General features: G+C 33.3%; 2 protein-coding genes across 14 annotated transcripts; one reads left to right on the plus strand and one right to left on the minus strand.

The window, feature by feature from the left end:
* The first annotated feature begins 2,214 nt into the window (after positions 1–2,214).
* LOC143246287 (uncharacterized) lies at positions 2,215–108,227 on the plus strand. 13 transcript variants are annotated; one of them, XM_076492754.1, is made up of 17 exons: positions 2,303–2,441; positions 56,378–56,501; positions 59,867–61,671; positions 63,966–64,032; positions 71,512–71,565; positions 73,916–75,461; positions 79,019–79,212; positions 80,352–80,410; positions 81,088–81,221; positions 83,006–83,099; positions 84,199–84,280; positions 89,839–89,909; positions 94,105–94,262; positions 94,882–95,026; positions 97,524–97,667; positions 98,780–100,547; positions 106,800–108,227. In XM_076492754.1, the coding sequence occupies exons 6-16, from the start codon at positions 73,966–73,968 to the stop codon at positions 99,023–99,025; spliced, it is 2,823 nt and encodes a 940-aa protein (XP_076348869.1). In that variant the 5' UTR covers positions 2,303–2,441; positions 56,378–56,501; positions 59,867–61,671; positions 63,966–64,032; positions 71,512–71,565; positions 73,916–73,965; the 3' UTR covers positions 99,026–100,547; positions 106,800–108,227. The 13 variants fall into 13 exon arrangements, with proteins under 13 accessions (XP_076348872.1, XP_076348861.1, XP_076348860.1 ...); XM_076492747.1 differs by having other exon boundaries at positions 59,867–60,282; XM_076492748.1 differs by lacking the exon at positions 2,303–2,441 and adding an exon at positions 30,096–30,785 and having other exon boundaries at positions 59,867–60,282.
* Positions 108,228–112,658: 4,431 nt separating this feature from the next.
* LOC143246289 (putative G-protein coupled receptor CG31760) lies at positions 112,659–234,344 on the minus strand. Its single transcript, XM_076492758.1, has 15 exons — positions 234,133–234,344; positions 188,348–188,428; positions 146,934–147,133; positions 143,652–143,862; positions 133,808–134,198; positions 130,019–130,169; positions 125,295–125,437; positions 124,123–124,221; positions 120,778–120,934; positions 118,744–118,853; positions 118,389–118,603; positions 118,063–118,201; positions 117,063–117,168; positions 116,375–116,518; positions 112,659–115,574 (listed from the first exon to the last, which is right to left on the minus strand). The coding sequence occupies exons 3-15, from the start codon at positions 147,081–147,083 to the stop codon at positions 115,356–115,358; spliced, it is 2,235 nt and encodes a 744-aa protein (XP_076348873.1). The 5' UTR covers positions 147,084–147,133; positions 188,348–188,428; positions 234,133–234,344; the 3' UTR covers positions 112,659–115,355.
* Between the last annotated feature and the right edge of the window lie 54,014 nt (positions 234,345–288,358).

The raw sequence follows: 288,358 nt of genomic DNA on the forward strand, positions 1-288,358 counted from the left end.
ACATGCCAATTATCCCTGTTAGGGATTTACTATTTCAGTCATTTAATACAATATCTATACTACATTTGATGCTTTCATGATGGCTTGTTCAATGTTGACTAAATGGCTACAGTCAGTACGATGTCAAGAATGTTCTGACTTTTAATATTTATTACTTAAATGACAGACTGAGGCTGGTTCAACGTTAGCACACGTAAGCGTAAATTTTTCAACAACATTTTAAAAATGTTCTGTGTATTTATGCAAATATTGACAGCAGCAAAGTCGCTGGAACATTTTTGGTTCGAAAAAACGACGTTATTCAGTGAAGTACTGTGGAAAATACCTTATTTCTCCCGTTTACCAACAAAATGGTAACCTTTCTATTTCTTTCAAAAATAATAATTTCCATTTCTGTACAGGGTATTTAGTATTAAAAGAAAAAGTTTATTCATTTTAGAGTAAAATCATGTTGAGCTACTTGCTTTATTCACAACGGGAAATGAAAAATCGACTTTTTGCATTGTAACTCTGTATTTTTCAGACCACCATCCAATTGTTAGTTCTACTACGTATCTATCTTACTGTGTGTGCGATGTTTGTTTTATAACAAATTATTCTACACATGTAATTCATTAATAACGACACATAAATTACCGCTGTTCCACCCTAAACCATTATATTTGGAACAATAGAATATATATATATTATTATGACATCTCATTGTCTATCTGTATTTTATCAAAATGAATTACAGATCAGCTGATAAAATAAAACTTATACGGAGTATACGGTTAATAGCATATGCAATAATTTAAGTGTGATTATTGATTAATTATATTTTTGATTAGCTATTAATGCATTTGCTCTACATTGTAACTGTTAATCTGCTGTGGATTAAGAGAGATCAACAGAAAGATTATTTTTGTGGTTGTAAAGGCTGAGATTCGAATCAGTCTTTTAACAGAAAGTTTATTACAGATGTTAGTCTACAAACAAACCTGAGACTAGTTTCCGGAAATAAACTTAACAAAATTAAATAATAAATAAATTCATCACAGACAAAAATAAGTTACCAGCTAAACAATGACTAGACTACCTACCTCTTAACTTTAAGACAAGTAAATTTTCATCTGTAATGATAACATCAAAGTTTCAAAACGTAAGATTTATATTTCTTTATGTCTCAAGACAAACGGAACGATTTTTTGAAGAATGCAGAAATGTCAGTTTTTAGTTCCAAGTGTGAAAATCCGTATAATTCAAACTTTAATGGTCAACTTGTTAATTTCTACAGGGCGAATTAACGTCTACTACTATTAATAGTTAACTAACAGATAGCTGTGGTCAGTTGAAGAGCTTGAAGTCAAAAACAAAACAATAAGAACTAGCTTATTAGTTGGACAGTTTGTATTAACAATCAGTAAAATGTTAATTCAAATACAAAATAATATTAATAATAAACAATATGATGTTTAAATTATATAATTAGTTTGATATCAGTAAATATTCTAACCCTAATTCCATTATGCAGTTGTTTAAATCATTTGAAGACAACTAAAATTTACTAACATAATCTTGTTTACTCTGAAGCACGTTGTACACGCAGCTGATGATGTAAATGGTATCTCGACCAATACTATCTGTCGTACTCCAACTGCCCTGATGAGTTTTGCTAACTAATAAATATTCTCATCTGTATTTAATACATTACAACACTCTTTTCTTACTTTTGTACACAAGTAAAATCAGTACTTCAAGTTCAAGACAAGACAGAAAATATCTGTTTTATAATCAATGATGTCGAGAAAACCCACTTGTAGAGAAAAATATATATCTAAAAACGGCTCGTTTGGGTTGATAAAATATTTTACGTAGAGAAGCGAACAATGTTTCGACCTTCTTCGATGATCTGATGATGACCGAAGAAGGTCGAAACGTTGTTCGCTCCTCTACTTTAAATATTTTCTCATTCCAAACGAGCCGTTTTTACATATATATTTTTCTGTTTTATAATGTTTATCCAGAAAAAAATACAGTGAGTTAATTTAAATCACCGATAATACCTTTAAACAATTAAGCTAATATGAAGTTAGAAATAATATACAGTTAATCCAATAATAATTCATGGAATAAAATGCGTTATGGCTTAATAGCGTATTATATTTGAATTATCAGGGTTAATAAAATACCAAATACAATAGTAAATCCATTACATCCAGTTTATGAATGTATGTTTTAAATTTTTATAGTTTATACAACGTAACTGAAAAACAATAGAGGGCAGTAAGAAGCAACGCCTCTCAATCATGGAGGGTGAGGGGATAGATGTGAAAGATGTCCAACTACGAAGAAGTGAGTTACATGGATATGGATTTTCTGTGCTTGGAGGATCAGGTCTGGGATTACCCCCCGTAATATATGAAGTTGTTGAAGACTCGCCAGCAGCTCTATGTGGGGTGGTAAGTTAGTTATAAAACTTTAGAAAGTGTCTCAATCGTAAATTGCTTATCGTACTTCCAACTGAATGTTTGTGAAGTTAAGTCTGAAGTGAACCGATCCGAACAATGTGTGAAACTAAAGAGTATAAAACTACGTAGTATACGAAACATAACTTACTAAAAGTGCTTCTAAGCGCAATATTTTGTGTTATGGAACCTCAAAGAGTTTGATCAATTGCGATCTTTAAAAGCGGACTGAAATTAAAATATGACCTTATGTTTTTTCTTATTGGTAACTTAGAACGTGAATAAATAGTAACTTGTATGCAAATAAAAATGTAAACAGTTTGAAACTTGAAGTTTTATGTATCTCCTAACGCATCTACATCCAAACGCCGTATTTTTCAGTTGGACTTTTTATCAGATTACGTTCAAACTGTGCCATAATTGATATTGGACTTCTACTGTCTGGAAAGGATTCGAATTAAACTTACCAAACATCTAATGTTTAATGTTATTTGTAATTGAATAACCGAAGAAATTAATTAATGTACAGTTATCCTTTAATGAATAGTATAGGCTATAGTAAAAGGTATTTTTATTAAGAATACCTTCTTGTGCTTTAATAATTGTAGGTATTGTCTGCACTTAGAACTAGTATTAGTGGTAATTAGTTTATGCACTTTTCAGTTACTTGTGTTAGGATAATATATGTACTTGATGCTGGTTGTGAGTGTTGAAAGCTGTTGAAATGTACTAGGAAATTTTCTGCTGGATATTAAACAGAGCAATTAAATACATTTAAAAGAGAGTATTTTGTAACAAGTGAAAAACAAAATGAAACTGTAAATATGTGATGTGTAAGTGAAAAATGTGTATTATAATTTTACTAATGAAGTGTATTTGGGAATGCTTTAAAAGATAAACCATTGATTATTGTAAGCAGTACAGCTAATATATTTTGTTTTCTTGCCTTTTTGTAATAATTTTACATGTAATAAAACTATTTATGTACCAGAGGAGTTTTGGAATACCTGTAATTTGGGACTTCAAAATTTGTTATTATTCATCTGCTTTCCAGACAGTGTAAAAATAAATGTAATGTATTAAACCCAGATTGAAATGTAAAAGTCAGAATTTTTTTTCTGTAACCATGCCTTTGTACTAGATGTTCTGTGATATGTATTTTACTCGTGTATGTGATGATAATGAAGAAAAATGCATAATGCGTATCTGTAATAATCAAGAGCCACAGCCTTAACTTACCATTCGTGAATTATAGTCTATGTTATTACCAAAAATAAAACTAAATAAGATTACAAAAGTGCTCAGAATTGTTGTAGAAAATAAGAATGACTTGTGGGAAAATATTAAGCACAAATAGTTAAATCATTATTTGAAACAATAGCTTTTAACCAAGAGTTACGTTATATTATATTTGCTATTTTTCATTATATTCTACTATCTCTGTTTCATGTATATCAGGATGGAATAATCTTACAAAGAAATGTATGGGATCATTTGTTGTTCTGATTAACTCAATGTTATGTAAAGGAAAACAAAAATTTGTATAATTTTAAATTATTATCTAATCCATTAAACATGTAGCATGGAAATATATAATTTTATATTCATCTTTGTAAAATATTGCTTATTTTGAAGGATTGTGTTGTATCATTATAATATGTAATAAAAATTTATAAGGTTTCCATAAGTAATATTGAATTATTTAAATGTAAACAACAGTTTGCTTATAATAACATAGACAAGACATGGAGACAGAAGATCATTTGGTCTTCTAAGGTTACCTTTCATACAAAAATAATTAAATAAAGTAATAGGATAAATTATTTTGATTTTGTTTAATTTTTTCCAGCTAAGTTAACCATGCCCATTCTTATTGATTCAAGTTCGTAGTATAAATAACATCATAAAGTAAACCATCTCCTATGTCTGTAATATGAGTAATGTATCAACCATTGCTGTATCTATCATATCTCAGCAACCTGAAGAGTACTGGTATTAAGCAAAAGTTTTCTTAAAACTGGATATAGTTGATACATGTGTAATGTAATTGGGATACTATTATGCATTCAAAACGTAAATCTGTTACACCCTTATATTCGAGTTTGTGATTCCAACTTTTTTGTTCCACATCTTGAAAAGACTCATGGGAAGACTGTTTAATATATTAGAAAGTGTAATATCGGAATCAAGCACTCCTTAATTTTCTTTGCTGCAGAGGAAACAAGACCATAATCCATGTATACTAATATGTTGACAGGATAAACTGCTCAAATAGTTTCTTTAGGAGCTATTTTCCTAACGTGCTATAAGCACATACACAGTTTGGGCATTTAATCGTATCTGTGTAGATTGTATTAGTGATGATGGTACACATTAATTATGTACCAAATAATGAACGACAGAACTCTGTGCAATTTCTTTTATGTATGTGTGAACTTGTCATCCCTTATAAATATAATTTCTTATAGTATGTAAGTTATGTTACTTAGTTGATTGGTTTGGTGTTTTATGATACAAAGTGACTAGGCTATCAGTGTTGTTATGTAACTTACTATAGGATATTAAGTTTTGAATCTGTCATACATACCGTTTCAGCTGTGCTTTAGTTTTGGTAGACTCAATGACATGACAAAGGAAGTTAAGATAGGTTTGAAAAAGGAAATAATAAAGTATAGACAAACACAATACTTTAAGCACAAATGCTTTAAGTATTTATCTGAATTAGTAGATATATTACTTACAGCTGCAAATAAACTGTTAAAAAAAATTATAAAAAGATGCAACTAGCCCATTCACATATCTAGAGCTAAGTTTAACTGTGGTTTCCTAATAGAGTGTAAGTACATATTGAGAAACAGTTGAACTGATATCTAAATTGTATGTGGAACATGGTACAACAGAATCTGACGTCAAACGTTATCAGAGTTAATTGTTTCTTTTTATATGTGACTGAGAAGATGTTTGAAAAAATGTTTCATAGTTTATCATAAGTGCTGCCCAAATTGTTATCAATGTATACATGAAGTATGTTGATATAATGTATATGTTTAATTGATCAACAGTAATAATTTATATGAAAGTATTACAAAATTTGTGTTAAGCAATTTTAATGTTCAATGTATTACCTGTATTGAAAGGGATGGGTAGAGAAAGACTGAAAAAGTAATTCTCATTTAGGGTATCAAAAACATTTTGAGATGCCGTTACATATGCCAGTTTTAAGTGTTATAGAATGGGGGCCATCAAATTAGTTTTAACTTGATTCAATAATTTCAGTATGTTTGCACCTATGGCTTTAAGATAGCTAGCCTATAATTTAGAAGTTAGACACTATGTAAATTGAAGTAATTTTAAGCTTGGTAATAAATATTTTTTGTTTTTAATATTATTTTACTTAATAAATATATTTATATATAGTAATAAACTTTTTAAAATGGACTATGGATTTCCTTGAAGAATATTTTAAGGTTTTCATAACCTCATCAGAAATCATCATAGTGGTTAAGGTTTAATTTTGTATTTAATTGGTTTAATTTGGATAATGTGTTAGATAAATTATTTTTGTGGAGAAAATCCTCTTTTATTTGTAGTTCATCAAATCAGTATGTGTGTTAGACTTAAACAAGATATTATTGTTTTTTACCATGGGTTTAATTGCTACAAATCTGACAGTCAGGTTTTATAAAAGAAAGGAACCTTTTTTTTTCTTCAAAAATTGCTGCATTAATTTCTAAGTGTAAAAATTGATGTGGAATGAGCCTTCTTTTATTATAGAAATAATAGGTAAGAGGTGTAAATTGTATTTGTTTCATTACTATGTTTACTGCCTTTGAATATTTGTATCATTTGATTTTGAATATCAAATTATAGATAACAGAAATATCTGGATTTATGCAAATATACAAAGTTAAAAATTAAGCAAAAGTGAATAATTTATTGAAAAAAGATCTAGAAATAAGAAATACAGATTTATTGTGAATTTGTGCAATGTAACATTTTAAGTATAATTGATGTGAAAATTTCTAAAGCATGGTAATGTATTTTTTATGGTAATTTTGTTTATTGAAATTTGATGAAGTTTGTCTTCTTGACCAATATAATAAGTGGAACAAATTTAAATTCATGGTTTAAGTTAGTCAGGTACCTTTCTAAAATTGTAGGTACATATACCATCATAACTAATAAGTGGAATGTGTAAATATTTAATTGTCTTTTTTAAACAAGTAATTCTGAACCTCGTATTCTTTTATTGTAAATGTTTAGTAGCTTTAAGTTATGGATAGGAATGTAATTTTTAGCTTAAATTTATTTTGTTTTAATTAATTAATCAGTATTGTGATCAGTCTTTTATAAGTGTGTGAAATGAATACAGGTGTTATTTTCTTGAAATTAAATTTCATAACCTGTTACTGAAGTGAATATTCTTGGCTGGGAAGTTTAATATACTTTAACTTTGAAGATCTAAGTATTTTTTTAGATGTTAATTGTCTATTAATTTGAAAATGTGTGAAATTACTTCCATTAATCTGCTGAAAATGAATAGCAAACATTTTCTAAAATGAAGTGTTACAAACAGTTTTTCCTCCGAATCTTTGGTATATCTTTCCATCTTTGGAATGACAGTTTTCTTATTTGTCAAGAATAAGAATTGGATACATACACGTATGTAATATCATCATATAGGAAACCAAATGTTCCAAGCTTTTATGATGTGAAATGGCATACCAGGCACAGTCAGCCAAGCAATGAAATCTTTTCAAAGTTAAGATTTATTGAATTGCAATAGATATTTTATAAAATTGAGGGTGGTTTAAATGTAGTTGTATTTTCCCATCATCTGTCTCAAAAAGATTTCTTGTTCATTTTATGGAATTTTCCAATGGAATTACTTGATAAGTTTGACAGAATGTTCATAACAAGAACAGACTGTTTTACAATTATTTTGTCTATATCAAAAATTATACTTCTTTGGAATTGAACTTGTGTAGGGATAATAACATTTTAGATTTTGACATTCGGATCTGTATAAACATATTTGACCCACGTCCGTAAATGTTCCATTATATCTAGATTCAGTATGGAGTGACAGTTCTTTTATTTATTTTTTTCTGTCATGACCATTAAAAGTCAATATTTTGTGTGACCTATTGACAGTCATATGGCTTAAAATTCTTGGCATCACCTAATATCCATGTGTATTGTTTAAGCAAATTGCTTAATACTTTGTAACAGTGTACTATATGGGTTTGAGGGTATGTAAAATACAGAGGGCACTTACAATTTGATGAGATCTGTAATTTTATACTTTATAATCTTATATAGTTTGTTCTTGTATTCATAATGTTTTTTACTACTAATTTTTACACATTTTGAAAGGACAGTCCTAAAAGCTTGTTTGTCTGGTCTATCAGAATTTGTCAGTAAGAGATTTTAGATGTAGTATTATGGTGCATAACATCTAAACTGATAAAACAAGGTTCATTAATGAGTTATAAATATACTTTACCATAGTAAGACTGACACTCATTTTAATAACACCATTCTTTACTGGCTTAAAAAAATAAGTGTAGAAAGGAAATAGATATGTTGGTATTTCATTAACATTTACTAGTTGAATGCTACTGACCAGGAGGCATTTTTAATCAAGAACAAAATTATTAATGCCACAAGTGTCTTCAGCCATTCCTCTGTTAATTGAAATAAGAACAGTTGCTAATCACTGCTATATTTTTACGACAAACAGGTTTACAGAATGATCAGGACAAGCATATGAACTTGTTGCATATTCTATACCAGTTCTGTTTTTTTTCTTGATCTAGATCGGTACTTTTGTATGAGGTTTGGACTATGTACATTTAAATTGAAAAATAAACCCCTGCATTGTGTATCTCAGGACAGCTGTTGCGGGTATTAACACTTTTACTAATAAAGCAGAGAACAACGTCCTCACGAAATACCCATGCATTCTTGTGACTTGCCCAATAATCTACGCTTATCTGTTTGTTGAATAAATTTACTATTTACCCATTGGCATGTAATAAAATTGTTTTCGTTCATATTATTTGAACCTTCCCTACTTTTAAATACAGTATATATGTGTACATAGGGTTATTGTAGTGACCTGATTTGCATATGAAATATCATGGAAGCAAGTAGTAAAACATGTTTATGACATAGTAGTGGTTGATGACTTTTGAAACATTTTTTTTAAATATTGCGTTATGTAGTATTTTGTCGATACACACGTTCTAGCTGTAATAAGACAGATTTGAAGTGATACTTTTCGTGCACAAGTTAAATACCACAAAATACGCGCAATTTTAAAACGCTTTCGTCTCATTGATTTTGATTAATTTTCATTTTTATTGTTAAAGGCATTCCTGTAATGTAACTATATATATTATGCATCTCTTGTTTGTTTATATCAAAACGTATAGACATTATCTAACTGGAAAGTCCAGTTCTTTCAGCCAAGATGTATGTTTATTCAGATTACATAAACCTATTTAAATTTATAATACATGTTATCTGGTTATTATTGTAATTATGGGAAAATATTATCCATTCATGAATATGTTCACAAACAATAGCAAGACGATATCCACTGGATCCCTACTTCGAGAATCCGGATAGAAAAATATGCTTTATAAAAATCGCTAAGCTGTATTGTGTTTGCGACTATTCCATAGAATCAGATGCCAGTGAATGAAGACCCTCTAAGTTAAACCAGTAATTTATTTTTTAGCTAGTCTCTTTGTAATAGTGAGGTGTAACTGCCGTGCAACTGAGAGAACGAAAATTATTTTATATATGCGTATGTTTATTTAAAACAATTCTACTTTATCGAGACCTTCGGATCACGTTAGTTGCCTGAGGCTAATGCTTAACCAAATGACCCAGTTTGAATTTCCAGCTAGATAACACCCCAGCCTGACCGACCTATCACCCGCACCAATCATGTCAAAGTTTGTATTCGAGTTTCCCCTTTGATCGAGGATATAATACAAACCAACATCTTTGTGTAACAAACATTAAGCACAAAAACCATCAGGCAATGATATTTCTGAGCACTGATTTATCAACACTTTTTCTAATTACTGATGTGATTTACGGTGGTGGTAGAGATTTGCTTTAAAGTTTAACTTTAATAACTGACTACAGAAGATAAATAACTTTTAAATCTGGTGATTTTGATGGCCAAACTCGTTCTCGTGTTCTTTGGGCCAATCTTGGAACAAGTATTTAGAATTTCAGCAGTAAGAATTGGTGAAATTACTTTCTCAAGCAAACCAGCTTCTTTTGTGGATAGTGTTTACTAAAAGATGAATCTGATTTACGATAAGGTTTATGTAATCATTTGCTGTCATCTTACTTCGCATAAATTATAAACCCTAAACTATTCCAACATAAAGCTGTCCAGAGTCCATCATGGTAAACTAAAGGCATCCATGATTGCAAACTTCTTTCGGTTCTATTATTTTATTGGAAAGTGTAAAAGATATCCATTTGATCAAAACACATTTTTTCACTGATTTTTTAGTCCAAGGTAAGTTTTCAGTAGGTTTTTTTCATATTTTGGTGTTATTAGACTTTTCTAAACGACAGATCTACTGTGGAAACTCATCTTGCGCAGTTATTACGGGATAGTTTGATGAAGATCAGTTGCTGTTTTAAGCTATCTTTTTGCTTTACGTACACTTCTGGCGCTATCGATTTTGTGTTTTTCTCATTTTTAGCGCTTGTCTGTCAGTTTAGTGTTTGACCATTGTTATATTTATTTGATATGCTTTTATTTTGTAATAGCCAAGATGATATTGCTTTTGACACTGTTCTTTTGGTTACACTTATTAATTCAAGTGTTCGTGCCCCTGGGCATGACATGGCCAAGCGTGTTAAGGCGTTCGACTCGCAATCCGAGGGTCGCGGGTTCAGTCTTGGGGGCGTTATAATGTGACGGTCAATCCTACTATTCGTTACTAAAAGAGTAGCCCAAGCATTGGCGGTGGGTGGTGATGACTAGCTGCCTTCCCTCTAGTTTTACACTGCTAAATTAGGGACGGCTATCGCAGATGACCCTCGAGTAACTTTGCGCGAAATTAAAAACAAACAAAAAAACAAAACCCTAGGAAGCTTGCAAGACATTCACCTACAATCATGTAGCTTTGGTAATTTGATGATTTTTTTTAATAGGAAATGTTCAGAAACTTTATCTGAAAAACACACTAATGTATTATTCGCATACGGACAAATTCGCAGTTGGATTACCATATGACCTCATTTTCCTCTCTTAGAGACACCAAAATATAGAATCAGAAAAAGGTGATATGTTTCCTTTATTGTGTTCACTCCTTACACATATCTTATCAGAGGCTATAAAACTGTTGTTTGTTATTTCATTTTCGTTTTTGGGTTTTTAATATACCTTGATAATGACCTGAAGAAAAGCTATGGTCAGATTATTTTCATATTTCGATAGAAAAAACGGGAATTAAATTATAATATAGAATATGGAAACATGAGAACTGGAGTAAAGTTGGACTGATTCTCAATTCAAAGAATGATTACTGTTTGTACTCAGACATAGTAATTAATAATAAATGACTCTGTGTATATTTTCTTTTAATGTGGCAATTGGAAATATGACGATTGTTTTTAAATAGCTATTTGCCATTGCAGGTAGCGTGACATACGAGCTGGATATCTGTGTGATTAGTAGATTTCTTGTGCAATTTAAATATTGCATGTGTAAATATGTAATCGTAAAGTTAATATGTTTATCAATTACTACCAAAATTAAGATTGTTCTAGAGACTTGCAGAACTGAAAGAAACAGCCCAAAGATCGTGTTACGATTATTTTGATTTCAGCAAAGTAGCATGTAACGTATTTTTGTTAATACAGCTATATATATTCGAAATATATTTGATCTTGGATTAAACGAACTAAAACTTGCCAATTTATCAGTGAATTAAATCTTAAATATACACTACTTTACTATACTTTAAACTGTTTGTCGAAACAAGACAGGATTTTAGGCACAAGCAGGTATTCTTGATAGAATAAAAACACATTTGTGGTTTATGTGATGCTATGTATTAAATATGCTAATAAGAAATTAAGTTCCTTTTTTAACTTAATATTTACGTTTGGAAAGGAAAACAAAAATAACAAATGAAGGCTTTGAGCTTGGTGCCTGTTGTACGTAAAATATGTTAGTATGGAGTAAGTCCCCCACACTCCTTTATCGGGGAATAGAGTGCTCGACTCGCAATCTGAGGGTTGCAGTTTAGAGTCCCAGTTACACCAAACATGCCCTTTAAGCCATTGATAAAATAGAAGCCCAAGAGTTTGTGGTGGATGCTGTTGACTAGCTGCCTTCCCTCTAGTCTGTCAGTGCTAAATTAGGGACGACTAGCGCAGATAGCTCTCGTCTCTCGTGTAGTTTTACGCGAAATTCTAAACAAACCAAACCTTTATCGAGATTCAGACATACTCCCATTTAAACTTAAGTGTTGTACAAAGGTTTATATCCAGATAACATACAGGTCGTCTTGTTTGACGTAAGCGTCTGATGAAGTTGCTGACTATGTCTTTTAGTGAAGTCTTGTGCTTACTGAAACACCAGTAGAGGATTTCTTGTTAATAGAGACAGTTGTCCGTCACTTTAGAAGTAGATCATATTTCTTAAGCATGTACGGAACAACCTATTTTTATAGTTGCTGACGTCAGTCGTCAAGTGTATACATGTGAATGTCAACGATATATATATCATCGCAAATTTATGTTTCAGAAATATTGTTAGAAAGTCCAATGGAAGTATCGCTGAGTGTTTGACGAGTAATTTCGTAACAGGACGGTCGATTATTGTGTGATAAATACATTGAATTTATATTTCCTCCGTTGTTATAATCCCTTTGTTTTTATTTAAGAGATGGCCAATTTCGTATTTATTGGGGATGGCCGATTACAGCTTGTTTACGACAGATATATTTTTTTCACGATTTTAATTAAGGTTATTATAAAAAAAAACAGATGCTTTATGTCTGATTGGGCTACAGTGGAAATTCAACCATCATCACCTTCAGAGGTAATAAAAGCTCCCACTTAGCATTAATAATATCAGAACGAATTTGTTCTTTCATTATTCTACTTCGTGGCCATTGAATATTTATAAGCTTACTCAGAGGTAGAGAGTTGAGACCTGAGAAATACGCATCTCATCTCCATAACATCCTAACCCTATCTACTATCTAGTGAATCACAAAACAACGACAACAACAAAATTATATGAAAACATTCCAGTCAAACTTTAGACTCTGTTCAACTACATAATTTGCTAATTCTTTTTTATTATTTCTTTAAATATGACACAATTTGGTAAACATTGTATCGATGGTTAAGATATAATAGTGTTACCTTAACGTGTCCTCACCCCACGATTACTTAATTGCACGTTAAACGTAGACGTTATGAAACTACTCAAAACACATGTTAAATTATTAAACTAGCCTTCTTAGTGATTTATAACGGTGTACTAAGTGATTGGTTTAAAAAAACACAAAGAAACGAGGTAAATATCATTAAGTACGGTTATAAAAAAGTGTCCGTTTAAAACCATCTTTAGAGTACCTCAACACCAACAATGGCTGTTTCACAGTATTAGGCAAAACTGAAGCTCATTTTACTTATAAAGACGCCTAAATATCTGTATACATGTTTACGGAGTGAATGAAAATTTTACTCTTTTTACAAATTTCTGCCCCCCAGTGGCTCAGTGGTATGTCTAAGGACTCACAACGCTGAAAACCGGGTTTCGATACCCCTGGTGGGCAGAACACAGATAGCCCATTGTGTAGCTTTGTGCTTAATTCAAAAACAACAAAAAAACAATAAATTTTTAGTAAGTGACTTTTCCAGACAAATGTTTAGATAAAAATGACAAACCTTATCGCTCTGATTTTTTCACAGAACTCTTCTGTGTCGAGTGCTAATGATCCATTCTATTTTCGTACCGAAAAGGATAATAGTATATATACGTATAAGGCCCGGCATGGCCAGGTCGTTAAGGCGTTCGACTCGTAATCTGAGGGTCGCGGGTTCGAATCTTTTTCGCACCAAACATGCTCGCCCTTTCAGTCGTGGGGGCGTTGTAACGTTACGATCAATCCCACTATTCGTTGGTAAAAGAGTAGCCCAAGAGTTGGCGGTGGGTGATGATGACTAGCCGCCTTCCCTCTAGTCTTACACTGCTAAATTATGGACGGCTACCACAGATAGCTCTCGTGTAGCTGTTCCCCGCTAGTACAGCGGTAAGTCTATGAATTTACAACGCTAAAATCAGGGGTTTGATTCCCCTCGGTGGGCTCAGCAGATAGCCCGATGTGGCTTTGCTATAAGAAAACACACACCCTTGTGTAGCTTTACTCAAAATTCAAAAACAAACAAATGTGCGTATAAAACGAACGATGCACTATTTTGGGCAATTAATTAGATTTTCGGGTAGGTTGATGTAGTTCGTGATGTGTAACAAAATGTAATTGGGTGTACGTGCGCCCTACGCTTGGTATTACTGGCGCACGAAAATATAGCTCATAAAAAGGAAACTAACTGGTATAATAAAAGAATTTAAAATTCATAAAGACAAGTAGGGGTCGATATATACGTAGCCTAGCTAGCTATAATAATATAGGAAGGTTTAATGATACAAAAAAGTATTGAAACAAGAAAGTCAAAACTACAAAAACTGAGTCACTTAAAAAAAGTTGTATCCCTACTTAAGCATAATTACAGTGATTTGCTTTTGTGTTGCATTAAAGCTTTCTATGTTGCTTCACAAAATATAGATTTTTTTATTATATTTGTTACATTAAAGGAATATAGCTGGTGTTATGCCATTTATTATAAAGTTGGAAGGTTTTTTTGTTTGTTTTTTTCTAATGCTTTTAACCGTTCTATACTAATGTAGAGTTTAGTTTTTTTTTGTTACTGTTGATGTGACATCTCGAAGAAACCGTAGTGATGAAGAGGAAGGCGTGGATAAAAGGTAACATGTTTCTCGCCAACTGTGTGTTTTCACACAGTGTGAGCTTAAGGGTACGTTCTGTGAAGGCTGGTGTTGCATTGTTCTGGCGTTTTGCGGATGTTTTAAGCACTAAATGAATAACTGAAAACAATTACAGACATCCTAATATTTTACTTGACTGTTAAATCCAGTTACCGAAAATCATAATTATTCGTATCAGACTATGAATTCGAGGGACAATTATTTGAATCCCGTAGTCACAAAAGTGTGCTTCACGGTTTGAGGTCATGTTGTCATTCGTAGGCTACTTTAATCAAATAGTGGAATCTGTCCGTTCTCGACTCGTAATCCGAGGGTCGCGGGTTCGAATCTTCGTTGCACCAGACATGCTCGCCCTTTCAGCCGTGGGAGCGTTATAATGTGCAGTCAATCCCACTATTCGTTGGTAAAAGAGTAGCTCAAGAATTAACGGTGGGTAGTGATCACTAACTACCTTTCTTCTATTCTTACACTGATAAATTAGAGACGGCTGGCGCAGATAGCTATCGTGTAGCTCTGCTCGAATTTCTAAAACAAACTGTCTATTCTTGATCAGCTGCCTTTCCTCTAATCTGTCATCTAAAAATTAGGGACGACTAGCTTTAAGAAGTTGATATTTTAATTGATATTTCATATTTCAACAATTGTTTAGTAATTATGTACGTGTGACATGTATATACATTGTATGTGTGTATATGCTCCCCGCTAATACAGCGGTATGTCTACGGATTTACAACGCTAAAATCAGGGGTTTGATTCCCCTCTGTGGGCTGAGCAAATAGCCCGATGTGGCTTTGCAATAAGAAAACACATACACACACGTGTGCATATATGTGTGTGTGTGCATATATATACATATATTAAATCAATGAAAAAACAGGCCCCAGTCATAAAAACGAATCTGGAGACGTTGCCTGAGTTGATGTGTTTTTTTGGGGATCGCAAATGATTTGATTTCAAATATGTATAGGTGGATTTTGGTTCTTTTATTTTTCGATGGTTTTTATTTTGTTTTTACTTTGAAATACTTCTCTATATTTTTTAAATTACATCGAAAATCTACGGTTAAAAAAGAACTTTTAAAATTTTACGATTTCTAAAACTATACATTGCATCTTAATATACTATTATTCTGCACCTTAATATATTATTATTTCTTAGAAGATATGATAGTATTATAGTTTGTCCCCTGCTGGTACAGCGGTAAGTCTATGGATTTACAACATTAAAATCAGGTGTCCCGGTGTGGCTTTGTTAATAGAAAACACACAAACATGTACTACAGTTTGTGGCACAGGTTTGAAATTTCTTTCATATTGTTCAGATACAATAAACTATTTTTAGAATATAAACTAAACTTCAGCAAAGACAACGATCAAATTACGAAGTAATGTTTCTTTTTTTTCCTTCTGCTGTATAAATTCGAGCGTAATTTGGTTTTAAATCTTAATATCGGAAAAGAAATTGTAAAAATTCGATTGAAAACTTCTTTAGAATTTTTTCTTCTATTGTAACTGGAATTAGGCTAATTTCTTCTATGCTTTTGTTTGTTACAATCATCTTATTTTTCTGTTTATTTCAAAACAAAATATTTTAAACTTGGCACCCCAATTGTGTATCATGAAAATACAAATCTAAAAATTTTATTAATTTATTTTTTAGACGATAAGTCTGTAGGAAAAAAGCCCTCTAATAGTTATCTAAACGGATAGAAGAGTGGCTAGGTGAAAAAACAACAACAGAGGGTTATTATAAATGAATTTTGATCAAACTGGTTTAATGTCTTCGGACCTTTACTGTTTCTGATTTACATCAGTGACGTCTATTTGATGACACTATGAAGGTCTTTGGTGTTGCTGGCTATGAGGAAGGTGCTGCTGCTGTTATACAAAAGGATTTAGATCATCTAGTAAGTTTGGTGAATAAATGCCAGATGGGTTTTAATTATAATAAATACAAGATAATGCAGGTGAGTTACTGTAGTTTGAATTAAAAGTATATATTGAATCGGGATAACAATTGATTGAACAATGTTATGAAAGAGAGGAATCCATGCAGGTTTTCAGATTGTGTCTACATAAATACTGAATACAAGTCTAAAGATATAATATCATTGTATAGGCCACTGGTTTGGCCACTTTCTCAAGTTAGAGGTCTGTTTGGGGTATTTGAGATTTTTCCCCTTGTTGTCCCTAAACATTGTCATTTCTGGACCCCGTTATGAAACAAAGGTTTTATGAGCCAGGAAGTTTTGTTTGGTGATTGACGTCTTCCAAGATATGAGAGAAGTGTAATTAATTTATGTAACTTAAAGTTTGAATTTGTTAGAATAGTTTTTTACTTTTAAATGTTGAGGAGAACGAATGAGTTGACAACAAATGGATGTATTAAAACTGACAACAAATGGATGTATTAAAACTGACAACAAATGGATGTATTAAGACTGACAGCAAATGGATATATTAAAACTGACAGCAAATTGATATATTAAAACTGACAACAAATGGATGTATTAAAACTGACAACAAATGGATATATTAAAACTGACAACAAATGGATGTATTAAAACTGACAACAAATGGATGTATTAAGACTGACAGCAAATGGATATATTAAAACTGACAGCAACTTGATATATTAAATTTGACAACAAATGGATATATTAAAACATGTTTAGTTGAGTAACTTTTCAAATAGGAATAAGAACTTGAGTTATGTGTTAAGACATGAATAAGAAATTGTTCAGTTTGGTGAGGGGTTGAGTTAGGAATAAGAAGCAGTTCAGTTGAGTGACTGGTTAAAGGAATAAGTGCTCGAAATGGCCAGGTAGGTAAGGCACTTAACTCGAAATCCGAACGAATCCCCGACATACCAAATATGCTTGCCATTTCAGCCGTGGGGACGTTGTAATGTTACGGTCAATCCCACTATTCGTGGTAAGAGAGTAGCCCAAGAGTTGGCAGTGGGTAGTGATGACTAGCTGCCTTCCCACTTGTCTTACATTGCTAAATTAGGGACGGCCATCCCAGATAGTTCTCGTGTAGCTTTGTGCGAAATTCAAATCAAACCAAAGGAATGAGTTTTAACTGAATGACGTGTTTAAGTTAGAATTTACCCATTTGAGTGATTAATTAAAACAGGAGTTATAACTTGTTCAGTTGAATTGTTGGTTTTAATACATTAATATATTTAATAAATAAATTTCTTTTCATAAATCATTTCAACTGTTCTTAGTGATTTATATAAATACACCTGTAGAGAGAAATGAGAAGAAGCATTTCTCACGTGTGAATCATTTGGTTTTATTTGTTGTAAAAACTGAGCATAGGTTAAGGAAATTGGTCGGTTACAACTGCCATCTACACAGTTACCTTCAGTGTAATACTAGGGATTATTTAACCCACCTACGATTGTGCTTAAGGTGCAATATGTTCTCCGTTGAAAATCACAAGTCCTGTAAGTTGCAGAAAAGCAGGATTGGTTCTCACGGCTGTGATGGAAGTGAAGAGTTTGTTCACTGGTATTTGTGGTTTGGACCTTTAGATCTGCAGCCCTTACACATTAACCACTGGAACATGCCTTACACAAATCTGCCTTAAGCGTTATATCATATAGTTCCATAACTCACCGCTAGGTTAGAATAAATCATATTTTTTCATTTTTGTTTAAGAAATCCAGAAAGTTTATCTTTTAGAGAAATGTCACAGAAAATAAACGATTCAAGATAATTTCTAATACAGAATAGTACAAGTGAAAAATAAAGTTTTATGTAAATTAATGTGTACATTTTTTATTGTTGTACTCAGAAATAGTGTGATACTTTGAGGTTTACGTGTGCTGTGTTGTTGCTGCTAACAAACAGAGTGATCAAGACGTGTTTGGAATATTTCTTTTTGGTTTTTGAAACAAATGTTGCATTAATAAAGAGGTACAGCTGAAACATAATTTTTGGAACATCTGTGTCTAAAACTGAGTAGACATTAAAATTAACACACACTGATTGTTTTTAATGTTCCAATCTGTGATGATATTCGATAACCAAATGTGATCAAACAAGATGTACACACATTTTTAATAGCTTCGCCAAACCAAACAATGTTTAACTCTACTTCTTTCTGTACTTAACAACGTATCTATAGTATATTAAAATAGCCCACATAAAAAATATAGTAATTACCAGAGTATGACTTGTTTTCTTTTGTTTATTTGGCTCGCAGTTTGAAGGTCGCAGGTTCGAATCTCCGTCATACCAAATGCTCACCATTTCAGCAGTGGGGGCGTTATACTATTAAGGTCGATTCCACTACTCGTTGGTAAAAGAGTAGCCCAAATGTTGGCGGTGGGTGGTGATGATTAGCTGCCTTCCCTCTAGTCTTACACTGCTAAATTATGGACAGCTAGCGCAGTTAATCCTCGAGTAGCTGTGCGCATAATTCAACATAAACAAGCATCAGCTTACGGTCATAAAAGGGGGAGCAAAAACTCGAACCATTGATTGTTACGTATGCTGTGCTCCTAAAGGTGCTTAAGAAATTCAGTTCCTGCAGTATACGTGTATGCATGTATACATATATACATTTAAAAATATTTGTCCACCCCTCGAATCGTAAGTGAAATGTCCCACTTATCAGTACGTTTTCCAGGAGAACATAGAATGAATCGTCCCAGAAAGGTAGATTAGTGGTTTCGATGTGCGTGTATCCGAATTGCCAAAACATCGCGAATTATTTGAATCTGACACAATAGAAATACTAAGTTCTGGATATTTGGGAAAAATAATATGTAAAAGTAACAGCATTGATTTGTTACACACGATATTTGAAACGTAGTGTATATATACGTATATCTAAAAATATTTAGGTGGGCCGAAATACAGTAAAAACAATAAATTTTTGTTCTGTAGATTGACAAGTTAGCAATGTTCTTAGAGTGACCGTGTATGAACAGGAACCACAGATTCATGTGGGTATTTTGGAATTGATAGGAGAAAGAAACCTCATATCAGTCTTGTTAGTAGGTATTTATATAACATATCAGAAATGTACGACTAGTCGTGCGTTTTGTGCTTGGGTTTCACATTAACTATACATACGTCTTTGAAATGTTATAGAGGTTAATTTTGAAGCCTTGTATTTGTCATCAACTCGATAAGCTTTTAATACAATAGCAGAAAGGACGAGGATACGGAACACCTGCTAGAACGTAATTGTGAGCGTGCCTCACAGAAAAGCGGTAGTTATTCCAGCCATAAGTAGTACAACATTATATTAGGACAGTGGTCATTAGAGTTTCTCTTTATGCGTGTATGTAAGTATACTTTATGCGAGCCATATGGGTACAAAACTAGAACAATATATAATTTATATGTGTGTGTGTATGCGTGATATTTTCAGGAACTTTGGTTTGGCCTAGAGATATAATAATAGTAACTACAGAAACTCATAGAACGGATGAAAATGTGTTTCAGAGACAAACTGTGAAATTTATAACTGATTGAAGTGGTAGAAAAAGTTGGATATGAACTGGGAATAAAAGCAAATAATTCCTTGTTAAACAAAAGAAGAGTGCAAAACAGCTGGACGTGTTCGTAAAGCGAAGGACAGCACATCTCTGATGTTGGAGAGAGAGAGAGTTCTGGATTATATGTGATATCTGGATAAACATTAAATTAGTAAATTATTGGATTAAAAAAGATTATTCTTTCTCATAGCGCAAACAATAATATTTTAGTTCTATATCTAAAATAAGCAAGGAAGAGAAATGCCACGTGTACATACATGTAAGTATCCTCATATTTATACCCTAGTGGCACAGTAATATGCCTGCGGACTCATACCACTAAAACTTGGGTTTTGATATTCATGGTTGGTGGGTGTTTTCTTATAGCAAAGCCACATCGAACTATTTGCTGAGTCCACCGAGAGAAATCGAACCCCTTATCTTTGCGTTGTAAATCCGTAGATTTACCGCTGTACCAACAGTGTTCCCCGTGGTGGGCAGAGCACAGATAGCCCACTGTGTAGCTTTGTGCTTAATTCCAAACAAACAAACAAACCCTCCCTACTTACTACATACTGCGTTTTGTAATGTAATTATATTTTCAATTTTATTTTCCACAGCGTGCGCGATTTTAATTAACTTGCAAAATGGTTGTCATGTTATAAAACGCACATTTTTTATCCTACTGTCTCTACTGTAATCCTCTCTTCTGTATGTCTGTTTGCCTGTTCAACTTGTATGCATGTATTTTAATGTTTGCCTGTTAGGAAGTTTTGCTTTTTGTTGTTTCACTATCCTTTAACATAATTGCAGTTTTTCGCATATTTATCTGTATTCCAGTCATTCTGCTTATAATCCAGTTTGTAATAAGTAATTTTTTTATCCTGTCATTCAACTATTTATTTGCTGTATAAGCCTGAACTATCTGTGTATAATTAATTTTGTTTGCCATCTAAACTTAATCTGTCTGCATATACTTCATTATGTTTGCTATCTAAGCCTAATCTCCCCATAAATTCTTCTTTTGAATAGTTTTAAGCGTAGTCTGTCTGTATATACTTCTTTTCGTTTACTATTTAATCAAGTTATGTACCTACGTATATCAACATTAGTTTAATATGGTCCGTACTGGCGTCGCCTAGTTGTTATTGTGTTAGGAAGTTCTGTGTTCGAGCCGAAATTTACCTTGGACATACTTCAGTCTATAAGCTGTGGGAAGCGTTATAACTCTGACAGTCGATCTCGCAAGGTCTCCCATAACATAGTGGTTAATGTGCTTTACTCGCAATTTGAGATTCACGGTTTCGAACATTTGTCACTAAACATACTTGCTTTTTTTCAGCCTTGACGACGTTATAATGTTACGATCAAGCGCACTGTTTGTTAGTAAAGGAGTAGCCACAGAGCTGGCGGTGGTTGACAGTGTTAATTAGTTGTATTCTATGTAGTATATCACTGCTAAATTAGAAACGGATGGCGCACGAAGCCGTCGTGTAGGTTTGTGCGAAATTCAAAACAAACTAAATCAGTCTCGCAAAACAACAAAGTCACTCCATTGTAGAGCTTTGCATTCACCGGCAATAGGATGAGATTCATGGACATGGGCTTGAATAAGAAACGACAAATAAAATATAAAAAAAGATTACAAGACTAATTTAACACAACAGCCAGGGAAGAGGGAATAGGTCATATATTCATCTGATCATCACAGGTCAGCAAAGGTCTAAAGTCCGATGTCGAATTAGTTTAAGGGTAGCTGTGTGGACGTCGTGTGCTGCTGATAGATTGTCTTCCCCTGACTCTTATTAGCAGCTTCTGATCAAGGATAACAGTGTTTGAACGTTATTTATTTATTCATGTCGTATAAATAGAAAAGCCAATTGATGTCAAGAAAGTTGGAGTAACAACTGTATAATTTCTGCCATGTGTTGTGATAGCTATGTTAATCAGTTAGTGTGACATTATGTATCAGAAATGTAAACCGTTTTTCACACTTGCACTTGCTTTGTACTGGAACAACGCAGGGTTAAGATACGATTGATGTTACAGAAGAAAGTATTTTAATGAAGTTGTGATGTATAAGTTGGAAAATCATCTTCACTTGTAGTAAGAACGATACGTCTTTATTATTAATTATTACCGAAGAGCATGTGACTTGCAATATGAAGACAAAGTTTGGTTGTTTTTTTCTTGCGTAGGTAGACTTTTTTCTGTGACAAACGTTTAGTATCAAACTATATGTGTATGCATTTTGCCTATATACGTACGTGTATATATATATAACCCATACATTTCTATGTGGAGAATTTATTGGTTTTAGTTGGGTGATTTATAAATTAAAAAAAAAAAATTCAGGAAGATCATACTCTCTACCCTAACTTTTCTTGCCATCAATTTCTACAGGTTTTTCTTTTTCATTCTCTCTTTCTCCTTTAATAAGAACATTGAACAAAGTACGATTACGTCAGTTTTTACGTAAATATCTCTGTATATGGATATACTATACCCAGTAAACCTAACGCTATAGAGAGAGTAAATAAAGTGAAATTAGGTAAGCAGATTTTGATATAAGCACAAAATTGCACCATTACTGACTATTATCAGCATGTTAGAACGTATAGCATATTGCATATAGAACTTCCATTTATTGTGTAGAGATATAATCAAGTTAAAAGGGAAGGTAATCTGAATAGACAGCAATTCAAAGCTTCGGCGTATTGGTTTATACGCGCATCACAAAGACAAAGAAGGTTCGAACTAACAGTATAGCTAGTTTTGCAAAGCTCTTTGAGGTAGGAAACGAGGATATATATTGTTGTATTTCTGGAACCTACCGCATCGTGCGTTTTACCCTTATAGTGATGCTGCAAATCTTATATATCTATTTATGAATTCAGTTTCAGAAGGCTTGAGTGTATAGAATAAATAATACTCGAGTAGTTGAATACTTCATTCCTGTTTCTTTGTACGAATCTCTTCATGTGAAGCTGGCGAACCGAGATTAAGGCTGATAGACGACGTATCTCCACCACAATATGTGTTCTACCTCACAGTTACATTCAAAACTCGAGGCATATTTGTATCCAACATGATAACTTGTACCTTGGGGATACTTTTAATTCATGTACCGTCTTTAATTTAATTTTGTGTATGTTTATCGTGTGTATGTGTGTAATTATACCTATATAAACACACAGTTGTGTAAACTATGTAAGATTTTTGTGTGTACCCATTTACATTTTCTGTCTAATGAGATGGGATTAGGGGTAGAATATTTCCTAAGTTTAATCTTATGATGGGGTTATTTCCTGTTGAAGAATTTATCTTGAAAGAATGATCAAACTCTTGTTTTCTTTGAAACAAAAAAAAGAGAGAGCCTAATAAGGCATAAATGTGTGCGATGCTGTATGTATGTGAACAACAAATCTTGGTATTATGTGGGGTATTACTATGTGTATTGATCAGAAAACTAGTTATTATAGAAAATCGTTACTTTGATATGGTAGTTAGAAGGGATGAAATGTGCCGTAACCATGACAATGTTGTAGGTGTTTGTCTCGTGATAGTGTTTCATTATTCCAAAAACTTTCAAACAGATCTGATGTTAAATAGAAGTTGAGAGGTACAACTTTTAGTGGATTATTTATTTTTAATTTTTATTTAACTTTATTACAGCGTTTCGACCACTCGTGTGACCACCATCAGGTAACTCTCGTTTGACGATGGCCAAACTAGTGGTCGAAACGTTGTAATAAAGTTAAATAAAAATAAATAATACATTCTGGACTTTTATTTAAAAGGCACAGCATATTTCCTTTCCTCACAATAAGACATTAACTACCAATGTTTACTTTGTCAATTCTATTGATCACAATGCAAATATATGATATCTGTATTACTACATCGCTGTGATGTGTTAAATTATTTTCTTCAACTGTTAGAAATTAGTAATAATGACAAATACGAAAAACAAGTAGTTTGAAAGAGTTAGGACTTGTCAAGAAAAGTATTTGTTATCGAAACATGTCCTCTGTATATATTTCTAGTTTTAGTACATTTTACTGACGTGTTGCAAATAACCCGAGTTTTTACTGTGCACAGTTCACTATACTTATATAATGTTTAATTCTGATTTTTGTGTTTGTTCTTACATTGACTGAGAAATGCACTCTTCACTTTTATTTACGAAAAAGGAAACCGAACAAAATATTTTGGCTTTTAGTGCTGCTTCTTTTAAAACATTTTTCATACTTCTAAGTGTGAATTAATTTTATGATAGAACTGCGTAACTTTACACGCAATAATACATACTGTTGATATAAGTACAAACATACTTGTAAGATTCATGTTTTTCTGCTAGTTCGTTTCTAATGTTGTATCGGTGCTAATTGCGCCGGACTGTGGATATGAGTGCCCGTGGCTCGCGCCATGTTACCACCAAAGTAACAAAACAAATAATAAAGCTCCGGACGTTGGAGTCGCGTTGTAAGTGTAACAGTCAAATATAATTATTCGGACTAACAAAAGTAGTTTAAGAGTTGGCGGTGTGTGGTGTTGGCTGACTGTTTCCACTCTAGCTTACCACTTCAGAATTAGGGACGGCTTGGTTAACGTAGACACCCTTCGTGTGTGTGGGTTTGGGCGAAATTTAGCAAACAATTTCAAATGTTTGTGCATTTAGTGACTTATCAGTGATTACTGATATTGTACAATAAATCAAAAGGGGACCATTGAAAACGTGCACGGATCTGACTCTTACCCATCTGAAAATATCAGCTTATTTAAACAACTGTTTCTGATAAATATCAGTTATGTTAGCTGGTGAAACGGAAGCAAAAGCTATAATCCTGTACGAAGCAAATATTTCAACTATTAAAATGTTGGTTTATATGTTACAAAAAATGCGTTGGCTTTGGATCTATAGCGAAACTTCGTATTTTAAAAAATTTAAGTAAAAAGAGTAATATACTGCTCTTAGAAATTCACATACACACACCTTTTTTATACGTACAAAATCAAAAAGATTTATTTATTTTTGGCGTATTCCACGTTAGCCTATTTAGTATATAGTTTAAGTGCAATTTAAATACTTAAAGAAGTTGTATCATATTGATTGTATCGCATTTTAAGGGTTTTGATAATTATATCGCATTGTTTAAATCATAATTGCTTTGCTACTTCAAGCAACGTTCACGAAGTTTGTTTGATAGACTCTACCACAAGTAATGCCATTTTTCTGTTTCTCACCATTCAGTTTTGAATACTATCATCTTATATGTATTCTCTCGGTGTGTAGCCATTACACCCATAATTATTAACAGTTAAACATAATCATGCCAGTTTATTCGATAGTTATTTTGTATTTGAACCAAGTTATTGAAATCATATTCAGAGTAATTCTTGTAATGGCGACATCATAAAGAACGTGTAAAATTGGCTCTCACTTCTGATTTGGTTGAGGTTTTTATATTTCAGCCACAATGACAAAGTCAGTGGTTCTCAGAAATTTCGTTCGCAGACCAAACGTACCACCAGTCGGTCCTATCCCACCCGCTTTCGCATTCCACTTAAAAAAAAAAAAAACGCATCGGAATTAGTATAAGAAAGGCGCTGCATTTATAAAAAGTTCAATTTCAGACCAAGCTTACAGATCACGTGGAAGATCCTTTCGAACAACCAGCGATGTCGTGATCACACTGAAAAACCACTGAGTAAGTTCATGATTTATGATAACCCCTACAATATGGAACTGGTTTTATCATCTACCTGCTTTCTTTGAGTCAAAGTCCAGAGGGTGTGTGTGTTTTCTTATAGCAAAGCCATATCGGGCTATCTGCTGAGCCCATCGAGGGGAATCGAACCCCTGATTTTGGCATTGTAAATCCTTAGACTTACCGCTGTAGTAGCGGGGGGCGCAAAGTCCAGAGGAGTAGAATCGAAAATCTATTTATACGTGTAACAATTTGTAATGCATGTTGTTTTTGTTTGTCTACTTCACTGATGCAATCTAAATTAACCTATGCAGCCGCATGTTATTTTTTTGTAGTTTAAGTGGATTTGTTATATATCTTTTCACGTACGAAAACAGTTTATTGTTATATCTTGCAGTGCAAGTTAGTGTCTGAAAAAAAATCACTTATCTGACCGTGACAGCAAAATTACTCAGTGCAGTTTTTTCGTATCTAGCATTTTTCCGTTATTTCGGACTCTGTTAACTTCTGGTGCAATGCGTTGAAAGGGTGGTTTGGACCGTGTTATTTTTGAGATTTCTGTATATAGGTAATCAACCAAATGTCAGATAAATCTGACTTATGACTGTCACAAAACTGACGTTGTAATAATTTTCCTCCTTAAAATATAGATGTTTGATTAAAGCCTGTTGGTCACGACATGCGCTAGAGCTTGATATTGCGAGCGTTTCATTTGATAACAATTTTGAGAGAAAAAAATATATAACGTAGGGTGAACCCATGAGTTTAAGACGCTGGATGTTAGTGTGATTAGTATATTTCTGTGTATTTTTTATATTTAGTCCGTGAAATAAAAGAATGGCTTATTTTGGAATGAAAAAGTAAATTCAAGGTTTGACCAGATGTCATAAATGTAATTCATCACAAGCAAAACTTTGATACAATTATCTAATTGTTTCGAACGATGATTTTATTTAAGGTTAAATACGATATGGTAGGATTGTCCTCGTTTCTAATCACACTGCAGAACATTGTATAACATCATGAAGTTACCATACGTCAAAGTGAAGGATATGAATAATACAACAAATTGGATATTTTAATTGGAGGGAGTTTATTCTTAACATGTTCTGTAGTATACCACTGGTCACACATTTAATGTCTTGACCACTTATAATAATGCGCATTGTGCGTAACCTTTATCGGGCCATGCCTTATCGAGGATATTGGATTAGTCTTTGATAACTGAAAGTGACATCCAACGTTGTGTCGCTATGGTTACATAGTGGTGATGATTAACTCTGCCACTCACTGGCCATTTTCTAAATAAATAATACACAGTACGCGTTACATGTTGATTAGCTCCCATAGCGACAGCGTGACGTGGGTTTCGTAATGAAAACAAATATCAACTTATAACAAGCAGACATACACACACACACACGCATGATTTTACAGATAAAAAAACGTAGACATTACATATAATAGCAACAGAACAACCGGTATGTTTCGCTTAGCAAATACGTGAGACATTTTAAGTGGATTAAAGTCCATCGAACTATTGGGATGTTCATGTACCACAAACATCTGGCAGATAAAACGGGATTAGAACCAGTTAAGACATGCTAGTATTTACATTAACCCAATAAAATTCATGGTTCGCGGCCTGTTGCTTCTCACTCTTGGGGCTTGGATGCATCATAAAAGTAACTATCAAATTCCACTATTCGGTCAGTTCGGACAAAAGTAGTTCAAGAGTCGGCGGTTGGTGATCAGCTCAAAATTATGGACGGCTTCGCGCAGACAGCCCTTTATCGTTGCGAAAATTCTGAAACAGACTTGTGAAACGTGATGACACTAACCTTTCTCAATCATATAAATACGGTGTTTGGCCAGTAATTTAAAATATAAGTAAATTAAGTTGTATTTTCGAATTTTGCCATATTTTGCTTGTAAAACACATAAGTAGGATTTAAGGCTCTAATAATTGTATAGTGGTATTCTATATACGTGCTAAAGCATTTGAAGGACATTAAATCCAGTCTGCTTATGGAGTAAATGTTATTAGTTTTAAAATAGCCCTCGTGATATTATTGTACGTTAATTAAAGGTGTAGAGTCCACTCAATACTCTTATATAAAGTACCTAAAGAGACTGTATTACCTAAATTAGCTTGTGAAGGAAAACGAAATAAGAATATTCCTTAAACTAAAAGTACTACTTAATGAGGTTCAGATGTGATATAACTCTGAGGTATCGTAAATGTTTTTTATTGAATTTAGTTGGTTAATTGTGGTACCAACAGTTTCCACGATGAAATAATTTTAAGCTGCCTTGTTCATTCTCATTAAATTTGTGTTTTATTTCGATAGGCTGCTGTCAGGAAATACATTTATTTTGTACGCGTTCTAGTGTTTGGGAGAGAGTTTGTTTTTGTTTTTAAAATTTCGCACAAAGCTACACGAGAGTTACGTGCACTAGCCGTCCCTAATTTAGCAGTGTAAGATTAGAGGGAAGGCAGCTAGTCTGATATCACCACCCTCCGCCAACTCTTGGGTTACTCTTTTACCAACGAATAGTGGAATTGACCGAAACATTATAACGTCCCCACGGCTGCAAGGGCGAGCATGTTTGATGTGACGGTGATTCGAACCCGTGACCCTCAGGTTACGAGTCGATCGCATTTACCACCAACCAGTCCATGCCGGGCTTGGGAGAGAGACTGCCATCGCAATGGCTCGTGCTGAAATTTATGTTATTTATTGTACACAGTATACTTATAACCTGTTTCATCATTTGTTATTGCGATTGTAAGCTACTGTTTTACTGTTTTCATTAAAATGAATATAGAAAGTAACAATAAGATTTTTTAAAAAAGTTGCTTACGCTGTTTTTCTTTATTTTAATTCCTGTAAAGACTGATATGTAAAGTGAAACAGCGCTCATTCTCAGTAAGTACCAAACCGAACAACCAGTACACGTGAACTCCATGTGGTGCAAGACTCTTTAAAATACTCCTTACGGCATTTAGAATCAATATTGCTGCAAACATAGCAGTCTTATTATTGCGTCTCAGTTTGCATATACATTTTTAAACAAAGAAGCGTGGTGGTTAATCAGCATCTATGTAACATTTTTGAGTGAACATGCTACAACAAGCGGAATTCACGGATTATCCCAGAAGACGAGTTCACTGTTAAGTTATAATTATTTAAATAACTGACATTGTCGTGATTAATTGGCTCAAATGGTAGACTTTGTCGTTGTTACTGTTAAGTCTAGGCTTACCATAACGTAATCCGAGGGTCGCGAGTTCGAATTCCCCTCACACCACGCATGATTGCCCTTTCAGCCGTGGGAGCGTTATAATGTGACGATCAATCCCACTGTTCGTTGGTAAAAGAGTATCTCAAGAGTTGGCGATGGGTGGTGATGACTAGCTGCCTTCCCTCTCGCCTTACACTGCAAAATTAGGGACGAATAGCGCAGACAGCCCTCGTGTAGTTTTGCGGGAAAGTTAAAAAAGAAACAAAAACAAACAATTGAGCCTAAGTATACACATATACTTAATTCTTTATATTTTCGTTTGAACAAAAGTGATTTTTTTTTCAAAATTTTACAAAAATAATGTCCCCAGCCATTGACAGTTTAATAAACTATAACAACGTTCTCTGACAATGTTTAAAGTTAATAATGTGTTTATGTGGTGATGAAAATTGTTGTTTTCGTAAGTTTATCAGGTCTTAAAATGGATTAAGATATTTTTCTTTCTTTCCTTCCACTTTGATCGATTAATATATATCTAAAGGCACGCAAGCCTTGTAGTCATGCATTGAGTTTGGTTAATGATGAAATGTGTATTCACTAGCATCATTTCTGATGATTCGTGATTGAATGCTGTGTGATCCTACGTTTGTTGCAAAATAAAGCTTTGTAGGCACTGTATTTTATGTTTGCGGTTTGATTCAGTTATGAAAACCAAAATGTTTTGTTCAGTAATTAGGTATAATTATTTCTGTTACGGCCAAACCTATGTGTGAATGTGTTTTCTTATTGTAAAGCCACATCGGGCTATCTGCTGAACCCACCGAGGGAAATCGTACCACTGATTTTAGTGTTGTAAGTCCGTAGACTTACCGCTGTACCAGCGAAGGGCGCGGCCAAGCCAGTCATATGCAAATATCTTTAGTAATTATATAACAGAATTGTAATATTTCTCTCAATAAAAGGTTTCTTTGTATGTTTAATCAATAGCAGCTTAAGATTTCTTTTTACTGTATATTTTAGTGCAGAACTCTAAACATAAGTGTTGTATTTGTTACCTGATTGTATATGGATTTGGAATAATTCTATTTTAAATCTGTAGGGCAAATGGTTAAAAACGTTTTATTTTTATGACTGGTGCAAATGGTTAACTGTAGTAATTTTAAGTGTTTGCAAAATCTTAAATAGTGAATTCGTTAGTGCTTTGGAAATTTACGATATAGAAACTTAAACAGAAAACTTCGTCCTCTAGTATGTATTTTCTAGGAACCTTTTTACTCTTTATTATGTTACTTCACTCACGGAAATAATCGAAATTATTTGTATTTGTGTTTAAATTAGTTTGAAAAATGTCGATAATCCGAGAATATAGTTCATATTTTTGCCGAGAGAGGCCCCGCTAATCATTATTAGTTTTGATGCTTAGCTAAAGCTGCACCTGTGCGTCTTTTCGTCATCAACAGTTAGGAAGAACTAGAGAACTCTGCAGTGGCAGGTGATACACAATACCAGCTGTGTTTCTTGTCTCGTGCAAGCTTGTGATTCTTGTAATTTATTTGTTGAACAGTGAGCAACAGCATAATCTGCACCCAAGTTCTCAAAAATAGTCTTTTCTCTATTTATTCGCTGTAAGTGGGAACAATGACTGTAGTGGAGTTTGCGCCGGCTCCGATGTTGTAAGGTTTGTTTCTCTGCAGTGGTCATTGTCATCACGGGTAAACTACATGTGCGAGGGAAGTCTAAGTACAGCAGCGTCCGTCGATATCGTCAAGGAACGAAGTCAGCATATAGAGGAAAACAATTTAAATAAACATTCAGACAAAGGTAAATGATTTCATACCTAGTTCTATTGTGATCATAAATACTGAACAGAAATTCACTGTAACGAGTGATAAGCCGTTTTAACATAGGATTTTGTGGTGTTATTCAGACAAAATAATTTTAAATGAGTCTTCTATGATTAGAGATATTCAAAGCGCGTGTTTTGTGCGAAGTCTTATTAAGGGTTATGAGTAATAAAATAGCGCAATATTTTATTAATATTAATATATATATAGGTTTAAACAATTAACTTGCTGTACGTGTTTGAGTGAATTTAATGTTTTGACATGTAAGACGTGCATTCCAATTGGCAGTTCATTATGTAACAATTTTCTGTTTTACGATTTGTAAAATATTGGTTTATTTTCGTTAAATATTTTATAAGTCTGAAACCAACTATTGTTAAATGGTTAATAGAGAAATATCTATGGTATGCTTATTTCTTATTGTGAATGAAATGTTTGTAAACTGCTATAGTTTCTTAGGAGAGCTCAAAGATTTCGACAAACATAGTATCGCACGTAAGAAAAATTTTCAAGTATATAAAACTGCCTTATTTTTACCAAAAGTTGGTATTTTATTTACAGGAGGATAGTTATTAAACATCTTTTTAATTTTCTGTGTTTATATTGTGAAGAAGAGAGATATGTGTTTATATTATAAAGGAGATATGTGTTTATACAGGGTGTTCGAAAAGTCACTGTGCACTTATATATTTATTAACAGACATGTTTCAATATAGAATACAGGAGGTAAATATGAATGACAATTATAAACAATGTTGAAAGTGACGCCCGTTGGCATCAATACAGACTTGGATCCTTCTTATTTTGTTTCTAAACACCGCTATCAGTTGCTGGCTTGAAATAGACTGAATAAAATATGAAACTGCACAGTGACTTTCCAAACACCCTGTATTATAAACAAGAGAGATATGGATTGAATGAATAACATGAAGAAACAGGCAGGCGACCAAAGTATTTAAGACATATTGTTAAATATAAAACTGATAAACTTACAAAAACGAGAGATGGAGAATAGACTGGAAAATAATAAACAATGCCCAAATATTAAAAACAATGTGAAAGTGTCAGTGCAAAAACAAGAAGAGAAGAAATGCGAAATAGGAGATTGAAAGTGACGCTGTCCAAGTATTAAGTGTATCATAACAAAGTAACAGTTAAAAAATGTTGTTCAGAAATATAATTTAGGGTTTATATTTAAATATATATTATAGTGTTTCTACGTCTCTCTACACATACGGCATGGCCAGGTGGCTAAGGCACTTTGCTCGTAATCGGAGGGTTACGGGTTCGAATCCTCGTCACATCAAACATGCTCGTCCTTTCAGTTGTGGGGGCTTTATAATGTGACGGTCAATCCTACTATTTGTTGGTAAAAGAGTAGCCTAAGAGTTGGTGGTTGGTGGTGATTACTAGCTGCCTTACCTCTAGTCTTACATTGCTAAATTAGGGACGGTTAGCGCAGACAGCCCTCGTGTAGCTTTGCGCGAAATTCAAAACAAACCAAACTACAAACACAGCATGTAAAGTGGGGTCTGATTTCATTAAATGTTGATAAATTGTTTCCTCTGATTATTTGAAGTTTGCTGCTGCTGTTTTGTTTTTTTGTAAAATGAAAACAGATATATAAATATATGTATAAATATATGTATAAATAGCGTTAGGTCAGTAAAACACTATTGACTGAAGTAGTAACAGTTAATTTAAATACTATTATACCACTCTATAATTTTACAGTTAACCCAGTGCTCCCCAATGGCAGAACGGTATGTTTTTGGACTTGCAACGTGGTGGGCAGTGCACAGATGGCCCATTTTTGTAGCTTTGTGTTTAAGTTCAAACAAATAAGCAAATAACCCAAAATACCGTTTGTGATTGTGATATAAATCAAAGTATGAGGTTACTTACGTTATTTACATTAAGCTTTGATTTAATATTGTCAGTTGAAGAATCAAAAATGCATTGTGAAGCTAGTCTGAATTTGAATCTCAAATGCAGTTTTGAAACTAATACTATGCGTGTTCTTTAACTCTAGGGGGCGTACTTTCTATATTTCAAAATAACACAAAAATGTTAACAATTACATTTCTGATATTAACTTCATTTAAGAAATAAGTATTTTCTCTTCTTTAGTTTACATGAACATACCGGATTTTAGAAAATACTGTGTTTCGCTATAATTGCAAAATAATATTTGTTCGTGCTTGCGTCGCCTTACGTGAAGAAACTTTAGTTTTTACAGCATTTGCAGCTTCAGATTACGGAACTGTTCATTTGTAACACGATTTACGAGCGAGAAAAGATAACCTGCATGGTCTGTCTGCACGTGTTAGTTTTTTGTTTTGTTTTTCCTTTTTGGATTTGTCCAACGAATTGAAAATTGTGAACTGTTGCTTTAGGCTTAAGTAAGTGCATAATACATTACATTAGTTTGGTTTGGTTAGGTTAGGTTTTAATCGAGCAGCACAGTTGCATCATTTCATTTATTATTCTTTTTCATAGCCAGGTGGTTTGAGTTTATGAATCACAATGCGAATGTCGCAAGTTCGAATCTCCGCTCAATCAAACATGCTTGCCTTTTCAGCCCTGAAGGCATTATAATGTGATTGTCAATCCACTATTCGTTGGTCAAACAGTATCCCAAGAAGTGGCGGTGGGTGGTGATGTTTAACTGTATTCCGTTTAGTTATTCATTGCTAAATTAGAGATAGCTAGCTCAGATAGCTCTAGTGTAGCTTTGCACGAAATGTAAAATAAACCAAATAAATATTTTTTTTCTTCCTTAGAATTAAAAATATTGCTTGGGTATAAACTATACATCACTGGGTGTTCCATATATATTTGAACACTTCAGTTTATTATAGGAGATGTAAACCGTTATTACGCTGCATCAGTTTATTATGGAAGATGTAAACCGTTATTACGCTGCATCAGTTTATTATGGGAGATGTAAACCGTTATTACGCTGCATCAGTTTATTATGGAAGATGTAAACCGTTATTACGCCACACCAGTTGATTAGAGATGTAAACCATAATTACATCATTCCAGTTATAGCAACGTAAACCATTAATTAAGTCATAGCATGCCAAGACAAATAACTTGCAGTGGCATAAATTATTAAATCCAAAAGTAGTTTTCTATATAATTCACATGTATTAAACAACAGGTGGATTAGAGAAAACGCAATTATCACAGACTATTCAGTGGTTGATTGTAATTCAACCCGATTTCTTAACTTACACGTATACGCGTGTTCAGATATTGGTTAACACGCGCATGACATGAATTCAGCCTTCGTTATTAAAGTTAATGCAGGCTATAAAGTAATCACGAAAAAAATGATCGAGCGTTTTGTACGCTGAATAATCTCGCCGTATGAATTTACACTTGAAATCCCTCAATGAATTATTCTCGAATTTTGTTAATATCGTTCAAAACTGTCTGCGCGGGATAGTTGTGGTGGTACACATGAAGAGATAGAAAAATAATTATACCAGAACCAAATACATGAACTACGAATACTTTCCAAATGTCTGACGATACGCGAACAGAAAAGGCTGTATTTCTAAGAATCAGTTATCCTGGTAAAAAAAAGTAACAACAACAAACAAACTAACTATGAAAATTGTGTACTTTTACTGAATGTGTAGTTTTTAAACTCAGTGCTTGGATATTTCCGTTTATAAGGATGTCTTTGTGCGTGCACATGCTTATTGAACCTTGTTTGACCTCTGTTATTGAACGTTTTTAAACGTTTTAGACGCCCAAATATATTAATGTTTCGTAATATTAACCATACAAGTAAAAGGGGACAGAGGGTAAATACCTAAAGCATTCATTGTTACATACGGAATTTCACGTTTGAGGTGAAATTGTCTCATTCTTATGATTTTATATGTTTTGTACTTGTAGTTTTACTATATCTCTTTTCGTATATGACAGATATATTCCTTTTTAAAACATCTAAGGTTACTCGCTTTCATCAAATAAATTCTCATTCGCTTTAACCTTGTAAGTACTGAGAAAAACATCCAGCCTTTTGTTAACATTCTTCCCCTGTTATTGTATTGGATATATAACACTAGTGATTGTATATTGCCTATTATACCGAAACCACTGACATGTCTATTTATCTATAACTTAACCTTATTTTGTCATACATAAAGTATAATTGTTATCAGTTTATTATGGTGTTTGCATATAGTTCGATTGACGTATTTTATGTATTTATAAATGCATGGTTACATCTTTTAGTTCTACCTGTAAGATCAAACCATTTTTTAAATAATATTGTATTTAAGTAGATGAGTTTGTTCTTAATAAGTTGGGCGACTATTTTCTAGACGTGTGACATACAAACTATACTTGTATTTTTTGAATATCTTGTTTATGTACACATGTCAAGTACAAGTGAAATCTTTTGTGTATTTGCGATGTGCGTATTATCCCGCCTTATTTCAAGTCTTCAGGGTTACATGAAATCATGGCCCGGCATGACCAGGTGAGTTAAGGTTAAGGTGTTCGACTCGTAATCTGAGGGTCGCGGGTTCGAATTCCCGTCGCACCAAACATGCCTGCCCTTTCAGCCATGGGGGCTTTATAATGTTACGGTCAATCCCACTATTCGTTAGTAAAAGAGTAGCCCAAGAGTTGGCTGTGGGTGGTGATGACTAATCGTCTTCCCTCTTGATTTACACTGCTAAACTAGGGACGGCTAGCGCAGATAGCCCTGATGTCGCTTTGCGCGAAGTTCAAACTATATGAAATCATGCTTCACGAATTTTACAAGGTGCCGTAATCACAATGAAATATGACACTCCCTTTTGTTTTTGTATCAAAACCGAGTTTAAACCAAATGACGTTGTTAAACGACTTTGTTTTATTGGTCTACATGCTAATTTCTTTTCGTAACATTATATACAACATTTCTTTGTTGTTATTTCTGTATTGTGCTCTACGTATATATAAATAAGTATTAGTATGCGTACAGTTACGAATTTTTTTACACAAAGGGAGCATTCAGGTGATAAGTCGTTTGTTTTATATCTCGTGCCGAAGGGAAAGAATGGTACAAGACACCTTAAAGAGTTAAGTAATGGTGTATGAACAATAATAAAATGAGCAACAACTAAAGTTGTTTCTTTCAAAAGTGTTACTGTAATAAATAGAAACTACGTTATATGCAAGAGTTAGCGGTTCGTGTGTTCTATGTATAGATGGCACTTTGTTTGGAGTGTGGGTGTTCATTTACACTGAAGAAAGCAACTCAATGATATTATCTATAGATATATATATTATGACGCATGTAAAACAATTAATCACAAAAGTGAGAGCCGCGGGACTTCTCATTTGTTCAGTGTTTAAGGGTATTTAATTATTTTAATATATCACACGAAAAATAAATGTTTGGGGTGATCAAAACTATTTAACCAAAGTTTTTGTAGATGTATTTCACATGTGTAATTTTGTAAATATCATTATTACTTTTCTCCCATGTTAAATTAACACCAGAGTGATAATAGGAATTCAGACAATCCTGTAACAGCGCATGAGGGAAGTGATGTTTGTACAAGTCGTTGAAATTATGGAAAGTTGGGAAAATGAGTTTAAAAGCTTTCAGTTCTGAAAAAACAACAACAAAAAAGAACCGGATGTTTATAAGTCATAAACTGGAGAAGCTCTGAAATTTCAGTTTTCATATTTAAAAAAAAGGCAATGAAATTGGCTTGATTTAAAAAAAGAATACTCCCCCCTCTCTCAGAAATATTGAATATCTGAAGTGGTTTGCTTATGTTTCTTGTTGGCCAGTGTGAATGACATGCCTCGCGAGATCCGAAGCTTGCAATTTCTGTTGGTGGGCACGTTTCACGAACGAAAATATCAGAAAAAATGAAAGTTTAATCGCGAGTGGCAGGATTCAAGAGCCTCGGAGATTTGTGTATGAGTCCCGGAAAGTCTTTGAATTACATTTCGCAAAGATTGTATGAACCGTATAACATAATGTCATTAACAGCAGTTTTTTTTATGTTCACATCTAGTATTTCGAAAGCAATTTATAGAAATTCGATGCCTATAGGTGTAAGGTTATTTGATAACACACCTCATTGGAGGCACATACACACGCGTCTATCCATCTGCGTTATACTAACAACGAACATACTAAAAGTGCGTAGAACTCGGAAATATAGGAAGGTAAACTATTGGGTACAAAGGATTATAATATTCATTCTGTAAATATACAAGTAATGCATGACTGGTACCATTCAGTACGTATTTTTTACATACAAATGCAGGTAGCTATTTAAAACTTTGAAATTCGTGTGGAAAACTAACAACGTGGAATTTGTTTGATGTTCGATTTCTAATGGGAAAGAATTTTCAGTCTGTATAGTAATCAGTAACTTTGTACATAACATTTAAAAGTATGAAGAAAGTTTTCTTACGTATATGTTATAAATGTGATCCTTTTACATTGCACTATTTGAAAGTTACTTAACAATTATAACAGAGCACGAGAAAACTGTGTCTGTGAATGTGATGATTTTGCTACTTTTTTTTTCTGTTTACGGGATAAATGTCGTCATGTAGTTATCCTTTTATTAATGCTTCGTCTCATGAGGCCCGGCATGACCGGGTGGTTAAAGCACTCGGCTCGTAATCCGAGGGTCGCGGGTTCGAATCCCCGTCACACCAAACATGCTCGCCCTTTCAGCCGTGGGGGTGTTATAATGTGACGGTCAATCCAACTATTCGTTTGTGAAAGAGTAGCTCGAGAGTTGGTGGTGGGTGGTGATGACTAGTTGCCTTCCCTCAAGTCTTACACTGCTAAATTAGGGACGGCTAGCGCAGATAGACCTCGTGTAGTTTTGCTCGAAATTCAAAATAAACTAATAATCGTCTCATGATGTAAAATTTATTCAGAGTTTGATGTATTATTGTCTGTTTCAGTTCCGTTTCGTTTAGTAGGTCGATCAATTAGCTGTAGAGAAAGCATATGAAAAGTCTTTTGCACAGTCTAGAAATTTCGAGTAATCTTTTAAATAAACAAATCTGTGAAGTAATTCGTGTTGTACTGTTTTGATATCGCTAAATGTATACCAATTTCTATTTTTGTAGCTGTCATTGCTTTTCAAGTAATATGTTACACTTTACCGACAGTTTATATTGCTAAAAAAAACAATAAAAACGCTTCAGTTTCTCTGTTGTACACTTGTTTTGCAGTATCAGCATGTGGTATGGAGCTGTGACCATCATATTCAACATCTGAAAATTATAAATGACTTGTTGAAAAGGGAATAATAAAATCATTATTTCATTGTCTTCTTCAGAACATGAATTATATTGTTGCAAGTGTATCAGTTCTGTCATTACTACAGTTTTGTTTCCACGAGATATGCAGTCTTAAATCAACTCCTGTAACATTCAACATGAATAGCTTTTAAAGAATTCTAAAATCCCTATTATAAAGTTGAAGGTTAAACCAGATTTTAGGCCCGGCATGGCCAGGAGGCTTAAGTCATTCGACTTGTAATCTGAGGGTTGCGGGTTCGAATCCCCGTCACACCAAACATGCTCGTCCTTTCAGCTGTGACGGCTAATCCCACTATTCGTTGGTAAAAGAGTAACCCAAGAGTTGGCGGTGGGTGGTGATGACTAGCTGCCTTCCCTCCCTATATTGTATTGAGAATAATCTACGAATGCTGATAACATAGGACAAGTTTAAGGACAAGGACGTAATACGGCTTATGCTGCCAAACATGAGTAGGAAGGAGCAGATATGTAGTTTTCTTGTTTTGTGGACTTTCAAGAGATCTCTGCATTAGTCATCTCTAATTTGGAAGTAATAGACTAGAGGGAAAGTAGCTAGTCAACATTACACACCATCAACCTTTGGGGTACATTTTACCAACGAATAATGGGATTGGTTGTCGCATTATGACGCTCTTACTGCCAAAATAACGAGCAGGTTCGGCGAGGGGATTAGAATTCGTGACGAGCAGATTGTGAGTGAAATGGCTTAACCAGCAAGCAGGAGTTGTGTATGAAATAAATTACTTCTTAGCAATGGCTCAGAGCACCAATCTGTTCTATAAGACATATTTTTAACTGAAAAAGTACTCCAAACTGATACTTTGAATGATTGGTGTTAAAATCGTAACCCAACACTTAAATTTTCCTCAATAAAAAGTTTGTGTCTACCCTTTTCAGATAGTTGGTGATATAGTCGAAAAACATTTATTTATAAGTTTAGGTTGCAGATCTTACTAAAGTTTCGTCAGACAGCCTTTTTCTTTTCGCGAATAGTTTCTCTAAAAACACCTAATTGTATCATTTTCAAGTGCTTGTAACGCTAAAACCCGTGTATCGATACCGTGGTAAGAACAGCACAGATGATCCATTGTGTAGCTCAGGTGCTCAACTATAAACAAACATTTAAAAGTAACAGACACTGATGATGATATTAATAAACCTTTTAGACATTATAGGAAAAGATACATTGAATATGTTTCTGAACATATTACGTATAATATAATGTCTAAACCCGGAATATTAGATTTTGTCTTGTTTGTAGAAGCCTATAATGTAAAAAAAATAGCTTAATATTACGCTAACATTATTAGAAATGTAACGCGTGAAAATAGCAGCAAATGCATATTACAGATGTAAATGACACAAATCAAAGCCAGAGCGATTTCATTTATATATATTGATTCTATTTTCATCCCCTTCCATGTATGTTCTTATGGGATATGCGTATGATAACATGAAATAAGAAAGCACTGAAAATGTCTTAACTTTTGCGACGATTTATCATAAAACTGATTTTCGTACTCGACGTTGGCTACGAGTTTACAGTCAGCACCTTCAAGTTTGACTATATAATTTCCATATCTTTTACGAGTACAGTACATGCCCACTCGGTGCGAAGACTTTAACTTGAGAAGGGTTGATAAAAAAGTCATTTAGTTACTTACATATGGCGCGACTCTTTGTTAAACAAGCACGAAGAAAAAGAATGTTTGGCTGGTATATATAGTGCCATTTGTTGAGTTATGGTAATATATGCGCTTTTCAACAAAATTTGGTAAAAACTAGAGACCACAGCGACCCAGTAATTATGGTATTTTCGATAACTACAGTTTTATTACAACACAACGGTCCAGGTGGCGCTTAGAGATAAAAGTTGTAGAAAGCGAATTGTGTTTGCTTTTGCTGACAAGAAATCTTTTTTTTTAATGACGTTAAGAGTTTCCTTTTAAAAGAATGTTACTGACTGCTTTCAGTTCAACAATCGAGAAGCCTTCTGTTATTTTGGTCAAAAATAATAATAATTTTCGAAATGTGTTTTTTTTATAAATAAAAATTTGTTTTTTCTTTGGTGCGCTAAAAGTTAACCCGTTAAGTTAATCATAATAAATTATAGTTCAAGAATATGAAGGGTTATATAATATGGATAAACATATAAAAGCGATTTTAAAGTATGGTTAATTTGTCGTATGATGTATGATTGCTACTGCATTAGTTTTAACAAAATTTAATGCATTGTTTGAATACCCCAAAATATTTCCCGGTGTTTAAGTTGTAGGTGTGTTATAAGAATTATTGTGAATCCATTATCGTGTGATGGTTGGTACGGTAATGTTTACTGGCCATCTTCCCTCTGACTGGTGCTTCAAAATTAGGGACGGTGGTAGATACAGCTTTGCAATAAATAGAAATGTGTTGGTCCATATAACGAAATGTGAATTTTAGTAAAAGAACAAAAAACTTTTCGGTGGTTTTACACCCCCTGTCCCCACAACAATTTATTTTATTTCTTGCATGGCGGCTGTATTTTATATTAAACGTTTCTGTGGTTTCACAGAGATCTGCTACTTTCTTGCGTATAATGTTCTAATTGAATATATTTATATTATATATAGCGTATAATATATTAATGGAAGAATTGTATATTGACATGTTTTACTTTCCCTGGTCAGAAAGTGACAGGCATGTTTCACTCAACTTATGGGATTGAACTTTTGAAGTACTCGTTTCATATAAGACATTTCCGTATGACGAGTCAAAAAAATGGTCTGAATTATTTTAAAACCATATTAGTGGTAAAGAAGTAATGAACAGTATTGATTTTGATGATATTTGTAACATCAAATATGCCCCTCATTGGCACAGCGGAATGTCTGCGGTCTTACAACGCTAGAAATCGGATTTCGATACACGTTATGGGCAGAGCACTGATAGCTCATTATGTTTGTTTTGTTTTTTGAATTTTGCGCAAAGCTACACGAGGGCTGTCTGCGTTAACCGTCCCTAATTTAGTAGTGTAAGACTAGAGGGAAAGCAGCTAGTTATCACCACCCACCGCCAACGCTTGGGCTACTCTTTTACCAACGAAGAATGGGATTGACCGTAACGTTATAACGCCCCCACGACTAAAGGGACAAGCATGTTTGGTGCGACGGGAATTCGAACTTGCGACCCTGAGATTACGAGTCGAACGGCTCATTATGTAACTGAGTGCTTAATTTTAAACAAAAGAAATCAAATATGCTTGAAGATAACAAGGCTTATAATTACATTTTGGTGAAAATCGGACGTATGGAAGTGTGTGTGTGTGAAGTTGCAGAATTAGTTGTTTGACCATGTATGAAAAAAAAACAACCGCACTTGAGTCATGTAAGAGGAATGGATATATTTTTTGAAATGGATGAAAGAAATTACATCAGCCTGTGTACTCTCACTTCTACTGTACCTTTGAATAAGATATCTTTATGAAAAAGGTCTTTAACCTGTACTAAATAAAAAATTAGTTTAGGAAATGTTTATGGCTCTGTTTGTAGTACTGGGATCAAACGGCGTGTTATAGCAGACTCACAGGTCTGTATATAATCCTTCGTTTGCACTGTACTGATTTCAGACCGCTGGGTACTAAGCATAACTGTTCCTATACAGCACCGATTTGAAGTCGCTGTGTGAAAGGATGATTTTTCCGCCAGTTTTCTAGCGCTATAAATACGTGTATATATTTATAACAGAGTCGGTGGACTCTGTATGAAGGGATGCCCAAGTCACTCAATAGACATAATACAGATATGCGCAATACATAATAAGCAATGACAGAGAGTTTTAGGTTAAAAGATGATTACCGCTCACTCCAGAAAGTGGCCAACCACCCAGGTTGTTCATCATTCTTTTTGTTTCAATCGAGATAACTCTATAACTGTTTCATCACTATATGTAGTTCTTGGCACTACACGATGTCATAGCTTAGCCGTAATAACTAGCAGTAATTAAAACAATGTCATAATTCTAGTGTAGACCATATTACCATTACCCTTTAAGTTAGCTTTCATACAGAAACCTGATGTTTCTTTAATTAAAAAGCTGAAGTGTAAAGCGAAACAGGAATTACCAGCCAAAATTAGATAAACGTCAAACGACTCTAACAAGTAGAACGCTCAGTGCTTTGCACACTGTACAATCGGTGTCTTTAGGGAGTTAACCCCTATATTATATGTGAAGTGAAAGAGTAAAGAAAAGAAAAATTAATGCACATTATATTAAATTTCATCACACACGTTTATAGAATACATTAACTCTGTCATTGTCAAAAACGTCACAAAATAAGCAATAAAGACATTTGCTAAATGTAAAATGATGTGAGAATGGCAGTGTCAAAAAGAATGCAAACAAGAATATGTCGATAACACAGCTATATATACATCATACCCTAATTGACTTTCAATATTAAAATTTTAATATTACACTGTAAAATACATATTTAAATTGTATTTTTCTGCAGTTGGAAATTATATATTCCTGGAAGTTGTGATGCATTTTATTAACCATAATATTTTAGCTATTTCAGGGTAGGCATCAGTGTAGTGTAACTAAGAACCTAGGACTTAACGTACAAGGAAAATCAAGTGAGTCAAAACATGTTTTAAATGTCACAGACACTCGCTACGAAGTCGATCTTGTACTCGTGCATTTTACATTGTAGCATTAAAGTTTAATATTGAGAGTTATGTAGGGACTATCTGTGTATAGCTATATCACCACCACTGTCATCCTGACATCTTTTTATATTGACAACATTTGTATTTGTTATCTGTTTAATATGTGCTACAAAGTCAGTTAAATTAACTCAGAAGATAAAACCATAGTCGGTCATTAAGTTGCATACACATAATTTTGTAGAACGTTATTTGAGACACTTTTAGACAGAGTCAAACGAAGCCTTTGCCTAGCCGTTATATTTCATCTATAATATTATTGCTGTATCATCGTTTAGATTATTGTAATGGAAATGTGTTTGCTTGTTTGTAGTTAGGCAATGAACTAACTATGCTTTGTCCATTACGGGTTCCTAAATCCGGTTTCTAGGATTGTAAGACCACAGACATGCCGCTGTGAATTGAAATGTGTCAACACACATGTAACGGTCACCGTGATTCGTATAAATTACACCATGTAATAAAAATTTTACTCTTTCTTGTTCCTGGGCAGAAAGTGTTATTTTATTTCCCAATTGCTTATACCCAAAGTAAATGGAAAAGATCTATTTTTCTCTTCAGACTTTGCTTTTATGACCTGGGAGCGTATAACGAAAACGTGATGGGAGACTATATTTGGGGGCTGATACGTGAAAGTGATTTACATTACAGTCACAAGTCTTGTAAAACTACTCACTTCTAAACATGTTTGTATAACTTTAGCATAAATACATGTAAATCTTGATTCATATGTTGTTTTACTCAGACGTTATGTAAATGAAAATGTACAAATTTGCCCGTGTTTACATATAAAATAGGTTGTCTAATCATTATCCAGGTTAGCAAAGTTTAAAGGGAATAATGGCCATTTTTTGCACTTTTACAACATAAGCAATTAAGAAATAACACATGCTATCCAGGAACAAAATTTGTGTTACATAGTGTTTGTTATACGTGAACGTGTAAATTAAAAGTTAAAATGTTTTAAACCTATTGTACATATATTACTATTATTAAGTAATATAATAAGAACAATTAACGTGGAAAAATTATATGTACATTAAATGCAAAAAATAGGTTATACAGGGTTTATGGGGGCGTAACAGAACATATGTTTGGAAAGTGGGGGAGCCATCAGAAAGCTTGCTCACCATTGCATTAATAGCCTATAAATGCCTATTGATCGAAAAAGGGATGATGTGTCTGCTTTTACACTGAGTTTTCAGTACTGAAGCTGAGATATTGTCCCTCATTATCCCCTCTTCAATCAACAAGCATTTGCACTCTCTATTAAAATTCTCAACCTATTACATGATACAATTATCAGGTGTGCGTTGATATAAAATTACTGTAAACTGAGAGAGAACAACATAAAGTATTGCCACTTCTATGTTTTATATATCGACTATCCATAATATATGCTACATAATAAAAAACACCGATTTTTACTGTATTCTTTCATAATTGAGTGTTGTACTTAAGAGCACAATACACAGGTATTTAATTCCTTTGCTAGTACAGAATTACTGCAAGTTGTATATATTGTATATATTAATGTAATTAATCACGACATGGTTTCAATTAAACTCGCCCTTTAACAGGCTACACTGCACAAACAAGGTTGCAGGTGTTATTTTGTTACAAGTTACAGCTTTTACAGTAAGGAAGATAATTTTCCAGAACAAGTACGACGTTTCTATTGCTGGTAAGATCATTTTCAAGTACTAATGAGTTTTAAGTTTAGGAAGATTGGTGTTAACATTTCTTTTTTACACGTTTTTAGAAGGTGAAGTACAAAAATCACTTTCTTTAATTTCATTTTTCTTTTTTGTAATAAAATTTATTTCTTTTATCCTATCTCTCCATATCATAGGCGGATTTTGTCGGTGAGACTTGTGTTGTTTGATGGTAACATTAGGCTTACGTGGCTTTTGTAGGATTCATGATGCGGAAATTAGACTATAACTTGGATTAATAGAGATTGTATATATACACATTTCTCTGTTCCTTATAGCTGCTTAAAGTTTTGGTGTTTTACCCGAAGTGCTGTTGCTTGGTATTGATTGAAGAAATAGGTTAGGCCTATAAACGTAGTAACCTAAGACTAATAAGAGGAAAGTTGGAAAAAGGACACTTATAAAATTATGTGAACTCAGTTGCTGCTGTAGTTTGGATTAATAGTTTCGTTTTGGGCTTACTGATTATATAACTATGGTTTTATTTGAGGGTTGGTAGGCATTTCTTTCTATTCGTACGTTCCTTTTTTAGTTTCTGTTTTGACAGAAAAATAGAGTATAATTATATTCTGTTTGGATTTTGCTTAAAAAGCTACTTGAGGGCTATTTGCGCTAGCCGTATCTAATTTAGGTTATGGAGAGAAGGCAGCGCCACCCACCATCAGTCTGTTTACTACTCCGTACCACCGAAAAGTTTTTCTGAACATAATGCCCTCTAGCTGAATAGACGAGCATATTCATTGACGAGGTTCGTGCTCGCGACCAACATATTACGAATTGACCGACCACCAGGACATGACAGCACACACACACACACACACACACATATAAACATAAAATACAAAATGAATATCTTCTAAATTAAGCAGACTAGTTTGTTAATTTTACAAGCTCAAAACTATACATTGAACTGTTTACGTTCTGTTTAACGTGGAGAATCTAATCTTAGATTTTAGGTTTGTAGGTCTGTAAACTTATTGATTTTATTCATAAGTTATTCCTTTTTTGTTTTTTCTGACGATTTACGTTTGGGGTAATAAAACAAATGATATTTGTTTGTATGTATATTCATGAACAGTTGATGAAAAAAATATTAAACATTGAATAACAAAAGTTTTACTACACAATTTTCGTTGGAAGGAAGCGCGAGCTAATTTATTTAAAAACTTAAAGAAATTAAATTGGGTTAGAATGAACTTGATTAAAGCTAATATCGGATCTGCTGAAAATCAGAAATATTGTAACAACATTAGAGAATGGCCAATTCCATCAATTATTTTGCTGATTGAAAACTCAGGTTGAATACAGAACTTGAAAATTCTAGAAGTTGTGGTTTTTAAGGGTAATTTCATCAACGAAAATTGAATTACAACAGTTTTTTCATTGCTTTCGAAAATATCAATTAATGTAATTTGTCTAAGATAGTAGATGTTTAACAAGTTAATTATGAGTACTGAATAAGCAATAATTCGTCTAACCAAATTAATTGAAAAAGACTAAGTTTGAAGAAGCGTATGACAAGGTCATTCTCTTTCATAATAAGTTCTATTTGTGTGCGTATATTAATATACGAGGTAGAGAGGAAAAAAACGTTTCGAGTTAACAACTTGTAACATTTGAAAAACAAATTATTAAAATATTTTAGTTCCATTTATTGCAGTACCCGGTTTGTCAGTTAATTTGTCTCAAGAAACAAAGAAGGTAAGAAGTTTGTAAAACACAACAGACATTGTCATGCCGATTTAAGTTTGCTATATCTCAGTCAGGAAGTTCCAAAGTTTTGTTGTTCATTTGCTTAGAATACAGTAATAGAGAAAGCGTCTCATATTGAGCAGGAAATTTATCGTCAAGTAAAAAAACTTTAAAGTGCACGACTGTTTCCCGAGTTGAATTGAATTAGTTTTCTGTGGGAGTGCCATAGAAAAGTACATGTGTGTTTATTATCTGTTAATAAAGTAATTGTTGTGCAACATTATCATCGACAATCAAGCCAGAGCTTTTAAACATTGAAATGATACGAAGAAAGCTTGTTCAACTCAGCACCATTAGTAATTTTTATCCTGTACAACGTCATAGTGTGTGTGTTTTCTTACAGCAAAGCCATACCGGGCTATCTGCTGAGTCCACCGAGGGAAACACACCGCCATTGTGTGTATGTGTTGTATAACGAAGAAATTACATTTAAACTTTTAAGCCATGTTTTTCTGGATCGAGCTAAACAGTGGTCTGTCTGTGCTCTGTATACGGGAATCGAATCCCGGATTCTAGCGTCGTAATTTATCGCTGAACCACAGGATAAATTTTCTTTTTAATGATAATAAAATAATGGATTTATATTTTAGTTAAATAGTAAAATCATAAGGAAAGCGTGCGTTAAAAACAGCAAATCCAAACCTCTGACTAATTATGTTAGTTTGTTATAACTCCAAAATAAGCCGAAACAAAAACATAATTAAACAAAAAGCTGCATGAACTGAAAAGATCCCAGGGTACAAGCTGCTATGTGGGATTATGAAATGTGCCGTAGGTTTAGGAGGTCCGAATTGGACCAACATTGCGGTGGGAATGTATCGTCTATCAATGTATGCTACTTCTCCAGTCACCTCTGAAACCTAGGGTATATTTTATAATCCCACATAGTAACATGTACCCTGGGATGTTTTCAGTTGGTGCAGCGTTTTTTGTTTAATTTATTTTTGTTTCGTCCTGTTTTTTTGAGTTATAACAAATTAATGTAATGGATTTATATGTATTACTTTTACATTTCTCCAGGATAATAAAATTTATAGTATCTTGAACTGCAAATTTACAAGTTAAATATCAGTTTTTTCTCTATATTCTCTGTGTACATACCATTACGTACTGGTATTAGTGAAATATAAAAATTACTGAAATTAAAATGTTGTGGGGTTACCTTACACGTTTATAAACTAGTGTTATTAATGCTATTGCCTTTCCCCAGCCGCAAGTTTGGAGGCTTATAACGCTAAAAACTGGGTTTCGATACACATTGTGTGCGGAGTACAGATAGCTTATGTAGCTTTTGGCTTAAGGACAAACAAGTCGGCCCGGCATGGCCAGGTGGGTTAAGGCGTTCGACTCGTAATCTAAGGGTCGCGGGTTCGATTCTCAGTCACACCAAACATACTCGCCCTTTTAGCCGTTGGGATCGTTATGATGTGACGGTCAGTCCAACTATCCACTGGTCAAAGAGTATCTCAAAAATTGGCGGTGGGTGGTGATGACTAACTGCCTTCCTTGCAGTCTTGCACTGCTAAATTAGGGGCGGCTAGTGCAGATAGCCCTCGTATAGTTTTTCGCGAAATTCAAAAACAAACAAACATTTATCTTCAAAATCTGATATGATTAAGTATTTGCGCATCTGCATTCAGTGTTTGGTTGTTATTGTGTATAAAACATAGAGAACATTTCTGAATGTATAGTTATTTTACGTGGGATAATTTTGAGCAACACCTGAGGAATTGTTGCATTCAGGTGATTTCTTTTGATTGACTTAAACGTATTTAAGATTAATCATAATTATAGAAAGGTACGAGCACGTTACATTAAAATAGGCTTAGTATAGCCTGGTGGTTAGAGAACTTAATTCGCATTCTCAGGGTCGCGGATTCGAATCTTGAACATGCTTGCCCTTTCAGCCGTGGGAAATTTATAATGTGACTGTTAGTCCAACTTACCTCCAGCCATTACTTCAAAATTAGGGATACATTAGTCACAATTATAGAAAGGTTTGAGCATGTTACATTTAAATAATAGGCCTGATACAGACTGGTGGTAGGGCACTGAACTCGAAATCTGAGAGTCGAGGGTTCAAATCTTGAAAATGCTCGCCTTTCAACCGTGAGGACCTTATAATGTGACTGTTAGTCCCATTTTCATCTAGTCATCACTTTAAAATTAGAGACGTTAAGCGCAGATAGCCCTCGACTAACTTTGCGCGAAATTCGAAATAAATATATAAAAATTAAAACGATATTGAATTTGTAAACCAACACCTCACGTAACAACCACAAACAGTATAAATAGTTGCGATGAATTGACGTATATCTAATTTCATTTTGCTATTTGTTTGTCGTTTCGTATGTAGTGCGATAGCACCGAAAATTAACCACTTTTAGGAAGGGTATGAAACAACCATTTCTGACGCAAAAGATGCATACATACAGATGATAAACGATTTAGGAATTCTATAAGGTAGGAATATCCATTGTAGTTAATGGCATCTGAAAGCAATGAAAATCGATCAACTTGTGATATCAGGACAATTTAAAAAGAGGCCTGCAACAAGTCGTACCCTAGCTGTGGTAAGCAAAGTGCGACGTCTTGTAAAATAAACAAATCTACAAAGATCAAAATAAGTGGCAAACTCCGTCCACGTATCCCAGGAAACAGTAGGCATATAATTAAGAATGGTTTCTACCTGGAAAGGTATTCAAGTTATGTATACAAAAATTTCTTCGAGACATATCCGTTCATTTGTTGTATATCTTAAACAGCAGGAAGAAGAGAATGGGGATTTATTCCATTCAATCCGATGACACACTGGTTAAGTCACCGGCAGTCTATGGATTTCTGTACAGTGGCAATGATGAAACGTGCGCTGGAAACCGCCGTTTTTATGTAATAGATGGATTATGGAAAGCCTGCAGTGGGGATTGGTGTTCTTTTATCATATTCAAGTACGCTACGGGGCTGTTATCTAGATGCAGAATCGTTAGTAGAGCGTGAACAGATGTCTGGACATAAATTGTAACGATGTGATGGGACTCTTAAAATTGGTATAACGTACTCAACCACTAGTTATCTTAAGTAGGGATAAGAAATTCCAGATATGCTGTTTTATACTTGAGATTTAGTTTGATTTTATCAGGTCATCCTTTAAGTAATGTCCGATTTTAGGTTCAGAAAATGAGAAAGGATTTCAAATGCTTTTAATGTTATTTAATGAATAATGTATGTACCATTATTATTAATTGCTTCCTGCCAACGATTCATAAGCTTCTGAATGACACTTCTGTAAAATTCTTGGGGTTTGGAGGAAAAAACGTAGAGAGGGTAGGTTTGACATCTTCATGTGTTCTAAGCTCTTTTCCATCAAGATCGCTCTGCACACTTTGGAATATATGACATTCAGATGGGGCAAAGTCTGGAGAATAAGGAGTATGTGGAAGTTGTTCTCAGTCTAGCTCTTCAATCTTTGCAGATGTGATTCTTGCTGTATGGGGCCGTGCATTATCGTGGTGTAACACAACACCTTTACGATTGATCAAAGCAGGCATCTTTTTTTCAATGCAACATTCAAGCACTCTAACTGTTGACAATAGAAGTCTGATGTAATAGTTATCTTGAGTGGCAGCAACTCAAAGTGGATCACACCAACTATATCCCATCAAACGCTTAACAAGACTTTCCTAGGGTGAAGTTCCATTTTGGACTGTTTTTAGCCAGTATACCTGCGGCGCTTAACTAACATGTCCAAAAACTGTAAGTAACGTTCACGAGAGTGCAGAGAACTGCAAATGTCCACTCTTGCTCTAAGGTTGGCTTCTATCAAATCATGGTGATGATGTTGAATGGATTGAATTAAGCTTCTGTGCTCGTCCTTCAACTGTTACAGCGCAATCTTCATCAAGTGCAGCCAGCAGCAAGTCATAATTAAATTAAAACAGGACAACCTGAACGTGGCGTATCACTTTAAGCTCTAGTCACCTGATCTGAACTTCTGAAACCACCTTCGACATTGTCTTTCATTGAGAGACTCCGCACCATAAACACCTTGAAAGTTTCGTGTAGTTTCTGCTTCACTATTACCTTTTTTAAACTCATAAAGTATTATGTACCTAATGTGCTTCTCAGACACATTCATCTTTATAAGGGTTTATTTTATTAATGATCTGAAAAAAAATGGAGTTGTGTTAGTTTCTTTTATTTGTCTGAACATTTTTATACACGTTCAACTACATATTTTAGTCATTAAAGCTTTCTACAAAGAGAGAAATGATGATGCCCTTTCTGTATTAAATCTTTGGACATTACTTATGGGGATGAACTGATACATCACGACAACGATTTACGAGAAGCAGTTTAATTTTCTAAAATAAAATGTTTTTTCTTTAGTTTAAAAATTAATTGTTTATAATTTTGAATCATATTTTATAGGCTTGTAGTAAGTCTTATAATACTTTTGTTATTAAATTTATATTCTAGACTTGCTCGGTTTATAATTAAAAACTGGTATTTACACCTTGTAAGGGCCGAGTGTGAAGTGGTTAGCATGTGCAGATTGTGTGTGCATAATAAAGTGCGTCGGTAAAATTCAACTTTAAGGTCAGGAATTGACAATGGGTGTTGTTAGCTATTAATCTTCCCTCGTATCTTTCAGTTCAAATTTACGAACAGCTTTGTGCAGATTGATCTGTGTAGCTTTGTTCTAAAACTTTAAAACAGACATACATTTTAAATATCTAAATGTAATATTATTCGGGTTTATTATTTTAAAATGTGCAGTGGAATTATACCATGCTTATGTAATGCTACTGGTGATATGATTCGGTTGCGGTCGCGAATTAAAAAAATCTAAACCAAAAAGTAATAGTCTTATCGAGTCTTTGTCTCTTTCTTTTTTACGGAATCCATTCCTAATAATTAATAATATGAAAATTTACAATGGTATTTTTTCCGAATTACAAAATATAAACTTTTGAGTTCATGTACTTATTTAATTTAAGCTTCATTGTCGTAATGTTAGGGTTTAATTTCTGAAGTACACGAACACTGTTAAAAGCAGTTAAGTTTCAAAACAGTAAAGAAATTCAAATAGTCGGTATTGACTTTCAACCATTAAACGGTGACCATCATCAACTAATGCAGCTACCTTCAACATTCTCGCTGGGCTCAGCATGGCCAGGTGGTTAAGGCACCCAACTCGTAATTCGAGGGTCGCGGGTTCGAATCACATCACATATGCTCCCCATTTCAACCGTGGAGACATTATGATGTTACGGTCAATCCCAATATTCTTTGATAAAAGAGTAGCCCAAAAGTTGGCTGTGGGTGGTGATGACTAACTGCCTTCCCTCTAGTCTTACACTGATAAATTAGTGACAGCTAGTGCAGATAGCCCTCGTGTAATTTGCGCGAAATTAAAAACAAATAAACAAAACAAACTAGCGCAGATAGCCTTCGTGTAGTTTTGGGCGAATTTAAAAAAAAAAACATTTCTGTTGTTTAAGGGTTAAGATTAAATCATAAATTTGCAAGAAGTTTAATTTATAAATAAAGTGAAAATACTCTAAAAATTAACACTAAGATAATTTGAAAAAATTGCTTATTTTTGTTTATTAATCACGAAGTTACACAATGAGCTATCTTTTCTTTTCCCATGCCAGGTATAGAAACCCAAATTTTAACATTGTAAGCTATGAGACTTACGTGTGAGTCTCCATGGGAGGATTGCATATATTATGAAAAGTATTAGTTCTCATCTGGAAAATGGAGCATAATAATAATAATATAATATTAATATTTTTCCGTCATTTAAGAAATGGATGGTAATTTGAAAGCTGAAATATTGAATAAATTAAAATAATTTCAGTTTTTAAAAACAAATTACCAATATCAGAATGAGCAATTTTGTTGGATGACACTTCTTAACATGTGATTCCAGAAGTACAAATACGACAGTAATTATTGTGAAATTCACTTATTTTATATTTGAAGGACGTTTCCAATTTTGCTAGTTCCCTGGCGAGTCAGCGAGAAATGTACAGACTTATATTGGTAAAATCCAGGGTTCGATTCTCACAGAAGGAAAGGTTTGTTTTGAATTTCGCACAAAGCTACACGAGGGCTGTTTGCTATAGCCGTCCCTAATTATGCAGTGAAAGCCTAGAGGGAAGGCAGCTAATGATCACCACCCATAGGCTAACTCTTGGGCAACTCTTTACCAACGAATAGTGGGATTGATGGTAAAGTTATAATGCCCCCACGGCTGAAGGGGCGAACATGTTTGGCGGAACGGAGATTCGAACTCACGACCCTCAGATTGGTAGTCAAAAGCCCAACCATCTGGCCATGCCGGAGCCGAGGAGTAAATAGATCAGACAACCTGTTGTGTAGCTCTGCGTTAAAATGGATAAATCAAACCACACGTTCGAATACACCAAGTATTTAGAATGTTTCCGTAACGTGATATAATGCACGACAGCGGGAGGCGTTAGTGATCACTTGACAGTATAACGAGTTCATTGCGTGATGTGATTGTCACCACGAATGTTCATTTGTTTTTATCGATCGAAGCTGTCTCTTTGTATTACGAATGTATGTGGCAGAATGCCCTACCCGGAAGGGGTGGAACTTTCGGAAAATGAATTAAGGAATTAGGATTTTAAAGGATCTATGTAGTGATTTAACCTTGCATAATAGTAGATCGTATTGGACATTACCAGATCACGTGAATAGAACCTGATAAAGCTTTGGCAGTATCCAGAACTTATTATTATTAATTTAAATAACATATTTTATAACAATGTAAGACATGATTTTCAATGCATATATCTGTATTTTGGCATTTGAGCCCCATAGATTCTGTATAAAATAAAGAAGGGGAAAATGAATGAGAAGTTATTTAAATGTCTTTTATTATAAAAACCTATTGGGTGCTATACAGTTACGAGGAGCAAACTGTTGCAAACAGATCGTTAAACTCTCTTTATGTTGTGATTGTAATTTGCAACTCGGTAATATTTAACTGTTCTATATGTTAATTATATAGTACACCTTTTAAATAATAAGTTCCATTTTGATATCTACGGTAATTATTATAATTTACGTCGTTATGGCAACACTACAATTGCAGAAATAAAAGAGGAACAGACTATTTTCCAAAGGACCTGCATGGTCAGAATGTTAGGGCGCTCCATAATCTTAGGGTCACGGGTTCGACTCCCCGTCAAACCAAACATGCTCTTTCAGCCTTGTGAGCGTCACAACGTGACAGTCAATTCCACTATTCTTTGGTAAAAGAGTAGCCCAAGAGTTGGCCTGTGGGTGGTGGTGACTAACTATTTTTCCTGTAGTCTTACAATGCTAAATTTGGGACGGCTAGCGCAGATAGTCTTTGTATAGCTTTGCGCGAAATTCAAAACAAACAATTTTTCAAGTAGTAGACATTAATGTATGCAAAAATAAGGAAAGGGTATTCAACTCAATCTTTCAGTATTTTACTGGAAAAAAACAGTCACAAGAGGTATAATGTTTGGCAGTTTCTAACCAAATGTAAAGCAGTTCATATTTATTGGCCTGCTCACTGAGCAGAGAACTAAAATTGTATAACAATAAGTTCATGTTGGAGCTGGTGGTTCTTCCTGATTTATACTTCGTTAGTGTGGAAAATTTAAGAATAGTGTGTGATCACCGATGTTTTGCTTAGTTTTGTATTGCGGCCTACATGTATTTGTGTTGTAATATAGTGTGCCGGGCAGTTGATTTGAGAGTTTGGGTTCAGTGGGTCCATGTAAGAATGAGGGTCAAATCCTTCTGTTCTATTTGAATTGCCCACGAAGCGATATGGTTAGTATACTGTGTGTATTTTTCATATATCAAAGCCACATCGGGCGATCTGCAGAGTCCACAGAGAGGAATCTAACCCCTGAATTTAATGTTGTAAATCCTTAGACTTACCGCTGTACCAAAGAGGGTACGATTAGTAAACGCTAGCCTTCTTGCTTTTAATGGATATCTGTGTTGTTACGAGAGCTATCTGTGGCCTCACAAAAGAGCTATTATTTTTATTATTTATTATTTTTAAATTATTGCAAACCTCACATTTAATCGATAATTTTCATTGGAATTTTTTGACATAAATATTTCAGTCTTTTAGCAAACGACTTTTATAAAGGTCATGTGTGATATTTCCCGTAAACGGGTAATATTCAACTAATTATGGGTAAAATTGCTATGGAGCAGATATAGCAGTTAAGAAATATAATGACGTTTCTGCTTGAAGGTTTCATCAAAACTTGTATATTGCATGCTTGAGTTGATTGCAGTGCTTTAAATAAAGAACAATCAATAACATAACACGTGTTGCTTCTATGCCATGTTTAAAAGGACTGTTTCGAAAACAATGGGACACTAGCTGTTATACATACATGGTTTTAAAATAAATTCTGAAGCAGTACAATCTCTAGAATAACTGAAAGCTGATCTAGAAACTATTCGAATATTAGTTGTTTCAAGACATGCATAAGGTTTTTACGGTATCAGTACATGAATTATTTATAAAAAAAATGAAATAATGCACGATATTAATAACACTTTTGCTGATTAAAATAGTAAAATGGTTTTACGTTACTAATTTTTTTTATACGTACAGTTCGCTGTAAATTGGACATGTTATTTTCCTTTAATATTACTAAGATTTAAATGAGAACGTCTTTTTTTTTTAAATAGTTTTTGTTAATGTTAAAGATATGCAAGCGTTCTACTAGTCAATTAATAAACCTATTAGGTCCACAAATTATGTGAAATGATGAAATTTCAGTGTTTGAAAATTGTCGTTCAGGTATGTTTCGAACATTTCCATTTTATTAAAGGTGCTTGTGGACAAGACGCAATCGTGCGAAATTAATAATGTGTTCTTTGTAATCTCTTCTTTTTATTAATTAATTTCATAACACGTTTTTTGTTGGTTTTTTTTTTTTTTGTCATGCTCGACTAAACGTTGATTCGCGTGCCTTGTGTGCGTTATAAGCCTTTACTGGAAGATGTTTGGTTGTTTGGCGTTTTTTGGCACAAAGCAACTTGAACTGTCTGAAGCTTACTGCAATTACCATGAAATGAACGCTATATCGTATAATAGCACTACATTTTTATGCGTACCAACACGGGTAAAATTATTACTTGTGCTATAAATCTCCGTACATCCCGTTTATTTTGCGTTAGTTGGCACCAAGCACGGGAAGTGTAAGCATAGGCTTTGTAAATGGAAAATGAAAAATTATATACACTTACCTGTGCTGTGGTATTCAAGTATTTACTGCGATATTAAACGTGTGATAATTTCATTATGTTACGGAAGACAGGTTATGCAAACCAAATATAGTTGTTCTCGGTATCTCCACTTTCCTGTGTTATGTCATGGTTATCATGTACATAACAGTATCAACAGTGTGGCCATGATATTCTGTTACGAAGCCAGGTTATGCAAGTCAAATTTAGTTGATAGATACGCATATGCTCCTGTTCTCAACTGTATCGGATGAATACGCTTTCTGTATAAAGTTTCCTCATATTAACACTGGTGGAGATGTGGTACAAGCCTCAAGACTTGTATCATGTGCTATTTTGTAGACCCAAAAAATACAGAACATTTAATACTTCCAACTACAATAATATAGTTTGTTTACATTTTTAGCTTCTTAGTGTAACAATTCTCTGAGTACAGCACAGCGTAAGACATTTACAGTAGTCTAATTTAACTGTTTTTAGCCTAAGGTCAGCAGACAGTTATTCGTCTGCAGGGTCACAACACATAGTAGTGATGCATTATACTGTTTTTGAGTGGTCAAGGTTATGGACAGTTGATAGAGAAGTAACCTCCCTCTAATGAAGAAACAACGTCCTCGGGTTATCTTGTGTCTCCTGGGTGGCTCAGCATTAAGTATCTCGGTTTATAACATTAAATATCAGATTTTGATATTCGTGGTGAGGAGGGCACAGATAGTTTACTGTGAGGCTTTGTGTTGAACAACAAACCAAGCCAATCATCATATAACCAGATATGTATTTTCTTAAAATTCCTTTTATTTTCACAGATTTTACTGCTTTTCGCATCTTTGTCATTCCTTTTCTGCAAGTTCCTCGTTCATTAATGATTATGCAAGATATAGAAAACAAAGTTCACTTACCGAGCTGATACAGAAAGAAGAAGAAAAAATGGTAAATCTAACCAACTTTTGCTTATGCCACTTTAGAAAGTAAGACACGTAAGATCTGTTCTACAGCACCCTTCGACAGTTCAGACAAATTGGAGAAAAAGAAATAACTTGGATCTATTAAAAAGATATAGTTTTTTTTATGCTGAAAGCTGACAAAGCAATAGAAACTGCTTGGCCTAAAATTTGTGAGAAACATCACGTAATCAGCAGATGTTGTTTTCTTCCACTTTCATCTGATTTTGTCAATTTCAGATTCTAAATCAGAGACGTGTAAGTGAACAGTAAGTACATACTATTTATCAGTTGAAGAGAGATGGAGGTGAGGGAGTTGCCGATGTTAGTTAGTCAGAATCCTTTGGTGTTTAATTTTATTCTTTAATTTCTAGTTAATGTGTCAACTGATTGTAACATACGAGTTTTATTTTTCTCTTGTTACATGGAGGATGTCTGGGCTCGAAGCTGTCATATATTTCAGTAGACCAAAATGTTGTAGGTTAATGGAGATATATAGTATGTAAGGTTAGTATTAAAATTTGACCTGTAAATTATGCTGCATCTTACACATACTATGCCTTTTAGCAGTATCTATACACTGCTGGCCAAAATCTTAAGGCTAATGAACATAAAGAAAAAAGATGCATTTCGCGTTGTTAGACTCAACTACTTATTTGAGTAGAGCTTCGAAAGATGAAAATAAGAAAAGGGAAAATAAAATTACAAAACTTTTATAGAATTTAATAGGGAAAATGTGAACATTATGAAATTGGCCTAAATACTAGCTGGTCAAAAGTTTAAGACCATACCAAAAAAAAGTCCTAAACAGGGTAGGAAATGCCCAACAAGAGGTCTCAGTAGTGAGTTGCGCGGCCGTCATTGCAAATAACTGCAAACATTCGCTTTGGCATGGTCGATGTAAGCGTTTGCAGAAGGTTGGCTGGAATGTCATTCCAAGTGGTGAAGATGGCTTCTTGAAGATCATGCACTCTTTGGAACTGACGTCCACTTCTATAAACGTCCCTTGCCATCCACCCACAAATATTTTCAATGGGGTTCAGTTCCGACGAACACGCTAGATGGTCCAAAAGAATCACGTTATTCGCCATGAAAAAATCCTGCGGGCATTGTGGATTACAGTATTGTCCTGCTGAAAGATCCAGTCATTTCCACACAAACAGGGCTTTCAGCCAATAAGGATGCTCTCTCCAACATGCCAGTGTAGCCAGCTGCTGTTTGACGCCCCTGTATAACATGAAGCTCCATTGTTCCATGGAAGGAGAAAGCACCCCAGATCATGACGGAACCTCCTACACTGTGTCGTGTAGAAAATGTGTCCGGTGGGATGTTCTTATCGTGCCAGTAACATTGGAAGCCATCTGGACCATCCAGGTTAAATTTTTTCTCATCAGAGAACAAAACCTTCTTCCACTTTTATACGTCCTATGTTTAGTGCTTCTCAACAAAGTTTAACCAAGCTGTTTCGTGGTGTGGAAGGAGGCGTTGCCTTTGAAAACGTTTACGGTTTTTAAAGCCTTTCTCCCGTAGATGCCGTCTTATTGTTTTTGAGCTGCGTTCTGAGTCCGTAAGAGCCTTAATCTGGTTCGACGATCGGCTGGTGTCTTGCCGGACAACCCGTCGAATCCTCCTGCTCAACGCCAGCAAAATTTTCTTGGGCCGACCACTTGAAATTCTCGTTACGTATCCCTCAGGGTCTTTTAAGAAATTTGCAATAGCTGTTTTACTACGCCTAATCTCACCAGCGATGGCACGTTGAGAGAGACCTTGCTTTTGCAGCTCTACAATTCTGCCACGTTCAATCTCTGTCAACGTTTTAGCCTTTGCCATGATTTTACCCAATGTAACACTGGAGATGTCATTTGGAGATGTTGACAACGTTAATGCTTGAACACAAATGACTAAATTTCATTACATGTTTACCGATTAACGCTTCGTTTCAGAATTGTCTTAAACTTTTGACCAGCTGGTATTTAGGCTAATTTCATAGTGTTCACATTTTTCCTATTAAATGCTAAAAAAGTTTTTTTATTTTCCCTTTTCTTATTTTCATCTTTCGAAGCTCTACTCAAATAAGTGGTTGAGTCCAACAACGTAAAATACATATTTTTTATGTTTATTGGCTTTAAGATTTTGGTCAGCAGTGTATACACACACACACACACACACACACACACACACATATTCTTATGGTTAATGTGATGTTTGTGCATGGTACTTGCACAAATTTAGTGCAACAATAGTTACAAACGAGTAATTCATGGTTTGCAGAGAATTACCGCGGAAACGCGCTCCGCGCTTTGATGCTTTTGGTACACTAGAAGATTAACTGTAAAATTCTATTTGATCAAACAAGGGTTAGCAATAGGTGAAGTTAAGAGCTACCTTCCCTTTAGTATTTCTATTCAAAATTAAGGTGAACTGTGCGAAGATAGACATTTCGTTATGTAGCTTTGCACAAAAAATTACGAAAAAGAAAAAGCTCTGTCGAAGCTGTCCAGTTTCAAACATCTAAACAACAAAGTCATATAAAAGCAACACAGTTCGTTTGAAAGTTTGAAATCAGTAAGTATCTCATAAAAACAAAACAAAAAAGTCAAAATTTAGGGTTATGAAGCTCAGGTCAGTAGGGTCACCCAGTGTTCGTTTCTGGCCATCTGTTTTTGTTATTTTATAAATATGTGAATGAACATTAAACAAGTGTCTGGTCAACTAAGATATCTTTATACTTATGTCCATTGTAAGACCTTCTTAGAAACTAAATTTGAAGACGTTGGTTTCTAAGTTGAAACTACAGGTGAAGATATAATTTGATGTACTCGAATAGGAACTGAATATAAGGTATCTCACAGGATTACCGTTCTGCTGGAGTTATTTTTATTACTGTTTGAGTGTTTGTTTTCTTAATAAAAATTTTCAATTTTGTAAAAGTACATTTTTGATGTTCGTAAGTGAACATCCAGTTACAGTCCTGTATGAATCAAGAATTATTCGAAAACTTAGTGATTAAGACGAATCACTCGTCATTTAGAATGACTATCTCAGATTTATTATTATTATGTTTTATTAATACCTTGAAGTTGACTAATATTGAACACAGGATCATTGAAAAGGATACACAAAATATCATAGAGACATAGACACCTGACAAATCTATTATAATGTTTGCGTGCATCACCTAAAGTAACCAATAAATGTGTTAGGATTATGTTAGGGTAAAAAACAGTGTCTTCAATTAGTCTAAATTTCCCTATCTCTGTTGACCCTCTAATCACCTACTCCACTTTTTCGATTTTAATTTAATATCGTTGAGATCGTATTAAAAACCGGTTTGAAAATTCTAACTTTTCTCAGTGGTGAAAAAAGTATTAGCACGAGTCATGTGGACCTGCACATCAGACAGAAAGGACGTCTGACGAAACAACTGGTAGAAAGAGTATCACGCGGACTTGCGTATCAGACAAGACGTGACGAAACAACTGTTGGCAAGAGTATCACGTGGACTCGCATATAAGCCAAGATGTTTGACGAAACAACTGTTAGAAAGAGTATCACGTGGACTCGCGTATCAGACAAGATGAACACAGGCACTATCGATTCTAAAGACCAGACATGAAATACTCGTGTATGTGCGTGAAGGCATTTGTGCCCAGTCACTGCAGACTTCATTAAAAAGTTAAGTGCAATGTGCTATCCAAGATAACGACGTTACTAGAATATTGAACAGACAAAAGAGTAAAAAAGAAGAACTCAAAAATAACTGCATGACGGTAATTTTAGTTTGTAAAATTCGTAGAATGGTTAGCTTATTCCAAAGAACAAACGCTTCCATTTATTTTCTTAGAAATCTGAAGTAAAATAGATAACGGTACTTTAAAAACTGTTTATTCTAAATATTATTATGCCAACATTTCATAACATGTTATATAACGGAATATATCATCACGATGCCTTTCGGGAAGGCATTTGTTTTCATCAGGAATTAGATTGTGTTCGACAAACAGTCGGAAGTTTTAATTTTAATTTATCAGTTATCCGAATTTCGATATGTATCAGATATGTGTTATTTACTAACAGCATTGATATACACAACATTCTTTCTCGACACAAATATATTTTAATATACAAATATAAACCAATACATTTTATAATAATGGTTATTTCATATCGTTATTACAAGTAATGATTTATATGTAACAGTTTTACAAACTTGCAGACAATACTGAGTCTTATGTCTGGTACAGAACTGTATGACTGTATGTTTGTATATAGATATATGTATATGCGATAATACTTTGTTCAAATAGTATATGCAAGATCTTAAGGAAATATGGTAGGGTGACGTATTTCTTACGACACACACTGATTTAAAATTTATACACTCAGACCCAACTATGTGTAACCAATCTTAAAGATTAAAAAATAAATTTTATGAGAAATAACTTATCATTTACATTGTTTTTTGTTTTGTTATCATGAGGGAGAAAGTTTAAGTACATTATATTGGTCACTGGAATTTTTACTTTTCAGAAAAATTGATTTTTTTTTAAAAGGAGCACCATTTCAAAAATAAATCAATAAAGAGATCGTGAACCATAGAAGTCAGCCAGCTTATCTGCCTTGTTAAAATCCTCCCTTAATAACTAGTAGTGAAAACTGACATTTGTAGCATTCAAGATTGGCAGCTTAATTGCATAAAGTGTGTTCTCCCCAATCAGTAGAGATGCATGCCTAAATCATGCTTGATCTCAGTCTCAGTTCTTTTGAGATACTTTCCATATCCATTGGATGGTATGGCATCCTTTCGAAATATTTCATGTTTGTCATATTATTGAGTTATTTTTAAATAAATTTATGTACTGAAATGGAACATAATTTAGTAAAGCTTTGAGAATTTTTGGTTTCTTGGGCAACAATTTTAACTGTTATATTGCCAGTGGATGTAAAAACATGGTATTACATGTTTGCTGATATACTTTTCTGCTAATACAACATGCAAAAATAGATGGAGTCAAACAGAAGGTTTATTTAGCTAATTAGTTTTGTGGTAAATGTTTTGTATCATTTTTTTTTGATATTTTGAAGAGTTGTAGTCTGTGTATTGTTTCATTACTTTAGAAACAAGAAAGTAAAGTTTTACAGCTTAATGCATTTTCAGAGTAAGTAAAAACAACTGTTTAAAAATTATAAACATAGTTTTTTTGTCTAATCAAACAATAAAGCATTGTTTTATTATAAATTATTAGTACTTAGTTCAATATATATATTTAAAGTTTAATTGCAAAATAAATAAATGTTTTTCATATAAAAGTGCTTCATATTTTGTTTTTGGAGTGATTCCATGATAGCTTCAGTGGAACTTTTTTCATTTTCATTTCTGTTTTCCTTAAAAATTGTATTATTTAAACATTTGAATATCATTACAACCTGTTGTTAAATTAAGTAGATGTGACATTTGTTCAGAACAAGAAAAATTGTAAATTTACCAAGGTTTGTAATTTTCCTTGAAGGCAATTTTGAATTAAAAATAACAACATGTAGGATACATTAGTATAGATCAGATGATCACACCAACATTGAAAATTCTATTGCAAAATATACATTGTTGTTTTCAAATACTAGAGATAGCTAATTATCTCAGTTTGATTCTTGTAATTTGCTTTTAATGTATCTTACTAAACAAAAGACAGTGGAAAAAAATAAAAAAGGAGTGAAAGTAACTAAAACATTTGGTCTGGATTTTTCTGGAATTTTATTTACTTCATATTCACCATGAACAGTTCTTGTGTTCAGAGCTGCCAACTCATAGTTTTACTGTATATCACAGAGACTTATGGTGCTTCACATGTTCACATTGTGAGGGTATTGATACCATACAACTGAACATATTGAGCTTTTCCGAGTTATTTTTATTTCTCGTTCATCATGTACAACCACCTCAAAACTGGGCAGTAAACAAATTATAACGTCTACAAGTAGGCGGAGAGGTAGTAGTGGATAGTGATTTGCCTAGTGTAACACTCAGTAATAGATTACAGGTAACTATTGAATTGCATTAATTCAAAAGTATTACAGTTTTATATTAAAATGAATCTGATTCAAATTTGTTACATTGTGGTGTGACTAGAATGCTTTGCAGTACCAGTATTAGTGAAATTTTTATACTTTCCAAAATTGTGTCTGAGTATCCTTTGTCATGTGAGACAATTAAAAATTTTTATTGTACTTATACCTCAGTAAAAGAAACTTTAACATATTTCCTGCTTGGGAAAAGGGAGTCATACCCCTTCCACAGAAACACACTTGATGATTTTGCTTCTTTTGTACCTGTGTATCAGCCACAATATTTTCTGTCAAATGTTGACAATCCTAGTGCCTTCCTACCATATGTGATAAGATATAATTAGTCAATTAGATATTGGAACCATCTTTTGAAGTTTTCCATATTTTTTTGTTAATAACCTACAGTGTTTAAAACTGTAAAAAGGTAGGTAGGCATTGACCAAATTAACTAGTAGGTTGTTCTTTACTTTCTTAGCCACTAGGAATCATCATTAAGTAAATGTAGAAATTTCTACACATTAATTTGAGTCAAAGCTTCCTCATTAAATTTTAAACTAATTTTTTGCTGTTTAATGATACTGAACTTAGTTAGTCTAAAATGCAACTGTACTTTGTATGCACATCTCTAAATTTGCTTTTGTAAAACATTATATATATGTGTGTAATTATTCACAAAATAAAATAACTTAAGCTCACCTTTTTATTGTTATTGTGATTCCATTGTTTCAAATAAACCTGTGTAGTTACTTTAAAAAATTCACATTTTAATTTATTTTGTTTTGACAGGTAGCTAAGACATGCATGTATTATATAATAAACTGCTTGCAGTTTTGTCTTTAACAGTTATTCAAGATTATAATATAAAATAAATATTTTACTGTTTCACTTACATAATGATACAAGAAGTAAAATAAAATTTAGCTAGTATAACATACGTAAAAGAACAGTTAATATGAAATATCACTATTTGCATCTCATCAAAGAAGGTTAACCTGAAGATGACCTAAGAATGTCAAAACTTTGTTTCGTACTTTATTGTAATAAAAATTTTAATACCCATACCAGCCATCTTGAGATACATTTTTACTTCAAGTGGGTTTCTTGTCATCATGAATATCACTAGTGTGAAATGTATGTTGAGCTAAGACCACCAGTGTTAAGATATCTGTGTGGAGCCTAAGGAATGTTTTGGCATTAACCAATCTACATTTTAATTTATGTAATATATTATGTGCGTATGCTCCATCACAAATAAGACAAATAACTAACATCCGTTTTTTTCAGTTCTTTGTTGTATAAAAAATGAATCCAGTAATTTCTATCAGTCATTACAGTAACTGGCTTTTGATGTAAACTGGATTATTGCAGCAGATTTTTTAAATGTTTTCAGATAGAGCCAGGTGATGTAATTGAAAGTATCAATGACCAAATTGTATTGTCCCTAACAACGAAAGAAGGTAAGTTAAGATTTTAAACTGAATGATGTATGTGCATGTGCAATGTTTCATAACTTATATTATTGAATATTAACAAGAACTTAATAACCCTTACATTGAGAATGTGGGTGTTTGCATTTTTATTCCAGGATTTATTTTTCTGTATGTATATGGTAGCGTTTACTTTCTTAGTGAGTAACAGAAGTAAGAAAGAAATGCAACATAGAAGAATAGTAACAAAATATACATATATTAGTTATTCTAAGGTTCTAAACAAATAACCCTTGGCTCTACCAGACAAGATAAGAAGATATATGCTAGTTTAGTTCCAAAGCATAAGATAATTATATTTAAAGATCTGTGATTCCTGAAGCATAGTTAATATCTTAGAAATTGACAATAATTAGAGGTGCAGTACAGTAAGCTTATTTAATCCCTACATGTATCTGCTTTAGTTTTAATTACAATTTAGACACTTTTAAGGATTAAATTATTGATTAAATGATGAGGTTGACTGAACTCGTGGGTGATGAAAATTTTGTGTTGGTGATAATGAATGATCTTTAGTTACATTTTCTTTAATACTTATTTTGGTTTGTTCAACAATTTTTGTGATATGTGTAACAAGTCTGATAAAAGAAGAAATACTGTATAAAGTTAAAAATCAGTTTTGTTAAATACATAAAATTCTTTAAGATCATTCAATATAAACATTTAATATTAAAAGAACAGCCTGTATAGTGAGTTCAGAAAATAATGTTTTATTGTGTAATATCTTCTGTTGTTGGTTACTTTTTTTTGTTTTTGCAATCTGCATAGTCATTATCCAAGGCAGATGCTATGCACAGAAACCTTCATTCAAGCAAATGTTTTTTTGTTTGTATACATTTTCTTAATTTTCAGCTATCCTGGTATTCCATCAGTGATGTGATTTATGTCTTTATACTGTAATTACATCTAAATTGACTAAAAATAAGTTACTAGGTTGTCACTTTAAATATTTAAATACTATCATTTTCTCTTTCTTGAACTGTTCGATGTGTAATTCACCTTTGACCATTAATACCTTCTTTTTAAGGAAGAAAAAAAAATCAGTGTTTTTATGTTGTTTCATGTTTTATACATAAGAACATGTGCAAAGTATTCATTATTTTCTTTTCATTTAGATTTAATATTGTGTATAATCTGTAATTAATTTTAGTTCTGAAGATTCTGTTACAAGAATTTTTTTCTTTTTAATTTTTCATACAAATTATCTTGTTTTTTTTCACGTTACATTTCATTCCTCCTTTTTCTCTTCACAGGAAGTTTATGCTACACAATTTATGATACAAATATACATGCATATCATAATGAGGTAGTCAGTCACACAACCATTAATTTCTTTTTGTCAGTCTGAATATGTAATTAATTTTTGTTCTATTTCAGTTTCAGTACTGATGAATAACAGTCAGTAAAATCACTTTTTATTTTGTTGTTTTACTAAAAGTGATGAAGTTTTTTTTACACAAATTCCTTTTTCATACTGCTGTAATGTTCTGGAGGTTTTCTAAATACCTACAAAATGTAGTATCAATGCAGATAGCTTATTCATCTTAGATAAATGAAGCTAACCTGACCTGATAAGAATTATTTGTAATTACAACTAAATACATTATTATCTTGAAAGATACTCAGTTGAAAAAGTACTGGTATAATTGAAATTATCATAAATATAAACAGAATACAAACTAAAATATGAAATAGTTACAAGAAACAATATTCTAGCAATTATATTCAGTGACATTGTTAGCTAAGTATCTTTCGTGATAATAGTGTATTTAGTTGTAATTACAAATAATGATGAACATACCTCAAATTTAATTACCCCTATCAATAAGTATTAACAACATAAAACACTTTACAAATAATCTCAGATCTAAAGTTAGTAAAGATAGTGAATGTAAAAGTATTGAAGATATGTTTATAATTATGCAACTTGCATATGTAATGTATGAATATGTGTATGTATTACTAATAAGTGTACATAAGTCACACTGGACAAAAAAAAACAACAACTTTTCATCAGTTGCTGGAAAGTTGCAAAGAAGTGTCAAATGGAACTACAGAAGATTGCCAACAAGGCATCAGGGATAACCTGTTTCTTCTATTTACTTTTGTATTACTGATGAAATAATGATGTGCAAGCACTAGAGCTTTACTCCTTCCTACCATTTGCTGGATTTTGGTTCTTGGTGGATCAGGTGTTGGTTGGGTTGGAGATATGCACAAGTGGAGACAGGTTTTGGTACAGGATCTTGTTTTCCCTGCTAATTTCTATTTTGAAGTAAAGAAGTAGCTGATCTTCTGCCTACCATGGAAGTATTGTACAATTCCAGGTACCACCAAATGTTGAATGAGGTGAAACTAGCACAATGTGCTGTAGCCTTTCAACATCCAGGGGTCCCATTAACTGGTAATACACATTATGGAATTCCTTCGTGTTTTCCTTCATTTTATGCTCATAACACATTCATAAAAGAGTAAGGAGTATACCTGAATGAAATGTGGTACAGTCTCCTCATGGTTTCTCTTTGAGCACTTCCTAAAAGTAATCAATGTGGTATTCCACCTATTTTCTGAGAAGGTATGATACTGTATTGGAAGTTAACATTTTCTGAACTTTAAAATGTATTTTTAATAGATACTATCCCCATCTCCAGTGATATGTTGTTTAGGTATTCTGATCAATCTGGAAGTGACTAACAAATGCTAGTTGAAGCCTAGAAGTGAGCATTGAACTTATGCACCTATAGAGAATGGTACTAATTGAGAAAAGCAATTTTATAAGACGAGGTGAACATAATTTTAAATACATTTTCAGTCCAAGAAAATTTTAACCTTTCATCTCACAACTTCTTTTGCCTCTAGACATCAATGTCTCCTGCATGTATAACAGCCTTTTTGATTACCTTTAGATACTTGAGACAAAAATTATTTGAGTCCCCAGTGCTCTCCAGTTTCCTTATGTTGTTTTTATTTTTTCTTCCCAAATGACTGTTTTAGTTATCTAACTGGGATAGTAAAGTGGTATTACATGCTCTTTTTCAACATTCATTTGAGTCCTTAGCCTCCTACACCATGTATCACCTTTCCTTTAAGGTTTGTTTTTTGTTGATACTGACTTGTAAACATTGCTGTTCAGAGTTGTTTGTGCTGCATGTGTAAAAGACATGTTATTATTCTACCTATATCCTCCTATACTACCCAGACAAGTTCTTCTTACCTAAGACATTGGCAGTGAGAGAAGAGGATAAATCATTTTCACTGATTTATCTGACTACTATTTCTCTCACCTCCATGTCTGATCAGATCCTAATTGTTTGTTATATTGAGTGTTATATTGCTTGCACTAATGCCTTTAGAGGCATTGGACAATGAATTTTTATTCATTGGGATCCCTCAGCTTCCTGAGTTTTATTCCCAGTTACTTTGTCAATAGTGGGTACAAACATTGATCCATATTGCTTATTATGGGCTCTTGTTGGAGGTAAGAAGACTTCTCCGAGTTATGTCTCATCAGATTTGTCACATTTCTGTTGAATTGTCTGGTGGAAGACAATATGTGGGCCTCCTCCAATACTTTTATTGCACATTATTTGCAGTATCTTCTTCTGAAGGTTTTTGACTACCTCTTTTTAACTATCATAACCATATCTGCTAGATTTTAAGGAACTGTAAGTATCTTCATTATTATTTGCTGTTTACTTTCCAGTGTCACTTACCTCTTTTTCCCAGGATTGCACTCTGTAACATATGTTGCTTGGGCAGATGTGCTTTTATAAAATTAATTCTGTACTAGCAACCATTAACACAATATACTTAATCTAGGTTGCAACAGGCTTTGCAGAAATAGGGTGTTCCATAAGCCTTTCTAAAGGCAGACTTGGTGGTATTACTGTACTTTGAAAGACTGCTACTCATGGACTGTTATGAGTAAAGCATTAGGAGACCCTGCCCATGCTTGCTGATCATTGGATGGAATAAATTGTGGTCAGTTTGATTTTACAAATTTGAGGATCTTGGTTCACCTATTAAACTGTTTCCAGAGCATTGTTTTTCAGTGGTCCTCAATGCACATTTTTCTCCAGATTCTACTTATGGAGCTAGGGGAGTCCTTGGTTTTTAGTCACGGTAGTGGTGAACAGAGGTTATTCATCCAGAGTTTTCAAGTGAATATATTCCATTTTTGAAGAAGAGGGTGAAGTTTGGGCCCTCTTCTTACTTGTGACTCTGGATGTTTTTTCTTTCCAGATGTTGATAAGAGAGACACAAGCCTGTGTAGAAGCCTACTCATAATACTGGTTCAGATTTGACACTCAGCTATCCATTTGGGCTGAGCGTGGGCCTTCTTTCCAATCAAGACTGGTTTAGTATTTTGTTCATGAAAGAGGATACCTTGTCTTTTCATAATTCTAAATGCAGAGGGGTTCCATCCTGGGTCCTTGATTGACCCAGTTTGTTCCAAATCCTCCCCATAATTCTGGAGACAATTGGGTGAAGATTGAGAATGATAATTCATAATCCTGACTAAGATGAATTCTGTTTCTTCAGGTTAGGTATTGCATACAGGATCCTGTCATTCTAAGTTTGGGGTGTTTTCTTTTGGACTTAGGTTTATCCATTCTGGGGTTATTTACCTTCTCACCATGATTCTGGAGGCTTGCAATGCACCACTCTAAAGCTTCAGGTTGGGATCCATTCACAAATATTTATATTATGGTTTAAATGCTTCAACCAACAACATGAGATTTATGGACCATCAGATTGTAATTCCAACCCTGAGCAGTGGAACCTCAGCTGTCTTGTTGAGGCCTGGCCAATAGTATTGGAAGATTGTGTTAAGTTCCATTTATAGCACATGAATTAGGTTTCAGATGAAGAGCATACCTCTTGTGGATGTAGTTTAGTTTCTCCACAAGGGTACTTATCTTCTCTTGGGATGTTCACAGTTTATGCTGATGCATTTTGTAGGAATGATCTCCTCACTAGTTACTCCACCTTAGCAATGTAGGATTCTACCTGTAGTGTGAGTGGTGGTTAATATGTTTTGAAAGTTCACATTTTCTTAAATCAGAAATGTATTTGCCTCCTGTCACACACACTTACCCTTCCACCCCACTAAGAACCAGTGTTAGAGAATGTGGTCAGTTTTGAAAAAGGGATAATATTATCTGAATGAAGTTCTTGTATACAGTACCAGGATGGAGGGTGCAATGATGAAGGTAAAGAGTGTGATAAGAGAGACATTATCAAGGGCAATTAAGTGGGGGTTTAAAAGACTGGAGCAAGTGAGAAAAATCAGATTGCTGTTTAGATGAGCCGAGGAAAGAAACCCTAGCAGTTGAGTAATAGCTGAAGTGTGAGGGACAGTAAGTATAACTGGAAATACATTTTTTATTTAAGAAAATGCTAAGGCTCATCTGCATTTGCTTAGTACCTATTGTTGGGAGTGGTTTTGGTTTTTGAAAGACTGATTTAAGTGTCTGTATTTATCTTCATAGCCAATTTACATGAGAAAAAATTTAAAAGATTACACCACTGTGTATCTGTTCTCATACCTGGCTCACATCTGCTAAATATTAGCTGTGAACCAGTAAACCTTTCCTGAATTGTATGCAGTGTTTATTTTCATGAAAAAAATAAAAAGTGAACCTGTAGGAGGGATTTGAAGTAAACAGATCACATGGTATTTAGTAGGTAAAATAACTGAACAGCTTAAACAGCATATAATTTCAGATTACCATAACATATACATATCACCTTACAATCTATATAACTTTAGTTTTTAAGTGTTTTATCTGCTATAGATTAATAATTTATGAATACTACAGATGAATGTTAATTTTATTATAATCAGATTTCAGAACAGAAAATTGAGACAGTCCAGTCCATGCACCTAATTTCAAAATAGGTATTACAAATTTGAAATAATTAAACTTTTATTTAACTTACACTAAATGTATTAAACTGTTCTACAATATTTCTAAATATATTAACACTGGCATTGTTTATGAAAGCCACAAACCACATGAGGAAAAATAGATAAATTATATTTCCATTAAATCTTTAATTGATTATTTTATCCAGTGATTTTAAAACAACCTACCTAATTCCTGGATTTACTTAAGATCCATAATATTTTCAATCATACTACTTTTAGGTTTTGACATTACTTTGAAACTTTATGAACATGTTTTTGTGAAGAAAGAATGGAACATAGAAGCTGTTTTTTTTGTTTTTTTTTTTCATAAATAGTCAAAAATTTAGTTTATGACTATGCCTATGTAAGGTGTGTTTGATGATGAGCACTGTGCTAACTGTCTCCACATTCAGACCTGTGTAGACCTTGGTTTCCCACTAGACACAGATGGAACTTTCAAGAGATTCTGGTTGCAGGAATATATGTGTTACAATAATGTGCATGCCATGTAGGCCAATTACATTCATGATTCAATGTGACTGACAGTTTGATGTCTCCATAACAAAACTGGGGTATTCTGTGCATTCTGAAGACATCTGGTCACTCTAATAGATATGTTACCAAATGTGAAATACATTAATATCAAAAGTGAAAAAGTAATACATTTAGGACTAATGCATTGAAATTATATGTAATTGAAATCTAAATGTAAGAATTATGCATATCTGTATTAAATTGGTTATATAAATAAATATTAAAATGTGAAGATGAGCCAGTAAAGAAATTAGACCTGATAATGGTAACTGCATTAAAAAAATAAGTTGGTTGTAAAACTAATAAAGACTTTATCTCTCGTTGTGACAAAAAAAACAGTATGTTGTTTCTGTTAGTTTGTGATAGCAAAATGTGCTTGGAAATGATTCAATTAGTCAGTTATTTTCACAAGACTTAAAGAGCTAGAATAAGAAAAAAATAGTAATAATATAAAACACTGCTTTTGATTAGTTGATTATTTTTATGAACATTAAGAGATTTAAATGTATTTTAACTACTCAGATATCTTACATGACACTTATCAATGCACTCAATGCCATAGGTAATTGATTAAACACTCAGCTCTTACATTTATATGATTTTGCTGAACTTTCAGGAAAGTTATGTAAGAGAAGTGAATGGTTCTATTTTTGTTTTGGTTTTTACTAAAAATTTTGTTAAAGAGACAAATTACAAAAAGAAAATGAGTAACTAGGCTTATTGAAGTCATGTATTGATCCTCCAAGCTGGATCCTGAAATAATTTCTAAGTAACTTTGTTTCAGTAGAAATTTTAGTTAAATAGGTTCCCAACATATAACATTAAGAAGGGTCTGTATGTGACTGTGAAATCCAGAGACATTGGCTTTAGCCAGGTTGGCTAAAGGGGTAAAATATTTCAGACTGTGGACATCGTGCTATTAAATTTGTTTTTCTTTTGGTTTTATTTATTTTGTCTGTTTTTATTTATTGTTTTAGTTAACCATTAATATTTTATTTCTGTAGTGTTAAAATGTCTGAGGCTGTCCAATGATGTAGTCGACTTAAAAGTACGAAAAGGTAAGGATTTTAGTCTTGAACTCATGAATATAAACGTACAATTCAGTCAGTGTATCTTACACATTTTAAAGGACCCAAGAGTGTGCTTAAGAATTGAGCAAAATGGATATTTGACATCAGAGGTGGATTGATGTCATAAAGCTAGGCTCTTTATTATCAATTTTTTGTAATCTTCTTTAGTTTTCATTTTTCTCTTTCTGCTTTTTTTCATTTTATTGGATGTGAGTGATTTGTGGTCAAATTTTAGTCAATGCATGTAATTTGACAACCTTAACTTTTGACAGCTTTTTCTTTGATTAAAACATTGTTGGGAGGAATAAAGGTCAAGTTATTGGTGATTGAAATAACTTATTATATTTGAAAGTGTGAAATGTAATTAAAATTCACTGAATAATTGTCAGATAAATTTAGAGCTAATTCCAGTTGTTTAACATATAAAGATTCACATGATCACAGTGAAATAACTGGTAGCAAAATGTCAGTTTTCTAAGATATGTTTCTACCTTGTTTGTTATATTCAGATGTTTGAGAGTAAATTTTACAGGGTAGTTTGGATGGACATTTTATTATGACATTACCTTTGTGAATTATTATATCTTTGTTAATATGTTAAAGTGGTAATAAAACTTTCTTCATTTCCTATGTAAGTTGTCTTCAAACTTATGTGAAATCCTTATAATCAAATTTGATGTTATCAGTTTCAGAAAATCAGTCTTTGAAAATCAAGTTTTCCTGACTTACCCAAAAGTAAAAAGAAACAGATTTATTTCAAGAAATCTTTGAATGTTCTTTAGAAGCATTTTGTGGTTGTTATGAAAATTTAGTATGTTTACTTCTTCTGTAACTAAGTTGATGCTTGTGAAAGTGTATTGTTTATCTTGTTTTCTTTGTACCAGGAGGTTATTTGCTTCAGTTTCCTTACAATAATGAAGTATATGAATAACCTCATTTAAGAGGTTGGGGCTACTTTTAAACTTTGTATAAAAAAAGTATTCTTTAAGTAATACTTTAAATTGTTAATATGAAAATATTCAAAATTGTGGGTAATTATCTTAAGAGTTTTACTCACCTGAATATTGAGTTGGTATCAGGAATCATTATTATAGTTAAAATAAATTTATTTATAATTTCAGTAACAAAAAAAGGTTTACTGGTACTTGTTGAACAAATCAGGTTTTTGTTTGATGTATATATATTTTTTAATCTAAGCATTTTCTTACAATGGATTATTCTGAATTAAAGAAAGCTTGTTAACCATCACAGAAAATGTTGGTTTTAATATGCAAGAGTTGGAAATGACATTTTTCTTGGAACTATAAGCTAGTTTATAGAAATTATTTTTCAATTAGTGGTTGGGTTATTGTTACATTAGCTATAAGTTTTTCATTTATGAAAGTACCCTATTTAATGCATTTTTTGTGGGTACTTATTTAACCTTTCTAAAAGCATCTGTTATATTATATATATATATATATGCATATTTTTATGGCATTCATATTGCAAAACACTAAGGTGTTAAACTAAATGGTCCTCTTTGTGTATTTTAACCACATTTCCACTTAATACCTCTAAGATTTTGTGTCATATATATAAATGCTTGATGTTAAGGTGTTTATATATTCTATTTTCATGAAGAATGGCAGCTTTCTATAGTTCTGTTGCACTTTTCAGTGTGCATTTTTTATCTTAAAAATGTGAGTTTCATTTATAAATAGGAATTTATTAACTGAAAAAAATCAATTATGTATAATAAATTGAAATTTATGTATTTTAAAGGAAATATTTCGTTGGTACAACATGCATTTTAATGGGTTTTTTTCAGTTTAAGTTTTATGAAACCTTTTCCTCTTTCATAGTTATATGTCTCGGTATATTTTCCAGTTCTAAGCATGTGTACAATAGAAATGTTACTAATTAACAGATATTAATTTGAATAGATGAATCATACAGCTGTATTACTCTTACAAGCCATTATTACAAATTATTTACTCTAAGTATTACTAAGGTCTTTCAACCAAGTAAGTTCTACCAGAAAGTAACAGGCTGTTTTGGTTATGTCATACAGCAAATAAGTGTCATATAAATAATGTTTTGATTATTGAAATAAATATTAGGTGTTCATTCTCTGTGGGTAGATAAATGCTAATATTGGATATAAGATTTTGTTCTTATTTTCCTTTTAGATTGATCACTGTTATGAATGTTTTTCTGGTTGTGCTCTATGTAGCTTTCTGTTGTAGTTAGATGTGGTGTAAACCATTAAACTTATCTTAAGTTAGTCAGAGGACGAATGGATAAGATATTTTTTAACAAAATTCTTAATTTGTTTGTATATTTCTTTCTTTATTAGATCCTTTAACAAAGGAAAAGGTCTGGCAGCATATTTCTGCCTCCAATGAAATGGAAGCCTTGCATAAATCATCCCACCATGAAGATCATCATGGCATGGGTGATGGGGTTTCTCCCCCAAAGTCTGACTCTCTTGAAGCTAATGGTGCAAAAGAAAATAATGAAAATGTTCCACCTTCACCAAGGCATGATTCCACATATCAGCAAAGTGATTCTGATACAGAAAGTGTTAAATCCAACAGGTCTCAGACCAAACAACCTAAATTTGAGGCCTTTATGATGACAGGGGATCTCATTATCAATCTTAATGCTAAGACATCTCATTCATGCTCATTAGTACCCCAGAATCGAAGGATAGAACCTTCATCCTACACCCATAATTCAACACCAGCAAGTCCTGAGGATAGTGAGTATCGCTCTCGTTGTAAAGGAACAAAAAGAGAAGCTCCCAAATTTCATAGTCCAGTTTCAGAAAAGAAAGGTAGTTTTAGTTATAATAGCAGCTTTGTTAGAACTTCTAGAAGTGAGGATCATTTACAAAAGGCTTCTGTCACAACTGTAAATATTGACATTGATGATGATATGGCTTCTTCTTTAAACACTCTTCTCGACACTAAACAGGACACTTCAAATGAGAGGATAGTGTGGACTTATAATGCTCCAATAAAACCAGGAGAATTGCCTGTCAGTCCTCTGACATCTCCAAAGAGTTGTTCTTCATCCTCTTCCAGTAAGACAGTTTCCCCTGTGAAATCTGTAAGTCAGAACCATACAACACAACAATATGATACAGATTTGTATGAAGATGGAAAGTTCCCAGACATTGGAAATTCATTTGAATCATCTAAAAATTTTGCACAGAATGGCCAAAGAGATTATCACAGTGAAACAGAAGGTAGCAGTGAAATAATGTCAGCTTTTAGCAGTTCTGAAGACACAGAGCAACTCCCAATAAGCAGCTCTGATCTCAGTTCACCAATAGACAATTTATCACCATCTGAGGACCTGAGGCAGGAGGACTGGGTTGTAGATGTAAATGTTCAGGAATCTGTCAAAAATCATGAACTAGTCAGTGAAACAGTTAATAGACAAGAAATGCCAACTATAGATAATAATTTTAGTGAGAAAGAAATTACAAAATCTGTTATAGGTGAAAATCGACTGTGTTTACATGTGAGCTCTGAATGGCCTCGGTCTCCTGAATCTAAAAGTAGTTCCTCATCAACATCCAAACCTGATATTAAAGAGAAATTTGATAAAAATATTGATCGTTCACCATCGACAACCTCTGAAAGCACTATTGAAGATATGCCATATCAAGAACTTAAAAATAATCAGGATGAAGAACCAACTTCAACAGTTACAGAAGATGACACAAGACAAACTGTTTCCCCACCAACTGATGATGAATCTGACATTGAAAGTCTTCATAGTTTTCATTACAGTCCTAAAGCTATAGACATGCCCTCTGCCTCACGTCTAGCCAAAAGACTGTACAACCTTGAAGGATTTAAAAAAACGGATGTTTCGAGGCATTTGAGTAAAAAGTAAGTTTATCTGATGAAAACTCACTTACTTACTATTTGTAAAAGTAAGCAGTAAGACTAAGCTTCTAAAGTAATTGAAAGTAATAAATCAGTTTTAAGTGAGTTTTAGGATTTAGATTTTTACTGATGACAAAAATAATACTGTCTAAAAACAATAGGAAAAACTTGAAAATTAATGTGTAGCTGTGAAAGTAGTGATGAAAGAATTAACACTGAAGATCACCACAGAGGTCAAGTAGATTTTAAAAGACCCAGAGATTTGATTTGTTTTGAATAGATGACTTTTTCTGTACCTGAAGAATAGTCAGCTATTTAAAAGTGCTCAAGTTTTTAGGTCTTGAAATATGAACGTATGCATGGAAAACAGTGATTTGTAAATGTTCTTATATGAACATTGTCATTTGAAGGACAGCTGATGGCTAGTTCTGTTAATTTTGATCTATACTAAGTCCAGTTAGAATTATGAGCAAATAATACAGAATTTGCTATATTTAATGTAAATTGTAATTAATTTCAATACAAATTATTTTAAAACTATTTTAAAACAGGAGTACTAAAATATAAAATAGGTTTAAAAAGACTTGTATTGAAATTAATCACAACTTACATTAAATTTAGTAAACTGTATATTATAGTAAAGGATTACATTGCACAAGCATATGTGGCAACAATCAATTTATCTGTAGTGTAATTACTTTATAAATCATATGTTTATGAAGAGAATATTAGTGTAAGTGTAAGATGAGAAATGTAGAAATTAAAAATTAAGATGTTTTTAAGCAAAACACCTTGATAAATAAAGCTCTAAGTAATAATTTAGATTTTGTTTTTGTACAGTTTCACAATTAAGGCATTATTTTGTGCTTTGTTTTCATTTTGTAAATGTTACACTATTTATCTTACACAATTTTTGGAATTTTGTTTGTTATGCACCCCATGGCTCAGTAATAAATCAGTAGGCTTACAGTTGTAAAAACCAAGTTTTGATACCCTTCATGGGCACAGCACACCTAATGCAACAAAGAATATTGTCTTACTCACTATTTTATGTGTGGTTTGGTGTCCAGTCACGAGCATTACACTAAGATATTTTGAAAATACAACTGAATCTGGCCTAGTTTTTCAGTGGTATGTGTGGGTGTCACACTTAGGATTTGTTTGGCTGTTACTCCATCTTATTTAGTTATAATGTCTCATTCTCCTTCATACATAAGTATAGAAGCTTTCTATCTCACAGAGCTATTCAGATATTTTTTTTGTTAGAGATGTAGTATTAAAAGTTACTTATAATTAAAGACAATAAAACGTGTTATTTCAGTTTCCAAGGTATTGTATTTTCAGCTAACTTCTGTAGCATGACTTATGGCTATGTTTTAAATTTTTATTTACACAAAATAACTATTCAAAATGAAATTTTTCTATACTCTTGTATACATATTTATGAGAGACATTTATTGAAATGTTCTCTTTCTCTCTCTCTCGTGATTATGAGTGCATCGAAAAAATTATAACAGCAAACTGTTAGTGAGTTAATAATTGTTAATTAGATGATGTTACAGATTGGAATAGAATCATAAATTTCTTTCTTTCTTTTTTTAGTATCTGAACAGTAAATAGTCTTGCCTGTTGTCTGTCCATACTTAGTAAACAAATTACAGTTTTAAAATGAAGGATTAATGGGAAGAGTTTAGTTACCATGTGCCATCACAAATACCACAAGATAATTTGCTGTGTACTGCAGCTGCTAATTAATAACCTGAAAGTTAATAAAGTTAGAAAAAAATTGTTTTTTGACAGTAATATTCACAGAAAATTCATAAAAAATCCATATTTCTTTTTAATAATTTCAAATCAGTTTGCATAGGAAATACTCTTCACATATATTTATTAGGTATGGCAAACACAAAGTTATTTTAAAAGCTTAATTTTGTCCACCAGAGAGTATCACATAAGTTACATATCATTTTATAACCTTCAGTTTTGACAGGGTTTTAATGCATGGGACTTTGTATCTGTATTTAACTGTTAAGAGAAAAATAGTTGCTATTATCACTTCCATTTCCACAGATAGAAAATAAAGAAATTGACAACCTCTGAAGAATATAAGATTGGTTGGACCAAAACAAAAAAACTGTTTTTTTTTTGTTTTATCACAATGAAAACATAAAATGTTAATTTTAAAATGTTTCCCTTCAGTGCCAGTAAGAAATGCTTTAAATTACCCACTTTCCTGTGTATGAATGAAAGTTACAATGTCTGGTTAATATTTTACTGGGCTGTTTTTTTTTTCAGTTTTGTTCTGAGTAGGTAGATTGTTTTGGTAGTAAATTAATATTAAAAAAAGCATAAATAGAATATTCAGCATTTGCTTATTATGTCTTTCTTTTGCTTGGATTATTGGATGATATTTGTAGAACTCTGTAAATGTTGATTGAAAAACTCAGGAAAGTAAAACAGAAAAATTCTAATTTCTTTCATATTTCAACTGGATGTTCATTAGTGTAATGGATTTATTATAACAGAGTTTCTTAAGAAGAATAAAAGGCTTTCCAGCTATAATTATTGTAGTATATGATGAAATCCTAAGGTGGCTTTTTTCTTTGAATTTAGTTTGCATGAGCTAACAGTTTTGCCCATTTGGTGGTAAGTAATACAGAGCTTTTAGTGTCTACTATGGATATGTGGACTTAGTTCTAAATTATTTCAAACTCCTGTTTCTGTTAAAGGTAATTCAAACAATCTTTGAATAAATTTTGTTTATTCTACTTTTTGTTGGTTGGAATATATTACTGTCATATGCAGTTAATCATCTTTTAGCAACATTTAGCCTATTTGTGATGAACTAGGCTGTCTGGGAGAAATGTCTCATCATTCTCATCTACTTGTGCCACTTGAAACTGGAGATTGAAAGCAACTGGCCCTGTGGGCCTTACGATTTACAAATATAACTTTAACACTTAACAAACTAAATTAATTGATTGTTATTTCTTTACTAAAACCATTACATATATACAAGACAACAAGCATAGATTACAGTGTTTGTTTAGCTACCTTCATTGTTTGTAAAAAAGTGTTAAAGGTGATACACTATTTTTTTACAGAGTTTTTAAGATATTAATGAATGAGTAAAAACTGAAAGTATGCATTCTGAAATTGATGTTCTTTCTTGCTTGCTGTGAATATTCCAACCAAATAAATTATCAATCTGAAACATCACAGTTTTCAATTTTCACTTCATCAGTATTAGGATGGAATTATACCATGTTTAACTACATCTGACTTTACCAACTTTATTCAATTTACATGTTTACCACAGTATCTGATAGCATTGTTAACAGTTCATTATAGTGCATAATGAAATTCTTTATATCTTTATTTAAGCACAATATATTGTGTCAATATTAGCTTATTAAAGTTAGAATAGTACATGCTTAATATGCATACTTGTATGCTTATTTAATTGGTTAACTCTAATCTATTTTGATATTTTCATTAATATTATGTATTTGTGTAACCAAATGCTCATTGTCTTTTTATTATTATTATTTTATTTTCAGTAATGACTTCAGTAGAGTAGTGGCAGAGGAGTATCTCAGGTTTTTTGAATTTACCAATGATACTTTGGATGTTGCACTACGAAAATTTCTCAAACAGTTTTGTCTAATTGGAGAAACTCAAGAACGTGAAAGAGTGCTGGTCCACTTTTCTAAGCGTTACCTGGATTGTAATCCTGGCTCCTTTAAGTCACAAGGTTTATATTTTTTAAGTATTTTTATTCTTGTTGGGTGCTTCTTTGAGCATATCTTCCTTTAATTATGGTAGTCTAAGATTACTTTAATATTGTTTGAAGGATTGTAACTCTTCATTTGATGTGGTTTTTAGTCTTTATTTTGATGTAAATGAATTAATTTCAAATATTTTTTTTAAGAATACTTACTGTGAGGGACTATTATAATTTTATATTATTTCTGAAGGTCCTGCAACTGGATTGTCATTGGGAAGGTTTTTCACTATGAATCAGCTTGCCTTGAATTTCATATTACTTGCATATTTGATATCAAGTAGTTAAGATTAAATGAAGTTCATGAGTCTATAGCTTAATCTGAAAATACTGACATATTTGATATTATGTGTATGTAATAGTTATAAAATATAAATTTATAGATTTTACCACATGTTACTTTCCCATTGCTTTTGGTTGTTCATAAGTTTGAGGGAGTTACATTACTCAATACCTGGTATTATTGTTGTTATCACATCTGACTATTTCTATTTCTGTTATTGATCTTTGTTTATGGACCACTTAACTTCAAGTTAAGAATATTTAATAACCAAATGTAAAGGGCTTTGATACAATCATCAATGTGTTCAGACCATAGAGAGGGCTTATTGAAATACAAATAAAGTCTTGTTAGGCTTCTAACTAGATATATGGGCTGTGACAGTGCAAATTTTTGTATCCGTCATTGTATGTTTGTGCGATAATTTAAAAATTATACTCAAGATTTTATATTTATTCATGAATATACTTTCATATTGACATAAAATATTTATCTTGTGTTATTTCAGTTTCTTTTTTTTTTACCTTTTTACTTTAAACTATTTGTATTAGTTTAGCCTTGCATGATAAACAAAGTTAGCTCCAACCATACATAGCCATACATTTGTTGTTTATAATTATTCAGTTAGGTATAGTTTAATGAAAAACCTCTTGACAAATGACAAATGTTTTTCCACATTTTAGAAAGTTCTACACTGAGAATTTTAGTTAGAAACTTTAAGGAATATTTTTAAATCATTTAGATAATTACTATCATAAAATGTACATTATATTTAACTTTGCAGGTTACAATTACTTTTAAAATTATTATGCTAACATTGTTTTTACAGATGCAGTCCATACTTTAACTTGTGCACTTATGTTGTTAAACAGTGATTTACATGGTGAGGTAAGGGGACAAATCAGTTACTAGAGTATAATGCCTAATAGTAAATTAATAATGGCAATTTGCTCTTCAAATTTATGAAGATAGAATATTTAATAAGTTTATATTTTATGATTATTAAAATGTCTGTGGAAAAATTCTTTAGTGATAATTATTTTATCATTATATTCATCAACATCTTGTGTGTAGTGATGGAACATTCAGATAATTCTTACTTATAAAAATATCTTTAGTTATATAGCTGTGAGTGTTGCTGGATCATTTCTCTCAGTTTTCTTGTGATTACTAATTGCTTAACTTTTTTTCTTTTAGTGTTTTCAAGATATAAAAATTTAATTTTGAAATATTTTGTAAACTTCAATTAACCTGATTAAACATATGATTATCTTTGTAATTAAGTATTCATCCAACTGATGTTTAGAAACACGTGATAGAATGTGTCCATAACATCATTGTTGAGGTTGTGAAGGTAAAGACTTTAATGTTTCTCCTGAAATAATGGGAGATACAACTGTAATTTAGATGTGGCATTCAGACATAATATATCTAACTACATTTAAATAACTGTCAAAACTTAAAGGAATAATATTGATGCAGTTGTAAATTTAAACTCATTTCATACTCTGTAAGTTATAAAAATATTTTGTATACATGCTCAAGTACTTTTACATTTTTCTCAGAGTGTTGGGAGGCTGATGACTTGTTTGGAGTTCATAGAAAATCTTTCTGAGCTGAATGATGGTGAAAATTTTCCAAGAGATGTTCTGAAAGCTCTGTATCATTCCATCAAATCATCACCCTTAGAGTGGGCAGTGTAAGTGTGTTTTGTTTGAGCTTCTTCTTGGGTAAATATTGTCTGTAAAGACACTTACTGTAAAGGATATATGAACTATAAAGTTAAATGATAATTTGTACTTCATAAAAGTAACTTTTTATAAAACTATTTATAATGCACAAGGCCATTAGAATCAAACTGTGAATAAAAGCAAAGTGATACAAAGATAAATTATAGTTGCAATGCAAGAAAACTCACTAAGGCACAACTTACAGTGTATTTACATAAATTATATTTTGGTGTGTGTTTTTCAAGTTATATATTATTGAATAGATGTATACTTATGTAATCTATCCAAGTATTAACTATGAAAATGTAACTTTACCAGAAGAAGAAAAAATCAGCTATCAAACAATTACACATGTATTAGACATCTTAAGAGTATAATATTTATGATTGTTTTATTCGTATATATATTAAAACTCAGAACCTTAACTCTTTATGAATTCTTGAACATCTTTTAGGTATCAAGTGTATACCTTCCTATAGAATTTAAGAACTTGAGTAATAATAATAATGTTTTAACAGTATTTATTCAGGTATAGTTTAAGTTGATTTTTAACATTTATTTACACTTATACACTAATCAATATTTGTAGAATTTTCTTGTCCATTTAGAAGCAAAGGTTTTTATATGCCAAGAAACCATCATCCCTTGAAAATTCAAATAGCCAAGTCATGTTTCTCTTGTGTCTTTCTTTTTTGTCACATGGTGTGAGGCCTTAAAAGGATGGGAACAACTATTAATGAAAACAAATCCTTTAAAATAATTACAGCCAAAGCTCAAATGCCAGTTGATAGAGCATATTATAAGCTGTATATGTCAGTGTAAAGTGAATAAATTGGATTAAAAAGTAATTTTTGGTTTTATGAGAAAGTGAAAAGAACAACAAATTTAGTGTGCAGCTTAGAAGACTTGGAAAAAGATACAAACCTGTACTTTTTTATAATGTCTTTAGACTTTCTTTTTGTTCATGAAAATGTTTTGTGCAAATTATATTATTTCAAATTTATGGCAAGATACAAGTCTTATTAGTCTTAGAGAGTATAGTAGTGACAGCAAAATATTATGGTACTAATTTTCTAATTTCTTAAATGCTATTGTTAAATTCATTGTATTCGTATAATACACATACACAAAAGAACTTATAATTTATTGAAAATAAAATATATGTATTAGATATAAATTTGCTTTGACCAAGAATATTGTGAGTAAAAAATATTTTTATTGGCCTGACCTGATACCATTTTTAAAGGTTGGGTTTTTGGTCACCAATAAATAATTGTTAGTTTGTGTAGTGTTTTTTCTAACTTGTATCATGAAATTGTAACATAACTAGAGCAATATGCAAAGTAAAGTTTGAAAATAAATACATTTCTGAAAATGAATCCAGATTAAGTTGATTGGATACACAAAATGGAATTTACTAATCAACAAAAGAACAATTGAAATTCTCAAATGAAAGGAAGTATTTTCAATGTGTTGTTTTTTCTTTGTTCAACCAAAGTGTCTTGCAATAATATTTTGAAAATTTCATAATGTAAATTTTAGAAAACTAAACCCGTGCTAAGTTTCATGCATTTGTTTAAGTCTCATCCTTGTTCAGAAATGATTAAAGGGCTTTATAGATTTATTTTTTGAATTTCACCAAATATTCTATGTTATTCAATGGCTAAACTTAGTATAACATGTAAAAAAATGAAATGGATAATGTCTTCACTATCATAAGAGTCCACACTTACCTGAATTTTATTTTATAAAGGGATGAGGAAGATGACGGAGAGGGAGAGTCTGGAAGTCATCGACCTTCTCAAGATGTACGACAAGGTTATATAGGACAAAATCCATTTTTAGAGGTAGCTTTTGTTTGAAGTCAAATAATGTTATACAAACACAAACACTTCTTGATGATGTTATTCAGTCAACTTGTTTTAATTAATATATAAAAAAATATTTAACTTGGAATAATTTATTTTTTCATGACATCACAGTTTTTCTTTGTATTTGGTTATGGATTCAAGTGTTATTAATAAATTGTGAAAACTGAGATTAAGAGAACATAGTTATTTTGATCTGATATAGTGTAAGTAGTTGTATTCTTCTGGTTATTGTATGTTCCATTTGTTATAGATAGTCTAAATATAGTTTTCAAAATATTCTTTGAATTACTTGTTATTTTAAAATTATGAAAAACATCATATAAATCTCTCACAGATGTTCTTCTTAATTGTTTACATTTTGCAAACTGAGATTCCAGATAAGCAAGTAACTATCTAACAATTAGCAGTTAAAGTACTGTACAAGTTCTTAGACAAGAAAGGGTTGTTTAGTCCTATTTTAGACCTCTCCACTTGGGCTCAACTCAAACTTGTTTCAGTGAGATGTGAATCTGGTAAAATTAATTCTTTATCAGTAACTTGTATGTATCATAAGTATTGTGACACCGAACCCTGTGTTGTAATATTGTGTCCTGTGATGTTGTATCCAAAAAAATTCAAGTACTGTCTAAAAAGAAAAGAACTTATTATTGAGTTCCTGTGTGTTTCGGCACAGTTAACTTCAAATCAATTGTTATGTAGCATGTAGTTGACTGATAAAATTTCTGCATTTTTCTTTGTAAAAGATAATATTTTGCTTTTTACTGTTGAAAGGACTTGTTCTGTAGGATTGAATAAAACTATCAACATTTTGAACCACATTCAGTTGATAATGTTATAGTAAATATAATTTATCTTTACTTTTATCAAACCTTTTAGCTTGTTTGTGTTATCCTTTGTGCAGGCAGTTACTAGTAAATGACATTGAGATAGCTTAGCATGTATGATTGCTGCTATATCTTATGCTTGTTAAGCCAGATTAATTGTGTTAGGTGTACATTAACACATTTATAGATAGCAGATTTGGATTCCTTCAGCTTGTAACCTTTTTTTTTTTAGACAAATAATATTATTTCAGGTGCCTAATCCCAGTTGTGCCACTGAGTACAAGAAGGGGTATGTCATGAGGAAGTGTTGTGTGGACCCTGGTGGAAAGAGAAGTATGGGACTTATCATTAGTTCTTTTGTATATATTTTGAAAAACAAAAGATAAAACTTTCAATTTATGCAGTTAATAATAATTTCTAGGTTATTATTTAACTTTGTAGAGTAACAAAATATCAGAAGTTTCATGCAAGAGATTGTTCCATAAATAGCAAAATTAATAATCTTAAAATCATTTCTTTACTTCACAACAAATTTGCAATTAGACCCTACATTTAGAGTTTATTGTACAATATATTAATTTTCATTTCTAAAATGCTTGTACTATAGTAACACGGTGTGATAAAAACTAAAAGTGGGCAATACTAATATGTCTTGATAATGATTCATACTCATATGTTGCATTCTAAAAACTCTTGTCAGGTGTTTTATTTGATTTGTACATCTACCCTGAAAGTATGCTCAAACTAACCAAGATTTTAACTTATTTTTTATTAGGAAGTCAGAATTTACAATGTATGAACTGTACATTAAGTAATTTAGAATTGAAAATTAAACTATTAGAACTACAGTGTGATAAACTGGATACTAATATAAGCTTCATACCATTTTCTACTCTATATTGAGTTACTTAAACAAATTTGGATACTTTTAGTCTTTCATACACACAGTTGTATCACTAACATTTATATGTTATCACCAGATGAAATGTTTTGAAAGTGCAAGGAGGACAAAGGCTTATATATAAGATGGAGAAGGTGATATCATTTACCTCTGTTTCAGATTTTTAACTACATACTACTGTTATAAAAACTCTAGTTACCAGAATTTGATGCCATTTCTGTGCTATGCTAGTTAATAAAATATAATCAACTGGGTTTGAATCTAACTCTTAATTGAATTTGATTTGCATTATTCAGTTCAAGCTTTTAATATTTACTAGTTTCATCCAACAGTAGTTCATAGCTGTTTGTTTCCTAAAAGTATCACTGACCCTTGAAGAATATCCCCATTATTTCAAATATTACATTTGTCACATTTAGTCTAAATCAAAAGTTTAACCCTCTTCAATATAAATAAGTCAATGTGTCTTAAAGGCTGTTTTCTCAAAACTGAGTTTTATGTTGGGATAACTAATTTATTAGTAAAATAACTGCATCAATGAAGTGAATATCAACATGAAATTTAGCAAATTACTAGTTGTTTTGTTATGAGCTTTATTACCAGCATTAATTATAATCAATTGCCCATAGCTAATTAATGTTGCTGAAAATTTGCTAAATGTTTAATTTAATCTATGAGGATGTTCACAAAGACCCAATGTATCAATTTCCACATTTTTATCACTTCTAAGTTATGGTGGTAAAGCAGTTTATGTTGTGTATTTCTTTACCCCTGCTGCATTAATTATGTGTACCTTCAGGGATTGTGACATCATACTTGTGTTTTGTAGTTATCTTGAAAGTTATGACATATGTTTAATAATGTATTCTCTGTATGTAAATTTGCCCAGTTTTACGGGTCAATGCTACTTTAATCCAGCTAGAGAACTAATGCTATTTAATGAAACAGTTTGCTTATGCTAATACAAGGGTGTATTGCTGCAAATGCAAATGATGATTTCTCAGGTTACATTCTTAATGCTAATAACAAAGAAAAAAATTTGTTCACATTGTAGTATGAAATAAAGGATTTGAGAATGTAACTGGGGTTTAAGATATGCTGTAATGGTTTTGTGTGTGTTTTTAAAAATGAACACATAAACATGGAAATAATAAAAATACAGCTTCACAATAAAGACAACACATAACCCTTCTGTGTATTCAAGACTTGAATGAAATGTTGATCTGAAGACTCAAGTGTGCAGATGTAGGATTCATTTCCATATGTTATAGTACTGTTTTATTGATCTTACTGTTATGAAAAAGATAGAAGGGCTGTTTTAGAACAATACAGAAAAGTGCATCAAACTAGTTATGAAAGTTAATGTCTTTATGGAGATAAGTATTATAAACTGAAGAACGTCAAAGTGAAAGATAGAAAGCCCTGCTGTTGTGAAAAGAGGCAGACCTTTTAGGATTAGGTCAATCTATAATAAATGTAACTCTCTTGAAGCTGAGTTACATTTTAATTGCCTGGCATTGTTCTTTCATTCTGTATATAAACCTTTGTTTTGTATATATTTTTGAACTGTGTCAAGTTGTAGTTATTAATGGAAAAAGTATAACCCACTATTGGGAAGTCCTGGAAATAATGTGTCTGAATTTGTATGACATTCCTTTGTCTAGGATTTTTCTTAAATATTGTACATAACAAAGTGTTTAATAAAAATGTCTGAATAATCAACTGATGTTGTTTAAATGCTGTATAAGATAAAGCTCTTATATCTCCTAAGCTAGTCAAGAACTATTTATTTTTATCTTCCCAAAACTAAGATTGTTTTTACACCATTTAGAAATGATTGTATTTGTAATTGCTGTAATTACAAATTTCCCAACATTAATGTAATCAATATTTTCACTAGTTTATTGTCATATTTTATATAAAGATTTTTGAAGTTTAATCTGAAGTAGTGCTTTTTCTGACATTTATATATAGAATGTCTCCCTTTAAGAAACTAACTAAAGCAAAAATGTCAGAAGCAGTAGTTTAGCAAAGGTATGAAAGGTCCTGGATATCATTTTTCTATGATCTTTTCTCAAGCCACTAATTTATCTTCTATACATTTGTAAATGCATGTTAATTGCCTTTCTTTTATGACCTGGTTCCTTAAAGCAGATGATATTTTACATGAATCCTAAAACAAAATATTCATCATTTTAATTTCAATTTAAAATTCGTATATAGTTTATATTTATTTTTCTAATATTACTTTGCAAAAATTGCTGAATCATCATCTTACTAAAGGTACCTTAATAAAGGTTAATCTAATGATTTAATTGATGTATTTTTATGGCCATGGCATATAGTATTATTCTTGCATTTCACTCTTTTTGTTATTAAAGTTTTTCATGAAAAGTTTTGTAGTTTCTCACACAAACAACCTGTTTTATAAACAATAAGCTGGAGATAAATGTTTTTTACTTTGACAAGGACTGATAGTAGTTATTTTAAATCTTGGTTGCTGAATGTACTTTTTTTTCCTCTCGTGACTAAATGATGTAAAAAAAGAAAATTATAAAAGCATGATTAAACCTTTACAAGAAATCAAATTATAAAAATATTAATGTTGTTCAGTTTGTTTTCTTAAGAATCCTTTTGGATAATTTATGAACAGAAAAGAAATTAACTGCTTACTGAAGAAGTTTGTTTATTTTCTTACCATTTAGTAAGAGTTATTGTATTACAAGTGATCAAATAATTTTTCTTCTCCAATTTGGTAGACTGTGACTTTTTTCTTAAATACAAGAACTGAAAAAAATGTAAATAGCCATGTCACAACGTATAACTGCTAGAATATGAAAATTAATATACAGAACTATCTATAAGTAGATTGTTCAGTACTTGCTTATTTACCCTCATCCCCAGAGGAGGGGGAGGAAAGGATATCACAATTTGGTCCATGTTTATCTATCTGTGTGTTTCTGTGCATGTGTCCCAAAGAATAAATAGACTTGTGTACACAACTTCTTTACACAATATGTGAAGTCAGTATGGGACAGTCTTCCCCAAATTTGATTTGGATCTGGTTTCTGGACAGCTTTGAATCATTTTTTTATAATGGGGAAATAAAGCATTTTCAGTTTGGGTTTAATAACTCTGTAAAGAGATTGAGTTTGTACCAAACTTCATGGGCACATTAAAATTGAGACTTCTCATCACACTACATAAAAAAATGATCTCAATCATTGATCATTTTGGAGCTGAGAAGGATTTTTTTTCAGTTTTTGAAGGTGATATTTGATGTTATCCAATACAAATGCATGTATTCTCAAAAAGGAGTGGCAGGGTGAGGATATGTAATTTCCTGATTAATCTTTTTATGTTTCAGCTTAATAGCAAGGTGAAATTTTTAGTAAATATGTGTGCTGGAAATTTCACAATGCATGTGTTTTTAGAAATATAGTAGAAACCCAATTGTGAGCCTGTACTTCTTCTCATTTAATGACCTAACACCCAAGACATGTTTTTTAAATGGTAGGTTTATAAGAATTTTGAAGTGAATTTTACCTGGTAATGATAAGAGCGATCATCACTTTTCTTCTATTTCTTTTCAAAAACAAAGAACAATGAAAGCTAAATATCCAGGTTAGGATGAGCACTGGATTTCCATTTTTTTAGTTTTTAACTTCATCAGAGTCGTATGTAATTCCTAAAACATTGTAATATCTTCTGTTTCAAATGAAGTCTTAATGTGAATAAGTTGATTATAGAACTTAATAAAAGAAAGTCAGTCTGGAATTTTTTTCATATTTCATAATTTAGCAAGCCAAGCATTTAGACTTGGCCCTGGCAGAATACAAAGTTCTTAAAAAATATTGTTGCAAATGTTTTATTTTTTTTTGTTTCTGCAATTATATATTACATTGTTTCTCACTTTCATTTTAATTATAGATGAGATATTGTTTTTAGACACAAAGATCATGTGTTCATGCAGGTTTTTAAATTGTGTACTTGATATATCAAAGAATAAAAACATATTCATGTACTTATGTATATCTAGGGTTTAAATCAGATTAACTTATTACTTGTACAATAATGAAACTCTTGCTTACATGATGGTACTGGAAAAATCTTTTTTATTAAGTTATGTGCAATCTCCAACTTCACAAAAGTTTTATCCTGTGTGCATGCATATTTGCAATAGGAGGGGGGGTCATGATTTTCCCATTTTGCCTCTGTTTCCCATCATGGAGAACTTTATTTTTCTCCATTTTAATGCACAGAAAAAAATTGGGCAGCTAAATTTGCTGCGCACAGTGGAGAAAAATGAAAGTGAAGAGATCAGACACAGATTCAACGTTTACAGAGTATTTTGGAAAAAAAACCCAACAAAAATCAACAGATTTTACTACATGAAGCTGCAAATTGCTTATAGCCACCATGCACTGTCATCTCTACTAATTGTTGGCACACTAAGTGAACACTGTTATGAGTAGTCAGCTAGTTTTTATAATTGCCCAATCATGTTTTATTGTTGTTTAGTCTTATATAAAACTTGTGTAATTTTAAGGGGTCTTTCAGATCTCCATATTTTACTTACTTTACTTATTTCTGTGTTGACTGTTATTAGACAATTTAAATAACAACTGTTTATACATTTAACGTTTTCCAAATAAGTAGATGCTACAAATATAGTAATATACTACTTCAATTAATACAATGCTTGTACCAAATCAAAGTGGCAGGTTTTGGTATATTCAATTTTTGTTAAATGCCTAATTTTATTATCACATTTTTTATATCTAATAGGTACACACTGTTCTTGCAAAATACAGCTGTGAAAATACTGATCATTATTTAATAAAGGTTTGCAGTTGCATGCCTGTGTGGACAGGGCATGTTTTAATTTGATAGGAATTGCTGTATCAACTATTAACAATAACTTGAAGTTTTAGTTTATGTATAATAATAAGAGTTGAATGCTATTTTTTTATTTCTTTATGTGAAAAAGCTCCACTTGGAAAAAGAGGCTGGAAGATGTTTTATGTTACTTTAAGAGACATGGTGCTCTACTTGCACAAGGTAAGAATGAAGGCTGGAAGATGTTTTATGTTACTCTACGAGACATGGTGCTCTACTTGCACAAGGTAAGAATGAAGGCTGGAAGATGTTTTATGTTACTTTAAGAGACTTGGTGCTCTACTTGCACAAGGTAAGAATGAAGGCTGGAAGATGTTTTATGTTACTTTAAGAGACTTGGTGCTCTACTTGCACAAGGTAAGAATGAAGGCTGGAAGATGTTTTATGTTACTTTAAGAGACATGGTGCTCTACTTGCACAAGGTAAGAATGAAGGCTGGAAGATGTTTTATGTTACTCTAAGAGACATGGTGCTCTACTTGCACAAGGTAAGAATGAAGGCTGGAAGATGTTTTATGTTACTCTACGAGACATGGTGCTCTACTTGCACAAGGTAAGAATGGATTAGAACATCAAAACATAGAAAGCTCATTCTTTAAGCAACTTTAAACTTTGTAGTGCAAACTGGAGAGTTCTGTTCATTGTTAAAAGGAGAAATAAAACAACCTATTACACTAGAAAACACAGTTGGCTTTATTTAAGCCAACATTTTACTATTACGGCTTCACTGGAGCAAACAAGATACTTTGCCAACTGATTTAGGCTTGTGCAAAAGACTTTAAAGACTCAAATTATTTTGAAATCTTTTTATATAAGCCTAAATCAGTAGGCAGTTATCTTGTTCACCTCAATGAAGCCTTACAATGAAATTCTGGCTTAAATAAAACCAATTAAAACTCATTTATGTTTCAGTTAATGACAATGCTTTCTTTTCATATGCATTCACAGAAGTTTGTATAACACTTTTCTCTTAAGTATATAATTACACACAGAATATGTTGCTTATTAAAATAAACTCAAAATATTTTAATACAATTCTAAATTGAGGTGATCAAACTTTCTTTTATTGTAAATACTTGATCTGTTTTCATTGCTACAGAATTTAATTCAAACAAATAATTTAGTAATACTTTAAAGGCTAGGATTAAAATTATAGTATTTTCCATTTTTAAATATTAGGCCCCTTAAAAATTTAAATGTTCAAAAAATTTTTTTTGAAAATTACTTCACCCACAATTTGTGACTTGATCATTGAAAAATTTCTAAACTATTTTATAAGCTTTCATATCATCAGAACAACTAGCATAGGTTTTTCACTTTTGATTGTTGTATTGCTTAGACTGAGGTTAAAAGAGTCCAAAACCAGTACAAAAACTAGAATTAATTTTGATACAACTTCACGAGTGATTGTTAAAGTTGACCCATTTTGGTAAGGATAAATGCTGTCTTAGTGTAAATTTGGCCAGAAACTTAAATGTTTCAGCATAAATAATAACCAGATGTGTATTAGTAAGTGTAGTAAGAGACAAAATAACAAGATAGTCTCTACAACATATGATAAAAGGAGAAGGTAACATCCAAATCACCATTTTTAAGATCATAGGCAATATGATCTTTTCTAATCAAACACAAAAAAAAAACCCACAAAGCTTTCTTATTATCATTGTAATCTTTATGGAAACTTTGTTCTCTCTCTTCCTTTTCACTGTTATGGTCACATCGACATTGGCATAATGTATTGCACTTGAAACACTTGTAAGTACAAGAAGCATGGAAATGCCTTGTGATGTTTAAATAGTGTTCTGCATTTGTTTTTAACACTTTAAAACAGTGAACAGCAAAAAACGTAAGAAAACAAACTATTGACCAGCAAATGGAAAATATTTATCTAAGGAAGGGCACAAAGAATATTGAATATATAAATATATATATATATACCCCCCCTTCCTGAAGAAAGCTACTGACATTTCATTTTCACAGAATTGAAGCCTTTTTCACCAACTACTATTCTACTATATTTTTACCTAAGTTGAAACATTTTCAAATGTTGTATACTAGCTTGGTCCATGGCTAACTAATAAATCTATGATTAAATACAAATGAATGTTACATTCTAGTTTTAATTTACAAAATATTAAATAAAAATACTGGTGGAAAAATATAAATAAAAATTCTTTTATTGATCACTACTGGATAACTTCTCACAGTTTGCTTTAGTTTTAAGATTTTGCTTCACATAGTGATTACAGGATTGTGTTTTGAACCATTTCTTGACATTGAAATAAAATAATAGTGTGTTTTTTAATAATATATAAGAAGTTAAAAACCTTATATGTTTTCACTAAAACAATAATTATATTTCAAGCTGAGCAAGCATCTAATGATTGACTAAAAAGTTCTAAGCTTAGTTAAGGAAATACCCTTCATATAAATATGTAGAATTATCTTTTCATGGTTCAGTAAATTTGAAGCATTTTCTTTCTAACAGTCTGAACTCACTTAATTAAGAGAGGATTTTTTATACACTTTCTTGAGTGTTTTCAAAAAACTGAGAACATTCTAATAGTTGTGTACACATACATGCAGTCATATCTGCTTTCTTAATTCTTCATAAATTAGGATTATTTGCATATATTGGAAGAGTAGAGCCAGCTTTATTTTATTTTTCATTTTTATATTTTTGAACCTGTGTAAATTATTTTAATTTTTTCTCCAAAAAAACTTGGACTTTTTAAGTTTGAATAAGCTTTAATTTTTGTTCTCAGAATAGAAAACAGTTGAACTCACTTAATTAAGAGAGGATTTTTTATACACTTTCTTGAGTGTTTTCAAAAAACTGAGAACATTCTAATAGTTGTGTACACATACATGCAGTCATATCTGCTTTCTTAATTCTTCATAAATTAGGATTATTTGCATATATTGGAAGAGTAGAGCCAGCTTTATTTTATTTTTCATTTTTATATTTTTGAACCTGTGTAAATTATTTTAATTTTTTCTCCAAAAAAACTTGGACTTTTTAAGTTTGAATAAGCTTTAATTTTTGTTCTCAGAATAGAAAACAGTTTAGTTTTAAGACATTTCTTGGTTGCATTTGATACCCATATAGTCTTCGTTGCTTAAAGAAAACAACAGAATTATGTAACTTGTGAGCCGAGAGTATAAAATTCACATCTATATATCATAATAGTTAAAACATGTTTGAGTATGATTAATTTTCATGTTTTTTTCTTTAATTGTGAATTATTTCTCCAGCTCGTATAGAATATCATTTAAAATGCCATTTTAATATCAAGTATTTACAGCTTTTTGAATGATAAAATGGTTTGAAATGAAAAGCTGTGATTGTGATTTCACACATCTTCAGGTAATGTTTTTGTACTAAACACTGCTTTCTGGAGCTTTATTCCACTTCCCATTTATGATTAGAGTGTTTTTGAGATGTTGCACCTTCTTTCAGAATCATTTAGGATAAATAGTTGAGAATAATTCCAGTTGAATGTTTGAACTAAATCATCAGTGCAATATAGTGGTAGGAAACTAGTAATTGTGTCTGATTTTGTTGTTTGATAAAGAATGTAAATATAAACTTATGATTTTATTACATTATATCTGATGTTTTGTTTCATTTTGAGATTTTTTTTTTTTTACAACTTAGATTTTACCACAGAATGAGCAATGATACATTAGTCATCAGTTTTGTTCTCATGCTGCTATTATACTCCTAGTTTCTGAATGTTGGATTAGTTTGGCTGATAAATTTCTAACATTTATATTTTAAAATATATAAGTACTTTCTCAAATTAAAACCATACAGTTTTATTTTTACCCTTAAATCCATTGTTAAAGTTCAATGTAGTTGAGAACAGGAGTAATTATTTTAGGTTCTGAAATTTTCCAGTATTTAGTAATTAAGTCTTAAAGTTTTCATATTCCAAAAACTTTTAAGTGTATGGGATTGTAAGCTTGGGCATTTTCATTATTCATCTCGTCATGTGTTTCAGCTGACTCACATTTTATATGCCAAGTGGATTCATTTGATATATAAAACTCCTCCATTTTTTTTTATAGTGTTCTACAAATAAAACCAGAGTGCCTGTTTTTCATATTTTACTGCATGTCCTAATAAAGAAGTGGAAAACAGTAGTACTTATTGTAATTTATTTCAATGTTAGCACTTTTTTGAAAGGTTACACTTAGAATGAAACTTTGCTATGATTTGTTAACTTTATTGTAGTAAAGAAAATTAAAAAAAAAAAACTGCAACACTCAAATACATTCACGTCATCCAACAGTTTAGAAATTAGTTTTAATGCTATAAAATACAAATTTGACTCATTTACCTTTTACAACGACAGGATGAACATGGATTCAAAAGGAATCAACTGTATGACAGTCTCCATAATGCTATTCGAATGCACCACTGTTTGGCTACAAAAGCCCTAGATTATACAAAGAAACAGCATGTCTTCCGACTTCATACTGCTGACCAAGCTGAATATCTTTTTCAAACAAGGTATGCTAATAAATATGATGTTTAAACCTACAGAAAGACATTTTGAAATTCTGAAGTGTTTTATGAAATGTTTGTGAGTTCATAGATGTTATATATTTAAAGAAATATCAAATTTGTTAATTAGCTAAAGGAATATTCAAGTATTACTGTTACTCTTTTGCCCAAGATTGTTTCAGAATTATGACTTGTGTCTAATACACTGTGCAAAAGAGCAGGATGTCTTAGTGTTAGAGATGTATAATGTCATTATCTTTGTGAATACTTGACTTTCTTAGAATATTAGCTTTCTTTATAGGTTTCTTAAACTTTTTTCTTACCTCAGTTTTGTGTAATTTGTGATCAACATTAAATGTGTTAGCACTGAAGAACAAGATCACAGAATTTTGTCCTGACAACTGAATGTTTCAAGCAGCAAATAATGATGGTGAGTTTTACCAACTGACTCTTAATATGTGGGGATAATATGTATGATATTCACATTTCTAAGCTGATGAGAGCTGTTATTATTTGTTATTACAATCGCTGCCTAATAATCATGGTGTCAAATGTCAGGTAATAGATTTCAAGCAGAAACTTACTGGTACAGTTTAATGATAGTAATATAAATGTTTTGGTATAGTGACTCAAAAGAACTTCAAAGTTGGATTGATACCATCAATTTCGTAGCTGCCAGTCTTTCAGCAGCTCCTCTTCCAATTGCAGTGGGCTCTCAGAACAAATTTCAGCGCCCTCTAATGCCAGTCAGTCATACTAAATCAAATCTGGTAAGTCTTGAAAATGTAGAAATAGTTTTTCGTTGCATTACAATGAAAAAAAATTATTAAAATTGCATTTCTTAAGAATTTCTTGGTCAAATTAAATTAGCCATTCTTGTTATATGCAAATAATGATATGAAGAATATTGTCTTTGTTTTCAATCTTAAGTGTTGGTTTTATGGATGTGTGTCTGCTCTCAATCGGTCAATCACACTGAGTCAAATGTATCTACATAAATCTTGCTTTTTAAAAAATAATTCATTTTCACTTTTACTACTTAAGTCAGACACAGTGCACTTAAATTCTAATTTTCTGATCATTCACATGCTTTTAGTTAGATCTACTGACTGAGAGTTATTACTTGCTAATCTGTGTTTTGTGAACTTAATCTACTTAGTTCTTAATTCTTTAAACATTGATTACCTGTAGTGAGTAAATACAAGTCAAGTACACTGTTCCTGCTCTGTTCCTGTGAAAAACAAATGAGACTTTACATTGAAAGTGTTTACAACCAGACATTTTCAATAAATTAAGCTTATTTCATAATTGTATGCAGATATACAAAACTATCATGTGTAAATCTTTGAAATTCTTGGTTGTGGGGACTTTTGCATGTTTTTCATGAACAATTCTTTAAAATGCTTGTAATGTACAGATCTTGATTCTGTAATAATGTTGTTATTTGCTTTCAGATTTAGTATTTAAAGTATTTTGAACTCGTGTTTGTAATATAATCTCCACGTAGCTTTATGAGACATACTTTATGAGTCAGTCGTAGTAGTATCCTTTATTTTATTGTGGTAATCCATTACCAACTACTTCAGACAAGTTAAACAGTTTTTTGTAGTAATGTTGCTAGTAAAATTTAGTTTTGTGTTGTGTTAGTCTTATGCTAGCAAGTTAAACAACCAAATTTAATAAATATTGTTTTGTAATTTTGTCTTCTGTCATTATTGCAACCAAATTTGAACTTCTAAAGTATATGAGATATAGTGTTTTGTCAGCTAGCTGCAATTTCATTAAAATTATTGAGTTGTGTGATAAAGCCTGTCTAGATGATTGAAAAGCATAAGATTAAATCATTTTTTGTAGCAGGTGAAAGGTGTTATTGTAATACATTGCTTTATGAAACAAATGTGTAAGAAATCAGCTTTAGTATAACACTTTACAAGGTATGAAAAAACGTTTCCTCCAATAGCTATTTTTTTAATCTTTTTATATTTCACAGGTCTAAAATATTACAATTTGCATGTTTCACATGAAAAATGTGGTTTCTGAGATTTGTGAAAACTTTTTTAGAATTTAAGTGTTAGATTCTGATTTGATGCTGGGAAAATTCCCAACAACACTTAGCTGAATATCTGAAATATCATTAAGAACAGATGCTAAGCCTATTTCCATCCTTAAATCTAATCAAATAATAATGAGATTAAAAAAACAAAACTGGCAAAATTACATATGTTTGATAGCTTGTAAAAAGATTTGTGTCATGATGCTATGCAACTCAACTTACACAAATCACCCTGTTACATATGTTTGAGAGCTGGTAACAAGATTTCTGTCGTAATTATATAGGACTGGAGTTACATCTCTCCCTTTGGGCTCACTACTTCCACTATGTACAAGTTACCCAGATTTATTTCTTTTTAATTTCACATTCATGTTGAATATTGTTCATATAATTTTACACCTTTCATTCATGAAGAGTGGCCTTTATTTCTTTTAGCATTGCCATACATGATTAAAACATTTTTATGGTAGTGAAACTAGGTAAAATTTTAAACTGTTGCCAGTGAAGTTTAGCATATTTATGTAACTCGTTAATTAAGTGTTTATTATCAAAGGTTGACAATTCATGTCTCATTCTGTGCAGGTAGCTCTTGAGTAGCTTTATGTAAAATTTGAAACAAAATGTTTCTCATTCTTATTAGTCATTTTGTTTTTCAGTAATGACTCAAGTAGCTGCTAAAGAAAGAAAGAAACAACCAAATGCTGATATAATGAGATCTTGCATATGAAACTAGTATATTTTAATTGTATTAAAATAAGTAAATAATTTTCTTAATCTCTTACATTTTTTGGGCCTTTTTTCCCTGCTAAATTATCTCAAAATATTCCAGAATATTTCAAAATATCCCACTGCCATCCCAAGTTTCATTGCATTTTGAATAATATTGAATTACTGTAGTTGTCCTAAATATTTTAAAATTATAATGATGTCAGTCCTGTTGGCTTTTTCTTGTGTGTAGTAAGAATAAGTATTAATATTAAGTGTGTAGTAATAAGTAAGTAAAGTATTCTTTGAAGAAATGACCATGTCTCTGGTTTACTGTATGACTCTGTCCAAACATCATTTTACAGTTTTTTACATTTCCTTGTTCATTTAAAATATATCTATTCCACTCACATTAGTGACCAGAAATATGATAGTTTTTGTTCAGTCTTGTAACAGTCTGTATTTTAAACTCTAGTTACCTGTAAAACTCATAATTTTATCTTTAACAGAGGGAACAACTCCAAGACCAAGAGAACCACATTGTCTGGTTAGAGAAAGAACTTGAAGAGCACTTGGCTCACACTCCTGAGAAAGGTGCCAAATCTCGCATTATTCATGATTTTGTTGAAAAAGAAGCATACTTACAGACTGAGGTAAGAACTGTAGTCAAAATTGTTCTTAGTGCAGTTTGAAAATCTCATCTCTTTTTCTGGCTGGAATCATAGCTGTATTTTACTAACCCATCTATTCTCTAGCTAGATTAACCTTAATTACCAACTTGTTTTTATATCACGTACAGAGTCAAATTATTAAGTGATATTTTGTTGTTGTTTTGCCTGTAAAAACATCTAATGTGAAGAACTAATTATAATAAAATTTCAGTTAATTTGCATTGCTCATTATCTTTGTAAAATAAATAAAGAACCTCAACAACAGTAGAATTCATTGCAATAATAATGGTAGTTTTGTTTACATGCACACACAATACATTAAGGAACGAGTTTCTGCTGAAAAGTTATTCTATGGTAAGAATAAAAGTTCCATGTATTCTATGACACTGATTTAAGAAGTGTATGATATGTCTTTTCTTTCCAAAATGTATAATTCTGTTAATGAAACAAAAAATTACAGTACTGCATGTATATGTTATACAGGATCAGGTATGGCCTTGGGTGTTTAGGTGCTTGACTTGCAATCTGAGGGTTGTGAGTTTGAATCCCTGTCACCAAACATTCATTCTATGTGGTTGCTGACTGGGCTAGCCACCCAGGTGTAAAACATTTGGCTTACAACAATATTAGCCAACCCAAAACTACTTGTAATGAAGGTTAGAAAATAAAATTATATATGAGAAATTATAAATGTCTTTAACATAAAAGTTTGCTATTCTGCAAAAGCATAATTGGAGGTGATGAAGTATGTTGAAAAGATTTTCAGTAGAAAATTAATGTGGCAAAAGTTTCAGCTGAAACTGAATATATAAGATTAATCAGTTTTATAATCATATATTTTAACATATATTTATTTGTTAAATAACACTTTATTTGTTTCTTATGTAGTAATCAAAAAATAATGTGTGTGTGTGTGTGTGTACAAATAGTTTACTTTTTACATTGTATTTTTGCAAAGAGAAACTGACTCATCTCATTTCATAATTTGGATTATAGCTATTATGCCATATTGACTTATTTCAAGAAAAAATGGAAATTAAAGTTCTTATGTGTAAAACATTTCTACTGAACTATGTTTTAATCATTTCTTACAGCTAAAAAGATACAGGACTTATGCCTTTCTGCTACGATCCAAAATGGCTCAATTTCCAGAACTCGAACCTTCACTTGTAGAGACATCAATTGGTGAAGTCGAGGAACCTCATGAGAGGGTAGATCGTTCTCAGACTCTTCCTTCTACTCCTCCTGGAGGTCGACCTTCAGGAAAACGCTCCTTACCAGATAGATACAGTTATCGTGCTGCTATCTATAGAAACAGCACCAAAGATGATTGTGGCTAATGAAACATAATACCAAGAAATTGAAGAGAACAAAATAGTGTACTTAGGCTTTAAATGATACCCAAATTAACTATATTAAAAAACAGTGTGACATTTATACATGTATATATATATGTATATATATATATATATATATATATTTGAGAATCTGCCTTGATAGAAAAAACAATCCCTAAACTTGGCAATACAAACAAAATAGAGGCCTAAAACTAACAGAAATTTAAAGAGCCTGATATTTTTGTTTAACCAGATATTTAGGAAATAATTTCAAAGGAATAATGTGTAAACATATTAAAACCTACTTGATGAAAAAGGGTATCGTGTAAAAAGAATTCATCTAGTGTACAGATCTGCTCTCCATGAGAAGCATTCACTTCATGGTTTATCTCTGGTATATACAAACTTGAAAATGTCAGTGAAAATAAAACAAACCAAAGCCTTGGAAACAAAGAGAAGTTACTAACAGTGTTGTCCTACATTATAAAACAATTCTAACAACTCATTTGAACCTTTCTGATTAACAGAAAGTGTTTCGACTCCTTGCCTTCTTTATGTGTTTGCAACATAGTTTATATGAACCACAGAAGAAGAAGAGAAAATCCATATAAATTTGTATATCAACAGCATATAAAGTTAATATGAAGAGTCAAAGCAGAGAGTTCCATTTCTCTGAATATTGTTGCAAATATCATCTCCTTTCTAGTGGCAGCTAATTTTGTGTCTGGCCTTGTCCAGTGAAGAGTTTACTGATTTTCCTCTTATACCTGTCTGATGGGGTTATTTACTTGCCTATTGTGGCAGATAAGGGCTAATAATGAAGAATTTTTCCTTCTTAATCCAAAATATTTGAAGGTCCAGGTTTCACCTCAGTCAGAATTTTCTGACTTGCCTTAGTGGAAATTTTTTTTCTTCTCACAGATTAAGATTTAAAATTATCCAAACTGAATTTTTAAGTATCTGTAGCATTAGTATTCATGGTTAGAAATAGCCTGTCCTTAAAGACAAGCAAATATGTAATTTCATTAGGTTACAGTATGTGCAGACAATAGTCTGGAATACATCAGTAGAAAAATATAACCTCAAGTATGTTCTTATTATTGTATTTTTTCTTTCATTATAGTGTAATCTTTCACATTTCTTCATTCTGTATATCTTCTGTTATTACTATTATTTATTTTCATTGATTCTCAACAGCTTATCAATAAGAATATTACTGTTCTGTAATGCTCACTTAAAGATTTGTGCTAATAATTTCAATATTTTTTTTCAACCTACTGTTAAATCTTAAGTGAGGGGAAAACAGTTGTGTATTTTGTTTAAGAAAAGTTTGTTTTTTTGTGTTATGTTACTGAAGTTGAATAGAAGTAGCATGTTCACATGCTGGCAAGTTCATTTCTGATGTCATAGACTGTGGTGTTGAAAGGATTTATTATTTCGTATATTTACACAAGAAGCTGATTTTTTAATATATATTTATCTTTATTACGTAGTGCGTGATTGCAGCAGCTTCATGATGACCATTGTGAGTAACCAAGACACACATTAGTTTTCATTGTTTATGTTGAAACATTTTAATGTTTGTTCCATTTATGTGTGTATAATAAGTAATGTCATTTTATTAGGATACTGATATTCTAATAAACATCTTTACACATACACACTTATATAATTACATTTAATAGTGTTTGTGTAGAAAATACAAGTTTGGTTGTTCTTTTTGGAATAAGGTTATTGTGTTATTACATGTGAAAAAAAAATTATGACTTTAGTAGAGCAGGAAAGTTTCAAAATAAGATTGAATTTCCTAAATCGTGAGTAAAAGTTCACTATCACTACAAAATATTCATTATAATTTAGGTGCCTGAAAATTATGACGTGTGTTGTAAGGCAGTTTCGGAGGAAATCTTTGAGATTTCATATTATCAGTTTCTTTGTAAACGTTATGGCAGGTATTGTTTTTATCTGAAATTTTAGGTTTTGTACAAAGTTACTAGTCGTAATCAATTACTGGATCTATTTTTGTTAGTATTTCTTTGTTCATTGTTTGTGGTTGCTTCTACATAATTCTGCTTTCTATAGAAGTCATTTTGATACATTTTTGGTAACAACTTCAATATTTTCTCTGCTTATTAGTTTTATTCCATTGTGAGTAAATTGGCATATTTTAGAAACTTTTAAGATTTTTTTTAAAGATTGAATAGAAAGAGAGCAGTATTTTTATTTGTTTTTACAAAATATTTACACATATTACATAAATAGGTGGCCAAAACTTATAAAAATGGCTGTATTGACTGAAAAAATGTTTGTTTTTCATTTTTGGTCTTATGTTTGCCTGATGTTATTTTGCTTGTAACAAGATTTGTCTCTGAAGGCTTTCTTAGAAATATTTCCTGAATTTATTATTTTTTGGGAATTATAGACTTAAACTAATATCTATGCTTGAAGTTTTTTATGTGAAAATTATACCATTCCATGTTAGCAAACACAAATGACTCAAGTTTGATTTTATGAGTGTAAGATGTGTTTCTGTTGGGATTTCTTGAGTTATTTATTATTTGGACAAACTAAAAAACCATAAGGTCATTTCCACTGAATGATTATTTTATAAGGTTTCATTATCTTCATAAAAGATTTAACAGCAATTTAAAAAATTATCACAATACACTTATGTTTCTCTGTGGTGTTTTTTTTTAGCAACTTTGACTCTTTTATTACACATGGCTTAAAAACTTGGCTTTTAGGTTTCATTAAAGCTCTTAAGAGTTTGATGTTGGAGTTAATTTTTTTTTCTCATTCAAATAATAACCAAGCTTAACAAACATTCCTAAGGTTTTCAGAACAGGTATATAAAGGGTTCTTTTTTCAAAATAACATGCTGTATTATATAATGCACTGTACATTTCAAATGTCTTTGCTTTTAAAAACCTTGAAAACTTAATGATAATTACTAAATATGTGCTGTTATGTTCTTTAACTCTGAAATGTTTTCATAGCTATTGCATTTTTTTTTTTTTATGAAGATTTTGTAGAGTTATAAGACACTATCTTTAGTCTATACTTTATTGGCAGCTTTGAAGTAACAAATAATCAAAATAAGTGCAGCAAAATATTTTTAATTTAATGATAATTGTGATAATATTTGTATCTATTATTGCAACCACATGTTTGAAATGATTATTTAGAACTTATAATTCACTTGTCAAACTTGCTTTCATTTTCAGTTATGTTGTACGATTTATCAGTTTTGATCTTATGTGATTTCCTAGTATCATGAGTAATTAATATGGTTGTTGGTATCATGAAAACCCAGATGTTTGTGTTCCATAACATATTCAAAATCTACAAACATCTATTTTAGGTGACATATTTTATACGCAAGTTAGCTAAAGTCACTTTTTTATATTTTCTTCACTTCTTTAAAATAAACAATTAGTTCTCATTCTAAAGTCATGATTCATATTGAAATTGTAAGTATAAATTTTTTTCTCTCATTGACTGAAATACAAATATATTTCAGCCTGATAAGCCTAAGTATTATGAATCATTTTGAAATCTAAACATAAATTTATTTGAAAAAATGTAAACCTTGTTTTTGGAATTTCTATCAAAATGACAATAGCAAAACTTCAAAATCAAGGAAAGGCAAACTGTAGAGCAGGAACATTGCAAATAGTGGGAAAGTTTTGTTTTGTCTTCATTGTTCCAAAGGAATTAAGAAGGAAAATGTTAACAAATAGAAAAGGTTAAGAGAGATGGTATTGGCTCTTTTTTATTTTTATTATTATTATAGAAATAAACCATAAAAAGATGGTTTTATTCAAATTCAGAGACTCCTTAAATCTTTGTTGAGTCACTTAGCTGGACTCATTTTGAAGAAAGTGGTTAATTTCCTGTTGTATTTCCCTTGTTTGTTGGTAAGAAAAATGACCATGGCTAATTTCAAAGCATTATCAGATAAGCTTTCTTGTATCAAACTAATCAGTAGAAATGAAACTTAATAACAGTTGTGTTAATGTATCTCAAGACAGCTGGTGTGGGTATTAAAACGTCTGGGTATTGTGGCAATCAGAATTTTTATCTCTGTAACATACCCAAAATACAACCATTATACCATTAATAAAAGTTTTAATATCCATACCAGCTAGCTGTCTTGGGATACATTTTTACTTTAAGTGGGTTTCTTGTCAACACGAAAAGTTGTATTAGTTCTTATGATGGTTGCAATGTGAATTTGCGTAATGAAAGAATTTATCTTCTGCAAGTGTGTCCTGTTTGAAAACCTAATACTCCTACATGTTATTTAATTGCAATGCAGTAATGTACTACATGAGAATATATTACATATTCAGTTGATAAAGATATAAAATATTAATATATGGCTATGCATTTTAGTGTTGTTACCTCTAATACAGGGAGAACCAATGGTAAAATATGGTGAACAAGGAATAAACAGCATATGGAAAAAAAATTGGCAAAATTTTCTTCAATTACTATTTGATAATGTTATGAAGAGGGTTTTAGGTACCTAGTAATTAATAAAAGCTAAATTACTAGAATGAATTTTTGATAATCTATGAGGATAACATCTAATCTCATAGATTATCAAAACTAATTCTAATCTCTATGACATTAGATGTTATCCTGACGCATATTCATATCTGAAATCTTCTCTTATTTCTTGACCAAATCTTCAAAACCCTTTGTATAATGGGGTAACTTCTATGTAGTTTGCATATAAGATGTTTTTTCCAAAATATTTTTTTTGCAGCTTTTGGGTATGTTACAGAGAAAAAAATTCTAGTTGCTACAATACTCAAAACAGCTTGATAAAAACATTTCCAAGTTTAACCTTCAATGACTATGCTTACTGTTTATATGTTACTGGTTTATAGACATTTTGGACTTCATATAATGTATATGGATGTTAGTGGAAGTTTTCATTTGATATTCCAGATGTCAAGTTCTGATTTAAAATTGAGTATAAGTTTAGAAGTGGCAAAAATTATTGATTAATACTTGAAACAAAATATTGTGCAGAAGTCTAGAATATGTATGTGATTGATAATTCAAGTGTTTCATGAAAGTATTCTAATGGGTTAGTATTTGTATAGTATTTTAAGCATTTACAGTAATTTGGTTGCATAAAATATAAGATTTGTTTACTTTTCTTTTGACATGTTTCTGGTGAAAGTATTCTTATTAGTCAGTATATCTTAGGCAGTAAAGACAGGTTAATTTCTTTGTAAGTTTTTTTAATTTAGAGAAAAAGTATTGAAATTTTAGACTTGAAAAAATATTCATTTACTTCCCACATACCTTAATTAAGAACATTTAAAAACGAGATATACTTTATTAGCATATTGAAGAATAATAATAATACTTTATTAGAATCAGTAAAAATATGTGCTTATAGGATAAAACTTTCAAAATAATAGGGAATAGTCGGTGGAGACTTTCATGTTATGTTGCTTTCAGTGATGTAGACAACAGCTTATTAATAACAGCTGAAACTCTTTAGTTTGGCCTTCTGTGGTCTGGCACATTTTGAATCTGCTTCTATTAGTTTGCAAATTGGCCAAGAGAATGGCACTGTTAGCATCTCCAAGGTTCCAGGTTTATTTACATCTGAAGTCAAGTGTTTTGGTTATACATTGCTCTTTTAGCTTATATTTTACCTTTATTTTAAACCTATGTTGTGTCTTCCAAGAAACCAAGAGTTGTGGAAGGTGATGCTAGTGCTCTTTTAAACCTTATTCTACCTTTTATGACAGAGCAATAAGTAAGTAAAGAAATCTGGCAAACTTAGGGATAAGACATATGTTTATGTTAGGGGTTCTTAAGGAACAAATCCTGTGGTCTAGCATTTTCTGTAATCTGGTTCTTGTCAGGTCCCACTGGTATCAGAGTAAAGAGTTTCAACTGTATTAAGGTTTGCACAATTGTCCTAAAAAAGTAAACTCTATAATAAGGAGAGATTTTAATTTTGCTGTTTTTACCTTTATATCTGAAAGTTGTATATAACATGCATTTCTGATGAGAACATTGTTTTCAGTATAATAATGTCCATATAGTTTCAAATTTTCACATTTACATGCTCCATCAGAAAATATTTAAATTAATGAAAACTATTAAGTTTATTATTACATGTTTTATTTTCAGAATTATAGCAGATAACTTTGTAATACAGAGGAAACTTTTCAACATTTTATATATAATGCTTTGGAAAAATGTTTACATTTTCCCTTTAACATGTGTACTGAAATGATTATTCTTTGGAAGGTTGAGCATAGCGTTTTTAGCTACAATTTTCCTTTGTTTTTCCTTCATAATATTTAGTCAGTATTAACTAGAATACTTTTTCTGGTAGTATTAAGGTTAATCTAAGCTCAAATAATACATATCACAGATAGGTTGTCAAACAGCTAATCAGTGCTATAAGTTCCTGCTATCAGATTCTACCAAAATCTATTTGTTTAGGAACTTTCACGTTCACTCTAATCTACGTGTTCATTAGCAATCTAGGTATTGTTAAAGAAGAAATTTATCTCTAAAAATTCTTTTCTTGAAAAACATGTTTATTGGCAAATCAGCCTTTCATTGTCTTCCAAGAAGCCATGAGGTAAAAACGAATCAATTGTGTTTTGATTTTTCATTACATAAAATACAAAATATATTGAAGAAAAAAGCCAATCACAATTCAGTTGTTTCTACAAAACTTTTAAAAAGACTATTTTCATTCTTAGGAAATTAGTTTTCATATTTACAATGAAAGTGTAAAAATAAGGTGTTTAAAAGTAATTGTCCCTTTTCAGAAATATATAAAATTTTTTGAAACCCTTCAGTTTTAAACCATCTCATCATGGCAAGATGTGAGAAATTCACATAAGGATTTTAGGTGAATATAAAATAAACAACTGAACATTAAATAAGTTTGTTTTATAAGTTTCAAGATGTATAGCGTGAAACTGGATATTTTTTCAATACATATAATTTGGTTAATTTTCTAACTTATAATTATTCCTCTTATGTATAAGAAAGGCATGGAATGTGGTGGCAGTACTAGCAGCACGAGTTAAGACATTTACAGAAATAGAAAATACCAATGTTTCCCGTCGATGCTTTTTTACCATATTTTAACGTGTTTATCCAATGCTGAGTAAGTAATTTAATGAATTTTCTAAAGCCAGCCCTTGTTTACAAATAATCAGTCCTAGTGTGAATGAAATGTGTTATCTTTGGTTTAAGATTAATTATATCTCAATACGTTTTAAGTAAACAGTTTATTTGGTTTAAATGTATTTTTACACAATGTCTTGAAGATAAAATGAACTGCATCTCAAACTACTTCCAATGGATACTAAGAATGTTTTAATTAAGTTCGCTAGATTTGGTTTATTGTATCGTATATATTTTTGTTTAAAAAACGAGGAATGTTATGAAAATAGGGCGTAATAGCAGCCCAGTTTTAAAATATTTTAAGGTTTAGATATGCTTGGTTTCAAACAGATAGCCCGATGTGGCTTTGCTATAAGAAAACACACACACACAAACAACCTCATGTTGATGTATATACATATGGTGAAGTGTTCAATGTTTTAGGTTAGTTAGGATTAGCTTATCCCAGAAAACATGGAGTGTAGAAGAGGCGAAAAAAGCCCAATTTGTAAACAAAAAGTTCGTGTTTAGGTTTGTTGTTTTATTACATATTATAAGATTTAAAATATGAATTAAGCAGTATTAAGCATTTGCTCTAGTATCTTTCCTTATTTCTTAGAATTTATCTACTTCATGTATATGACGGATGTGGAAAAGTGCACGCGACTTTATATTATTGGCTGATTTCACTATGACAAGAAACGGAGATGATTATATTCCAAGTAGCTAGCTATCAGCATACACGTTAATTTTTATTGTTTTTTGTTGTTTTGAAATGATTTAACTAATTGTTTATATTAACTGTCATAGATATTTAATATAATTTCTTGAAGAAATAGATTTAAATTAGTATTTCACTGAAATAGTTAAGATAGGAATGGCGAATGTTTGATTTCTCGGTAAAACAAAGAAACGTTTAATTTTAGTTTCTGAAGTAATATAACTAATTACTCGCCAACAATTTTCTATCCAAAGTGTAACCAAACGCTTTAACTTGTGATTTGTGTAATTGTTTGATTTACAACAGTAGACAGCTCACAGCTATAAACGTCCCAAATGTAAAATTAATTTATTGTTAAATACCTTAGATGACACTTGAAGGTTTGAAAACTGTTAAAATTTAAGTTTATAACGCTATTAAACTGTATAAGTTATTAACATTAATTAATCTAAGTGACAAAAATGAACTATGTGCATGTAACGATTGACAAATTATTTTATAGTAGAGTACCATATAATGGTGTTTCAAAAATATTTTGTTTAAAAACTAGGAAACTTCAAATTATAATTTTTAGTTGTATGTGAAGGGAAAGAAAATAAACATGATTTATGATGTTCGAAATCATTAAATGAATGTGCGAAATAAATGTTATATTAAAAATATGTAAAGAACGGCAGTTGTATATTTTCATACTAGATATGCTATGTTTCTGGGTAGCAAACAAAAAAAGTAATCGACACATACACAGTATGTGATGAAATGTTGAATTGTTTACATTTGCCAAATGCAGTTGATTTATGAAAACGGAAACTAGCAGTGGTAGTAAACGGATATAAAGAGTAACTTAGAAATTGCAAGTTTTAGAATTTGTTTTTAGATTAGTATATTCCTATTTCTCGTGCTATTTTGTGCCAAGTTAAAATGCGCAACAAAATTTTGCGAATAGCTTATTTTAGTCGCCATGTTTATCCGTATACTTTGATATACAGCTGTTTATGATTATTTTTAGGCTTATTTTATATTGTGCGCTATTCTCTTTTGAGCGATTTGTCGTTTTTGTACATAACTAGTAACATTGACAATGCCTTGCGCTAGAAAAAAAGTACGTCGCTTATATCATAGGCTCATAGCAGTGTTGTTCAGTAAAGTTTAAACGCTCAGGGTTTTATTCTAAACATTTGATTGGAAATGGTGAGAAAGAGAAGCATTATGGCCACTGGTAGGGCCAAGAGTACCTAATATTAAGTAGTTTTAGAGTGAAATTGTTGATAAAAGTGAAAATTATTGGAATGCTGCCTACATTTTGGTGAAATAAAATAATTGAGAACAGTTCTTTGTCAGTCTCTTTTTATATTTTTGGGGCAAGTCAAATTTTTAATTTATTGTAGTTAACAGTTCAGTGAATAATTGAAGACTGTCAAAGAGTCACATGTATACATACCTATTCCTGTGACGTAAAAGGAGGGCACAGGATAATCTTGGCAGAAATGTACAACCCCCCCCTCCCCATCGTACTGTGAGTACATTATAAGAACGACAGCTAGTTCCTTAGCGTGAGTGGTAGAATGGTCCTGATTGCCTGCCTTTCTTTACGTGTAATTCAAAATTAGAAGCGGCAGGAGATAGGTGTAATAGCTTTGACATAAATACGCGACGTAGAAGCAGCCCAGTAATAATAATAGAAAGTCTTTTGGTGAAATAAACGAAACCGTTATCCTTTAGGAGTAATTTGGGATAACGGGATAAACTATACAAGTTTAAATTATTAACGTTTTGTGAAGAAAAGTAAGTAGAATTTACTCTCAGTGCAGACTGTTTGGAAGCACACAAATATATCGGTCACTTTTATATTTAATAAAAGTCTCACCATGTAAATAGTATCAACGTTAAAAAGAATTCACTTTGAATGAACTTTCATATTAGGACATATCTTTGGATATGTTCAATATCGAAGCCTTAATGTAGGTTATACTAACAAGCGAGCTACGAACATAGTTTATATTTCTGTGACTATACTGCTAGTGTAAAAAGGGCCCGGCATGGCCAGGTGGTTAAGGCGCTCGACTCGTAATCCGAGGGCCGCGAGTTCGAATTTCCGTCACACCAAATATGCTTGTTCTTTTAACCGTGGGGGCATTATAATGTCGCGGTCAATCCCACTATTCGTTGGTAAAAGAGTATCCCAAGAGTTGGTGGGTGGTGATAACTAGCTGCCTTCCTTCTAGTTTTATACTTCAAAATTAGGGACGGCTAACGCAGATAGCCTTCGAGTAGCTTTGCGCAAATTTCAAAACTCACCAAACCCGAATTGTTTTAAATTGTGATAAAAGAAAAGAAAAAGGTTGTTGTGCTTGAGGTAGATTTCAGCTGGTGTGTTCTACCTAAATCCTTAATGGTCATTATGCTTTATGATATCTTTTGTAATCCAACGTGCATCAAATCATTGTCAACCAAACTGAATTCACATACAGCACAATGGGCAAATAAATGTAGCTTTCGAATATCCATTCTCTATTGTAGCTTGCATACCAGTTTCCTTTCATGCAAATGTAGAAAACCGTCATGTCCTTATACCTGTAGTTCTTTTTTTTTAGATTTAAGCCAAATTTAGTACGCTGGTCACTAACTATATTGGCAATGGGGGGTAGCATCCATTTTTAAGTATTTCAAAGCCAAAGAATTCCTCTCTATTAATAATTTCGTTACATCTTGTGCTATCGAAACTTTCACAAGTGGTAGTTGCTTCTTTCATCAGCAATTGTTTAGAATCTTCTTGACAAGTTGGCAAAAGAAACGATATCTTGTTTTACAGGTATGCTTGCTTTCAACTTATCTTGATCAGTTTGTTTATCACACGGATAAATGTATATATTCTGTAGAATTCTATCTCTTGTTGGGCCTGGCATGGCCAAGCGCGTAAGGCGTGTGACTCGTAATCCGAGGGTCGCGGGTTCGCGCCCGCGTCGCGCTAAACATGCTCGCCCTCCCAGCCTTGGGGGCGTATAATGTGACGGTCAATCCCACTATTCGTTGGTAAAAGAGTAGCCCAAGAGTTGGCGGTGGGTGGTGATAACTAGTTGCCTTCCCTCTAGTCTTACACTGCTAAATTAGGGACGGCTAGCACAGATAGCCCTCGAGTAACTTTGTGCGAAATTCTAAAACAAACAAACTATCTCTTGTTTCTGTGGGAAGTTTAAACTAGCTTTTTATATTTCCATTTTGCCGCTTTCCTCATGTGACACATTATATTGTGTGTCATAGAATTAACTTGATGACAATATTGGAAATATTTTTTTTTCTATTTTACTCGATAAGATCCTTCACAGACAACTATCATACCGATAAACAATGCTTACAGACAACTATCATACCGATAAACAATGCTTACAGACAACTATCATACCGATAAACAATGCTCTTTTTCTGGTAATTTTCTATTCTCCCCAAAACGCTATTTTTGTGCCAAGTACAGAAAATGTAATTTCTTGCATTTTCATGAAATATTTTGTACTTGATGAAGGGTGTAGTGATAAAAGTACCTGTGTTCTACGGTGAACAGGCTCTGGAAAAATAGGGCAATAATTAACAAATCTCTCCTTCCAAGTGTATGGAATAACTAAGCCATGGCAAATATTGACTTAATCATAAATGATGGAAACAGCGAGACTCCAGTGCAACAGTCTCGAATTCTTAATTTGCTGGATTTGTATCAAACATCACAAGCAAATTGTGTTTAAGATAATCTGCTACTTTTCTAGGTAAATGAATATATAATCTAATATCATATTTGTTATTGTCAACATCAACACGACTCCGTTGACTAAATTCTGCTGTTGTGTTAAATCTGAACGGGGGGAGCCTGTGGTACAATGTTGCTCGTTATTTATTGTTTCTTTGTATTTTCTTATTTCAGCTGCTGATTTTCTAATTCATCTAATTTTGCACTTTGTTAAAGAAATACCTATTGTCCATTTCCACCAAAATAAGAGGATCGTTTAATTCTAATACAAACACAATAAACAGTTTAATTCGAGCAGTTCATTTAATTACATTTTATATTAAAGAGTGCGAAATGATCTCATGCATAATTAATTTCGTTATATAACAAATGGTAAAAAATTGCAGATTTTTCTGTTTGCTGCATTCCACCATTGATTCAGCGGTATGTCTGCGAACTTACTTAAACAGTACTGTTTACAGTTCCTTTATGCTCTCTATTATACTTGTAAATAACGCAAATGATATTTGTAGAGAAAACAGAGAAACAATAACTTGTTTGTTTTTTTAGTTTCGCGCAAAGCTAAACGAGGGCTATGTGCGCTAGCCATGTCTAATTTACTAGTGTAAGACTAGAGTGAAGACAACTCACCACCAACTCTTGAGCTATTATTTTACCAACGAATAGGGGATTGACCATCAAAGTATAACGCCCTCACGGTTGAAAGGACGAGCATGTTTGGTGTGACGGGAATTCGAACCCGCGACCCTCAGATTATGAGGCCATGGTGGACCTTTTGCATAAGACTACCAATGTTATGTGAAACATACACTCAGTGGTCACTTTATTAGGTACACCTGTTTAACGCAAATAGCCAAACAGCGAATCATGTGTCTGCAACTCGGTATATAAAGCATGCAGACATGGTCAAGAAGTGCAGTCGTTGTTCGACCAAACATCAGAATGGAAAAGATATGTGTGATCTAAGCAACTTTGACTATGGTGCTAGACCTGATGGTTCCAGCATCTCAGAAACTGCTGGGATTTTCACACACTACAATCTCTAGAGTGAATACAGTATGGTGCGAAAACCAAAAACATCCAGTGAGTGGCAGTTCTGTGGGCGAAAACACCTTGTTTATGAGAGAGGTCAGAAGAGAATAACCAGATTCGTTCAAGCTGCCAGGAAGACCACAACTACTCAAATAACCACTCTTTATAACAGTGATGTGTAGAAGAGCATCTCTGAACACACAACGTGTCGAACCTTGAAACAGATGGGCAACAGCAGCAGAAGATCACGCCGGGTTTCACTTCTGTCAGCTAAGAATAGGAAGTTGAGGCTACAGTTGACAAAGAAACACCAGAACTGGACGACTGAATATTGGTAAAACGTCGTGTGGTCTGACCAATCTCGATTTCTACTGCGTCATGTAGATGGTAAGGTTAGAATTTGGTGTAAACAGTATGAATTCATCGATTCATCCTGCCTTGTGTCAACAGTACAGGCTGGTAGTGGTGGTGTAATGGTGTGGGGAATGTATTTTGGCACACATTAGGCCCCTTAATATGAATTAAGCATCATTTGAATGCCACGGAGTACCTTAGCGTTGCTGCTGACCATGTGCATCCATTTACGGCCACAGTCTGTCAGTTTTCCAGCAAGATAATGCACCATGTCACAAGGCATACATCATCTCAGGCTGGTTTTACGAACAAGAAAGCGTCTCTAATGTACTCCAATAGCCTCCACAGTCCCCAGATATTAATCTAATAGAGCACCTTTAGAATGAGGTGGAACGGGAGATTCGCAGCATGAGTGTGTGGACGATAAATCTGCAGGAACTTTGTGATGCTGTCGAGTCATCATGGACCAAAATTCCTAAGGAATGTTTTTCAGAACCTTGTTGAATCCATGCCGTGAAGAATTCCGGCTGTTAGGGAGGCAAAAGGGGTCATACCCGGTATTAGATAGATGTGCTTAATACAGTGGCCACTGAGGGTGATTCTAATACGAAAAAATAGAGTTTTTTGTTTTTTTTATGTTACACTCCAACAGTTCAATAAATATATTAATTCTACAGTAAAATATCAGACTCGTGGTTATTACATAATTTATTCATGTATATTTTGCCATGACAGTACATTGAATAAAATAAATACATAGTAAAGTATTAAAAGGCATGGAAACGGAACTCTGACCTTTGATGACGTCTACTATTCTGATCGGCTTTTATACGATCATAAATGTCATACTGCTAAATTAATTAGCCAAGGGAATAAACCTTGACTAATGTTATACTAAATCATTACGAACTTAACATTAAAGGGTACTATTTATGCGACATTTCATTTGTTTATGCATATCTGAAAATAGTACTAACAGTTAGTGGCGTAATTACAATAAATGTCCCCCACACACAAGCATTTAATCCCCTTGTCAGCAATTCTTAATTTTTATCAGGCTTTTTTGACCTCGTTTTGTCTCGAGTGGCCTTGGGGAAATACTTATGCCACTTGTAACAATTTATCATATGGAAACTAATTTTTAAATTCTGTATTTTTTTTGTATTATATCAAAATATGGAACAAAGCATGCGTGCCCTAGAGCATAGCTTATTATATTATGAATGTTTAAATGTTGTATACTTAGTATAAGTATACACGCGTGAGATGGAAGAAATCTAGAATACCTTTGTTTGTAATTAAGCACAAGACTACATAATGGGTCATCTGTGCTCTGCCTACTACAGATATCGAAACTCGATTTCTAGCGTTGTGAGTCCGAAGACATACCATTGTACCACTGGGGTGGGGGTGTGTGTAGAGTATTAAAATATTTGAAGTGCAAAAGGAACTTATGAACATAACTTTGGGTGTTGGCATATTAAATCATTTTTAGTGTGTTTTTTATGGGGAAAATAATTGTGCGGATAAATGAAAAAATAAACTTAAATTGCGATGAATAATACTCGAAAAACAATATCTTTTTAGCTTATTAGCTTCCAATAAAGATTTTTTCTTCGTTAAACATCCTGTTTCTAGATCTAGGTAAATAATGATTAGTATTTCAAGCACATAATATTTATGTAAAGTGATAAATATATATGACATAAACTGTCATAAAAGCACTATCACACAAATCAGTAAAATCTCATATTCAATTGGATCTTGATTTGGTTGTTTGGGTATTATTATACAACATGTGTGCAATTAGTAATTAATATTTTTCTTTTAAGACAGAAAAGAAATCTAATTTATAACTTTCCATAGGCAGAAATACACAACGACCGTAGAGGAAACATACAATATCATTTTTAATTACCATACTTAAAGACTGATACGTCATCAACACTTCTTTTTTTCTCCAAAAATACGTATATAAAGAACCTAGAAAAATGAGGCATATTATACAAAATCACTTGTGGCTACTGAGCTAACGACAAAATACTGGATTTCACTTCACACGAAGAAATGAATATACATTTCCTTCACTTCTTAGTTGAAAATAGGCCTAAACAACAATTAAGAAATAAATTTGTTCGAGGATTTTAAAACAGGACCAATATTTACATTTGTATAAAGACAGATACAAACACTTGTAGTTCTAAATTCTATTCCAATTTTTTTTTCTTTAAACATATACTATAGTAATATATATCCTAACAGTATGAAACTAAAGGTGACTTTCAAAGGTTTCGGTAACAATATTAGGGAGTAAACACACTAATTGGAACATCATCTAGAAAGACATTAGTAAATACAGTTACAAAAACTTGTCGCTTAATGTTTTAAATGAACACAATTCATGATCCATTTTGACAAAAATGATGACAACCTTGGTCACTAAGATCATTATTTCCAAGTCTAATAATATGTAAACAAGTTAACAAATTCTCTTTTCTGACAATATTCCAAGTCAATGGAACCTCTTCAATGGATGAAGTCGACTGATCCAATTTTACCAGTAACATCACAGGCATTGATAATGTCTTACATACTTTTATTATTAGCTAAAATTATATAATTAGCAAGATGCTTTAAGCATTATCATCAGCTAATAGATCTTTGTTAAAACATAAATAACAGCTTATTAGTTAAAGCGTTTCTAGGCGTCACGCCTGAAACACAATAACGTTATGGTTTTGGGTCACCACTGATTTCTAAACAAATCTACTGAAAGATTTATTTTTCTAAAATTATTTTGTGGACAACAGGTGGTCCCTTAGTTTTTTTAATCATATATATATACAAATACTCAGCATTTTTACACTGATAAAAAGTAATTCAAGCAGCAAAATGTGTAGATATCCATGGTAAAATATTTAACACGGAAGAAAATACCATATCGTTGTCCTGTCTTATTCACACACTATTATATGTACAATACAATGACTTAACTTTTTTTGTCCTCATTGTTTTTACAGTATTGTTTCTAATCCATCATTACGTTAGAATCAAGTTTAAAATATATCGCAAGAAGTATACAACAGGTTGAAGCCATTTCCGGTTACTCTTGATTTTTCAAATTAATAGAGCGACCTAATATTGAAGTTTTACTTTAATTCAACGCCACGCATTTACTCAGTTGAAGAAAACCCTCCACGAACTCATGGCTTATTAAAATTAAACGAGGCAGCTTTTCAGTTGTTTTTGAGAGTTTGGAACTCTTAATGTAGTAGTTTCTTTATATACTGGTTGTTTCGGGCTACTCAAAAATATTAATATCGAATATCTCAAACCCTTTCACTAATGAGCTCTGCAGCTGGACAAATTCGTGATCCAGGGGAGTCGGTGGTGTCAAACTTTGTGTATATTGACCTAACTATAGGGCTCTGTGCCGTATTGGATTGGCTGAAAAAACTTCCATGTTTTGGCTTCAGGTGACGGTTGTTCATTTCCATGTGAACTATCCGCATGAATTCTATCTGCGCTGCCAGTTTTTGAACCTCCTCCTTAAAATCAAAACGTTTAACAATAATTCATTTTGTCCTCAAAAATAACAACAAAGACAATTAAACTTATAAAATACTTTACCTTATTGGTTAATCATATTGAAGCTTTTACTTTAGAGTAAAAAAAATACAACATGGAATCACCTAATTTTGTTATGAATCTTGATCAATGATTTATGTGAGTATTTTTTATCTGAAGAATCCTCGACGCAAAAAGTTTAATGATTTTGATATTTCTTGTTTTCAATTCCGGTATTAAATTCACAACTTCAATAAATATCAGACCCTTAACAATTCGTTTTCTCTTTTACTAATAAGTTTTGTTTTATTTTCATAAATACATTTCTTTATTCCAGTTAAGACCCTTTGCTCATGATTTGGGTTTAAAAGCCACTACGAGGTAAATATTCAATATATGATCTAAGCCTTCAAAAATACTATGTAAACAAGATTATTAAAAAGTACGTTTTCACACTGAGCACAATTAAGATTTTTACATCTACCGCTAAAGTATTAGAAACGGTTCGAAGTAACAAGGATCACTAGATGTCACTACTATGTAAGAAATTGTACAGAACGTTATGTGCAATTTTTTATTTACGTAAATCAACGTGTAATAGCTCTTGTACTACTTGTTTCTAGACTACAAGCGACTAATTAGAATTATCTAAACGTATTTTTTAAAATTCTATATCTAAAGTAGCGCTTGGTGTATGGTAAACATAGTATATATTTAGTACACGACTCGTATGTTTTGTTATACTTATTCCCTGTATTACATTACTGAGTTTCTACCTTACCTTGAGCTCTTCATTTTCTTGATACAAATCTGTAGTTTCTTCGTGCACCAATCCTATACCATTGAGCGAGAAGGATGCCGTCACCCCACGAGCTCGGGCCCGATTGTCCCATGTGTCTCCTTGACCTTTAAGAACTCGGTAGAACTGGATAATTGGAGAAAGTGATACAATTATCATGTCCATTTATGGAATAATTATTATTTTTAGTGCTGGATTTATTAATCAAATATACTGAGACTATTACAATAGTCTGTTTATTAATCAATTTATATTATTACAAGTTAATTTGTTTGTTTGAATTTAAACACAAAGCTACACAGGTATTCATTCTCTCATGAATACATACAGACATAGAGATGTGTATGTAATTGGAAGTTTTATTGCCTTAAACATAAGTTTAACCCTGATAAAATATTGGCTTTGATTATGGATCATCGTTTGCAAAAAAAGCCACTGTGCCACTGGGGAGTCAAAGGGATTTCTATATTGTTTTTTGTTGTTGTTTTATTTTACTGTGCTACAACAAAGACTTCTGATGATCAATATTTTTATATCTCTAAAATGTTTATAAAACAGATATCACATTTTGCATAAAATATAAACAGAAACCTGTAATTATTAGTATTATAAATATGCATAATAAATTATAATATCCAAGTATTCTATATTGATATTATCAGAATGTTACCTTGGGCCCAAAAATAAAAACTATGGTTACTGTTGTGCTTAACTGAGTTCGAATGAACCCGAACAAGTACTTCACGTCCGGATCAGCGCTTGGTAGAATCACTAAACTGGAAGAAAACGGCGCTTTAATCATATAAACTTCTGACTAGTTTCATGAATAAAACGTGCTATTTATTGTCCAAAAACAAACTTGCACAATTATTTATCAAATCTAGCGTTGTCAGTAGGCTTGTGTTTATTTCTTAATACATAGCTTTTTTATTTGCAAATAGATAGTAAATGAATAGCTGAAGTTATATAATACGTTTTATCACTATAATTATTTATCAAAATTAACGTTGCTAATGAGTTTGTACTTATTTTTAATATATAGCTTTTTGTTTGAAAACAAACTGGTTTGTTTTGAATTTCGCGCAAATCTACACTAGGGCTATCTGCGCTAGCCGTCCCTAATTTTGCAGTGTAAGACAAGAGAGAAGGCAGCTAGTAATCACCACCCACCGCCAATTCTTGGGCTACTCTCTTACCAACTAATAGTGGGGTTGACCGTCACATTATAACACCCCCACGGCTGAAAGGGCAAGCATGTTTAGCGTGACGGAGATTCGAACCCGCGACACTCGGATTATAAGTCAAATGTCTTGACCACCTGGCCATGCCGAACCAAAATAGACAGCAAACGAATAATTAAAGGTATATTATATAATGCGAATGTTTTATATCATGGTAAGTATAATACAAAATATCACGTTAGAAGTGGTAGTTCTGCCGTTTTATTCTTTCATATTATTAGTTATGTATATTTAATATTCCACAACAACATTTAGCTAAAGCACCTGAATGTTTTAAAAGCTAAACTTAATTTTTCTCTCAATTCAATGTCTTAAGAATTATAAATATGAATGGATCACAAAGAAAGCGCTGGAGAAAATATAAATGTTCGTCTACAACAGAATTTTTTTTATATACTGTAGCTTACTATACACTAATTAATCACTTACTGTATCATAACCATAATTATATTGACACAAGTAATGTTGTAGATGGCCCAACTGATGTGCTTTGCCTCGTTGAAGAAGGACTCGGCATTTCGAACGTTATAGCATACACGGATCCCCCACAGTAAGAAAAGAAATTCCCCTGGGAGAGAAATTAAGATATTAACATAGATGAGCGAACAAGTTCACATGAAATAAATATGTTCAAGATAAATACATCATTCGTAGAGACTCTAATAAAAGCATTGTACATTCTTAGGTTAAGAAAAACAACTTATTATCGTTTATTCATTCACCTAATATTAACACGATGTATCTACAAAACTAACCTATGGCCAAACTGTGATCCCACCAGTTATAATCACACTGGCGAAATCTTAAGTTGAACCAGTCATGTATATAGATTGCTTCAGGCGGTGAGGAGATTGTCCAAGAGCCCAGGTAGATCCCCATGATGAAAAGAATAGGAAATAACCACTGAAGAAGCTGCCTATCTGTTAGTTTCAACTTGTGGGCGGATTTCACACGATACGTCAAAGATACCCTGCAATAGAATAAGAACTACTTTAAGGAAATGATAAATACAGGGGAAAGATGAAGACGGTCAGAACTAGTGTAAGGTATTTTTATAATCCAGATGGATAAGAATAAAAAGGCTCAAACTTTTAATTTGGAATAACCCACCTCCATGTTTTTAGCAATAGGCCACTGTACGTTAGACAAAAACCCATATGACGAGTCCACTTAGTGGCTACACAGCTATATACGTCAAGGGCAGGAAATATGGCTGCCATCTGAAAAAAAGACATTAAAATTTGAAGGCAGTTGGTAAATAATTCTTGATGACAAGAAATCCACTTGAAATAAAAATGTATCTCGGAACATCTGGTATAGGTATTAAACACCTTTACTGATAAGAAGAAAACAACGTTTCGACCTTCTTAGGTCATCTTCAGGTTAACATTGTGCTCTCCTTATCGATAAGTGTTAATACCCATACCAGCCGTTTCTGAGAAACATGGTAAATAATTCATTTAATATGTAGAGATATGTATACATATTATATTGACTTGTATGAAAAATGTGATTCTAATGAACTTTTACATCAAGTAATTTCTTTTTTTACATGCTAGTTTCTTGCTACTAAATTCTCACACTTTATGGCCAAATTATGAACTATTGCATCTGTTTATATTTATTGAAATAAAACCAACCAAGTGTATACTAACTTTGGTTAGCTCTTAGTGACTATTTTTAGTCAACAATGAGTGCAAAATAACGGAAATAATTATCAGTTCAGCTTTAACTACTAATTTTCAAAGAGTTGTTATAACATGGCTGATCTTATGCCTTTATATACACGAACAGCTAGCTGTCTCTTCGTAGATAAAGTTTGAATATATATTTTAGTGTTTTATTCTAAGCACGCTACAAACCAGAAAACAGTTAGTTTTATAAATATCAAATGGTAGAATATAATCAGTTTAAATTTTATTATCTTTTGAAACGATAAATCTTGACATTTCTTGTTCGATCTACTGATATAAGTACCTTAGTGTCCCGCCATTTACAGTATTGTTAAAGTTGTATTTTGGTAACATCGCCTGTTGGCTGAACAAAAAATCATTTTAATAGAGTGTAGTGTTTTCACAGGCCCTGAAGCAAGATATATCATTTGGGAGCAAATTTGGAAACATTTGTTTGCTTTCTTCCCAAATTAGCACAAATCCAAATCTGTGTTATCCACCCCTAATATAAAACCGTTAGACTAAAGGTAATACAGCTAGTCAACAGTACCTACTGCCAAATTTTGGGTCACTCTAATCGAATACTGGAATTTAAATGTCACTCTAATCGAATACTGGAATTTAAATGTCACTCTAATCGAATACTGGAATTTAACTGTCACTCTTTTAAATTATCCACAGCCCAGAAATGAGGAATGGAGTTTTGCTGCTACAGGGGATTCAAACAATGGATCCACGTAGCCATCTCCGGCAAGCTAACCATTAATATATCTAGTCACGGGCAGGAAATGTGGAAACAAACAAAATTTTTCAGAAGAGAGTTTGCCAAATGTATTCTCAGGATGGCTGGTATGGGTACTAAAACTTTAATTAAAATAAAGTACAAAACAACATTTCGACCTTCTTAGATGATCTTCAGGTTAACAAAGAGAGTTGGAAACTGAAGATGGCCTAAGAAGGTCGAAACGTTGTTCTATATTTTATTTTAATTAAAGTTTCAATACCCATATCATTTGTCTTGGAAATACATTTTTGCTTCAAGTGGGTTTCTCGTCATCACAAAGAGTTTGCAAAAAATAGATGGGAATTAAGGGGTTTGGGTGCATGCTCCTTCACAAAAAAAAATTATAATAAGGATAGTGACTTAAGCCTATTTTAATCTATGATAGTTAATATATTATAGAAGTGAAGAGTAAAAAAACCAAGCGAAATTAATGTGATACGAATAAGAAGTATTATGACCAATTGACATTATCATATGTTTTTACCATAATCACTTCATTTTGTTTATTCACATTTTTTCTCCAGCTATCAAATACATTTAAGAATCTCCATGTTTACACCGAGTCGTTATTTTGGACAAGAAAAATCAATGATATTCTGGTAACTCGTAAACCTGTTAAAATTTGTGAAGTGATTTAGAAAAAGATGAATGAACACTTTTTTTAATAAAGAGAAACAAGAAACATACCTCCGTATACATAATGGCGCAACCCAAGAGAGTAATACAGAGAAAAACTGGGCTTGCCACCTTGATAACTTTTAGCTTCCGATATCGGTAAACATAACAGGCAAGGACGATAGATAAAACGACGCAAAGTATGGAAATTACTAGAAGAGAAATTCTAGAAAAAGAATCGTTTTCATTAATTATGTCTTCATAAAGAAATATAAATATCATTGATATTTTCCAGCATTTCTAACTAAGAATCATCTGTTTAGTATTTCAAGAATAATTTGATTAATATGAATAAAAACAGTCTTATAGTAAGAACAGTGAAGCAATATTTTTCTGTTCACCATTTTACTATTTTCAACAATATTGACATTAGATACGTGAATGGATTTTAAAAACTTATTGATGAAACTATTTTTCTAGATTATTTTTATCCGAATTACAACGTCTGAAACAAGAATGGTATATTATACAATTTATATGTAAAAAAATTATTTTCTAAATAGGTATAAGCGAAATATTTTTAACTTATACAGTTGGTCACTTTATAAGGATCACTGTGTACATATGACAAACACTTACGATTAATATATAGAAAAAGGGCCATACGACATATCATCCTTAACAATGCAGTCTACAAAGTAATAACTAAGAACAAGAATCTGTAAAACTTAATGAGAGGCATTATGGTGGATGTTCGTTTAGCAGAAGCTTATATTAAAAACAGATGTTATTTGTCAGCACGTTACATTAAAGTAAAAATATCAGGAAAATATCTTCTATTGAGAAACTGTGGCAATCAATTACTAATGACGGATCAAGGAAAAAGATAGCTAGCCATGTTTGTTAAGAGTAGCAGACTGTTTTCTAGTTGACTAATTGCATCAAAAATAACTTGATAAATATGATACCAGAACCATTATAAAATTAATGACTGGTAACATTCAATCTAAGTTGCTTTATTTGTTAACATGATTAGGAAAAAAATCAAATAAAAATATTTAACTGTATTTACCCCTAATGATTCAACGATTAGTCTGTGGGCTCAACGCTAAAAAGCAGGTTTCAATATCCGTGACAGGCACAGAACAGACAACATAATGTGTATTTTCGTGCTTAACTATAAATAAACTGTATTGCCTAAATGTGTATTTGTATAGGTAAGAACTTAAGGTAAGACATGAAATTTTCCTCTCAAATTTCTCATAATGCCTGAATTAAAAAGTTCAAGGTTCCAGATTTATCTAGTATGAAATTTAATTTCGAAATGAGATTTTGTACGATAATTTTTCTGCTAACATTAATTTATTTTTTGACAAACAAAACAAAGCAAAGCATAAAACCAAACATCTATTTTTTTTGTTGGCACCGCAATCCCAATTCAGTAATAAACTTACAGAGCTAAAGTTAGAAGTTCGATTTCTGCTGTGAACAATCGCAGATAACCCATTGCGCAGCTTTACGCTCAGTCAGACTATAAACATAAAACAACTTATTTTTATGAGACTGACATAACGTTATAGACGACTCACAGTAAAATTTCAAAACACCGTTTAAAGTTTTAAAATCGAACATAAGTTTATTATATTAGTAAATTGTTTGTTGCTATAATGTTTTTTTGGCGGTAAAATCTTTCAAAACAAGTCTTTTGTTCTTCAGGTCACCAATAAGCGAGTAAAGCAACTGATATATTCTGAAAAAAAGAATAACCTATACATTTACATAATATTTGTTTTATAATAAAATACTTTGTAAAATAAATAGAAAATTCAATACATTGTATTGAAGCAATCCTTGAACGCATAGTTATTTGTAAATAAGAAAATATTTCTTAAACAATTATTTAATTTCTCTGTACGGTACTGTTATATTATCAAATATATATCACTGTTTTTGTGTAAAATAGAAATCAGAGGAAAATAATACTAACCCATTACTTGGTAAGATTATAACTTTGGTGTAAGAAGAAAAAACTGTTTTGGAGATCAGTACGTGTTAACGTTCAAAATAAACTTCTCGGTCCCACGTTCACATTCAGTGCAAAACGCGTTTATTCATTTCCATTATAAATACTGCAATACACAAAATTAATTCTAATAACCTAACAAACGTTTACCATCATCAGCTAAGAGAGTACTCCAACCAACACACATATATACGTGTGTGTAGCTACTCTGAGCAATATATATAAACACTCTCAACAACTTAGTTAACTAAATGTTAGGAAGCACCACCGATATGATCATTTGGTTTTAGGTTAACTTGTACTACGTAATTCACCATACACAAGAGGTGAAGAAAACTAGTGCTCACATTAAAACGTAGATATTTCGTCACAAAGTACACCCACCTGGCAAGAATTCACACTTACAGACACGTAAAACTCTATTATAACGTAGTATATCAAAAGTACACCCACCTGGCAAGAATACACACTTCACACTCACAGACATGTAAAACTCTATTATAACGTAGTATAACACCCACCTCTATCACAGACATATAATTATAACGTATATCACGTAAAACTCTATTATAATGTAGTATATCATCGACTTGTCGGTGATGTGAGAACTTAAAGTATATGGAGTTTTCGAGATTTCAGGTTGTCACAGTTCAAGTTGTTTTTAGTTGTTATTGGTTTTTGATATCGCGTAAAGCTAAGAAAGGGATATCTGCGCTAGTCGTCCCCTAACTTAGCAGTGTAAGACAACAGGAAGGTAGCTAGTCACCACCACCAACCGCCAACTCTTGGGCTACTCTTTTTATTCTGAGCTATTATCTAAAATAAAATCACACAATGCAGAAGACATCAACAAAGTCTAACTTCTGCTTCCAAGTGATATGAAAAACACAATTAAAAATAATTCAGATCAATTCTTTAGTTATTTTGCTATACAACAAATGTGTCAACAATAGGATGGAAAGGTTTCTTAAGTTGAATTTTGGAGCCTTTCTGTATATTGCTACACTATCAAACTCTAACGGTTCACGGTGTAAACGGAAATTTTTTCGCCAATTCATTAATAAATACCGAGTTTGAAACGTATAAAGGAAAATAGATAAACGTTAATTTACGAAAATTCTAATATTTGAGGTGGTTGTGTTTGTATTCATGTTCATTGAGCCTTAAGATAATTTTGCGGAGATGTGACCTAAGATTAATTTCATTAAAATATTTATATTAAACGATTTTGTTTTTAACGAAAGTTGTATGAAATATCAAAGTGATTATATATATATAACTCTATTCATACCAGTAATTGAAATACTTTCTGTTCGAATTAAAAATAAAACATTTTAAGAAAAATAGTTAACCTTCATTTTACAGCTCTATATGAAGGGTAAAATAGCATACCGAAAGCCCAGTTGTAAGGTGACAGACAAGGTGAGTCATCTACACAAATTTCACATCCTGGTGGGCAAGGTTTACATGTATATAGGAGGTCATAGTTCGGGCTAAACAGAGGAGAAGAACTGATAAAAAAAATGGTTCGATACTTTTATGGTCTAAATATATGCTTTTTTGTTTTGTCAGTCAAACTCATAAATTATACCTATATAATATTTCACTTATGTATTACTATAACCTACAAACAGTTAAGGGCATAATATATTCAGATCAACAATAATATTAACTAGCTGTAACATCAATATCTACGCTAAAATGCTTATAACAGCGAATGAATATATATATATTTGTGATTATAACATGGTTTTAAATAGATTGGGAAAGCTTAGTAAAGACAGGAATATACCAACTTTAGTTTGAAGTATGCAAAATAAATTAAGTGTTACTTTTTAACTATTTTTCAGCCGTTTTAATCACAGGAATATTGTTGTTTTTAAACAAGAATGGTTGAGATATATGTATAATATATCCTAGTCTTGTACAATATTAAATACGCTGTTTTGTAAGTGCATTCCAAAATATTAATTGTATTTCCACAGAGTCCCTAAAGCTGTTGTGTTTTAAAAGTAAATAAAACCAAAATTAAGATAAACAGTTTTTTTTTCTTGTTCTTTTCAAATTCATATACTGTGTAGTAGTATACAGAGTGCATGGTTCTTCTCGTGATTAATGGCATGCGCACATTTTACTGACGTCACGATAGTATAATTTCCAACTTTAACCATCCTTTATGTGACGCCATTTTAATGCATTATTTATTACCACAGACAATACACTACATTACAGTGGCACAAGAGGTTAAAACAGATGACCTGTCCAGACGGCCTGTTGCTCCTTTTCGGGGAAATGAGTGGAGAGTAATAAAGTTACCCACAAAATTAACCACAACTTGCATGATCAAAAAGGCAAGTAAAATAAATATAATCTCTAAAATATATATGAATACATATCATTCACTTCCAAAATCGTTTCTTCTTACATTTAGCAGTAATTCATCAAATTATAATTTAACTTCGGAAATAATTCAGCTTTGGTGAAGTAAACCAAAAAGTGTGAAAAATATTTCCAAGAAAGAATGAAACTATTTCCAAGAAACTGATCATCGGCTAAATAGATCTACCTGTGTATAGCTTGTTTCTCCCGCCAAGCAGATTCCACCAATGTACCATTGAATTCAGGACTCCTCATAGCTGAATAGAAACCCTTTCTACAGTGGCACCTGTATGCTCCGCTGGTCCAGCCGTTGTTCGGAGAAAACATACACTGACACCAGAATATAAATAAATATATATATATATAATATGTTTGTTTTTAAACTGTCTGTCTTATTACTAAATCAAGTAGGAATATTTAACATTTATCTTTCAATACCTTCTACCTCACTCTCTTTCTTTCTCTTTATATATGTATGTGTGTGTATTTTTGGAATATCTTATAATACTTCGAACTTTATTCGCTTTGATCGTTTGTAGTTAAACACAAAGTGTGGTAAGTCCGCAAGCATACATTGCTTTACCACTAGAGGGCTAATTGCTTTGAATTTAATTACTGTATTCATTACAGTTTTACTTTTTATGCTTTTATACTAGCATACTGGTTACTCTTTTGTTTAAAAACATAAACATAATAAAAAATGTTATCCCATTTTTCAATAGTTGCCCGGCATGGCCAGGTGGTTCAGACAACCGGCTTGTAATCTGAGAGTCGCGGGTCCGAGTCCCCGTCCCACCAAACATGCTCGTACTTTCAGCTATGAGGGCTTTATAACGTGACGGTCAATCTCACTTTTCGTTAGTAAAAGAGTAGCCCAAGAATTGACGGTGGGTGGTGATGATTAGCTGCTTTCCCTCTAGTCTTACACTGCTAAATCAGGGACGGCTAGCGCAGATAGTCCTCGAGTAGCTCTGCGCAAAATTCAAAAACAAGAAAACAAACAAAACTTCCTCGTGTTTTCCAGCAATGATGACGTTTAAAAAGTCACTCTTTTAAATTCATTTTTACCAAATGCTACAGATGTTTATATTGTTGTGGATTAAGTGGACTTGTACTCGACCTTCTCTTGCCTTTTAAGGCTTAATGTGATGAAACAAGAAACTATATTAAACTTCTTTTAATATATATGACAATATTATATAAGGTAATCAAAAGTAAAAGTAAGATAAAATAATTTAAGACCCATCTATAAAGTCTTTCGTGTTACACATGATTGTGATTTTATTGTACATACTACTAACTGTACATACCAATAAACATATTTCATATTTTTAGTACCTACTAAGGTGCACTATTAGTAATTTCATTATGTACTATGGTACAGCTGACCTAATTGTTATCCACGTTATCTCTATAATCTCAATTTATCTTGTGATACAAGATACACCTGTAATATCAATTATTTCGTCTACAATACCATTGCCGACCGTGATGCAGCACACTGCTGTCATTCAATTGTTAATCTCGTTATCTACTAAGACACAACAGACTCAATTGTAATCCCTCTTATCTCATCTATAATCCCCTTGTCTATTATGGTAAAACATTTATAAATGTGGGCTCTATCATTTCAGTAATGTGTTGTACACACGCTTTACTACAACAGGTACAGTTTAGAAACTCTTTTGATACAGTACGTCTTTTTTACAACACATTGATTTATTCGCTACTGAAGACGTGTTAAAATATAATTCTTATGAATTACGAGTCTAACTACCACATCCATTACAGTGGAACTTTATTATATAGGATTAAGGGAGATAGGGAAAAACTATACTAATAATCATTGAACAGTACAATATTTCATTTATACACTTTGTTATGAACAATTAAAATAGGAAAACAATTGTAAGCCGAAATTGATTTCATCGTTTTGCTAATTTCTCATTTCACACGAGTATGTTATGTATATCTATGATGCGCATGTGTATATATATATATAAAACACTACAGTGTATGAAAACTAGTAGAATCAATTTTTTTTAATAATTTTTCTCTTAGTGTTTATTACACTATGCAACAAAATTTTTACTTTTTCTTGTTCCTGGGCATAGTGCTGTTTCCCAATTGCTTATGCCTAAAGTAAATGGAAAAGACCTATTTTTCTCTTTAAACTTTGCTTTTGTGACTTGGAGGCGTATAACGAAAATGTGATGGGAGACTATATTTGGGGGCTGATACGTGAAAGTGATTTACATTACAGTCACAAATCTCGAACAACTACTCACTTCTAAACATTTTTGTATAGCTTTAATATAAATACATGTAAATCTTGATTTATATGTTGTTTTATTCAGACCTTATATAAATGAAAATGTACAAATTTGCCCGTTTTTGCATAGAAAATAGGTTAACTTCTAAATGTCATTATCCAGGTCCCCTTTTTGTGTTGCAGCAATACCAAGCATGAGGTATGCATATACTCGATTTGATTTTATTACTCATTAGGAACTCTACCAAGCTACCCTCAAATTGAAATTCTTTTAGGTAGGATTAAAGTAGATCAATCTATGATAATTTGGGCGTGGTCAAATACATCAATTTAAAGGACTTGACCTTCTAAGTCAAAAACTGTAATTAGATCTCAGATCGGTCCTGAGATGACGTAGCTATGAGCTAAAAAAGCTTGTACTTGAAAAAATGGAAAAGAAAAACAAAACTCAGAGCTGCTCTATGAGCCGTTATACCGCGGCTAAAAACAGCAACATAAAACTCACGTATTTGCAAATGCTTTCTGTAAGAACTGTTCCAGTATGCTTTAAACTTTTAAGAGTAAAAATAAAATTGACCAGATTTTATTTTTAAAAAGATGTTTGAAGTTACAGAGGGAATAAATAAAAGCCAAAATTGGCGTGTTTAAAAATGTCTTAGAAAGCATTAACTTAGCTTCATCTTATCATTAGCCATTGAGAATGCCACGCTAACGCCGATGGAACATCGAGGCTATGTAAGTTATAAAAAAGTTTACGTTATCATTTTTAAGATACTGTTAAAATAGTAAATCAACGGTATTCAACATTTATATTGTGAAATGCACAAGACTTCTAAATGCAATCTTCTCTTTAAATTCAAATATTATACGCATACAAGGAATGGTTTAGCGATAATAAGGATCAAAAACCTATTTTGTAGCATGTCTATTTGATGTGTAGCATGTCTATTTGATGGATCTCAAGACCAAAGAACTATAAATTAAAATTACAACTAATAATAGCAGGTCAGTACTTATTTTACAGATTTTAATACTAGTGTTCATTACACATTACTTGTAGTTATTTTGTTTAGTTTGAATACGATATTTTACTTCTCTTTTATATGTGAAAAAATTAATCTCGTTGAACTTTTAAAAGCTTTATTTATTCTGTTGTTTACTCAGTGTTAAAGACAGTCTCAACAACTAAATTTCTTGTACTTATATTCAGCAAAACAATACTAAAGTTTGATAGAAAATCGCTTTCTTCAAGTATAAGTGTGATGCTCTAAGGTGTACTAAATATCTTTTAAAGATAAGAAAAGCTACTGCAGATAACTGGAAAAACAGCAGGATATGTGATAAAGAATTGAACTGACTTTGAAGAAACAGACCAAGCAAAATGTAAACCAAAGTTTTAAACACTACTTACTGGACACAAAAACAAAACACTACTTACTGGACACAAAAACAATCAAAATGAGACTCGTGTACAATATATTATACCCTGAATTAGAGTGGGAAAATATTTATTAAATAAATTAACGTTGTATCACCCAGAACACAGAACTTATGCATTGATTATTCTATCAAAACAAGAAGAAGAAGAAAAATCATATTTTATTCTCAAAGCGTTATAAATTTCGCCCCATGGTTGAAAACACTGTACAGTTCTACAGTGATCTCTTTTATAGGAAAGACTTGGGTAACATTCAAGGGGACAAGCCTGTGACAGTAAGTAACCAAGGTACTCACGTGTTATCTGCGCTCCAGAACTGATGGAACTATAAATCAATTTCATCTTTATAGCTAATAATTAAAAGAAACATCCAGTACGCTTCGCAAGGAGAAAGAATTTGTTGTAGTATATAACATTAATACGATTTTTTTTCTTTCCCAAATAGTCCTAGAATTTGATTTAAACGCAAGTAAAAATAATTCAGCAACATATATCGTGCTATTACGAATAAATTATAAGACATGGTTATTCTGCAAGTTTTGTAATTAACGTTATAACACTCGTTGTTTGTACTACTTCATCAACCATTGTTACCTGTTTCTTTATCATAAGCTAGTAATAAACTAAATCATTGTTTGTCATTGTACAAGAGACATATATTTTTTTCTACATAAATACTGTACTTTAACTCATTCCTGTCTTATTACTTATTCCTCATTTGAACCAAACTAGCTAGTCCTAAATATAATAATTCATAATAGTATACTATAAACATCATAAGTCAACTTAGTTTTTCCTAGAACGCTTGAAACTGTCTTTACCTTCCTGGAGACGGTAATCGATGTAGAACGTCAATTTTCACAGAGCTGTTCGTGTTGATATTATTCTAAAATTCTCAGAAGTTGTGACTTAAATGTGCTTAATGTGAACGAATGATACCTTTATAAATATAAGTTTGTCATTCCAATTATGGATCTATTTGAAGTAAATCACGAAAGATTAACAAAAAATTCCTTCCCCCCCAAAAAAAAAAACTTTATTGGTGAAATAACTAAATTTCTAGTTCTGTTATACTTAATGAAGTCCGTTTAGTTTCGTTGTCTTTTCTGTTATACTTAATGCAGTCCGTTTAGTTTCGCTGTAAGACAGCTGCGGTTTTATTCACATATAATATTCAAGAATGAAAAAATGAACTTCTTACCTCGCTGGTTTTGTTATGACATTTGTGAGTCCCTAAAAACGCGTTCATCTGCCAGTAGGTAATGCTAGAGTTGTTGGGTTTCCAAGGGCTGTCGCACTGATTAATATCCATGTTGGTGACGTCGAGGTCCACACTTAGTGCTCCAATCAAACTGTACACGTTCAGCAGAAACAAAATGAATCATTCAAATAGAATTCTATTACTGGTATTGACATATTTACTGGTATTGACGAACTGGACGAGAAATCAATCGACAGTTTAAGCTCATCAGAGATGATCTTATGGATTTATAACATCTTATGCTGGTAATTCTTGAAGAATTCCCAAAATCAAACTGTTAAGTTTCGAAAATAAACAAGTGTCTAAAATATGTTTATATAAACATATAAGATTAGTTAACTTGAATATTTAACAATCCAGGTCATTGTGATATCATAAGTTCTGTAATTACAAATTACCTATTGCAGAGTTTTGCAACATTCTAGATGCTGTCGAGCTTCATTGAATTTATATATAACATGTGGTTTTACGAACAAATGTTCCCTTGAGGAATCTCAACGATAGAAATAATATTAGAATATTACTGTGAGTTGTCGTAATTGCTGAACTGTCGTTACGAATCGGAAGAATGTGCCTTTATACATGGGATGCAATTAATGTAATGTCACTATAACACAGTGGAAAGGCAGCTGAAGCAAGAATAATGGAAAAGACAGAAAACTTCTGAGTTCCTTTAACTTTTTCAGGTTACCTTAACACAAATGTATATTACAATTATAAAACCATTACAATATAACACATAGAGCTCGACCAACAGAGTTATAGGGCTAGTATGACACTTTTTAAACAGCTCCAACTAACACATAAACATAAATAAATAACCAACACAATCATTGTTAACGCTCCCAGTGGCACAGCGGTACGTATGTGGACTTATAACTCTAGAAACTGGGTTTCGATCCCCTTAGTTAACAGAGCACAGATAGTCCATTGTATAGTTTTTTTCAAAGAAAAAGATCCCCGTTAATAATACGGCACAAAAATAACAGTGTGCTTATTTAAAGTTAAGTACAAAACTACACAGTGAGCTACCACTGACATCGAAACCTGGTGTTAGCTATGTCCGTCCGCAGACATACCATCATGCTACTAGTTGGATAATAGTTTGATACAACCAACAGGAAATATGGTAATTGTATCGCATTACAAGATAACGATATGTTTGTCCCCCGCTAGTACAGCGGTAAGTGTACGGATTTACAATGCTAAAATCAGGGGCTCGATTCCCTTCGCTGGGCTCAGCAGATAGCCAGATGTAGCTTTGCTATAAGAAAACACATATACACACACACGATATGTTTAATTATATTTATGAAGAAAGTCACACCAATAGTTAATATTATTCATTGTATACCATTTTCTTATTAATCTTAAGCATGAGTAAAAATTGTGATTTTGTTAATTTGTCTGTTCTGAAAATGAATTAATCATTCAAAGGTGCTTTGGTATTAGTTGTTAAAATTCACAAAAAACATCAGCATAGTTCTCAGGGTTCACATTTGTAAAGATTAAAAATTCACTGACACACAAACCGCCAACATCTCTATTTCGACTACAATTTAACACTGACTTTCGTAAGTTTGCTACAAGTCGGTATAACATAATAATTGTGAGAAATCTAACATAAATTTTATCTTAACTGTAACTGTTTCACGGTAGAATCACTTACAGATTTTTTGTTAGTTATTGTATATGTTTGTAAAGTTTAAAAAAAAAAGAATTGTATTGTTTTGGCCTTACTAGTCACAACGTAATTGTTTAGGTATAATGTGATTTGTAATTTATTCGGATGATAACGGTCCAGTTTTCATTGAGACCATAATCCAAAGTTATGTAAATATATATATAATACTACAGACATTATGATGATTTATAAAAGCGATAATTATTGCTGTGATAATTACTACGGAGAAGTAATTCCGCATTGATAAGTGATTTCGTAATAAAATGTATACACAATCAACTTATATTTGTGATAATAAAGCATTAAAGATGGAAACATGTGAAATCATGGTCTGGAACGGAGAACGGACTTTTCATTCAAACATCTAAAAAGATAAGTAACATCCCTAGTGCAAATCCATCTTTTACTCCAGTCGTTTGTAAATTTTTTACTTGTTCCGACCTTACGATCAGAAATATTATTACACTGGCAGCCAATCAACGAACGTGTTTTTTTTCAAATTTTAACTATTTCATTCCGTTCAGTGGACTCTTAGTTGGTCTAATCTAATTGATCAATTCCTCAAAAAACACCAAGTAATTTCAGTACGACCCACAGTTAACTATGTAGATTCCCCAAACCATCTCTAAAGTAAATATCTTGTAGATACAAAATCTACATTAACGAATAAAACATTTTCACATTTTAAGAACTCAACTTACTTTGTTTGTATTGTAAAATGAACCGTGACAACAATGTCATGATACAATGTGACATGTCCAATCTCTGACACATTGTACATACGCCTCAAACAGCTTGACAATGATAGACCTCTCAAGAAACACACCCAACTGACAATTTCCAAAACAGCATAACTCAGAACCTTCTCTATGAAAACAACTTACTTCCAACATGAAGATGAATACCCACAGCACCTATCACCAGTACTCAGTAATCTCCACATTAAAAATTTCGAAGCTAACAGCCACTTTACGTCCCAAGATTTGAATTAGATATGTTGACTAAATATTCATAATGTGACTACATACTACAGACAAGGTTTACAATTTCGTAAATAAAATGAACAGATAGAAATCTCTTGGCACAATTCAAAATAAGAATAAGAAAAAGGAAAAAAAAAGAAAAAAACTCTTATTACTTGGCGTGTTAATTACCAAGATAAATAACTTATATCACAAGAGTTCACAAGAAACCTATTGATAGGGGTGAATATCTCGACAAGTAAAAGCATACCATCGTTGTAAAGACAGATGACACAGTCTGCCTAGTTTTCAGAATGGACAAAACTTGTAATACCGAAGAAACTAGGCTACTAAATATATAACGATTGATAACTTGTCGCCACAATCTTACAATTAGTTCGAAATAATTCATCTCTTTGTCTTTCAATCTTCTCTGAATTGATGTCAGTTGGAAATTATAAATGTTAAGTTAAATAGAGTCAAAACCTCACTAATTGAAGGGACTTATATGTTACTTTATGTTAAATCATTTTTCAAAATATTACTAGGCCTAGGCTAAATGTAATTTTTTGGTATGTGTGTTATTAAACACAAAGTTACACAATGGTCTGTCAATGCTATACTCCCCTTCAGACTTTTATTAAGCACAAAGCTACACTATGGTTTGTCAATGCTATACTCCCCTTCAGACTTTTATTAAGCACAAAGCTACACTATGGTCTGTCAATGCTATACTCCCCTTCAGACTTTTATTAAGCACAAAGCTACACTATGGTCTGTCAATGCTATACTCCCCTTCAGACTTGCCACTGAACCACCATGAGGCAAAACGTACTATGAACATTACCGTATACTCTCTCTCTTTTTAAATACTTTTTAAATTATCTTTGGTCTTTTACTCTTACTGACCACCATTAATTCAATGATAAGCACCCAATTAACTATTGTTTGTGAAGTGTCACATGAAAAGTTTAACGAAACTAATAGAAAACTGAGTAGTTACTACCTTTGTTTACTGCCTAACAATTAAAAAAAGTGTAAAAGCAGTAATGCTCAGCTTTATAAGAATTTTCATGCACGTACCGTTCACTGGCTTTCTTACTTCTACCTCCTACAGATGTCGTGTATAACAGGTTTGTGTAGGACAAGAGCCACTTCCTTCCATTACAAGTGTAGTACGGATTTGTCCACTGTCCTAGAATATGATCGCTTGACCTTGAAATCTTTTCTTCCGTTTTTGATTCGCTTTGAGCTGTTGTAGGTTCATCGTCCAGCCAGGGTCTGTTCTCCTCCAAAGAGTAATTGTGACGCTCTTCCACTTCGGTAGCGATCTCACTACTGCTACTGGAAGCTCTTCTGATCTGAACGTAGTAGAGTGGCTTCCATATTGTTCCATTTCCGTTCCAGACGATGCGGGTCGCAAACACCACGTCACCAGATCGAAGAATTTCTTTCACGAACGTCTTTAGTACTCCTGTTTGAAAATTAGGAAAAATAAAAATTCAGCACCATATGCTATTTATGCTATTTATTGTAAATTCCTTTAAAAAAAACCTGCTTTATATACTTCGGGTTTCCCCGAAGGACTGAGAACAAATTATTGAATTTGACTTGAACTCAATGTGTTGTACAAACATCTCAACGCATTAGTTGTTTGTGCAACATTACATCATACGACCTTTGATAGCACAGGCTTGCGATAGTTTTATTGTTTTGAAATTTCTACATTTTCTACAGTAATTCCTGTTCGCTGATTCCAAACATGATATTCATTTTTCTTCATCACGTACAGATGTTTCACGAAACGTCATAAGTACTTTTAATCAAGTGAACCATTTTCATTGAAATCGGGTCACTTTATCCCCCCACAAAAAATGTATACTGTGGTTTGTTTGTTTTGGAATTTCGCACAAAGCTACTCGAGGGCTATCTGTGCTAGCCGTCCCTAATTTAGCAGTGTAAGACTAGAGGGAAGGCAGCTAGTTATCACCACCCACCGCCAACTCTTGGGCTACTCTTTTACCAGTGAATAGTGAGATTGACTGTAACATTATAACACTCTCACGACTGAAAGGGAAAGCATGTTTGGCGCGACCGGGAAGCGAACCCGCGCCTTAACACGCTTGGCCATGCCGGGCCATATACTGTGATAAATGACAGAATAATTTGATCTAAGTAAGTCTTTTTTTTTGTTCCAATTTGTAAAACAAAAAAATCCTTACGTGATAGAAAAATATACAATATTATTTTCAAAGTATTCGTAGCTGAATTATAGAAAATCCGTTATAAAACCAAAGCAACTTTTATCAGGTTTAAATTCGCAAGCTTGTAAAATAATACATCTTTCTTCACTGGACGTATGCAGTGTCACATATACCACCGATGTATATCTAGATCACACTTGGTTGGTATAATGCCCGGCATGGGCAGGCGTTTATGGCGCTTGAAGATAGTCCTATCAGACATTGGGGCGCTAGAACGGTCAATCCAACTGTTTGTTGGAAAAAGAGTAGCCCAGGAGTTGACTGTGAGTGGTGATGACTAGTTGCCTTCTCTCTAGTCTTACTCTGCTGAATTAGGGAGGGCTAGTGCAGATAGCTCTCGTGTAGCTGTGTGTAATTCAAATCAAGCTGTTCGTTGGTATAAGGTGTTATGGATAATAACTATGTCAACACATGTCTGAAAGGTAAAGAAGTTGGATATGCATACAGATAGATCATGAAAATTAATCTAGCAACATCTTTGTTTCTTTGTCTTTCAAAGAAATACAGTAACATGGGTCAGTTTCGACAATGACCCTTTCAACAGTAAAAACTATGGATACTATGGATTACTGAGTGGTGTACTAATAATGTTTATGATTAACCTATACAAACAAGAACCAAAGCAACAACAACAAAAGTCTCTTAACTTTGATATGAAACTACTTCCAAAACACTGAGATCCATAACTTATGCATTTTTACATTATTTGTGTTTTATGATTTTATCTCTTACAGTGAGAGCAAATATATTCCCATAAGTAGCAGTAAATGACAAATTAAACTACATATTTCAAAATTTACATAATTTTATGTTTTATATGTTCCTTTTTTGAAGTTGATGTAATAATTGTACTTTGGGTAATGCAACCCGCAATCACAACCATTTTGTTCAAAACCATGAAGCTTGTTTTCTTTTAATACATATTAAACACGCCCATACGTAAAGAACTCTGTTTGTTCATCAAACTGAAGACGTTGCTTCAATTTGCCAGAATGGATTTAGTGTAGTGAGAAAATGCTCTTACAACAGACAGGCTGTTGACGTAGGAATCAAGTTGTTTGTGGGAAAATGTGTTTCAGTTCTAAATCTAGCACAGTATTTTCATGACTATGGCACAGAACTGAATAACAACGATATAACCTGTCCATTTATTGTGTGTAAAACGACTTTTAACCCTGGCTTTACAGAATGTAACATTTTATGTTCATTATTGCAAATTACACATGTTTCTTTCTTCAGACTCATTAGTGTTATTACTAGGATTGATGATTTTTTGAATTGCAAATTACACACGTTTCCTTCCTCAGGCTCATTGCTATTATTACTAGGGTTGATGATTTTTTGAATTGAAAATTACACACGTTTCCTTCCTCAGGCTCGTTGCTATTATTACTAAGGTTGATAATTTTTTGAATTGTAAATTACACATGTTTTCTTCTTTAGGCCCGTTATTGTTATTATTAGAGTCGATGGTTTTTCGAAATAGGTATTCAACACTAGTTTGTAAATGTGGTCTGTTTAGAGGCAACCTCCTGTTAAGATCAATTATTTAAGATTTAGTTGTCGTTTTTAGATGTTTATCTTATTATTTTATACTTACAGTACTGTACAAAAGTGTTAGGACAAAGTCGAAAATTATATTTCAGGTTACTTTCAAAGAAAATGGGAAGTAAATCACAGGTGAAAACATCAAAATTTTATTAACCTTTATACTTAATACAACATAAACTCAGTGGAAGTGCTTGAGTTCAGCAAGCAGGTAATATTTCATGTGTTACCTTTTGCTTTAATAACTGCAGACCGTCTTTCAGTCATTGTTGAAACAAAATTAATTAAAGTGTCCTTTGGAATTTTACTCCAAATGTTTGTAATTCACTCCCAGAAAGTTTATTTGGAAGTAACGTTTTATTTGTCAAATTTTTGACCTATCAAATCCCAGATCTGCTCAATTGGATTGAGATCGAAGCTCTATGGAGGACATTACATGATTTGAATGACTCCAGCAGCTCTTTCTCAGTTAAGTAATTTCTGCACAGGTTGGACGAGTGTTTGAGGTAATTATCTTCTTGGTAATAGAATCCTTTACCAAGTTAGTTATACAAACTACTGGGTATACCATGACGGATCATTATCTGATTGTACTTGTGCTGATCCATTTTCCATCTATTTTGAAAATATTTCCTGTCGCATCAGCAGATAAACATCCTCAAACCATCACACTGTCTTCCTCATTATTCACGGTAGGTGTTTGGCATTGGGGTAAGTATCTTTCACCTTTATTCCGACAGACGTACAACCTGCACTTTGATCCAAATATTTCAAACTTGGATTTATCCGTCCACAACACCTTTTTTCAATAATTAACAGTCCAGTTTGTAGGTTTTAGCAAATTTCAATCTCTCGACAATATTTGGAGACTGAAGTAAATGTTTCTAAGTGTTACATGACCAGATATTCCATTCTTATTGAGTCTTCTTGATACTGTAGACCTGGGCACTTTTCTGTCATTTGGTACATGGTTATTTATCTCATGCTTGAGATCAGTGGCGGTCTTCCGTCTGCCCTGAAGGCTATATAAACAAAGATACTTAACATTAATGTCATTGAGTTTAAATGTTCTGCCTTTTCCTTTCCTATTTTCAAATTTACCTGTTTCGGTCTCACGATCTAGGATGTACTTGATAGTGTTTGCAGAGTATTTCAAAAACTTAATGTATAGTGTTTGACATTGTTTTTTTTATCAAGTTTTATTTGCAGAGTGCTATTAAATTGATTTCTTCTAGCATATACTAGTACCATATGCTAGCTCCTTGCTAACTTTTATATAGTTATGACACTGTATATGGTACCATGACAGTTCTTTTAGACCCTAAATTTGATCAGTATGTTCATTCGAGTTTATGACATATCCTAGTTACAAGTATATGGGAATTTCACAGAATTATAAGTATTCTCAACCTGGCTCATTCAGCTGTCAACAAAGATCAGTGGCATTACCATAGTGTTGAAATTTACATTCTGTAATAGTATGAAAGAAGTGGTCCCATAAAATGGAAAGAATGACAAAACATTATATTGTCTTAATATTTCTGCGCAGTACTGTATTCTGTAATGTTTCTATGGTATACAAATTGTTTAGATTTTAATAAGCTACTAGTGAATTTAATATGTCGATGCTGATTTTTATTTTATTTTATAAAATACATTTAGCATTCAACTTGTTTTTTATTTTTAGTTGATTTTTCGGAGAAGTTGTTTGCTTGATAACACTAGAAAATCGTGTCGTTGAAATTTCTTTGATTGTAAAATAAAACAGTTTAAGCTAAATTCTGTTAGCTATTGAATTTATATAGCCCTGGCATGGCCAAACGCGTAAGGCGTGCGACTCGTTATCCGCGGGTTCGCGCCCGAGTCGCGCTAAACATGCTCGCCCTCCCAGCCTTGGGGACGTATAATGTGACGATAAATCCCACTATTCGTTGGTAAAAGAGTAGCCCAAGAGTTGGCGGTGGGTGGTGATGACTAGGTGCCTTCCCTCTAGTCTTACACTGCAAAATTACGGACGGCTAGCACAGATAGCCCTCGAGTAGCTTTGTGCGAAATTCCAAAACAAACAATGAATTTTTTAAACTTCCTAACAGCCAAGTTACTCACTTGGATGAAAACTTCAGTCACGTAATATGTATAGCTAATTTAATAGACTTTTATAGAAATATCACATTTAAAAACTATGGTTGTAGTAATTTATTTATGTGGCGACGTTTTGAGCAAACGCTTTCTTTCAAGCCAGAAACAAGCCTGTTTCTGCTGGGACAGGAATAAGTCTACGGATTTAAAAAGTAAAAATCAGGGGTTGAATTCCCCTCAGTAGAGGCAGCGGATAGCTTGATATGGTTTTACTCTGACAAACACAAAATGTTCCCGACTGGGCTAGTCAAAGTGTTGAAATTAAATTCTTAAAAAGAAAATTGTTTGTTTTTGAATTTCACGCACAGCTACACAAGGGCTATCTGCACTAACCGTCCCCAATTTTGCAGTATAAGACTAGAGGGAAGGCAGCTGGTCATCATCACATACCGCCACCTCTTGGGTTACTCTTTTACCAACGAATAGTGGGATTGATAGTCACATTATAACGCCCCCACAGTTGAAAGGGCGAGCATGTTTGGTGTGACGGGGATTCGAACTCGCAACTCTCAGATTACGAGTCGAATGCCTTAACCCACCTGACTATGCCGGGCCTCACATTTTTTTTTTTTTTTTTATGTGTATATACTCTCTAGAAAATCAAGTTTCTTTGATACTAATGTACAAGTGAATATTGCCATCTAGTGTAGAAGAATAAAAATAAGTATTAAATGGAGCAAGATGGTTTAATTCCAAAAATCAATGAAAGTCTCAAATATCTGGCAAAAGTTACAAAGTGAAATCAATCCAATTATAAAACTACTTAAAAGTGGGTAAGTTAATTTTGTGTTCACTGAATTCCTTTCAAAATAAAAAGTAAGCGTGAATTTCAGGCATTTTGAGTAGAAGTGGAAAATTACAATTGTTTTTAACTAAGAGATGCCGCCACTAGCGCATCAATTTTTTTGATTCTGAAAGTTTTACACAAACCCATATATAAAAAAAGGCTGTATGTGTTTAGCTGTCCTTAATTTTGGACTCATAGATTAGAGAAAGAGGGAAGCTAGTCAACAGCACTCACCGCCAACTTTGGGATATTCTAGTCTGCTCGGAAAAATGGGCTTTGGACATAATTTTTATATCATAACCACTGCTCCGGTCTCTCGGTTGTACAACAGTAAATTTTCGGAATTACAACGCTGTAATACGGGTATAATTCCTTACTGAAAAGTAATCGCATATAGTGAGTTCATTACGTAGCACTTACACACACACACACAAACAACAAAAAACAAATCGTTCCAAAGCGTTGAGTTTGTTTCGGAATGGAACACTTTTTTCAGATGGTGTTTCATCGACTTGATTATGTTTCATAACCTTAGCCAATGACTAGTTAACCCATGTTTTTTCATTGTTTTACTATACTAATGAACAGAAACACATTTTATTTTCAATGAAGATAAAACCTTAACCCAGTTACCAGCGGTAAAAATTTGCATCTCAAATGCTACATTTTTTTTGTGATGTCAAGGGGATGTCATAATATTTCTGAAACTTTGACACATCGAGAAAGATATAACAAATAATAGGTTTTGCTACCAAATAAAATAACAATAAATCAATTGGCTACTTTCTGTAAAAAACAAAAATCAACTTTCACAATGGCTACCTACATTGTATGCTAAAATTTGTCAAATTTTAGATGTTTTCGTTACTACTGCAAGTCATGTCTTGTGCAATGAAGTACCATGAAGTGTAGATTCATCATTTATAATTACATGTAAATTTTATAAACAGAAGCAATTAACACTATCTATATATTCTTTTCCACTACAAGCGTTTTATGTATTACAACACTTTACGACTCAACAGATAGCCCAATGTGGCTTTGTTATAAGAAAACACACACTTTATGACAAAAACTTCTAATGGACCGCTCCTGCCTTATTTCTTCTGTAAAACAATGTTTTCTTTCTATTACTATTTTAAGAATACCCCCGTGTAATGGGAGTAAGGTCATGGAGTTGTAACGTTAAAAATGGGTTCCATATCTCACGGTGGACACACCAGCTAGCTCAATGTAGCTTTTCTGTAAAACAAATAAACTATTAAGAAAGTTTTAGGCATATATTAAGTTTAATGTGGGAGTATTATTTAGTTATATAGAGCGAAAGTTAAAGTTAAGTTGTTTTTAAAAGTGATAGTTAGGGCAAGTTTGCTTACGTAATTGTTTACGAATTATTTATTGTGCATTATTGTACAGTTTAGTTGTTGTGAATTAACGCCATATTTCTTGAACCTTCTGAATTTTTGTTTTTGTTGCTTTAAGTGGGTATTGTTAGATCATAATGTCTCATAGTTTGTTGAATAGGAGACCAAGTTGGTGCAAGTACGTTAGAGAAAAAAAAATGATAGAGATAGATACAGACTGGGTTATCGTGAGTTCAGCCATAAAGTGTGTATAGTGACAACTTTTAAAGGGTAATGTATTGCAATAACATAGGAGAGAAGAATAACTTGCCTTTCCAATTGGATTCTAAAGCGACTGAACGATATGTGAAAACGTTTGCAAAAATGAAACAATTACTTAAAGCTCTGGATACAACTGTGATAACCAATAGTGTAACGAATTATTTTCTTGCATACGTTTGAATTGTTTCGAATAAATTATTTTAAAACAAGTAGATTATGTGCTGTCCATTTATTGTGGAAATATATCGTCAACATGTTACAGACACCCACTGTAATGAATCGCATCCCTATAAAACTTGAAAAAAAAATTATATATCACAACGCATCCTTTCTTATTGTTTTATATTTTATGCATAGAACTGTTTTCATTGAAACCGTATAGATTTCTAAACAGAGTACAAATTGATATTGAAAAGATAACTTTACCAAATACCAACTCCGGATTTTCAGAAATTTCGCAAGATTGACCAAGAACTTCTTCTGTCAGTGAAGGTCATTGCTTTACTTTACTCCATGTAATAATTACACCATTTTGTTTACCAGCGTACATTATTTCAGCTTGGTATTACAAGTGACTACGACTTGGCTGTAATGAGCAAAAACGACCCACAGTAACAAAAATTATCTCATCATACGTCAGACGAAACTTGAATGCCGCCTCTGTAATGATGGTTCTTTCATGTGTTATGCGTTATCTTATCTATGTTATGTTACATAATCACTACATCGTTAAAATTCTGTCTGATTGGAACCATAACTTCCACTGAATACTCAACTACTCCAACCTTAGTGATAATCACGTGACTATATCTAGAATGATTATTACAAATAGTATTAAATCTGCCCGGCATGGCCAGGTGGTAGAGGTACTCGACACGTAATCTGAGGGTCGCGGGTTTGAATTCCCCGTCGCATCAAACGTGCATGCCCTTTCAACCGTGGGAGCGTTATAATGTGACGGTAAATCCCACTATTTGTTGGTAAAAGAGTAGCCCAAGAGTTGGCGGGTGGTGGTGATGACTAGCTGCCTTCCATCTAATCTTACACTGCTAAATTAGGGACGGCTAGCGCAGATAGCCCACGTGTAGCTTTGCGCGAAATTCAAAACAAACAAACAAAACTATTAAATCTTTGTTCAACGTTAAGGAAATATTATTTATGACTTTGAATATTCCTACCCAACGTATCTTTTCTTATTGTAACGTCATGATTCTATTCGATAACTCTCAGGTTATTTGGTAGCAACTTATGTCTTCTTGGTTCTTTATGTCAGTACATTTTTGGGGAATTTAAATTCCTCGAAACCGTTACTGTTTTAATGCATTTTAACTTAAATTATTTGTATATATAATATTACTCTAAACTCTCGCAACAAAATATGTATCTTTTACGTGGAAATTTTTAACACTCCTACGAAAAGACGTTTCTAGTCCTGATTTCTCCAAGCCCGTTCCCCTGGCTGTGGTTTCGCTAGATAGTAGATAGGGACAGTGAGAATCTCGTTAATCCATTCATTAATGGATTTAAATGGCAATTTCATTTAAATAAAAAATTATTAGCCTAATATTAATAACCTTTCAAGTTGCTCTGGGGCCTATTAGGCCCCACTTTTCGTAGGAGTGTTAAACGATCAAAGACTCATTAACGGTGTTTTATTAAATTCGATTCACAGTGTCTTTTTAAATATCTTATTTACGGTCATATAAGTGTTGACCTTAACAAATTAATGAATTATTTACAGCCAAAATAACGCTAAAGAGGCACTCTAGTGGATAAATGAATGGTTATTACTAACAGTGTTTCATTATTGTACGGTACTGACAATTTACTTCAAGAAACATCATGGTCAGGTGGTTAGGGCGCTCAACTCGGAATCTGAGGGTCATAGGTTCGAATCCTCATTTCATCAAATTTGCTTGTCCTTTCAGCTCTGGAGGTGATATAATGATATGGCCAATTCCATTATTCACTGGAAAAAGAGTAACCCAAGAGTTGGCGATCGAAGGTGATGATTAGCTGCCTTCTTTTTAGTCTTACCCTACTAAATTAGGGACATGTAACTTTGCGCGAAATTCAAAACGAACGAAACACCAATTTTATATTAAACAAAATAAAAAGACTAAACCCTACACAAAAACTGTTTGCTTTAAGTTTAACTTTAATATGTATTCGGGCTTTTAAGCGTTTTATTGATTATTTATAACATGCACAATCGACAAATGTCGTTTGCAGAATATATACTAGTCGTAACAACTAAATATGGACGATCAATTTGGAATAATAATTTGTTCAAGCTTGCAACTGATACACAAAAGACACAAAGCAGCTGATGTTAGAATGAGCAATATTTCAAGTTCCACTATAGTATTCCTTATTTAATTACTTTTTTAAGTTCATAAAATTTAAGCATGTATATATAATATATTTCAAGGAATGTAAGAGTCATATACCATCATGAAATGCTAAAAACAAATGAATGCATCTTCCCCAACAATGATATCAAAGTGAGATTTCTTTCAAGCACAGATTATTACATTAAACGAACTACGCACACTTCTATTTACCTTCATTCTTTTCTGGGTAATAGCCTTCCAGAATCTTAGCAACTAAATCCACCTTCTGACGAACAATATCAAACAAAATCGTCGGCATCTCCAAAGGAAAAGAGCGATAGACTTTGTCTGTCTCACAGAAGTTTGGATTGATTACTTCTTCGATCATATGCAGTACCAAGTCCAGCTCGTTTACTACTCCCTTTGTAATTTTCCTATCATCCTTAAAAATAGAAAACAATATCATCTTAGAGCACAAATATAATTAAATACTTAATAGGGTATCGATACTATTTATAAAATATATATTTATGTGTGATATCAAAGTTTCAATAGATATCTCAACATTTTCTTAAAAAAAAGAAGTCCATTACAATAACTAATATATAACTTGCCAGATAAGAGAATAAAGTTTTCATTTCTTATTTTTATGTTTGTTTTACATATTTAATTACACTGGTTTACAAAGAAATTGAGGCAAGCACAAAAATAGCTGTTTTAACCTAATTTGGGGGTGCTGAATTCAGATTTGAAATCCGTTTTTACTCATCACCTCTAGTTTTTTTAGATATGCATACTGTACATTTTGTACACATACTGTACATAAAGGCGTATATGCATTCAGGGTTAATTTCTAATATTGTGTGACTTATGTCTTCTTTTTTAGTTATTATGCAATAAATGTAAGTGATAGCATTACATTATATATATATATAGCTATATATCAAGACGGATTTTGGCAGTTAAGCGTAGCCAAGACGTCTCAATCAACAGCCAGTAGTGCACTGGCAGTCAGCGCAGGAGGTTGGTGTCCCTCGACAATTGTGTTACACAATCTTTTGGGTATATATTTGTATTACAATTTCCAACGACGCACATAATTATTATTGCCTTACATATGATTTAATTTTACTTTGTTTTTTTTCAGATTCTCCAATGGCTTCAAGCTCGTCAAAACACTGAGGATGCCTCAACAAGGCCAATTCTTTCTGCTACGTGTGTGGGGACTTCACGACAGTTGCACAGCGTCGAACCATCACTTCCCTCCTCAGAACTGCCTACTTTCATTATTTTGACTGTAAAATTGGTGATCAGGACAAATCTTGGGCTCCACACATCTGTTGTAAACCCTGCTACAATGGACTAACTGCTTGGTTTAATGGCAAGAAAGCGGCTTTCAACTTTGCAGTCCCGATGGTTTGGAGAGAGCCACGAAGCCATGCAGATGATTGTTATTTTTGTCTAACAAATATAACTGGTTTCAATGCATCTTCTAGAAAAAAGATCAAATATCCCAACCTTTCATCTGCTATGAGATCCGTTCCCCATTCAGATGATCTTCCTGTCCCAACACCTCCAGTAAATAAGGATCTTCTTTTCTCATCAGATGAAGAAATGCCTCCAAGGGAAGATTCTGCCAAGTCAATCTCTTCCGAAGATATTGACTCTTCTTATTCAGGAACAAGCGGCAACGAGCCACACTGGATCACGCAAGAAGACCTGAATGACCTTGCTCGTGATTTGTATCTATCAAAACAGCAGTCAGAGCTCTTGGCTCCTCGGCTTAAACAGTGGAACCTAGTCCAGGAAGATGTAAGGATCACCAGTTTCAGGAATCGGAACAAAGACCTTGCTTCATTTTTCGACATGGAAAACAAGTTGTGCCACTGCACAAATGTACCTGGCTTGTTCACTTTCCTTGGTTTGCCACATAATCCTTCAGACTGGCGTCTTTTCATAGACTCTTCCAAGCGAAGTCTCAAGGCTGTGCTTCTGCACAACGGGAATAAATATCCCAGCATTCCCAATGCACACTCTGTCCATCTAAAGGAGTCCTATGACAATATGGAGCTTCTTTTAGAAGCTGTTAAGTACAACCAGTACCAGTGGAGTCTGTGTGGGGACCTCAAGGTCATTGGTCTTCTTATGGGTATGCAAGCGGGCTTCACAAAGTACTGTTGCTTTCTCTGTCTCTGGGATAGTCGAGCTGTATCCCAGCATTACAAGCAGAAAGACTGGGGGTCTAGAAGCACTTTCGTTCCTGGCGAACACAGCGTCAAGGAGAATCCTCTGGTTGACATGAAGAAGGTGCTTCTTCCTCCTCTTCACATCAAGCTTGGTTTGATGAAGAATTTCGTGAAGGCCATGGACAAAAATGGTGCTGCCTTCCAACACTTGTCTACTGTGTTCCCAGGTCTCAGTGATGCTAAGCTCAAAGAGGGCATCTTTGTCGGACCTCAAATCCGAGAAGTGCTGAAGGATACTGATTTTGAGGAGCTTCTTACCTTAAAGGAACTGAGAGCATGGGAAGCATTTAAGTCAGTCTGTAGTGGCTTCCTTGGTAACACACGCGTACCAAATTACCAAGCCTGTATTGAGAAGTTGCTAAAGACTTATGAGGATATGGGATGCCGAATGTCACTCAAAATTCATTTTCTCCATTCCCACCTCAACTTCTTCCCTCCAAACCTTGGAGCAGTGAGTGATCAGCACGGAGAAAGATTCCACCAAGACATTACGAAGATGGAGAGCAACTACCAAGGCAAGTGGAACCCCAGCATGATGGGAGACTTCTGCTGGATGCTCTTGCGTGACATCCCGGAGGCAAAATACACCAGATCATCTAAGAAAACACACTTCTAACTGCGGTACTATGAATTGTGTACATTGTGTCATCCAAGTATATTTATTCCGTCAATGTTCTTTATCTATCCTGTTTTATCTGTAATAAGCTGCTGCAACTGTTGAAATAAGCACGTATATACTCTGTATATGCTAAATGAGACTATTTAAAAGCCAGAAAACTAGAGGTGATAGAGCAAAACTGTTTATAAATTTGAATTCAGCACACCCAAATTAGTAAAAATACACCTATTCACATTCTTGCCTCAGACAAAAAATATTTTTTGTAAACCAGTGTTATGTTTGACGAGATAACGCGAATAACATTTTTTAATCTTTGCAAAAGCAATTTTTCAATTGATATTTAAAAACAAATGGACGAAAATTACCATATTTGTTAAGATCAGTGATTTTCATTAGTATTTTTTATTTGTACACATAAAAATATTTATTTATTGAAAATCCCATTTACTTCCTAAGCAGAGCATCTTAACTACTTGGTTCTAAAGAATGGAACTGCCGTTTCTTAAATTTAAGTTTAGTCAGAGGTGTGGTTTTTTATGACGTTTGAATGACATTAGTCACTTTACTCAGAAAATCTAAATCGAATCCACTAATTAAAAAGAAAATTTTCTTCTTAATATATTTTGAACTATAAAGATAATATCTTACCGAATATTTATCTATTTTTTTTCGAATTGGTTTATGTTTGCACTGTAAGCATCCTTCAGCTACTAGTGGAGCCATTGCTGTCCAGAAAATTGCTATGGCAACGACTAATAGAGGAGCTGAAAACAGCCGAGTACAGAATTCTTGTTTCATTTTATGGTGTTCAGTCGAATTTCCGATTCATTGAGAAACATCCCGTTTATCTGAAATGAAATTGAAATCTAGTTAAAAAGTTATGAGCTGATTTATTTTTTATTTTAATGATCATTGCTAAGTTACTAATGAAATAATTATATTTTCCATATTTCTTTTACACCTATCTCATTACATAAAATTCATAAATTTACGCAAAAAATAAATGGGTAAAATAATTTGGTTGTTTGTTGTCAAACACAAAGCTGCTTAATGGGCTGTATCCAAGTGTTGAAACCTGGTTTCGAGCAAGGCCACTGAGGAAGAAAGGGGTTAACTCACGTTCTTAACCTTTGGTCCAAACTGATTACATACAGTCAATAAATTTTTATCCTTTAAAAGGAATTCAAAGCCGTTTATCGTGGCCTCTCTGCTATAATTACAAGACGTTAGTTAATGTTTATTAAACATTAGTTCTATGCTACACATATTAACAATACAAACAACTGTTCATAATTCAGATTAGTAAAGAAACTTATATCACAAGACTAATCGTGTTCCAATTGTTCCACAAATTAACTACATTATTTCACAAAACAATCATGTGATTATTTATCAGATCTACAAGTATTTTCCATGAATAATTCAACTGTATTTCAACTGTCCACTAAACGCAGTTCTTCAAACACTGTTTTCTTAAATACGTTGCGTATTTAAATACATTCTAGTTGATACATCAGTTCATTGCACAGGAAAGACATAGGTGGCTTGGTCCTGTGTGAATATCCTACAGCATCGGTTTCTTTCTTCAGAAGCTATATTTGATCAACAGTGGTATTTGTTTCCCCGTTGCTTCAGTTATCCTAATTATTTCTAGTTTTTTTTTCGATTTTGTCGTGACATCCATCTACTTTCCTTTCTCTTGCTAAGAAACGTTTTCTTTCTCACACTGTTTCTTATTCAGAATTGAGGCTTAGAATTCATTTTACAGATGGTGTTTGAGATATTCGATTGCAATGAAAACCTGCGGGGTGTATTGATACTGTAAACGTGCCGCATTTTAATTCGGATATGAATCAATACCTCAGATCTCTGATTGAATCTATAATAGTGTTGAAAGAACTTCCTGTAAGTGTGATAATTTATTTTCGAAAAAATTAACGCATAATCCTAACTCGACTGAGATTTGAATACAAAAGTTACACAAGAGAAGTAAGCACTGTAATGACGGCGCCACTTTGACATTTGGTAATTTACATCCACTTTAAACAAATAGCAATAAAAAAATCATGGTATTCACGTTTATTGAATGTCGGAAGAGCTTGCTCTAAGTATGGTCACTTATTTAAAAGAATCCCAACTGGGATTTTGCTTGAGATTTGTGCGTTCTCTTTTCTTTCTTTAATAATTCACCTTCATAGAGGGGTATAAACAAAAATATGTGTGTGTGTGTGTGTGTTTTATAGCAAAGCCACATCGGGCTATCTGCTGAGCACATCCAGGAGAATCGAACGCCTAATTTTAGCGTTGTAAATCCGTAGACGCTTTACTGAGGGGGGGGCAAACAAAAATGTATCGATCTTTCAAGATTTCTCATGATAATGACTGTACTTATGTGGATTATAAATAAGTGATAAATAAAGATAATTACTTGAGATACATACATAAGAAATTAATAGTAACAAAAATTAAAAAATAAAAAGATATTACCAAGCTTATGAATAATAAAATTAACTACAAAAACTGAAAATTAATAAAAACAAACAAAATTATCATTTCATATCACTTTCCCTTAACACATGCGTAGATTCGCGATAAATACCATAGAAATCTGAAAGTTGGTCGAGTAACCGAAACTGTAAGAAATAGAAATAAATTTTAGTTTAAGTTGAACCTTAGAGATTTTTCACAAAATGAACACCACGTAATACAATCTTATTACGGCTAAGTATATCACAAACTTAAGTCATATCCGTACACAAAAGTAACAATCTGAAGTGATGAGAACTCAGTTGAAGTAAAAATTCAAACAAAGCTATCTGCCCTTTTTCATGATCCAGTAACTCACGATCTAAAACTATCTTCAACAAACTAAAAATTAAATTCCACGTGTCCTGTACTCTGGAACATTGGAAAAACAAATGAACAATAGTTTCTCGGGCAACACCACAGAAGAAAGATAGGCTCACAGAATCATGAAACATATGGACCAACTCAATACTGGTAGTCACCACGTGATGCCAAATAAAATAATCTAAATTACAATACCGATTACCGACAAAGGAATCAAAACAACCTTTCCAAATAGATGGTCAGTCAGTCAATCGTGGGTATGATATTTCTCCAAAACTGATGCGGGACACAGGGATGAGCATTGTCCTGTAAAACAATAAAAATCTTTCACAACTAAAGACCCTGAAGTACACTAAAATTTAAACCATTGTTACTTGAAAAATACATAATTCGTACGAGAGAGTATCCACCTGAAGGTAACCCAGAAGTAAAGATAACCAATCCTGGAAAAGAGCCGAATAAAGTGGGCGGAAAGGCTCACTAATGAACTTCTTAGTAAGTTCACTGTTAGTGGACAACGCTAACTCAGTAATCATTGATTCTCGGAGAAAACAAGGGATAATCTCATAATGTAAATGACGAAGTCGCATGATACCTGCAGTTAAAAATTGAGGGAAATAAAATGTTCGCCTACGATTATCCACTATATTAGAGTTAAAAAATAGAGAAAATATCAAGAAAAACGTAAAACCACCAGAAAATGTCTTAGCAATATATGGACGTAAAACATGCATAAAATGAGGAACCATTTGACAGGAAAATACGTCAGCACCAATTTTCATATTACCATAAAGACCAAAATAAACATCTGGTAACGAAATGTAAACCTGGTGACACTGTCCCCATGAGCAATTAATTCTTAAACATATTTAATCTATAAGTATATTTACGGAGACAAATATCTAAAAGAAATTGAGCTTCCCACCATCGCGAGCTTATAACAAACTTTGTGTATTTCTCCATCCCATAGAAAAGTCAAAAACACCTTCCGTAATAAAATAAAAGTAGATTCTTTCACATGTAGAACTTGAAGATGATATCATAGCACAGAAGTAAATAAAACATGAATAATCAACACCCGATCCTTCAGGGATATGTCGCCAAGATGTTAAAATACGAGTGACTCGTCGACAGTTTTCATGTCAATTCATATGATATATCTTAACACTATCAGGGTGAAACTGTATATCAAGAACCGTTAAAACTTGTGAAGAGACAAATATCTTCACTCCTCAAGAAGTCCCAGCCACAGACCTCTACTCTTATTATAATTAACCAGACTATCTGACGCAGGCCGATAAAGTTGACAAATTCTTCTGACAGGAGTTATATAAAAGTTATATAACATTTTCAACACTGATATCAGCATTACAGAACAGATAAATAGAGTCACTTAATGTTGCTAAAACAGAAGACAAAACCTTATCCAAAGCCGAATCTTCGATACTTGTAAAGTATAGAATAATATTTGTGTAAAATTGCTCCAATATCTTTGATATCAGAAAGTGCGAGTATCTTGCTTTCTGGTGTGAAAACATATTGTTTTTGTTGGTTTTTTAAACCGGTCAGTAAGTAAAAAGTACTTGTTGGATTGTTCTCTCTCCTCCAACTACTTCACATAAGACCTTAAAACTATATCAGTTTGTTAACTCATCCTGAATCAGGCGGGAACCGTAAACTAAAGTAATTTGTTGTACAGCTTCCTTCAACTTTACAATTATCATTGCGGTAATCAGGCCAACTCCGACTTTATTTATTTAAAAGATGTATTGTTTCAACACAATCAATAACCATTAACAGAATATTATTAAAACGCTACAACCCAGCACCGCGAGGTACCCGACTAAATTAAAAATCAACTGTTGAAAGAGAGTGATGGGTTTGAGAAACGGCCTGGCATTGCCAGATGGTTAGGGCGCTTGACTCGTAATCTGAGGGTCGCGGGTTCGAATCCCCGTAATACCAAACATGCCCCTCATTCACTCGTGGGGGCGTTATAATGTGATGGTCAATCCCGTTATTCGTTGGTAAAAAGAGTAGCCCAAGAGTTGGCGGTGGGTGGTGATGAATTGTTTCCCTACCCTCTATTCTTACACTGCTAAATTAGAGACGGCTAACGCAGATAGCCTTCGTGTAGATTTGCGCAAAATTCAGTGATGAAACCAAGACTTATCAAAAGCCCCCAAAAAGGCAACTCATTAGATGCAACGAGAATTTTGTCAATACGAGATTGAATCAGTGAACTACGAAAAAACCTTCTCCACGTAAATCTACGTCCATCACCAAAACACGTCCGAAGAAAGAAAAAATTCTCAACAGATAAATGAAAAGCTGACAACTAGCATGTCGGTAAAATTTTATTGTTAATTTATCTTACTTAATATTAGTGATTCAAATAAAATCACCTATTGCAACTAGATTTCTTGCAGCTGGAAAAAGTGTAAATAAACAATTATAAAACAGTCGGTTCGAAACCGCTAAAAAGAGGCTACACATTAAACAAGACAAATTAAAAAATTGTTAAAATTGCAATTTATATCTATTAGTATCTCCAGGTTATCAGCATTGTATAAACTTACAAACTGAGAAAATGAAGGATGCACAAAAACTGCCATCCCTTGACGACCACATACCGCCTTTGACATAGAAAATGGCTTTGGCCAGAAGTTATTAATTAAGTAATGATGACGATCAGTTACAAAATGTCTCTTGAAAGTTAATTAAAAAATAACGTGAACTAAAATATGTCACATAATTTTTCAATTTACCAAAGTATCTCAACATGTTACAGTTTAACACCCCTATCTTTAATAGATTCACCATTCTGGGGAAAAGATAATAAAATTAGCTTACTTTTTGTCTCTGGTTCTTTTCACTTTAGGTATACGAACCTTACTCCGATAAGTATCAGAAAAATGCAACAGAATCTTAGCAACAAAGTCCACCTTGTTCCGTACAATATCAGTATAAAATATGTACAATCTTGGCCAACATGTTGCATAGTTCTATATTGATGAGGCCCGGCATGGCCAAGTGTGTTAAGGCGTGCGATTCGTAATCTGAGTGTCGCGGGTTCGCATACCCGTCGCGCCAAACATGCTCGCCCTTTCAGCCGTGAGGGCGTTATAAGGTGACGGTCAATCCCACTATTTGCTGGTAAAAGAGTAGCCCAAGAGTTGGCGGTGGGTGGTGATGACTAGCTGCCTTCCCTCTAGTTTTACACTGCTAAATTAGGAACGGCTAGCACAGATAGCCCTCGAATAGCTTTGTGCGAAATTCAAAAACAAACAAACAATCAATATATTGATGTTATTGTTTACATGCATGGGCTAGTTACTGAATAATTACCCCCCAGAAAAGGTGATGTATGATCAGATAAACATGTACCAGTTGTTATACTGGTCTGTATAAGTTGTTTTGAGAATTTGGTCGTCAAATATATATACCTGTTCTGTATTAAAGGGTGTGATTTTGATATAATCTTTTTTAGAAATAGATCAATGTTTTGTTCACAAGATTTCACTGTGCTTGGTGTAAAGTCACGTCTCGTCACATGTCAGAACTTATATGGCGTTAAATTGCTAAACTTTCCAGAAAACGTGTAAAGCAAACAGGTAGTGCTAGAACAGTAGTGTACCGTAACTGTAATGTATTCACATTCCGGAAACGTCACCGAGCTATAGGAAATGTTGTTCCAGAAAAGTATATTTGTAGACGCCGAAAATCTGCTACCAGATAAGGCCATGTTTTGATCACATAAACGCGTCAAGATCGATATAGAAGTTTTGCAACATCTTACGACAAGAATGGCATAAACACATTCATTCTAGGGTGTTCAAAAGAAAAGTCAATATAAGACTGGCCAAACAAGGTTGGTTTAAAGAAGGACTATCTACAAGTCCTTAACTAGGATTAACCAGAATTTACCGCTGTAACAGTATTACTTGGGCAAAACACAGTGAGGACACTGGAGACATATTGTTTTTTCAGAAAAGTCTTGTTTTCGGCTTGTTAAAACTTATGGTAGTACTCGCGTTCGTCGTTTGCTTGGAGAGCAGATGAGAGAAGAATATCTTTCTCACAGGAAATGGCGCAGTACATGTTTGGGCAGCTAATCATCATGGTGAAGAAAACTGCTCTTTATATCCTTCAGGAAGGAAAACGATAACGCTGCCTCCTACAGACATCACATGAAGACGATATTTCTGCCATATGTTAGGGCAAGGATTGGCAAGAACTTTGATTTTAAGGATGGCAATGCCACTGTCAACAGTACACGTATTGTGCATGATGATGGTGAATAGAAGGATGTCACAAGATTGCCATGGCCAGTAAATTCTCCAGATTGTAATAACATTGATAACTGTTGAGCAGAACTTTACTGAAAAATTGCTAACCTCGACCTTAAACCAGCTTCTGTAGCTGAGTTGCTGCGCTCTCTAGTGGAAAGTTGGAATGAAACCGCGGTGGATTACATCAATAGTACGTCACATTGCCTTGTGGAAATTTTTAGAGCACTAAAAAGACCAACCAAGCATTAAATGTTTAATATAACTGATATAAGGTTGTGTACGTTATTTATAATAGCATGATGCTATATTTACTTCCTTTTTTACTTACAGGTATCTTTTAATCATATTTGTTGTTTATACTTAAAAATCATTGTTTTGCTGAAAGATGAATTTCTGAATAACAGTTTTTAGCTTGAAAAATTGTCAAAATGGAAAACTGACTGTACCTGTCAGCAGTTAGGATACCACATTTTCATGTATGTTTGTTATACCACTAGATGAGACGTTGCCTCAGTTCTATTTTTCTTTGAGCACACTTAACTGTGATGATGCTTTTCTCTTTGCCATCAAACAAATTATCATTGACTGTTGTCAAACAATTTGAATTTGGATTCATCTGCACAGCATCCTTTTGCAGCTCTGTTTGAAATCTATGTCTATTACAGCTTGCTTGTTTGGTTTTGAATTTCGCGTAAAGCTACTCAAGGGCTATCTGCGCTAGTCTTCCCTAATTTAGCAGTGTAAAACTAGAGGAAAGGCAGCTATTCATCATCCCCTCGCTAACTCTTAGGCTACTCTTTTACCAACGAATAGTGGAAGTTACCATCACATAACGCCCTATGGCTGAAGGGGCGAGCATGTTTGGTGCGACTGGGATTCGAACTTGCGACCCTCAGATTACGAATCGAACGCCTTAACCCAACTGGCCATGCCGAGCCCCATTACAGCTTTACGGTTTATTTATTTCTTCAAACCCTGGATTTGGAGTAGCTACACATCTTTTGAAGCCATTTCGTGCTAATGTGTATCTTTCTATTCTTGAGGTAACATTCAAACCTGTACTGACAACAAGGACATTTGAAATATCTCTACTAGACTGTTATGTTAGGTACAAAATAGAATACCATGAGTTATTTAACATAAATTTGAAGAGTTTGGGAATTTTTTGAAAACAATTTTTTTTATCAAAAACCTACTTTTCACGTGCTCTTTTTAGAGTTACTACTGAAATATGAAACTTCGCCTCAATTTGGCACATAAATTAACCTTCAAAAACCAAACTTTACGTTTTACACGATCGTTAATGGTATTCCTGTTTTAGAAGCCATGAGTGCAATCACCACTTTACTACTGTGAATGGTATAAGTGATCGTACTTTTATTAGATATTAAACTGGAGTGGTACTGTCTGCCTGATTGGTAGAATGACCGTCAACCAAAGTTTAAATTATTAATTTATTTTGATACCTATAGGAGGAATAAACTTCTATTATTTTCATTGTATACTCATTTTATTCAGTGCTGTTTTATGCTATCCAGTGTAAAACAATTTGATGAAAGCGTCTATATTTTGTGTAATTGAACTGCAAAATATTTTTTAAATGGTAGAAGGTTTGAGATGACTACAAACGCTGTTGTTTTCTCCAACATCACTCGCAAACAAAACCTACCTGTAAACGACAATGTTCATCAATCAAGTGCACCACCATAGTTAGATCATTACCAAGAACTGTATCATTTCTCTTCCGTCTAGAATTGAACTTTTAAAGACAAGGGAAAGGTGAATTTATCTTTCAAGATACATCAGGTTTAATAAGATAAATTTCAATATTGAAAAAACAAACGAGGAAAACATTAAGTGAGTTGATTGTAATTGTAGAGAGAGGTTAATATAGAAGCAAGTGAGGTAAAAAATCAGGAAATTAAATAAAAGTAGCGAAATTGATGAGAAAATCATGGAAGGCCTTTAGGTGCACGATTAATCTAATTAATGAAATATCGCATCCATTAGTGCTGAATTAAACGAGATAACGGGAAATTTTAATGATGGATTTGATGGATTGTTTATATGCGTAAAAATATGAAAATAAGTTTTGTAACTATCACTATGAAGATTATGGGCATAGCTACATAATATAAGATCAAGCAATACCTAAAAGACAGTAAAATAGTTATATGTTTTATGCTTATATAAATGTGAAACAAATCTTGAATTTATAAACATACCATTGTTATAATGTTATAGTGCTTACATAAGTTTGTTACATAAATTTGAAATATTTAAGATTTTCTAGATTCATCTTTATCACGTTTAAGTGTGAATAAAAATTTCAAGAAAAGTAAATAAGACACCGTGGATCTACTTTACTTTGTCTGCAATGACTTATTACAAGGCCCCCAGTACCACAGCGTTATGTTTGCGGACTTGCAACTCTAAAATCCGGGTTTTGATACTCGTAATGAGCAGAGATCAGTTAGCCCATCGTGTAACTTTGTGCTCAATTACAAAGAAACAACAAACAAATAAAAATAATTAAAAATCCATAACTTCGTATTTGTTTTTCTTCATATCAAATAATTTTACTTATCTGAATGACAAGGATGAGAATATGTTTATAACATAAGTCAAAACATAAGAAGAAACATTTTACATGTAAGAATATATTTATAAACTATCAAAATATGGGTCAATGTTTTGCTTGGAAGTTAAATGTTCGTTGACTTTTCCTTAAATACCATGCAACTTGTCAGTAGGTCCAGCATGGCCAGGTGGTTAAAGCGCGCGACTCGTAGTCCGCGGGTTCGAATCCCCTTCGCGCCAAAGATACTCGCCCTTTCAGCCGTGGGGGCGTTATAACGTGACGGTCAATCTCACTATTCGTTGGTAAAGGAGTAGCCTAAGAGTAGACTTCATGATAAGAATGGTGGTAAAAAAATAGTAAAAGCGTTGATACTTGTAGTGAAACTTAGGTTCTAGTAGTTGCAATCTGAACGTCACCTTAGACGTTGAACTGCCAAGTTAAAAACTTCTAAGACTAAGGCATATCCATCATTAATTCATGACTGTTGACTAGAGAAACGGTATCCAATTGACATTAATAGCCGCTTGCACAGCTACAAACAGAAGAGTAACTATAACTAACTAGCGTACAATGTCTCTGATCCCCTGTGGGGCTCAAAGCCCCTCTCATTACTGACAGAGGATCCAATTTACTAATTAAGTTTCTACAATATCTTTAATTACTTTTATAGCTACCCCAAAGGGTATCCGTGGGTGTTTATAGGTTTGCTTGTTTTGTTATTACGCAAAAAGTTAAACAACGGGCTATCTGTGCTCTGCCAGCTATGGGTATCGAAACCCGGTTTCTAGCAGTATAAATCCGCAGACACTACTGTGCTATTGGGGGCAGGTGTATACAGATAAGCAAACAAAGAAATACATGTGCAACGTTTATCAATACAAGGATAACGCGACCACAAATGAAAGCTTGGAGCGTGAGCAGTGGCATGTCGTTGGTTTCGATTCACAGCTCAACACACTAACTACTAGGCCGCGCCCAGCTCGTATCGTTAGGGCGATAAAACTTTAACAGACATTCTTCAAATTTTACACTTTTAATGAAATGAAAATTCTTACTTTCATAGTTCAAACTATACTAAATTTAATAGCTAAAGTGTAAAATAAATATGAATTATATGTGCAATTTAAACAATGAATTGCAATAGTTGTGTTATAATCCAGGATGGCCAGGTGTTCATGGCACTTGATTTGCTATCTTAGAATCGCAATTTCAAAACCGTTTCCCATCAAACATGCTCACTATTTCAGGTGTGAGGGCGTTATAACGTGACGATCAATTCCAATAATCCTTGGCAAAAGAGTAGCCCACAAGTTGGCGGTGGATGGTGGTGTCTAACTGCCTTCCCTCTAGTTTTTCACTGCTACATTAGGGACGACAGGCAAAAATAGCCCTTTACGCGAAATTCAAGACAAACCAAACCAAATTTTGATAGTTGCCTATTCATCAACACTTATGGACAGATGCGTGTGGTGTTGGTGGAATAGAAAAATGGTTTCAAATGTGACGTCCGAGTTCACTTTAATATTGTTCAGTTGGGCTGAAATCCGATAACTGAAGTGGTAAGAATTCGACTGAAGTCAGTGTTACACTTCTTGGAAACAATGTTGGAAAATACTAGCTCTGTAATTTGATTCAATATTATATTGGAAAATTTTTGAAATAAGTAGTGTAGAATATACTTGATCAATAAAATCATTCAGGTATACTTTGTTCGCTGTTCACTTTCTTAATATTCAATAAACTACCACTGCCATGTCACGAGAACATTTTCAATACCATTACAGCACCTTACACTGTTTGAAGAGTAAGGCAAATTAAAGCAAATACCTTGTATCGTTTTCTATATACTTTTAGTCTAATATCAATATTAATGAGTATTGATTGATCGGTAAAATGATTTATCTTAAGAAGTTTGATTTATTCTTTGCTGAGAGTTTGCACGCTATTTGCCATTTAAAAACCTTTTTTATCTGCTACAATCTGCTTAATGCATTTAACTAGCTTCTTAAATATTATTTTACCTCAGTTGGCAGCCACAGGTTTTTCCAGGATAAAACATATTTTGATGTTTATTTACACTTATGATAGAACGGCCATAAATTGCTTTAAACAACCGTTCCTAGAGATATTCTTTAATACGATACTCGTGCTAGATAAGATATCATTACGTGATCACTTTTTTACAGGGTGTCATAATAAAATAACCAATCAATGCATTATAAACAACTGGTGCTCCCTCATACGTTATGCCTAATATCTCCTTATAAAGCAAAACGAAACGTACTATACAGTTTAATTATGTTATTTAATTACAGTAATTTACAAAACATTATCTTAGTTTGGATTTAAGTGATAGAAGTTTGGTGTATTATTCTCATGCAATTCATCAAATTGGGAACAAAAAGTAATTTGTAGAGCTCATCTTTGATTTAAAATTCTAATTCGAGCTCTAATAATGTCTAAACGTTTCTTGTGTCTCATACTTTTCATAAAGAATGATAAAGATGTAACGAAAAAATGATACAAGATATCTTGCAAATAGATACAAAGACTGGCACGTTTATAGATGATTTGAAATTTTTGTTCAGGTTTAAACTCTGTTAAGAAAGTCGGGGAAAAATCTGAATTTATTCACTTTTTGTCAGGTGGTTAGGATGCTCGAGAGTCGCGAGATCTTATCTCCGGCACACCAAACATGCTCGCCCTTTTAGCTGTGGAAACGATATAAATTGCAGTCACTCTTATTATTCGTTGGTAAAAGTGTAGTCCAAGAGCTGGCGATGGGTGGTGATTACTGGCTGCCTTTCATCTAGTCTTACTCTGCTAAATTAGCAACGGCTAGCGCAGATAGCCCTCGTGTAGCTTTGCGCGAAATTCCAAAAACAAACAAACAAACTCACCTATTAAAACATGTGTACCAGAAAACTAAGTTTTTTGAAAAATAATACTTAATAAGATGACGAAACAAGAATGAAACCTGTTAAATGATGTAGAGGTATAGGAAACAGATTATTTACGTTTGTGAAGCTAATTTTCCGCTGGTATATGTTTCTTACCGTGAGACAATAGAATATAGCATACAGTGGTTATTTTGCTAAAACTTAGTTTCAGTTGTTTTTCTTTAAGTTTTATATACAAAAAACTAATATACAAGATTATTGAAGTTTTATTATGTCTCATTACACTTTAAAATGTCTAACTGAACAGAGTCTGAACAAATTATCAAGCCAATATAAAGTTTCTATAAGACTAACCTGTATTTTCATTATTTTATTTAATAAAGAACCAAGTTATGAAATTATTGAAATTGAAATACTGTAAGCATTATTAAGTGTTGTATTTAAAATCCAATAATTATATCGCTACTTGATACTGAGAATACGTAATATATTGAAGATAAAACCCCAAGAACAGATACTAGAACAGTGGTTCCATTATCAGGGGTCCCTTTTATTAATATCGTTTCCCCTATGGAAGTCATGTTTTTGAAAAATTCCGTCTAACTCAAACTGTTTTTATTAAATAATAATTGAATCGTTTTCTCATTTTTAGCTATCAAATAAAAGACATATATAACTGAGTGTGAAATAAAAAAACAGTATTATTAAAAACTTATTTGATTAATGAGATGGTATTACCTTTACGGCCCCTCAGGTTGGGAACCGCTGTCCTAGAGTGTCCACAAATGACAGTTTGGCACACATACACACACACAACTTTCAACCAGTTGAAAAATTAATACGTATAAATATGTAGGCATTTGTAATCTCTTCACTGAGAACTTCACTGTAGTCTGTGGCTCACGTATAAGTAGCTAGAAATGTAAACCCATCAAACACGCTGCCTGCTTTATATGCTTTATCGAATAAGAAAATAACATAACTGTCACTGAGTCTCATGCGTCAGCGTGTGATTCAAATTTAAGAGTTATAGACTCAAATACTTCTGTAAATGTACAAAAAGAATGATATTTCGAATAAATTTGTATTTCGTCAACATCGATGTCTACCCACTGTTCACGCATATCCCTGTTGAGATCACAATAAAGCTTGGCGATAAAAACGAAAAGAACACTTTCTGCGCATGTCTATCGTCACTTTCTTCTTAAATCTCATCTGAAGAATTCATGCTCCTCTTAGCAATTTGCCAGCTTCAAATTTTTAAGAGGCTGTCGACAAAAATCTCTCATGACCTTTAAAATGTTATTAGACAAAAAATTCTTATTTTAAAAATCTCCTGTGGCTCTGAAAAATTTTGTTTGTTTTGAATTTCACACAAAGCTACTCGAGGGCTATCTGTGCTAGTCATCCCTAATTTAGCACTATAAGACTAGAGTCAAGGCAGCTAGTCATCACCACCCACCCCCAACTCTTGGGCTACTCTTTTACCAACGAATAGTGGGATTGACCGTCACATTACAACGCTCCCACGGCTGAAAGGGCGAGCATGTTTGGCACGACGGGGATGCAAACCCGCGACCCTCAGATTACGAGTCGCACGCCTTAGCACGCTTGGCCATGCCGGGCCACTCTGAAAAAGTAAAGTGAGACAGTTGCTTTAATAATGAGAGAAAGTAGGTATTACGAGATGAAAAACTGGTTTAAAGTTTTTAAATAGAAACCGAAGGCATCAAGAGCATACGTATAAGTGTTTATAAAATCTTTGTGTAATAGAGCTCCATATACAGTAAAGTTTAATACACACCTTAAGTGGACATTAGTAACTATTGCGAAATTTTATGAAAACTGTTTTTTGGGAAAATATTGTAAAATCTCTTGTTTTATTAGTATCATAGTACAAAGCTTTAGTCGGTAATAAATAGAACTTAAATAAAATCTCTTTGAATTTCATCATACGGGCTGAGCGTGGCCAAATGGTTAGGCGAGCGTCTGTGATTCTGAGGGTTTATGGTTCTCATTCCATCATCCCAAATCTTGGGTGTGCTATAACAGTTACGGTAATTCAAGTGTAACTGCCCAGAGTCTGAAAGCATTATCAAGTTAGTATGAACTTTTTCATTGTTTGTTTGTGATCAGACACCGAGCTATGTATTGGGTTATCTGTGCTCTGCCCACTACAGGTATCGAAACAAGTTTTCTAGCAATGTACAGTCATGTGAAAAAATTAGGACACCCTGTGAATGCCTATGAAATATATAGATATTTAATCTTCATTTCAACAATACTGAGATATTATAGGAATATAACTAAACAATTAAAACTGAAGAAAAGACTTTTCAAGATCTTCTGTAAATGTAATTCTACAAAAATGCATATTCTAACTGAGGAAAAAGTTAGGACACCCCCACAGTTATTCCCACTTAAAATGATTCAACTCACACACAGGTGTATCACACCAGGTGCACATGATTAGAAGATCGTTACTCAGCATTTTGAATGAGGCTTGCCCTATTTAAACCTCAGACATTTAGTTTGGTGTGCTCCTGACTGTTGAAGTGAGAGTGTGAGCACCATGGTGAGAGCAAAAGAGCTGTCTGAAGCCTTCAGAAAGAAAACTGTAGCAGCTTATGAGTCTGGTAAGGGATACAAAATGATCCCAAACGATTTTGAAATCAGCCATTCCACTGTCCGGAAAATAGTCAACAAGTGGAGGGCTTTCAAAACAACTGCCAACATGCCCAGTTCTGGTCGTCCAAGCAAGTTCACTCCGAGAGCAGACCGCAAGATGCTAAAAGAGGTCTCCAAAAACCCTAACATGTCATCACGGAAACCTTTGCTCTCTAAGAGAAACATCAAGGCTAGACTGAAGTTTGCCAGAAAATATGTAGACAAAGACCAGGACTTCTGGAATAATGTTCTTTGGACAGATGAGTCCAAAATTGAATTATTTGGACACCAGAACAGAGAACATGTTTGGCGTAAACCAAATACAGCATTCCAGGAAAAGACCCTGTACAAACTGTGAAGCATGGAGGTGGAAGTGTCATGGTTTGGGGCTGCTTTGCTCCAGCGAGACCTGGACAGATCACAATCATAGAATCCACCATGAATTCTACTGTGTATCAGAGGGTGCTTGAGGATCATGTGAGACCATCTGTACGAAATTTAAAGCTGAAACGAAACTAGACCCTGCAACACGACAATGACTCAAAACGTACCAGTAAATCCACCAAGGACTGGCTGAAAACAAAGAAATGGAGAGTCCTGGAATGGCCGAGTCAAAGCCCAGATCTTAATCCCATTGAGATGCTGTGGAGTGACTTGAAACAGGCTGTACATGTAAGAAACCCCTCAAACATCTCACAGCTGACAGAATTCTGCATTGAGGAGTGGGGCAAACTTTCTTCAGACCAATGTCAGAGACTGGTAGATGGCTACAAGAAGCGTCTTACTGTAGTTATTTCAGCCAAAGGGGGTAACACTAGCTATTAGGGGTTAGGGTGTCCTAACTTTTTCCTCAGTTAGAATAGGCATTTTTGTAGAATTACATTTACAGAAGATCTTGAAAAGCCTTTTCTTCAGTTTTAATTGTTTAGTTATATTCCTATAATCTCTCAGTATTGTTGAAATTGAGATTAAATATCTATATATCCAAAAATGTTACAAAAATACACAGGCTTTCATAGGGTGTCCTAACTTCTTCACATGACTGTAAATCTGCAGACATACCGCTGTATCAATGAAAGGCTTTATTATGTGATCGACCTAGACTAAGATCATAAACTTTAAGGTTATCAATCAAGAAAAGATTTTGTTTTAATTTGTATTTATCAATTTTGCTCTGTACCTTAAAACATATCATTTTCCAGTTTATTTTAGAAATGAGACAGTTTTATTATGTTTGAGCTTTGATTAATATTGTTTGGTTGAGATACGTATGTTTCATCAGAGTTGTGTGTTTTTCTTATAGCAAAGTCACATCAGGCTATCTTTTGAGTCCACCGAGGGGAACCGAACCCCTGATTTTAGCGTTTTAAATCGGTAGACTTACCGCTGTACTAGCGGGGGTGTGTTTTTGTGTGTTTTCTTATAGCAAAGCTATATCTGGCTATCTGTTGAGCCCATCGAGGGAAATCGAACCCCTGATTTTAGTGTTGTAAATCCTTAGACTTACCGCTGTACTAGTGGGGAACGTTTAATTAGTAATTATAGATTTAAATAGTTTTGAAGATTTTTCCTTATTTAAATTTTCCATTGATGATTGAAAAGTAACAATTGAAAATAGTGCGAGGCTTGTTATAAACAAATACAGATAGTATTAATGCACCGGAATGTGTTTTTCATTATTTTATATACATTAAAAAGAAGATAAAAAAAAAGCTTGCACGAACAAAAATACAGCTAAGAAACTAACAACTAACAAGCATTTTTAAAGTTTACTCTCTTTTATAGTGAAATCATGTATAACAACACAGAGACCGGGTGCATCCTAGTGTCTAACCTGTCGGCTTGTGAATCCAAGGGTTCGTGTTTTGTTGCCATGACAATAAGCTGCTTTGTTTCCTGGGTAAGCTAAGGTATCTATTAGAATGGTGAAGTGTACCTACGTTAAAGAAATGTCTGACAAAATTTTGACCTATACAGCGGTGAGGATAAACTGTCTCCCATATTATATTCTACTGAATCACCTGTTAAGTTTTTTTAAAATTAACTTTAACAATATTCAGAAAAATCTACAAAATTTATGGTTATCCTAAACGCATAAGCTTTGAAATCATTATAAAATAATCTACACGAACATCAAGGTTAAACAATCAATCTCACAGTGTATGTTGGTTGGGGCATAACAAAAGTCTCTAACACTATTACACAGATACTAAATTGAAATTAATATGGTCATGGTATCTTAATATCTCTTTATTTGTTTAGCACAAAGCTACACAATAAACTATTCGAGTTCTGTACACTACGGGAAATCGAATCTCGGATTTCAGCATTGTAAGTCTGTAAATTTACTGCTGAACCCATCTGGGTTCTTATTATAAAACCTCTGAAAATGTAATATTAGCACAACTCATATACTTGACGATTCATTTTTTCTTCGTAATTCCCTACACCGTTTTTCTGTTTTATTTTAGTTCTCTCTCATTTGAAGTTTATACTACAGCGAGCTCATAAACATATACACAAGTCTATTACAGTCAAATTTTTATTGAAGTATTGTGCTATATCAGAGTGTCCATTTTGATTTTCTGGGACAATCACAATAACAGTATGAAATAGACACGAAAAAACGAAATCTTAAGTAATTCCTCCATTATTTTTTGGGGCGAACTATTTGTATTAGTTTATTATATTTAAGTGAAATACGTCCGGAAATTATGTTCACAAAATTGTTTACGTGCGTTCTAGAGATATGAGTATTAAACATTTACTTATTAAAGCTACTACAATAACATCCTTAGTGACACAACGGTATGTCTGCAGACTTCAATGCTAGAAACCTGGTTTGATACCAGTGTTGGGCAGAATTAAAAAAATTAATTTTAGAATACAGCTTTTCATGTATACGGAATATTTTTCTTAAAAAAACAACATCGACACGTGATGACAAGAAACCCACTTGAAGTAAAATTGTATTCTCAAGACGGCTGGTATTGGTATTAGTACTTCAATTAAAATAAAGTACAGAACAGAAGGTTAACCTAAAGATGAATTAAGAAGGTCGAAACGTTGTTCTGTACTTTATTTTAATTAAAGTACTAATACCAATACCAGCCACTTGAGAATATATGGAAACATCGATAGGTTTAGAGGTGCGCGGAAATTCTTTAAATTTGAAAGGGTCCTCGAGTTTCTAAAATTTGATAGCAGCTGGCTTAGAGCATGATCAGAAACACGTGAATCCTGTTCTATACTCTTCAACCCCTGTCATTTATCACACGTTTCTGGTCACACAGGAAAATGAAACTTAAGTTAAGTTTGTTTGTTTTTGAATTTCGCGCAAAGCTACACAAGGGCTATCTGTGTTAGCCGTCCCAAATTAACAGTGTAAAACTGGAGGGAAGGCAGCTAGGCATCATCACCTGCCGTCAACTCTTAGGCTACTCTTTTGCCAACGAATAGCGGGATTGACCGTCACATTATAACGCCCCCACGGCTGAAAGGGCAGGCATGTTTGTTGTGATGGGAATTCGAATCCGCGACCCTCGAATTACGAGTCGAGTGCCTTAACCACCAGGTCATGCCGGGTCCTTAAAGTAAGTGGTCAAAATGAAATTTTTATGTAAGTAAAATACTCTTAGTATTATGACTAGCGTTAGTGCTATGAAGAGAATGGCTGGGAAAAGGGCGGATAATACTAGAGTATTCGTGGCCAACATGTAAAACATTACTGTATTATCTACCGCACACTATTTGTACGTTATATACACATATATACGAAACTGACTTATCATCTTTTTAATGATCTTAAATTATTTCAGACAATTTAAGCTGAATCATATTAACGTACCTTTTCGTTGTCGTCGTAACATTTGATACTAAATAATAATTCAGAAAACATATAGAAACAGCTGTTTGTAATTAAGCACAAAGCTACACGATGAGCTATCTGTGCTCTGTCCATCACGTGTATCAAAACCTGATTCTAGTGTTGTAAGTCAACAAACAACCGCTGTACCACTGGGGGTCTACAGAAACAAACCAACTGCTTTCTTTCTTTTGTTTTAATGTAAAGGTAGCTAAGTGTTTCAGTTGGTTGACACAACATAAAACACAATAATAGTAGCTTCGTCTTAAACCTTTTCCTGTAGAGTGTTTATATAGATGTGTGTGTGTGTGTGTATTGACATTTATATAAAGCAATAGAAGTAATTATGGAAACATGTGGGCGATGTACACACGCAGTAATCAAAAACAACAATTAATCTGTAATTAGATGATGAACTTATTACAAGTACCGAATAGTATCATAAAAGATACAGAAAATAGAAAATACGTTGTATAGTACACCTGTTTCTCATGCGAGCTTTTTATCATAGATGGAGAATTACGCTTTCTTTTCTTGTTGCTTTGTTTATTTTATCAATATCAATTGTGAAATATTGTTCCAAAGGTACTGTATTATTCCTCAGAATTTATCCATGCTCTTTGATCTTTTTGTTTTTGTAAGTCCATACACCCGATATGAAGATTTCTGAGAGTCTATGAACGTATAAAAACAAAAACATTTACAACTATAATTTGTCCTGTATGTTTCTAGTATCTCAGGATGGCTGGTTAACCTGAAGATGACCCAAGAAGGTCGAAACGTTGTTCTCTGCTTTATTAGTGAAAGTGTTAACACCCATACCAGCCGTCATGAGATATATTTTTACTTCAAGTGGGTTTCTCGTCATAATGGATATTATTGTGAATGTTCCAACGGCCACTTTACCACAAAGATATTATTTTACCACATTTACTGTATGCACGAGATTATTATTTTTTGCTTGAAGATGAATCTTCACCTGATGAGTTATGTTCTTAAGGAAGTGACATTATGGACCCGAATTAGTATGTACCAGTCAGCAGATCCCTAATATTGTTGGCAGCTGCAAACCTTTATTGCTCCCCTACTACATAGTAGATGTTAAGCGTTGAATGTGTTTTCCGTTGTCAAATGAACTGTCATCGTTTGTTGCCGAACAATTACAACTTAGATTCATGTGTAAAGTGCACAAATGTCATGTTTTGCTCATTGAATATTTTGGTCTAGTTACCTATTTTCAGCAGTGATTTTCAATCAACCACATATCCATCAAGACCACTTCATACTAGTATATATCTTAATGTTATAACTGTAACATGCATTTAAACCCGATATTTATAGTTACGTTGTTCTTAAGATCCGCATTCAACTATTATTTATGTTGCAAAAACATATCATAAGATGGTTAGCACTCAGCATTATTTTTGCAGAGTTTTTGTTTACTACATCGACAAGTTCTGATATTAAACAGTGCTCTAGTTTCAAGTAACCTTTTAATCTCGAGTACATCTCTTACTAAAACATGGAGTTTTACCACAATGTTTCAATATTCTTGTGTTTGTGTCTTTTTATAACTAAAAAACATCAGGCTATTCGTTGAGCCCACCGAGGGGAATCAAACCCCTGATTTTAGCCTATAAATCCGTAGCCTAGCGGGGGACCAATATTCTTGATCGCTAAAACTTTGAGTTCTACATATTTTTTCGTGTGGCATTTCAGTCCTGGAAGTGTTGATTGGATTCACATAGCTACTACAGTAAATAATATGACTATCTGTGCTTTCATAGATCTAACACTAGTGTGACATTTTTTAAATGGTTGGATGACAACTTGTCACAATATAAGCTATGAACCAACCATTACTGTATTCTGGTGTATAAACATGAGGCATTCCCCTACCACTTGCCTCTCATACCCTTTGTCGTTACCTTTCCCATAAATATTTCCAGTACTATATATATATATATATGTGTGTGTGTGTGTCTTACTTTCCTGATTCAAGCAGACCCTAAGGAGGTAATAAAGAGCCACTCAGTTCACACCACACTACAAAATATATGACACTATATTGTTCATTAATTTCCTTTAGCGAGATTATTGCTACTAAGAGGAAAGTGGTTCGAGTGGCTTCCACTGTGAAGTGAAAAGTGTTACCAACTACTGCTGGTTGATCGACGGTTAATGATGCGATTATTCCTTAGGGACCACCACTAAGGATTCTGTAAAGATCGTACTGATCACAGTTCGCCTTTACTGTGTTGAAATATAAATACACCGTCAGTTAACAAGTGAAAAGACTCATTCGTTATTAGAGGAGAGATGAAAGTATTAGGCCTAAATCTTTGTAGTACTGACATATATTGTCTGAACTAATTTATGTTATATGGACTTCCAATACACGCCTTACAAACTAGACATATTATGAATGCTAAGTAAACTAAGGATGAAGTTAAGAGTGTCTTGAGCATCGAGTATGTGTCACACGAATAAAAGGAAACCTTAAGTGTCAAATACATGTAACATGTTCTGTTTTATATATATATAATACCGCTGTGGTTAAAATTGTAAACCACGTAAAGAATTACTAGGCCAAACGAGAAAAACATTATCGAAAATTTTGTTATCGTTGTCATAAACATTTTCTAATGTCTCGTTTTAATAATCTTATACGTAGTACTATCTATTATTGAACAAAATTTAAAATACCAAATCTATTGGTATGGTAAAATAGCTTTTAGATGGGGCTTTAAAATACACTTCTGTACTGTGTGATAAAGTAAAATTTCAGCTAACATCAAAAATATTTAATTAGTTGATAACACGCTATTTTCGTTGCCATAATTCCAGATGTGTATCTGACGCGACAAAAGTACGTTGTGTTTTAACGTACTTTTAAACTCATCTGTTAACATTGTATTACATGATGAAACTTTGTAGAATGGACAACAACTGCCCGTTGTGGAAACACAAGTGTAGAGGATGACGTTTCGAAAGTCTCCCGCATTTCGTCTTCATGTCAGTGAGTGTGTAGGTGTTGTCGGTCTCATATAGTGTCGGGTATGATTGTGGAGAGCGTGTTATGATTGGTTGTATTATCACTGTGTCTGATTGTATGTATCGTTGCAGGAACAGGGAATTTCATAGATGAAACGGGAAGAAAATATGCGACAAAATAAAAGAACATAAAGATAATACAAGACTCATAAAAACACAAAATTCAGCCATTGCAGAGCACGCCACGTCAACTGGACACAGAATAAACTGGGAGACACTAGAATCACCTACACAGGCAAATTCTGGAAGACAGGAAAAATCGAAGAATAATTTTATATTAACACTATTAAGCCTTCAGTAAACAGAGATTCCGGATTAGAGGTGAGTAACCTGTGGCTGCCATTGGTTGAATCTAAAGGAAATCTCTCCTCCAATTAGAAACAGTGATAATCTAACCAATCATAACACGCTCTCCACAATCCAACACGATACTGTAAAAGATCGACAACACCTACACACACACTAATGTGTAAATAATTGATTCTATTTCTTTAAAAAAATACTAACATGGACAAAACTACAAAAAAATAAAATCGGACGAATCACGCCTTAAAAGTTTTTACGCGATTATTTTTTTTACCTATTTAGGCAGAATCATTAAAACTGATCTCTTGGTACAGCGATAAACTCAAGGGCTCCTAAAGTTAAAATCCATGGTTCGATTTTCCACGAAGAACAACACTGTGTAGATAACTTACTATGTAGCTTTAGACCGGATTTTATCTATGACATATGATTTTATTCATTTAAAGAGAACGCTTGCTACAGAAAAGACCAAAATACTGTTACAGCGAAATGTACAGAAACTAAAGATAAAAAAATCCTCAACAAATATTAGTAGGGTAGCGTATCAATTAATATCAGAATATTAATATGAATTTAGTTGCAAATGATATTAAAGTATTGTTTATCATTTAAGTAATTCTGAGTGTGAAACAAAAACGTGAAAACCGGCATAAATTTCTCACAATATTTGAAGCAACAATTAAATTACTGTTAACTCCTATGTTGTTCACATTTATAATATTACTTAGAATATATATCTGACAGCAGCCTTTTATTCAGATATTTTAATCTATGTCACGAAGTACATGAAAGGGGAAAAACTATTAAAGTATGCGGATGTAGAAAGAATGAATGACAAGCAGATAGTCTGAAAGTTGCCATAAAATGTGTGAGTATAAGAATAAATAAAATATGGAAGTTAGGTATTGTTAGAGGTATAAGTTTACAAAACTAAAAATTGTGTTTAAAATGGAAGGAACCTAATATAAATAAAGTATAGATTGTTTAATATCTAGTAAACTGATATGTGAGTCTCTAAGTGTTGTGTTTTAATATTTAATCAATTCAATGGTTATGTTAAGAGGCATTTTACTTCATTTTGGATTTATAGATGAATTACATACGTGAATATAATTTCATAACATCTACTGCTCGGTACGGCAAGATGGATTAAGGCATTCAACCCCTAATCCGAGGGGGTGCCGGTTCAAATCTGCGCCGCACCAAACATGCTCACCTTTTTAACCGTGGGGGCCTTATGATGTGATGGTTAATCCCACTATTCATTGGTACGAGAATAGTCCAAGAGTTGGCGGTAGGTGGTGATAACTGGCTGCCTTCCCTATAGTCTTACACTGCAAAATTAGGGACGGCTAGCGCAGATAACCCTCATGTAGCTTTGCGCGAAATTTAGAGACAAACAAACCTTCTTCGGGCGAACATAATATCGACAGGTATTTGAACAAATAAGTGACAAGAAAATTAAAATGTGGTTCAGAAAAAAAAACAATGTCTACTGAAGAGCAACAGTGTATGATGAGAGTTTGTTGAGCTGAATGAACAGACGAAACGGATGACAACGAGCTTTATTTCAATGAAGAAAAATGCGATGGAAATTGGACAAGCGTTGACTTTCAAAAAAATGTTTTTTTTTTAAGTCATATCTCTCGCTTTTCAACATTTACAAACTTTTGGTTAGTTTAATGAATATGATTGCATAAAGAAAAGACATATACAGTTGGTTGTTTTGAAGGAATTATTTCTTCGGCTATAAAGTATTTTAAGAAACAGTCTTTCTGGTTTCAGACAATCTGCTTGACGATGCAATGAGTTATAGAAAGAGCTCATGCCGAGGCTTAACAGTATGAAGAAAACGGGTTTAAAAAAGTATCTTTATTTCGTATTTCCTTGTAGAGCTACACCTTGACTATCGGCGATAACTTTGAACTAGAGAGAAAGTAGCTAGACAACAACACCCATCATCAACTCTTGGACAACTCTAATAGAATGGGGAATTTGACCGTCAGTACCAAAGTGAATATACGACAACAACAAGATAAACATGGACCCTCAGATACACAGTTCAAGCAGACTAACAATTGGGCCACGACCATAATTTTCACTGCACCTTTTGCATTACAATAATATTCGTGACGTTAAAAATGTCTCATGTAATTACCGAGGATGATATACCAGGTAGACGTAACAATCTTATATTCAAATGGATTACATGTGCTGTTAAAGAAATATATTATTTCTGTATATTAAACCTAAAACTTATTCTCTCCACAAAGTAAACCCTTCTAAATACCTACAGACCTTAAAGAAGTACGGGTTATATTTTAACATAAAACTATATTGTAAATTTGTTGATATTTGTCTAAGTAGAAAGTTTCAATGTAATGACTGATCTTAACATTTAGTGTAAAACTACACATGTATCTTTGTCTTGTGCACCATTTACCCTTCAAGCTACGGTAAAACAAACATTAAAGATCACGATACGTTTTATTTTTTTACTTTAAATTTAATTCTGTATTTTTTATTCGGTTTCTCTTTGAAGAATAATATTATGAGTTGACCCATTTATTGTTTCTTACATAACACTGAAATTGGGATAATCATTTTAAAAAAATATTCACTGGAAAAATAACAGCATCTATTTTGTTCTTTATAAAAAGGTTTAGCGTAGCAGGGCACTTGATTCACGACCTGATGGATCGCAGAATCGAATCCTGTCTCCAGACATGCTCGCTCTTTCAATATGGGTCCGTTATAATGTGATGGTTAATCCTACTTTTCTTGGTAAAAAATTAGCCCAAGAGTTTGCTGGGTATGGTGTTAACTAGCTGCTTTCATTCTATTCTATCGCTTCAAAATTACGGACAATTAGTGTAGACAGTCATCGAGTAACTTTGCACGAACTTCAAAACAAATAAACTTAAACAAGTATTGATATATTTTATTTCGTCATAGTCTTTGTCTTGAAAAGACCATGCGTAAAGTAACATGATATTTTAGAGTAATAATGTTCTGTTTAAAACATGCTAAACATTATTCGTATATATACACAGGACAATATACATTTCACATATATATATAAGACTATAGCTTCATGTTCAACTAAAATTATTGATATAAATATTTATGCAAAAAACTAAACATGCACTTTCAGCAAAATATATAATTCATATACCAATCAAAAGGAGCGAATCACATTTTGCAAAGTTTTATCGACAAACTCGTAAGATATGGTATGCAATTAGCTTCAATTTTACGACTTAGAAAGTTCGATGCTTTAAAGTTAATGACACAGTTCGTTTATGATACAGATATTTTTTATCATTCTCTTTATGTTTAAGATAATAAATAGGCACTGAACCACGTTATGCCATTTAATTGCCATATAGTTCACCACTTTATGTCGTACGTAAAATAACCAAACAAACAATACTTTTAAAACTTCAATCTAAATGTCTCCATACTTTTGCTTTATCAGAATTATTCTTCGAATGCACGTACACCTATAACAGGTAACCTTCTTCAGGTACCCGGCATGGCCAGGTGGGTTAAGACGTTCGACTCGTAATGCGAGGGTCGCGAGTTCGAATCCCCGTCGCACTAAACATGCTCGTCCTTTCAGCTGTGGGGGCGTTATAATGTAACGGTCAATCCCACTATTCGTTGGTAAAAGAATAGGTGATGGTGATGACTAGCTGCCTTTCCTCTAGTCTTACACTGCAAAATTAGGGACGATTAGCGCGTGCGAAATTTAGAAGAAACAAACCTTCTGCGGGCGAATATAATATCAACAGGTATTTGAACAAATAAGTGACAAGAAAATTAAAATATGGTTCAGATAGCCTCGAATTTTACAATGGAGCAAAAGACACGACGCTATGTATGTAACGAGGTTTGCTGTTTTTCAAAAAAATCGTTGAACTCAATTTACATTTATTATGGCAAGCATACAGAATTCACCTCAATTTTACTTATATTCTCCAGGAACAAATTTTTCAATTGTACTTGACCTGAGGAACAATGGAAAGGTGTAGAAAAAAAAACATTGAAGAGAATACGCACGTGCCGAATCATTTTCGTAGCTGTAACAGTTTGTCGACCGAGCTTCATTTTCCAAGTAAAATAGACGCTACTGCTGCATTGCAGTATTGCCATAGCAACCAAACTCTCCGCATGGTTTAAAGACAGACTAGCATACACGCTTAGATATACACAGATGTTCTTCGGGTTTTCTTTATTTTTTGACAGAGTGCTCATCCTCACGTGTTCGATTTCACTCACACTTCGAGGTCACATCCAGGCACTTTACATATATGCTGCATGTCCACGTAGGAGTTAAGATTACAGTCTTAATTACAACAGAAGGCAGTGACTCGTTTATAATGTACTCATCTGCAGAAATATTATTAACGGTGAGATTTCTTCAACGCAGAAAAAAAAAAAACGTTGTGAAAATATCATGTTCCTATTAAGAAACAAATGAGTATGGAAATGAATGTGCATACGTAAGAAATATCTTTCATACGTGACTGTAATGTGAAAGTATTGGTTTACAGTATTACAAGTAAAGAGAAACGTTTCGAAAAAAGGAAATAAATGTAGAAATGGCTGATATAACTCCTAGAAAAACAATGTAAACGATACAGTAAGGCACACAATATTGGGATGACGATAATGCCATCTCTACCATCTTGTTTCTTAATGTATTGTTTCAATAGACATAAGAAGGTTGTATTTATAACAATTTCTAAATACAATGAGATCCAGCTTTAAAGCTTATCGTTTTTCTATTATTGGCTGTTAATTCCTGTTTTAACCTGTACTTTTTACAAAGGAACATAAATGTCTGTAAAATGGCTAACTTCGAAGTGTAATGATTACCTCTTTACACTAAAATTATTAATTTTTATTACTACTAGTTATTAATAATACTTATAAAAGCGAACACTTTTTGAAACTATGTCACCTCAGTGAACTTGGTTGACACAAGTAACTGCTTTGTTTTTTTATTTTGTAATGAAAAGGAAGCAGAAAAAAAAGAACAATAACTTTAATCTTTTTACTATGATACAAAAATTCCTGGACTTTGTAACTCATTACATAGATATTGTTGTAAAAGGAAACTGTAACTATCGCTACGTAAATGGTGCTACCGGCTGTCTGATAAAGTAAACCTAAGGCAGAGAGAAATATTGTGTGCACAAACCTGTTAACGAACCAGAAAAACCAACAGATTGGTTATCACACACTTACAAGTAAATATATATTTATTAAATTTATACTATTCCAAATAGGTAGTTAATGCTTAAATTACCTACCTATATATGGCGATTTCTTAACTATCGTTTAAGACAACGGACTTCCGTTTTCAATTTTAAAACGTGAAAACTATTGTGTTTGAATGTTGTTAAAAACCAACTTTCACAGTTCAAATAAACAACGAAAACTGGTATAATGATAAAGCTTGTATGACTGAAATACTTTTCACATAATTCTTACTTCCTTTGCTATATTAACAAATTTTTACTAATTAAAAAGTCCCTATCTGTTAACATGTGGCGCGATTTTTTACACTACTTTTGTATGGAAATATAAAAACAGCTTTGAGTTGTAACTTGCTAATCCAACTTTGATATATATTCTTTTGTTCTCAAAAAACATCAAGAACAAGAGATATTCATGACTTAGAAATGCTATATTCCAGATCTGAACATATCCCCGTCGCAGCCGGGGGCGTTATAAAGTGACGGTCAATCCCACTATTCGTTGGTAAAAAAGTAGCTTAAGAGTTGGCGGTTGGTGGTCATGACTAGCACTAACTACAAAACGCTAAACATTGTCAAAATGTAGTTCCAAAGCATATCCTTCCACAACGATATTATGGTTTCATATGATTTGTTTATTAATATAGCGTACTCCATCCTCTGTTGTGAATTCAGACCTCGTTGTTTGCATAAAAATATATATAGCATTAAACCCATCTTAAATATAAAAGTAATAGAAAAAACAGCTTACATAGTTTACTCCATTATTTGCATTCTTTGTGTAGTAATACAATAAACCTGTAACTCAAAATTAAAAGGTGACAAAGAAAAAACATTTTGGTTGAGTCTGAAAGAAGGAACTATTTGTTTGTTTTTTAATTTCGCGCAAAGCTACTCAAGGGCTATCTTCGCTAGCCGTTTACCCGTGTAAGACTAGAGGGAAGGCAGCTAGTTACCACCACCCACCAACAACTCTTGGGCTACACTTTTACCAACGAATAGTGGGATTGACAGTCATATTATAACGCCCTCATGGCTGAAAGGGCGAGCATGTTTAGTACGACGGGGATTTGAACCCGCGACCCTCGGATTACGACTCGAACGCCTTAACCCACCTGGCCAAAGAAAGAACTGAATGCTTTTTTTGTTTATGTGTTGTCGATTGCAAAGGCTGCACAATAAGCTATATATAATATGCCAACTGTAGGAATCGAATCTCGAATTTTAACATTGGAAGCCATTAAATTTATAGCTAAGCTTCTAGGGGTGCAAGTCTTGGTTTGGTTTTCGTAAAGTATAAAGCTACACAACGGGCTGTTTGAGCTTTTCTGCCCACGACAGATACAGAAACTCGATTTGTTTTGCGTCGTAAGCCTGAAGACATACCGCTGAGCTTATTTTCTAAAGAATGAATACCAATTATCTACTTTTTTGTGTGCGCAGCGTTTGCTATCGGAGTGAACTTAATATTATACCACACTGTGTAGTTTATGGTTTCGCATGTTACAATACTTAGTTTAAAGAACTGACCAAATTAATTAGGTGAAACCACCCATTTTTATGTAAAATAAATATGGAAGTTAAGCGCTAGTTAGTAACATTAATCGCTTAAATGATAACACTTTTGTTTAATTTTTTGAGATACGTATGTTGTTAGAGACTCTGTAATAAAAGGTCATTGATCTGTAAGTAACGTAACGCATGAATAGTTTAGAAAAAAATATGTTTAAAGAGTTTAAAATCGGCTGTTTTAGAGTTAAACTTATCCGTATTAACCTAACTGGATTCGAAGCAACGGAAAATATTCGAATCTAGATGAGTTAGCCAAGGAACAACTAAGAAAGTTAGATATTTGTGACTAAGCCTAAAAGATTATTAACAGCACGTAAAACACGGGAATGATTTTAAACGCACATATATCAGGTAAAGTGAAACGAGAGAGGCTGCAAAGTTAAAAGTGAAAGAAAGAAATTCAATCATACAGTTTTACCACTAAGACATTACTGTTTTATTTTTATATTGTTATTGATATTTGTCGTTCAGGTAATATTTTTCTTATTTCATTGACCCTTCGGTAGATATATCAATTAGCTGTTGAATCAAAACTGTTTGAATGATTCAGAGCTAGTTTCCTTAAACAATGCCAGAATATCGGTTAGTATATAGTAAAATATAATCTCTTTGATTAAATAAAGTATGGTGAGTTTGAATCGGTTTTGTGGATTGACTTCTGACCATTAAGTAAGTGTTTATAAAGACATGATCGTTTCATTGGATATCGAGTCAAAAGTTCTCTTTTAGGTACTAAACATTGTAGCACGAACAAAGGAGAGTAGCTTTAGCTATAAGAAACAACATTTAAATTTATAAACCATCTGGGAAAATGAAAATAAAAATAACGAATACTTGAAAATATATATATATTTTTTTTTTGCTCAGCTAACTTCAAATTTTGAGCAGTTAAGTAAATACTAACTTTGACGATTTGTCTCCTTGTTGAGTCCCTTAGTGGAACAGTGGTAAGTTTACGCATTTACAATGCTAAAATCCAAGGTTCGATTCCACGCGAAGAACACAACAGACAGTCTGGTGTGACTTTGCTTAAACAACAACTCTTTGTTGCGACCACTTAGACATTAATTACCAACGAATTATATTGGGTCATCTGCTGTGTTTACCGAGAAGAATCGAACTTCCGATTATAGCGTTGTAAATCCGTAGACCTACTGTTGTCGTAGCGGGGGGACCTTTAGTGAACAGAGAAACACTCTAATAAATTTCTAAAAGGGTGTTATGGATAAGAGCTGTATTTTGTTATTTTGCCTCTTGAAGTTTTTTTTTTTTTATTTGAATTAAATGTGAAAGCGCGAATAGCGGCTAAGATGTTCTTTCTTTCATAGGATTTGAGTTTGAAATATCAAAATCCTCCAACTCCATCTGGTTAAGAATTCGACACTTCGTTCTGCTGGTATGTTTGGCACATATCTATATAAGGCTGAACGAAACTGCTACCCAAATATATTATTACTGCTGAGAGATATATATGGTGAAAGACTAAATTGTCTCGTAGGCTCATATGCAGTTCAGTCTTTTGTCTTCGTTTACCCCGAAAAATTAAGATATGTCTATGAAGAGTTTTGATAAATTTGGGGTCGTATAAGGCGTTTACAAACTGATTACATATTTGCTGACGTTCATCAACGATTTATTCATTTATGGAAAAAACAATAATTTAAGCAATGATTGAATTGTTTGATTAAGAAGTGAATATTACGTTATGAAAGAGTGATACATAAAATCGCTTATCAACACAAAAAAAAATCTGACAAATGTCATGCAGGTGATGAGCACACTATGACGCTATAAAAACATATATATACTCAGCGCTTTCAGAGGATTAATGATGAGTTAAGCGATTTGGTACAGATGTTCTCATATTCTAGCAACAAATAAGAGTTGAAATAGTAACAACATGAAAAGTTCCACTTATAAATGGCTGACAACATAGGTCATGTTTAGGATACGCAATGAGTCTACAACTGTTTTGTTGTTGTTGTCTTTGCTAAACAGAAATAAAGCTAAAATAATAATTTGATATCAGTTTTAAAATGGACAGTTGATATTGAAAGTTTATTGTATTTTTATTTATGGAAAACGTTTACTTTAAAATTTCGCATACAAGTTCTTAATCCAGTGCTCACAAAAGTGCAAAGCTTAGACAAAACGATTTATTAATGCAAAGGAAAATTATTAGATTTTCTACATATTTTCAATATGTAAGACTCATAACCTTCACAATATGAGCTAGAAATGAATTTATGATTTTTCTTTCAATTTTGAATTTCATTACACTTCACTTTCTGGAAAGGGGTGGATGGCTGGTTCAGTGTTTACTTGTCTTCATTATTTGTGTTTTTTGCATTTTGTGTTTATGGCAAAGCTACTAAAACTACCTTCTTTCGTCCCTAAATTTGAACTACTAACCAAATGAAAGACAGTAGTTAGTAACAATCAGTTACCCACCAGCCTCACTAAAGAATTTAGAGATTAGAGTGCGAGGGATATTTCATGGTTTCACCTAGATTTTAGCCTGTTTTGGCAGATGTTAAGTACAGATCTCTACCATAAGGCTAAACCGTTTCACCTGTAATTCTTGCTAACGTGCCAAAAATTATTTTAATTAATAATGCTACTTTGTCTTAAACTCCAGTTCTAATTGAAATAACATCTATTAATAGCTTCTGAATGAAAGAAAATTAATATAGTATTTAAGCTCAAATAACTTTTAATAAAGTGAAAACAACTGCGTAGTATTAGATAAATTCCATATAAATTAGTTACTACCAATTAAAATGAAGAAATGACTAATACTCATAATAGCATTTGACATCTTATTTAGAGAACTTTGGACTATTAGCTTGTATCCAATCAAAATTTAGTGACTTTGTATTTATACATATATTTGGCAGTATTCCAAGCAATTTTTATAAGGTCAGTTAACCTAGATGAGTTCAGCTAGGCCCAAATACATGTAATGAACTAGCAGTCCGAATTAATATTTATAAAGTTGTTTTAGCTCATACGTTTTTTTCAAATTTAATTTTTTCCAATACAAAATAATCATTATATTAATTAACAAAGAGAAACAGAAAAATTCTATGATTTAATTAGAAAGTTGTTTTAACACAAAGCAATACATGAACATTCTGTCAACAGCAAGGAATCAAATCCTGGATTTTAACATTGTAAGTCCGAAGCTTATCGCTGTCCCACCGCAGGACCCGCGGAATCAATTAAGAAAGATAATAATAGATGTAAGTCTATATAAATTGTTCGAACAGTAGCGAGAAACAAATCAAACCTTGGTATAGTACCACTGACGGACTGCGTAAGTTACCTCACAGACAGTCTTTGGCATTACAAAGTATAAATAAGAAAAGCCTTTAAGACATTGAACACACACACATACACTGATATATATATATCTCTTATTGTGCATACACGATTATAACAGACATTTCACATGCTAATTAATAAATATCTTTTTAACATCTTAACTAAAGTCTGTTTGTTTGTTTTTTTAATTTCGCACAAAGCTAATCGAGGGCTATCTGTGCTAGCCGTCCCTAATTTAGCAGTGTAAGACTAGAGGGAAGGCAGCTAGTCATCACCACTCACAGCTAACTCTGAGGCTACTTTTTTACCAACAAATAGTGGGACTGGCCGTTACATTATAACGCCCTCACGGCTGAAAAGGTGAGTATATTTGGTATGACAAGGATTCGAACCCGCAACTCTCAGACTAGAGGCAATGTGTCGTTACCACCTGGCCATGCCAGACCTGTTAACTGAAGTAATTTTTAGAACATACAGAATGTACAATAACTATAATAGGTGGGCAAGCTACAAAAGCCACGTTTGCAGTTCATTAGGTAGGATAATGAGTGGTGGACAAAGAATAGCGTTCTCGTTAGATATAATAATTTCGAAAATGCTGTGGTAATTTGTATAATTTCTGTTTCTTTGTTTATATAGAGTTAACGTTAAGGAGCTATATATAAAAATATAAATATATGCCCCCCAGTGGCTCAGCGGTACGTCTGTGGACTTACAACGCTAAAAACCGGGTTTCGATACCTGTGGTGGGTAGAGCACAGATAGCCCATTGTGTAGCTTTGTACTTAATTCAAAACAACAAGAACAATAAAAAATATATATAGATAGAAACAAATATCTTTCTTCTGTTGATGAAATCTTGTGATGTTGGAAAAAAATAAAAGCTTGAATACACTCTAATGTACAATATTTCTAAATTCTCCCTTATACCAAGTTTCTTTCTTTTAAGCGTCATTAATTCTTTGAAGATGGTATGATTACTTTTTGATGTTCCTCAGTGGGTCAGCGGTACATGTATGAACTTTAAAACGCTGAATTCTGGGGCTAGATTACTGTGATAAACAAAGCATAGATAACATATTGTGTAGCTTTGCGCTAAAACAAAGAAACAAACCGTTTTTTGTTTTTTTTTACGAAAACCCTATTTAGATTTACGGTGCCAGAAATAACGAAAAGTTATTAATGAAATGTCAATAGCTTTTATTAAATTCATTTGTTTATAAACCTATAGTACACACTGTTGGGTAGAAATAGGCACCTTATATAAATTATCATTCATAGACCATAATAAATTTTACGAGAGTCTGACAGTATATCAGATACACACACATATAAAGACGATCAATTACTTATGAACACGATACACACATGTTAGCTGAACGTAAGAAAAACTCACATACAAACGTGTTTTGTTTTTACTTGATTATTTATTCAGCTGTTTGCTATGTCTACCGCGAAGAACTGAATCCCGGATTTTAACGTTGTAAATCCATAAACATTACCCTGATTTTATTTATAACAGTTCAATGACATGAATTACATTACTTTTATAAAAATATTGTCTTTACTATTAAGTATTTTGCGATTTCAATCCTTTCATACTTAACCAAAAAAACACGATCCACTTTGTTTAATTAGTATCTTTAGATGAAATTAAAGAGTACATTAAAGAGTACGTGTGCGTGTGTGTTTTCTTATTGCAAAGCCACATCGGGCTATCTACTGAGTCCACTGAGGGAAATCGAGCCTCTGATTTTAGTGTTGTAAATCCGTAACGCTGTACCAGCGGGGGATATTAAAGTGTATTTCTGGCTGAACGCAAACAAAGACACAATGACAATCACGAATTTCTTCAGCAATTTGAACTACTTAAATTTATCGATAAACGTGTGTACAAAGCCATCGATCCAACATTGCTTTAGTGCTCTTAAAAATAGGCTTAATAATCCCTAAAAGTATTATAATATAAATGCCCAGTTTTGTAAGTTACTAGTCTAACAAAAGATAACTGATAGACTTCTTCAAAAATAAGAGTTGCAAAAGTCCATAAATTTGCACAAACATATGAAGACGTTTGATTTACAATTAATTCCTTTTTGAACAAATTAACATTGAAATAATATCTGGGCTCGTTTGGGGATTGTTTATTATATTAATATTAATTATACGTCAATGAAGGGCACCAACTTGAAGGTGCCCCTTGTTTTAAGATACTTTCAGCTCCAATTTATCAAAAACAACTGGATTAAGTTACATATTTAAAGTTCTTTGATCGTGGAAAGGTAAAGAAGAAACGAAAGACCTGTAATATGCCACATGGATGAACAGTACAAGTGTATAACTATCCACATTTTCTGCACACTTTTCATCAGACAGCCAAATGTTGAGTAAAGTCGGTGCAGGCCAGCATCACTGTGGATTCCCCTGTGAAAACTAAACTGTTGAGTAAAGTCAGTCCAGACCAGCATCACTGTGGATTCCCCTGTGAAAACTAAACTGTTGAGTAAAGTCAGTGCAGACCAGCATCACTGTGGATTCCCCTGTGAAAACTAAACTGTTGAGTAAAGTCAGTGCAGACCAGCATCACTGTGGATTCCCCTGTGAAAACTAAACTGTTGAGTAAAGTCAGTCCAGACCAGCATCACTGTGGATTCCCCTGTGAAAACTAAACTGTTGAGTAAAGTCAGTGCAGACCAGCATCACTGTGGATTCCCCTGTGAAAACTAAACTTTTGAGTAAAGTCAGTGCAGGCCAGCAGCATGCAGGTTCTTCCATACAAACCTGTGTCAAAGTTTGCTTTGGCATAAGGATAATCTTGTCTTCTATTTATCTAACATGTTATGTAGTATTTGGGAAAGTTTTTAATAATATAGAACTGATTTTCTTCTGAGTTCATTTTATTAATCTGACAGATAATGGATACAGAATTTTCATTGCCAATGAAAAGAGCGAAATTGGATGTAGGCTTTTCTAAATGCATATATTGTTAACCTAGATCTATGAATTAGCTTCAGAATTAGCCAAGAAGAGTATATTCCAGTGTTTAATAAGCAGCAATTAATTGAAAGGATATTACCTTCTCTCGATTTGTTATAAACTCAAAAGAATTTCTTGCAAATGATCCAAAATTTCATCCCAGTTGAAGAAAATCTTATCCAATACGAAAATATTTCAACGAGATATGGAACGAATAAAAATGAGAAGACAAAAGATACAGATGTTTTTAAAAACAATACAGAAATTGTCTCTAAAACTTATAGATTAATAAATCTGTCTATTTCATACATGAAAAAGTCAGAGATGAAAGGGATACGTCCCATTTGAGGCTTATTTAAACAAAATCTACAAAACCGACTTGCATCAACGTGCTACATACCTTGGAAATGATGTGCTGTTCAACAAAATTAAGGGTTATAGTGGCATTTGTAAAGATCCTATTTGCAAGATACTTCATGTATAATATGTATTATCTGTCATGATGGAGATGTATGATCAAGAAACGATAAAGAGAAGGTGATGAGTCTTGGGATGTGTACACTGGAGTATTTTTGGAATTAATTAATGACAGAATACATTAATGGAACTACAGATAGTCTTAGAAAATAAAGCAAAATAATAAAATAAAGTAAGTAATGAAGTAAAGAAAATGGAGTTTGCATTCTGAACAACACCGTTTACAACCAAGATAAAGGAAAGAGGACTGACCAGTTCAGATACAAGTAACAACGACTTGGATTTAAATTACAAGAATATTTCGGCAAAAAAAAATACAAATACTTTAACAAAAAGAACAGTCAAGCTGTTTAATTTATGCATCAAATCTAACACTATCAAAGTTATTTGCTGAACCGAGAATACGTAAAGAAGATTATAGTCTCACTGATATGGAAGATGACAGAACAAAACATAGAGATTGAATATCCTCAATACTTAGTCAAAGACATCAAAGATGGTCTGAAGGCGGAACAGTCTTTACACAATGTTGCATCTACCGAAATGAACACCTGCGTACGCATAAACGAATTTAGTGAGATGCGTGCGTACCTACCAAAATGAGCACCTGCACGCTCATATACGAATTCATGGATATGTGCGCGCATATACGAATTTATCGAAATGTGCGCGTGCATCTACCAAAATGAACACCTGCGTGCGCATAAATGAATTTAGTGAGATGTGCAAGTATATAAAAATTTACAGACATGCTCACGCAACCACCAAAATGAGCACCTGCGCGTGCATATACGAATTTAGTGACATGCGCGCGCATCTACCAAAATGAGCACCTGTGTGCTCATATTCGAATTTATAGACATGCGCTCGCATCTATCAAAATGAGGATATGCACGCGCATATACGAATTTACAGACATGCGAATATATAGATATACGAATTTATGGACATGCGCACGCATCTACCAAAATTAGCACATCCACTCGCATATACGAATTTAGTGACATATGCTCGCATATACGAATTTATGGACATGCGCGTTTGCATTTACCAAAATGAGCAAATCCGAATACATACACGAATTTACAGATATGCGCGCGAAACTCCCAAAATGAGCACCTGCGCGAGTATCTTCGAATATGAGCACCTGCATACACATATAGGAATTTACTGACATGCGCGCATATACGAATTTTCGGACATGCGCGCGCATCTAGCAAAATGATCACCTGCGCACACATATATGAATTTACAGACATGCAAGTGCATCTATCAAAATGAGCACCTGCGGGCGCATATAGGAATTTACGGACATGTGCGCGCATATACGAATTTACGGACATGTGCTCCCCTATACGAATTTACATACATACGCTCGCATCTACCAATATGAGCACCTGAGCGCGCATATACGAATTTAGTGACATGCCCTACCCTATACGAATTTACAGACATGCATTCTCATATTTGAATTTATGGACATGCGCGCGCACATACGAATTTATGGACATGCTCGCGTGCATCTACCAAAATGAGCACATTTGCGCGTATATACGAATTTAGTGATATGCTAGCGCATATACAAATTTATAGACTTGCGTGCGCATATACAAATTTATAAACATGCACGTGCATGTACGAATTTATGGACACGCGTGAGCATCTACCAAAATGAGCACCTGCGCGAATTTAGGGACATGTTCTCACATATTCGAATTGATGGATATGCGCGCGCATATACGAATTTACAGACATGCATGCGCATCTACCAAAATGAGCACCTGGGTGCTCATATACGAATTTAGTGACATGCGCGCGCATATACGAATTTACAGACAAGCGTGCAAACATATCAAAATGAGCACCTGCGTGCGCATATACGAATTTATTGATTTGCGCGCGATTTTTTAAAATGAGCACCTGCGTGCCCATATACAAATTTATAGACATGCGAGCACATCTACCAAAATCAGTATCTGCACACGAATATACGAATTTACAGACATGCGCGTGCATCCACCAAAATGAGCACCTGGGTGCTCATATACGAATTTTGTGACATGCGCGCGTATATACGAATTTACAGACATGCGTGCGCATCAAAAAAATCTGTACCTGATACAGATAGTGAGAAATCACATGATTGATCTGAATGCGTGAACGTCACTCACTAAAGTTTACTTACGATTTGTCCATAACAGTTTATATATATTGATATTGTTTGGTTTGTCACTGATGCATCTACCGAGATTGATGACTGAAATAGGGTAAGTTTCATTAAAACAAGTCATAAAAAGGTGTTTCAATCCAGTTCAGGATATTGTAACTCAAGTCATGAGAATACCAACACCAAAACAGGTAGGTTTTCCACTTCACATTTTAAAAAATACTCGAAATAAGAGGATTGTAACATTTTTAAACAGATTCGAAAATTCTGTAAGTTACTTGACACCACAATGGCACAATTAGAGAGTAGTCAAAGAGATATAGATGGGTTATTTACTTTTCCAATAGCGTACAGGTTAAATTCATATACTTTGCAATTGATAATTTATGTTTTCACAGTATACAAGAGATGGTACTACAGTTCTACCAGAATTATCATCTTTTATCAGTATACAAGAGACAGCTAACCAACATCACAGGTTCGAACAGCTCTTTGAAAAACCGTGCAAGATCTTTAGAAGCACCTAAGCCATTGAGACTTCAGCATTTGAATGTATCTCTGAAAAAAATCATTAAACGTCTCGTTTTTTTGGCATAGTTATCGAAAATGTATTGCAGTGAACCTGCAGTAAGAAAAACATAAAAACAATTCTTGAGGAAGTTGGAAATGCTGAATTTTAACGTGGTGCAAGTGAGAGCAAACACCCACGGCCTCGTACAAGCGTGGTATTACCAGCTTTTTACACAACTGTAGATAAATGGTAGTTAATTGATGGTCTTACTAGACATAAGAATAACTCTCAAGTATATTTAAATAATCTTTATGGATTTTAAACAGTGACGAATATATAGCTATGAGTTTTATCTTAGTAAAAAATAGAAAGAATTATTATGCACGAATCTTTGCTGCCTGATGTGATAGATTTTGCAGTAGCAGGCCGTGATCAAACATCATCAATTTGATTTCTCAATACCTGTATATTGTGAGACAAGGCATAACATTTCTTATACTTTTAGGGACAATTTATCCTAGACTTACCTTGCATGGCTCATGAAATAATGGACTTTTTTTGAAAATGGTATTTGAAACGTGTGACTGAATAAAGAAAGAATGCTCTAACCTGAACTAACGTTATGCAGGTCAGGCAATATAACTTTCATACCTCAATAGTATATTGATAACCTACGAACGTACTGCCATCTATTATTTGTCACTTTAAGATGATTATTCATATGCTTCCTCAAAATATTTTTCCATAGTAAAAAAAGTTATATTCAGTACAATGAAAAATATATTACTTACAATAATTTTGAATCCATTATCTCAGCTAAACCAAAGAAGATCACGTGGCAAAAATGTTGGCTTGTTTTTTTGGGGTTTTTTTTCATATTAATTTATGGTTTCTTGCATGCGTTCGAGATCTAATTAGCCAAAGATGCTGAAAAAATCGGACGCACAACTCAAATTTAGAATATAAACCAACTTAAAAAAATTGTTCCGAAAATCAGAATTTATATAAATTATTTCACAAAACAAATGAAATTTCAAAACTAATAATTTGTTTAATTTCTCATTATGTACACATCATAGTTTATGTATACAAATCTAAAACATTGAAAATTAAAACAAACAATCGACATTTTGTTTTCTATTACTAGATCTTTGCCACCATTAACTCGGAAAATGTCTGTGGCCATAGCAACCAAACTTGTTGGAAGTATTCCACCTATCAGACAAGATCCAAGCGCAAATGTCACACTAGCCACTAGCAACTATGGTAAATCAGTTAAGGGTTAGCAGTTGAGTGCTTGAACTCGCAACGTCTCAGCTCCCACTGCCTTACACTATCTACAGCCAGTTGTAGCATGACAATTACCTTTAATATTTAGGTACAACCTTAAAGGATAATTTATTTCTACATAAGTACTTAATGGGCCCAATGTTTTGGCATTAGGCTACCTGTTTACTATCATGGGTACATAACGGACCCATGTTTTTTAAATTAGGTCACCTGTTTACTAACATGGATATCTCATGAACCCACAGTTTTAGCATTAGGCTACCTGTACACTCACATGGGTACATTATAGACCCACAGTTTTAGCATTAGGCCGCATATTTGCTCACATGGTTATAATTTGGTCCAGTACTTTATAATAGCAAATTAAAAAAATGATCCCCCCATTAACTAAAACAATCCATAGATGATACATGTTTGGCTTGTAACTGATGCATTCATTGCGGTTTATGACTAGGGTAGGGTAAGTTTCAATAAAACAAGTTTTGAAAAGGCTTAAAAATGTATATGGCCAACATGATATGTATTATAATAAGAGGATTTACAACGAAAATGTTACTGCAGAATAATATGTGTAACATTTGAAACAAATAGACATTACATTCGTTAGCTAATAACCACGATTGTATATTTGCTACACTTACGAAGCTAAACGAGTGAGCGTGTATTTTACATAAAACGTTTGTTTTTAAACACAGATATATAAGGAACGATCTATACTTTGCCCACCGCGGTTATCAAAACAAAATTTTTAGCGTTATAAGCTCTAGGTGTTAGTAATGCATCACCAGGAGGAGGGGTAATTACATAAAACTATGAACAACGATGTTTTTATGTTTATTGTACCTCACTGATCGTTTACATTTCAAGGCTAATACCAGAATGGCAGAACCGATACTGTAATAAACACTGATCGTGGATCAATGATGGCTGAATGTAACTGTATCACGTTTTTTGTGAGGCATGTATAAATCAGTAGTTATTTCACTCAACGTTATGTTTCTTTTAACTTTATGATAAAAAAATTATTGCTAATAGTATAATTATTCGGACTAATAATTATACCATTTGTAATATCAATACCTCGTCTCAATCAATCCACAAAACCATATAGAAATTTTTACTGAGGGAAAATAAAGAAGTAACATAGTTCGTTTCTTTGTTATAAAATACAAACCTACACAGTAAGACTTCTGTTCTCTGCCCACCGCGAGTATCACAACCCGATTTTTAGCGTTACAGACTCACTGATTTACCGATGAGCCACCAAGGAGCAAATAACAAAGAATAAACGTTAATGAAGAAAAAAGAAAAACCAAGTTATTAACAAAACAAAACCTTGAATAAACAGAGAATATTAATAACACCTGTACCATTTAATCCTCTCCTTAAACATGGCGACTGTTAGAAAAATAAAAAAGGACGTTATTTGGTCTCGGACGTGAACATCACCCCTGTGCTCAGCCATTACCGTTACTGAGAAATGAACTGTTCATCACCTTACAAAGCTGAACTAATCGATCGATCTATACTACCATGAAATGAGTGAGAACTAATGATAGATATATATAGGAAAGTCAGGCTAATCGTTATAAGTGAAATTTTTTTGGATACAGCCAATAGACTTCTTATTTTAACTTTAACTTCATACGCATCGAGCAGAGATTGCTCCCCAGTGACACAGCGGTATTTCTGCGGACTTACAAACGCTAGAAGCCGGTTTTCTATATCCGTATCACGAACACAGATAGCCCGTTGTGTAGCTTTAAGCTTAATTACAAACAACAATAATAATTAGCGAGACGAAAATACGCAGAAATGAATACTAAATTCCAAAACCGAAATCAGAGACTAGTGTTTGTTGAGAAGTTTTTCTCGCGCCATATCGACAAAAGCACAAAATACGTCATCACATAATAAAAGGAAAATAATAGATACGAAATAATTGCAAGAGAAATTTACAACTTACCTTTACTATTGCTGAAAAATCAAACCGGTTTAAACCTAATTCTGTGGTTACTTGTGGGATAAGACTAAATCTGTAACATACCTGGAATAAAAAAAAATTTAAGCATGTTAACAGCACGAAGAAAACTAAAGATACGAGCAACTTATCTTTCTGTATATATTAAATTTATCTCAAGTTAAGACAAAGAAGCAGTTCCTATTCTATATTTTTGGTTATTTTCTAACACTAGAAAAGGGTGATCTATATCATTTCGTGACAAATGTCTGCAATTGTGTCCGCTTCTAATTGGCGAACCACGAAACTGATGATCGCCCAACATGGCGGGAATGACACAATGGTCGGCGTTCAGCTCTACTTTGGGCGGGTATGTTCACCAGCATTACATAATTTAAACTAAAACGTTCCTGAATTCGTTTTAGAATTGCTTATTAAAATAATTAATTTAATTCCAATAGCTTATTGGAGTGATTTATTTAAGTTTCATTGCTCAGTAGGGATGATTAAGTAAAGTCTGATATTTGAGATACGTATTTATTGTCTGTTGTTGAACTGGAAATTAATTATATTTCGGCATAATTATCGAACTATTATTTGTGATAAGCCACTTACCAATAGTAATGGCTATTTTACACATGTTTATTGAAACTGACTACGATGGACTATGCTAGACATTTTTACACATCCCCCCCTTTAACGCCTTAATCCCAAATGATGAGGTCGTTCGATATTTTTTACGCCATGAACCTTTACACCCTGGTGGCTGGCCCAGTCACAGAGTATATAGCATCAACACACTAACCGCCACGCCAAGCCATACCCATTTTCCGCTTTATCTTGAGAATGTTGACAAGAAAGTTTAAAAATAAATTCACTAAAGGGGGAATTTTTATACTATGAATTTCGCTAAAAGCTACATGAGGGCTATCTGCGCTAGCCGTCCCTAATTTAGCAGTGTAAGACTAGAGGGAAGGCGGCTAGTCATCACCACCATTGGATTGACCATAACATTATAGCGCTCCCACAGCTGAAAAGGCGAGCATGTTTGGTGTAACGGGTGAAACGACTGAAACAGTGTTTTAAGGCTTACTTAATACATAGGAAGAAATAGTTCCATAGAGTAAGCTTATAACTATTCTCCTTACATTCAAACTTAACATAAAACTTTAGTCTATTTAGTGAAATTACTCTATCCAGCCTTTTGTACAAATTATACTGGAAAGGCTGCGGAATATTTATTCTTTCATTTTTTATCTTACCACAAGTGACACATATATCAGTTTTGGTTTTTAGTACTAGCACGAGTGAATCATATCAGTTTCTTTTTCATCTTATCACACTGAATAATTAATTATAGATTAACATCCATTAATGCTATATTCATTTTTCATAGCAATATAAAAGTGGGTCATGGGATGATTTATTTTTATTCTTATCATACGCGAGAGATATGCCTGAAGAAGACCTCACTATAGAAGACGCAACGCCGTCTCTTTTTTTATCTTTCAAAACACAGTCACAGTCTATTAAAGTTTTCAAACCTAACATATAATATTTTTATATGATTATTTATAAGGATAATATATGGGTATGTAAGACTCGTTTATGATAATTTACTTGTGAACCAAACCAAGCTGAAAATAATGTCACAAATAAAAATAAAGTAAAATATACATAATAGAAAGAAAGTCGACATGTTGACAACTGGCATTAGTTGAGACAATCACAATTAATGATAAACTCATATTCGATACAAAACTAGAACACAGGATTGTTCAGTTGTAATTGAAATATTTACAAAGAGTTGGGTTATATGCAAGTTTTACTTATTAGGTTGTTTGTTTTTCATATAAAATTCACCAAGGACTCTATGCATACACTTGGTTACCTATCAATACGTTCGTTACCTATACGTTCTGTATGTGAATCATATGTTAATTTATTTACGTGAGTGAGAATTTACATGGCAATTCATTCACGTCAGCACGCAAGGTTCTGCTGAATTTATGATAAATTACTTTCAAGAGGGTCTCGTGTTGTAACGAGTGCCACAATCTAATTTTACTTAAGTTCAACACATTAATGAACGCGGTCCACCTCGTAATTTAATGTAACGTTAACAGATGTTTGTCAGTATTTCTTATATTGTTTGCTTGGAAAGGTTGTATTTGCGGGATTGTGGCTTTATGGAGATTAATTAATAATATAACGCGACACACGTTAGAACTTGTGAACCATAGGCTGTGTATCTAAGAACGATACAACAGTGCATTTGAATTACGTATTACTCCACTGTATAACCCTCTGTATAACTTTGTATAACCACTTGATATTACATCAAGCTAAGCCATGTTGATTTCAGATTCAAATATATTTCTCCTGCTTAAGGAGACAGGTACGAAATGTCAGAACATATTAAAACATTAAAAACAACCTGGCATGTTAAAACATTAAAAAGAACCTGAACATGTTGAAACATTAAAAACAGCCTGACATGTTAAAACATTAAAAAGAACCTAAACATGTTAAAACATTAAAAAGAACCTGAACATGTTAAAACATTAAAAACAACCTGAACATATTAAAATATTAAAAACAACCTGAATATCTAAAAGAAATATCCGTATGAACAATACAGTGTTTCAAGTGTCCTCATCATTTATCAATCCACACTTTTCATGGAATAAAGGTAATGAAAATCATCAAATTATTTACCAACTTTATTTTAGTTGAGTTACATGAATGTGCCTCGTAATCTTTCCTATAATAAATGTTACCCAACTGATATTAAAGCTATAGTAAGGATCTTTTCGTGTGTGTGTGTGTAAGGTAAAACAAACAAATGTGTGCTCTTTTCCAAAGGGCCATTAGTTCTATTTCGGACCTTGTACACAAAGAGACAAAAATAATATAAGTTCTAAATATACTTTTATGTCTTTAGTGGTCCGGCATGGTCATATAGTTAAGGCGATTGACTCACAATCTGAAGGTTGCAGATTCGAATCCCCATCACAACCAACGTGTTCACCCTTTCAACCAGGGGGGGGGCGTTATATTATGACAGTAAATGCCACTATTTGTTGGTAAAAGAAAATTCAACTCTGGGATGGTGATGGTGATAACTAGCTGCTTTCCCTCTAAACTTTCATTGCTCAATAAGAGCCAGCTACCGTAAATAACTTTTCTATAGTTTTGCATGAAATTCAAAACAATTCAAACCTTATCTCTTTGATGCTCGAATGTATACCGAAAATTCTTTGAAGATGTTCACACTTCTTCAGCCATTTTTCACAATTCTACCTATAAAAGACTGGTAAGGATGCACTGTAAGGATTACAACGTTATCGGACTAAAAGCGTCCATATTTCTCTTCCTCTGGTCTTCTGGCTTTTCTTGTAGCGACACCTTGTGGATTTGATTCAGTTATGTTGTGAAGAGTGCTTATTTTGAATTTGCTCAAAATTAACCTGATATTTTCAACCAATTCTTCTTTTAAGATGGCATGATGCGTATTAAAGAATTTCACGCGAACTACATCGTTTCTTTTGTTTTTGAAAGTTTTCTCATAGTTTTTGTTATGGACTCGATTATGTAAAAAAAATGTGTCTTTTAATTCGCTGCCATTAGATTCTTGAGATCACTGCGACTTTCAGCACGTATTCGATTCACTCAGGACATAACATAACCCTATGCCAGTTTAATAGCACGTATTTGATTCACTCAGGACATAGCATAACCCTTACTAGTCTTTCAGCTCGCCGAAGATCGTAAATTTGGATATCAAAAAACGTTTCTCATTATGAAAATTGCCTTACCGCAAATATATAAATAAAAGGCATATGCTGGGCCTAAATGTATTTAATCAATACACAATGACATTCAGAACGTAAACATTATTAGATATTTCAAATCACTAACTGACATAAAATGAAAAAATAAATACTTTAGACAAGTAAAACTGACTGATGTTATACATGCTTACAAAAAGTAAGAAACTAAATTTTAGACATTAAACCTAAGCAGTTGGTGTAACTTTTACCACGGTTTGGGAACTGTAGGTGCGCTATTTGGTTTGGTTGGGTTTGAATTTCGAGCAAAGCTACACAAGAGTTATCTGCGCTAGCCCCTAATTGAGCAGTGTAGGACTAGAGGGAAAGCAGCTAATCATAACCATCCACTGCCAACTCTTGGGCTACTCTTTTACCAAAGAATAGTGGGATTGGTCGAAACTTTATAACGTCCCCACGGCTGAAAGGACGAGCATGTTTGGTATGACGAGGATTCGAACCCACGACCCTTGGATTATAAGTTGAGTGACTTAACCAACTGGCCATGCCGACCAGGTGCACTATAAGAATGACGTTAAAATTTCACTATTTAGTTAAATAGAATAAGCTCAATAGATGGTACTTTATGTTGTCCATTAGCTCTTTCTCTATACTTTATCAGTTCAACAATATCCACTTCTGATTATCTTTCATTTTTCTTTTAATTTTCAATTTCACTGAATAAAATTTCACCGAATTTCTCTGCTTTATTTTGGTAAAACTGTTATCACCCATACCAGCATTACCAGGTTGGGCATAGCAGAAGTCACGCGAGCACTGAGGGCAGTCTTGAAAATTCCAGAGCTGAAGGATCTAATTGTCCAGAAAGCGGACGCCACACCAAATGAGATGGCCGTTGCTGCTCTAATGTCCCATGCCAAAGCTATACAATGAATATTGTACGTTGTAGAAACATATTTTGAACAGTTACTGTAGTTGATAAGACATTAGATCGTAGTGGCGCCCCTGGTAACAACTGTGGTATTTGTTTGTGTGAATTGTGTGTATGCATGACACCCTTAGCACCTTCCAATTGCACCTTCCCGTTATCCTACGAACTGTGAGATATAAGACACTGATCAGTGAATCTCTCTTTCTTCACAATAATTCTGTGGATCACTAGTGCTTCAAATACATGAAACGAGGGCGTATGTTCTTGAAAAACTACTTTACAAAAGTAGTTTATATTTCATGCCAAGACTGTATTTTTGCAGATCTATCAAAGCAGTTAGCAATCCCGGACTGTGAATCTAGGGATTCACAGTTTGTGCGGCCCGTTGCTACAAAAACCCACTTTTCACTTTGGGATTACGGGTGTTGGATAAGAAAGGCGGTCAATTTCTACCGTTCGATGAGACAAGAGCAGCTCAAGAGTTGGAGAAGGGCTTTATTGCCTTGATGCCTTTTCTATAATCTCGAAATTAGGGAAGGTGTGTAAAATCCTTCGCATGGCAGGCTTGAGAAAGTCGAATTTTTAACACTGTTGAATGAATCGGATCAGTAGTTAGCTTAAGAAATAACGGTAAAATTTAGAACTTCATCCTCGCTTTGGACATGCCACAAGTAGTATGTTTTACTAAATCCTCTGTGGTTATTGAAATTAAACACAAAGAAACACGATGGATTATCTGTGTTCTTCCTACCACGAATATCGAAACCCGGATTCTAGAGCTGTAAGTCCGCAGACGTCCCGCTACGTCACTGGGAGATTATTACTTTCTAACCATCATATAACTACTTTTGTTCATTTATACAACTCAAGCACCCACCTGATATGGAATATTTTACAAAGTTACTAATCAGTACATGTACAAATCAAACAATTTTAATTGTTATGCAGTTATCTGATTTAAAAATCCTAAAATCCGTGGTTTTAATGAACATGTTCATAAACTTTTCTCTCAATAAAACAATACAGTGCCTATCAAAACAAGTACTAAATATACGTGGCACTAGAATTAACGTTTCTCAAGTGTGTTACTCTTACGTGCAAGTTATGAATATGATATGTGTATTTCCCTACTAGACAATATCAAATGAATCACACTATCGTGCATCATCGTTTACAGAATTAAGATTCTTTTATTTAAATCAGACTGTCTATTTTAATCAGAGAGCTTCTAGATTCTATTTACTAAGGCAAAACTTCGATCATACAGATAGAGATTTTGAATATTTTAATTGAGGAGTAAATTCATTTTAGATTATTTAAAACTAGTTAATATTATGCTTTCATTTTTTATGAGAATAAATACATTTACCACATTATGTTTTATTACTTTTCATCGAAATACATCAGTGTCGTTACAGTAGCTGAGATAAAATAACCAGTTTTTTACTGAATAACAATATAATCAGAACGACACTTCAAGCAATAAAACTTGAAGCATCAGTAGAACCATTTTGGTGTTATGAGTTATATATTTAGGTGACTGAAGCAACTTACCGAGTCATTAAACTGGTATAAAGTAGACTTTGAAAACCAAAATAGTTGTACAACAATTCTGTTGAGTAAAATAATCAAAGAAAGCTCTTTCACTAGAGCCCGGCATGACGGTGGCAGGTTCGAATCCCCGTCGCATCAAACGTGCTCGTCCTTTCAACCGTGGTGACGTTATAATGTTAGAATTAAGTCCACTATTATTTGGTAAAAGAGTAGCCTAAGAGTTGGCGGTGGGTCCTACACTCTAAATTAGGGGCAGCTAGCGCAGATAGCCCTCAAGTAGCTTTGCTCGAAATTCAAACAAAACACAATCATTTACTAGCGTATTTCAGGAAATGTAATAAGACAATATTCTGATCTTCTACATCCTAAGGATTATGAAAAGCACAATATCCTTTCCGATACCCGTCTGAAAACCAGCTCAGTCAAAAACGTCAGAGATTATTGTAACATAGAAATTACTTCATAATCAAATCAACGTTTTGTAAACTCTTAACAACTAATAAATCATTTGATTCAGCTGAGCGTTTGGCGCATACGTGGAAAAGTATCTGCCTTACGTTTCATCAGGTGAGCAATTTATTATGTTTTTATTTCAGTCATTAATATATATATATATATATATTTATTACAATAAAGTTTTCTGAAAAAAATTATTCATTTTCAAAGAAGGAAAGGTTGTTTTGTACGCTTATGATATCACAATAAGACATCCAATAGATTTAACCCATTTTTCTTTACTGAACCACTACAAATTTCGATAAGAAAACTTTGTAATAACATTTTAACCATACTTTATCTGCTAACACGAAAAAAGCCACCTTGGCAAGCATACATGACGAAAAAGATTTTACGTAAAATGTTGTCATACATTTTCTGGCTGAAACATTTTCTCTCTTACTCTGATGTAATATTACACGTATTATTAACTACTAAATTTTCACGTAAATGCTGTATTTTTATGGCTCAAATGCTGTTCTTCTTTATTGTTACTTTGTATATAACAATATAGTAGAAAAAATAAGTTAGGAAAAAATCGATGCTTTATACAGTAATATGATTTTTTTTTAATTTCGCGCAAAGCTACTCAAGGACTATCTGCGCTAGCCGTATCTAATTTAGGAGTGTAAGACTAAAGAGAAGGCAGCTAGTCATCACCACCTACCGCCACCTCTTAGCCTACTCTTTCACCAACGAATAGTGGGATTGACAGTCACATTATAACGTCCCCACAGTTGTAAGGACCAGTATATTTGGTGGGACGGGAAGTCGAACGCCTTAATTCACTTGACCATGCCGCGCCGTATGATGTTGTACATCGTACCATTACACGACAGAATTATACCGAACTTAGAAAATTGTAACATTTTGACTAAACATAACTTGAAAAAGTGACACTTTTCAAACATGTGGTCTCTTCAGAGAAGCATTTAATTGTTTATGTAATGTAAGAAATGTTTATTAATACGTGGTTCAACGAATTTAACATTTAATAGAAGTTTTAGAATTGCTAAGCTCAACTGCTATGATATTTCGTATAAATTTCACAGTTGCTTGATTTAAATGGTATTACAATATTTAATACTAAATTTCTCAGCTGCTAGGTTCAACTGGTATATTAATATTTGACACAAATTTGAGAGTTGCTTGATTTAAATGGTGTACCAATATTTAAAACTAAATTTTCAGCTGTAAGGTTAAACTGGTATAATAATATTTAATACAAATTTCAGAGTTGCTTGATTTAAATGGTATAACAAACAAACAGGTAAATTAGTAAGAAAATATTCAATACACACTTCAGAGTTCTTTCATTCAATAGGTATAATAATATTTAGTGTACCTTTCAAAGTCACTTGGTTCAATACGTATAACAACATTTAGTGTACATTTCATAGTTACTTGGTTCAACAGGTATAACAACATCTAGTGTACATTTCATAGTTACTTGGTTCAACAGGTATAACAACATTTATTGTACATTTCATAGTTGCTTTATTCAATAGGTATAACAATATTTAATGCACATTTCAGAGTTTCAGAATATATATTTTTATGAATCCTTGTCGAAAGGTTTAATGTTTCGCTAATACGCTTCAAATAAAATAACGGTACATAATAACTTTGTCATTCTTTCCATTTATCAACGGCCCGGCATGACCAGGTGGTCAAGGCGTTCGACTCGTAATCTGAAGGTCGCGGATTCGAATCCCCGTCGCACCAAACATGCTCGCCCTTTCAGCCGTGGGGGCGTTATTATGTTACAGTCAATCCCACATGTTGGTAAAACAGTAGCCCAAGAGTTGGCGGTGGGTGGTGATGACTAGCTGCCTTCCTTCTGGTCTTACACTGCTAACTTAGGGACGGCTTTGCGCGAAATTGGCAAAACAAACTTATCAACGTCTGTTCATGCAAGAAAATGTATATAAGAGTCTCTTATATGTGAAACTATAAGCAAAAGTTTCTGTATACGAATATTATCGTTAGTTATCGTCTTTGTTTCATAGTTAAATGTTTGAAAGGAAAGAAACGCATTGACATTCTTATAAGGTCTAATTTAATATTATAGAATAAACAAACATTCTTTGAAGCTAAAAAATATTTTTTCTACACAATATTCTGTATGAATCTTTATGATTTTTGTTATTATATCTTTTAATTATTTTTGTTATTACCAATATTCAAACGTAGTAAATGTGAATATGTTTTCATAGACGATAAAGAAATAAACTCTTGTATGTATTCTGGATAGATAGGGGAAAAGCTGATATACGATCGGACAAAATTGTTTACGATTAAAACACAAATCCAAGAAAATACTTCGGTAACAATCCGGAATAGGTAAAAAGAAACTTTAGGAAATAGTACACTCAGTTTCATGAAAAATCACTGCGAAGGACGTTTTATTTTTATCTAATTGAATACAAAATATTTCGATAGATGAGATTGACTTCCAATCCATTTCTCCATGTTGTGACCGTCAAAGGAAGATAAATGCTTTTCTATTCACTTACGACTTACACGTGTATATATGGAATGACTTCAAGGAATTATAAACTTTAAGGAAAGTTGTTGATAATTATATAATTTTAGGGGTAAATAAAAATATCAAGTAACTAAAGTTAGTATTCAGCTTAAAACTTGTTTAAAAGCATATTTTAGTTCAGATTCCAAACACATAAAACGTTATGCATTAAAAACCGCCTAGTTTTCAAAACAATTTATTTTATGCGTATAAGTGAACTGGTTTGCTTATCGGAAATGAGTTGTATCCTGACTTTAGAAAACCGTATAACGATTAAACCCATAAGGGCAGTAAGAAAATATATTTAAAATATGTAATGGAATAAAATACGCGTAGTTAATCAGAGGCCTTCATGCCATTTTCATGAAGTACATTTTTTCTTTAATTATTCCGTTCACAAAGATACGTCAGTGAACTTCCCAGGGTATTGTAATAAGCTGAAAGAGTTTGCGAAATTTTTCAAGTTAGCAGTAGCTTAAATTTTCCAAATTACTTCGAGTTTCAAGTTTAAAAATGAATGTGTGAAGTTAACGCTTTTTCATCATTGTGAAACCAGAGAACAATTATAAAGTTGGTAACAACGATAGGAAGTGGTTACTCAACATTCAGAGATTTATTTCGTTTAAAATATTTTCAGTTATTAATTGTGCCACTCCTATTTAAGTTAGCATTATTTTCAACAATAACGTATTAACGATATTAACATAAAAAAATCAAGGTTCAAATTAGTGGCGACTAAGAATTCTAATGTAAACATGTTAAAAATATTAACAATATCTTTACATTTTTACTAACTAATATTGTTTATTCTAAATTCTTCATCCATGGCATTGGTCAAGGTAATTAATATAACATTGTTGTAACTAGTACTACAGCATCCAAAAATATAAATTTTGTTAAATGTAGCTGAGATGAAACAATACAAATCGGCATATGCTTCGTGAAGTTATTTTTTTTCCCCATTGGTTGTGGGGGCTTACACTGCTAAATTAGGAAGGCTAGCGCAGAAAGCCGTCGTGTAACTTTGCGCGGAATTCAAAAAACAAACAAACAAGCCATTGGCCCCGTATGGAAAAGTTTTCAAATAAGGATGTATTGAATGTCTATTTTGTCAGAGTAATACTGTTACTACGCTGAAAATGCCATATTTTTCTTTTATTCTTTTTTTCCCTTTTAATGTTTTCATATAAAATAGATTGAAATAATTATACATCAGTATAAATAACGTGATTCATGAATAAAAAAATGTTGCAGACGTGCGACATCTATCGTAAAGAAATTAAGTCTTACAATAAAGGTTATTTTAGAAATTAGTGTCACAAAATTGACTGCCATTATAGCATTGAGAAAATTTAAGAGCATTTTTCTTTGCAGGTATTTTAAGATAATGATTGAACATCGAAGAACATGGAAATATGACCTGTACTGAATGTATTCAGTACTCGTGGTTTTCAAGATTGTTATTTGGAAAGCTGACATTTTAAACACCTTCTATAGTCAATAAATACGTATAGACATTCGGCCTACTGCAATAGTCTTTTAATAAATTCTATTCTATAAAATATTACAGCCATTCAACCTATTGTAACCGGCTTATGGGACACCTTGAATATTTCAGTTATTAAGAATTAAACAAGAATCTTTGTCGTCACCGACAAAAACTTTATAAATTGTAATCATACTGTTGATATTTCATGATTGTCTGCGACCATTTCAGTAATGCGTGTGTGTGTTTTTCTTAAAGCAAAGCCACAAAGGGCTATCTGCTCAGCCCACCGAGGAAAATCGAACCCCTGATTTTAGCGTTGTAAATCCAGAGACATACCGCTGTACTAGCGGGTGACCCATTTCAGTAACGTTGTAACGCTTATTTTTATTTGTGGAGTAGAAAGACTAAGAACTTTCAGTAGATAACGTATCATATAATTTTTCAGGAATCGTATATTGGGTCAGTAAAAAGAAGGGTGATTAGATTATTGGTGTCATTGTTAACTTAATTCAAATAATGAATGTTATTCTCTACACATAAAATTTATTATTGCTTAATTGTTTTTGGTTTTTTTTTATTTCGCACAAAGCTACTCGAGGGCTATCTGTGCTAGCCGTCCCTCATTTAGCAGTGTAAGACTAGAGGGAAGGCAGCTAGTTATCACCACCCACCGCCAACTCGTGGGCTGCTCTTTTACCAACGAATAAAGGGATTGACCATCACATTATAAAGCCCCCACGGCTGAAAAGGCGAGCAAGTTTGGCGCGATGGGGATGCGAACCCGCGACCCTCAGATTGCGAGTCGCACGCCTTAACACGCTTGGCCATGCCGGGCCTATTATTGCTTAAAGTGGATAAAAATAGTCAATAAGTTTATCTTTTGCTCGAAATTAATTAGTTGTTTTGGAAACTTTGCTATGACATATAAATTACATTTTATATCTAAACATAATGAGCTGTTTGATTTATGAAATATGATATAATTATTTTCACAAACAAAATGTTTTAAAACATAAACAAAGAATTTGATACTCTTTAATTACTATAATTAATACAATACAGATTTTAATCTAAAGTCATTTTTACGATATACTCCCCAACAACTCCCAGATTCCTTTCTGATAGTCCCTCCCCCTCTGTGGGACAGCTGTAAGTCTTCTGATTTGCAACGCTACAATCGTGGATTCGATTCCCCTCGATGGACATAACAGATAACTCGATGTGGCTTTCTCCCAATGAAACACGCAAACACCTTTCTGATAAAAATGATTTTTCAACAGTTATCAGTTTAAGATTACTACAAATTTACGTAGTCCGTGTGCGATGTAGAAGTTCAAGGTTCAGTTGCATTATAATGAGTTACTTTGAAACGATAAATAAAAGAAATTAAATTATTGTAATTTATAGAAGAGTTAAATAAGTATAATTGTTTCTTGAACCATCTTTAAATCGATACGTTGCGTTAAAAGTCTACAATGTATTAAACAAGAGAGCAAAGATGGGTCTACCGATTGTCAAGTGTCATTTTGATTCCTCTCTTAAGGATCGCAAAGTATAAACATTTAACATGGTACTCCCTAGAGTTCCACCTAAGTTAAACGTCTTTTTTGTGTCATTTCAGCTAATTTTAATAGCACAAAGTACTGCTGCATACATTAAAATGTAAAGTGCTAATCTAAGTTATTAACATTAAAAATAAAGACATAAATATACTTCAGTTTGAATTATCAGAAAAATAATTATTCAAGTAAAAAGTGTTTTAATTAAAATCCTTATCTGTGTAAACAACATTTGCCAGATTTAAAAATCTGGAAATTTTCAGATTCAATGGGAAAAATAAGGCACAAAGGACTGTTTTAATTATATAAATATAACACATGCTGTTTTATTTTGAGTGGATAATTTATAAAAATTGATATTTTATTGATAATCATGCAATTAAAATTTTGTTTAAAGATTTTGGAATCAAACACTGACTGGTCACTTTATTAATACTACCTCCCATATTTGGCTAACACTCCATATTTTGATGTATACAAAAACAACAACAAAAACAACTAATCATGTGGTGTGTCAAGCCATTTCTTTGACCTCTTAAATAGAGAAAAGTGCAGTAATAAAGTGGTTTGTTTGCAAGACACTACAAATGAACAAGAGGTCTCGTCGACATTTCATGGCACGATCGTGATTGATTGTTCAAAAGAATCTGTGTCAAAAGACTACAGTATCTATACTAAAATCTGCGTTCTACATCAGCTAGTGATAGATGATATGACATATTTGTAAGGTGCAAATTACCTCGATCCCATTGTATTTCTTTGGAATGAATATAAACACCATATTGGCCACTACACTCTTGTCCTGACACTTATGAACTAATCGCAGACCTTAGTTCTCGATTAATGGGTTACAAATGGAGGAGTTATTTTCCATCATCTTGAGGTGCTTATAACATGTTCAGGTTATTATTGAGTCATAAAGCTGTTCTTCCCCATATTATAATATTGAGTTAGGTTCTAATAATAAGGTAAGTTGGGGTAGCTCACGTTTTCAACTCCCTTTCCCATTTCCATAAAAAGTCATTCACTATAAGTAATACAACTAAAGTTGTGAAGAAGGTAAAATGACCTGGAGAAGTAAACACTTTTAACATTGGTTTCAGTTTTGGTATAATTTTTCTATCATTTTCTTCATGTGTGAATTGGATATTAGTGCGAAATTTCAGCCTTTGATTTCTAACTACGTTTTATGAGATTCCTTATAATTTCTAAAATATGATAATATTTTAAGTACCCCTTGTTTCTGGAGAATGCTTACACCTCCAACGTTTATTGAAAGAAGTGTCATTCCTACCTTTCTTGTAGTTCTGATACACGTGATATAATACAAAAAAGTCTAGCTTTATAAGAATATAAAACTGACACACACTGCTGGCCAAAATCTTAAGGCCAATGAACATAAAGACAAAATATGCATTTTGCGTTATCAGACTCAACCACTTATTTGAGTAAAGCATCAAAAGATGAAAATAAGAAAAGGGTAAAATTAAAATAAAAACTATTTTAGCATTTAATAGGGAAAATGTGAACACTGTAAAATTAGCCTAAATACTTGCTGGTCAAAAGTTTAAGATCATACCAAAAAGAAGTCCTAACAGGGTAGGAAATGCCCAACAAGAGATCTCTGTGGTGAGTTGCACAGCCGTCATTGCGAATAACTTCAAACATTCGCTTTGGCATGGTCGATATAAGCGTTTACAGAAGGTTGGCTGGAATGTTATTCCAAGTGGTGAAGATGGCTTCAGGAAGATCATGCACTGTTTGAAATTGACGTCTATTTCTATAGACTTCCCTTGTCATGCACCCCAAACATTTTAAATGAGGTTCAGTTCCGGCGAACACGCTGGATGGTCCAAAATAATCACGTTATTCGCCATGAAAAAGTCCTTTGTCCTGCGAGCATTGTGGATTGCAGCGTTTTTCTGCTGAAAGATCCAGTCATTTCCACACAAGCGAGGGCCTTCAATCAATAAGGATGCTCTCTCCAACATGCCAATGTAGCTAGATGCTTTTTGACGCCCCTTTCCAGTATAATTTGTACAAAAGGCTGGATAGAGTAATTTCACTAAATAGTTTGTTTGTTTGTTTGTTTTGGAATTTCGCACAAAGCTACTCAAGGGCTATCTGTGCTAGCCGTCCCTAATTTAGCAGTGTAAGACTAGAGGGAAGGCAGCTAGTCATCACCACCCACCGCCAACTCTTGGGCTACTCTTTTACCAACGAATAATGGGATTGACCGTCACATTATACACCCCCACGGCTGGGAGGGCGAGCATGTTTAGCGCGACGCGGGCGCGAACCCGCGACCCTCGGATTACGAGTCGCACGCCTTACCCGCTAGGTCACTAAATAGACTAAAGTTTTATGTTAAGTTTGAATGCAAGGAGAATAGTGATAAGCTTACTCTTTGGAAATATTTTTTCCTATATATTAAGTAAGCCTTAAAACACCAGTTCAGTCGTTTCACTCGTTACACCAAACATGCTTGCCTTTTCAGCTGTGGGGGCGCTGTAATGTTATGGGCAATTCCACTATTCATTGGTAAAAAAGTAGCCCAAGAGTTAACGGTGGGTGGTGATGACTAGTTAACTTCACTGTATAACGTGAAGCTCCATTGTTCCATGGAAGGAGAAAGCACCCTAGATAATGATGGAACCTTCTCCACTGTGTCGTGTAGAAAATGTCTCCGGTGGGATATCATTATCGTGCCAGTAACGTTGGAAGCCATTTGGACCATCCAGGTTAATTTTTTGTCATCAGAGAACAAAATCTTCGCCAACTGTTTTACGTCCCATGTTTGGTGCTTCTCAGCAAAGTTTAACAGAGCTGTTTCTTGGTGTGAAAAGAGGCGTGGCCTTTAAAGACGTTTACGGTTTTTAAAGCCTTTCTCTCGTAGATGCCGTCTTATTGTTCTTGAGCTGCATTCTGCGTCCGTAACGGCCTTAATCTGGTTCGACGATCGGCTGATGTCTTGCCGGACAACCAGTCGAATCCTCCTGCTTATCGCCGGCGAAATTTTCTTGGGCCAATTACACTTGAAAATTTTGTTCCGTATCCCTCAGAAGCAGTTTTACTACGCCCAATCTCACCAGCAATGACACGTTGAGAGAGACCTTGCGTTTTGCAGCTCGGCAATTCTACCACGTTCAAACTCTATCAACTACCTAATGTAACACAGGAAATGTCAGTGGGAGATGTTGAAAACGCTAATGCTTGAACACAAATGACTAAATGTCGTTACGTATTTACCAATTAACGCTTCGTTTCAGTATGATCTTAAACATTTGACCAGCTAGTATTTAGGCTAATTTCATAGTGTTCACATTTTTCTTATTAAATGCTATAAAAGTTTTTTTATTTTATCTTCCCTTTTCTTATTTTCATCTTTCGAAGCTCTACTCAAATAAGTGGTTGAGTCCAACAACGTAAAATGCATTTTTTTTTTTTTATGTTCATTGGCCTTTAGATTTTGGCCAGGAGTGTATGTAGTTAATAAAGATTCTAGTAAACAATATACATGAAAACACTTTTATCTAATTATTATAAAAAAAAGAAACTTATTTGAGTGTGAGTAGATTATTTACATAATTGACTTTGAAAACGTAGAAACTGTATTTTTTGTCATCTTCTAAATATCAAGTAACCTTGTAACATCACACAGGCCTAATATGGTTTTATTGTACTGATATTTTTACATGTTCTAGAGTCATTTCTGTACGATGAATCCGAAAATCACATTTGCTTTTCTACAACAAGTACAGATTTTTTTTCACAAAACGTCATATGTACTTTTACAAACGTGAATCATTTTCATTGAAATCGGGGTCACATTTTGTTATGCTTAAAATGATGACAACTATTTGTTATAGATTTCTGTAGACCATTTGTGACATGAGAGTCATGTCGATCGTTCTATAGCCCGGAAATAATAATAAATGTTCTATGTGGTAAATGAAATAACATTTTGTTATTTTGTAAAAAATTTTTAATGTGATAGAAAAATGAATACCATTTATGATTTCACCAGTAATGAATTATGTAAAATCCGTTTTTAAAAACTAAACAACTTTCATGAATTTTAAATGTGCCGTCTTGTGTAATTAGTTTGTTCGTAATAAACATAGCACATTTCTTTTTCATTAAAATCTGAAATGACTCTAACATTAATTAATATCTTTTAAATCATACTTAATGAGTAAACTATTAATATCAATAGATTATTATGTCAACTTTATTAGAAATGTTGATGTTGCTTAAAATAAAATGTTTGGAAGCTTGCTGCCAAAACGTTATTGTAAGCATAGCTGAAGATTTCTTGTTGTATTTCTGCTTTGTGTTAAAATTTTCAAACAAAAAATAGAATTCTGCAAAGTAAGAGATTGTGGATTGCACCATAAAGATAATGAACGAGTTATTCATAACGCAAGTAATTAAGCCAGAATGTACTTGCTAATAATAAACGCATTTTACTCAAAGACAGTGGTTTTGATATTCTCCGAGTTATCGAAATAAATGTTATTACAAGGGATATATATTAAATGAAAAACTATTTTGCAGAATATGAATGAACTTTGGCATCCCGACAAAATAACTAACTGTTGCGAAATAAATGGTTAATCTTTACCGATATTCAATAGCCAGCTTTAGCTTTCATAAAATAACTAATCATTCATCATGCTTTTCTTTTCTGAACCTGGAAAAACATCCTGACGAATAAAGAAACCTACATTTTCAATAAAAGGAGAAGCGAGATACGAGCAGCCAATCAAATCGATAGAATTCTAGCCTCAGTATGTCATTTTGTGTAGTATTAGCACCCCATTGCATGAGGAGTAGCCTCTAGGAAAAAAGACAAACTTTCTTTCGTGCAGTTATTCTTCTATAATAAAAAAATCACAGACACTGGTCAATGTAATAAACTGTGAACTTACAATCTTCTCTATTGTCACGTTATGACAAGACTCGTTTATTTTTTTAGAAATTCCTCCCAAAACTATAATAGAAATATTTGCGCGAGCTGATTTCGAAGTACCGGGTAAACAGCTAGCTGTAACCACCCATCATCAGTTGTTAGAATACTCTTATAGAATAATGAGATTTGTTTGTCACTCGTTCACTGCGATTTTACGACAACAGTACGTGAGCCATAAACCCTCACGTTCTTGATCCTAGGCCACACCCAAACCACTATACAAAGAATTCATCACCACTTACCACTAACTCTTATGGCTATTCTTTTATCAACAAATAACGGGATTGACCGTAACTTTATAACGTCCCCACGGCTGAAAGGGCGAGCAAGCATGTTTGGCGGGATGAAGATTCGAACTCGCTTTCCTCAGTTTGCGACAAAGTTCCCTAATCACCTAGCCATGTTAGGCTGTAATATTTCTAGACCTAAAATGTTATATGTAAAGAAAGGCTTAATTCAGTGGCTATTTTCGCTCTACGCTCTATATTTTAGTTGTGATATGATAGCATTTGAAAAATAAAATAAGAACGATTCATTGCCTTACTGTAAACAAATTAATAAAAAACACCGCGTCTCAGCAATTTATTGCATTATTGTATTTGATATTATTTAAATGTAACTTTTATTAATGGAGTTAAAGTCAGAGGAAATCAACCATAAAAATATGGGAATTTTCATCATTAACATTTGGTTTCAGTTTATCTGTACTGACAACACCGTATTTTCGTATTCTACACTTTAGTTTGTAATGTAAATTGCTTTGCTGATATTAGCTCATTCTTTTATAATTTATATCCCAATCACCTATTAACTTTGTACTTTATACTTTAAAGCCTTACTAAATTAAAGGATAATAATATATAAAAACATTTTAAATTTAAAAATATTTACCAATATTCTATGAAATTAGCTAACCTATTTCTCTTCCATTTCCGTGTTCTTTATTTAGGTGTCTCCAACAGAGTTTTCCTCGTTACAGAAGACACCATAAAAATAAATAACATGTCAAAGTGTTACATTTACAACTACTAAATGTACTTTCGCAGAGTCCCCGAAAGTGTTTTGTTTTAACACTATATAAAACCAAAATTAAGAGTAAGTTATATTTCTATTTCTTGCTTTCCAAGTTCATATACAATCCTGTGCCATAGTATACAAAGTGCATAATTTTTCTTCTGATTCATGGCATACGCACGTTTACTGACGTCACAACAGTAAAAACTGCAACGTTAAAATGTCTCTTATGTGGTGTCATTTTAGTGTCTACTGACTCACTGACTGTCAACACACTATTGTATGCTGGTATGAGTGGTTAAAACGAATAATCCTACTAGGCGGCTTCTGGCCCTCTTTCCCGAAAATAAAAGTAAAATTGCAGTTTTGACTATGCAACTGTTTAATAATACTTTGTTGTGTAGTTTAATTGTTGTGAATTTACGTCATGCTACTCGAACTTACTGATTTTTATCGTTGATTTAAATGAGTATTGTTACGTCAGTCTACAGTATATATATATGTACATATAAACTAACATCTTAGTACATGTTAAGTAACTTAGTAAAAGTGAAAAGATGAAATTAGACTGCATGATTGTGAGTGTAGTCATAAATAGCGTACATCAGCCATTTCTGAAGTAAAAGTATCTCAGTTTGTGTTGTAATAATAGAAATAGAGAAGAATGGTTTGTCTTGTCAAAGGGGTGTTCTAAAATAATTGAACCCGCCTGTGTGGACTTTAACGAAAAAGAGACAATTATTTAAAGCTTTGGATATAACTGTGACAAACAATAGCATAACTATTGTTTTGTACGTACGTTTGACTTGTTTTAAGCATGTTATTGTAAACAAATGATTTGCCTGTTGTTCGTTTGTTGTTTGAAATTTATCGCCAACAACTCACAGACACTTACTATATATATATAATACAACCCTATAAAATCTGACATAAACTAAAGAAAATTAAACTTTGCAATAATAATGAAAAAAGGCAACAATTTACTAAGATACTTTAAAATATTAAATCTATCTTTAGTACATAAATCTCGTGACGTTCTGAAAAGATTTAAGTCCATTTATAGAGTATGAAAATTAAATAAAGTTAGTAGTTTGAAAAATGGTGAGATGAACTGATTATTTTTATTAAAATTGGGAAAATAAAATGAGTTTCTCGATCTAGTTCTAGCTTAGCTGATTTTATAATTTATATCGCTGAAAAAAGTACAGTATGTTTATAATTATTTGAAAGTTTACGTAGTTAAAGAGAACTGAAAAAAATCCTATTTACTGTTCATTAAAAAATTAACAAATTATAAACAGCAAAAAAGGTTCTTAAGAACCTTTGATAAGATTTTTGACATCGAATTAATTATTTTTCAGTGAATTAACAGTAAATAAATACCTTACAATTTAATATGAGCATTGTAAGTCTACCGATTTACAACCCTAAAATCAGGTGTTCGATTCCCCTCGGTGGGCTCAGCAGATAGCCCAATGTAGCCTTGTTATAAGGAAAACACATACATTATGAGGTAACAATAAACAAACGAATGCTAAATATAATTGAACTAACATAATGCTATTTTATCTGCTTAAATACTTTAAATAAATTACTTGGAGTTTGAAATACAGTGGGTAATAAGACATGGAGTAATTTCTGTTTCTTAGGCTCATCTTTCCTTCTCTACTATCAGTTAAAATATTTTGAGTGTTCTCCCTGATGAAAAACTATGAACAGCACTCACTTCATTCCACCAACTAAAAGCACTCTGATACGCCAAAGGTCCAGCCTCATTAGTATTGAAATAGACGTAAGCAGAGAGCATTCATCTCAAAAATACCACCATTAAACCATTAAAGGTCTGTCTTAAAATAACAGTTTCACAAAGAACCTTTATAGTCCGTCGTTTCTAGCAACGAATTTGAAAAATTATAGTTAATTAAATATCATACTAAAATGTATTTGTATAAGTAGCCAGAATGTCATTCATGCATACATTTTAGATTTTCTTTGGAGAGATTCTTTCAAACATTCTTAAAGTCAAAACAACTAAAATAAAAGTCCTATAGATTTATTTACACGTTTCTCAAGCGTTTCGTTGAAACGATACACCCGATTTAACTCTTCTTATGTGAGTTGTACACTGCTAGAACGTCGGTTTCTCAGCGCTTGAACACAAATACAAAGGCGCTTCTTCGACTTGACCGATACGTTTTCGTCTGTATGAGAATGAATAGCTTTTTTTTTTCCATTTCTTGAGGTACGCAACTTGTGTACACGTGATTTATGTTGCTTTTTCAATGGAGATTATTCTCGAATATGTTGCGTTCTGTTGTCTGTTATCTAAACACCTTTTATCACAGTTTTTTATGTTCGTGTATTCTCACCTGTTACAAGACAATGCGCTTTGCTTACCAGGGCTGGGGTAACAACTAATTGTAGGTTTCTTTCGGCATGGTCCTGGTAGCTCAAGATGATCCATATCCTTTTTTTTAATTATATTAAATACAAGAATGTTTTAAAGCTTCTATCTAACATGTGCTAACGATCTGAATGTACGAATATTTTGCATCTCGATGGGGCTTTTACGTAACCTTTTCAGGAGCGATCAATTTTCTGTAGCAGAACACTACCTATACAACTCCAAATAATGTCAAAATGTAATTTTAATGCATTCTATTCCACCACAACTTTGAATTGGTTGTAGTTTTCACATGACTTTTTGGCATGTTCAAAATCATTTACATTTAACATGCTCAACTCTTAGTATAGATGAAATGATTTGGTATGTATGGTACGATTTACAATTTCTATGCCATTCGTGAAATTCAGTTGCAAATACATAAATAGATAGGATAAGCAGATGTAAGACAGGACAGAAAACTTTACTTGTCCTAAATTTGTCCTGCTGTGTGAACCCAATAACGAGATTGGTCGTTATTTTTATAATGTACCCACAACGTAAAGCAAACAATTTCCCGCAGCATCACGTCTCGAATCTTGATTCGCAGTTCGATACGTGCTACCCGTTTGCCTCACGCCTAGCCTCGTTCGTGGAAGCATCTGATAAACGGCTTTACTTTAAAAGTCATTCGAGGCAGAAACATAGTTCGTGTAACGGACAACAACCAATTCAGAGGGAATTGTTTTTTTATATTTTTCGTTTTATCTTCTAACTGTAATTATAGTAAACATCTGACGCATAATAAATCATTTATAGCACATTCCGGTTCATTTAATTTTCATGTTTATTTAAAACGGTGTTAATATTAATACTCACCAATATAAAAAGGTTAAGAAGTTGTATTTTTCGAATTAAATCCCTTGGGTGTCGTGGTACAACATACGAACTGGTCTGCAGAGAATTTTAGCTCTTACCTTTTCTAAAAGTTTAAATACCCACAAATAAAAATCCTGGAAACTTTTCTAAGATAAGTTTTTTTGTAATGTTCAACATAAGCTTGACAAGAACAGAGGCAAGGATGGATATAATCAAATACAGTCAACGTTGGGCTCGTAAAGAAAATTTATAATAATTAACAAATATGACATTTTTCTCAGCATTGTAAACGAATATGGTAATAGGGTTACCGGGTGGATAATTCTAGAGTAACTACAGAAGTTCAAGTACTCCCACTAGATTAAAAGAACTAATTAAATAATGTAGCACATAAATTAAATGAACTAAGCATTGTGGTATGTAGATTAAAAGAAAGAAAGAAATACTGTAGCACGTAAATTAACAGAACTAAGTACTGTAGTATGTAGATTAAAAGAACTAATTTAATACTTTAGTACATAAATTAAAAGAACTAAGTACTATGGTATATAGAATAAAAGAACTAATTAAATACTATAGTACCTAAATCAAAAGAACTAATTAAGTAATGTAGTGCATAAATTAAAAGAACTAAGTACTGTGATATCTAGATTAAAAGAAATAAATAAATACTGTAGCACGTAAATTAAAAAATCCATGTACTGTAGTATGTAGATTAAATGAACTAATTTATTACTGAAGTACATAAATTAAAAGAACTAAGTACTGTAGTATGTAGATTAAAAGAACTAATTAAATATTGTAGTACATAAACTAAAAGAATTAAGTACTGTAGTATATAGAATAAAAGAACTAATTAAATACTATAGTACCTAAATTAAAAGAACTAAGTACCGTAGTACGTAGATTAAAAGAACAAATTAAATATTGTAGTACATAAATTAAAAACTAAGTACTGCTGTATATAGATTAAAAGAACAAATTAAGTACCGTGGTACGTAAATTAAAAGAATTAAGCACATTTGTACGTAGATTAAAAGAACTAATTAAATTAATTACTGTTAAATTAAATTAATAATTAATTAGTACGTAAATTAAAAAACTAAATAAATATTGTAGCACATAAAAATAAAAGAACTAAGTACTGTAGTATATATAATAAAAAACTAATTAAATACTATAATACCTAAATTAAAAGAAGTAGGTACCGTAGTACGTATATTAAAAGAACAAATTAAATATTGTAGTACTTAAGTTAAAAACTAAGTACTACATATGTAGATTAAAAGAACAAAGTAGATTAAATAGTAGTGGGTAATGTAAGTACATTACATGATTCAGTCACGATTGCGGTTATGACAGTACTGTAGTACAAATATGAGAACAATGAAGAACTTCAAAGCTTTCTTTTAACCTGTAAATCCATCCCTACTACCCTCCACCTCTAATTTAATAGTAAACTTTAGGGATTGTAACATTAATATTAGAGGTCTAATTCCTATGGTAGGCACTTTCCAGAGAGCCATTTGTGCATATTTACACTTAACAAATAAATAAACAAAATTCTTGAACTTGAAGTCGTCAGATTAATTCATATGTACAATAACTTCACGTTTATCATTTCATAAACCTACAGACTGTATAAAAGTATATTTTTAATTGAAATAATACTCCAAACTGTTCTCAGTAAATGAATATGTTCTTCTTACATAGCACAAAAATCAGCAACATGTATCATTTTTATTTAGAATTTTTCCATCAAAGGCAGGTATTTTTTTCTAACGGTCATTTACCCGAACGTTTTTCCCTCACACTTATTCATTGATATATAAGTGTTTAATTTGAATGTAAGGGTTTTTGAAGATCACTAGAATGGTGAAACGCAAAACCCATCACAATACATTTTATGCATAAACAGTAAGAGAAACACGTCATAACTATTTATAAGGGACTTTCACAAACACTAGTAATTATTACGAAATAAAGTTACGAACATTATTACTTTAACACTGGGATTGTAATCATGTTAGACTGTTACATGTACACTTATTGTTGCTATTTTAACTGTAGTAATACTAATACAATGAAAAATATATCATTGATTCAATAAAGGTATTTTATATCAAATTTCTGTATCAGTATAGTGTGAAAATTTAGGTCTTTATTTCAATATCGCGGATTAATACATCTATGAATAAATTTGGTGGCACTTTACTGAAGAAATGTGTTCGACAACCAAGCAAAAACCATTCTCAGTAACCCTAAAACTTTTGATAAAAGTCAGGTTAACTATAAAGCTGCAAATTTTTCTTCTTTTCTTTTCATATTCCTCTTAATTTATTCGTTGAAGACTCAAAATCAGAAGCAAGTTTTGGTATTGACGAGAGCCCTCTTGGATAGTGACTGGTATGAGGCAAAAGACAGATCTTAAATAGTGTTTTATCCACATCTCTGATTATACATCTACAGTAGACAAATTATAAGAAATGTAAACAAAACATTTACAGTTAACAGGATGTTATGACAAATTTGAGGCCCTATGGTTACTATTGTTTCGCCAGCTTTTAGCTGAAAAACATTCATTCTCATTTAAAAATTTCAATAAAACATCTAAAGATCCATTTTGAACAACACTTATTTAGACTTGTTTCCAATGGTGTTTCTTAACATTAACATACAATATTAATGCTTTAAAAGTGATATAATACAAATGCTTAGTTAATTTTACAAAGTTTATTTTATGTTCCATCTTTACAAAGACCAATAAAGGACACATATGAGAATTTTTTCTTAGTCAAATGTTTTGATTTTAACAATAACAAATAACAGTCTAAATTCAAGTGATATCCCGGCATGGTCAGGTAGTTAAGGCGCTTGACTTGTAATATGAAGGACACTGGTTCAAATCCCCGTCACACCAAACATGTTCGCCCTTTCAGTTGTGAGGGCGTTATAATGTTACTCCCCCTATTCGTTGGTAAAAGAGTAGTCCAAGAGGTGGTGATGACTAGCTGCCTTACCTCTAGTCATACACTCCTAAATTAGGGACGGCTAGTGCACATAACCCTCGTGTAGCTTTGCGCAAACTCCAAACAAACAATAGTGTTTTCTTATAGTCTGACTTATTTACTATTTTATCCTAGATATTTTCTAAACATCATGAAGTTCATATTCAGGATTATAATAAAATCGCTATTATGCCGTCTCTTATTGTCATTATAATAAATAGAATAAAACTATCATAGTTTGGGGATTCCGGTCAACAAATTATTTATTATCTTCATCGCCAATAAATAACTATTCATTGTGTAATGGCAATCTATGTAATCAAAATATCGAGTTCAGTGTCACAAAATGAGCTGTTAAGTCAAGTATACCGAGGAAGGACTTATACCAATTAATTATAATCCACGATTACATTGGGTAAGTAGTTTGTGGTAAAATGATTATGAAAAGCCAATCTCGCATTTTGTAGATGAAATTCAAAAATTAAACATGTTATCCGATAGGTATCTTAAACAATAAGTCCATAACGCACAATATAATAAACAACACTTTAAACCACATAAAAATCAACTTTAGTGTTGAAAGAAATTAAACCAAGCTTACTGTATAATATTGCATAGCATATAGTTAAAGTAATTTTAGTTTATTATTAGGCAGCTATGTGTACAAAACATTTGGTGCTATTGTGCAGGGATATTCTGAAAGGAAAAGATAAAGTATTATCAACTGAATAGGAAAAATAAAATTAAAGCAAACACCAACTTCTATTTCTTAAGACAATAAATTTTGGAGGGAAATATAACGTATCAAACAATGTTTCTGGTATATAACAGTTATAAACTAGACGGGAACTCACTAAAGCGCACACCTCCGCCACCAAGGGTTCATCATCTTCAGCTCTCAAAAACTACAAAAATATTTTCGTATGTCTGTAGATATCAATGGACAAGAACCATTTTTAGGAGAACAATGAAGAATAATATTCTAGATATTTTTAACAAATTTCACCAAAGTTCGGTCTTTTTTTCTGAGTTATAGAGCAAAAATGGTCAACATGTCAACAGATAAGGATTTGGAGATTTTCATTACCTTCATCAGCCAAAATCTAATCACTTCTAAGTTTGATTATAGTCCAAATATAAGTCAACTTTTGTCTAAATCCATTCAGCCGTTTTTGAGAAATCTTGTTGACAAACACAGATATCCACACATACATAGAGTGGCAAAAGTAATGTAATAAAAGTCAATCCCTTTTGTAACTGAACTTCTAAATAAAAACGGTTAAATTACAATACGAATACTGGTTTTGTATTGGTAATTGAATGTTTTAATAGGAATCAAGTAATATATTTTCGACATGAAAAACAGAATGTAATTCAGCTTCAGTATCAGCCAGAAAATCATCAAGTTTGCTTTACTGAAATATATAAACGGTTTGAGGGAGAATGAATTCATAAAAAATACTTCTTATGTATGTGATGACAAATACATTTTGAGTAAAGTGAACCACGAAACTACGAGCTGTTTTTGTTTAACTTCAAGACAACAAAAATAATCGAAACACAAGTTTCGTTTTCTTAGAATTTCAATGGCGAAATTCAGTTTAGTTGATAGACGATTAATGTGTTTTGTTATGAGCAGCCAACTTATTTTAATGCATCGAGTGTATATAGACAGATAGAAAGATCCATTTCTCTTTACACTAGTACGATGTCAGTAATGTGTATATATATATATATCTTTATAATTGACGAATCGAAGGTTGAAACAAAGCAACATAGATTTTTTCAATGTGTTTATGATCAATATTTTTCATTGATCGAATATACAGTAACTGCAGTAATGTGCCGATAGAATATGCTTGTGGTTGGTAATGCTACCAATCAGAGATAACTGCAGTAAAACAGCTGTTCAGGCGTTTGCGCAACGTGGTTGGTAAACACCAAAGAAGGCTTGTGCTATATTCGCAGTCAACAGTTCTGTGCATAAGATAAGGTTAACAAAAACAAATATACCCGCTTCCACATGATGCATCTCGATGGTCGATATGTTATGGATGTTAGTTCTACTTTTAATAAAATTAATAACTTTCATATGAATAGAACAGTCTAAATATTAAGCGTCCAACGTTATCGCCAAAATGCACGTACTAAATATTTCAGTCTAATTTCATCTTTCAAATATTTATAATGACTCTCAAATTTCAAAATTTTATCATCAAGAAATAGTTAACACATGGAAATTTCACCCCACCCCCACAATCGGTGAAGTAGCATTAAGTTTACAGAAAGCTATTAGGGTGAAAATCCGTGGTCCTTCCTTGTTAAATTATAGTTTGCTTGGTTTGTTTTAAATTTCGCGCAAAGCTACACGAGAGCTGTCTGAGCTAGCCGTCCCTAATTTAGCAGTGTAAGACTAGAGGAAAGTCGGCTAGTCATCACCACCTACCGCCAAATTCTTGGGCTACTCTTTTACCAACGAATAGTGGGATTGGCTGTCACACTATAACGCCCCCACGGCTGAAAGGGCGAGCATGTTTGGTGCGACGGGGATTCGAACCCACGACCTTCGGATTAATTATGAACGGCGGATGGTAGCGCAAGTATCTCTCGTCTACCTTTGCGCGAAACTTAAACTAAGATAAACTATGCAGTAACCTTGCACTAACAAAATAACAACTATTCTTTTTTTTGTTTGTTTGTTTTGATATTGTTAATGATTTAATTAAACTGTCTGAAAATATTATGTTCTGTACACAATGCTATCAACTAAACGCACGTGAACAGACAAATTAGCACCCCCCCAATGGAAAAGTAGTATATCTGCGAACTTTTACTGCTGAAAATCGGGTTTCGATACCCTTGATGGGCAGATATACTGCTGTGCAATTTAGAAGGGGTCTTGTAGCAAAGGGGGCACTACGTAGTAAACAAACAGGATAGATATTTATTTTGTTCCCAATCTAATATTTCTTCTATATTGATTTACGCCAATATGTGTATACGTCCCCCGCTGGTACAGCAGTAAATCTATGGATTTACAACGCTAAAATAAGGGGTTCGATTCCCCTCGGTGGACTCAGCAGATAGCCCGATGTGGCTTTGTTATAAAAACACACACGTCTATATATCGGAATATTTATTTGGAAAAAAAATTGTACATCATTCGTCAGCAATGAAGCATTTAATGTGTAATTCTGTAAATTAATGACTAAAATGTTATCTTTAAAATATTGTCAGTTTTTGGGCTTGTCATTATATGAATGATTTTTATTAACTTTTTATTTATCTTTAACATTAAAATTCGTTTCTTTTAAAAGCAATTTATTGAATAAAAGAATTAAAGAGAGTGATATGAAAAAAGAAGAGAAGCGTTAGGCTAGTTTTTGGCTTGGAGATAATGAACGAGTTTGAGCAATAGAAGCTAAATAAAACCAAAAAAATAATATTGAATTTGACTTATATTTCGTGACAAAATAAACAGAAATGCTACTAAGTATTAATTTTACTGCATATCTTAACTACGATTTTAGTTATCTTCCTAAAGTCTCGATCCAAGTATTGAAATAGGCTGTGGAACACCATGGTCCTTGTACATTAGAAGAGAGCCAGCAACAGAGGTGTGTGCTTAAAACATGACATCCTTACGGCGGAATTTTGTGGAATCTAAACTACGTTGCAGGGTTATAGTCAAGATGGCATGACCAGACGTGGAGACATGGACTGTAACAACGTTCTTAGACTCTAAAATCGTTTTATAATGTATTCAACATCTGCAGAGTTATTAAATAAATTATATTCTAATTCCTATAAGATTATTGTACATAGAACTATATATATATATAGTGCATGAACGCGTGTGTATGTGTAAAATGTTTGACTCTCATTGGTTGTTCTATTGTTATTCGATTCAACCACGTGCAGTTTTTGCTGAAACCTATCAAGATCCTCTGTGCCTTTGTTATTGTATGCTGTGCAGTATGAAAAACCGGACCTTTGAAGCAGTGTCAAGCTTTTCGCAAAAGAAAACTTATAAATAAGTTCTTGTATTACAAAAACGCCAAGCTTCCATACCAAGACCAATATATATATATATAAGATTTTACTGTACACAAGACTTAGATGGATGGTCAGGTACAAGTGTAATGTTTCGTAGAATTTCATAAATATTATATAGTGCCAGAGACCTAAAATAAAGTATTTTATGAAGCCAAACCATTACAAAATCTGTAATTCCTTATTTTAAGCACACTTTGTAAATAAACGTGTTATCTCTTGGAATATTGTTTTATATTTACCAAAACAGTTACAAATTAAATGTTTATGTGCTACAGAATTTATCACAAGAAAATGACCTAAAGTTCTAGCTTAACAGTAGAAATATCAAATATTACATCAGAAACTCAAATTTGAAAGATATGCTAAGTTTGATTTGAAGAAGTGGCTCATTACATCTTACCTCTGAATACATATCAGAACCTAAAAAGAGAGGTTAGGTTTCACCTTCGAGTTTGAACAAAAGAAGCTAAATATAATCTAAAAATAATATTATATTTAATTTACATTTCGTGACAAAATAAACAAAAAATATAACTAAGTATCAATATTTCTATCTTCCAATAACTGGTTTACAGTTTTAGAAGTACTTGTCATTCCTTTTAGTTTATAGAGAAATATTTTAGGGTTTTCATTAATACTTTATGTATAACTTTAATTCATAAACACAAAGCTAGGAGTTGACAGTACGGAAATAATGCGTTTACTGTGTTTTAAACACCTTTTAAGATCGGAATTGTCTTCTAAAATTTTGAATTGGTAAGTTTGGGTTTTTTATTTTGTTTTTAATTGAAACTTACACAGAAAATGAAAATACGTTATGACGCTTCATAATATATTTTTGCATATCCATAACTATGTATATTTAGAGTTATCACACATTCTTTCTGGTCTAGTTTAACTCCCCTATTGTTGTTTTTCTCTCTGTTTCTCTATACATGCGTATTCACTTTTACATAGTTGGACTGAGGTAGCAAAGAATACTTGAGACTAACTGTTGGTAATATTAAATATAGAAAGAATTAGGTAGAGAAGGTAAACATATGAATCATGTATAAATGCCATATTAAAATTATTGTTGTTTTTCTAGAGTGAGATTACGTACGTTGAATAAACAGTGTTTTCTGCTCCGAGCTCTAAAAAAACGAAGTCGTTTGAATAAACTAATGTTATATACAAAGGAAAACGTGAGCTCGAACTGCTTTAGTGATCAGACAGTGGGTGGCAGCCTTTTAACTGGTCTGTCATAGTCGATGTTTAGACGTCCAAGCGGATACGTCTTTGTTAATTGCAATTTTCATATTTTTTATACAAAAGTTTTATTTCTGTTCTAAATCATTAGCATCACTTATGATTTTTAGTTTATTTTATATTTGAAATAACATAGAAATTTCACACATATTTTTATATTTTAACCTTGTGAAAATTAAACTGAAACTGAAAGTGATTCATCGTCATATATGACTTGATTTTTATTAACTTTATTACATATTCTCAATATAAAAATTCATTTATTTTAAAAGCAACTTATTGAAAAAAAAGAATTAAAGACAATAAAATATGAGACTTTCCACCGAACTTTTAAATGGTAAATAGCAGAAGAAATACAAAGCTACATCAATAGATCACGTGAGGAAAACTCTAACTGGAAGCTGAGCAAATTTATATTTCTGCCAACAATTTTCAGTGTATAATAATATTTGTGTTATGAATTTTCGTTATATGTTTGCAAGTGTCATTTATCTGAAAAATTCTTATAATCGCAGAAACAAGCTAGATAATACGGTTGTTTATATGAGAAAGATATATCAGCTATTTAGAAGTGTAATATCACGTACCCTTGATACACGATCAAAGTATAACTCCTAATCTCATATATCGGGTTCGCATCCCCCTCACGCAGATATCTCTCGTGTTATTTTGCGCAAAATTTAAAACAAGCAAACTGATCTTCACATGCAGCAAAATTTCCATCTTACTAGAACAAGAGGCACTCGCACACTGACGTTCTCCAATTTCCATCCTTTCGAACTTTTCTACATTAAAAGTTAACAATAAATCTAAAATAGCGTTGTTTCTAGTAGGTTCTTAATGATGGAAACCATCTCGAACAGTTTCCAAAAACCTTTCGTTTTCATGGTTTGACTCTAGTATTTCCCTGAAATTAAACTCGTCCACAGTTATGACTTCATCAACACATCAAATCTTAATCTCATCAAAAAGTTTCTCATTAACTTCTTTAGTAGTAGTATTATTATTTGATAGTTTGAGGCAAATTCCCATGAAAAGTATTTTTCCCTTTGTATCTACTAATAGAAACCCAAATGGATTCAATCTACTTACTTTGATATCCTTAACTTCAACAGGACGTAACTCACATTTTAAATATAAAGCCAGTCCTACCCCTTTCTTTAATACCCTATCCCTATTAAATAACTTATAACTCTTTCAAAGAAATTACTGCCATCAAAATCTTCAAAAATTTAACTGTTTCAGTTATTCCCATTATATCGGTCCTTCGTTCCAATAAGCATGTTGAAGTTATCTGTTTTATTTCTTAAACAGTAACAATTAAGTAATTTAGTAATTACCCTTGTAATTACTACTATACTCATTTCATATGCTAAACTTTTCTGTCTTTTTTTTTTCCTTTTGCATTTAGTTTGTCCTGGTCTTCACCACTGTCTACTTCTAGTTTAAAACTGCCCGTTATAGCTGAGTTAATAGCCTCAGCAAACAAGTCAGCCCCTGCACTATTTAAACATAAACCATCCATTTCAAAGAAACTCCCTTCTGTGATCCCATAACTACAAATAGCCACCATAATCCTTGCGTATTAACCTAAGCCCAGTTCTCAGCACTAGTGGAGTACTTATAACTTCATACCCAAATTGAATTCTCGACAGTACCCCTGACAGGATTAGGTTATGGTCCTTTTCTTTAAACATCTTTACCAAGTCCTTGTACTTATTAATTAGCTCCTCTGACGTCCCACTCTCTACACCATTAGCTCCTACGTGCACCACAAAAAGTACATCCTTGCTTGTCCACTTTGTTATATATCTTGCCCTGTCAGTTGTATCCTACACGTGAACCTCTGTGTAACATAATTTAATTCTTTTCTCCCTATGTACCACACACAGACTATTCCATCATCATGTCTTGTCAAGGAAGCACCAGTAACTATAACCTCCTTACGATCCACACCCTTTACTGACGCTTTTGTTTTCCTTTCCTCCAATAATTCCTCATCTGCACAAGCCAAAAAATGAAATATGTTGCTCAATAAAACATGCTAATTACAATGAAATCCACCATTTTTAGCCCTAATAGTACGATTTCTAACTTCCTGAAAGTCATTGTTACCAGATATATCACTTGCATGTAAAAGTTAATAATTTTCCACAATTTACACTTCTATTTATCTACGTCCTCTACTTTAATTTCATATAACACACTCAAAGTCCAAAATCATTCTGATGACATTCAAATAGATATTTTACTGTAAATTCATTTCTACTAGTAATGTGAAGGATCTGTTGCAAAAAAACAAACTATGGTTTGGTTCCATTATTGAATTGTTTTTATTGTATACAGATTTCAATCTAAAATAAACATAATTTCAGCAAATGAATCATCAAGTCCTGTTTGTACTAATTAAAGTTTAATTAATTGTTCCATTTTAATAAATATTTTCATACCCTGGTCTCTGTAGTTCTTGTAGATTCCTAATGTAATTGAAGATCACATGGTCTGGTGTTTGAGAAGCTCGACTCGTGATCTGAGGTCACGGCTTCGAATATCCGTCACCCCTTCTGTTCTGTGAGCGTTATTATGTTACGTTTAATCCAACTATTCGTTGGTAAAACAGTCTAGGAATTGGTGGTTGGTGGTGCTAACTGCCTCTCTTCCCACTAGTGCTAAATTAGGAACAGCTAGCGAATAAAGCCATAATTCAAAACAAATCTGATGTAATTTACACACTTTGTTTTATTCCCTTAAAATAAGAGGTGTGCCGTTTCCTTTGTCTTGTTTAACAATGTATAAATCTTATGCTACACTCATTTCATCGTTTTTGGATCGCATTAAGCACATTATTCTGATAGGTGTAAAAGAAATAAAAAAGAACCTAGTCTAGTTTTCAATTCTAATATATAACAACAAAATAACTTTGAGGAAGAAACTACAAACTTTCTTTTGATCTAACAAGTTTTCTAGAAGAATAGAAAACATCAAAGTTTTATTTCTCCATGAATACTGAAATTAAATTAATATGTAAGGATTCTCGTCTTATACTTCTATTAAGTTGTCACTAGAGGTACTGGAATATTTTATTTTACCAGTTTTATGTAGTACGCTTCTTAGTTGTATATCTAAAAGTACTCAATTCTTCAGTTTCAAAAACAGGTTATTGAACTAAAAATCCATTAATTTATTTAAAGTATTCCAAAGATTTGACTTAGCTTTATGCAAAATTTAAAAAAATTCAATTTAATGCTCTGTTTCACTCGTAAGAAATGGTTCTAGAGATTTCTGGTAACATCTAGTCCGTATAATGATATCAAGCAATCCAACATCTAAAAACTCTGTAATGTATTTATATTCTTTGAGAATTCCCGAGCGTAAGCAATGATTTCGTCTTTCCAATTTTAAAGTCTTAGTTTAATTTAAATATAGTAAATCTGTTTTATTATAATTTCTACGTTTAAGCCTGCGATACTTAAAGATTGGTTTAAACAAAAAGGTTACTAGAAGTTCATGCTCTTACTAGCACCACGGACGAACGTGACCTAAAGGTTAACGTGCTCAGTTGCAGATTGAATGGTTGAAGGTTCAAGAATGATATCACTGACATATTCTGCACTTTCAGCTGCTGGGCATGTTATAAAGGGAGGTAGTTAATCCCGTTATTTGGTTGAAAAGACAAGAAATGCCTTTGTGGTGGCAGGTGAAGCTGGCTGGCTGTCCTCTGTTTGGTTAGTGGTTTGAAACATAACGGAATTTGACTTTGCCGTTTAGATGCCAGTTAAAGTAACTGTTGATTTTTTAACAATAAGAAAGTTAACACCAAACCATTTTTTATTAGTCAATTAAACGACAAAGTTATATATTAGAATTACGATATCGTTAGAAAATAAAACGTATATGGGAGCAGAATGGCTCATAAGAGAAGCTAACTCTGTATTTTTCTGAAAGACATTGAACCAGAAGATAAGTTTAATTAATTGTTGATACGTTTATATGTGTCTCCTGTGGATTACGTGAGGTTGATTGTTTGTTGGAAAGAAACAATATTTTTGAGAATCAACAACATGTTTAGTATAGCTAACCTGTCATTAGAATCACTAGAAATGATAAAATCTGCTTATTTGAAAATTATAAAGAAAAACGATGATAATTACACATGAGAAAGTTGAGATAATTTACTGATTGTCTTTAGAAACCTCGAGTTTCTGCTGTTTGAATAAGTATACAATAATTCTTTTGTTTGATTATTAATAGTTATGAAAACCCAAACTTGTTCTAACGTATTTTTCGTAAGGTTAGCACAAAATTTTCTTAGTGTGATTCGATTCCCTGCGATGAACACAGCAGATAGGCCAATATAGCTTTACTTTAAAATAAACGAACAAATCATTCGCTAAGAAACTACGTATACAGATTGGTAGGTGTGGAACGGAACATCATTCTATATTAGCATGTAACATCTTTGACACGTTCACACCTTTAGGACACGACTGATTCCGGTTTTCCGGTTACAACCTTTCCCATGATTTGTTGCGCGTCAAACGTTAACACAGACCTGCTATGGTTTTATTGAAATGTTTGCAAGTTCTACAGTAATTCCTGTACACTGAATCCATAAATGATATCCATGTTTCTCCAACACATACATATTTTTCACAAAACGTCATACGTAATTTTACATAATTGAATCATTTCCATTGAAGTAGAGCCACATTTTTTATGCTTAAAATGAGGAAACTACTGGCTGTAGATTTCTCTAGAGCAATCGCGACTTAAGAGTCTTATCGATCGGTTCCCCGCTTGGACAGCGGTAAGACTGCGGATTTACAACGCTAAAATTAGAGGTTCGATTCTCCTCGGTGGACACAACAGATTGCCCGGTGTGGCTTTGCTATAAGATAATACGCAGTTATCGATCGTTCTAGAATAAAAAAAATATAATTAAAAAAATCATTATGATAAGCGAAATTCAAATAATCATTTGATCTAAGCAATTTTTTCTTTCCAATTTATAAAAAAATCATTACGTGACAGAAAAAAATGATTATTATTATTGAAATCCGGAGATATTGAGAGCATTCACCACCATTCTTGACTTTATAGTGAAGTAGCCCTTTGAATGGAAAATACAAAGTTGGGTATAACTAACATCGAAAGTTATTGCTTCAGTTTTGAGTCGAATGGTTAGGATTAACCCACCAAATAAGGTTTCTCCCTTGTCCAGTTGTCGGCGCTTTCCTAAATTTAAATACGTCCCATCACCTATGATACTAAAAACGTATTTTTCACAATGTTTCCACAGCCAAAAGACAATAATATAAAAATTAACAGAAATACATCACTTCTCGTCGTCGTAAAAATTTATCCTAAAAGGAAAAAAATGCAACAAAGCATACTTCCATTTCCAGCAAACATTTTGCAGGACTCCGTGGACGTCGAAATGGAAATAAAAACCACCCTATACCTCTTGGCTTTCAGAAAAACAAGATAAACCCTAATAAATTTTGATCTGTATTTAATTCTTCAAACAGTTAGTGTAGAGCCTTATTAATTTATGTGCTTACTATGGAGATAAATAGAAAGGAATTCAGGCAAAAGAAAGATTAGTAGCAACTTAGTAGGTGAGTTTTCTTATTTGTCGGGGAGCACAGTCATACTGTGTTGGGGTTTTGTTGTTTGATATTAATCACAAAGATCTATCTGTGCTTTGCCCATCACGGGTATTGAAACGCGGGTTTTAGCAGTATAAGTCCGCAGACATGCCGCTGTGCCGTTGGGAAGCTTTATAAAAGTTACAGGTGCAGTCATTTTTTGTTTGACTGCAAAACAAAAACCGATATTTCTTTAACAATAAATTATTGTAAATATATCTCTCGTTTTAGTTATTTTCTTTATGTTAGTGGAAATATCATGCCGATGGGTTATTTTTCTACTTGAAACAATTTAGTAAGGTATCAACGGGGTATAAAGAACCGTTCTGTTATGCTAAATAATATAGGCTGTTCACATGCATTTCTGAGCTTTTTAAAAAAATTATTTACGTTGTTTCGTATATTTATAAAGCTGTTTTCGTTTTTTATGTATCAAACTCCGGATGCTGGCGTTGGTAACCCTCAGATATAGCACTCTGCCACTGGAGAACGACTCTATTTTCAACGGTTACTAATTTCTTGACAAAATGTACAAGTAACAATACGAAAGCCCTGTTAACAAAATAAGCGGAAAGTCAGTTTTATTTTCTTCAGACTATCACAGTTGCTAATAATTCGACTATCTAGTTGAATTTATAGAAAACCAGTTGAAAAATTAAATCAAACAGACCTAAATGCTTAGGTCCAATAGCTAAATAATTAGATAATAAAGTTTTCTACACAGGACACAAATTTTAAGAATAGCATTATTTTCATGTTATGATTTTGCTGTTGGTTCTTATTCATTTCCACTTGTATGTTAATTCACGACACTAAGGCCATCTGCTTAACTGGAAAAAAATAATTTTCTTCAGTATTTTACTAAAAAAATGCTGCATTTAGAACATTGCTTTATATAGCATAACATTAAAATAATATAGCTATAAATCATTGATTATCCAACCCTATTGGAATATGAATTTTTCCCAAATTTCCAACCGCATTTGCTGTTAAACGAAATTAATTCTATTCTATAATGACCCGAATGCGCTTCCAGTTATGAAGACATTGTCCATCGTGCATCGTGCATGTAATCACACTCTAAGATGTTTGTTTTTTCATAGGTGAATGGTCCCCAGAATAAAATCGGAAGTAGAAACTATATGATGACGTTTAGGTAATACAAGGTTTGTTCTGCTGTGGTTTGTAGACTTTCGCTTGTCAACGTGTCACAATTATGTTTACTTACATGACCATACAACGCTTGCTATGAAGTTTAATGCAAGTGTTCTTCTGAATTCAGAGCTGCGTATTTTATAACTCTTAAACACGCTGGATAAAGTGGGAGAACATAGGAAGGTTAATACGCAAAGTATTCCACTCAGTTAGCCACTGTTCCGCTTCCCGAGCACTATTTGAAGCCATGATTAAATGATGTTCCTCAGCAACTTCACAATGATTTTTGTAGACGATCGACTGGATTTTTTGTCTCTAGAAGCTTTCTAACCAATCTACTAACAGCAACAGCAATTCATGACGTACATCTTGTACTGTTTCTGCTGCGGTATGCCCATGACGTACATCTTGTACTGGTTCTGCTGCGGTATGCCCATGACCTACATCTTGTACTGGTTCTGCTGCGGTATGCCCAAAGTGTTGCTTTAGTACTACAGTCATTTTGTTAGTTCGGGTCAACCATCATGGTATGTTACTCAAACTTAATATTATGTTGTGTATTTCACTGTCATCGACGGGAAACAAATTATCTATTCCTTCGTCACCATAGGATCTATTATAGCCCAGCACAATAACCATTGGGCATGCCCGGCGCTTGCCGTCACATATCTACAGTAAGTACGATAAGAATTCTAAGAATTTAATATTGAAAGTAAAGAAATAACAATATGTTAATCAATGTCGATGATGATTTTGTCCAATTCCAGGGCTTAACGTCACAGCATAATACAGACCGGGAGACTACAAGTATCTACGATGACATCACATTATATATCGATTTACATCTGTATCTATACAGCACAAAATCTCTCAATTTGTTGACAATTATAAATATTGTCTGCAAAAGAGTTACATGTTTGTCGTTACATGCCCGTAACTCGAGGCCTGACAACAACACGTAAGTCCAACCTCTCATTCACACATTCGTGCTTCGAGAAAGAGATACTGAATATTTTCACATCTATTGCATTTGTAGAATGCTTTACGAAGTTGTAATTAATGAATATTCTCCTATAAATACTCGCAAATTCTGAATCCGTTGAGGATGCTCAGTGATACTGAAAGGACACCAAATCAATATACTGACTCTATATATATACAAAAATATTAAACCACTTTTCAACCTGAATAGCACTTTACATGATAAATGGGCCAAACGGTTAAATCAGAGAACACAGCTTTCAGGCATAGCCATCCCTAATTTTGGACAGCTGGCCAGATTGTATGGTTACCAATAAGTACTCGATGCCTACACAATAACGGGATTGACTATCATCTTTATGACACATCTACAGCTAAAAGTATAAAGTGTGTTCAATGGCGTATCGAATCTTAAATGTTTCAATTCACAGCCCAACTTACTTAAAACTAAGCCATATCCGGTCACAAGTAAATAAATAATTTTTATTTTATTCAGGAACACATTAATATCTTAATACACTATGAGTATTGGTTTCACTTGGGAAGACTTAATTTTTAACCAGTGTAAGAAAACTTAATTAGGTACCATGAACTTCATTCTTAAGAGTTTTTACCTAGTTCTAAGCCGATATTAAAACTTCAATTGGTAAAACTGCGAAATTTGTAACGTAGTAGTAAAATACTTAATGGCTCATTTGTCATTTGTTCTACAACAAATGACGTTAATGTAATGTACACATTTATTTCTATCACTCATGAAGTGGTTGTTAAGTACAAAGCTTCACAAAGGACTATCCGTGCTCTGCTCACCACAGGTATCGAAACCATAGCATACCGCTATGCCACTGGGAGATATTCATTATGAAAGATCAAATGAATGACCTGGTTGTTTATACATTTAATAGAATGAATGTTATCCAAGTCATTCACTTCGATCTTCCGATGAAATATATATAATGTCGCCACTTAAATCTCACTAAAGAAAATAGTATTATTAAAAAACCAGATAGCTTCTAGATACACGGGCAGCTCGTTTTAAATATCTATACTGACAGACTGTCACCGTCAAATCTTAAGTATGTTTATTTGACTGCGTTAAAAAGATCACCTTTCAATTTTGCAAATATTTTGTTTTACTAAAACCCAAAGTAACGCAGTATCATTCTAAAGGTTTACTTTATTATAGCTAATGAAAACTTTGAATGAAAAAAAAAACAAGTATTTTTACATCAAATAACCAATTAAAGAGTAGTCACTTGTTAGATCTGTAAAAGTAAAATAAATAAAAATTAATTAAAAATTAAATATTCCTTAAAACCAATCCTTGTTTCAAACACTTTGTTTCATATGGACCTGTAAATATATTATCTACCTTACGAACCCTAAACACTGTCGAACTGATGATAACGGAAAAGGCAAGTATTATATTTATAAAGTTTAAATCCACTTACAATCCAATAAGCGCTACGTTACTGCAGTTTTATAAATGTTAGAGATTGATTTTATGCGAATATTTAAAAAACGTGAGGTGAGTTGATAATGTTGTATATTTTAGACGGTACGTGTAACACTGCAAAACAAAATTATTGTTCACTACTTTAATTTTAGTCACCTGATTTATTAAATTGACAGTTTAAACATTTTTGTAAAACTATGAACAACAGTTAAGCCACTTGAACGTTGAAACCGATAAAAACACAAACATTATGCAATTTTTAAAGCCATATTCGGACTTCTGTGTAAATCGTACACTTTTACAGCTATGGAACAATAAATTCTTTTAAACATTTGACTATAATTGTTTTATGAAGTTTTCATGTACAGCTCTTCTTTTCGTCAGTAAAAACGGTATAGTTTAGTAGTTAGCATTACTAGACTGTGAATCTAAATATATAAGGCTGATATCTCTTTGCTGCTAAAACGTTCTTTGTACTATGAAGTCAGGGGTGTGTAAGAATGAAAGTAAAATTCCCCTATTAGATAAGACAAAAGTAGCCCAAGGGTTGGTGGTGGTGATTGTTGACTAGCTGACTTTTCTCTTGGGTATCAGTTTGAAAGTACGATCACTTATGCACAGGTGGACATTGTGTAGCTTTGCAAGCGAATTCTATATACAGCAGTAAAAATGGATCCTTGTCTATTGAGTTATTTAATTAAACAAACCTGGTTACGTACTCGTAGGATAAGTATTTTATGAGACAACTGGAGTTATACAAACTAAAGAATGAACCAACTATTGCTGTTATATCCTAAAATAATAAACAAATTATGTGTTTGCAAAGGTTTTATTGCTCAAATATTTATTTATAATACAACAGGTTTTTCCATGAAATGGCTCATTTTGTTTCAAGAGTTAAAGTTTATAATAATATTTTCTTACAAACTTTTATATTCTCAAAGAAATTGTACGTCGTGCTTATGGTATTTTATCATTCTCATGTGTCATTTCAGTTTTAAATCGCGTCCCAAGTGGTAGATAACATAGATTTTCCATAACTTTAATGGCGTGAGTGTATACTAAACTGGTCGTTATTGGTATACATTTCAGCAAATTATATGTAATATGAATGATCGTTCGAAATCCTGGGAAAACATTCAATCTAGAAAGCAGACTGGCATTAGAATGCATGATAATAAATATTTTCGTCATTAAACGTCAGTATAAGTAGCTTGGATAAGATACATCATTAATACAGGGTGAAGCAAAAGTAACTCACCCCAAATGGTAGAATGCAATATTAAATATTTACAATTAATTTAATTTTCCTGGCAGTACTTAACAACCTATTTCTTAATAATCTTAACTTACATTATTTCTCAGGGTTTGGAACAAGTTACTTTTGCATCACCCTGTATATTAATAGCGAACGCCTTCCAACCCCTTTGCCCTCACAATGTGTTAGTACTAGTAGAACTTTCCTAATTACTAAGTGAGCCAATTTCACACACAAACACCACGTGTAACGTTTATTATCGTCATCCAGTCTCACAAATCAACACGAGAGGATTATAGATACATGGGTCTTGTTCAAACAAGTGTTTGTAACATCCAGGTCTAGATTAATGATGCTGGGTGCAGGTACAGGTGAAAGCAAACTGTCAATATAAAATATATATTACATTTCTCGTAAAGGCTGAAAACTATAATAAAAAATAAATTTACCTTAAAAAGAAGGTACAAATCATCTCTTTAAAATTTCTGACAACGAAAAATCATTTTGTGATCCCATTATATTTTAATCGTTGTGAACTAATATCAATTGAAATACTAAGCGCTCTTCTTCTTACAAATTGAAATATAACTGTACTTTCTGTAAGATTCATCACAACAATTGGAAATTAGTTTAATAAATCTCACAAGATTAATGCGAAATATATTTTCTCTAAAGGCTGATGATCACAATTGTTTGTTCTTTGAATTTCGCGCAAAGCCGTCCCTAATTTAGCAGTGTTGGACTAGAAGGAGGCAGCTAGTCATCACCACCCGCCGCCAACTCTTGGGCTATTCTTTTACCAACGAATAGTGGGATTGATCGTCACATTATAATGCCCCTACGCCTAAAAGGGGCGAGTATCTTTGGTGTGAGAAGGATTCGAACCCGTGACCCTCGAATCACGAGTCAACTGCCTTAACAACATGGCCATGCTGGCCCAATATCTAGTAATGATAAAATATTTTTTAGATATTAGGCGTAATTAAAATTACTTTGGTAATTTTCAACTGCTGTTCTTTCTAACATCTTGGTAAGATCATTATATAAAACAACTCTCATGAGATTCTAATATAAATATTCTGTTTTAAAAATCATAATAGGTTTATTTAAGAAATTTTCAACGGTTTGATTATTTTTCATAAAAAAAGGACAAAAACGGAAAATTTGTGGTTTAAGTCAGAGTTAAGTTTCATATACGGTTGTTTTTTTCTGTCATATCACGAATGTTTTGAAGCGTGTAAAAATATAATGTTTTGCGTATCTTTAATGATTAAATATAATTTATTTGAAACGTTTATCAACTTTCTTAACTATATTTAATACTCAATTCTTCAGCTGAAAACTGTATAATATTAAACGTTTATTGGCTGCCCAATACTCAAAAATAAGTTACAAAAGTAAAAGTATGTAAAACATTTGTTGTCTTGAAGTTCTGTTAAAATTGTCGAATCTCGTTTGAAAATTAGAATCACAAACATTAATTGTTTACACTTCTGCACTAAATAAACACAAGTTTAACTATTCTGAAGTAATTGTTTTCTACTTATTTCCACTACACATAAATAAACATTTAATTCAACTCGTGGCCTGGCATGGCCAGGTGGTTAAAGCATTCAACTCGTAATTCGAGGGTCTTGAGTTCTAACTCTCGTCGCATCAAACTTGCTCGCCCTATCAGCCGTGAAGGCGTTATAACGTGACTGTCAATCCCACTATTCGTTGGTTAAAGAGTAGCCGAAGAGTTGGCGGTGGGTGGTAATGACTAGCTGCCTTCTCCTTAATCTTACGCTGCTAAATCAGGGACGAATAGCGCAGATAGCCCTCGTGTAACTTTACGCGAAATTCAAATAAAATATTTGAGCTTCTTTTAACAAAAGTGCCAAAAAATATTCTGGCATCCGTCCTTTCTAGTATATCGTTAACAACTTTGCTACTCAACTTTCTTCTACAATACCTGAATTTTATTTCGAGAACAAGGGGTTAAATATAACTTTATTCGACCTGTCCAAATATCTGTCACCATTTTACCACCCGATTATCTACATAACAGCAAAATCTAAATCTGACAACAAAACACTAACTTTCTTCTATGTCCTGATTTCTAGGACAAGTAGATATTTGAACACATCCCCACAACACACAGTAACTTTTATGAAACACAATTCTTGACAATGCCTGAATCTACTCATTACTATATGATTTCCTTTCTGTCACATTTTTAATAAATACCAAATTCTCATTTCGACAACACAGCGATTATTTCCCAGTTATCATACTCTCCTAACACAAGATTAATGTTCCTCTAAACGCTATATCTGACACTTGATATCACACCAACTACAATTTTTTCCACCTCTCATCTCATAATGAATGAATTCCTTTTGAACAACGTAGAGTTTCTTCATTATATTCAATCCCCGATAATACATTTCGACAACACATTAGTCCCTCTTTCTACAACCTTTCATAATAAGCATTCATTGGTTTGAAAACATAAAAGATAAATTCTGTTATCCAATCTTTCGTTACAGATAATTCTCTTTTCAACCATCTGACACAAACAGTTTTTTTCACTTGACACAATTCTTATGCCAGTAGCACTATAACAATTTTCGACACATGATTACCTATAATACCCAGACCACATTACGAAAACAAATAGCAATCATTTTGTCATTCAACATTTCACAATTGCCGAAGTTTATTCAAGATGTTATATAGCTAACGAGGTGTTGTTAAATCGTTTTCTTGAAGAAACATCGGTTTACGTTTCACGTAAAGGACTTTTAAGTTTGTTTTACAACATATGTAATTTTTAATGATTTCACACATTAATCGTTCTATTATTTTATTCCTTTATAAGAAGAAGTTCCATTAGGGAAAGAGTTTCTTTGAAGTTAAGTACAAAACTGCATAATGTGCTAACTGTACATTTGCCACCAAGGGTAGAGAAACAGTTTCTAGAGTTGTGAGTCCGTTAACGTATCGTTGTGCCACTGGGAGGCATGAATAGAGTTAAACTCATTTTACACTTAGCGTGGGAAAAAAAAAAAAGATTTTTGTTCATATTTATTCTAAATGTGTGTCAATAAATAAAAAATCACTAGATCCACTATTTATATTGTCTCGTGCAACAATAGAAACGAGGCAATGACACTAGTTAATAGAACTTCGTGAACAATAGCAACATAAAGTGTACATGTTTAAGTCTCCGAAAAGCGTTGAAAAGCAAGTATATATTTGCATAAAATGTATCTTATAATACAACTATAAATATGAAATGTTTCAAATCATTAAATAATTCGTAAGTTTATAATCAGTTACTAATACAGTTTATGATAATCTTAATATATCGGCCTGGCATGGCCAAGCGCGTAAGGCGTGCGACTCGTAATCCGAGGGTCGCGGGTTCGTGCCCGCGTCGCTCTAAACATGCTCGCCCTCTCAGCCGTGGGTGCGTTATAATGTGACGGTCAATCCCACTATTCGTTGATAAAAGAGTAGCCCAAGAGTTGGCGGTGGGTGGTGATGACTAGCTGCCTTGCCTCTAGTCTTACACTGCTAAATTAGGGACGGCTAAGACAGATAGCCCTCGAGTATCTTTGTGCGAAATTTCAAAACCAAACAAGCTTAATATATTATTATTCAATTTATCTAAACATTTCTAATAAAATTTTGATATACTATTTATATTTTTACTCATGTTGATATTTTTGAATTAAGCACAAATCTGCACAATGAGCCTTCTGGGATCTGCCCAGTATGGGTATCGAAACCCAGTTCTTATGGGTGTGAGTCCGCAGACATACCACTGTGCCACTAAGGGGCTGCTCATGTTTATGTTGATATTTATCCATAAACGTAGGAGCTTATAACTTTAAATTCTGTGTTCGATACGTGTAGTGGGTACTACGCACATAGCCTGTTATGCAAATTTGTGCTTCAAACAAACTTGACGTTTGTAGGGTAGACTTCAGTTAAACAATCCCCTTAAAACTAAAACCAAAAATTAGAATGTATTTCATCAGCTGTAGTGTGCTAGTGTCTAAATATCTTGTTTGTGTATTGTCGCATTATATCACAATGATCAAACTGCTGACGACAGAGAAAAATCCACAAGTTTTGATTTTTTTTTAAAACACTCATTAATCTGAACGTGACTGTTTTGGTCAAAATATAATATATTACAATAAGAATTATCCCTAGATTCATGAGAACAGAGTAGAAAAGTCATTGTAGTTTTGAAACGAACAGTATTTTGTTTGAATAGAATTCTTATAGTAACTGATTTATACCCATTGACATTGCTTTTTTTAATAAATATATTTTAGGTGTAGTAATAATAAAATACCCCCATCAACTAAATTAACCCTTCTTAATGTGTAGAATTTGCTCCAGTCTCTTCACACACAAATAAAATATAAATATGTAACATAGTTCACAAATATATAGTGCTCAAGCTATTCTTATTAATAAAGTGTCTATACATAGTCTAACCAATAACAAATATGGCATATCAGCAGGAAAAACAAATTTCTGTGTAAAGTGCACTCTAAACGTACTTGTATGTGCGTAGCCAATGTCAAGAGTAAAAGATGTTTACTTTGTTATTAAACATACAAAGCCATATTTAGATCATACCTGTACGACAACTTCTTTGCAGTGATTACCGACGCATGTTTACCTGTGAAATATTGCGACCTTCAAAGTCTATTGAAATAATTTAGAATACATTCATATGTATATCACCTTTCCATTGGAATTACTAAAACCTGAGTGGCTTTTTCGACCAGTGATCCAAATATGATTTTTATTTTAATATTTGAAATATTTGATATCGAATGACAATCACACGAACTCTATCTTGAAGTTCAGTCGCTTTATTGAGATGAGATTAAACGTCCACCTGCTCCGAATAAGTGTATCAAAAATAATTAATCAAGTATTATAATTGTATAATAAAAAACTTTACTTTGAACATATACCAATTAGGTTTTTCTAAACAACTAAATTAGACGTTGCCGGAAGCTACATAGTCAAGTTTGTTTATTTTTTTCCGGTATGACAGTATCCTTTCCTTGATTAAAGTATTTAGTATTCCAGGATGATTCAAAAAACAAAGAATAGTTTAATTATTATATAAAAAAAGATAACATATTTTAACTGTTAAAAAAACACACATTAATACCACGATTCTTAACAAATTAAGTATTTCACTTTAGGTGTATAAATCAGTTAAGATAGTTACAAACACATATACACACGCTTCTTCCTATTGCCACTTCACAACGAGGGGCTTTTCTCTTTCACCCTGATGAGAGCTAGTGGAAGTGGTTGGAGTCTTTTAAGCGTGATTGTTTAACTGAATACGTGTTATTTGAACTTACCCTATACGAACGCTGGTCTTCTGAAGGTGAGGTGTAATCCTGTTCTTTAATTCTAGAATTTCGTCACAGATTATTATAAGTATTTTGATCGGCCATTAATACTTGAATAAATTTCATAGCATCACATGATTTCAGGACTTGCAGAGTCGTCAGAACTCCTTGGTGGCCGTCGTCGAGAAGAGGGAGCCTGCCTAGTGTTGGGATGCGCCTGCCCAGCTCGCTCACATCTTCAAAACATTTCAGATCGATAAACGTGCGGGCAGGTCGACTAAGGCTTACGTCAAGGGAGGAGGGGGTATCAAGGGGATAGTGAAAACTTCTCGAACCATGACGCGAGTTAAGGCAAAAATAAGAGGATGCAGAAACAGATTATGGTAGCGATTGTATGTAAATTAAATGTAAATGTACTGTTCGGGTTAATAATATATTATGTGTACATATAAAAAAGTAGTATGTGTTCATATCTGTCGAAAAGGTTACCCAGCCCACACAAAGGTCTAGTTTTGCTGTAATGTTACACTTTGGAGAGAGACGTAACTTAATACACACAGTTTTATTGTGAATAAATTTTCAGAATGACAAAACATAAATTTTATTACACTTCTCGCTAATTGTTACCTAATTGCATGATAGATTGTATTTGTGTGTTCTCAAACTTTCTTATACATTACAAAATATGGAAATAACGTAAACATTAACAGTAATACTACAATTACTGGAAACCAGGTTCGAAACATTTTGATATGATCATACTATAAGCCCCCCCAAGTGGCACAGCGGTATGTCTGTGGGTTTTGATACCCGTGGTGGACACAACACAGATAATCCATTGTGTAGCTTTGTGCTTAGCTTCAAAACAAATAAATCATACCATAAGAATCTTTGTTATCTCTGTTGAAGTTAAAGAGATTATTTATTAATATTTCCTGCCACTTATCAGGAACCATCAGTAATCATTTCAGTTGCAAAGAAAGAAAATTCAGAAGGTTTCTCATCTAGACTTATTAAGTTCGATTTTAAAAAATAAGACTATATACATATAAGTTCTATGCAACAATACGCTATTTTATTGTTTTTCTAAAAAATGCTAATTCTATCAGTAATTATAAACGCAAGTATACTACAAAATTGATAGAGCGTAATAGACGTGATTTATACGCATGTCTTAATAACAACCTGAACTTGCAAGAGTATTACACGTGTTTAAATTTCCTATCCGTTCTTTGATTTTTAAGTTCTGTGATATTGCACTAACTCTGTCCTCTCATAAAAAGTAATACATGTTACATGAGCGTTAGATAGCAGTCTAGTGGAATAGAGTTAAATGATTCAACCTACAAGAGGAATTAAAGGATTCGTCAGCAGAGTTAAAGAATCCAAACTACAAGTAGAGTTAGAGGATTCAACCTACAGGCAAAGTTAAAAACTCCAACTTACAGGTAGTGTTAAATAATCCAACCTACAATTAGAGTTAAAGGATTCGCGTGACACAAAAGGCAAGTAAGAATTTACTTAAAATATGTCATTCTAATGGAATAAAACTTCAGCCTATGACAGTGACATCTGTTTAACCGTATAAATACTTAAATAGTATTTAAGCTTTTGTATCCACCTTTTGCTGTATGTTTTTGTTTTGTTTTTACTAAAATTAATGATCTTTGACCTGATAGATATGCATAACGGTTAAATTATGTGAATTTGCAATTGTAACTGCATTATCTAATACAAACGGTAATGGTAATTTTCTTATGATGAAGTACATAAGAGGTCAACAGAACATTCCATACAAAAACTCTCATCTAATCACTTCTGTAATGAAGTCTCAGTTATTTCACTCCTCGTTTCTGCTTGTAAGTATTCAATATCGGGACTTCTACTGGTAGTTTTAGTATTTCGCAGTTAAGTATTTTAATTGTCTAGTAGCTCTGAATTAACAATTGTTTTAAAATTCGCGCAAAGCTATTGGAGGGCTTTCTGCGCTAGCCGTCCCTAATTTAGCAGTGTAAGACTAGAGGGAAGGCAGCTAGTCATCACCATCACCTATTCTTTTACCAACGAATAATGGGATTGACCGTTAGATTATAACGCCCCCATGGCTGAAAGAGCGAACCCGCGCCCCTCGCATTACGAGTCAAACGCCTTAACCTACTTGGCCATGCCGGGTCCTGAATTAACAAAGTGTAAGCAATAAACATAAGTCATCTCATTGAAACCAAATAATAACTGTTACCTTTATAATTTAATCTGAGAGTATCACATCGAATGGGAGTTAAGAATTTCTAACCAGAGCACATTGCTTTCATTTTCCCTACTTATGTTACATGAATGTAGTATCGCAGAATAAGTGATTTAAAATAACAATATTTAAAGTTATTGGATTACTGTCAACATCATATATCCTCTCACTCTTCAAACGTTATGAAAGGATATTTTATGTTAGCTTCCACTTACTTTTTCATGATGATCATTAAATTCTGAATATGTTGCTGTTTTTTGTTGGTTATTTTTTTCGCTTTTAAAATCACAATTACTTATTGTGTTCATACATTCCATTCCTGGTTAAATGTTTGTTTTTGAATTTCGCGCAAAGCTACACAAGGGTTATCTGCGCTAGCTACCCCTAATTTAGCAGTGTAAGACCAGAGGGAAGGCAGCTAGTCATCATCACCCATCGTCAACTCTTGGGCTACTCTTTTACCAACGAATAGTGGGATTGATCGTCACATTATAACGCCCTCACGGCTGAAAGGGCGAGCATGTTTGGTGTGACGGGGACTCGAATCTGCGACCCTCGGATTACGAGTCGACTGCCTTAACCGCCTGGCCATGCCGGACCTGTTTGTATCACGTTATTCCGCACGGTTAAAAACAAATGGATTTTTTACAAACAGACATAGCTCTGATAGTACTTCTTGAAGTCTTAACTTTTATTACTTCTTTTCACGTTCTTTCCTGTAGATTAAGATATTTCCGTTTACAGCACTTACGTGCTTCTATATAATTATCGTACAGCACCCGCACGTAAGAAATTTACCATTTCAAAATTCCCCCACCCGTTTATCATGAAACTAAATGCAGTGTATTGTGCATGATTTCTAAAGTGTAGAAAATACGTATATCTTTTAAATTACTTCTCCAAATTGTACCTTTTCATAGTGTGTGTGTATGTTTTCTTATAGCAAAGCCACAGCGGGCTTTCTGCTGAGTCCACCGAGGGGAATCAATCCTCTGATTTTAGCATTGTAAATCCACAGACTTATCGCTGTACCAGCGGGGGACCTTTTTCATAATGCATCTAAAAATTAATGCACATATATCTGTATGACAGTAGCAATAAAGACTAGTAGGTCGTTTTACTGGTTCCATACGCAATGACAATAATAAATAGATACGTATGCAAGTGATTTCTTTGATCGATATTGCGGTATTCATATTCTGATTGGTTCATATGACTGCGTATAACTATATATTGGTTACACACAGGAAGGAAAATAATTATTGGCTGCGGCTGTTCTAAACAAATTTGGTAACTTATGTGCTCACATACCACAAGGTTTGGTCTGTTTTGAATTTCGCGCGAAACTCGAGGGCTATCTGCGCTAGGCGTCTCTAATTTAGCAGTATATGACTAGAGAAAAGGCAGCTAGTCATCACCACCAACCGCTAACTCTTGGGCTACTCTTTTTCTAACGAATAGTGGAATTACCCGTAACATTATAACGCCCTCACGGCAATAAAAAAAGTGTAAGATAAACGTGTGAGTGAAAATCATCTTCATGTCGGTCATCTTGGTCCATTGCTTGTGGTTATACCTGAACACATCGAAGATTGTGAGAAACGTCTATGTGAAATCATCTTATTTGATATTAACTCTTTCCCGTTCAACCCAATATATTCTGCTTGAATAAAGGTCCCCCAATTATAATATATTTTCTTTAAGGCTTGATAACAGATTTTCCATGGATTTTTTTTCTTCCCAAAACGAGGTTTCGGGTAATATACACAACCTTTATCAAGGTCTGAATAATATTTCATTTATTAATACCAATTTTTATCTACCAGGTATGAGTTTCTAACATGAAATATATGTAGTGTTAAGATACATGAATTTCATGTTTTATACAGAGATACAGTTGAACGCCACTAATACAGTCGACTGTTGTTTCAAACTACCTGAAGGAGAAAGTAATTCTCAGAAATATAAGAAAAAAGCACAATCAAAAATGAGTGGGTGACTTAAACAGATGTGCACTAAACGCCTACGTGTACATTTATTCGTATCAACGTATTCACACAAAGATTTATAGTAAAAGGTGTAGGAGTCTCTACAAACATACTGTGTACAACTTAGCCACCGTTACTGTGGAAGAGTATCATTTAGCTCGTTGATGGTTGAGTCAAAACTTTATATGAATGCTTGTTAGTAGTTTCTTTACTTGACTTTGAGTGCTCAAATCGCAATTTGCTGATCAAGGGATCGAAACCCGAGCCAGCATGCTAACCCTATCGAGCCAAGGGGGAGTCGTAATGTTACAGTCAATTTTTTTGTAAAAGAGTAACCGAAGAGAGTGAAACATGCTACATTCATGTATTTTTTGCTTAGCAACAGATTGAATGGAAAAAACGTAATGGAATATAACGAAGTTCCTGAAACGGAAGTAAGCTTTCTAAAAGCTCTGAGTTTTGCATACAAAAATTATAATTTCACTGAAAACAAGAGTCAAAAGAAAGTTTTCTCTTATGAGCTAATTTTCTTTTTCTTTCTATCTCTCAATTTGTTTCTTTAAGACCTTTAAATCCATTGCAAGTGGATAATTTAAATATAACAGTGATCTGAAAATTAACGCTAAATACTTGTTGTCAGTTAGGATAAGATATTAGTTGGTTTGTATATCTAATCAACTTAATGGAACTATTTACATAGTCGAATTGTCTGTTCAGACCTCACAGTTTTCCTGCAACACTTGAATTTCAAAGAGAATTTTCTTAATGTACAAAACGTGTTTGACACGGAATCACTTGTAGCATAATGTAAGAAGATTTTAAACACATCTTTATAAGATTTTAAGTAGTCATGCCATATGTATCATTGATCAAAATTCTTGAGAATGTATAGTTTTAGACTGGACATAAGTGGTATTAATACACGATTTCACATTACGCTGCCCATGTGAAAACTGCTGCCATTCTGCAGATACGCACTCGCTTACTAAAAAACAAAAGATTGTGGCAGATATTTAGTTTTTAAAGAGTGTGTGTGTGTGTGTGTGTGTTTTTCTTATAGCAAAGCCACATTGGTCTATCTGCTGAGTCCACCGAGGGGAATCGAACCCCTTATTTTAACGTTGCAAGTTTGTAGACTTACAGCTGTACCAGCGGGGGACAGTTTTTAAAGGAAAGATCTTACACTTTTCTAAACTGAGATGTTCAGGAATATTTTTACCCAATATGTTGCATAAACAGTTTTTAAAATGTGCTTATAAACCCAAGGGGTAAACTTTCACACTCAAGAAGTATATTTTACTAAAGTTTTAAGATATCATACAGAAAAAAACAACACCTCAACTTGTTTATTACGAATTTCGCGCAAAGCTACACAAAGGCTATCTGTGCTAGTTATCCTTAATATAGCAGTGTAAGACTAGATAGAGGAAAGGCAGCTATTCATCGCCACCCACCGCCAACTCTTGGGCTACTCTTTTACCAACGAATGGTGGGATTGACCGTCACTTTATAATGCCTCCACAACTGAAAGGGAGAGCATGTTTGGTACGACGGGGATCGAAGCCTTTGTTTCTTCCTGTAATTAACCTTAAATGTGCAATACGTTTGCTGATGGATTTCTGAATGTTCTCGAAATGTTCAACACATGAAAGACGCTGTGAGGCATAATTTTATTTCTTTGTCATTTAATTTAAGCTTTTTTAACGTTCTTGAAATGCTTGTTAAGGTTTTGTAGAAATATACTCACCTACTCGACGTGACGTCACTTTTCATTACATCGCGAGTCTCAGAACAGACTTGGGGTTAGCACTATGGCGCGAAGCTAGGAAATCAAAGGTTTACTCTATGGCACCTTGATGTACAGGTATAACGTGTATTCCTCCTAATGGCGCGTGTTTTCTTTGCGCTTTTCGTAGTCTTCTTCCTACTACATTTGGACGTTTCTGAACTATTTAGAGGATAATTAGCCGTGGCATGAAGGAAGCAAAAGCAACAATGGCGAAATGTCTCTGTTGTGGCCATTCAGTTAGAGTTATAATCGATATATAAACACTGCTCTTACCTTCCTTCAACAATAACAGATATATATATTTTTGCTTTAGAAACTGATAGAAGTTATCCTATAAATAGCCCTCTAGTGGCTCAACGATAAGTCTAAAGGCTTATAACACTAAACTATAAACGCGATTTCAATACCTGTAGTGGAGACAGTACAGGTAGTCCATGGTTTAGGTTTATGCTTAATAACAAATAAATAAATGTATTCCTATAAATATATATGACACTGCGTTTAAATAATTAAATGCACGTATTTTTGGAATAGACACTTGTGTCTAGACATTATTGAAACTTAATTAAGAAATATTTGGTTCGCTTTTCAACACGTGTTCCAATTAATAGAAGTGAGCACGTATGTATACATGGTTAGATACAATTTAGCTCTTAACATTAATCATATTTATTGGTCCTCTCAGAAATCATCATGCGTCCCATTCCATGCCAAAACATTTAGTTGTTTGTTTGTTTTGAATTTTGCACAAAGCTACTCGAGGGCTATCTGCGCCCTAATTTAGCAGTGCAAGACAAGAGGGAAGGCAGCTAGTCGTCACCACTCATCCGTCAACTCTTAGACTACTCTTTTACCAAAAAAAGTGGGATTGACCATCAAATTATTATAGCCCCATCGGCTAAAAGGGCGAACATGTTTGGTGCGACGGGATTCGAAACTACGACTGTCGGATTACAAGTCGATTGCCTTAAGTACTTGACCATGCCGTGCCGCATTTAGTTGTATCAAATGAGTTTTATTCATTTAAGAATACTCAGAGAGAATCTGATTTTCAAACTTTTACAGGCAGATTTTATTGACACAATATGAGGCTATGTATTAATATTATTACACTAAGTTATGGCACGCAAGTTTTTAATTGTAATGTTGTTGTTTTTTATCTTTTAATCAGAAATGCTGTTTTATGTTGTCTGAGCTGCACTGAATGAAATAATAAGACACAAAATACAATGCGAAAGATAAGATGTGATGTAGAATAACATGTCACAACATATAATATGTACGATAAACTGTAATGTGTAGTAACATGTCACAACATATAATATGTACGATAAACTGTAATGTGTAGTAACAAGTCATAACATATAATATGTACGATAAACTGTAATGTGTAGTAACAAGTCACAACATATAATATGTACGATAAACTGTAATGTGTAGTAACAAGTCACAACATATAATATGTACGATAAACTGTAATGTGTAGTAACAAGTCACAACATATAATATGTACGATAAACTGTAATGTGTAGTAACAAGTCATAACATATAATATGTACGATAAACTGTAATGTGTAGTAACAAGTCATAACATATAATATGAACGATAAACTGTAATGTGTAGTAACAAGTCATAACATATAATATGAACGATAAACTGTAATGTGTAGTAACAAGTCATAACATATAATATGAACGATAAACTGTAATGTGTAGTAACAAGTCATAACATATAATATGAACGATAAACTGTAATGTGTAGTAACAAGTCATAACATATAATATGGACGATAAAGTGTGGGATAAAAAGTTACAACGTATAATCTGAACGATAAGTTGTTATGTGTAATAACAAGTCATAAGATGTAATGTGAACAGTAAGTTGTAATGTGCAATAACAACTCACAATATATAATGTGAACTATAAGATGTAATGTGTAGCAAGTTACAACGTATAATGCGAGCGATAGTTATAACTATCATGGAACTGACGGTAAGATCACCAACTAAAGTCAATATTTTATTTTTGCTGCATTAAACGATTATTACTGCTTAAGCATACCTTCTGAATTATAAAAGACTGAGAAACGAGATTTGATAAATGTAATTTATACTAAATGACCTAACTTTTGTAATGTAAAATCAAATTATGAATGATATCTCTATTTAACAAACACTGATTTCTATTTTATTTTCAGATTTATGTCTTGGTTTCATATTTTGATACTATTACCCGAACAACACAAGTGGTTTTCTTTATCTGATCCCTAGAATTAGTTGTAGTCCAAAGGTTAGTGTGCCGGGACGTAAATATCCAACTAATCATGGTTTGCAACCAGTTCCCGCATATATATATATATATATGCGCTCTGCACTTCTGGGTGGATGTTCTATAAGATTGACTGTCAAAACTCACTATTCGATTATAATTGTCTGTAGGAGATGTTGACTTTTTTTCGAAAATTTCCTGCAATGGACTTTAGTGGCGCTATTGCGAAATTCTAGAAAAATGCGCCATTTGACCGAGAACTAGGTTTTAACGCTTTCTCGTGGTTTTGTTGCAAAAGCAGACGATGAAGTCAGGATCAGTTGAACAGTAGTGCACATTTCATCATGGAAATTATTGTCTGGTAGTATTTTCGAAACCTTTTCCATTAATTTAATTACATCTATTCAACGTGAGGGACAACAACTGTTACCGAGTGTTGTTCAAGTGGTGCGTAAGGAATGATAGTAGTTGCACAGAGAAATCGACCAAGATTCAGTCGGAATCATCGTAATATCTGACGTCGGGAATTTTCAAAATTAATGTTAAACAACGAATGGAAGTTACAGTTTGCCAGGAATTTGGAACGAAATGTGTGACTTTCAGTCTTCCCAAAGGTCAGTAACTATAAAAGTATGTTAGTGAAAAAATATTGACAGTGAGAAACCGACATCTGAGAAACAGTTACATTCACAAGATGTCATGGGACATAAAAACAGGGTAACAAAGATAAAATATTGATATTGTGACCTTTTTGGAACATAGATATCCATCATGATAAATTTAGAAACAGAAGTTGTAAAATTTTCAAAGTATTCAGTAAATGTCAGTGCTACAATGCTAAAAAAAACAGAAATAGTCAACCGATCATAAGTCAGCTTAGGAGAAATATATCAGTAGACTGGTAAAATATTAGAACTTCCACCTGATGCTACTATCAGAAGTAAAAATCTTATAATTATGCTCGAACGTTACTGGAATCTTTCCAACAAATTAAGGAGACACTTGATAAAAGAATAGTGTCTCAAAGAAACAGTCTATGCATCTTATGGAATCGTCCTAATCTGTAGTAAGTGACTGATTGAATGAAATAAAAGCACAAAGCTTGACAAATGGTTATCTGCGCTCTGCCCACCACGAATAGCTACAATCCATTCGTTATATACAAGACTTGGTGAATCAATATGAAAAGAAGAAAATTTTGGACTAGTTGGTTTAGATGAATTAAGAAGAAAATTTACAAAAAATATTGCATTGTCTAAACCAGTAATGTTATACAGAATAGCATATGATAGCAATCAGTCAGTTGATATTACAAATGAAGTGAAAATAAAAAATGCACGGTCTGTAGCTGCTATTCTACAAAAGCTTCCAAGATCCTTTATCTTCTACACGTAGCATGAGAAGTGAATAAACATAGCAGGCAGTTGACGGAATGCAAGGCAATTCTTTGCCACATATACAAAGAGATGACTGGAGAGTGGTGGACTGTAGTAACTATATAGCAAGCCAAAATAAATGACAGAATACTCTTATAATCTAATGATCCCGAGTTACTTTAAGACTACCGAAATTTAAATGGCAAACCGGATTTAACGCTTTGTAAACATTTTTCAATGATTGTAATAAATATTTTTAAGAGTACCTAAATTCAGTTGTCAATGAAAGAAATCATGGTAAGGAAATGTACCTATCAACTACTATATGTATTGAAGACCTCGGTCCAGAAATCACCAACTGATTCCCACCAGACATTCCAATTCTTAGTTCTGACTTCTTCAGTTTCACCCAATCAGTGAGCATACTAAAATTGCTCCTCGTCGTAGTGATAAGTTTAAAATAAAATTCAAAGTACAGTTCAGAATATCCACACTTGACAACCCTGACTAAAAGTATGTTTTTACTCAATATCGTTAATTAAAAGAGATGACAGTGAAGTTTGTAGAACATTCTACTTTTTATTATTAAAAAGATAAATCATTTGTGCCATTAAGAGAATCTGATCATCCAATCTCAAGAAAATGTTTGTGGTCACAACTGCGTACTTATTCCGATGTTTGGTCCCAAGCTTGATGTTGCAAATCATAGCTTTCAGATTGATGGACTTCTTCCCTCAGTTGCACATATAACAGATATTTAAGAAGATGTCAATGTCAGATTTTTTTGTTTATTGTTGGTTTTGCTACGGGCAAATTCGCGTGACCACGAAGGATAAAGTGTTTGAACCATCTACAGGTCTGATACATGCAGTCGAACTTTGTAAGATCCGAAAATATAAGTCAGATAATGGCACTAAATTAAAAAATGAAACTCTGGCTCAATTTACTGATGATGGACTTACTTATCGTTTTATCATAGTTCTGTTCCTGTGCCTTGATGTTGATATACCATATATCTCTATACTACTTTACAGCTTGGTCAATACTGCAGACCGATATATATATCAATATTAAATAGAGCAATTCAACATAAAGATATGAGCCATAATAAAAAGGGTGAAATACTAAAACATAAAGCTTCTCCTTTTTTGTTTGTTTGGAAATTTCGCACAAAGCTACTCGAGGGCTATCTGTGCTAGCCGTCCCTAATTTAGCAGTGTAAGACTAGAGGGAAGGCAGCTAGTCATCACCACCCACCCCCAACTCTTGGGCTACTCTTTTACCAACGAATAGTGGGATTGACCGTCACATTATACACCCCCACGGCTGGGAGGGCGAGCATGTTTAGCGCGACACGGGCGCGAACCCGCGACCCTCGGATTACGAGTCGCACGCCTTACGCGCTAGGCCATGCCGGGCAAAGCTTCTCCTAAAACAGTTAGAAATCTCACTGAGAAACAACAAGACTTCAAACAAGTATGCATTGAATCAGTTAAACCATTGATTGCAATAGTATCAAACTTGAAGTTGAAAGGCGTACTCCTTGATTTTGCTCCCCAGTGGCATAGCGGTATGTCTGCGGATTCACCCTGTAAGAAACCGGGTTTCGATACTCGTGGTGGGCAGAGCACTGACAACCCCTTGGGTAGGTTTGTGCTTAACTTCAAAACAAACAAATCATACCATAAGAATCTATGTTGTAGTTAAACAGTGTGTTTTTCTTATAACAAAGCCACATCTGGCTATCTGCCAAGTCCACCGAGGAGAAGGAGTTAAAGAGACAATATTTTGAATATTTCCTATCACTTGTCAGGAACCATCAGTAATCATTTCAGTTGCAAGAAAAGAAAATTCTGAAGGCTTCTCATTTAGTCTTATCAACCTTGATTTTAACGAAATAAGACTATATACGTATAAGTTCTATGCAACAATACGCTATTCTGTTGTGTTTTTCTGAAAAAAAATACTAATTCTAGCAATAATTATAAAAGCAAGTAACTACAGTACACTACAAAATTGATAGAGCATAATAGAAGTGATTTATACGCATGTCTTAATAACAATCTGAACCTGCATTAGGTGATTCAAGAATATTACACATGTTTAAACTTCCTATCCGTTGTTTGTTTTTTACGTTCTGTGATATTACATTAACTCTGCTCTCTTATAAAAAGTCATACATGTTACATGAGCGTCAGATAGCAGTCTAGTGGAATAGAGTTAAATGATTCAACCTACAGGTAGAGTTAAAGGAATCAATCTTCAGATACAGTTAAAGGAATCAACCTTCAGATAGAGTTAAAGGAGTCAACCTACAGGTAGATCTAAGGAATTCAATGTACAGGTAGAGTTAAAGAATTCAATTTACAAGTGTTTTTAACCTTCAAATAAAGTTAAAGAATTCAAACTACATGTAAAGTTAAAGAAGTCAACCTGCAGGTAGAGTTAAAGAATCCAATCTATAAGTGGAGTTAAAGGATTCGACGTACAAGTACAGTTAAAAAAGTCAACCTGCAAATGTAGTTAAAGTATTTAACCTACAAGTGGTGCTTTGTGCTTAATTTCAAACAAACAAACTTCTTGGTTTACCTAATGCGACAAATGATGAAGAGATTAAAGGTATGCTTGACCCTGTCTGCTTGTACCTCAATGAATCATTGACAAGTGTATCTACAAGTCAAAATATTTTTTTAAAAATCAGTTGATTTCCAGATTTTTATTGGAAAACATAGTAGGAGTGAAAACTTTTATTTTCAGTCGATGAAATGTGCTGATCGATAAAACCGATATTGTACAGAAAATTCCGTGCGTTTAGAAAAGGAATATTTTGAGACATTACATTACTTATTAGAATCCATGTCACATGGAACTGAGGACCACTACAAGAGTTTCACACTGTTATGTGGCATTCAGTAAAATATACAGTGTGATGTATGTACATACTTAAATTTAACTTTGTTCGCAGAATGTAGTTTTGATGTTGTGATTGGAATTGATAAAGTATAAACACAATACTGTGTGCTGTGTGTACATAAATTTAAACTTATGTTCGTTTCCACAATGAGGTATTGATCTGTAATGTTGTACTGTCATTCTCAAACGGTGAATGTTTTAATATTGAATAATATGCCGATTTACAACCCTTTATATAATATTTTTATTCAAGGTAAATGAAACAAAAACTACTGATACATACAGACCATCCTTGAAGGCTATAAACTTGAATGGTGAAAAGACAATCCATAAGCTTATTGTTACTAGAAAGGTTCGACATATTATTCCGTGCAATGAACACATCCAAAACAGAAGTATATATATATATATACGCTGTCTCAAGTAACATTTAGTTCTCAGTGCTTTATTTTCTGTTTGACATATATGTACCTACAAAGGGCTCACTTGCTTTCTTTCTTTTTGTTATATTCTCGTTATACAGATAGCAATTATTACGCAAGTGAAAGTGGACAAACCTTAAACATGTAATCAGCCCTTGTTATCAGAAACTCATGAGCTCCGTAATATCATTGTGAGGCAGGATATAACTTGTAACTGTCCAATAGCAACTTCATACTACAATACCACTTTTACACCTTTTGAACCATGTTGCTTTTATTCTAAGGACTCTTAAATAATTTTAAGTCACAGTATGCTATTGTGAGGTCATTATGTAAATAACTGCCACAGCAAGGGTCTTGATATGAAACAAGAGGCTAGAACTCTTTAAATAAGAGTAAACATCAAATACCTTGTCAACGACTGGTGTTCTCTGAAAAGATCAAGAACTTGTGAATAGTTAAATAAAGTAGAAAGGAAAACTATTTATTTGTTGGAGTGTTTTAAAATGTGCCTTACATACTTCAAGCCTTACATGCACCCAGAAAAGGCTGTAGCTAATTTAAACTTATTAAATATATTTTTCTCTGCATTTTATAAAATATATATAATCTTCGACCTTCCATTCATAATTTGTACAAAAGAAATCGCTCGCCATTTCAGATTTTTAACTATAAAAATCCGTGGAGCATGTTTTTTTCTAAGTCTGACATTTTATACATATTTATGTGAAAATGATAGCTCCATATCTGTATTAACGTCTTTCAGGTGTTTACAAAACACTATAAGGAAAATAATAATAAATTAGGATGTTCTGTCTGGATCCAAGAAATAGATATTTGTAGAATTCGAGTTATGCTTAGAGAAAAAAAACAAGCTTGCAAAACATAACCTTCGGATCTAACTATTTTGATCATCTATGAAGATTATTTTTATTAGATCGATGTATTAATTCATAATTTCAGTTTTACCAAGAGCAAATTTTATTTTGAAAAAGCTTGGCATGGCTAGGTGTTAGAGCACTCGGTTTGCAATCTGAGGGTCGCGAGTTCAAATCCCTGTCACACCAAACATGCCCAACATTTCAGTTGCGGGAGCGTTATAATGTGACGGTCAATACCACTACTTGTTGGTAAAAGATTAATCCAAGAGTTGGCGGTGGGTGGTGATAACTAGCTGTCTTCCCTCTAGTCTTACACTGCTAAATTAGAAACGGCTAGCGTAGATAGCCCTCGTGTAGCTTTGCATGAAAGTTGAAAACAAACAAAAAATACTTTGAAAACCTTGGATAAACTGAGAATCATGTTGGTTTCTCTGATGTCTCAAAGAAGTAGATTTATCATGTCATTGGTATTTTTTCCTTTATTAAAATATAAACATATATGATTGATATTAGTACAGTTTGTTTTTTTTGCCAAATTCCGCGAATTTTTAAGCCAATGATTTACCTAGCTATCAAAACGAAACTCTATTGTCAAGATGTATGAGCTGCGTTAAAAATTTAAGTTGACTTACATAAGCTGAATGCACTATTACTTCTGTTCAATAGTTATCAAAAAGTACTTTTTAGCTAAGTGCACTTTTGTAAAGCAACATGTGGTTACTGTTATTGTTACGATATACCATATTGATATACAAATTATAGTACTATGCAATAAGATAAGAACATGTTATGCGACAAAACATACAAGCTGTCATTATATTTCAGTTATATTGATTTGAAATACTTGACGGTTACATCACAATGGAAATGGTTCGCAATTTTTTAAAACAATGGATATGTATGTTTCAATTAATCAAACTTTTTTATTTAATACTCCATAAAATGTAAGTTTACAAACGATTGTTGAAATTGTAGTTTAGTGCAAAGATTATATAAAACCTCAGTTTCATATTGAGACTACAGAGTATATTAAGAAAAAACAAACTTAACTATACCCGCTTCTCCATGAAAGTTAATGTGGTGACAGAAATGCTCAAGGGCTACTGTGTACTTATACTATGAATTATTAAGTAATTATTTAACATATAATTAAATATCAAACCTTGTGGAGTACAGATAATTAGAGTTTTGCATAAGTTACATATTTGGTCTGTTTTCCAAATTATTAAGTGACATCAGAAGTCAAAACAACGCGTAAAATCGAGGCAACGTTCGAAGTTTTGATCCCTATTAAAGATGCTGTAGTTTTCATCACAGGGTTTTGGATATTTCCAGTTCCTTTGTGTGTATGTGTGTGTGTGTTGTTTTTAATTTGCAGTTTTATTTGCAATATATACTTGTATGTTACATTTCTTTTATCTTTACAAGTTTCATGTTATTTGAACTTTAAATGACTAACAAATATTCACATAGATTTTTTTATCGTTATGCTTTCTGATAATTAATCAAGCTGACTTTATGATTTTTATGAAATATTTATTTATAAACAAATCCGTCAGATACTTACTATGAAATTAATAATTTTGGCGACATAAGTACAAAAACTGTTAAAAGTCTAAAGGTTTTTTAAAAGAGAGAAAACCCATGAGTTGTCAGTAGATGTTGTTGGCTAATTGCCATCCCTCTAATGTATTAATTTAAAATTAAGACGACTATATGTTTCATACAGCTATTTATGTAGCTTTGTACGACAATTCTTGAAGAAAAAACTTCAGTTACCCTGAAACCTTAAAAACCTTTTATCTTATAAAAATAAACCGTTTTTTTAGAATAAACTTTGAAAACATTTTCATTTTTAAAAATTAACCGTTTTTAGGTCAAGTCTAACTGAAGTAGGTTTATTTCCCCGAATAGGTTTTGCAGGCTGTCCGGAGGAGTCACTTGTTTTTAATCTCTCATCACGCTATACAGTCAGTCCGTGCACACTAAAATGACATCACGTGACTTCAGTAAAACGTGCGCTTATCATACATCAAGAGAAGAATTATGTACTATTTAGGCTCCCACATTAGTACAGCGGTAAGTCTGGATTTACAACGCTAAAATTAGGGGATTAGATTCCCCTCGGTAGACTCAAAAGATAGCCCGATGTCGCTTTGCTATAAGAAAACACACACACTGAAGGCTACAACACATCTTGACATATGAACTTCAAAAGCAAGAAATAAAAATATTTGTTATTTTTAGTTTTATTTACTCTTGAAACAGAACACTTTCGGGGACCCTGAGGAAGTACATATAGCTATTAACATATATGCTAATAACAGCGCGAAACAAGGAAGGTATAAACAATACCATTTCCAGATTTTGTTTATTCATGTAAAGTACATCTCAAACTCAACAACATATAATTCATATGTTCTAATTGACAAAGAGGATAGTTAGTGATGAAAAAAACCATCAACCTGATGAACATAGCAATAGAAAACTACAAATACGACCTTATTATTACACCGAGGAATTACTGATGAAATAAATTCATCAGTCTCTCCAGTGAAATGAAAAACGATTGCCCTTTCGTGATGAACGCATAAGTGATGATGAAATAGTCACGTCCACTTCTACCAAAATACGACTTCTGTGTTTTGGTCGGGATGAAAAGCATTAACTGATGGAGCAGTTAAATCTGTAATGAAGATATCGTGAAAATAAGAAGTTAACAACTTAATGAATCAATTATATATTTTACTGTACGGCACCATCAATCATATATTTTACTACGTGGCGTCTACAAGAACATAAACAGAAAATTTTATAAATAAAACCATTTACCTAATATTGAGACAAGTCTACATTTGCATCATGAGAGAAGTAAGTGTGAAATACTCGGTGAAACGTCAAAAAAAAAAAAGGAAATATCCGCCAGCTTTTCCACTTTCCTGGTTAGGGATAAATATATGGATGATAGAATTACATGGAACAATTTATGAGTATTTCTTCGACCATCTATTGACAGAAATATTTGAGTCATAAAAGAGAGATTGGTAAATATATACATTTCGCACTCTAAAGAGAACCAACCCTAATAAGCATAGTTCACAGACTCCATGATAAAGCTAGCTTTTCTGATTCGTTCATCATCGGGATTTAGGTCTTCGAGACCGATCTGGGAGGGTCAGGTACGTGTTAGACCTCTTTCTTTCACCTAAACTGTTGTTCGTTTAACTATTCGGTTTGTTGCTTGGTAAGCTGGTTTGTATATCCTTTTGTTTCCTGTTACCACGTTTCTTTTCTGGGCCATTTCCGTTTATATTGTCTGATCATGTATTGATTTATATAGTTATTTCAGTTGTGTATTAATGTGTTAGCTGGTAAACAAAGGGAACGGCAGCTGAGCAACGCCAACCACTCAACACCATTTCTTGAGCTTTTCTTGTCAGGCGGAATAGTTCGACATGTCTACCATTCGTATAACGCACCTCCGCACTCCTTACACAAGGTGTGAAGTGCTAGAGCGAAGTTTTGAATGACTTGGTTCCTAATTATTTTAAATTGTAACTCAAATTAAGTGTCTAATTGTTATATTAAGAAAATAAACATAATATTTAATGTTTCATTGTTGTTACAAAAGGAGTTAATTAATTCTATTTAATTTTCAATGCCGTTTTCTATACACTAATGTCACATACCACGTATTCGCTTTTTGTGTTGTACTTATGGACTTTGAATTTAATTATCATGTGTAACGGATTTACTATTATATATTTATTTTAATATCGACGTTTGTGTAAGTTAAATTCATATTTGTAAATGCGTGTTTAATGTGTATTGCGAAATTCCTGCCTGTTCTCTAAATCTGTAGAAGATTCTCGAGTGTAAGGATCAACAATATATGTTTTACGTAAGCACTAGAGTATTGTTGACAACTGAAATTTCGAGAACCTCGCCTAAAGTTTATAAATCAATGCGCAAAGAGACAGTATATTATTGTTGGGTTGCTATAGTCAGTATACTTTAAACTTCGAAAGCTATAATTGTGATAAACGCTTATTAATCGGTAAACTACAAATGTTTGACCAGGAACGTTTATAGAATTCGAATATTATAAACGGCTTAACTTCAGATGTTCGTATTTCTACGAGAACATTACATATCAATGTCGGTGAAAAACTCATGTGTGCTCAGCGATAAAGCTAGCGAGCTTCCTGTTAAATGAATTGCATCTACGTTAACTCAGAATTAATTCGCTCATCGTGAACCCTCGATAAGATATCAAGGAAATTCCAAACCCGAAATAAATCTTAATATTATTTGTACGTTTGTAAATCTTTCAAATAACATTCATTTTTTTTGTAATAACCTTTATTCTAAATTGTATTATTGTTTCTAATTTAAAATATATTTTTCTTATGAAAAAAAACTGTGTAACAATCTTGTTGACAAATATAATAAGTTTGATACGTCTCTGTATTTAATTACCTTCTAAATACTAAACTCAATTTTAAATTATTTGAATTCGTAATACATAACAAAATAAAATCAGAGACTCGTTCGACTTAAATTATAATAGGTAACACGTGTAACTTTGTGTCTGAATATAAACGTTCTGTTTAAAATGGAGGCTTTACCAGGTTAAATCTAATTCCTAATAAAAGTTATTGTCTTTTAAAAATATTTAACATGTTCAACTAAGACTATTGAGATAATTAATATTTTAATTATTAAGTTAAATAAGTTTTAACTCAAACTAAATGTACCCGACAACGCAGAATGCCTTACAAATTAATAACACATTAAGGCATGTAAAATACTAAGATATTTATAAGTGTCGGTGGCTTTTAAAATTAATAAAATAAAACGAAAATTTTGAGCATTTATTCGTGTTACGGTCAATTGTCTACAGAGAATAACGAATCACCCTAAACAACCGTTTGTCGGTGTAATGGATGAGGGTATCTTCAACTAATTTTCTTCTTTGTAAAATATCAGAAACTAAATGTACAGTAAATAAAATAAACCAATGTATTTAAATATTCGATAAACAAGCAATGAACACCTTTTACTTCATGTTGAAATTTCTTCACTGTAAATTTTAGTCCACTTCACTCTGGTCGTTAGGCTAAACTGGATACGAATTTACATTAAGTATAACTGATATCATTGTAACAGTAAAGGCTTGTGAAACTTCATAGTTTACACTTTTTATTCAAAGAAACTATGTAATAAACAACATGTGCATTATAGATGAATCATGAGAAGAATGAGCTAAATATGAGAAAGGAAGTAAACAGAAATACAAAACTGTTGGATAATTAATAGTATAAATAAGTTATCATTTTATGCGCGAGTATGTATGTATAAAAATGTTTAAGAAAAATAAATACGTAGATAATATATTCATATATATATATATATACACACTCGCCTACTTATATATACAAATAAATGTGTATAAACTTATTTACTTACATGTATTTATGTAAAATAAAAGTGTGGGCGGGCACACACGTATATGTATATATATTATAAATGCAGGTAGACAAATAATATATAAGAGCTTAGACAGAAGGCTCAAGTATATATTTATGAAATTTTCCTTTACTCACCAAGATATGCAAGAAAACAAGAAAAACATCAATGAATAGTGTAGAAGCCAATTCTACTGTTTAATATTATTCGCTACCCCATCTGCATTACGCTTCTTAATACTGCTTGGGAGAGCGAGTAGAAAAAAACAAAAACGAAAAACACGAGGTCTTTCATAGTGATTTATTGGTTTGGTTTATTTTGAATTTCGCGCAAAGCTACTCGAGGGTTATCTGTGCTAGCCGTCCCTAATTTAGCAGTGTAAGACAAGAGGGAAGACAGCTAATCATCACCACCCACTACCAATTATTGGGCTACTCTTTTACCAACGGATAAGGGGACTGACCGTCACATTATAACTCACCCACGGCTGAAAGGGCGAGCATGTTTGGTGCAACGGGGATTCAAACCTGCGACCCTCAGAATACAAGTCGAAGGTCTTAACCCATCTGGCCATGCTGGGCCAAAATAGACAGCAAATGAATAATTAAAGCTACATTATATAATGCGAATTTTTTATATCATGGTAAGTATAATACAAAATATCACCTGGATGTTTACTGTTCAAATTACAATGAAACTATTCTAGGTCTTCATGCTTGTAAGTCTACATCACAAATATATCTTCAGTGAAACGAAGCCAAACTTTTGAGTCAGAACAGATACCTTAGAACTTTTTTTTAAATGTCTCCATGTCTGTAACATATTATAATTTATTCCGGAAAAGTTTCCGATTTATTATGTTACGTACGTTACGTATTACGATTTCTTGTAACCGAAAATTTGAATTTGAATTTAGAAATTAATTAAATGTCAATATGTATTCAATTTAAGTTACTTGCTAACAACATTGATACACATGATATTCTTTCTTAACACAAATATATTTCAATATACACACAACAATACAGTTTATAATAACGGTTATTTCAAATAGTTATTTAAAATATTGGTTGATATATAAGAGTTTCACAAACCTACAAACTATACTTTGTGTTCTATCTCGTCCACGACGAGCACATTAATTCCGAGTTGATATTGTTACTCCTCGCTTAAGCTAGTTAGCTTGGTTAGCCTCACGCCGCTTATAAGCTGGCTTTTAACCGACGAAGATATTCAATGTCTTCGTAGAAATGCGAACGTCGTAAGTTCATTCACTTAAGTTAAACGGTTTGTAATGTTCGAAATCCATACGTTTCTGGTCAAATTATGTAGTTTTCCGATTATTAAGCGTCAATCACAATTATAGCTTCCATTATAACATAAGTATTGTACATATAGTGTCCGAATATGTACGTTCTGTTTAACATGGTGAGTTTATCAGGTTAAATCTAATTTCTATAAAAATACACTCATGAATTTCTTGATCATCATTGCCTCTTTACAATGTTTTGTAGTATCAGAACCGTCAAGGGCAACATTCAGTTTATTCCGTAAAACTCCATGGTTACATTATCCCACATGGTTTGTTATACTCGTGTTTAAAATGGCACTTACTATGCAACAGTTTTCATTTTTCTCTTAACTTCGTTTGTTATATGCAACTCTGAATATTCTGTTTTCAGGCTGACGTGTCCAAAGTACACCATCCTAACTGCATGCTTTTCATACAACATATATCGTGATGGTTTTCCACCACCTGTTTCAACAATCTGATCGCAGAGAAGTCCATAAGTACTGTGTTCGACTACTTAACAGATACCTTTACACATTCAATAGCGTAAACTTCCATTTCATTCTCTGGTGGTTGAAGAGATGGGATGATTGACAGTCTTATCTTGATTAGTCTTGGCAGACTTTTAAATTAATCATGCAACATTCTCGAACGTTCGACAATGTTTGAAGACGTGTTAGTACTTGCGTAAACTGCATGTTGTTGATTCTTATTCTCGAGAATCTTCTACAGATTTAGAAAAACTGCGAGACTTGCGCAATACACAACCAATAATATACGTCACATGCATCCAATTGAAACAAACACAGATATTAAAATACATGTATAACAGTAAATCCGTTACATGTGATAAGAATTGTGAAAGTGATGATCCTGTGGAAGTTGTGCCAATAATGTTTAAACAGAAGGAGTTACAAGAAAGTTAAGTTGATGTTAAGTGTAGAGTTAGTACTTGTAATATGAGAGAGAAAAGTGTTTTATCTTTCTGCAGTTTATTCCTCAGTACAGTGAGAACATTGATGACAGTAACCCTTATTAATATAACTTCAAAATTCATAAAAATATCTGTTTCGGTAATTGTCATTTAAAAGACCTTTGAAGTAAAAGGAGTCCATTACAAAAGGTGAAGTACATGCATGTAAAAGTGATAATATAAGTGATGGATTTGGGTCAGTTATATGTTGGTGAGTCAATAAAGGAAAGGTTTTGACAAGAGGAAAATCGAGTTTATGAATTTTGGGGAAACCACATGACTGTGGACAAATATAATTCGATAGAGTCGACTTTTCATAATTGTATTCATTTAATTCTCTGTTTCATTCAATTTATTAAATTCTTGCTTTAATTCATTTTCAAACTTACGTTTATGATCTCATTGAAGTATTTTTGAATTTTCAGAAATAAAGATTTTATTTATTTATCCATAATTTGTCTTGTTTAAAACTACAGTTCAGCTCTGACAAAAAAAAAAAAACACAACTGATACGACGAATAACATTTATTATAAGAATGTTTCCGATTATACTTAATCCAGGTTCAGAGTTCTGTATGGGTTCAGAAAGAGCTGATAATATCATTAGCTGTTATTAGAGTTCTGTATGGGTTCAGAAAAAGCTGATAATATCATTAACTGTTATTAGAGTTCTGTATGGGTTCATAAAGAGCTGATAATATCATTAACTGTTATTAGAGTTCTGTATGGGTTCATAAAGAGCTGATAATATCATTAGCTGTTATTAGAGTTCTGTATGGGTTCAGAAAAAGCTGATAATATCATTAGCTATTATTAGAGTTCTGTATGGGTTCAGAAAGAGCTGATAATATCATTAACTGTTATTAGAGTTTTGTATGGGTTCATAAAGAGCTGATAATATCATTAACTGTTATTAGAGTTCTGTATGGGTTCAGAAAGAGCTGATAATATCATTAACTGTTATTAGAGTTCTGTATGGGTTCAGAAAGAGCTGATAATATCATTAACTGTTATTAGAGTTCTGTATGGGTTCAGAAAGAGCTGATAATATCATCAGCTGTTTCTATCTTGAGCTTCATCCCTTATTTTCCGTTCGGTAGTCGTTAAACTCAGTTTCATATTTTCCTTTTCTCTGCCTCATTTAGAGGTTTAACTGGAAATATCAGGTTCAGAGCGGTAGTCTGGATCGTCAGTTCATGAGGGACATTTTCCGTTCTACTGATAATGTCCATCAGTGATACGGTGGTAAATGTAATGGGAAAATATAAACCTTCGACAGCACTTAAATTCTTACATCAGAAAGCTTTTCGTCACTTAGCTTTACAAATTTGCTCTTTAAAATAGATCATGTGATCGATATTAACCTCTGTGTGTGCATATTTATGTGTCACATGTATGCATATATACTTCTATGAAAGTGTGTGTTTATATAGGAAGGTACATATTTTTTAAGTATTTACTTTTCTTAAACATTTTATACACACACATACTCTTGTATAAAATGTCACTTAATTTCTCTTAACTATGCAACAGTTTTGGTTTTTCTCTTAATTTTGTTTATTATATCTATTATTTATTTCAGTTGCGTCATAATTATGTTAACCTCACCATAGTTCATGCACGACGCTCATATTGTTGTTTGTGACATAGTACCTCTGACAACAATGTATAATATCTGATATTTTCATGAGCTCTTACTGTTGCAGTTACATCTGTTATACATACTTCAAACTAATGTTCAGTTTAGCCTACCAGCAGCTTCAGTAAAGTAGACGAAAGCTTGCAACGAAGAAATTTCAACGTGGAATAAAACATGATCTTCAACCACTTTATGAACCTTCATTTTTTTAAAGATTATTACCTTGGCCCTGCATGGCCAGGTGATTAATGCACTCGACTTGTAATTTGTGAGTTCGAATCCCTGGCGCACCAAACATTCTCGCCCTTTCAACCGTGGGGCGTTATAATTTTACAGTCAATCTCACTATTCGTTGGTAAAGAGTAGCCCAAGAGTTGGTGGTGGGTGGTGATGACTAGCTGCTTTCCCTCTAGTCTTACACTGCTAAATTAAGGACGGCTATCGTGTAGCTTTGCGCGAAATTCAAAACAAACAAACAAGATTATTACCAAAATGATATAGTTTAGGTGAAAAAAATTGTACTTAGTACTCGATAAATCTAAAATTTTTAGCCATAAATTTGGAATTTATAAAACACTTTATACAAAATATTTACAGTAATTAAAAGACAAGAGCAAAAAGGAGACCGAGACTGGTTACTTCGCTTTTCTTAAATATTTAAACAAAATTCACCTGTGAACTTGAACCTAAGAAATTTCGATACCAAGATAAACTATACAATTTGATCTAATATATAGCAAAAACAAAATCACTTGCGTCTTTGCTAATTGTATCATAAGTGAGTATAACAGAAGAGTGAGAGCTATGTGCCAACCTACCCCAAGTACTGGTCAAGTTGACACACGCTTTGGGGTCAGTTGGCACTGATCAAATTAAATCAAAGACTTTTTTTATAGCAGTATATTTATTTCGTATTTATTTAAATGAAATAAAAAACACTTTAACTGTTTAAATCATTTTAATACATATTAAGCAGTTAAGTTAGGAACAAAGAATAAAAAATCAGAGAAAATAATTATTCACTTACCTCATCTTATGACACAAAAATGCTATATAAGAAAAACGACACCTAACGTTACTTTCAACAACTACTGTAAACCATAAACCAAGTAGCAGTTAGTATGTTTATTTTGCAGTTACTGTGCAATATTCACAGAAAAAAGTTGTAGAGAAAATACTAATCACTGTGTCACGAACTCCGAAAACCAAAAACTTATAGCTTAGTGAAATCTATATTGTAATCTTACTTAATGTTAAGCTGGAAACTTATGAATAAGTCAAATCAGTTGTTATAATGATCTATTCTATAGAAAAAGGGGTAAGATTTCCAGATAACTTCGGCCTGACTGTAATATATAGTTTATAACATAGAACGTATACGCGTTCTCTACTTACTGGTTAACGTACACTGCTGGCCAAAATTTTAAGACCAATGAACATAAAGAAAAAATATGCATTTTGCGTTGTTAGACTCAACCACTTATTCGAGTAGAGCTTCGAAAGATGAAAATAAGAAAAAGGAAAGTTAAAACAAAAAACTGTTTTAGCATTTAATAGGGAAAATCTGAACTCTATGAAATTAGCCTAAATACTAGCTGGTCAAAAGTTTAAGACCGTACTGAAATGAAGCGTTAATCGGTAAACACGTAACAAGGTAGAAAATGCCCAACAAGAGGTCTCAGTAGTGAGTTGCACGGCTGTCATTGCGAATAACTGCAAACATTTGCTTTGGCATGGTCGATATAAGCGTTTTCAGAAGGCTGGCTGGAATGTTATTTCAAGTGGTGAAGATGGCTTGATGAAGATCATGCACTGTTTGAGATTGACGTCCATTCCTATAGACTTCCCTTGCCATCCACCCCCAAATATTTTCAATGGGATTCAGTTTGGGCGAACATGCTGGATGGTCCAAAAGAATCACGTTATTCGCCATGAAAAAGTCCTTTGTCCTGCTGGCATTGTGGATTGCAGCATTGTCCTGCTGAAAGATCCAGTCATTTCCACACAAGCGAGGGCTCTCTCCAACATGCCAATGTAGCTAGATACTGTTTGACGCCCCTGTATAACGTGAAGCTCCATTGTTCCATGGAAGGAGAAAGCACCCCAGATCATGATGGAACCTCCTTCACTGCGTCGTTTAGAAAATGTCTCCGGTGGGATGTTCTTATCGTGTCAGTAACATTGAAAGCCAGCTGGATCATCCAGGTTAAATTTTTTCTCATCAGAGAAGAAAACCTTTGTTCGCTCTTTTACGTCCAATGTTTGGTGCTTCTCAGCAAAGTTTAACCGAGCTGTTTCGTTGTGTGGAAGGAGGCGTGGCCTTTGAAAACGTTTACGGTTTTTAAAGCCGTTATCTCGTAGATTCCGTCTTATTGTTCTTGAACTGCATTTTGCGTCCGTAAAAACCTTAATCTGGCTCGACGATCGGCTGGTATCTTGCTGGACAATCCGTCAAATCCTCATGCTCAGCGCCAGCGAAACTTTCTTGGGCCAACCACTTGAAATTCTCTTTTGTATCCCTCAGAGTCTTTTAAGACATTTGCAACAGCACTTTTACTACGCCCAATCTCACCAGCGATGACACGTTGAGAGAGATCTTTTGCAGCTCGACAATTCTGCCACGTTCAAACTCTATTAACTTTTTAGTTTTTGCGATGTTTTTACCCAATGTAACACAGGAGATGTCAGTGTGAGATGTTGAAAACGCTAATGCTTGAACACAAATGACTAAATTTCTTTACGTATTTACCAATTAACGCTTCGTTTCAGTACAGTCTTAAACTTTTGACCAGCAAGTATTTAGACTAATTTTATAGTGTTCACATTTTCCCTATTAAATGCCACAAAAGTTTTTTATTTTTATTTTCCCTTTTCTTACTGTCATCTTTCGAAGCTCTACTCAAATAAGTGGTTGAGTCTAACAACGCAAAATGCATATTTTTTCTTAATGTTCATTGGCCTTAAGATTTTGGCCAGCAGTGTATATTGTAGCATATTCAATTATCCTAAACAGATTGGTAGCTGTTCGATTTATTTCAGATGCATATGGCTTTCAACAATAAATATGCCATGTAATGGACACAACTCCATCATATTTTTGCTAGAATTTAATTTTGGTTTAGTTATATAAGGTATAAACACACCTTGTTGAATGTGGCAGCAAACGTAAGAGATTTAACCTTCTATGAAACTGTCTTATTGACCCCCATCTGTTACATCTATGTCAGGTGGAAGTGCATCATTATGAGATCTATAGTAACGTCATTAGAGGTGGCGATTCCTCCTTAAATAGCTTAGTGGTTAAGGCGTTCAACTCGCAGTGTACGATTCGCTGGTTCAAAACCTCATCATCATCATTCTGAAATCTATACGAGGGTTATCTGTGTATAGTCTTTCCTAATTTTAAATTTACAGTATAGAGAGAAATCAAATAATCAAAAGTACCAATTTTCAAAATTAGGCTACTGTTATCTTAGCGAAGAGTGGAGTTTGACCTTTGCTCTTATAATGACATCACGACACTAGAGCGCGCAGAGCTTTTGCGTGACAGAGGAATGCGAACCATAAACTCTCTGACCTACAACCAAATGACCAGACCTCGTTCCAGCTTTTCCCTTGCCTGGTGGTCAAGACATTCTGCGGGTCACGAGTTCGTGTTCTTGTCACAAGACATTCTCGACCTTGGAACCGTGGGAGCGTTATAATGTAACAACCAATTCCACTATTCGCTGATAAAAGAACAGCCCAAGAGATGACGGTGCTAGCTACCTGTCTTTCCTCTAGTCTGTCACTGCTAAGTGAGGGAGGGCTGTAGCAGATAACCCTCGAGTAGCTTTCGAGAGGTTTAAACAAATCCTGTTAGAAACAGATAAGGGAAGCTGTGAATATTTGTACGTGTGATATCCTTTATAACGTGCTTGATAAGACGTTGATTGTATATATATTTATATATATACACGACTGTATTTATACGTCATAACCTAAAGAGTAGATCATATCTCTTTTAGTTATCAATAGTTTCTTAAAAAAGATAAAAAAGATTTAAGCACCACATTTGTATGTATAGTTTTTCACTATATATACACATACACGTACACACACACACTTGTATGCATTTTGCCTATCATATGCATTACTATTTTCAAATTTATAAACAACTTTCATATACTGCAAAACAAACGCTAAGAGAGTAATTACGTAATAATTAAACACGTTTCACTGTATATCTTAAAAGAGATTATACAGATGGTAGAAAAGTTTAGAAAGCACTTATGAATATATTACCAAGCATTCAGCAGTGTGTCGTACAACCAAAAGAGAACAATGACTTTAAACAACGTTTTACATCACTGATGAAATCGTTGTTTCCTATGTAACAATTCAGAGGTCTCCTGAATAAACAATTTGCTGCCATTTGCATTGCGGAGCTCGAATCTTATTAGGCTATGAAAAATTAACATGTTGATGACCTCATGCACATATCTTAAGGTCAAAAACACTGAGCTACACGTAATACTGTTTACTTATATTCAGGAAAGGAATAAACCACTTCTTCTGTGCAACACGAAACCCAAAAATGACTTCTTTCGTTTATCTCTGACAAAATCAGGAGAAGTAAGTTAACTTTGGAATATATATTCGCTGTATTTATTTATGTTTCTGTCAGTGTTTCCACATTGGTTTGTATTTTTATATCCGTGTTTGAAACTGCTACAACAAGCTTAAAGATATAAAATCATTTTATAAAGACTTTATTGTTATAACTTAACTCAGATTAATTCATATCTGGGTTTAAAACTGTTCTTAACTTAATCTTGCTAACAGAGAGAGGTCTTGAATATTATATGTATCATATAAACATGAACTATGCTTATAGCATCTAAGAAGCGGAAAGTTACTAATTTGCAAAATAAAAAAACAACTAAAGGTTAGGTGTTAAGAATAGGTCATCAAACTGTTCTTATTCGATTACCCAAAGCGGACAGCGAGCACACAGCCATAGAGTATCTTCGCGCAAAAATTGTCAACTCTAACACCTTCTTAGGTTAATTTCCATTTTAACGCTGTCTTGTCCAAAGTACACCATCCTAACTGCATACCTTTCATACAACATCTAGCATGATGGTTTTCCAGCACCTGTTTCAACAGTCTCATCGCACAAAAGTACATAAGCACTGTCTCCGACGGTTTAACAGGTACATTTACACATTTAATAGCATGAATTTTCGTTTCATTCTCCGACGGTTGAACGAGTGGTATCATTTTAAGCCTTATCTTGATGAGTCCATATCCTGTTGGCCTCGTTTCCAGACGAACATTTTTTGTTTATTATGTTGCTTTGGTCACATAGACGGTATTTGCCACTGTCTTTTCTGTTTGTAGATTATCACTTGTTACCAGGTGCCGCTGTTTACGCATCATAGCTGGGTTACGACTGTTTTGCGTTTCTCTTGCTTGACGGTTTTGGGTTGATCCATATTTCATTGCTTTCCATTTCCATTAAATGCTAGAGATATCCATCTTTAAAATTTCAAATCTTTAATTTGATTACAATTTTATAGTCCAAGTGGATGAATATTTTGATTTTTGTAGGGCTGTTACAGAACCTTCCTAAAACAATCAGTTTTCGGTGGTATCACACTACTTATGAAGTGCCAAACTTTAGTTCTAATACGTGTTGTTCTACCGAAACCTAATATGTTATTATCGTGTAACTTGATAATATTCTTATAAAACACTCGGCTTCATATAACGTACTCAGCTCCATAGATCCACAATTCAAGTTTCTCCTAATTTCAAATATACTATCACTGTTAAATTTTGTTAATGCATCTAATATATATGTCATACTTTCTACCTAATATCTCTTTTCATTGCATTTCTCAGTACGTGTAGCCATAATTAATTCTATCAGATAACAGATCTTTATGGATACGAGATAGCAGCTCAAAATTTCTTTTCCAAACTACCATGTGTGGATGAAATTTGTTATATTAATTAAAATTGAATCATCACTCAACCTGAAACATGATTTGTATAATTGTAATGTTTTTTTGCATTACTACGTGGTTTTTGTTTGGTTGCTTGTTAAATTTTGCTCAAAGCTATTCAAAGGCTGCCTGCACTAACCGTCCTTAATTTGGAGTGATAAACTAGAAATAAGATATCTAGTAAGTATCCACTACCAACTCTTAGGCTACACCCCACGGTTCAAAGGACGAGCGTGTCTGGTGACAAGATTCGAACCAGCAACCTGCTGGTTACAAATTCAGTGCCCTAACCATCAGCCCATGCCAAAATTATTTTATGGGTTTAACGGGATAAAAAATGAACAATAAAATGCTTCATTTAAAACATTTTTTCAAAATTTCCATTATCTAAGTACGCATAATTAAAGACATACGTAACTCCCTGTTAGCATTTTTGTGTTGTGTTTCATCATTGTTATTATGAATCCCATATTTAAATCATTCGGGTATTTTTATCTCGAAAATGGATCAATTATTCTAAAGTTTTGGTTTGTTTTGAATTTTGCGCAAAGCTACACGAGAGCTATCTGCATTAGCCGTCCCTAATTTAGCAGTGTAAGGCTAGAGGGTAGGCAGCTAGTCAGTCATCACCACCTACCGTCAACTTTTGGATTACTGTTTTACCAACGAATAGTAGGATTGACTGTCACATTATAACGCCCCCACGACTGAAAGGGCGAGCATGTTTGGTGTGACGGAGATTTAAACCTGCGACCCTCAGATTATAGTTTAAAATACATTAAACTTTACAGTAAACATTTGTATTAGCTTCCGTGAAAGATCATCCACTTACTTTAACAATGTCGTCAGTCTAAGATCGAGTGGATAACTGTAGGGATCAAGTTATAGTTCTTAAATTAATTACGACTCCACAATTTAATTTTAATTCTAAATAGCCTATAGGACTATCCAGAATATACGTCCCTATTAATCTGATGTGTAAACTCCTTGGTTACTACTAATAATTTGATTCTCCCTTCGGTCTCAAATCATTTCAGGTATCAAATTCCAAGTCTGATTTTCTAACATTTAAAGTAGGATGCGCGAAATGTATCAAAATATCATCAGACGTAAAAGACGCATGAACTAGTTCAAAACTACTCTGACATATTAACATATGTCCCGAGGGTAATAAATTCTGTATTTTTTGGGTGGCGTCAATGATAGGTTTCCAACAGATTTACAACTCCGTATGGTAGATGTAGTTTTGTGTGTTATGTTTACGAGTGGAAGAAAGTGTTGTCAGTGCTTCAAGTAAGAAGCGAGAATTCATATATTGGACTTACTTAATAAGAAAACATTTCCGCTGGGGTTGTCTTATATTGAGCGTAAGCTTCTGTAGCATACACACCTTTGGTAATGCTGTTATTACCACTAATTAAATCTTATACTTCTTTGAGATAATGAAAGTTAAAAAATTCGATTTGATTATTTTGGATATGTGTGCGCAGGAGAGAACTCAGAGGAAATTTTAAGTTAAATTTTGCAAGAAGTAGATTACTTGTAGCTAAATCAATGACTATGTAATGACACAATTTTTCATGATATGCTTGACAATTATTTGTTATATCATTAGTTACAGAGAGAATTTTTATTAGTTTGTTGTTCTTGTACTTAAATTTAACGTTTTGTTATAAGTATCAACTATCCGTAACAATTAAAAATAAGTATTAAAATTTGCATCACAAAACTTTCCCCGCTGGTACAGCGGTAAGTCTGCTGATTTTCAACACTAAAATCAGAGTTTCGTTTCCCTTCGGTGTGCCCACAGCAAATAGTCCGATGCGGCCTTGCTGTAAGAAAACACACACACGCATCATAAAAGATTTTAAAATCCTGATTATTGTCAAAAGAACAACGTAGTAATTACTTCCACGTGAGTTTGTCTTTGTTTTGAATTTCGAGCAAAGATATACGAGAGCTCTCTGCGCTAGCCATCCCTAATTTAGCAATGTAAGACTAGAGAAAAGGCAGCGAGTCACCTCCACCTCTTGGGCTACTCTTCTACCAACCAATAATGGGACTGACTGTAACATTATAACTCCCCCACTGCTTATTATGAGTCAAGCGCCCTAACCACTTGGCCATGCCGGGCCTTTCCACGTCAGGTAAAAAGTATAACAGGGATTAATAATTAATTTAGGCACCCTTTTAATTCATATTAAAAAAAATCGTAAAGATGATTTCTAGGAGTAAGTCCTCACTTCACAGTGATAACCAAGTGAAAACTTAAAACGATATTGAGATATTTATTGCTCACAAAATGCAAAATGGTAAAGAACTAAATGAAAACTATACAAAATAATTTACCTATTCAGAAGGAATATGACTACAAAAAGTACGTTTTGTCCGTAATAGCATTTTAGGCATTTAAAATACTTGTGATTCATAATGTGTTAAAATTCAAGTTAGGTCAAGTAACCGGAAAATGAATTCCAGTGTGGTTATATATCTTTTTAACAAGCACACTTAACATTTTCACAAAAATGAGCCGAAGATGTGTTTTGTTTGTTTGGGAATTTCGCACAAAGCTACTCGAGGGCTATCTGTGCTAGCCGTCCCTAATTTAGCAGTGTAAGACTAGAGGGAAGGCAGCTAGTCATCACCACCCAGCGTCAACTCTTGGGTTACTCTTTTACAAACGAATAGTGGGATTGACCGTCACATTATAACGCCACCACGGCTGGGAGGGCGAGCATGTTTGGCGCGACTCGGGCGCGAACCCACGACCCTCAGATTACGAAGCGCATGACTTAACGCGTTAGGCCATGCCTGGCCTGCCAAAGATGAATCGAATATAACTTATATATATATATAAGAAAATACTGGTATATAAAACTTTTCTCCATCTTTTATTAACTTCTTTACCGGTTTCGTGACTTCAAAGGTCACACTTTAGAACATAGTTTAACTGAGAATATATAACAGAAAGATACAAATACCGATTTTTAACTCCTCATAAATAATCTAAAGTAAATATATATGCTTTCCAAATGTGCAAACATATATCACACTCTATGTATAAATTATTTACATTACAAATGCTCAAAAATAAATAAAATTAGTCAATATGCTTTCCTTTTTAAATTAAAATATGATTTTAATTACACTTTATCTTATTATTATAATAGAAATATAATTTATTTATTCTATAAGTTCTTACTCTTACTTACTTTTTTTTGTAAGTCTCAATAACTGTTTTCACGGTTTCACAACTTAGGCCTTGTTTTCTTTGTTTGTTTTTGAATTTCGCGTAAAACTACACGAGGGTTATCTGCGCTAGCCGTTCCTAATTTAGCAGTGTAAGTCTAGAGAGAGGGCAACTAGTCATCACCACCCATCGCCAACTCTTAGGCTACTCTTTTACTAATGAATAGTGGGATTGATTGTTACATTATAAGGTTCCCACAGCTGAAAGGGCGAGCATATTTGGTGCGACACAATTTCTACTAATCTTACACAACTAATTACTTGTGTTCTCTTACTACCATTTATTTAAAATGCTCCAAAAGTTATAAAATATTTTAAAATGATAATTTATGTTTTACACTACATTCTTAAAAAAGTAAACTTGAGAACAAGTTTTTTTTACAATTTTAAATTTCTCAAAACACATTTATCAAAATATTTACTAGCATATAGCGCGCTTTTTTTCGAGACTTCTAGCATGTAATTTATCCAAGTTTATCTTTACGTTTAAATTATATGTCTCACCAATATGTAATTCACAAAACTTTACATATTCTAACAGATAAATAATGCTCTTAAAATTGCAATTAAATGAGTTATTCAGAAAAAAAAAATGTTATTGTTTTAGTACCTTTTATATAACTTAAATCACATAAAGCACTGTTCTTTCTCAAAACACATTTTCTGTGATGCCTGTTGTGGAGACTTGAAGACGAAAGGCGGAAGACTTTCGATACGTCGTCCTCTACACTTGTGTCTCCACAATAGTCAGTTGCCGTCCATTCTACAAAGTTTCATGATGAATACTCTGCCTAAACAATCTATAAAAGAATACAAATATACTTTCTTTAGAAAGAGATTTCTTTTCGGTTTACTTAATAATCTATACATATGTTAGGTTGCATTCTTGACAAAATAATTTTGTTATTTTTGAATACATTTTTTAGTTTTATCTACTGTTTGTTTTAATTGTGTATTAAAAATAAAATAACAACATATATATTTAAACAGTGAGTTATTCTAAAGGGTATAACATTCACTATTCTCTCTGTTTAAATATTTTTACCAAAAATTACTATTAACTATTTCAGAACCTCTTAATGTAAATTTCTTACGTATAGTGAAACTGGATAAAAAGTTTGTTTTTTCTAATAGTCTACTAATTCTCGTTTCTTCATCGGAAACTAAAGTATATAATCTATTTGCAAGATTTTTTCATTCGTATTCACAGGCGAATCTCATTGATGTTTTGTTTTATCTATAATACCTGTTGACTTACTTTTAATAATGCATGAAAGCTAAATACAACTTGAAAATAGATCACTTGAATTTTATGTCTCCAAAAGGCGAAGCACTTCTGAAAGAAATTATAATATCCAAGAAAAGGTCAATAAAAAAGAAAAGAAGTTGAAGGTATTCTGTGTGATTTAAATAGTACTGTAAGATAAATTTTTAAAGAAAGAAAGGTTTCATTTTGGAGAAGCTTGAAGCTGAAAAATTAAGTAAGTTATGGAAAATGAATTCAAGAGGATTACTCATTAATACATTTCAAAATTTGTAAAGAAACATTAATGAAGCAAGCAAGAACAAGATTAGAAATAGAAAAGTTGAAGATAGAAACCGAAGTTCTGAAAGATAAAATAAAGAATGAAAAGATGGAAGTTCACAGAAATTGACTTGAAAATTTGTAATTTATTCGATGAAAAATGGATAATAAAGAGATTTTTGAAACGCTGACGGAATATTGAAATTATTTGTGTGGAATGGAAGAGAGAAGAGGATGAAGAATAGAAAGAAAATGAAATATAGTTTGTAAAACCATAAAAAAAAAGACAGATAAAATCCAAAGGAGAAGAAAGACAGAGAAAATCCAAAGGAGGAAAATTAAAAGTAAAATCATTTTAAACTGAGGATGAAGATAAGTGTAGCGTAGATACTGATAATAAAAAAAATGAGACAAAATATACCAGAATACAAGAAAATGGAGAAGAAATTACACTAACAAACTAGATGGAATCCTACAGTTACCAAAATAGGAGATGGATATATTCAAAGCCAATAAAATATACTAGGACAATGAAGTGAAAGATTTAGACAAAAAACAATTAAATAGGATGAGAGAATGTGTGTTTTTTTCTTATAGCAAAGCCACATCGGGCTATCTTATGAGTTTACCGAGAGGAATCGAACACCTGATTTTAGCGTTGTAAATCCGTGGACTTACCGCTATACTAGCGGAGGGCTGGATGAGAAAGATATTATACGAAAAACCGATGAAGTTTAAAAAACATGATAAAATTTCAAAACATTTAGATAAACAGGATTAGAATTTTTGAAAATTGTTAATTTGACAGAAAATAATTTGCAAGAAAATGAAACCAAATTATTACATTCACTCCCACAAATAAACTTAATAAACTAACTAACAAGAGAAAGATATATATGGATTCAATAGAAAAGTAAGACTTGAATAATATTTTTATGAAGTTTCAAATGTAGATGAATCCTTTTTGAAATATAAATCAGACTTTGATCCTGTTTAGGGAACGAGCTCTGAATTACAGTTAATTTGTCGAAAAATGGAATTCTATTCTGTTGTTGATTAACAAGAAAAAAATTTAATTCAATATAAATATCCGGAAAAAGTTATTTTGAGAGGTTTTGAAATAACTAAGAATAACCTTTTTCATAGAACACGTTTAAACCGAAATATTAGTGAATATTACACCTTTTCTAGTGAAAATTATCCAAATGTACTCATTACTATTTCACTTGTTAATACACAATTAAAACAACTAGTAGAAAATAAAACTAGACGATGTATTCAAAAATAATAAAATATTTTGTCAATAATGCAACCTAAAATTTGTATAGATTATTAAATAAATCTAAGAAAAAAATTTTTCTAAAGAAGGCGTATCTACTTATCACAAAAGAACCGAGCTTTTTGTAACTTAGGCTATATGAAATCTATTAAAACAATAACAAAGTAATTTTGCTTTTATTAATAACTCTAATTGCAATCCTAAGAACACACTATATGTTTTAGAATATGTAAATTGTTGTGAATTACATATTGGTGAGACATATAATTTAAAATTTAATATAAATGTACACAAATTACATGTCAGATAGCTGTATGCCACGAAACATTTTAATTAATGTTTTTTGAGAAATCTTAAAATTCCAGAAAAAACTTGTTTTCATGTTTTCCCTTTTTCAGAATTTACTATAGAACATAAAACATAATTTTTGGTGCATTTTAAATAGATGATAGTCAGAGGGCACAAGTAATTAGTTGTATAAAGTCAATAGGAAGTGTGAAGTCGTGAAAACAGTTAGTGAGACATAAAAAAAAGTAAGTAAAAGTATGAATTTATTTATGAATTTAAAAAGTTATTTTTAAATTATTATTAATATTTTATGATCCATAACAGAAATGCATTTAAAAAAATAACCCGATCGCTTTCCAAAGATGAACATTTCTTCTTCAGGGGAACTTTATGGACCATGCACTCAACTGAAGGTCATTTTGCATAGCTTATACGTAATTTAATCCCTAGTCAAGTTCAGTGTTGATCAGACAACAGGGATTAGCCTCATAATAACAATATTAGTTTTCTTCCCTAACCTGTCGCTATTTTTATTACTTAAAATATTAACCAGGTCAACGTAAGTTTTATAAAAAATCAACTTCACTTTCAACAAAGACAGTAAGGTTTTCGCTTCTTTGTTGGTGTGTTCACATTTGGAACATTCCAAAAACTGTTTCATTTCATTTAAATACATATAAATATACCTATATGGTCTGATGAACAGAATTTTTTCCCATGATTTGTCCTAATCTTAACTATTCCTGGATCTTAACCAATATATCTATTGAAAAGAATATGGACTTTTGTCCTTATTGAAAATTGATTATCGTTTGTTTTACAAAGATGCTTACAGCAATACCATCTCTCTAGTTATCATCACTATTTTCTGCCTCTGTAGTTTTGCATACGTTCAGCCCCCCGCTAGTACAGCGGTAATTCTCCATATTTTTAACGCTAAAATCAGGGGTTCGATTCCCCTCGGTGGGCTAAGCAGGTAACCCGATGTGGCTTTGCTAGTAGAAAATGTATACGTTCAATCTGTGAGAGTTTTTTGTGTAAATTTTTCTTTTGTTAATTAAGTTAAAAACTGGTTTTAATTTTGAGAAATCTCTTCTTATGTTAAAGTTTTTAATTATTTTGACAAACTATAATTGCTGTAAAAGAAGTAATGTGTTTGTCCTGGGAAAATCAGAGACCTGTTATTACCAGAGTGAATTGTGCTTTGTATCCCGTTTCTACTTTCATTTTATCACTATTTCCTGTTTCTTAAAAGTAAATATCCTTTCATTTCTTTTTAGAATTGCCTGATTTTATTAGCAGAAAGCTTGTATTTGGTGTTCCTCTCTAATGTTTTGACTCTGAGTGTATTTTTTATCACTATGTCAGTACTACGTAGGTCTTTTTTCACATAACTAACTCGTATATAAAATCCAACCATCCGAGGACACATATTCTAATATCTTATTTTGTTAATCTTAATAATAAATTTTATTAGCTTTGTTTTATGAAAGGAACTAATAGTAAAAGAAGATGAAAAATATTTGGTGCTATGAGTAAGATATGCCCTGATTCTGAACGTGGAAACGTAGATTCTGAATAAAAGTATAGAAGTGTATACTACTGCCATGAGGAAATTGGATAGAGATGGGTCAGCATACAGATACAGCCCAGGCCACAACAACTTCTATCATTCCTGTCTAACTAGGTGAATACACTTATGGCACAGCCTGAATATATCAAGTTGACAGATGAGATTGGTCTGGTGGTTTTGGCTAACTCTTATGAAAAATCGAAGATGTAATAGGAAGACTGAGGAATATAATGTAAATAAGCTCTAACACCTGACATATGCTTTCCTATCAAGCAGCTCAATCAAAGTTCTCAGAACTAATCTAAACACTCGAACTTGAAATGTTCATACAGGAAATAATGTGTTAGATTGAGTATCGTATTGGCAACATTTCATAAAACAGAATATGAAAAAAAAATGAGCTCTCACAAATGTGTAGCTCATGAGTCATGAAAAACGAATATGAGCTCATAACACTCAATTCCATCAAGCACCTCATATTTGGATCTGTGATTCCATTTTATGAGGACTGAAGATTATTTAACATCTCAATGCTAAATGCTGAATGACTATATAAAGCACCACGTGATATAAAGAAATATACTAAACTCAACAGAAGTAATGAAAACAGCAAAATTTAGGGTCTCAACTTCAACTAGAGGTGTGAAGGAGATAAAGCTAACTTGTAACCATGCCAAGCTCAGGGAACCTACAATTATACCTGGTAATGAAAGAATGAGTGAACTTGTTGTCCGAGCTCAGGGAATCTACAATTATACCTGGTAGTGAGAGGTTGAGTTAATTTGTTGTCCAAGCTCAGGGAATCTACAATTATACCTGGTAGTGAAAGGTTGAGTGAATTTGTTGTCCAAGCCCAGGGAATTTACAATTATACCTGGTAGTGAAAGGTTGAGTGAACTTGTTGTCCAAGCTCAGGGAATCTACAATTATACCTGGTAGTGAAAGGTTGAGTGAACTTGTTGTCCGAGCTCAGGGAATCTACAATTATACCAGGTAGTGAAAGGTAGAGTGAACTTGTTGTTCAAGCTCAGGGAATCTACAATTATACCTGGTAGTGAAAGGTTGAGTGAATTTGTTGTTCGAGCTCAGGGAACCTACAATTATACCTGGTAGTGAAAGGTTGAGTGAATTTGTTGTCCGAGCTCAGGGAATCTACAATTATACCTGGTAGTGAAAGGTTGAGTGAATTTGTTGTCCGAGCTCAGGGAATCTACAATTATACCTGGTAGTGAAAGGTTGAGTGAATTTGTTGTCCAAGCCCAGGGAATTTACAATTATACCTGGTAGTGAAAGGTTGAGTGAACTTGTTGTCCAAGCTCAGGGAATCTACAATTATACCTGGTAGTGAAAGGTTGAGTGAACTTGTTGTCCGAGCTCAGGGAATCTACAATTATACCAGGTAGTGAAAGGTAGAGTGAACTTGTTGTTCAAGCTCAGGGAATCTACAATTATACCTGGTAGTGAAAGGTTGAGTGAATTTGTTGTTCGAGCTCAGGGAACCTACAATTATACCTGGTAGTGAAAGGTTGAGTGAATTTGTTGTCCGAGCTCAGGGAATCTACAATTATACCTGGTAGTGAAAGGTTGAGTGAATTTGTTGTCCGAGCTCAGGGAATCTACAATTATACCTGGTAGTGAAAGGTTGAGTGAATTTGTTGTCCGAGCTCAGGGAATCTACAATTATACCTGGTAGTGAAAGGTTGAGTTAATTTGTTGTTCTAGCTCAGGGAATCTACAATTATACCTGGTAATGAAAGGTTGAATGAACTTGTTGTCCGAGCTCGGGGAATCTACAATTATACCTGGTAGTGAGAGGTTGAGTTAATTTGTTGTCCAAGCTCAGGGAATCTACAATTATACCTGGTAGTGAAAGGTTGAGTGAATTTGTTGTCCAAGCCCAGGGAATCTACAATTATACCTGGTAGTGAAAGGTTGAGTGAACTTGTTGTCCAAGCTCAGGGAATCTACAATTATACCTGGTAGTGAAAGGTTGAGTGAACTTGTTGTCCGAGCTCAGAGAAGCTACAATTATACCTGATAGTGAAAGGTAGAGTGAACTTGTTGTCCAAGCTCAGGGAATCTACAATTATACCTGGTAGTGAAAGGTTGAGTGAATTTGTTGTTCGAGCTCAGGGAATCTACAATTATACCTGGTAGTGAAAGATTGAGTGAATTTGTTGTCCGAGCTCAGGGAATCTACAATTATACCTGGTAGTGAAAGGTTGAGTGAATTTGTTGTCCGAGCTCAGGGAATCTACAATTATACCTGGTAGTGAAAGGTTGAGTGAATTTGTTGTCCGAGCTCAGGGAATCTACAATTATACCTGGTAGTGAAAGGTTGAGTTAATTTGTTGTCCTAGCTCAGGGAATCTACAATTATACCTGGTAGTGAAAGGTTGAGTGAATTTGTTGTTCGAGCTCAGGGAACCTACAATTATACCTGGTAGTGAAAGGTTGAGTGAATTTGTTGTCCGAGCTCAGGGAATTTACAATTATACCTAGTAGTGAAAGGTTGAGTGAATTTGTCGTCCGAGCTCAGGGAATCTACAGTTATACCTGATAGTGAAAGGTTGAGTGAACTTGTTGTCCGAGCTCAGGGAATCTACAATTATACCTGGTAATGAAAGGTTGTGTGAATTTGTTGTTTAAAGCCAGGGAATCTACAATTATACCTGGTAGTGAAAGGTTGAGTGAATTTTTTCCAAGCTCAGGGAATCTACAATTATACCTGGTAGTGAAAGGTTGAGTGAACTTGTTGTCCAAGCTCAGGGAATCTACAATTATACCTGGTGGTGAAAGGTTGGGTGAATTTGTTGTCCGAGCTCAGGGAATCTACAATTATACCTGGTAGTGAAAGGTTGAGTGAACTTGTTGTCCGAGCTCAGGGAATCTACAATTATACCTGGTAGTGGAAGGTTGAGTGAACTTGTTGTCCAAGCTCAGGGAATCTACAATTATACCTGGTAGTGAAAGGTTGAGTGAATTTGTTGTTCGAGCTCAGGGAATCTACAATTATACCTGGTAGTGAAAGGTTGAGTGAATTTGTTGTCCGAGCTCAGGGAATCTACAATTATACCTGGTAGTGAAAGGTTGAGTGAATTTGTTGTCCGAGCTCAGGGAATCTACAATTATACCTGGTAGTGAAAGGTTGAGTTAATTTGTTGTCCTAGCTCAGGGAATCTACAATTATACCTGGTAGTGAAAGGTTGAGTGAATTTGTTGTTCGAGCTCAGGGAACCTACAATTATACCTGGTAGTGAAAGGTTGAGTGAATTTGTTGTCCGAGCTCAGGGAATCTACAATTATACCTGGTAGTGAAAGGTTGAGTGAATTTGTTGTCCGAGCTCAGGGAATCTACAATTATACCTGGTAGTGAAAGGTTGAGTGAATTTGTTGTCCGAGCTCAGGGAATCTACAATTATACCTGGTAGTGAAAGGTTGAGTGAATTTGTTGTCCGAGCTCAGGGAATCTACAATTATACCTGGTAGTGAAAGGTTGAGTGAATTTGTTGTCCGAGCTCAGGGAATCTACAATTATACCTGGTAGTGAAAGGTTGAGTGAATTTGTTGTCCGAGCTCAGGGAATCTACAATTATACCTGGTAGTGAAAGGTTGAGTGAACTTGTTGTCCAAGCTCAGGGAATCTACAATTATACCTGGTAGTGAAAGGTTGAGTGAATTTGTTGTCCGAGCTCAGGGAATCTACAATTATACCTGGTAGTGAAAGGTTGAGTGAACGTGTTGTCCAAGCTCAGGGAATCTACAATTATACCTGGTAGTGAAAGGTTGAGTGAATTTGTTGTCCGAGCTCAAGGAATCTACAATTATACCTGGTAGTGAAAGGTTGAGTGAATTTGTTGTCCAAGCCCAGGGAATCTACAATTATACCTGGTAGTGAAAGGTTGAGTGAATTTGTTGTCCAAGCTCAGGGAATCTACAATTATACCTGGTAGTGAAAGGTTGAGTGAATTTGTTGTCCGAGCTCAGGGAATCTACAATTATACCTGGTAGTGAAAGGTTGAGTGAATTTGTTGTCCGAGCTCAGGGAATCTACAATTATACCTGGTAGTGAAAGGTTGAGTGAATTTGTTGTCCGAGCTCAGGGAATCTACAATTATACCTGGTAGTGAAAGGTTGAGTGAATTTGTTGTCCGAGCTCAGGGAATCTACAATTATACCTGGTAGTGAAAGGTTGAGTGAATTTGTTGTCCGAGCTCAGGGAATCTACAATTATACCTGGTAGTGAAAGGTTGAGTGAATTTGTTGTCCGAGCTCAGGGAATCTACAATTATACCTGGTAGTGAAAGGTTGAGTGAATTTGTTGTCCGAGCTCAGGGAATCTACAATTATACCTGGTAGTGAAAGGTTGAGTGAATTTGTTGTCCGAGCTCAGGGAATCTACAATTATACCTGGTAGTGAAAGGTTGAGTGAATTTGTTGTCCGAGCTCAGGGAATCTACAATTATACCTGGTAGTGAAAGGTTGAGTGAATTTGTTGTCTACAATTATACCTGGTAGTGAAAGGTTGAGTGAATTTGTTGTCAGCTCAGGGAATCTACAATTATACCTGGTAGTGAAAGGTTGAGTGAATTTGTTGTCCGAGCTCAGGGAATCTACAATTATACCTGGTAGTGAAAGGTTGAGTGAATTTGTTGTCCGAGCTCAGGGAATCTACAATTATACCTGGTAGTGAAAGGTTGAGTGAATTTGTTGTCCGAGCTCAGGGAATCTACAATTATACCTGGTAGTGAAAGGTTGAGTGAATTTGTTGTCCGAGCTCAGGGAATCTACAATTATACCTGGTAGTGAAAGGTTGAGTGAATTTGTTGTCCGAGCTCAGGGAATCTACAATTATACCTGGTAGTGAAAGGTTGAGTGAATTTGTTGTCCGAGCTCAGGGAATCTACAATTATACCTGGTAGTGAAAGGTTGAGTGAATTTGTTGTCCGAGCTCAGGGAATCTACAATTATACCTGGTAGTGAAAGGTTGAGTGAATTTGTTGTCCGAGCTCAGGGAATCTACAATTATACCTGGTAGTGAAAGGTTGAGTGAATTTGTTGTCCGAGCTCAGGGAATCTACAATTATACCTGGTAGTGAAAGGTTGAGTGAATTTGTTGTCCGAGCTCAGGGAATCTACAATTATACCTGGTAGTGAAAGGTTGAGTGAATTTGTTGTCCGAGCTTCAGGAAATCTACAATTATACCTGGTAGTGAAAGGTTGAGTGAATTTGTTGTCCGAGCTCAGGGAATCTACAATTATACCTGGTAGTGAAAGGTTGAGTGAATTTGTTGTCCAAGCTCAGGGAATCTACAATTATACCTGGTAGTGAAAGGTTGAGTGAATTTGTTGTCCGAGCTCAGGGAATCTACAATTATACCTGGTAGTGAAAGGTTGAGTGAATTTGTTGTCCGAGCTCAGGGAATCTACAATTATACCTGGTAGTGAAAGGTTGAGTGAACTTGTTGTCCAAGCTCAGGGAATCTACAATTATACCTGGTAGTGAAAGGTTGAGTGAATTTGTTGTCCGAGCTCAGGGAATCTACAATTATACCTGGTAGTGAAAGGTTGAGTGAATTTGTTGTCCACTCAGGGAATCTACAATTATACCTGGTAGTGAAAGGTTGAGTGAATTTGTTGTCCAAGCTCAGGGAATCTACAATTATACCTGGTAGTGAAAGGTTGAGTGAATTTGTTGTCCGAGCTCAGGGAATCTACAATTATACCTGGTAGTGAAAGGTTGAGTGAATTTGTTGTCCGAGCTCAGGGAATCTACAATTATACCTGGTAGTGAAAGGTTGAGTGAATTTGTTGTCCGAGCTCAGGGAATCTACAATTATACCTGGTAGTGAAAGGTTGAGTGAATTTGTTGTCCGAGCTCAGGGAATCTACAATTATACCTGGTAGTGAAAGGTTGAGTGAATTTGTTGTCCGAGCTCAGGGAATCTACAATTATACCTGGTAGTGAAAGGTTGAGTGAATTTGTTGTCCGAGCTCAGGGAATCTACAATTATACCTGGTAGTGAAAGGTTGAGTGAATTTGTTGTCCGAGCTCAGGGAATCTACAATTATACCTGGTAGTGAAAGGTTGAGTGAATTTGTTGTCCGAGCTCAGGGAATCTACAATTATACCTGGTAGTGAAAGGTTGAGTGAATTTGTTGTCCGAGCTCAGGGAATCTACAATTATACCTGGTAGTGAAAGGTTGAGTGAATTTGTTGTCCGAGCTCAGGGAATCTACAATTATACCTGGTAGTGAAAGGTTGAGTGAATTTGTTGTCCGAGCTCAGGGAATCTACAATTATACCTGGTAGTGAAAGGTTGAGTGAATTTGTTGTCCGAGCTCAGGGAATCTACAATTATACCTGGTAGTGAAAGGTTGAGTGAATTTGTTGTCCGAGCTCAGGGAATCTACAATTATACCTGGTAGTGAAAGGTTGAGTGAATTTGTTGTCCGAGCTCAGGGAATCTACAATTATACCTGGTAGTGAAAGGTTGAGTGAATTTGTTGTCCGAGCTCAGGGAATCTACAATTATACCTGGTAGTGAAAGGTTGAGTGAATTTGTTGTCCGAGCTCAGGGAATCTACAATTATACCTGGTAGTGAAAGGTTGAGTGAATTTGTTGTCCGAGCTCAGGGAATCTACAATTATACCTGGTAGTGAAAGGTTGAGTGAATTTGTTGTCCGAGCTCAGGGAATCTACAATTATACCTGGTAGTGAAAGGTTGAGTGAATTTGTTGTCCGAGCTCAGGGAATCTACAATTATACCTGGTAGTGAAAGGTTGAGTGAATTTGTTGTCCGAGCTCAGGGAATCTACAATTATACCTGGTAGTGAAAGGTTGAGTGAATTCTACAATTATACCTGGTAGTGAAAGGTTGAGTGAATTTGTTGTCCGAGCTCAGGGAATCTACAATTATACCTGGTAGTGAAAGGTTGAGTGAATTTGTTGTCCGAAGCTCAGGGAATCTACAATTATACCTGGTAGTGAAAGGTTGAGTGAATTTGTTGTCCGAGCTCAGGGAATCTACAATTATACCTGGTAGTGAAAGGTTGAGTGAATTTGTTGTCCGAGCTCAGGGAATCTACAATTATACCTGGTAGTGAAAGGTTGAGTGAATTTGTTGTCCGAGCTCAGGGAAATCTACAATTATACCTGGTAGTGAAAGGTTGAGTGAATTTGTTGTCCAATTATACCTGGTAGCTCAGGGAATCTACAATTATACCTGGTAGTGAAAGGTTGAGTGAATTTGTTGTCCGAGCTCAGGGAATCTACAATTATACCTGGTAGTGAAAGGTTGAGTGAATTTGTTGTCCGAGCTCAGGGAATCTACAATTATACCTGGTAGTGAAAGGTTGAGTGAACTTGTTGTCCGAGCTCAGGGAATCTACAATTATACCTGGTAGTGAAAGGTTGAGTGAATTTGTTGTCCGAGCTCAGGGAATCTACAATTATACCTGGTAGTGAAAGGTTGAGTGAATTTGTTGTCCAAGCTCAGGGAATCTACAATTATACCTGGTAGTGAAAGGTTGAGTGAATTTGTTGTCCGAGCTCAGGGAATCTACAATTATACCTGGTAGTGAAAGGTTGAGTGAACTTGTTGTCCGAGCTCAGGGAATCTACAATTATACCTGGTAGTGAAAGGTTGAGTGAATTTGTTGTCCGAGCTCAGGGAATCTACAATTATACCTGGTAGTGAAAGGTTGAGTGAATTTGTTGTCCGAGCTCAGGGAATCTACAATTATACCTGGTAGTGAAAGGTTGAGTGAATTTGTTGTCCGAGCTCAGGGAATCTACAATTATACCTGGTAGTGAAAGGTTGAGTGAATTTGTTGTCCGAGCTCAGGGAATCTACAATTATACCTGGTAGTGAAAGGTTGAGTGAATTTGTTGTCCGAGCTCAGGGAATCTACAATTATACCTGGTAGTGAAAGGTTGAGTGAATTTGTTGTCCAAGCTCAGGGAATCTACAATTATACCTGGTAGTGAAAGGTTGAGTGAACTTGTTGTCCAAGCTCAGGGAATCTACAATTATACCTGGTAGTGAAAGGTTGAGTGAACTTGTTGTCCGAGCTCAGGGAATCTACAATTATACCTGGTAGTGAAAGGTTGAGTGAACTTGTTGTCCAAGCTCAGGGAATCTACAATTATACCTGGTAGTGAAAGGTTGAGTGAATTTGTTGTCCGAGCTCAGGGAATCTACAATTATACCTGGTAGTGAAAGGTTGAGTGAATTTGTTGTCCGAGCTCAGGGAATCTACAATTATACCTGGTAGTGAAAGGTTGAGTGAATTTGTTGTCCGAGCTCAGGGAATCTACAATTATACCTGGTAGTGAAAGGTTGAGTGAATTTGTTGTCCGAGCTCAGGGAATCTACAATTATACCTGGTAGTGAAAGGTTGAGTGAATTTGTTGTCCGAGCTCAGGGAATCTACAATTATACCTGGTAGTGAAAGGTTGAGTGAATTTGTTGTCCGAGCTCAGGGAATCTACAATTATACCTGGTAGTGAAAGGTTGAGTGAATTTGTTGTCCGAGCTCAGGGAATCTACAATTATACCTGGTAGTGAAAGGTTGAGTGAATTTGTTGTCCGAGCTCAGGGAATCTACAATTATACCTGGTAGTGAAAGGTTGAGTGAACTTGTTGTCCAAGCTCAGGGAATCTACAATTACACCTGGTAGTGAAAGGTTGAGTTAATTTGTTGTCCGAGCTCAGGGAATCTACAATTATACCTGGTAGTGAAAGGTTGAGTGAACGTGTTGTCCAAGCTCAGGGAATCTACAATTATACCTGGTAGTGAAAGGTTGAGTGAACTTGTTGTCCAAGCTCAGGGAATCTACAATTATACCTGGTAGTGAAAGGTTGAGTGAATTTGTCGTCCGAGCTCAGGGAATCTACAGTTATACCTGATAGTGAAAGGTTGAGTGAACTTGTTGTCCGAGCTCAGGGAATCTACAATTATACCTGGTAATGAAAGGTTGTGTGAATTTGTTGTTTAAGGCCAGGGAATCTACAATTATACCTGGTAGTGAAAGGTTGAGTGAATTTTTTCCGAGCTCAGGGAATCTACAATTATACCTGGTAGTGAAAGGTTGAGTGAACTTGTTGTCCAAGCTCAGGGAATCTACAATTATACCTGGTAGTGAAAGGTTGGGTGAATTTGTTGTCCGAGCTCAGGGAATCTACAATTATACCTGGTAGTGAAAGGTTGAGTGAACTTGTTGTCCGAGCTCAGGGAATCTACAATTATACCTGGTAGTGAAAGGTTGAGTGAATTTGTTGTCCGAGCTCAGGGAATCTACAATTATACCTGGTAGTGAAAGGTTGAGTGAACTTGTTGTCCAAGCTCAGGGAATCTACAATTATACCTGGTAGTGAAAGGTTGAGTGAATTTGTTGTCCGAGCTCAGGGAATCTACAATTATACCTGGTAGTGAAAGGTTGAGTGAACGTGTTGTCCAAGCTCAGGGAATCTACAATTATACCTGGTAGTGAAAGGTTGAGTGAACTTGTTGTCCAAGCTCAGGGAATTTACAATTATACCTGGTAGTGAAAGGTTGAGTGAATTTGTTGTCCGAGCTCAGGGAATCTACAGTTATACCTGATAGTGAAAGGTTGAGTGAACTTGTTGTCCGAGCTCAGGGAATCTACAATTATACCTGGTAATGAAAGGTTGTGTGAATTTGTTGTTTAAGGCCAGGGAATCTACAATTATACCTGGTAGTGAAAGGTTGAGTGAATTTTTTCCGAGCTCAGGGAATCTACAATTATACCTGGTAGTGAAAGGTTGAGTGAACTTGTTGTCCAAGCTCAGGGAATCTACAATTATACCTGGTAGTGAAAGGTTGGGTGAATTTGTTGTCCGAGCTCAGGGAATCTACAATTATACCTGGTAGTGAAAGGTTGAGTGAACTTGTTGTCCGAGCTCAGGGAATCTACAATTATACCTGGTAGTGAAAGGTTGAGTGAACTTGTTGTCCAAGCTCAGGGAATCTACAATTATACCTGGTAGTGAAAGGTTGAGTGAATTTGTTGTCCGAGCTCAGGGAATCTACAATTATACCTGGTAGTGAAAGGTTGAGTGAATTTGTTGTCCGAGCTCAGGGAATCTACAATTATACCTGGTAGTGAAAGGTTGAGTGAATTTGTTGTCCGAGCTCAGGGAATCTACAATTATACCTGGTAGTGAAAGGTTGAGTGAATTTGTTGTCCGAGCTCAGAGAATCTACAATTATACCTGGTAGTGAAAGGTTGAGTTAATTTGTTGTTCTAGCTCAGGGAATCTACAATTATACCTGGTAGTGAAAGGTTGAGTGAATTTGTTGTTCGAGCTCAGGGAATCTACAATTATACTTGGTAGTGAAAGGTTGAGTGAATTTTTTGTCCGAGCTCAGGGAATCTACAATTATACCTGGTAGTGAAAGGTTGAGTGAACGTGTTGTCCAAGCTCAGGGAATCTACAATTATACCTGGTAGTGAAAGGTTGAGTGAACTTGTTGTCCGAGCTCAGGGAATCTACAATTATACCTGGTAATGAAAGGTTGAGTGAATTTGTTGTTTAAGCCCAGGGAATCTACAATTATACCTGGTAGTGAAAGGTTGAGTGAACTTGTTGTCCGAGCTCAGGGAATCTACAATTATACCTGGTAGTGAAAGGTTGAGTGAACTTGTTGTCCAAGCTCAGGGAATCTACAATTATACCTGGTAGTGAAAGGTTGAGTGAATTTGTTGTCCGAGCTCAGGGAATCTACAATTATACCTGGTAGTGAAAGGTTGAGTGAACTTGTTGTCCAAGCTCAGGGAATCTACAATTATACCTGGTAGTGAAAGGTTGAGTGAACTTGTTGTCCGAGCTCAGGGAATCTACAATTATACCTGGTAGTGAAAGGTTGAGTGAATTTGTTGTTTAAGCCCAGGGAATCTACAATTATACCTGGTAGTGAAAGGTTGAGTGAACTTGTTGTCCGAGCTCAGGGAATCTACAATTATACCTGGTAGTGAAAGGTTGAGTGAATTTGTTGTTCGAGCTCAGGGAATCTACAATTATACCTGGTAGTGAAAAGTTGAGTGAATTTGTTGTCCGAGCTCAGGGAATCTACAATTATACCTGGTAGTGAAAGGTTGAGTGAATTTGTTGTCCGAGCTCAGGGAATCTACAATTATACCTGGTAGTGAAAGGTTGAGTGAATTTGTTGTCCGAGCTCAGGGAATCTACAATTATACCTGGTAGTGAAAGGTTGAGTTAATTTGTTGTCCAAGCTCAGGGAATCTACAATTATATCTGGTAGTGAAAGATTGAGTGAATTTGTTGTCCAAGCTCAGGGAATCTACAATTATACCTGGTAGTGAAAGGTTGAGTGAATTTGTTGTCCAAGCTCAGGGAATCTACAATTATACCTGGTAGTGAAAGGTTGAGTGAACTTGTGAATACAAATATTATTTCCTTATCTCATATTAGAGTACTATAAACAGTACTCTGTGTAATAGTAATGGTTATAGAGCGCTGCATCTTTCAAATAGACTTAAAATGTTATTGTAAGCTTTTAAGGAATTTTATTTTTCTAGGACTATGTACGGGAATATTTGTTTTACAAAGGTTCTCTTATCTGAATGGAACAGTTTATGTTCACGAAAGTGAATTGCAACTTACTAACGAGAACAGTATCCTCTTATTAATTCTTATATTGTTAAAATATTTTGTTCTGCTGCATAGAGGAAGAGATGGCTCTATTTTATAGGTTTACGTGGGTAAGATTAGGACACGTACTGCCAAACCTTAGTTAAATCAGTCCTCAAATTAAAGGTACTTGGACAAATAAGTATACATTCGTATTATTGTAATTATTGGAGTTTCTCTTATTTGAAATGTGATATTTTATATAAAACATCAGTTTTACATAAAATGTTACTTTACTTGTGTCTAATAGTTATCAATAAATGTTACTGGGGGTATTGTCAACTTTTAAAAGAGTAGAGGCATTCACTTCCATTTCAGAATTTAGCTAAATATGCGCCATTTATTTGTTGAAATAGATCATAAATACATTCAATTAATCAAAAATAAGGAAATGGATTGCGCTAAAATGCTTAAGATCAAAATATAAATATGTATTTTAAAAAAAATCTTAATGACTTTTAAATAAAATGTAGTTCCTGAACTATCAAACGTAATTAATAAATTTAAATCACTTTCTTCCATAAACAGTACCAAAGTGTTGTTTCATAACATAAACACTGTTTTCCTGAAAAAAATATCTTGAGTTTTAAATGAAAACAGAAAGAAGGAAACATTGTTACACAAAATCAGTAAGCTTACTTTTTTATATACAGAATTTCTAGTATAATAAAATTAATTTTAATCGCAGACATTGAAATCTTAAGTCCACTGGGCTTAGGCCTAACATTTCTTAGGCCTCTATTAAGTATGATATTAGCCTAACATTGGATAAGCCTTTATTAAGTACGGCCTACAATGGATAAAAAGATAAATAAACACTGTAAATAAACTAATAATGCTTATATACGATCTGATGTTAAACTTTAAAAAACAACTTTGATAAGCTTTTAATATGTTGTTGTATAAAATGTTCACTAAAGTATATTTACATCTGCCTTTTCTTACATCCGTTTAAATGACGTAAGACTAGAGGGAAGGCAGCTAGTCATCACCACCCACCACCAACTCTTGAGCTACTCTTTTACCAACGAATAGTGGGATTGTCCATCACAGTATAATGCCCCCACGGCTGAAAGGGCGATCATGTTTGGTGTGACGGGGATTTGAGCCCGAGACCCTCTGATTACGAGGGTCACCACAACGTCTCTTGTAAATATTGCAGTTTATTCGGTTACTTTGTCCTGTTTGATGTAATGTACAATGTTTAGATTAAAAACTGATTGCAAAATATAATTCTGTTACTTTAGTCGTTTGGACATATTACATATTGCCCAGAAACATCGCTATAAGTAACAATGATTGATTGAAAGTGACATGCTATTATTATAAAATAGTTAGCATGGATTATTTTTGCCACCAGGTCTCGATGATCTAACATGCTGTAATCGATTCTATTCATATATTACTGACAGTAGAGAGAGAAAACGTGGATAAAACTGTATGAGACACTTATCTGTGCTGCTTCTATTGTTACAATAATAAAAAGCTGGAAGTGATCTGGGGAACATGCCAGGAATTACCGATGTAAGCTTTAACCCTAACATACAAGATTTTTCTACGACAATAATTTCACAATCAGTCAATGCCCATATTGTTCTAAATCGGTTTTAAGAGCATGATAGCGACTTCAGTTTCTTTCCTGACCTTCTAATTGCTGAATATCAATTTAAACAGGCAGCTTTGAGATATATTTGAGCCAGAATTCACCAGCGTAACCTCTACAGACATTTGTGAACCAACTGCAGATTGTATTCCCTGATGAACGGGCCACGATTGGACAGATTTATTTCCCACAGTACCTTATGCTACACAAAGTCCGAAGAGTTGTTAATAAAGTTGTCAGTCAGTGTATCTTTTCAATGTCTCAGATTTTTAATTCGTGAAAAATAAATCGTTTTTGTTAATAATTTTGTATGTGAAAAGCATAATGGCAAGTCATTAATTTAACCTTTGTTTTTGTAAGCTGCACTGTTCTAGGTGCGACATAGTGGCTCATGAGTTTATCTGTTTTTTTCGAATATAAACTTTTAACTCATAGATCATTCTCTTGACCGATATGAGACCTAATTACATCTGCTGCTATTGAGGATTACCTCTTGTTTATTAATAAATAAAATGATGAAAGTTTTCTTTTGTTAGAATAATAGTATGGTTATTTCATCTCTATATTAAAGTATGATTTTATATTAAAATACTGTTATACGTATATAAATTTCGATGAAACAGGCGAAAATTTTACTCTTTCAACTTACTATAAAAGCCAAAACGCCCGCTTATCCGTACAACGCCCAGTAATGAATATAAAATTACACAGCCTCCAACTGTGATATATTCAACGTGTAAATTTGATAACAATCAAAATACTTGTTCAACGGAGCCTATAAAAACGAGCTTGCATAGTATTCCGTTATTAATTAATATAGATTTCACTTGAAACAATAAACGTGTAATTGTTTTTCCTGTTCAAACGGATAAAACTATTTAGTATGACAATTTCGAGCAAATTAATTTGATTCTGTTGTTGTTATTGGTAATGTCTACTTTTATAGCTTTTCATTCCAAAAAAGGTATTGGAGATATCCAGTTTTCCAATTAGATCTAGTATTCATGGTTTTTGCTTATTTTTTCTACATTTTTGTTAACATTGCAACACGACGCACATAATACATTATTTCAAACAAATAAAAAAGACTGTAGGTTTTTAGCGCAATAAAAAGTAAGAAATACGCCAGATTAAAGAGAATTCTGACAATTTAATAGCAATTATTATATTAATCGCCTTATAGTAAGCTACAGCCTTGGTATGCTTGGTGTAACACTATTAACCTTCTGCTTAGTGATTTTTTTATCCCTTGGTATATATTATATTACTTGAATAATTAGTTTAACTAGCTTATGGCTTTGATCTCTCACATTTGATTTACGCACAGAAATTTCGAGATGTTTTAAATATTTTATTCAATTCTGTTTTCACAATTCTATCTCGTTATAGTTGTAAGTACTTCATTACTAACTCAGTTCAAATTCTTTCTTATTATTTCGAAACGTATCTGAATTCCTTATCATACATCACTAGCTTTGCTTATAAGTAAATATTGTCTCATTTGAAGGCTAAGTGGTGAGACTAAGTGCTTATAACGCTGAAAATTGGGTTTCGACACTTGCAATATGAATAGCACAAATATTTCGTTGTATCATTTGGTGATTAGCAAGAAACACACAATAAACGTATATTTTTAAGCAAAAATGAAAAAGTAGAAAAGAAAAGCTTTTGAGGATTGAGGATCATAATAACTATTCAAAAAATCTAATAAATATATATTAAAAACTGCGATATCTATTTCCTTTCACCTGTTAGTTTGCTAGATTATGTCCCTTTCAAAATTTTTATATCCCTTAGTGTTTTACAGCGACTGCTCTGCAATCTTTGGTTCGTGGGTTCGAAACCAAGCACTGAACATGCTCCACTTTCCAGCCGTCTGGGGATCGTAATGCCGTAATTAATCCCGTGGTTCTTTGTTAAAAGAGAAGCCCAAGAGCTGATGGTGAGCCCTGTTGGCAAGTTGGTTTGCCTCTGGACGGCAGTTCAAAATTAGGAACAGCGAAAATAGTCTTAGTATCTTTCCCACAAACAAATTTAAGAAATTTTTCCGTTATTGTTATGTCCATATAGTGAACTTTATTTCAGTTATAAAATAAAAGAATTGCAGAAACAACTTGACTCGTAATTTTTATTGTATACATGTAATGATATGTATGAATACTCTTTAAAAGAGACCTTCTGTGGTTCAGCGATAAGTTTAGAGACTTGAACTTTAAATCCAGAGTTCGATTTCCCTCTGTGAACAGAGTGAAGATAACCTTTTGTGTGGCTTTGCGCTAAAAACAAATACTTTTTAAGAAAAGAATACCAAGGTAAATGAGTATTATTCGTCTAAAAGGTTTTAATAAAGGTCACAAACCTCTTTGGATTGATGTTTCTTACCTTGCGCTAAGCCCCTTAATATTACCGTATGTATAAATCAGTTTTTGAACAGCGGTAAGTCTGCGGATTTACAACTCTAAACTCAGGGGTTCGATTCCTCGCTGTGGGCTCAGCAGATAGTTCGATGTAGCTTTGCTATCAGAAAAACACACACACGAACACCCAAAATATTACAGATTAGATAATTTTCTAGGTGGATTATTGGGCTTTCTAGATATAAAAAATATACAAAAATCGCTATTATTCAAAAGAAACATATGGCCCGGCATGGCCAAACGCGTTAACGCGTTCGACTCGTAATCCGAGGGTCACGGGTTCGAATCACGGTCGCACCAAACATGCTCGCCCTTTCAGCCATGGGGGCGTTATAATTTGACGTTTAATTCCACTATTCGTTTGTAAAAGAGTAGCTCAAGAGTTGGCGGTGGGTGGTGATGACTAGCTGCCTTCCCTCTAGTCTTACACTGCTAAATTAGGGACAGCTAGCGGAGATAGCCCTCGAGTAGCTTTCCGCAAAATTCAAAATAAACAAACACAAGAAACATAACATAAAACGTTACATAACTTATGAGGAATCAAAAGTAAGTTGCATACTGAATACTATTTATGAAGTTATAGGATTAAGAAGTGAATGTCGCAGCAGTTCGATACAGATACGATACGTACGTGTACACACAAAGAGATTTACCTGTTTTGTAAACGTTTTTCGTCTATTGATATCCACACCACATTCTTCAAAACTAAATTGAAACTTAAACTGAATTGCATTCTGGACATGACTGAACTGACTGCCGGAAATCTAATTTGATTTTAACTACTTGTTACAAGAAAATAAAAAATAAATACGTTGTTATTAAGTATTGTCCGTATCTTCTGTCAACCATCTCTTCCACTATTGATCAGACTAATCATAGAAAAAGAAACGACTATCTACAAGTTCAACCCCTATAGACACACGTAGATAACCAAACAAGGTCAACTTATTGGTCACTAAGACCCTGTAGTAGTGGTAGCCAAAGTGCTCAACGTAAAAGGCATATACGATAAACTTCAGATGTTTGAGAACTACAATACATGAACAAATATTACACACACGTTTTTATTGTAACATGCACATCGTGTTATATAAATATTAATAAACACATGTACGTAATAACATTTATTAATTTATGTAGTTTTTAAACTTATAAGTACACATATAAATACCAAATGTTTTCAAAATCCTGGCTGATTATTGTTTTAACTATACTGAGCGTATTTAATACGGTAATGACCTCCGGAAACATCTAAGAAAAATATATAAATTTGCATTTCATTAACATTAAATGAGATTGCCAAAAGTAAAAATAAAAGGGGCAAAAACAGATATTTTTAATGATATTTATTTGTCTTAGTAAATATCTGGTCAAAAC

Source organism: Tachypleus tridentatus, chromosome 3, assembly GCF_004210375.1.
Source record: "Tachypleus tridentatus isolate NWPU-2018 chromosome 3, ASM421037v1, whole genome shotgun sequence".
NCBI classification, from domain to species: domain Eukaryota; kingdom Metazoa; phylum Arthropoda; class Merostomata; order Xiphosura; family Limulidae; genus Tachypleus; species Tachypleus tridentatus.

What these genes read in the sequence shown, in the direction of transcription:
- LOC143246287 (XM_076492745.1), top strand. Translation starts at nt 2,289, where the DNA reads ATGGAGGGTGAGGGGATAGATGTGAAAGATGTCCAACTACGAAGAAGT. An exon ending in TGGCTCCTTTAAGTCACAAG is followed by an intron (nt 79,213 to 80,351) that starts GTTTATATTTTT and finishes TTGTTTTTACAG; the next exon opens with ATGCAGTCCATACTTTAACT. An exon ending in TGGTGCTCTACTTGCACAAG is followed by an intron (nt 89,910 to 94,104) that starts GTAAGAATGAAG and finishes TTACAACGACAG; the next exon opens with GATGAACATGGATTCAAAAG.
- LOC143246289 (XM_076492758.1), bottom strand. Translation starts at nt 147,083, where the DNA reads ATGAAACAAGAATTCTGTACTCGGCTGTTTTCAGCTCCTCTATTAGTC. An exon ending in GTCATAACAAAACCAGCGAG is followed by an intron (nt 125,438 to 130,018) that starts GTAAGAAGTTCA and finishes TTCTGGTGTCAG; the next exon opens with TGTATGTTTTCTCCGAACAA. An exon ending in TCACCTTACAACTGGGCTTT is followed by an intron (nt 120,935 to 124,122) that starts CGGTATGCTATT and finishes CGATTCTTTTTC; the next exon opens with TAGAATTTCTCTTCTAGTAA.